The 288,358-nt window shown below is 35.2% G+C and overlaps 1 long non-coding RNA gene across 1 annotated transcript; it reads left to right on the top strand.

Moving 5' to 3' along the window:
- The first annotated feature begins 113,464 nt into the window (after nucleotides 1-113,464).
- Nucleotides 113,465-265,749, top strand: LOC123637105. The gene is made up of 3 exons (XR_006734747.1): nucleotides 113,465-113,514; nucleotides 246,790-246,840; nucleotides 265,615-265,749. It is a non-coding gene; the product is annotated as an uncharacterized LOC123637105 (long non-coding RNA).
- Nucleotides 265,750-288,358: the final 22,609 nt, after the last annotated feature.

Raw genomic sequence — 288,358 nt, 5'->3', positions numbered from 1 at the left:
TAAGGGTGCTCTCCCTGGTCTGCAGATGGCTGTCTTCTCGTGGCATATTTATGTGATGGAGAAAGGGGGTGGAGAAGCAAGCTGTTTTGTGTCATTTCTTATGAGGGCATTAATCCTATCATGAAGGTTTCACCCTCACATCCTAATTATTTACCAAAGGCCCCATGTCCCAATATCATCACCTTGGGAATTAGGGATTCAGCATACAAATTTTGAGGGGACACATTCAGTCCATAGCACCATAATAAGCCCTCAATATGCATTAGCTGCTATTAGAAAGAGTAGTGGTAAAACCTAAGACTAGATCATCTGCTGAGAATTTTTGAAAGAAGGAAGTCAGGGCGAGAAGGAAAAGGCAAATCTTTGGGAAGATGCTATTAAGAACAGAAAAGCAAGCCCTCCAGGGACTACTGAAGAATTGGCAGGTGGAGGTGGAGACCCACCAGAACCTGCTCCAAGAGGCCCCATGGTCCCTGGCCTCCCCTAGGAGCCAGCGTGTTAGGATCTGTTAGATTCCTAGTGGGTTTCAGAGCCCTTTGAACCAGCGCTCAGCCAGGCCGCTGCTTACTTTGCAGACTTAGGAGCCAGGATAAGGTTGAAAGCTTTTGACTAATCTTTATATTTAATTTAGAAATAGATTGGCACATTTCTTTGGATAGAATATTAGAATTTGTATGAAGGTTAGAATGCTAAAGAATTTAGAGATCTTGGACCATATGGTTAAAAACCAAAGTTTGGCACACTACTTGCGTTTCTAATGAATATTTCATTTTGTGTACTTTGTCAGATTTATTGACTATATATACATCCAGTTAGCTGAAATTAAAAAGAAGAGGGCAGCTACTTTGTGGATTGGAGAATTTCTAAAATATTTGTAAATTAAATTTATGGCAGCAGTGTTTTGCGACTGTAGATTATGAAAATGAAAATCACCCTCTGGATTCTGTGTCGATGGCGCTAATGATGTGTGAGTGTTGAGGAAAATCAAGCATAAAACTAACAATGTTAATGATTAAACAGCAAGGGACAGTGAGTTAATACTGTGAACTGGAAGTAACAAATAACTGAAAATTGTCAAAAACGTTTGTAGAAAATTAATAGAATGAACTAAATGGTGTTACATATATAGGTTATATCCAAATATTTCATCATAGGGAAAATGCGGTATTACATCACCATTCCTTTATTTGATAGGAGTCTTAGATATTATTTGAGGAATGCCCCATATGTCCTCTTCTTGATAATAGAAGGAATTAAAGAATAGAAATAACCAAGTTGAAGTTGGAAAGTAAAATCTTGGAAGAGATTTTCATAGTTATATAGTTCATTAAACTCTTCAGAGTTGTGTCGTCAAAACTTTAAGGACGAAGAAATCAGTTTTGTGGTTTGCAAAGAGAATGTAAAAACACTGAATAAGACAGCAAATATCAGAGTAGTAAACCAAATATTCCATGATATTTTGTTTCTTGTGTGAGTGTGTTTGTGTTCTAAAATGAATAGTCTACTATAGCTTTCAAAAATTTAAAAAATAATAATTTGTAATATATTAGGGAAAGAAAACTGAAGTGGAATAGGAAATTATAAAGTACACATAAATTGAATTATTAGAAAATCTGACCAATTAATTGATTGATCAACCTCTGCAAAATAGATTATTAAGTGATTACTGAGAAGTATCTTGACCAGACAAACATAGAGGAGTTGGGATAGATACCCAAGTTGGGCCCTTCTTTTTTGGAAGGTGGCATGGAGTTTAATATGATTACTAGATTAGATGAAAGTGTAAGAACCAATGTCCTCTGACCTCAAGAGGCTAGAAGCCATAACCAAGACTCAGAAACTGAAAATATAGTAGGGTTTGAGGCAGAGCATAAAAATCTGGTCCAAGACTGAGCACAGTGGCTCATGCTGTAATCCCAGCATTTTCGGAGGCCAGAGGCAGGAGGATTGCTGGAGGCCAGGAGTTTGAGACCAGCCTGGGCAACATAGTGAGACCCTGTCTCTAAATACAAAATAAAATGAAAAAATTAGGTGGACATGGTGATACGTACCTGTAGTCCTAGATACTCAGGAGGCTGAGGTATGATGATTGCTTATGCCAGTAGTTTGAGGTTGCAATAAATGTTTATTTTGTCTAATTAAATAATGTCTAACATGGGAAGTATAGGCTTCTCTTGTCCAAATTGAAAGTAACATGTAGTCTGCATCACCTTTTTTTACTAGTGCTTTTTGTTGGGATCTGCTGATGGCCCAATTGGTGGAAAAATAATTCCATAAACTGTGAGGCTTGAGTGATGTACCTTAGTCAGAGTCTCCACCTCTTCTCTTCTGTGTGTACCTCTATCGTGGAAGTTAGAACATAGTTTGAGGGTGTTTTGGTGGTATCTGTGTCCTTTCTAGGCCATGAGTTCCTTTAGTGAGGAGCTCAGTCATGTTTGGTTTTCAGCCAACAGCATTTTGTTGTTGTTTTCTTAATGTACTTTTTTTGATACATAATAGGTGTACATATTTTGGGGGTACATGTGATAGTTTTATATTAAAACATGCATATAATGTGTAATGATCAAATTAGGGTAATTGGGATGTCCATAACTTTAAACATTTATCATTTCTTTGTGTTGGGAACACATCAAATCTTTTCTCCTAGCTATTTTGAAATATACAATCAATTATCATTAACTGTAGTCATCCTACTATGATATTGAACACTAGAACTTACTTCTTATATCTAACTGTGTTTTTGTACCCATTAACCAACCTATTCTCATCTCCCTTCCTCACTACTCTTCCCAGGCTCTGGTAACCATTCTACTCTCTACATCCACAAGATCCACATTTTTGCTCCCATATATGAGTAAGAATGTATGATATTTGTCTTTTTAATGTCTGGCTTATTTCACTGAACATAATGACCTCCAGTTTGATTGATGATGCTGCAAATGACAAGATTCTGTTGTTTTTTTATGACTGCATAATATTTCATTATGTATATATACAACATTTGAAATACTATAGCCACTCTGCAAAACAGTATAGGGGTTCCTCAAAAAACTAAAAACAGAACTACCGTATGATCCAGCAATCCCACTGCTGGGCGTATATCTAAAAGAAAGGAAATCAATGTACTGAGATACATCTTTAACCCCATGTTAGCCAAGATACGGGATCTACCTAAGTATCTATCAGTGAATGAACTGACAGCACTTTGAACAGTGCTGACTTCCTCACAGTAGGAAAACAACACATATTAATTGACCTGAATAGTTGAATTAATCTGAAAACAGAGAGAAAAACCTACCGGAAAAATGGAAACAATAACTTAACAGAATCATAAGGAGTACCCAAACCCAAACAATTATAAAAATGCACGAATTCATTGAAACAAAATGAGCCTAATGTTTGATTTCTTAGCTATGTTTTTCATATCTTTGAATGCTTGTTCTTCTCTTCCTCCTTAAAGTGGATGAATGGCTTAATCAGTTAGGAAAACTGGTGTCTGGCAAGTGACATGCTTGATTCTTCATTCTTGACCTATTGCTTGGAGAGATGGTATTGCCTAACAATTTAAATTCTAATCTCTCTGCTTCCAGAGAGCATTCATGTTGAAATCCTGTGGTAGGATTTCTGTGAGTTATAGGACCTCTCAAGTCAAATTGGCTTTTAAATAAAAGAAATATATCAGTCAACAAAATTGTAAAGATTTATGTTATAGAGTTTTGGGGCAGTTTGTTCAAGAGTCTGGTTTCATTCATTTATATATGCTCTTAGCTCTGTCTATTTCTCTATGTTTATTAGCTTATTCCTCAAATTTACTTCCACTATGGTTCAAAATTTTGCAGCAGTTCCAGCGCTTACTGTACTGAAGTGTCCAGGTAAATACACTATACCATTAACTTACATTTCCCAGAAGTCCTGAAATTTATTTTTGTTCTGTTTTGTTTAGAAAAAAGAAAAAGAAAGCGGGGGTGGGGAATGTGTTCAAGTGTGCATGAAACAAAAATGGCACACGATTGCTAGTTGTTGAAGCTGAGTGACAGGTCTATTATACTATTTTGTTTATTTTTATATGTTTAAAAGTTTTATAATAAAACTTGCATAAAAAGACAAAATTCATATACAATGTTAATTCATATACAAAGTAATCTGGTTACTTTGAGGATGGGAGGGAAAGAGAATGTCATAGTTGGGGGATGAGTGAAGCTTGTTCTGTTTCTCAGTTATACAGATGTGTTATCTTTTTTATAAACTCGCCTTACATAAATGTTCATGTATATATTTCTGTATGCACATAATCATCAATTAAAAATTACATATTAGATATTTGCACAAAATTCCCCCCCCCAAAAAAAAATCCATGGGTCATATGATCAACAGTGAACCACTCACTGGAGCCAGGGGACAGGACCCGATGGAGTGGCCTAGCCAAGTTGAGGACTCTCTCCTGCCAGTTGAGAATGGAATCAAATTCTTTGCAGCAACACAGATCAGGCAGGGAAATCAGGCTGTTGCCTTCCTCCTTTTTTTTTTTTTTTTTTTTTGCCATGTATACATTGGAGAAATAATGCCATTTGTTCTGTAAATTTATAATATTCTGGATTTGGCTGAATGCATCCTCAAGTTCTCATTTACTGTAACTTCAACTCCCTGTGATTCCCTCATGCTGAGCTGTGGAGCAGGGGATGAGGGAGGGAGCAGATCATGACTCAAGTGCCGTAGCCTATTCCTGTTTTTACTGAGACTTAGTTGATTTTTAAAAATAAATGTTTCATATTTGCTATATGCTCTTAGTACAGTTTTCATAGATGTGCTTAAAAAAAAGTGTGAAGTTAAATTGGTCCTTCTTAACTGAAGGTGATTTTGCCCCAGGGGATATTTGGCAATGTCTGTAGACATGTTCCATGTTAAAATTGGGTGGGGGTATGCTACTTACATTCAGTGGATGGAGGACAGAGATGCTGCTAACCATCCTACAATGAGCAGGACAGTTTCTCACAACAAAGAATTATCTAACCCCTAGTCAGGCATCACACCAAGGCCAAAGTCTCCTTGTGTCTCTTCCACAATGCCATACTAAAGGATGGTTAATAAGAGATAGTCCATGGTACCTATCAGGCCAAAAGTTCATATCACAAGTTAAGGAAGGAGTGAATGCACTGTGTTGTAATTTTGCAAATTGTACTTTTGCAATGAAGCCTCTGCTGGCTAATGGTCAGGGCTGTGGAACTGGAGGATTGCAAGGTAACAGATGCTGGTGTTTTCTGATAAAAGTCAAGCTGGTGAAATCAGTCTGTTCTGCTGTGTTGCCTACATGATTTGCTTGCCTTTGCAGCCAATTTTTGAGTTCAAGTTCTTTGAGATAAAACTACCTCCAATTCTTCTAGACACTGATGGATCAACTTTATAAAACAGCAGTGTATAATAGCAAGAACAGGTGCTTGATTCTTCCCTATTAGGGGCCCCTCTTGCCGAGGGACGGGTAGTCAGCGCTGTCACTACGTGCTGTGCAGAGCTGTCAGGTGTAATAGCTCATCTTTGACTTCCTTTGTTTTGGGAACCCATTCCTGTCAGAGTTGGAGTAAGTAATTTGAACACTTTAGTTACAGCCAGCAGAAATGGAATCAATACATGCCAAGATTAACTTCAGTGATTAATCCCAGAATCAATGAACCAAATGATTATCATTTCTGTCAGCTGAAGATTCTGGGATGCAAAAATTGTGATTAAAGAGGTGGGTTAATTTTCATCACCTGGCTTCTGCAGTGGGCATAGCTGAAGCCACTGTTTTTCACTTCCCTGCCTTGCAATTGCTCCAGCTATACCTTCATGCTGCAGCCAATTCCTGTGTCACACGGTGGGGTGCTCACAAGCCAGACTTGACAATGACGAGAGGCAAAGTCGACTTAGCCTGGGCTGCTAAATCTCTAAGGATAATGCCAAGCTAGTGAAACTTCTAGCTTTTAAATCAGAGTGATTATTCTGACTCTGTGTTATGAGTAGGCGAGTGTCATTCGTTGTTTTTCAAAGGAGAGCAGGAGGAGGCTAGAAGAAGAGCTGGGAGTATGACAGTCTAACTGAAGACTCTGGGCATCAGTCTACATGGGGGTTAGAGCCATTTGAATACAGGTGCTTCCTGTGGGAGACAGCAGGCATAGCGCACCTCCTGCAGCTATTGGGACTGTGGGCTTACCATGTGCCAGGCACAGTGCTCAGTGTTCCATGTATCTTATTTTATTTAAAAATCACATCAACTCTCCATGGTAGGTGCTGTTAATATCCTCACTTAACAGATAAGGAAAGTGAGCCTTAGTCACTCAAGTATCTTCCCCAAGGACACACATCTAGCTTGTTAGAGGGTCTATCTTATTTGGTGTTCTCTGGTTTCAGTTGCTCATTTAAGATCATCCAGGTGTGGAGAGGAGCGATGGCTCTTATTATGGGTTGATTTCTGTCTTCCCAAAAAGATATGTCAAAGTCTCAACTCCTGGTACCTCAGAAAGTGATGTTATTTGGAAATAGGGCCATTGCTGATGTAAACAGTTAGGATGAGCTCATACTGGAGTAGGGTCGGCCCCTAATCCAATATGACTGTTGTTTTTTTTTTTAAGAAGACAGTCATGTGAAGACAGACACAGGGAGAATGGCTTTTGATGGTGGAGGACTGGAGTGAAACATGTACAAACCAAGGGATGCCAAAGGTTGCCCACAAATCACTGAGTTGCAGAGGGAGCACAGCCATGTCGAAACAGCTTGATTTCACACTTCCCCGCCTCCAAAACTCTGAGACAACTCGTTTCTGTTGTTTTAAACCACCCAGTTAGTGGTACTCTGACAGCAACCCCAGGAAACTCTTAAGTCAAATTTGTATGTTTGTATGTATGTATGTATTATTGAAATATATATTAAAATGAAATATGTATTAAAATCATCACATCATCCCTAAAGCTTTCCATGTACAGAGCACAATGTCAAGAGTGATGGCAAAGTCAGAAACTTGGCCTGTGTGCTTGGCTAACATAATGCCTATGATTGATTTCTTATGTACCCACTGCCAGACACTATCTGGGCTGAGGAGTCCATGTCACAAAATGAGCTCCGCCTCTGGAGTCAGGTTTGCTTGGTGTGAGGCCCTAACATACCTGAGCTGTGTGACCTTGAAGGAAATGACTAGGCCTGTCCTTTGTCTCAGTTCCTTATGTGTAAAATGGGAAGGGTGATAATAAAGAGTCTGTTGTGATCATTAGGTGAGCTAATTCATGGAAGGTGTTTAACACAGTACTGGGCACCTAACAAATGTCCCATACATAGGATGTTATCACTGTGACTTTAATAAGTGTGAGGTAGGTACTGTTATCCTCATTTTATAAGTGATGAAATGAATGCTCACAGGGTCTCAGTGATTTCTCCAGGACTGCAGAGACAGTAAGTGGGAGAAGGAGCACGTGAGCTCCATGTTCAGCTTTCCAAAGTCGGGGTTATGACACTCCTATCACACCGTTCCCTGAACTAGTCTGGAAAATAAAAAGGCTGATACACATTGGAGATTAAGATGACTACAAGGCAATGTGTATGAAATGCGTCCCACGAGCAGTTCGACCATCAGCTGAGAGTGTTCTCATCTGTAAGTGGGATCTCTTGTCATGCGAGCTGGCCCGCTCTCATCCATGTCAGAGGCATCTATCAATCTGATTTTGTTTTTTGTTTCCTTAACTTTGGAGAATACTATACTTGAAAGAGAGGGGAAAGAGGAGGGTGAGTTGAAGACAGATAAGTTCTATTTCTTCTCCCATTAGGCTTATGAAACAGGGTGATCTGAGACTGGAAATCAATACTTTAGAAATTCTCGTTGGCTTAGAAATGCCAAAATTTTTTTCCTTGTTGCTCTAGTGATAGAGCAAATACTAATAATAATGATAATAATATTGATAGAAACAGAACCCAAATATAATATTTCAGTGGATCCTTTGGTTATGCAATGCCAAAGCCAAAGTGAAAATGGAGAAATCAAGGCAATGTGGAACTAAATGATTTTCCTACGTAGTAATGTAAACATCATTTCTATCATGGACCAAATTTCAAGGAGAAAAGGGAAGGTGGGCACTTTAACATTAAATATTTTTTGCCCATGTGGACACACATAGCAGTCTCACACACTGAGCATTTGGGGAGCGGGAGTAAAACAATTAGAGGTTCCAGAATCAGAGAACATTGTCAGTGATCGAGAAGCATAAAAGCCATTTCAAATAAAATGCTCCTGAACTCTTAGCCTCAAACCACTTTGCTGATAAAATTACAGAGCTTGTTCCATTTATATCTGTATTAACTTTTAACCTCTGTACCATTCTAATAGTAAAAGATTACTCACAGAGCCTAATAGTGTGAATTAATGAGGGAAAACCTGAATTACTGATAATACCAAATGCCAAAAGTGTTTAGCAGTAATGCAATTTTATTATTGTCATGTGGCATGTATGTAAATAGTAAGTTACAAGTATAAAGCTCTTTCAACAACCTCACATGACACGATGTATTGAAAATACTTCTACATGTTAAAAAATTCCTAGTACACGTAAATGAGTTATTGAAATTGTTGAAGGAATCCTTAAGTACCTTGTCTACTAATAAAGATCTCTTTTAGTCGTGTGACCTTGAATATCCAGAGAGGAATTATTTTGAACTTTTAACTTTTTCATGAGACACTCAAGATTTGATTAGACATTCAGTATTAGAAACTTAGTAAGTATCGATATTTTCTGACATATCTAAATGTGCTGTCTGGGAGTCTCCATTGCTTTGGCCTTGGGAAAGCATTCCTTGGTGTAAAGCAGAAGAGAGCCAGCAGGTGGCAGTGTCTCCTCACCCATGGGAGGAGAGCGCCTTGGTGGTGAAAAGCCCCCACTCAAGCTGGAAGCAAGTAACACAAAAATGTTTTTTTGCTCTGTGCAAAGTGGAAATTCACCAACCACATTTTTTTCTCCACCCAGCTGCAGAGTGTTGGTGAAGTACTCACTCTCAGAGCCCTTGTCTTTTGGGGCTGAGATGGTCCTGCTAGCTCACACATCCTTTGGTGCCCTTGCCATTTCACAGGGCTGGTTTTGGAAAGCCCTGCCAGAGCCCATTGGTCTGATGCCTGAGTCAGAGCCGTGCCAGTATGAAATATGTGCTCTCCAGAAAAACAGTACCTTCCAGCACACTCTCGGGGTAATGAAAAGGGCGATAGGGGAGCGCAAGGGCTCATATTTCTTCACTGCCTTAGATGATAAAACGTCCCTGGGGTGATGTTCAGCAATGCAAAGCTGTGAAAAGTTGTTCTGGAAGGAATCCTGGAGTTTGTAGCCAACCGCTTGATTTCACAGAGAAAGCGATGGAGGCACACCAAGGTTATTCATCCCAGACCACACAGCTGGCTATGTGGGAAAGTCAACACTAGAACTCAGGTCTCCTTCCCATCCAACAACTTTCTCCCGCAAATATTTACAATGCCTTGGCATTAGGTAAAGCAAAGTTCTGAACAGGAAAAAGAAAAAGAAATACTTTTTTGACTGGCTTCTATGTTCTAGGCACTGTGCTTGTTTCCTTTATATACATGTCGTCCTTTAATCTCCCACTGCTAGCAGATGTTATTGTCATTTCACATATTCATCGTCTGATCCTCAGAGGCATTAAAAGACTTGCCTAAGATCACTCAGCTAGTAAGTGGTGGTTGAGATTTGTGTCTTATATCTGCAAAGGGAAGTAGGAGTCAGTTTTTATAAGTTATTAAACACTGAGCAGGGAGGAATGCATGAGAAGGATTAAAGGATCCATAGCCAAGAGTTGGCTCATCCTTTGTTTTTGCAAATACCACTCTGCCTTTCAGGTAATGGTTTCCCTAGTCCCGTTTTTATATTCAAATCTTCCAAAAAAACCTTCTCTGAACACTCCAACCTGAAGTTGCTTGATCCTCTCAACACATGTATAATTTATGGTTGGTGCTTCTTATCAGGCATGTATCATTTCCTGCTTTCAACAAATAATTATCTCTTAATGTGTAAAAAAAAATTTCTTCTAGTTTGATAATAGATGTTCACTAAATATTTTCATTGTGCAATGAACTAAATATTTAAGAAACTGGTTGGAGTTTACAAAAATATTTAATAGAACAAATCCCTCTAGGGAACATATGTAAGATTCTCTTAGTTCCAATATTTTCTAGTCCCGTGTGTTTAGAATCTTTTAGAACAAGGATCACTGCCCCCAGCTCTCTGGAAATGTTGAACTAAAGACCTGGTATATTGATCAGGTTAGACTTGACTGCTGGGGGCATGTGGCTCCTTTGGAGAAATGAAGCAACTATCAGTTTTCTCATGAGCTAGATTCTGTAATTCATGCAGTATGCTTTGTGGATAAAGTGAAACCTGGGATATCAAGACCAGAGTGACTTAGATTGTATAAGTGGCCATATGTGGACTGGCTGAGAGAATTCAGTCACATATGGGGTGGCTTGGAGCTAACTCCTCCCAAAAAGGAATTCCATGTAGAAGGACAGCCAATATCATGCCCAATAGAAGCCTCTTTTTGAGGAAGCATGATTTCTAGGTCAAGAAAGAGGAAGTGGGTCATCTGGCCTTAACTTGTTGTACTGGGTGACACTGAAAGGTTTACCAGTTCCCAGCCAGGGCTGATTAGTGAAACCTAGGTGACTTTTCTGAAAAGGTCACATTTGTGTGTTATACCACATTTGCAGGTATCTTGTCATAAACCTTCATTACCAAAAGTAATCTCTCCCTCTTTCAATCCTGGGACTGAGTCACATAGCTAGGTATTTTATTCTTGAAACGCAAAAATCAGAAAAGGTAAAATGGAAAAAAGCATAGCTTTGGAATTAGGCAACAGTGAATTTGATTCTTGCCACTGTCATATTTCAGCCGTGTGAGGTTTCATATTATCTCAGATACCGTTTCCCTGCCTGTGTGCAAAGGGAGGATATAACATCGGCTTCAAAGAGGATTGGATGAGGTAATGTAATGTTTGTAAAGCGTCTAGAATAGTGCATGCCATTTAATAGTTGCTTAATATAAAACAATGACAGTTACATCAACCAATAAAGCAGAGTCCACTTGAAAATGCTTTGCCATTGAGAGGCGAAGAAAAGCCTTGCATTTTAAATGCAAGCCACTTGCTCACTCACTTGCTCATTCATTTGCTTACTCATTCACTCATTAAAAGTGTTTTACCAGACCTGAGCTAGGTACAGTTATTAAGTGACAATATGGTGATTTGTTGCTTTAAAAATAAACTATATTGATATATTATTTTATACAATAACACATACTTTAGAAATAATAAAGATTAGAGAAGAGATAAATAAAATAGGGAACAGAAAAACAATAGAGAAAATAAACCAAGAGTTGGTTCTTTGAAAAGATCAATAAAATTGACAAACTTTTAGCTAGACTAAGAAAAGAAGAAACTAAATGCAAATAACTAAAATGAGAAACGAAAGGGGACAATTTTACAGAAATAAAAAGAATTATAAGAGCGTATTACAAACAATTGTACACCAATAATTTGGATAATCTAGATGAAATGGAAAAATTCTTAAAAACATACAACCTACTGCAACTGAATCATGAAGAAACAGAAAATCTAAATAGGCATAAACCTATAACTAGTAAAGAGCTGGAATCAGTAATCAAAAACCTCCCAACAAAGAAAAGCCCAGAACCAAGTGGCTTCACTGGTGAATTCTACCAAATATTTAAATAAGAATTACTACCAGTCCTTTTCAAACTCTTCAAAAAAATTGAAGAGGAGGGAGCACATCCTAACCCATTATATAAGGCCATTATTACCTTGATACCAAAGCCAGAAAAAGACACTGCAAGAAAAGAAAACTATAAACCAATATCTATTATGAATACTGAAGCAAAAATCCTTAACAAAATACTAGCACACTGAGTTTAATAGCACATTAAAAGGATTATACATCATGATCAAGTGGAATTTATTTCTAGAATGCAAAAATGGTTCAACATGCAAAAATCAGTCACTGTAATATACTACATTAACTAAAAGGAAGAGAAAAAAAACCCTACATGATCATCCCAATGTAGAAAAAGCATTTGGCAAAATTCAACAGCCTTTTATGATTTAAAAAAAAAAGCCACTTTAAGTGTAGGACAAAACTACTTCAACATAATAAAAGCCATGTATGAAAAAACAATGATTAACATCATACTGAATGGTGAAAGACTGAAATATTTTCTTCTAAGATAAGGAACAAGATAAGAATGCTTGCCTTTGATACTTCTATTCAACATAGTACTAAAAGTCCTAGTCAGACCAATAAAGCAAGAAAAACAAAAGAAAGGCATCCTAATTGGAAAGAAAGAAGTAAAATTATCTTTGTTTGCAGGTGACATAATCTTATGTACAAAATAAACCCTAAAGATTTCACAGTAAAACTTCTAGAAGTAATGATCAAGTAAACTAGTAAGCGAATTCAGCAAATTTGCAGGATGTAAAATCAACACACAAAAATCAGTTGTGTTTCTGTATTCTAACAAGGTACAATCTGAAACAAAGAAAACAATTAGAAAAAATTCAATAAACAATTCTATTTATAATAGCAACAAGAATAAAATACTTAGGAACAAATTTAACCAAAAAGGCAAAAGATCTTTACACTAAGAATACAAAATCTTGCCAAAAGCAATTAAAGGAGATACAAATAATTAGATATCCTGTGTTCATGGATTGAAAATCTTTTTTTTTTTGAGACAGAGTGTCACTTTGTTGCCCGGGCTAGAGTGAGTGCCGTGGCATCAGCCTAGCTCACAGCAACCTCAGACTCCTGGGCTTAAGCGATCCTACTGCCTCAGCCTCCCTAGTAGCTGGGACTACAGGCATGAGCCACCATGCCCGGCTAATTTTTTTGTATATATATATTTTTTTTAGTTGGCCAGATAATTTCTTTCTATTTTTAGTAGAGACGGGGTCTCACTCTTGCTCAGGCTGGTCTCGAACTCCTGACCTCGAGCGATCCACCCGCCTCGGCCTCCCAGAGCTAGGATTACAGGCGTGAGCCACCACGCCCAGCTTGAAAATCTTAATATTATTAAGATGTTAAAAACTACACAATGTGATCTACAGATTTAATTCAATCCCGATCAAACTCCTGAAGACTTTTTTTTTTTTTTTTGCAGAAATAAAAAAATCTATCCTAAAATTCATATGGACTCTGAATAGTGAAAACAATCTTGAAAAAGGTGAAAAAAATTGGAAGTCTCACACTTCTTAATTTCAAAACTTACTACAAGGCTATGGAAATCAAACCACTATGGTACTGACATAAAAAGAGACATATAGAGCAGTGAAATGGAATAGAGATCCCAAAAATATACCCTTGCTTATATGGTTAAATGCTTTTCAACAGGGTGCCAAGAATACATGATGAAGAAAGGGTGGATTTTTCAACAAGTGGTATTGGGAAAACTGGATATTCACATGCATAAATAAATGAAGTTATATTTTTACCTTACATCACATATGAAAAATAACTCAAAATGAGATGACCTAAATAGAAGCCCTAAAACTATAAAATTCTTTTTAAAAAACTATAAGATAAAAATTTCATTACATTGTATTTGGCAATGATATCTTCAGTATGACACCAAAATCACAGGCAACAAAAGAAAAAAATAGATAAATTGGACTTCATAAAATTAAAATATTCTATCAATCAAAGGACATTCAAACAGAGTGAAAAGATAGCCCACAGAATGGAAGAAAATATTTGTAAATCATGTATCTGACAAGGGATTGATATCTAGAATATATAAAGAACTACTACAACTCAACAACAACAAGCACCCCAATTTTAAAAATAGGCAAAGAATCAAATAGTTATTTTTCTATAAAAGATACACAAATAGCCAATAAGCACATGAAAAGATAACACCACAGAATGCAAATCAAAACTGCAATGAGAGACTATCTCATACTCATGAGAATGATAATTTTATATATATATATGTGTGTGTGTGTGTGTGTGTATTTGTATATATGTACACATACACCAGGGAATAGAGAGAGGGAGAGAGAGTTGGTAAAGATATCGAGAAATTGGAACCCTTGATCACTGCTGGTGTTATAGATATTGTGAAAAACAGTATGGCAATTCCACAGACTATTAAAAATAGAATTATCATATGATCCAGCAATTCCACTTCTGGGTATATAAGAAATGAAATTTGGGATTCAGACAGGTGTTTGTGCAGCATTATTTACAATAGCCAAAAACTAAAAGCAACCATGTGTCTGTGGACAGATGAATGGATAAACAAAATGTGTGTGTATATATACAAAATGAACATTACTCAGCCTTCAAAAGGAAGAAAATTCTGATACATGCTATACCATGGATGAACCTTGAAGACATTATGCTAAGTGAAATAAGCCAATCACAAAAGGACAAATATTGTATGATTTCGCTTATCTGAGGTACCAAAAGTAATCAAATTCTTAGAGAAAGAGAGTAGGATGATAGTTGCCAGGGACTGGGGGAAGTGGGGAATGGGGAGTTAGTATTTAACAGGTATAGAGTTTTAGTTGGAGAAGATGAAAATGTCTGAAGATAGATGGTGGTGATGATTGCACAACAATGTGAATGTACTTAATACCACAGAACTACACATTTAAAAATTGTTAAAATGGTAAATTTTATGTTATGTATATGTTACCACAATTAAAAAATGTCTGTTTGCAAACATAAACAACTGCCCAAGCATGATTATGACTAATGAACAACTTGCCTAAATGAAAAAAAATAGGCCTATGTGAAAATTTGATAAATTTGGCAAATACATACATACATCTGCATAACCACTAACCATCCATGAAACCCCTACTCTAGGAAAGATATAAAACATTACTATTATACTGAATATTTCCCACATGCCTCTTTTCAGTCAATCTGATTCTTATCTTGAGTATCAGGTACCCACTAATCTGCTTTTCACTTACCGTAGGTTAATTTAATTTTGCATATTCTAGAAATTCACGTAAGTGGAATCATAGCAAATGCATTCAGTTGTATGTATTCTTTCACTTGGCATGGTATTGGCTTTTATTTATAGTTTGTTCCTTTTATTGCTCAATAGTATTCCAATGTATGAATATACCACCATTTATACATTCACTTATTGATGAACTTTTGGGTTGTTTTGAGTTTTTGCTGATTATAAATAAAGCATTTAAGAATTGCTATGTTTTCATTTCTCTTGGGTAAATACCTTAAAATAGATGGCTGAGTCATATTTTATACATCTATTCAAATTTATAAGAAATTGCTAAACTATTTTTCAAAATATTTATACTACCTTACATGTCCACCATGTGTGAGATGGTGTAGTGTATGAGAGTTCCAATTACACTGCATCATTGTCAACACTTGACTTTTATAATTTTTAAAATTAATCCATTTTAATGAATTTGTAGAGGATTTTCATTATGGTTTTAATTTTCATTTTCATGGTAATTAAGGATATTGAGTGCTTGTCATGTGCTTAATGGCCATTTGCTCATCTTTTTTTTGTGAAATGTCTTTTGAGAAGTTTTGGCCATTTCTTAAATCTGGGTTATGTATCTTCTTATTATAGAGTTGAACTAGATCTTTGTATATTCCCTTGCATATTCTCAAAGAACCTGTAGATTCTTTGTCAGATAGATGTATAGCAAATATTTTTTCACAGTCTCTGGCTTACCTGTTTCTTAATGGTATTCTTTGAACAGCAAATATTTTTAATTTTGATAAACTTGATGTTTTCAAGATTTTTTAATGATTATTTTTAACAAGGTCTAAGAAGTATTTTCCTATACTAAGTTCATGAGTATTTTCCTATATATATTTTTCTAGGACTTTTGTTGTTTTAGCTTATACAGATAAGACTATGATCTATTTTTAGATAAATTTTGTGTGTGGTGTAAAGGTAAGAATCAGAGTTTATTTTTTCCCAATTTATACAGCAACAGTTGATGAGATTATCATTTATCAATTGATTTTTGGCACCTTTGTTGAAATACAGTTGACTATATGTGTCCTACTTCTGTGCTTATGCATATATCAGACTGTCTTGACTACTGTAGCTTTTTAGTAAGTTTTGAAATTAGCAGGTATAAGTCCTCTAATTTTATTCCTTTTCCAAAATTGCTTTTCTTATTTTTGATCATTTTCATTTAAATTTGAATTCATCAGTTTCTATGAACCTCTGCTGAGATTTTGATTGGAATTTTGTTGAATATATAGATCAATTTGGGGAGAATTGAAATCGTAACAATAATGAGTCTGTCAGTTCAAGAACATGGTATATCTCCATGTTTATTTAGATCTTTAATTTCTCTAAGCAGTGTTTTATAGTTTTCAGTGTATTTTTGGTTTGTTTGTATTTGTTTTATTTTGTTTTGTTTGAGACACGGTCTCATTATGCTTCCCAGGCTAGAGTGCTGTAATGCAATCATAGCTCACTGTATCGTCAAACTCCTGGGCTGAAACAATCCTCCTGCCTCAGCCTCCTGAGTACCTAGGACTATAGCCACCCACCACCATGCCTGGATAATTAAAACTTTTTTTTTTTTGTAGAGACAGAGCCTCACTATGTTGCCCAGGTGGGTCTCAAACTCCTAGCCTCAAGTAATCCTCCCACCTTAGCCTCCCAAAGTACTGAGATTACAGATGTGAGCTACCACACCTGGCATATATATCTGTTTATATATATATGTATGTGTGTAAATATATATACAATATATATACAATATATACAAATATACAATATATATAATATATATACAATATATACAAATATATTTACACACACACACACACACACACACACACACACACACATATATTCTGCTTTTTTTTGTAGGTATCCTTGCTTCCTTCTTGATATTTTTCTTGCCTTTCTTTATTAAGTATTCTGTTAGCTATAGTTTTTTTTGGTTAGATTCTGTTTACCACGTTGAATTTCTCTTCTTTTACTACTTTTCTGAGAGTTTTTGTTATGAATTCACATTGAATTTTGTTAGATACTTTTTCTACATCTATTAAGACAATTATGTGGTCTTTCTATTTGTTATTTTAATATGGTGAATTAAATTGATAACTTTTAAATATTAGACTTGTCTTGGATACCTGCTATAAGCCCTATTAATGATATATTATGCTTTTAACATATTGCTAAATTTTTGTTGTTAGTGTTTTCTTAACAATGTTGTATACATATATATATTTATGAGAGACAGTCAACTATATTTTTCTTTTTATTTATGTCCTTTTCTGGTTAGGATATCAAGATAATGTTGACTTAACTATATGAGTTGGAAAGTATTCCTTCTCCATCTATTTTCCAATACAGTTCATATGCCATTGGTATTATTATTTTCTTAAATGTATATAGAAGTCACCAAAGAAGCCACATGGGCCAAGAATTGTTTTGTACGAAGGTTTTTAAATTACAAATTAAAAATTTGTAGTAGATATATGCTTTAATATATATCTTTAATAGATATATGCTATTCTGATTTTCCATTGTCAGTTTTGATAATTTGTGTCTATAATAAATTTGTTTATTTTATCTAACTTAATTCTGGAAGATGGTTTTCCTGAAAGGCTTATATATACATTATAGTTGTAACTATAGATTATTACATTAATTTGTTCATCTCTGTAGGCACTTCACTGCTGGTACTAGGACTTTCTGTTTTGACTGCCAGTTATCCTCAGGGCTTTGGGATAATTTCTAAGAAAATAAAGATTGATTCAGTTCCAGTACCTATTATACATAATTTATGTAAATTGTGGTAAAATACACATAACATAATATTTACTATTTTAATCATTTTTAAGTGCACTGTTCAGTGTCACTAGATACATTCACATTGTTGTGCCATCTAATTTTTATCAATGTTCTGATGTCTGAATAGGCAACTTTGGACAGAGTATAGGTTAAGCTTATCTCAGACGTGAATATTTTGTACAATAAAAAAAAAAACCTGTTATCTTCCCATTGATCTTTGACAGTCCAGGGAGGGCCTCCATTTACCTTCTGTTGACATTCTGTGACATCCCAATTTGTATAGAAGAGCCTGGGCTTTGGTGAATGATTTATAATAAGAGTGATATTTGCATATCCAGAATGAATGGATTAGAACAGTGGCGGGCAAAGTTTTTCTGTTAAGGAACAGATAGTAAATATTTTAGGCTTTCTAGGCCGTATGGTCTCTATCACAACTACTCAACTCTGCCCTTGTAGTACAAAAGTAGCCACAAACAATACACAAATGAAAGAGGGTGGCTGTATTCCAATAATGGTTTATTTACAAAAACAGACTGTAGCCCAGATTTGACCTTCTGGCTATAGTTTGCCAACTCCTAGATAAGTACTTTGACCTTATATAGGTACTACATGTGCATAAATAAAACATACTTGCAGGTGACTGTTAAAGAATGGCAAGGGCCTGGGAGAAAAATGAGGAAAATTTATTAATCAATGAAGCACTGACTTTAGATACCTATTGCATAAGTAAGTTGTGCAAAATAGCTTTATCCCATCCTTAAAACATTTATCCCTAAGATAACTGTTTGTACATAGTTTATTCTGTTATATAGGCTCAGATTTTCTCAAATGAGATCATACATTAGAAGATGATCTTCAGCTATTATAAAGAAAAACCAAAATCAAATGCACTCAATTAATCATTACAGTCACTTACCACGATGTACTCAATTGTTCTAAGTGTATCCTTCTTTGGTTCATGATCAGAGAGTATATTCATGTTTGGAATTATTGCAATTTTATTATGTCTATGGTCATAGTCCTCTCAGCCAATGGGTGTATTTTTGCTGTTTTGCTTGACAAAGGCACACATGAGAATTCACGAGAATTGAAATAATTAGAGATATTTGGATCTGCTTGCAGAAATTACAAAAAATAGGAACCTCTTTATATATTTGTAATGGCCAAATATCCAAAGCTCAATTCCACTTGCCATTTAAGCTCTATTTTAGCAAAATTTGTGAAATAATGAGAACAACAGCAACAAAAAAATGATTCAGTTGCTAAGGGCTGTTTCCTGTGCCCTGTCGGTAGCTGGTTTCATCAGTCTTTTTATACACATACACTTAATTCTCCTTGAAGAGTATTTTCCACAGTCTGGGTAACTCAGTAGTTATCAACTCTAGTTGCACATTATACACACCTTGTGTTGGGATAAAACACTCTCTAGTAGAGAATTTTAGCCAAGGTGGTCTTATCCTAGGCAACCTTGGATTGGTTTGCTTTGGTCCCAGGCTCCTCTCTCATTTCCTTCAATCTGTGTGGCCTCCACTCTTTACAAACTTTGCTTTGGTGGTAGTCATTCTGTACCCCACATGAAAACACTTGTCCCTGATATCATTCCTGACTTTTTCACTTCATCTTCAGCTTGCTTCTCTACCATTTAGGTGAACTCCTGAGATTGCCTGCATGGGCCTCATTTAAATAACAAATATTTGAGGTGATTATTTTCTTTTCTGATACTGAATAAAAGTACTAGAAATCACATATGATCATGTAGGTGAGACACAGTGAGCCATGAGGAAAAAGAGGAAACAGTGGACTGATGTAGTAAAAGGTATAGTGGTTTTGACAGCAGGTGATTGTGGTGGATGTGGTGATGGTGGTGGGGACATTCAGCAGTGGAGTGGTGTCACAGCCCTGGAGGAGGAACTACAATGGCAAGTGCAAATGGATACCTGAGAACCCAGATAAACCAGAGTGGTGATTATGGCACGTTATGGTAGAACACTTGAGTTCTTGATCAAGAATTCTTGGTGCTTGGTGAAAGGAACTAACTCAGAACTGTGAGGGATGCGATGAACTTGGCTGTTTCTGGCACTGCTGAAGCCATAGGCCATGTATGTATAGAAAATGAAGAATGGTGAATTACAATTGATGTCTTGGAACAGAGTACTTTCCAATACCTGCTTCTACATCCAGTACTGAGGCTGTGGAGTTGTGGATTTCAACTAAACCTAAGACAAGGGAATATGTCAGGACAAAAAATTTGGTACTATTTATAAGCCCAATAAAGGAACAAATAACAATATTGGTGGAAAAGACTAATGAAAGGGATGTCATGGGACTCTCGTTTTAATCAGCACATACTTTTTGGAAGGCTAGTTTTCTATTGCCCCTCCTGTTTTGCTACGAAACTGTTTTATTCCGTACATAACCTCTACATGTTTAACCAAGAGGCAGTCCTTACTCTAGATAAGAACGTTAACCTTCTTACCCCTAAAATTATCCTTCATTCCAGAGTTGTTTTTGCCTCTGAGCAACATAAGCATCTCATCAGTGTCGTTGTGTCCCTGTATAGCATTAGGAAGCTTTGTAACAAATGAGTTCACTGCTGTAATCAGTAAATTTCAAATGACCATCTCTGGTTACCTTGACAACATTACTAGTTCTAGTGTGCTCTTTGGACTAAGTGCCAAGATTTCTCTTTGCAAAAGAGAATCCCTAATGGTAAGGCCAGAAAAAGTCCAAGGTCTGAAATAGAGTTCACATTTTGAAACTGAAAACTGAAGAAAGAAATTCCGTGCATTGGCCAAAGACCCAGTGTACATCAGTGTTTGATCTATATAAGAACCAAAGCCTTCAAGACTCCCCAAGTCTTTAATTATATGACTTTCTGCAAGAGGTAGCTAGGAAGCCAAATTCATGATTTAACATAAATTTCTTTGAGAAAGATTTAAATAAGTTTGGCCAGATACATGGATAAGAAGCTAAATAGTCAGTTTATTAAGTTAAGCCAGGGATATTTTTGAGAGCATCTTAAATTTCTCAAGGGCAAAGGTGGTTTTTGGTTTTGAATATAGAAACTGCTTCAACTGTCTTGCCATTGGATTCCTTTTTAATCACAAATTGTGTTTTGTTGCTGCTGTTCAAGAGGGATATTTGTGGAGTCCATTCTTGCTCTTGGGAGAGCACAGCTGCAGGACAGCCAGGACAATACAGTGCTCTGCTGGGAAGGACCTTGACCCAACTCTCTCCACAATGGCTGTGGCTCACCTTCTCTTTGCCACGGTGTCAGTTTTCATTACCTTGACATTTCTTACACTTTGATGTGTGATACGAAATGGTAGCCTTTGGCAATAGATGGGGAAATGAGGCTTCACGGGGACATAGAACGCTTGCCAAAGGAAAGGTGTGGAAAATGAATTGACAAGGTTATTGAGATTGCTTTCTTAAGGAGTTTAAACTCAGCTGTGTGTGGTGATGCTACCAGTTTCTGCATCAGCTTGTTTATTATAGGGTATCTGTGTATCCCCTTGCAAATTTGTCATGGGTGCTTTTGCCTTCACTGTCTACATGAAAAGTACTGCCTTGGAAGGAAACAAACTAACCAGTCTCCTCTGAAAGCTTTATGAACACTATTAATTTCCATTTCAGTTGCTGAGACCTCAAAATTATAATGGTATACTTTGGTTTCCATATTGCTATTGCTGACTCTCTTTTCACGGATTTTATTTTGTTATTGCTTAGTGAGAGTCTTTATACCGTAATTGAATTAAAGAACTCCTTTAATCTCTCTTTTGTTACAGTCAAGTAATAATAATAAAATATTCAGACAATACCACCTCTTTGCTTTTCCTTTCCTTAAGATGTTGTAATGGAAAGAACATGGGCCTGGAGCCTGGAGATTATAGGCAGAAATTCAATACTGGCTTCCAGAAGGGCGTATGAACCCATTTTTGATCTGGGATGAGATTGCTATTTAGTGAAATCCGGTGTGATGGGTGGGTGTTAGCAGTAGGCTGTTTTAGGCAGGTGGGCAATGACGGCATGATTCCTAATGATGGATTTGTTTGGTATCAGGATTCTGTTCAGCCAGTGGCTGGAGGAACTGTGTGTGTGTAAGTGTGTTTGTGTGTGTATGTATGTGTATTTGTTTGAAATCTGGTTTCTGTCTCTGCATTAGTTATTTATTGCTGTATAACAAAAATTACCACAAACTTAGGGACTTAACACAAATGTATTATCTCATAGTTTCTATAAATTTGTGTTGTTTTAAGTCCCTAAGTTCAGGAGTTTGGGCTTGAATTAACTGGATACTCTGTTCAGTTTCATCAGGCTGAAATCAATGTGTTGACCGGAGCTATCATCTCATCTCAGATTTTTTTCTTTTCTTTTTTTTTTTTTTTACCTATTTCAAATTCACATGGTTGGTGGCAGAATTCAGTTTCTTGCAGTTGTCAGCTCCTAAAGGCCACCCCTCTCCACAGACAGTTCACTTAAGATAATGGTTTGCTTTCTTTCACCTGGCCAGCAGGAGACTATCTCTGATGCTTCACTCCCTTCTAAAGGCCTCCCCTAATCAGGTCAGGCCCACGCAGGGTAATTTTCCTCTTGGTTAACTTAAGACCTACTGATTAAGGGGCCTTGATTACATCTGAAAAGTCACTGCTAACCACTCTCCTGATCCTTCTTAAGGTTTTCTAATATTACTGTCTCCTAATTTTCCTACCAGAGAGGTAATGTAGGATGAGAGAAAGTACATAATATTTGAGTTCAAACGGAACCCAGTCTCAATGCCAGCTCTGCCTCTTATCAGGAGTAATTTATAAGTAGCTTGCTGCTGCTGCAATTAGAAAATGCGAAGGAGCTTCCTTCTCCTCTACTTCCCCATTTCATTCTCCCTTTAGTATTTTCTTTGGCAGAACCTAAACAGAAGCTAGCAATTTCTGGCAAAAGATCAAGGGAAATATAGATTGCAGGTTCTAGCCCCAGCATCCCTGAGCAGCATGTCGAAGGTGGGCGTGGAGCTGAGACAATAGATAAATACTGGGTGCAGTTATTTACCCATTGCAAACAACAGGAACACAGTAGCAAAAATACATCTTAAGCCCTTGTTAGCTCCCATCTGGGATAAGAAACATTCCCTTTAGATACAACTCAGCTTCGACTCACAAATCTAGATTATTCTTTTGCCCCAGAGTATCTCTCTCTCTACTCCCCAGACCTGTGTGGCCAGTTAACTGTGACTTTCCACTTCCCATCTGCATTAGTGCAGCACACAGACTATGGTTTCTTGGGTCCTCCCTACAGTTTTCCCCCTTGAGCTTTCCCAGAATCGCTCATTGAACTGTTTCCAGAATTTCCACCTTTCAGGATTCTGCAGTGCCATTGGCTTCCCTCCACCCCTGCTTGCCTAGTACTGTGAATTGTAGAGGTGTGGCATGCAGCAGGCATCACAATAGGGATTGCAAGAGAAGCATAATCAGTTCTGATACAGCTGCCATCCGATGAGAGTGCTCATGAAGCTGCCACCTACCTGCAAGGCCACATGGTATTCTGGCCCACTATAAACCACCAGCCACCAAGGCTGGAAGAGTCCAGCTTCCCAAGGGTTAATCCACTCATACATTAATCTGCTTCTTTTCATTGTGCCTTTTATTGCTCTGGGTTATTGTAAAGGTGCAGAGATTAATTAGCAGATTTAAAACCTTGAAAGCTTCATTACATAATTTTAGTCATCAGCAAACCTTGGGAAAACTTAAAAAATGAAGGCATTAAATCATTTTAATTGGAAACTTAACTCAGTGTCTTTACAGAATATTTTATTGCGTGCCTTCTTAACAGACAGCTGCCTTAATGTGTCCTTAGATACTGAAGTTCATAGCTGGATGCTCCTTGGGAGATCTTGTTCTTGTCTTGGTGTGAGGAGGTGGGAATTGCCTGTAGCAACCAGCATCATTAAATATAGGTAGGCCCTGCTTTAAGAAATCCTAGCGTCTGAAAGCCAGAACATTCAAATAAAGCGTATTAGGGGCTTATTCATGTTGCAAAAAGAGTCTACTTTTTAATAAAAAATAGTTTGATATTCTAAAATAGTTCTCTTCTATTTCCATAGAATAATTTAATTGATAAGGATTTATTTTTCTGTCAGTATTCCAGAGACGTGACCACTGGGCTCCAGGAAATCTTGCCACACATGCAGAACACCGTCCTCACAGGGCTGTGGATTGTGAGCAGGCTGAGGAATGCAGCTGGGGATTGAACTGTCTCAGCTGTGGGGGCACACCACTCTCTCCTCAGTGCCAGGCTGGCCTTCTCCCAGCCTGCTCTGCACTTCCTCAGGGGTGATTAGGACAGGGGCAACCTCTGAGGTTCCATTACTTGCTCCTAGGGAGATAATGCAGATCCCTTCACAAAGAAAACAAGTGAAGATAGAAAGAGAAGATAATTTATAAGCAAAATTTAAAAATAAATGATACAGCTTTAACCCAGACTCAATAGTTGCTGTTTTTCATTTGATATTTATGCTTTCCCCAAAGAGCAAGGTCAAGGTCAAGGTACAAGGGGTTAAGGGCACTAAATCCTCCTGAATCCCTTGATTGATGAGAGTCAGGCCTCTTGGAGTTAAATTTGGCCTCTTAGAAGTAGTCTGAGCCATCCTCCTCCCTCCCCCACGACCATCACCCCAGATTCATGATGTTTCATTTGAGTTGCTAACAATTAGAGGGGAGGAGCAGTCCTGCCCTGTACGCATTGTTCTGAATTGTCTTGTGTGCATGTTGTTCTTTCTGCTGACTGTCACCAAGATTCCTGTCTAGACTGTGTGGAGAGGCCACAGGGGCAGGACATAGGAACTAGAACAAAAGTGGGCGGCGGGGGACAGAGAGTGGTATCTTTAGCTTGTGTCTGTCACCCCCCATTACCCAGCTCTTTCTGGGCTGGCTTTTCTTCCCATTTCAGTCTCAGCCTTTGTGTGGGTGCATGTGTGTTTCAGTTTCTGCTTGTCCTTGTTAATATGTGGTTTAATCATATGGACTGATTCACATTGCTTTTTCTTTTTTGTAAAAAAAATATTTTTGTAAAAAAACAAAAGGACTCAAAACACAGACCCTGGAGTTACACTTCATTGTTTGTTGTGCTTCATATAAGACAGTTTCGTTCCTGAGAAAATCGTTTGAAATATACCCTTTAAGGAAAAGTCATACTATCTTGAAGAAAAGAACTATGTTTATAATAACACAGGTAGTAATTTTCAAGTGAGGATATTTCCTTCTCTACATAATTTTTTTCTATTATGTTTTAAAATAAAATAAGATATTAATGCCAATTATGGAAAATAATTCTTATCTCTTTTGAAAGTTCAAAATACAGATAAAATCATTTAAGATGCCAATGTCCATAAAAAAGCACTAACCATTAATTATGATTTCCTATGTTTCTAGCTATTCTTTCTCACTCCCTTATCCAGTATCACCCCAGTCACTTTTCCTTGGGGTTATTATGCTGGGGTCCAAGAGTGAGTATGGACCTGTATCTAATTTAGCTGTTTGCTCTTAATCTGCACAGCATCCACTGAGATGCCACTTACTCCCATCTGGTCTTCAGATATCAGTTCACAGTAACATGGGTCATTGCTCTCTTCTGTCAATGGAAAAAAAAAGCCAAAATCTGTAAAATAATTTTAAAGAGATTTACTCTGAGCCAAATTTGAGGACCATGACCTGGAGCCATGCTCAAGAAGCCTTGAGCAAGTGGACTCAGTGTGGCTGAGTTATAGTTTGGTTTCATACATTTCAGGAAGGCAGGGGTTACAGGTAAAGTCATAAATCAATACGTGGGAGGCATACATTGGTTTGGCCCAAAAAGGTGGTCCATGGTGGGGGGGGGGGCGGGTCTTACAGGTTATAGGTGGGTTTAAAGATTCTTTGACTTGTAATTGGTTAAAGATGTGAAGCCTTCTCTAAAGGCTTGGAATGTTTTAACATAAGGAGCTGTTAATCAGAGATAAGTCACCAGATACAGATTTGTTGTGTAAATTGAGGACCTGCAGGTTTGTCTTGTATACCCTTAGTCCTATTAATGGGTTACAAAGGATGTTTCAAAGAAGGGGAGGGACATGATGAGGCATGTCTGACCTCCCACCTCCTGGCAGGCAGTTTAGTTTTGGGATATCCCTTTGGTCCTGAGGGGGTCCATTCAGTCAGCTGGTGGGCCGGTGAGCCTTAAAGTTTTATTTTAGTTCACACTTCTCTAGAATCTCAACCCAAAAGGAGCTTCCATTGTGCCACAATCTGAGTCACCAACACCCATAGGAAGTGTCTTGCTTTCCCCCATGATATCTGGGGGCAAATAAGGTGTCCACTCTGGAGATCCCTCAAGCTTTTCTGCTGGACACCCAGTACAGACATTTCTTCCAGTGCTGCCCCCTGCGAAAACATTTATGTCTCATTTCAGCCACTACCCTTTAGCATCTCTGCTTTCAAATTAGACTGAACTCTTCATATACGTTACCTTTTCTATTCTATTTAGAGGAGGCCATGTCTTCCCATATCTCCTTAGAATTAAGTGATTTTCACCAATATTTTATTTTGAAAATTTCAAACATATAGAAAAGTTTACTGAGTTGTATGGTGAACATATATACTTAACACTTAGATTCCACAGTTGTTAATATTTTGCTCTATATGTTTTATGTCCATAAATTTACTCATTCATCTATTCATCTATCAATCCATCCTTTTTGGGGTACATTTAAAGAAAGGTGCAGACATCACTACCCTTGTGGTAGAGAGCCCTGAAATTATCCTCACCTCCTGATATTATTACCTTTGTGTTGTTCTGTCCCACATTGTATCAGAGTTGGTCTATGTGACCAGTTGAAGATGGAAGAAGTGATGGTGTGTGACTTCTAAGGCTAGATCATAAAAGACACAAAGGCTTCCTTTTTGCAATCTTTCTTGGTTTGTTCACTCTGGGGAAGCTGTCTATCAGATCATAAGCAGCTCTATGGAAAAACCCTCATGAAAAAGAACTGAAGCCTCCTGCCAACAGCCACGTGCATAAGTTTGGAAGAGGCTCCTCTAATCCCAGTCAAGTCTTCAGGTGCCTATAGCTTCTGCTGTCACCTTGATTGCCACTTACTGAAAGAAGCTGAGACAGAAGCAGGCATCTAAGTTAATGTAGAGTCTTCATCTATAAAAACTGATATAAAATTTTTGTTGTTTTAAGGCACCACATTTTGGGGTAATTTGTTACAGAGCAATAAATAATACAGCACTTTATCCTTAAATATGTCAGCATGCATAGAATTAACTATTAATAGAATTCAATATGTATTTCCAATTTTCTTTTGAGGTTAAATTTACAATAAATAAAATGCACAAATCTTAAGTCATTCACTAGTTTTGATTAATATATATAGTAAGTAACCCAGATCCTTATCTATCATCAACTAAGAAAGTTTCCACATAGCCCTTCCTAGTCAATCTTTGTCCTATCCCAGAGACAACATTTATTCTTGTTTTTTAAATCACAATTTAGTTTTACCTGTTTCAGAAAATTTCATAAATTTGAACCATATGACAAATACTATTTTTGTGTGGCTTCCTTCATTCACTATATTATTTGTGAAATTCGTCCATGTAGTTGTGTTCATTTTTTTGTGAGTATTTTTCTTTCTTTTTTTTTTTCCTATTATTTCAAAGTATTATGGGGGTACAAATGCTTTTGGTTACATGGATCACTTTTATTATGCCTGAGTCAGGGTTATAAGTGTGCTCATCACCCAGATAATGTTCATTGAACCCATTAGGTAGGTTTTCGCCCAACCCATCCTTCCCCGGCTGCTTGATTTCCATCGAGTTTTACTTTCCTCTGTGTGTGTGGGTACTCACTGATTAGTTCCAATTTAATAGTGAGTACATGTAGTGTTTGTTTTTCCATTCTTGAGATACTTACTCGAGTTCCATCCAAATTGTTGCAAAAGGCCTCAATTCATTCTTCTTCATGCCTCAGTAGTATTCCATAGCATACATATACCAGATTTTAATCCATTCATGAATTTGTGGATACTTGGGTTGATTCTCCATCTTTGTGATTGTAAATTGTGCTGCAATAAATATTCGAATGCAGGTGTCTTTTTCATAAAATGACTTCTTTTCCTTTGGGTAAATACCCAGTAGTGGGATTGATGGATCGAATGGTAGGCCTCCTTTTAGCTCTTTGAGGAATCTCCACGCTGTTTTCCGTAGAAGTTGTACTAACTTGCAGTCCCACCAACAGTGTATAAGCATTCGTTACTCTGCATCCAGCCAGCATCTATTGTTTTTGGACTTTTTAATAAAAGCCATTCTATCTGGGGTAAGATGATATCTCATAGTGGTTTTAATTTGTATTTCCCCGATGATTAGTGATGTTGAGCATTTTTTCATATGTTTATTGGCCATTTGTCTGTCTTCTTTTGAAAAGATTTTATTCATGTCTTTTGCCCACTTTTTAATGGGGTTGTTTGTTTTCTCTTGCTGATTTGCTTGAGTTCTTTGTAGATTCTCATTATTAACCCTTATAGGATGTAGATCTTGCATATATTTTCTCCCATTCTGTAGGTTGTCTATTTGCTCTATTGATTATTTCTGTAGGTGTGCAGAGATTTTTAATTTTTAATTTTTTAAATTTTTAATTTTTTAAAAAATTTCAGAATATTATGGGAATACAAATAGCTTGGTTACATATAAAAAGCTTTTTAATTTAATCAAGTCCCATTTATTTATTTTTGTTTTTGCTGTGATTGCCATTGGTGTCTTCTTCCTAAATTATTATTTGCCTAGGCCAATATCTAGAAGAGTTTTTCCAACATTTTCTTCTAGCATTCTTACCGTTAGTTCACAAATCTCCCCTCAATGCCTCTGAGCAACATCATCAAGTTCTGGGGTATGGAATCTGCCCTGCGGGCCTGTCCCCAGGTCCCCAAAGATAAATCCCTGACTATGTCAGGGACAAGTGTGATGGTCCTGAGTTGCCTGCAGGGTACTCAAGCAGGTTTGATGTCCTTCCACTTCAGGGTGTGCCCTGCTCTGATGGAGCAGCCGGGCAAGTAGCACCAGGGAGGACTGGTGAGCAGGGAGCTCATGGTCTGAGTACCCCTTAGTCCTCTGCAGGTCTTTAAGAGGAAAAGTTTGAGCCCCTCTCTTTGTAGAAACCCCAGTGTGGTGTATGCATCAATGGAGGGGAAGCAAGCAGCAGGCTCCTGAGAGTCCTGGCTCAAATATCTCTCTTGGCAGCCTTGGGTGGAGGAGGGGGAGGGGAAAGGGAGGAATAGAGTCTGGATGGTGGAAATTAGCACTCTGGTTGTTTCTGTCCCTCTCTATAGAAGGCAGCCCACCCAAAATATCCAGACTCTGGGGTCATGCAGATACCCTGGGACCCACCAGCCCCCTGTGGCTCCTGCAGTCTGGACTGGAGTTGGGAATGAGCATGGGAATGCGTGGGAATGAGCAAGATGAAAACTGAGGGCACCTTGGGGAGGACAAAGTTGCACTGTGGGTGGAGAAGCAGTATAGCATCTGCCATCTTGGCTTGGGTCTGTGGTGATGGTTAGTGCCTCAAGGGGGCTGGCAGGCTGCTGCTTTGTCCTCAAGTAGCTCCCAGTTCACTGGTGGCAGCAGCTTTTGGGCTCATGAGGGTAGAAAGGCTATTCAGCAACTCAGGAGCCTACTGACTGCCAGAGATGTGAGGATAGGAGAAACAAACTACTCTACCTACCCTTTTTTCTGGACTCTAAGCCTCTTGGGGATTGTCCTCTGCCAACATTTTGCTCCTTCTTTTTCTGCTCCACAACTTCTTCCCATGGAATCTCTTGTAGGTTCTGGCACTTTTCCCTCAGTATTACACCGAGGGAAATGTTTGTTTGTTTCTTTTTCATCTAAAACTTCTCCTTTCTGAGACAATCTAGCAGCTGGTGTCTCTGGTCAGCCATCTTATCTCTCCTGTTGCAAGTGGTTTTCTATTGAATGTCTACATTACAATGTATCTATACACCTATTGAAGGACATTTGAGTTGATTCCAGTTTTGGCCATTATAAAGAAAACTATCATATGCAATCTTGTGTAAGTCTTTTTGCAGAAATACGTTTTTATTTTTCTAGTTTAAAGATGTAGAGGTGGAGCTGCTGAATCACATGACAATTTCATATTTAAATTTACAAGAAACTGCCACATCTTTTGCCAAAGTGGCTGTCTTATTTTACAGTCCCATCATTAACGTATGAGAATCATGGTTATGCCACATTCTTATTGACACTTGCTATTGTTAGTCTTTTCAATTTTAGCTATCATAATGAATGTGTAATGGTATCTATCTCATTGCACTCATTTTTTCTGTTTCATGTTTCAAATCTTATTCAGAGATATTTTTTCCTTTTGACTGTAGCATAGTATTTCATTTCTCTGATCAACATTGTTTTTAAAGTATTCACTTATAGGTTTTGCCATGTCTTGATTTATTTTTAAGCTTTTTATTTGCTCATATTTAATTCAGAAGTGATATATTCAGTTCCTACTTTTGGTTACTTTCAACTTGGGAGGGATTTATCACATTGTTTCAAATAAAATACTATTTCCCAGGAAGTGAGCATGTACACGGGTAAGTCCCTTTATATCACATCTTTTTCATTAGACAGAAAACCAAATTGCTGAGTTATCTAGGTAGACATAAGACATTGTCATGCATACACATTGATGCAGGTGTAATCCCCTTCAGAGATCTATCTCGTAAGGTAGATACACACAGACTGTAGCCCAAGTTCCACTGTTTTAAGAAAACACATTTAACATACTCATGCCAAATGGAAGGATATTTTCTTTACTTTTCTCTCTTTCCATCACTTTTATTAAAGTGAGTCTTGAAAATCCACAGTGCCTAATATGTGCAACCACCACAATGCTCCTGTTTGTGTCTCTCCTACAGCTCTTCACCTGTAAAGACATTACGCAGATGACAGTTTTCTACACCATTTCCCCTTCCTTCTGGATCGTTTTCTGTGAGGATTTTCTCTTCCCTATAGCATACATTTGGTGTACATTTCTCCCAGCTTTTGATGTTATCTTTTTTTTTAGTCTTCCCAGGTATGTTGCTGAGAAGCTGAGAGGAGCTCTTCAAGGGGAGTCTTCTCATGTTTTTAATTCCTCTTTTGTACCTCTAGATTATATGAATCTTGATGGTAAGAGCTACGTCATGCTTCTATTTTTATTACTTAGATTCCCTTAACATATAGAAGACCACCAGAAAACATATGTTGTATTGGGTTGGATTTAACTGCATAACATTTAACTTTTTTTTTTTTTTTGAGACAGGATCTCGCTGTGTTTCCCAGGCTAGCCTTGAACTCCTGGGCTCAAGGTATCTCCTGCCTCAGCCTCCTTAGTAGCTTGGATTACAGGTGCACACCACCATGCCAAGCTTAATTTTTACAGACATGAAATATCTTTTGAAAGCCATGTAACAGCAGTTTTCTTACCCATTACTATACCCAAGCTCACTAGCATTCCCGCTATGACAAGTATGTAGCTTCAGGGAAGCCACGGCCTCCTGATCTCAACTTACATATCTTCTGCAGTTGGTGTTCTAATTTCTCACAAGATGTAGTAACCAAGTTCACAGTTTTGAATTACATATAGCTCTTAGAAGTATATGTAAATTTTGAATTTGTAAGTTTTGAATTATTATAATTAATTCAAAATTCCGGATATAACTACTATTTAAAGACTGTAGAACTATAGTTCACAGAATGTGGGTAGAGCGTGGGCATAGGTAGGTATGTGAGAGTCGGAGGATGAGCACACATGGAGATAAGGATCACAGATTACAAAGGGGAAAAGTTGTAAGATGGGAAAAATAGGAAACAGATTCTGCAGGGAAGAATTGAAGCTCAGCACTGATAACAGTTGATGTTGCCCTATGGTTTTCAACCATAGCTGTTCATTGGCTTTGTTTAAGGAAGTTTTAAAAAATCCTAATGCCTGGATCCAAGGCTATAGCTAGTCTACATTGCATCTTTGTGTGAATAGAAAAAAGGTGTTGTATCTGAGAAGGTGCATGCCTGGGTCCAAGGCTTGGCCATTAGGCACACCTTTGCATGGATTAGGAAAAAAAGCATTCCTTTTTCTAGGGAAATTGAGCCTAGTTCAAAAGTCTAGGCTGGACTTTAATCTCTACATGCTTCCATGGCTAAGGATCCTTGTACAGTGAACAGCATATACAACTGTCTGTGGAAGCCCTGTTAAGTCCCTAAGCAGACTAGATGAAGTTTGATTTCTGGGGGGTGGAACCTGGGAAACTTTATTATAAAAAGTTCTTCCCAGGTGATGGTGATAGAAATGAGGCATGAAAAGCTATAAAACAGGCATCACACAATGGAGCTTGCAGTATGTCATTCATTCTCCATTTATTCATTTAGCAGTTATTTATTGCATATTTAACATATGTACTTCCAAGAACCTCATAAGTTCATATATTCTTCTTCAGATGGGGCTTATTTCGAAGGTTTATGTACAGACAAGTATTTTTCTACTCATTTTATAGACACAGAGACAGTGCCACACAACCTCTGAGAAATAAAAGTAACTTCTCCTTATACACTGAACACTCCAACACTGTTCTCTAGTAAACAGTAATGAACTTCTGGCTCTGCAGGGTGTTTCCTTTCAAGGTCACCCTGAAGCAGTAGCTATAAAGGGACTGACATAATGAGGAACATATGTCCAGAGAAGAGCATTTTATCCCTCTGCCCCCATCCAGATTTAAGACCTTAGTACTGAAATTGCCTGACTATCAGCCAAAGGATTAAACTTCACAGTGACAGACAGAGAAAGCATGAGAGAGAGAGAGAGAGATTCTTTTGGCCTCACAGTTTATTATAAGGTTTATGCCATACCAGAATGGGTGCCAGCATATGGGGGAGTGGTTTACTTTATTCCACAATCTCTGATGGAAACGAGCCCCCATTACCGCTTCAGTGGAGTACCTGATTATATGAATAAATAACAGATTAAAGAGTAATAGGTGTTGATTTAATTTGTGACAATGAAAGTAATATTGTTTCATAAAAATCAGATACACTTCCATAATCTAGAGACAACCACTGTCTATACTTTTGTATATTTTTGTGTTAAATTGATATATTCTCTTTTTATTTAAGACTATATTATGAGTGTTATATTTTCTTAAATATGCTTTAGAAACATGGTATTAAGTTGCTAAATGATACATCATTGTTAAGGTTCTGAATACACAGATTGTCAAATTACAATCCAAAGATGTTTAAATAGTTATCTCCATCAGTAGTGTAGAAATGCCTTTTTCCTCTACCTTCATTATTCTGGGAATTGTATTTTTTCTTTATCATTTTTGAGCTGATAATGTACTGTCTGTTTTTATAATTACTTTGGGAAAGCATTCCTCACATTGTACTTTCTTCTAAACTCTACAACAGTCAACAATCAACACAGAAGAAGAATTCTGCGACCAAATGTGGGGATTTTCCCCACACACCAAACAGTGGACATTATCTGGGTGTTCTCTAATTCGAGTCTGACACTATCTACTTGGAGACAGTGTTGGGCTCAGTCCCCAGGACTGCCCCCCTAAAAACACCATTCACAAGTCTGGGCCTCCAGAGCTTCTGGCCCACTGGCTTCAAGTTGAGGTTTCCAAAACCCCTTCCCTCTTTGGGTTCAATTAATTTGCTGGAGTGGCTCAAGAACTCAGGGAAACACTATGTTTACACAGTTTATTATAAAGAATATTACAAAGGACACAGATAAAGAAATGCATAGGGTGAGGTATGGGGGAAGGGGCACCGAGCTTCCTTGCCCTCCCTAGGTGCACCACCCTCCAGGAGCCCCTTCATGTTCAGCCACCTGGATGCTCTCTGAACCCAGTCCTCTTGGGTTTTTATGGAAGCTTCATTACATAGGCATGATTGACAGCTACATAGAAATGTGTTTGGGCAAAAAATGCATGATCTAAACCTAGCAAGGTCCATTGGTTCAGATTCTTCCTGGCCTCTCTGTGCAGCATTCCTTCTTCCAGGGTATGGGGCAGGACCCTCTCTGGAGGGAGGGTCTTTTAACCCACAATCAGATTAGAATCCTGCCTTGGGCAGGTGAAAGGAGGACAGGAGAAGGTCAGAGAGACAGAGATTTTGCCTTCTGAGGCTGGTTCTGAGGCCTAGAGCTCCCCAGCATTGTAACAAGGGCTATGAGAGTTATGAGACAGGAACCGTGGATAAAAACCAGTATATATATGTGTGTATATGGCTGTGTGCATATATATGTGTATATATATATACACACACACTTATATATATCACCACAATAAAGTTTACTTTTTATTATTAGTAAGAAATATTTTTCATATGCTTATTAAGTATCATTAAAACTATACGTTGCCCATTTAAAATTTTTTGATAATTTTACTATTAATTTATAAGAGCTCTCCTTTGTCATAAGAATTTACTCTTTTTAATCATGTTAGTTTTTTTGAGTTTTTCTCTTAATTTTATTTATATATTCTTCAGAGTAGAAGAAATTAATTAATTAATGTTTTCAAATCTATTAATATTTTCCTTCGTAATTTTCAAATTTTGAGTTTACAGTTAGAAATTTATTCTTTACTATTATAACAGACATTCATCTAAATATTTTTACCAGTTCATTTATGTATACTTTTAAATTTAACTACATAATTTATTCTAGAATGTACATTGATCAGTGGTTATGAGGTGCAGCTATAGTTTTATTATTTTTAACTTTTAATTTCATTGGAATTCATCCGTCTCTTCTTTACCAATTTATGACATATTATCGTTGTCCTATATTAAATTATTGTCTTACTAGAATAGGTCTATTTCTGGGCTTTTTGTTCTATTTCATAGATATGTTTTTCAATTCTTATGTCAGCATTTATTATTAGTTGGAGTACACTCTCTTAGATCTCTTTTCTGTTTTCATATTCCTTTGTCTATTTTTAATTTTTTCCATATTTATTTTATGATAATTTTGTTAAATCCCTACCCCATCCCCATTCCCATAGCTTAGTGGCATTTCAATTTATGAACTTATGTTCTTTTAATATTGATCATCACTCTTCTAGATTATTAAAAACTGTGAATCTTTCAAATTAATTTCATTATATTAATATGAGCAATATAAAGAATATAATAGCTCAATTATGCTTTTGAATGGAGAGCTAAGATTCTTTACAGAAAAAATTAACATTGAATATATATGACTTTTGTTCCTGTGAAAGGCAGTAACAAGGGCTCATTTTCCCTCTTACCTGACACAACAAGAAAGGTGGGCAAAATATGAAAAAATATTTTCAGAGAGGTAGAGGAAAATTGAGCATATTAAGTAGAGACATAGAAGATATAAAAAAGACCCAAACTTAGCTTTCATAGATGAAAATTTTAATTAATGACATTATATGCTTCAGAAAAAATTATTAGTGAACTTGAAGACATGAAATAGAAATTATCCAAAATAAAATATGCTGAGAAAAGTACTAAAAAAAAAAAAATGAACAGAATATCAGTTCTCTGTGGAAAAATGTCAGACGTCTTAATGTATGTTTAATTGAAGTCTCTGAAGGAGGACAGAAGGGACAGAAAAATTGTTTAAAAAAATTAGAAAAATTTTCAAATTTGAAAAATATTAGAAACCTACAGATCCAAGACAATAAATGAAACCCAAGCATAAGAAACATGAACAAAATGACATTAAGTTATATTGTAATCAAATTGCTTAAAGCCAGAGATAAAGAGAAAAATTTTAAAGCAGCCAGAAAAAATATATTAGATATGAAGTAGACATTATACCTTTGCCTTTTCCCAAAGAATCTGATGATAAATTATGTTTAGAGAATTTATTAACAAAATTCATCATGAGAAGTGAAAAGAATCATATAATATTTCAATTGTCAACTAAAATATACAGTTAAAAAACCCAGCGTCTATTGCTCATAAAATCCTTTGTAAAGTGTGAAGACAGAAATACTCCCTGAGTGTGATAAAAAATATTAAGTTCATGATAACTGATAAAGTACAGTGAGTGTCATATAGCATAGATATGAAGATATTAGCTCTCCCCTAATTAATATAAATGTTCATTGAGAATGATGTCATAACCCTAAGGTGTTTTTTATATATTTGTTTTGAGCCAATTTCCTTTTCCTAACTTCTCCTTGGACTTAAATATGCAAATTAAATTGAATTTTACAGCTGAATCCATTAGGTTTTTAGGATAGAAAATGTTGTTATACATGAATAATACATTTATTTTTTTTTCAAATAATGGATATTTTAGACTGTTCCTTGATAATTGTATTGATAGGAACGTCCAGAAAAAAATTAAATAATAGCAAAAATAAATGTGTAGTAAGGAATTTGGCCTTTCCTAAAGAGAGGTCTGGATTTTGTACCTAGTTCCTGGAAGATAAACTTTGAGCCCTTGGAATTTCCTGAGTGGTAAGAGTCTTTGTTATTCATAGTGGGCCCCATACCTGCTCCATACCTGACAGTTTATGCTAATGTGGTGATTTATGGTGGACCTCTTGAGTCACATGATATCAGCCTGACCTCTGGGGTGAGGGAAGAGGATAAACACTGAAACACTGAGTTCAACAACATGGACAGTCAATCAATCAATCACACCTATGTAATAAAACTCCAGTAAAAACTCTGGACACCAAAGCTTGAATGAGATTCCCAGGTTAGCAATAGTCCATGTTTATTGTCACACATTGATGGTGAAAATAACTCAAAGAGAACAGAAGCTTCCTAGACTCTGCTCTATGGGTCTTTTCCTTTGGCTAATATGTGATATGTTTACTTCCCTTATAATAAACTGTAACTCTGTATATAATGGCTTCCAGAGAGTTCTATGATCCTTCTGTCAGGTTTCAGTCTGAAATGTTGGTTCTTGATGCACTGGCCAAAGAATGACCAGACACATCAAAGTAAGGCAAGCATGAAAGTGAGGTTTATTGAGGAGAGTAAGATGGGATTATAGAGCAAGAGCAAGATAACAGTTTACAAAGCAGGATACATACACCATAGATGACGACAAGACCCCTTGTTGTAGCAGAAAAAGAGAGTTTGGTTATGCTCTGTGTCTCATTTTGTGGTGTCTGGATAGGGACCTCCCTGTGGTTCAAACATCACCATGGAATGACTTTGATTGGATAGTTGGGAATTGTATGACCTGAGTCTTACTATGCATGTGGGTTCTAGGTCACTTTGGACTCTATCCTACCTATACTGCTTGGCCCATGGATGAGAGAGTTCTCTGCATTCTTTTGCAGTTGGTGCACTAAGTTCTGATTGGCAGATTCATAGGGTATTTCCTCCAGGTATGGCAGTTGCTTGGGAGAGGATTAGGGTGGAGCAGGACCAAGATAGGTTCCTAGGGCCCACTCTTGTCCTTCTTCCCAGGTGGGGCAATTGCACCAAGGCAAGACACTCACCTAGATAGGACCTAGAATCCCTCTCTACCTACCTAACATTTCCCCACTTTCTATTCTAGAGGCCCAAATCATTGGATGGGAGCATAGACTCATGTGGCTGCTTCCTACTGAGTGGAGATGACAAACCCTATTAGGGTGGCCTCTTACGGGTTCCCCAGAGGTCTCTCCAGGGGACTTCAGTGTATGTTCTCAGTGGATTGTTGTAGTTGTAGGTGTGAGGAGAAAGTAGGCACCAGGGCTGGCGGAGAATGTAGGACCATTTGTAGCTTGATGGCCTCTAGATGGTATGAAATAAATTTAGTTAGAAAATTTATGAGGATTGGTCTCAATATAAGAATTCGCAGAATGAAGAGTAATGGGGTGACCAAGGGAATTATTAAGGACACTCACCAGGGCCTAGAGGTCTCACCTTGTGTCTGGAGATTGGAAGCAGATTCTAGGATGGCAATGATGTTGTCCTGAACCTGTCCTGACCTGTTAACATAGAAGTAGCACTGTTCTTTTAAGGAAAAGTAGGTTCCCCTTTCTGCTGCAGTTAGACGATCAAGTGCCCGCCATTTTGTAAGGTGACCCCTGCTAGTGAATCTAACTGTTCTTGTAAGAGGGCAAGTGTATGGCTAGTTTTCATCAGGCCTTGTGCCACCTCCATGGCCAAGGACTGCTGTAGGCCCAGTGGTGTGCCTCCTGTGACTACTCCAGCAGCAGATGCTATTGCCATAAAGGCAAAAAGGGGAATTAAGGGAAGTGCCTGCATGTGTAGGTGGCTCTGGCCACGCAACAAGAAAGGCAAGGTGGCTGAATCCTGGGAAATTTGAATATATAGATATGCTAGGCCCAGGGAGCAGCGGCCTTTACAGTAAGGGGGTAGTACCCAGTATGCCCTGGTGCCACACATCCAGTATATCTCCTGTTCTGCAGGAAGTTGGGCAGCAAACTTGATTTTGGCTAGCAGAACAGGAGCTGATTTGCTGGTGGCATGGTGTCCTCTTTCCTGGAATTTGGTGCCATGGCATTAAGCTCCCTGGGCTGGTAAAGTGGCTCTAAAGTGGCTAAAGTGGATCGATTAAGGGGTGAGCTAATAAATTCATCTTTTCCAGGATTAGAGGGCCCCATCCCTGGCTGAAGTTCTAGCAAATTACTAAACCTGTGGGTGCTTTTGTGAACCTACTGAACTTATAGCTGGTGTTGGAAGTGAGGGTAGTCTTGTGTGGACTTTTCCCCCAAACTCTTTAGTTAGACCCAAACTCCTTGTGTTTGGGGTTTGATATCTTGGAAAGACATGGTAGTTTAGAATGCTGTGCCCCTAATCTTGCAGTTTGTCTAACTCTGAGTGATAGAGGTCACCTTTATTTTATTCTTGAATATATTAGGAATTTCTTTAGTGTTTTATCACTAAGCATAATTCTTATGGTTTGAGAGAAACATAGTCTTTGTCATGTTCTGATACTATTTGTTTATTTCTAGTTTATTATTCGAAGATCAGGAATGGGTATTAAGTTTTATCAAATACTTTTATATTGTTTTCTGCCTGTTCAATAATAATAGTTATTTATTGAGGATTTTCCTAGCTTTTTTTTTCCTAGCAAAGTGCTAGCAACTTTACGTACACTATCTTATTTAATCCTCACAAAAAAACCTGTAGGGTGAACAATATTTTTCTCCATTTTGTCTGTGAGAATACAGAGGCACAGAATGGTTAGGTGATTTCCCCAAGGTCACACAGCCAGCAGTTTGTAGAGCTGGCACTGGAAGCCCCATTTGTCTAACTCAAGATCTAAAAATCTGAAATTACACTACACTGTGTGAATTATGTCAACGTATTTCCTTGCAATAAAATGTTACTTTTTTTCCCAGCCAGTCTTATGTAATGTCTATTTTTCTGTTAGTATGCTTCTATATTTGATTTGCTGGTATATTTTATAGAACTTCTACATTGGGATGTGAGATTGGTATATAGCTTTCTTTTATTGTGCTTTGTAACAAGTTTATTAGGCTAGCTTGAGTAAATGAGTTGAAAAGCTTCACTTCTTTTTGTGCTCTGGATAAATTTATATATGATGGGAATTCTTTGGTGCATGATTATTTAAAAGCAATTTCTCGTGAAATAACTCATGGCTTCAGCCTTTTCTAGAAGGGGATTTTCTTATCTACTTTTAAAACTGATAAATTTTTCAATATCTTTCTGGGTAACTTGTTCATTCAAAATATCTACTCCTTTTGAGTGTATTCTAATACTTTTTATATGTGTATGTGTATATTTTCCATGTGTGTATATGCATATATATGTGCATGTACATATGCATATATATATTGTTTTCATTTTTCTTGTGTCATTTTATGTTTACTTTTGATTTATTAATTTTATAAACTTATTTTTCTCTTTAGAATTGTCAGAGGTACACATACATAAATATTGTTATTTTGACTATAAATTTAGGGAGAGAACAATAGGAAATTTTTGCATGAGGTGAAAATTTTCCCTTTACCTTGCAGTGAGATGACAAATTGCTTCACTTAAAATTTCCTAATTACAACCAGCACTGACTCGGTTTTATTCAACCTTTCTCCTAATTGGATTTATGTTATCTTGTTGGTTGTTTGCTGACCCCTTGGTACTAGATGGGAAAAGGACCCATGGGCCATGATGTTCAGTAAAGTTCTGATCCTGTGTGCTCAGGGACCAGGTGTCTTAGGTAAAAAGAAGAACTCAGAAGAGATCTTTCTTTTAAATATCTCTGATTTAAAAGTGGTATGGTAGAATGTAACATTTCCCTTTCACACAGTTTGGTGTCAGTCAGGCTGGGTTTCTCTTTCGTTCAAAGCTATTCTAGCACCCCCCAAAGACCATGGATTGGCTACAGTAAACCACGTCTTATCACTGGTAATGAGAAATAACTTTTAGATGCATTGATAATTATTTTCTGCATTTAATACGTTAATTTTTGTCTCTATCCCTGTCGCTGTTTTATTTGTCTTTCGATTGATGTTCAGTATTATATCTTGAGTTGAAATACATTTTACTTTGTAATGAATATCTGATCTGCAGTGGCTCTCAACTAGGTAATGATTCTCTGAGATCCTCTGTTTAAGAGTTGTGGCTAGAGGTGTGTTCAACGGAAGAAAACAACAGGAAATGTTTAATACTTTTGGCAGAGGATTCACGATCTTATCCTTTAACTGTGGATGGTCTAGTAATGAGGAGACTGATATTTGGAGGTTGTGACTGAAGCTTATTCCAACCTATCCTGACTAAGATATGTTTAGTTATTTGTGAATTTAAACTTCAGTACACGTGAAGAATCTCCTGAGCTTACTGGATTTAAATAACAAAAGGCTTTTCTATTTTAATATATCCCTTGTTTTTTTTAAGTGTTATCTTCTTAGCCAGATCGTAAGACCTACCAAGTCTTATTTTATATAACAGGATATTGATTAAAAGTATGAGTTCCAGAGCCAATCTTCCTAGTTTCAAATCCCAGATCTGCTACTCAATAATTGGGTAAGTTACAGAGCCACCCTATTCCTCAGTTTTCTCATTTATAAAATGAAGAGAACAATGTTACTTACTTTATGGGTTGTTGCAAAGATTAAATGAGTTTGTATATATAAAATACTGTGACCAGTGGGTGTCGCAGAGGAAGAACTCACCAAATGTTTGCTATTATTATATCTTTTTATCAATCCACAGTTCTTAACTGAATTTCTCGCACATATTTTGTTCAAATTTTTGATTTAGCAAATGTGTCCTGGCTCTAACTAACTATAGGTAAATTACCTGATATGTGTGTTTGTCTTGAAACTCTCCCTGCCACACCCACTCTGCCCCATTTTCCTCATCTTACCCACTGGCACCAGCATTCTTTCAAATCACATGGCAGGAGTGATGAATCATCTTCATGTTTTGCCTTTCTCTTACCCTCTTCATTCCCAATTCATTACCCATTTGCATCAAATTCACCGCCAAATACCTCTTGAGTCTGTTTCCCTTCATCTCCACTGCTAACTTGCTGAGTGTAAGTGTCCATCACCTCTTCTGGGCAACACTATAGCCTTTGCTTTGCCTCCCTGCCTCTAGCCACAGCTCCTTCTATAGTGCTTTCCACCTGGAGTGGAATGATCATATTGACATATTGTCTGGATGGTCTTGTCACATCCCCTCTTACAATCTTCAGAGGCTTCTCCTTGTTCTCCGGGTGAAAAATAAAGTTCGTAATGTAGTCATCAATGCACTGTATGGTCTTGTCAATGACTGACTCTTGTCATCTTTTAGCATCCTGTCTCCCCTACCTCCCACCATTTTTTTTTACTTCCTGAACTTATCCTCTTTCAGGTCTCAGATAAAACATTCCTTCCTGTAAGAATCTTCCCTGACTTTTAAGGCTATTACACGTTAATTTCTATCATTGTTATTTAGTTTATGATCAGACATTTGATGCCTGTGTGTATGCCTGCAGTATTTGATCCAAAACCAGAAAAAGAAAACCAAAACACAAACAAACAAAAAACATTATATTTTATGAAGGCATGAAAATCGGAGGATCACACAAAAAGATTACTTTTTACAGTGTGTTGCCCATACCTTAGCTGGATATCTCTGAATCCCATCCTAAGGCCTTCCTTCTTTTGCTGTCCTTCCATCATAGTGCCATCTTTTATACATCTTGCCCTGCTCTGTGCTTCTGTCCCAGAGAGATAAGATAGTAGCAGCCCCTTGGTTTAGTTGTTGTATGAGGAGGGACTAGATCTGTTAGATTTTTCAGAGAGAATTATGTAGAAGAGAAGCAATGTTTTTTTTTTTTTTTTCAATATTGACCACTATGTGCCATAACTTTGTCTCTAGGCCCTTTTTCCATCTTATCAAATATACCCCTTCCCAAGCAAAAACTGAATAGGTATGGGGAGAAGTAGAGATGGGAATGTAAAAGGGAAGAAAAGGTCAGGGTAGACAGAAAAAAATCATCCTGTTACACACTTACTTATTAAAACAGATTTTAATCTGTTTATTTGAAAATCGTCTGCCTTCCTCACTAGACTAGAGGGAAGGGACTTTATTTTTCTCACCATTTTATGTCTCATATATAGCACAGTGGCTGACAATAACAAGGTTTTGTTGAGTGACTTAATATATATGGGATGACTTTCCCATACAGGCTACAGTGTTGACTGTGACCCAAGTGGAACTCCCACTACTGCTTATTTCTCTTTTAAAACATCTTTCCTAATAAAAGAAATAAATAATGAAAATTTTGAACAGAACACATATCCTATTTCAGTTTGTGATTTGTATCTGTCAGGAGTCACTGAGAACAGTCTTATTTGCTTTTATTAATTTGTATTGTAACACATATTTGTAAGCACTGGAGATGTATGTGCTTTTCTGGTATGTTTGCCCATATATGGACAAATTTGGTCATTTTTATTATTAGATATTCATATTTGGGAGAACATTGTGTGCTATAATTTTGGGAAGTAACAAATTAGAAAACACAATGTATGGCTTTGTCCTTTTTGACACCTAGTGTTTGTTGACTGACAGTTTAATAGAAAATTCTTGCGTAGACTGAGCTGGGTCATGGGACACATGTCACCTGCTTAGCTCAAACATCTAATATAATGCTCCAAAATGTACATATTTACTGGAATGCATATCCAAGGACAAAGCTCTAAAATTCCATTTTGTTTGTTTTATTTTTTCCTCACTATTTTAACTTGGCACCTTCTGTTTTTGCACAGTGGCAAAAAATGTATGTATACAAGCACAGCGGCAAAGTTTTCAGGTTCTCCCTGGATCCCACTGGACCTGAGAAAGATGTAATGGGGTGTGGGTTTGCAGTTGTGTTTTCTGTTATACCATCTTTTGTTTTGTATGTTTGACTTGATTAAGATTTTGCTAGAATAAAACAAAAAATAGGAAGAATAAAGAAAAAACATTAAAATCAATATTAATAATATAAATTGTCTTGGTTAGTCCAGGCTTATATACAGATTTGTTTAATTCCAATTTACTGTTCATCCTCTGTATATTTGATAATGACAATAGTAACTGGTTATCAATTTTAACACAATCAAAAACCATTTTCGTTCTATGAATAACTGTTATTAATAAGAAGAAATAAAAATGATGCTGCCATTCTAATTTCAGTGCTTTCACTGAGATTGTCTTTTTTTCTTAATCAAAGAACAAGAAATATCTTTCTATATTGAGCAACAGTAAAATTAGATATTATTTCAAGCTTTTGGGTAAGTATGATTGGCAGTTTAGAATTTTATGTTATCAATTTGTCTTTCAACTCTCTTCATCTTCTTTGTACATACATATTCAGGTATAAAGGGACTGTACTTAATAAACAAAGCATTGATTGCTATGTGTTTATTAAAGCAAATGTATAAATTGGATTGTAGGAATTGAAGCTCAACTTTTTAATATCTTTAAGAAATGTTAGTAGTAAATAGAAATTAAGACTCAAATAACTGATCATATCTTATTCTTTAATAGAAAATAAATATCACTAGTAATTTTACTACCCAGAACTAACCATTGTTAATATCTTTGTGTACACCCTATCAAACATGCATACACACACAAGTGCACACATGCACTCACACAGCCTCACACACAATATGTCATACTGTGTAACTTGCATTTATACTTAAATTTGTATGATTGGCATCCTTTAATTTAAATAAATTTTCCTACTAATATTAGTGTGGAAGAATTCTATTATGTGGACATATCATAATTAATTCCACTACTTCCCTATTCTTTGAAGTTTGGAACATCTTTTATGTACTATTATCAACAATAATGTACTATTATCAACAATTGTATTTTGCATGTACGGTATTTCAAGGCTCTGTTTTTGGAAAGACTTGTTCTCTTCCAACATTTAGAAAGCTATGGGGATTTTTGATGGAAGGACAGCATACTTGTCAGAAGAGATAGAAAACCCTGGGAATAAATGTGTCCCAAGGAAAGAAGAATGAAGCAGATCATCCTGATCCAGTTAAGGACAAATGTTTCAGATAAACGTCAAGAAAAATCATAATAAATTCAGTTATTTGCATTGAAATATTGTACCTCGTAGAATCTAGATTGAACTCCAGGGAAGGGGATGTTAGCACAAAATGGAGGGTTTATTTTCACTAAAACTCATTAAGACCTTGGGCAAAGCAGCACTGTTGGTTAACCAGAGGGGCAGAACGTAACTAAGTAGGGGAAAAAGACATTCTCTGACCTTTGTTCGGAACACATCATTGCTATGGGGTGAGGAAGACTGAACAGCTCACAGGGTACATTTGGTGCTGATCCACCTCAAGAGTATCAGCAGCACCTGGGAGAGGGCAGCAATGCCCAGGGACAGGCAGCTCATTGCAGTGTCTGAAATCATGACAAGACTTTTCTCCATTCACATTCTCAGGGAGCCAAGCACTTAAACATAACTCACAAGAGAGGATCAGGAGAAGAGCATAACCTGTCCCAAGTGGTAGTGAATACAACTGTAGAACAATTTTTCAAAATTGTAAAATATGTTGAAAATATGTCTTAATAGTTTGAAGGATAATTATAAAATGACCATATGGTTATGACTATCCAGATTAAGAAACAGGATATTATTTGCATTTTAAGGCTTCCTGTTTCAAGACTTCTCCCACTTCAACTCCCTGAGTTAACCACAACTGCAAATTTGAGTTATCATTTTCTTTCTCCTTCTCCCAGATTTTAATACCTATGTAGGTATTTCTAAAGAATATATTGTTTGAGTTTTCTTTAGTTTTGCTTTCTTTTTAAAACCTCTTACTATATGTATTATTCTGAGATATGCTTTCTTTGCTCAACATTGTTTAAAATATGTATATGAATTTTTTTTAAGATTACCAAGATTGATGCATGTACTAGCAGCCCATTCATTTTTACCATTGAATAAATACTCAAGTAATTTATTATTCTACTGTTGGTGAACATAATTATTTCAGGATTTTTGTTCTTATGGACACTGCTTTTACATCCATTCTTGTGTCACCTGATATACATATACAAGATTTTTTCCTAAGGTGTTTACCTATGATATACAATCCGTTTTCTAAGGCACACAGAAATTACTGGTTCTTATAGTATTCACATATTCAAATTCAGTAAGTAATGTCAAAATGTTTTCTACATAGTAATTTGTCATAGTAATTTGTACATTTTCAGTAGTGTGTGTTGTCCCATTTTTCCACATCTTTTCTAACACTTGGATTGTTGATTTCTTAATTTTTGCCAGTTTGATAGGTTTATAGTAAATCTCATTGCAGTATTTTATGCTACAAATTATTCTTTTTTAATAAAGTTGAAATTTTGTCATGTATTTATGAACCATATGTATTTCCCCTTCTGCATAATATTTTGCTCTCTTTTGCTCTATGGAGTTATGTTTTTCTTAAACATTCATAGGTATTCTATATACAGTCAGTTATATCTGTTGCAAATACTTTATTTCTGCGTTTTTTTTCCCTTTGCTTTTTTGACGAGCAAAGTTCTTAATTTTATTTTACTTGTATTTATCAATATTTTTCTTAATGGTTTGCACATTTTGTATTTTAAGAAATGTTTCCCTGTCTGTAGGCCATAATATGTTCCTTAAAAAATTTTATAGTTTCTGATTCACCTGAAGTTGATTTTGAGTATAGTGCAATATAGAGGTACAATTTCATTTTTTTCATATGTGTTGCAAATTTTAACACTTGATTAATTTAATAGTTCATTTCATTTTCATAAATCTGGAATACCTGCTCTGATATAAATCAAATTTCCAAATATGTGGAATTTGTTTTGAAACTTTCTAATCTGTTTCATTGGTTTTTGTCCTTTATCTGAACAAATGCCAATTAGGTTTGGCTTGTTGAAACTCTACTGGTGTTTTGATTGGAATTACATTGACACCATATATCATATTAGGGAGAATTATCATCTTTATATTATGAATGCAGCAACTTCACAAAATTTGTTTATAAATTTTTATTATTTGTGAGTTATTTTGGACTTTCTATTTAGACCATCAAACTATTTTCAAACAACAACTGCTTGATTTTAATTTTCCAATACATTTTCTTTCTTTTTTGGTATTCCTTTTCCATACTGCATTGGGAGGCTATCCAATATGATATTGATTAAAAGTACAGTGGGTATTATTTACATTGTTTTCTATAGCTTTGCTTGTATTTACAGATGCTCTTTATCTGATTAAGAAAATTCTCTTCCGTCTAGGTTTTAAGAATTTTATTATGAATAGATGTTAAATTTTATTTAAAGTTTATTTTCTTCACATCATCTGAGATTATTACATATTTATTCTCCTTTAATCCATTAGTGTGGTGAACCTGCTTCTTTAGTTTTCTCCTATTAAATCTTCCCTGGATTCTTGAAATTAACCCAACTTGGTAATGATGTATTACTTTCAATAATTCAATATTCCCCGTAGGATTTTTTTCAGTGTTGTTCATAAGTGTGATTTACCTGTGACTTTCTTTGTTTTGCTCTTGTTTGGTTTTGGTCTGAAAATTATTCGAGCCTCATAAAATGAACAAAGAAGCATTTTATCTTTTTCTATCTTCTGGAAGTTGGTAAAATTGGAGTTATATGTTCTTTAAATATTTGGTAGAACTTATCTTTAAAAACACATAGTCCTGAAGTGTTTTTGAGGGAATATTTTAAATAATGATATAAATTCTTTGATGTTAAAAGGACAGTTCAATATTCTATTTCTTCTGTAGTGAATTTTTTGTTTTATTTTTCTGGTAATTTATTTACTTCATTTAATTTTACAGATTGCTTGGAATATAAGGTTATTCATAATATCCTTTAATTAGTTGTTTAGCATTAGCAACATCTATAATTATGTGCCCTTTCTTATGCTTACTACTGTTTATTTGTGTATATTCTTTTTTTCCTGGTACATTCAACAAGGATTTTTATCAAGTTTATTCTCTCTTTCAAAGAATCTACTTTTGAATTTAAGGATCTTTTATATTATACATTTATTTTTCATTTCATTAACTTTTGCTTTTTATATTTATTTTCTCCCTTCTACTTTCTTTGGATTTAGTTTGAAGTAATGTTTTTTATAACTTCATATAATGGAGGCTTAGTTCATAACTTTTTGAATCTTTTTTCTTTTATAAGTTAAGGCTTTAAGACCACATATTTTCTAAAGTGCTGCTTGAATTTCATACTACTATTTTTCTATTAATATAATATGGTAATATGTTAGACCTACTCATTCTATTCTCTCTGACACTAACTTCTCACATTTTTTTCTCTTTGCTGATTGCACTCAGTGTATTTCTTCATACCTATTTATTTAGTACAATAATCTCTCTTTATCTAATGTATTTAATGTACTTCATTTCTAGAAAATCTATTTTTTCTCAAATCTGCTTATTTACTTATGGTTTCTTGTTCTCTGCTTGTATTTTAAAGTTTCAGGATTTTATGTTAAACATCATTATTTAATATTTTATAATTGACAATTCTTACATCTGAAATTTTTGTTTTTTTATTTTCACTATTGTTGCTTCTGCTCATTCTCTCTCCTTGTATTTTGTTTCATTGTGTATTTTTGAATTTTTTTTTTACTGTGAATGACTTATTTTCCTTGGAATTTTATCTGTTGGAATTCTTTAATGCTTAGATTCAAGTTCAATTTTATTCATAATAAGATTAACATTTACTTGTTCCAATCTCTTGGTGCCCTATTTATCTTGATTAATTTAAACTAAATTTTCCACTAGAAAATTTTCAGATTATGTAAGTCTGAATCTGGACCAAAAACTCACATAAAATTGGCTTGTAATTATGAATTCTCATAATTACAAGAGATTATTTTTTATTCTACTAAATGCTAGGTTAGAAAAAAAGTTATTTTGTTGTACTTTTCTGTTCTTTATTTTTTGTTCTTCTTTGCATTGCAGATGCAGCTAGACTTTTTTCCCCCCAAGGGTGTCTTGTTATATTTCTTTATGTGGCAAAGTCCTAGACTTTTTTTGTGTGTGTGTATGTGTGTTTCAGTGCCCCATGCCATATTTAGGTTATTAAATAAATCCACAGGATGAAATCCAGCTTTAATCCTACTGTTGTTTTCCTTTTGATTTTTATATCTTGGCTTTCCTTTTGTGACAGTTCAGAAATACATTTAAAAATATGATTTTTATAATAATTTATTCAATGCCACTGGTCAGTTATCTATTGCTACATAACTGTATTATCCCAAACTGAGTGACTTGAAGCAACAGACACTTATCTCACTGTTTCTGTGGGTCATGAGAAACTTAGCTTTACTGGGTTTTCTACAAGGCTGCAAAGTGTCACCAGGGCCAGTTTTCATCAGAGGCTCATCTTGGGAAGGATCCACTTCTGAGCTCACGTGGTCCTTAGCAGGATTTGGGTTCTTAAGTGATATAAACAGAGGCCTTCCTGTTGTTGGCTGTCAGCTGGAAGCTGACTTCACCTTTTTACTGGTTGTTGCCCAGGAACTTCCCTCAGTGCCTTGCTTCGTGGCCGTCCCCAACTTCATCAAAACCATCTAAGGGATAGGGTTTCCTAACAAATGTTTGTTACAATCTTATGTACCTTGATCACAGGAGTGATTTTTGCCGTGTTCTATTGTTTGGAAGCAGGTCACGTATCCTGCCCACACTAAAGGCAAGGGGGTTACACAAAGGTCTAAGCATCAGTCAGTGGGGCTCAGGGGGACCCCCATAGAGTCTGTTCACCACAACTGCTTTTTAATTGTTTCAGTCCACAAAGTTGTCCACAGGACCCAATAACAGCTTTCTTCTAGAAAGGAAGGTGGCATGATGCACACTTGAAGAATCTGCAAAATAACTGAGGGTAAGAGGTAGGATTTGAAAGAAGCTGATTTTGTGGGATAAAGTGGAGAAGCAACCACCAGTGATTTCTTATTAACCATATTTACAAACTCCAGTTTGATTTGGCTTTCAGCAATGCAAATGTCAAGTAAAATGCAACCTATATAGATGCATTGTTCAAATTGTATTGCTGTCTTTGAGGAATTCTTGTGCCAACTTCCCTATTTCCCTCCTTCAACCTGATCTGTTGTTACAATCATGTAAGTCATGGTTTTTACAAGATTTTCAAATGGCCAGTTTCCTCCACATTCAGAGAACACTGAAAAGCCTCAGCTGCTCATTTCTCCCCTGTCACTTTTGCTCATGGCCAGAGTTTTTTATAATGCATCAGACCTCTGCCAGCAATGGACACTGTATTTATGCTGATAATTCAGGCTAAAACGGAAGCATGACCAACTCAATTCCCTTTGCCTCAGCTGTAAATGGTTTTAGCCAAGTAATTTATAGTGGTCAAATAACCAAAATCACTATTTATCTTTGCGTATATTTACACAGCTTGAAAACAAAACCACCAAACCCAATAATTCCTTTGTCAAGAGTTATACCCCTAGAGACAATCTTTCGACCTAGATTTTCACAGTGAGGCAAAATGATGAAGACAGTGACATTTACTGTGTGTCCTTCTATTTCCCTTTCCAACATCCCTGTACCTCATTTTGCTTTACCTCTGAGTCACTTATGCGTTCCATTCCAGAAGTCTGAAGCCACTGGTCCTTCTAACTGCAGTTACTGTTAGAACCTTAATTCCTGCTAAAGTGTTAGCTGAAAATAAAGTATTATTGATTCCAGTGACATTTGCATTTAACCGATAATCCAAAAAAATAAAAAATAAAAAAAGCATCTTCAATGGGAGGGTTTTAACTAATGTGACTTCCTTGGAGGGAAAGGGATTACTTTTCTGAACCCCTCAATTTATACCAATTTATTTTCTTATAAAACCTGTGCTAATAACGATAGCTAATAATTTGGGGGTGCTTATGTGCTAGTCATTGAGACAAACTCTGAATAGCTTATTTGTATAAATCCGCTCAATAGAATGATGAGGTAGGTACTTTTATGTCCTCATGTCATAGGTCAGGAAATTTAAGCTTAGAGAAGTTAAATTGCCCAAGGTAACATAGTAAGTGAAAGATCCAGGTGGATATGACACGAAATGCTAATCTCTTAAAACTTACACTCTTCTGTTGAAAGTAGGCAATGTTTTACTGTTGACAATTATATAGTAGAAGGTGTCTTTGTAAATCAGGACCATGGACTCTTGATCCAGATTTGTCCCTAATTACCTGTTTGAATTTAACTAATTTTTTAATGCTTTTTCAGTCCTAGTTTCCTCCTGTATTAAGGGAGAGAACTAAACTAAAGGAACCAAGAGTTTCACCTTTCATAGATAATCCCAGCATATACTATTAGAAATTACCTTTGGTATGGCAGACGCCAACTCTAAAATATCATGCCACACTTCTAAATTTATGCACAGAAATGAGAAAGTGATCACAATCTGACTGAATTGAGGGCAAGATCAAATATCGCCCATTTAGGAGAGTATTTGTTTGGCTTCTGTGAAACATGCTGATTGCTATTATTGCCCATACATTTTGAATTGTTTGATTTCTTAACTGTTAATTGAAATATAATTTCATTTGCATAATATAAGACTAGTGTGGCAATTAACACTTTTCTTACTAATTGCCACCCAATTAACCTGCTTTTGGTGTCTTGGTGTCAGTGCAGCATCTAAATATTATCTTCACACCTTCGTTGATTTGTAGGGCTGTGATTACCTTTTATGGCTTATAAAATTTAAAATTAATTGCATTGCTGCTAGAGCTGTGGCTCAACCTTATATCTCAAAAAGGGTCCATTAGGTAATTATTTGATAACTAATTAAGTTTTAGCCGTCTCACTAAATCAACTTAAAATGCTCCTCTTATAAAGTAGATTTAAAGGGTCACAAGAGACTCCTGAAAAATCAGCCTCAGAGTCCACCTTACTATTGGAATTGTTTTTTTATGGTTTTTCAGGAACATCTATCCATCATAGTTGAATTCTTGTCTTAGGGTTAGAAACCTCTTATGCCCCATTTTAGAGACAGAACATTGACCAAAAAAAAGTGTCTTATTTTGAACTGAAATTAATGACAACTTTAAGACCTTTTCCCACCTTAGACTTCATTTATGATCTATTCTGAGCTGCTTGTTCCTACCCTCCTACCTTTGTCTCCTTGCTGTGTTCTCTCAGAGAGGTCTGAGACAGAACAACCAAGACACCAATCCATAGCTCCCAGGGCTGGGTTTGGTTTGCTGCATTACAGATATCTTAAAGTTTCACTGAATGAATATCAGCCCTAAGCTTTTGAGCCCAGGGAGTTGTCAGTTATCTCAGGGAATGCTGATAAATGTTATCAAAAGAAGAAATAATCCTAAATCCCTTGTATTAGAAAAAAATTGTTTTTAAAAATGAGATCATTGTGAAATCAGATTGTTATATGTTCATATTCTAAAAGGTGAGGAGAGTCACAGATGTAAGCATAGCACATCAAACTGAAGATGTCAGATATATAACTTAATGCTCAAGTAATCTTCCTACTCTGAAACCTTTATCAAAATGGCTATTCATTATTCTAACCATTAGTAGATAGCCATGTGCAATATTACATTTTCTTATGTAGAAATCTATAATTTTTCAATTATAAGAATAAGCTTTATGGGTCTTCAGTGATTCATTGATTAACTCATTGATTCAAAAATATTCATTTAGTACTATTATGTTTTAGACGTTTTACTAAAGCTTTGGGGATACAGTGATGAAGAAAGACATTCCCCGAACTCAGATTTTTGGGGAAATATTAGGAAACACAGGCATTAAACAAATGACTACCAGGATTTTGCAAATAGAAGCATAATATACTGGTGAGCCAGATAATGGGAAACCAGAGAGAAAGCTGCCCTGAGAAAATGATATCTAAGTCAAATCTGGAAGAATGAATTGGTACCCATGGAAACCCTCTTGTCTGACCAATATTTAGTCTGTGAGGAAAGACCTGGCTCTGTTTCCTCTGTAGAGAAAGAGCCTAAGTGACAGAGATAACTCACAATTACTCTCATTAGCAGTCAGATCAGACAAACCAAAGACTTACTGTGTATCCATGTCAGAACTCCTTTTCCTAGCATTTTTCTGAGTCAGTCTGGTTTGAGACACACTGGTCTTTTAGAACTTTAATAAAATGCCATTTCATTCATTGGCATATTCCATAGATGGTAGAAGGTGATTCCAGTCCCAAGTAGTGTCACCATTTTAATGAGTGCAATGTGAGGGGTAAGTGAGCGGTGATGGCAGAAATCCCTTCCACTTCTTTTCCATGAGGCACAGGCAGTTAATTCATTTGCATTGGACTACACTTTATAAACTCTAAATTCATCCAGCCAAGAAAATGAGATGCATACACTATGCCCCCTTTACTTTTGTGTCTGAGAATGATTTGCTGAAAACTGCAGTATTTGACAAAGCAGTTCATATTACCGGGAGGTCTTTGGAAGTGTTACATTTTGCTTTTAACTGCATGCAAAAGGAAAAAAAAGATGAATAAAATTGCCTTGAAGATTTCCAATAAACATAGAGGCAACAAGGCAGTATATGATGAAAGGTCTTTGTTAAATGTAGATCAGAGAGTACCAAGGCTCTGTGCCACATCTGAAGTATGTCTGTCCTTCCACATGTGAAGTATGTCACATTGTTTAGTGTGACCTGGGGTAGCTCACACTGAACATGACTCCTAATAATGATCTCAGCCCTCATTACCTCATTTAATCCTCTTAACAACCTGTGAGGTAGAAATTGGAGTTACCCTTATTTAAAGATGAGAAGTTGGTGTCTCGGAGAGGTTAAATAGCATGTCCAAAGTCACACAGGATTAAGAGCGCCTTCGTATCTTTAACTCCGCTAAGTCCTCTGCTGTGTGCTGGATTCCCATCTAAACAATGTGCCAGGTATCTTTTTAAGAGCTTTACATATATTACCTTGTTTAATCTTTACACTAACCCTGTGAAGTGTTGATATCATTATTTTCATTTTACTCATTACATAACTGAGTTGCAGAAAAGATAAGTAACTTATCTAAGGGCAGACAGCTAATAAAGTCGTGAACCCTGGCAGTCTGGCTGCAGAGCCTTCTCTGCTTTCAGTGACTGTACTCTCCTGCCCACCTCAAATACTTTTGCCTTGGTAATTCTGATGAGGTGGGTTGAGACCTCTTTGGGATCTGTTAAAACCACAGTGTTTCAAAACTTCCAGGGACCTTAGAAACCCTCTACTCCAGCCCTACCTCAATACCACTTGCACTTCATAGAGCCCTTGCATTCCCATGCTGAATTTATAGCTGTTTTAATTTCTACCTTCTACGGAAAAGAAAACAAAGGCACACTGCATAACCACTTCGATTTAAAATATTACTCAGACAGATTCCCAATAAAGGTGATTTCTGAGTATATTTTCAGAGTAATTTTACTGTAGAGATGATGAGATTTTTTTTAAAAAATCCAATAAAACTAGATACTTTTCTAGCTGTTAGTATTTTCTAGAGAATTACAATGATTATTCGATTATACTTATTTGAACACTGATTTAATTTTTAATTAGAATCCTCCCATGTCCAATTGCTTAGGAAATCCACCTTTAGCTGATAAATGGTATTTGGGAATATTACTGATGATGAACCAAATATCCTATCACATCATTATTTTCTATGATGTAAACTTAAATGCCACATCATTAAATTGAATTTTTAAAAAATCTTATTTAGAATAAAAAAATTTCCTCTTAAAACTGAACAAAAGAAAATATTTACTTTAGTAAACATCAGGGGCGTTTATGAGCAGTGTTTTATTCCTCTTGATGTGGCATACTGCTCTAGGCATTTCTTTCATATTCCTGAAGAGGTTTTTCTGAGGAACACTAATGGCATTTTTCCCTTGAAAAACATACAAGCACTAGCTTTTCTTCCTGAAAGTCTTGTTTCTTAGTTCTCTTAATTTCTGTTTGTTTCTCTTTGAATTCTGTATACCATGTTAAGATACTGCTTACTTTTGCAGTTATTTTTACCCAGGAAGATAAAACTTGCAAACATAAATCCCTCTGGAACTAGGTTGAAAGAAAGACCTAAGGTTGAGAAGCTTTTATATTGAAGTGGCTTTGAATTTTTTTGAATCTAGTCCTTCTTCTGATCTAGTAACCCAGAGGAAAGGTTTAGCCAACGTGTTCAGTATCAAATGCCTGTTTTGGTTTCCATTCCACTGCCAAGTGTAAGTTGAGAGATTTATGCCACAAAGGAAAATAATAAAACAGTGGTAGCCATAAGAATATAAGAGATTTATGGGAGTTTTTGATGCAGTACACAATTTGAAGCTACTACATTATCTGCAGGCAGGCTTCCACAGGTAGTATGGGTATAGGCCTTGCTGGGAGGATGAAGAAAAATACCCCTTTTCCTCACAAAACACATTCTACTCTTATCAGCTAATGTTTGAAATGCCTTAACAGGCAAAGCTCCCCTCCCCCTTTCTTTTTCTCAAGAAAAGTAGAGCATTAGACTTTGTCTACCTAAGACTGAGGAAAAGTTAAAGACTACAAATCAAAGTGATTTGTCAACGATAATATGGTATATTTTGAACTGGGCAGTGGCAGAACTCTGTAAGGAAGAAGGGCAGCATCATGGAAGAACACCCCTCCCCCCGATTCAATGCTCCAGTGAGGACCTCACACCTAAACCAGCACCTGTTCTAATTCTTTTTAAACAGAAAGTATCCCCTAAGACTGCTGTCCCCAACTCCCAGGCCACAGACTGGTACCTGTCTGTGGCCTGTTAGGAACTGGGTTGCACAGCAGATGAGTGGTAGGAGAGCCAGCAAAGCTTTATCTGTATTTACAGCCGCTTTCCATTGCTCACATCACCTCCTGAGTTCCGCCTCCTAATCATATAGCGGCAGCATTAGATTCTCATAGGAGAGTGAACCCTACTGAAAACTGCACATGTGAGGGATCTAGGTTGCATGCTCCTTATGAGAATCTAATGCCTGATGATCTGAAGTGGAGCTGAGATGGTGATGCTAGTGTTGGGGAGCAGCTGCAAATACAGATTTTCATTAGCAGAGAAAATCTGCTAATTTGACTGCACAATAAATGTAATGCACTTGAATCATCCTGAAACCATCACTCCCCAACCCCAGTCCAGGGAAAAGGTAAGGACTGCTTCCCTAAGCATCCAATCCTTTAATACATTTTCACAGGGAAATCTCTTACACTGAAGGATACCTTAACATGTGACACAGCTAGGTTCAAATTTGGCAGTAAGCAAAGGGTGGCAAAATCATGAGGGAAAGTCTGGAGAAACTAGGCTGAGAATTTACATAGTGAGGAGTTTCTATGGCTGGCATAGGGCTGTTCTGAGGCCTTTCTCTAGTTATAACATAATTGGCTTACACCTTGTGTGTCCGTGTGTCTATATTTTTCCTCAGATCTCCTCTTATAGTCACTAGGAATATCAGTAATGTTCAAGAATCTCTATTTACAAAGTCACTCTAATTTAATCCTTAATCCGCCATATCAATTTCATTTTAAACATACTCAACAAGTATTCAGCTAGAACCTTAACATCTCCATTTGATTTTTAAGGTAGGCTGGTAAGAATGTTTCTGCTCCTCTGCTCTTGCAGAATTAATAACTTTTATTCATTTATTCATCAAATATTTATTGAATGCCTTTTGTTATCATGATGAGGAGCTTTATTCTTATATGCTAGGATCCTTAGGGTTTCAGGATAATGTATAAAAAGTAGAGATATTTGTACAACTTAGAAGATTTTACTGAACCCTTGGAGCCTATGAGCCTCATGAGGGCAAAAAATGTGGTGTCCCAAGCACTATTCAGAGGAGGAATTTCAGAGATTTTATAGAGGTGCTCACTCATTATTACAATGCATTCTCCAAGTCCTCCCGATTTCTGCAACCACTCCAACTTTGTCAGACATCCCTTTATCCATAATGAGAAGGCAGAGTTATTATCAAAATAAGCGGGAGAGTCTCTCAATGTTTTCAGTTTCAAAGATCTTGCCTCTTTACTAAAATTTCTTGATATTATAATTTTGTATTTGGTCTTCAGTTCTTGATCAATCTTTCCTCTTATGATAGATTTGTCAATGGTGTTTTTAGAGGTGCAGCACGGAATGGGGCACACTGTTGCATGTGAGAGTGAGGTTCTTGCTTCTAGGCCATAGACACTGTTGTTCTGTTGAAGCAACTGAATTGTCATTGCCTAATTTGTCATCTCCACTCCATGGCCTGCAGAGGCCTATTGGCTTCCTTTCAACTGTGTTCTCTGAAGTGCAGCTCTTGGTACAGATTAAGTGACCATCAAGGATTAGTTTTTGTATCTCAGAGCAGAAACTTTTATTTGTCCTTATTAACATTCCATATTATCTAGTACTTGGAAGGCACTGATTCTGCAATCAAACCAGTGAGCTTTCATTCCTCATCTGCTGCCATTTCCTAATTTGGCAAACATTTTCTCTTTCAGGATATTAATATAAATCAGCTACTATAATACAAACTAGTATACAGGTGGTTATCAATACATTTAACATTTCTTACTGAGTGGATGGTTGAATTATTTATACTTTAAAGGTACTAGCTCATGTTTCTTCAACTTATCCACAAGATTGAAATAACAGGCCTTGTCCAATGTCTGGCTAAAATCCAAATGCTTTATGTTTATGGAAACTCCTTATCAATATTATTATCATTCAAAATGAAATACAACTTTGAGATGCATATGGATGCATTTTTAAGATTTCAAAAGAGGTTCAAGGCAGTAAGGCTTGGTTGAGCTTGGGTTGATTTGCATTCAATTTCATGAGTCTAACTAAGTATATGCCATTAGGCATAGCTCATGTCAGTTTTTCTAAATCAAGATCCATATACTCTTATATTGAATGGATATTCTTCCTATATTTTAGTACTATGCTATACATATATCTTAATTGCTAGTAGTACTTTTTAGTAGTAGAGTTTGCTTTTTTTTCCTTGTCTAAATTGATGGCATAGTGATAATTTGGGACTAACTGCATTGGAGACATCATTTTGTACTTCACTCAGAAGTACAAGTCTCTATATTTTTCATGATACAGGAGTCAGATAATAATGGGTTCCAATATCATCTCTAACACTTATTGGTGGTGTGATATGGGGCAAGCTATTTGTCTTATCTAAGCTTCAGTTTCCTCAAATGGAGCTAATACTCACTTCAACCTTATAGGATCCCTGTGGTGTTAAATTTTATTATGGATAGAGAGATAGAGACAGAGATAGTGATAGAAAGAGAGAGAGAGAGAAGCCTTCAGTCTGCTATTATGTTTACAATTATTAAATTCTAATGTATCCAACAAGGTTATGCTGATTTAGAAAAGTAACCTTTATAGGATTACACATAACCTTCCCAACATGCATGAATACATTGCCAAATGTGTGAATTCAGCAGTCAGAGTCCTGAAAATCCTTGGGTCTTTTTGGAATTGGAAAGAGCCCCAGTTGCCTTGCCATGCAGTGTGCTCTGATGCAGTGGAATTTGCTGACTGCCCTGGTTGTGTTGTCAGACTTCATTCTCACCCATACATCAACTACGCTGAGGAAAGCATAGATCCTCCTGGTTGAGTGGCCTTTGAATATCGCTGCACTTTGTCTTCAATTTTGATGTCACTCCCTAAGCACAATTCACAATCATTCATGCAATAATGGCACCTTATAGTTGTAGAACATGTCTATACATTTTTTCCACACTGCTTTCCCATCTATTATCCTACTTGCTTCACACAGCATTGTTTAATAAGTTATTATTCATTCATTACTGATGAAAAAAATTGAAGCTCTGACAAGTTAAATAATATGCCCTAGCTCACATCATCTAATTTTTATCAGCGATAGGATGTTAATTCAGGGTCCTTTCAAATATGATGGCTTTTTTCTTCTTATTGTCCTTAGGTTGATTTCAAACTCCTTAAAATGGAAGGGCAAAGCTTTGGTGATCTAGTTTGTACCTGTTCCCACCCCATTCTATGTTCTGAATATTGTGACTATTTTTTCAACTCCGGAACACTTTTGCTCTTTTTCACCTTTTTGGGGGTTTAAAGAGGTATCATTTACTCTGGGAAGTCTTTCTGAATTTCTACTCTATTAACTCTGGATTCCATACTCTTGCCGTGTACCCTCAGAGCATCTGGTATAGCTCATTTTATAAAACTTAATCCAATGTATTGCAATTGTTATTCATTATCTGCCTCTCAGACAGGATTATAAAGGCAGGGGCTATGTCTTGCTCACTGGTGCATGTCCGGTGCCCAGCACAGTGCATGGCACATGGTAGATGCTATGCTCAACACACATTTGTTGAATGAATGAATGTTTTACTTGTTACTACTCCACTCACTTTCCAATGCCTTTGGCAGTTTTCTCATGCAGAATAGTGAACCAAAATTAGTTAACTCTCAATGAAGAGTGCAATCGATATATATGTAAGGCCAAACAGTGGAAGATATAAAAACTGTATTACAGACCCTAAACTTCTATGATGACACAGGGAAAAAAAATCCTATGACACATAGATGATTCTTTAGAAATCTTTTTATCTTTATTTCCTCCAAACTAACAAAGACTATAGGGTCATCTGTTAAAGCTGTAGTTCGTGCATATTGCCTATTCATATTTCAAACATAAATTGTTTCTTCTCATTTGAGCTGTGCTGTCCAGTTGAAATTTATTTGCTGAAGGGCTAATACTGTGTATGACCCATAGTATGTGCCAAATTAAATATCCGTTAAATAAAAAAAATAATGATTTTAAAATACTACTTCTTCTTTTCCTAATTATCTCCACATATTTTTAATATTTAACCTGCATGTCAAACTTGCTTGCTATAATGACATTTCTCAGTGTCAAGTTAGCTATTTCATAATGCAAATGCATATTTTGTGGTATTTTATTTCAGGACATCTGAAATGTGATTGTTGTATGTGGGGGATGGAAATTATCATGAGTCAAAAAATACCCATTACTTTTCACTTAATACTAAATTTTGGCTGTATGGCTGTATGCCTTTATCAGGGTGGTATTCGGGTTTCATAGTTCAGGTTTGGGGGTCCTCTTTATGAATAAGAATATAAAATTTTGAAAGTAATTACAGAGCCTTTGGAGGGACCTGGGGTGGGGTGGCAAAGAGGTGCTGAAGCTTCAGCCTCCTATACTTCTTGGTCCATTTGCTCCTCGCTCTTCTCTGACCTAAGCCTGCTGCCTGTATTACTAGCTCAGTCATAAATCCTCTATTTACTTGAGCAGAGATATTGACTGATCCACTAATTTTGCTAAGATAAAACAATTTTTATTTTTCCAAGGTATGTTGCCTAGTGCTTAGACTCCATCTTTAATGTTGCTTTATTTTTTAAAAAATCATCTCTACTCCTTTAGAGCTACTTTTTATAAGCAGATCTGCTGTTATTCTTGAAACATGAGCTGGAAATACATTATATTACATCTGATCTACAAAGTGGATAGAGGGGGAAGGCTCATTTTTTGAAGGTCAATAGACTTTTAAAAGCCTCTATGGGATCTTTTAGAATATTACTATTTCAGTGCAACCAGTGGAGCCCATGGTGCCCATGAGTGACCCGAAGCCATTGTTTTAAGTGCCTTCACTCAGCACATTGTGTCCTTATGGACATTGAGTTGATAGTTTATATGGAAAAAGTGTTTTCTGGAGGAATTGTGCTCACATAGGGGGTGGTGGTAATAACTTCTGATGTTTCCATGATTATTAAGGCTAGATGAATTTTCACAGTAAGGTGACTGGGGACTTCGCTTGTTGTTCTCTGGCACAATATTAAGTCCTTTTGGCTGATCAATTACCAACCTTCCCCCAGAGCCATCCATCAGTTTTGGTATCCAATTCCTCTTCTGGTTTCTGGGTAAAAGTTCTTTTGGGCGGAACATTTTTTAAGATATTGTAGGGCTACATCCTTTTTGTGGGGTCCTTAAGTGATCCTCAACAATTGTACACACTTGCACCAACACAGTAGGAATATGTAATAATAGCTCACTCCACACAAGGCCTTAGTTACTTTCCTCTTGAAAATCGCCTCAAAGCAAAAAGGAGAATGGAAAACAGAAATGAAAATTTGAATTTAAGCAAACAAACAAACTAGGTGACATCAGCAACCATGAGTATCGAAATACAGAAGGAAGGTCAGATAAATACAGAAAAGATCAAATAGGGGTGACAAGAATGCCAGGTATAATAGATGCTGTGATGTGCTGCAGAGAGCCCCCACTCAGGACTGAAGGGCCTGTATGTCTAACTTCTGGGAACTTGTCCTCAGCTGTCAGTCATTCCAGGTCATCCCTTGGCCAGAGTTGGCTGCCTCACCCAAGATCACACCCCTTCCTGGGGCAGCCATCATCCAGTGGCCAATAGGTGAGGGAATATAAAGGTCTGGCTCCCAGCTGCAATGGGGAACATCTTCTACACTCCATCTGAATTTCAGAGTTCCCTGCAGGGTCAGCTGAGTCCCTTTTGTGCCTTTTCCATAATCTAACTTCTCTCTCTGCTTTCCTTGCATGTTCTGATCCTGAGTTCAAACTTCCTAAACATTAACTTCAGTCTTAGAATCTTTTGTCTGGGAACAACCCATGGTCCAAGTAAGAAACACATGCAGCAGGAACATAGCTGATCTCAGCAGAGGTGTGCATGAGTCCCAACACCAAAATTATCTTGGGAAGTTACTCCTTCCCAGTGTTTACATACTTCTTTTATTTCATCTTAACATTTTAGAAGCTTATTTCTCTACTGCCTTTTTAAAAAATGTTATTTTCTCTTGTTTACCCTTCGCTATTCTGCTTCTACTCTTTTCTTTCATTTCTTCAGAGTAAGGCATTTCAAAATAACTTTTTTATGTGCTTCTAGTCTTTCTCCTCATTTCTTACTACCATCTTACTTTCACTCCCCCACTATTTTGCTCCACTATTTTGGAGCAGCTCTTTGTAAGATTAGTAAGATCTTCTAAACCAGAAAATTAGAGAAAGCTTATTAGACCTTCTTTTCCTTTTTTTTCACTGCATTTGACACAGTAGAATATGCCCTATTTTTAGCAAAATAAACTTTTATTGAGAACAGCTTAGATTCACAGAATTCTTATGAAGATAGTAGAGAATCCTATAGACTTCATACTCATTTTCCCCTGTTATTAGCATCTTACATTAGTGAGGCATATTTACCATAATTAATATATTAATACTTACACTGATGCAATATTATTAACTAAAGTCCATATTTATTCATATTTATTAATTTGTTTCCTAATGTCCTTTTTTTCTGTTCCAGGGTCCCATTTAGGATACTATATTACATTTAGTCATCATATCTTCTTAGGGTCCTTTCAGTTGTGACAGTTTCTCAGATTCTGCTTGTTTTTGGTGATGTTGACAGTTTCGAGAATAGTAGGTCAGTTATTTTGTAGACCATTTATCAATTGGTATTTCTCATATGAGTCTTTGGGAGGAACATCACAGAAGTGCCATTTTTTCATATCATATCTGAGGTACATTCTATCAGTATTACTTATCACTATTAATGTTGACCTTGATCTCCTGCCTAAGGTACTATTTGTTAGGTTTCTCCACTGTAAATTCTCTCTTTATAGTCTCCTTTCCCATGTTTTACTCTTTGGAAGGCAGTTACCATGTGCCTCCCACACCTATAGAGTGAGGACTTATGCGTTGTGTTCTCACAGGTGAAGTATCTACATATATTCTTTAGAATTTCATGGGAGATTTTTCTATTTTATGCCATTTATTTATTCATTAAATCATTTATTTGTATCAACATGGATTCCTGATATTTGTTTTAGACTTTGAATTATAATTCAATACTACATTATTTATTTTCTTGCTCAAAGATATTTAGGTTTGACCATTGGGAGCTCTTTCAATTGGCACTTGTATCCTTCTAACATGCTTCCATCTATGTATTGCTGCTGTTGTTTTTTTCTTAAATCACTTTCTTATTTTCTGGCATTATAAAATACTCCAAGATCATCTTGTATATTTTCTGCCTTTATTGTACAATCAACCATTGTTTCAAGAAATCTGGTTCCTTTTATGGGAATAGGGTATTAGAAACCAAGATTTGTGCTCTAAGTTGCTCTGCCTTTCTTTATACAACACAGTTCTAATGGTTTCTGTGACAATACTTTCCTGCTTTTCTCCTATCTTTCTTACTGCTTCTTTCTAAATTGCTTTTGAATGCTCATTTTTTTTTCTCTTTCAGTCTTTAATGATTGACATTGGCATTATTCTTGATGATTTTGCTGAAGATACTTGTCTGTTGTCAATCTATATGGTATTTTTTTTTGAAACAGTCTCGCTCTGTCACCCTGGATAGAGTGCCATGGTATCAGCCTAGCTCACAGCAACCTCAAACTCCTGGGCTCAAACAATCCTCCTGCCTCAGCCTCCCAAGGAGCTGGGACTACAGGTGCATGCCACCATGCCCAACTAGTTTTTTCTATTTTTAGTAGAAATGGGGTCTCACTCTCACTCAGGCTGGTCTTGAAGTCCTGACCTTAAATGATCCTCCTGCCTCGGCCTCCCAGAGTGCTAGGATTACAGGCGTGAGCCACTGCACCCGGCCAATCTCTACATTCTTATTGAGTTATTTCTCTTAACCTTTACTGGTTATTTCTTGCTTCCCTTTAATATATTTTGTATGATGTGTCTATAATGGTGATTTTACATTTACTTTAAGATAAAGTTCAAAATCCTTAAGAGCACATCAGGCCTTTAATGACCTGGACACAGGGGATCTGCCCAAGCCTTGTTCCTTGCCGCTTCCCTCCCTGTGCTTCAAACACCAACAATAGTGAATTTCTTTCAATTTTCTGAACACAGTCACTGGTTCTCTCTTATGTCAGTACTTTGTACCTTTGACATCTCCTTTGAACACTCTTTCTTCTTCGTCTTCTTCCTGCTTGCTGGGAAAATCTGAATTCCCACCAGGAAGCTGCCTTTGTTTCCCAGAGTTGAATTAGGTACTCTGGAAATGTTCCCAATCATACTCGTCCTTTCATGGAGGAGAGCTTTCTGTGAGACCCTGAGGGTTACCCCTCACTGCCCTTGTTCCCTGACATTTTCCTGGTGTCTAGTATATGGCACATCATGGCCAATTGTTAATAATTAAAAGATTAAATGAGAATAGATGAATAGGGAGGGAGTTGTAGTTATACAGAGGCTGTCACGTGGTCAGAAACAGTCTACAGTAAGTCCTCGCTTAACATTGTCGATAGGTTCTTGGATACTGTGAGTTTAAACAAAACGATGTATAACCAAACCAATTTTTTTTTCCATAGGCTAATTGATATAAGCAAGAGTTAAGTTCCCACGGCGTATTTCTGTCACAAAAAACATCACCACACTTCTAAAGACAAAAATGCTTCTAATACTAAACATTGAAATGAATGTGAACTACACACATATTTAAGAACTATTAATAAAATCAAGATGATTATTTATCTGCTTATTCCAATACAGGGCCATGGGTAGGCCAGAGCCTATTCTGTCAGCTTAGAGTCCCAGGCGGCAACCAGCCCTGGACAGGACACCTTCCCATAGCAGGATGCACTCACACATACACACACTCACGCTCACTATGACTGGAGCAATGTTGACATGCCAGTGAACCTCATGTGCACATCTTTGGGGTGCTCAGACCCCACACAGACAGTGGCCCTGGCTGGGGATTGATTTTTTTCTCATCAACTTTGTAAGAAACCAAGTTGAACAAAACGACATTATTTAAGCACCTGCTGTATAAACAGAGTGGTTTCCTTCAAGCAGCTTACAACTGAATTGAGGTAGCACAGTCTACCCACAGGAACCAGTTAAAGATCTCTCTGTCTGTACAGAGAGGTAGATAGTAGGTACATAAGGGCTTGTAAAGGGCAGACATTACTGTGGGTTGCTGAGGTAGGGAATGGTTTTAGGAATGAGAAGTCTTAACCTGTGTGTTGAAATATGACTAAGGTGTAGATAGGAGGAGTAGGGTAAATGGGAGGAATACTGACCAAGTTTGGGGGCAGTAGTGAGTGCTAAGTGGACTAGGGTGGCAGCATGAGGTCCGAGTCTGGAAAGTATTTCTATTTGACTATAATTTCATGCAACTTGCTCTGAGCCCCATAAGAAATGCCAAAAAATCCCAGCTTGAACATTACCTCCACATTTATAAATAATGCCTTTAATAAATGTTATTTTTCTTTATTTTCTTTCTTCATTAGTGGTGGAAGTTAGAGATGTTGTCCTTTTGGAATAGTGATTTATCTATGACACCAAAAAAAGCTGATATGTGCAACCCAGATGTTGCTTTTAATGCTTTTTATTAAAATGCAACACTAGACTTCTCTTGCATTGCTTTTTACAGATTGCTTACCCTTTTCATTTTGATGATAAAATATTTTGTGACAATGATAATTCAGATTTGTCTTTCCACATAGTGAGAAGGAGTAAACATGTTTCATTTGGATGTTTGTCCGTAAGCTGTTTCGACCTACTTTTGGGGATTATATTTTTCTTAGAAGCATTGATTGGTTACCTTAATTGTCTGTGATGGATTTGATTTCCACTCTCCTGAGAGGGATGATTGCTCAGTTCACTTAAAATTATAAATCACAATATGGGAAGCCTTGCTTTAAACTTGAGGCTAGCCAATAACTCAGGATTTTGTTGTGGTACATCAGTTAATATCATTGCTACATCTCAAAAGGGCTTTTCTGTTAAGATTGTTCAGTTACGGTGCTACCTTTTTGTTGGTTTAAAAGCTTGAAACACAATACTAATTTCAATGTGTATATTTTTTCATGCTTTATAGTATTCATAAGAGGTAGGATTTTGTACACTTCATATTTTGGCAGAGAAGAAACACAAATATGAGTGTATTTATTCTTTTGTGTTGATGGGTAGGAAAAATGAAAGTTCAAAGAGAAATCAGAGAAATGACTTTTTTGTAAGTTATAAAGCTCTGTATGTCTGGTTCATATTAGCAAATGTAATCACTCTATTCTGGGATAATAAAATAAATTTTACATCATATTTTTATATTAATCTATTTCAGGGCTTATTTAGAAATATGTATCAATTTAAATGTGTGATTTTTAGTCTTTTTTCTCTGTTTATCTATGAATATCCTGCTCATTTTTATGTCAAAACTCATTACATTGTTTATTTAGTTTTGTATCCTGTTTGTATCTAGTTTTGTTCTAATATGATTCTAGTGTATATATCTAGACCACCTACAAAATACACAGACAGTACAAAAAGACAAAGACAGATATCCTTAACTTAGATCAAAAAATGTGGTGTAACTTGCTGGAATAGTGTTGGATTTGGGTTAGATAGGGCTTGAGAAAGTACTGGAAATGTTGGTAGGTTATTTATCTTGCCATATTAATTATTATGTCATGTATTACATCAATAGCATGGTGTATCTGAAAGAATGGGAAACAAATGTATGGAGAGAGAAAACATCAATACCATGAATATCAAAATTTGGTACAATGGATGACACAACAAAACAAAAGTGTGAACATTTTCAGTTTCTTAGGGAAAAAGTAAGAGAATGTAAAATTAGTGAATTAGCCTATCACAGGGCAAACTAGGTGAGTATAGCTCAGCTCAGATGAGCTTTGGGCTAATGAGATATGTTACCGCTGGGTTAAAGGAAAAAAAAAGTCCTGTAAGACTAATAAAACCTCTGGCCACCTTTGACTATAGGTTTCCAGAAATATTGAACTACAACAAATGGCAGAGTGCTTAGCACAGTTAAGTATTTCTAACCCAGGACAGAAAATAAGGAAAAGATGACTATAGGTGAGGTAAGGAAGTGGAAAGCTTGTAGCATTGGGATCTGAGACCTTCAGGACTGTCGCTGTCCTTAGTGTTCCCTTCTGTGAGAGGCCTTCCTGGTGAGGCCAGCTTCTGCGGAAATGGAGGTCTTCCGTTCCTGCAGGTCACCCAAACTGCAGCCGCTGCTATGGAGAGGTGGGTCAATAAGATCAGATTTGCTGTTTCTTTTCTTTTATTTAACCTGATACATAGAGTACAGTATATTTTATTTGCCTTCATAAGTTTTGGAAAGTTGTATATCTCATTTTAAATTAAAATTGTGGTTATATTTAAATAAAAAGTATCTAAACTATTTTTCTAAAATTATGAAATATAAGAATGCAATAGAATCTTCTGATACTTTAGCACTCTCTGATTTCTATACCTCCTATCTTGATTCCAGATATATGATAAGATGGGAATTTAGAATTTGATCAGTGTTCTTAAGTGGTTAGTTGTTTTATATCACATCACATAGTTTTTTTTGTGTGTGCGTGTGGATGTTATTTAACATTTACATTCACTTTGAAACCAAAACTTTATTTTTTTGCTTCTTAACATGGCCATCACCAGAAGAATTGTGGTGTGGTGCAGGGCTGGGCATATATATACACCAGGGGAGCCAATTAGTACCTCTTGCGATATTTTATAAAAAGACTGTTACAAGGGACTGGAAGATACATCTCTGCAGGCAGTCTCCTAGATTTCTCCTAATAATTTGTGTTTCTAACCGGAGAGAAGTGACTATAGTAGATGCTTTTATTTCAGTATTTCAGCTTCCCTAATTGTGGTGTCAGGAAGAATCTTGGAAGAACAGAGATAAATGGGAGATGAATGTGAAGGGAAGCTGATTAATTCTTGAACATTCAATGAGTTGAGTTTGCAACCAATTTTTTATTTGCTACAAAAGTGCAAAGTGACAGGCTGATTTCCATGAGCAAAATCCATACCTCTATCTAAACTCAAAGAGTTTTAGATGCCATAAGGATTGGTGCCACTCTCATTATCCAGAAATTCACTTACAGTGTTTTGCTATGTAAGGCAAATTACTCTGAGTTGGGGTGGGGTGCTCTTTGTCCTTCTGTTAGGATGGATTATTATACATGGATGAATTTGAGGAAACTTCATGGGGCCAGTTCACAGGGAAAAGAGGAACAAGGAGAACTTCAATCAAAAGTTAAGTTTCTCTCTGGGATATCTTAATTAATTACTAATATTTTCTATCAGTTGTATTCCTTTCAATTCAATCTCCTGTTCTCATGTGATAGGACTTCAGTTACAACACCACTTTGAGTTATTTTCTTTATTTATAACTCATAATTTCCCAAGGAAGGAAGATTGATTTATTTGGTTGCTGAGACGGATAAAGGACATGCTTACCTCAAATATGTCAGATTTTCCTTTTGGAACTGTTGCTTGAGGGAGAGTTTGCATTCTATTCTATGCTACTTCTGCCATTTCCTTGTCGTAAACTAATATTTTGAAATCTGTCCTCTTACTGCTGTCAATTTCTCAATTAGTTGAGAACCCGTACTGAGCAGGATGTGACTTATTTGGCCTCCCTTGCACCTTAACATTTGTCTCAGAAACTCAGGTCAAAGAAATGTTATCGCCATGTCTAAAAAGAGTCAACCTAGAGTATTGTTTTTCATCTTCTTTGTTTCGTAAAGAATAGGTACTCACACAGATTACTTGAATAAAGAGAAAATGAAATGGGATCTGGAAAGTCATTAAAGATGGAAGAAACCCTAAAAACTTGTGTCTCCCCCACTCCCCATCTCCTGCTCATGCTAATTCGCTTTTAGTTTATCTATTCTAAGCACCTCTCCTCTTTTCATTGAATAGCTTCCTATGTTTACTCATAGTTCCTACTCAAGTACAGTTTAAACATGTGCACAGCAAGGGTTAACCTCAGCTGATCTGATTGATCTCTTGCTCGTCTCTGTAGCTACTGACATTTAGCCAATAATATGGAACATTCTAACTAGAAGTGTATAATGTTCTGTGACCACGCATCCATGAACAGGATATGCCAGCCTGTCAGCATTGTTTAGTAATAATAATTGGATTTATGACTTGGATCAGGGATATTTTAGTGGTTAAGTTTGGCCAGATAGCTTATTCTTAGATACCTTCACCATGAGCTGTCTTTTATCTTTCTGGCACTAAGATGCTTTGCAGGCACACCAGTGATGGTTTGAGACTTGGAAATAGAGCGGGTCCTGTGCTACCCAAATCAGACAAAGGGCAAAGAAGCCTGTGTCTGAACTCCGTGGACCCCACTCAATGCATATTCTTTCCTTGCTGTTGCTGAACTATATACTTTGCCTGTAATAAACTCTTTTAGTCCTGTGAGTCCTTTCGGCAATCACAATTAAAGTGATTCATGTGTAATTAACACAGCTTGCCATGGCCCCAAACTCTCCTTCACAGCATCCTTCACTTTACCTCCTATCACTAATGGGCTCAAGTGTTATTGGTTCAGATTTACAATGGAGCCTGATTGGCCCAAATCATCTCTTTTTTATTACATGATATAGATCATAATTTTTTAAAAAGCAAATCGTAGATTAGCTGCCCTTGGGCCAGATCCAGTATCTGGGCAATCACCTGTGGCCAAAGATCCAAAGTCATGCTATGCAAAGCATAGTGTCCTAAGAACCAGGAGTTGTGAACGAGGCCGTTTTACTTTATATAGAGATGTAGCTCTGGAAGTGTTCTGAGACTGGGTTATACTATTCTAATACCCGTTATGTATATACGTCTCATGTCCGCTGCTGACTTTCTTAGACAGCACCTGTAGGCTCATAGTCTTCTGATTTCCCAGCATGTAGTAGCCTTCCTGAATCAGTAAATGCTCATCAAGTGAGTGAATATGTTGTGACTGTATTGGGCAGGGGCTGACAATAGTGTGACCAAATGAGCTCATAGAGAAGACAGTTCAAGGTGAGAGAGAGAGGTGGTTTAAGCTCATAGATATAAAATTAGCTTTGTTTAGTGGCTGATTCCAACACTGGAGATTTAAGGACTAATCTGGACATGGGCAGGACATAAGCCAAATAGAAATGTGGTCATAGATGAAGTCAAGAACTTCTTATCTGAAAATCATGGAAGGTTTTAGAGGAAAGTCTGTTATTCACTGTTACAGGTAACAAAAGGAAGTGGAGGCTATGTAACAAGGTAGTTGTGGTTGCTTGGTAACCATGGCAGCTATGTAGATGTTGAGGTTGAGAAAAGGGGCTAAGATAAAAAAGAAAAAACAAATGGTGAAAATAACTAAATTGAATGAGCATTTATTTACTATGTATTGGGTACTTTTCTAAGAGCTCTTCTTATATTAACTCATTCAATATTCTAAAAGGCCACTGGAGGTTGGTTTTTTTTTTTTAATATATTACTTATTTTATGATTGAGGAAACTGATTCAAGGAGGATAGGAAACCTGTCCAAAGTCACTTAGCTGGAAAGAGGCAGAGCAAAGACTGGAACTTAGTAAATTTGGTGCCAGAGCCTGTGCTCTTAACTGCTACCTTAGACTATTTCTTAAGGCTTCTTCTGAGATGAGTTTGACTAACACATATTTTGATAGAAGAGTACCTTGAGACTTCTTGGATCTTGAAGAGACACCTTTGTGCTGAAGATGCGGCAGTAGAAGCTTCTGACACCACAGCAGTCCTGGCTTTCATGGTTACCTTGTCTGTTACTCGCAAAGTCCAGCTGTGCTACTCTATTGAGCCATCCATTGTATCCTCAGTCTGTCCTCCAGCATCTCATTATATGCATGTTGCCATGGTAGAGAAACCATTTTATTAATTGAATACTATAGATTTAAAACATTTTCCCCATGTAAGTCATGTGTTTGCTGTGGCTGTCCTTTTGCCAAGGATCCTAAAAGATGAAGCTTCACATCATCTTGGAGCTGGTATATTTTTTTCAACATCAGTCATGTGTTTTCAGTATTATCAGATTAGACTGGCTGAATCTCTAATTTCTTCAAGGACAGGGCTGATATCAATAGGAATCTGAGCTGTTGAGCTCCTTCTATCATTTAACAGAAGCAAAGCTCAAAATAGCTTTTCTATGAAGACCAGTATTCGATCAGGTGATGGCTTGCCTTATTTTCCAATCCTGTGTTTTTCTTATGATGGGATGGAAACTTCAGATTAATTTTACTGGATCAACACAGTAATAAGAGCTGCCAATTATTAATATGTAATACCTACAATGTGCCAGACATTGTTTTAGACATTCCCATTCCCCCAGTTCTCCGAAAAATACCGTAAGGTAGGTTTTAATAGCCCCCTTCTATGAATGATAAAACAGCCTTAGAGAATAACCTGCCCAAAGTCACACAAGGATAAAATGATGAAGCTGGGATATGACCACAGATACAAATCCCATATTCTTAATTATTATACTATATTGCTTTCTAATCTATTTGTTTATTTATGCTACAGTAACTCATAACAATGAGACATAAAAAAGCTTTAAAGATTATTTCATTTAGTCTTTAAAAATGTTTCCACAATAGATGGGGTTCATTATAGAACTAGAAAGTTCCTACTCCATTGCCCTTGGTACTGTGGGTTTAGTATTTGTGTTAGAGTACAGTCATTATGTGGGGAAGCTTGCCAAAGCCATTTTCTGAAACCACAGAGATACTATCAGCGTGAAACACCCAAATATTTACAATATATTTTCTTCTTTTCCTTGGATAAAATGCTGTCATAAAAACATCAAAACACCCTCCTAAAGATAGAAAATAACTCCAAAGAGGGGTAATTGGATGTTTTATAGCCCTAAATACCTCAAGCCTCATCCATAAGATGAGTGATAAACAACATTGTCCTCTCCTTTGAGGTCTGAAAGAGTTAATTGCTTTTCAAACAGGGAATAGTTTACTCCTATAGAGCAGAGCGATTAGATGACAGTGGATTTCAGAAGGTTTTATGCTTGAAATACTTGAGCACAATGGAATTTTATGTTCCTCTTACAAAATGTAGTTTTATTTTTTCCTTTTCTTTATTTCTCTCCTTAAACATGAATGATAGGCTATTAAAGGTGTTCTTTGGGGGAAAATATTTTTGACTTGCAGTGCTGTGGAAAGTTGATTTAATCAACAAAATGCCAAGCTGATAACCACTCTCATTTCCTTGTCATAGAATATAAGAGGAATAAATTCAAGAGTGGGATACTATAGGAGAATGCTTCCAGACCCTTTTTCTCTAATGTAGACATCTTTAATAATGTGTGATGATATCTCCCCTTGATGAAAATACCTAGCACATGGCTGTGTACACCATGTTTTCTAGGCAGGTATTTTATGCAAACTGCCTGTCAAATATTCCTTGTCCCTTGACTGACTTTATTACCTGGTTAGGTTGTCTTTTCCTTAGGTTAATAATGTATTATTTTTTGTAAAAACACATATAGCTATAAGAGATTGTGGAATATCTTAATCCTGAAAAGTGTTTATCTTAGTGTGAATCTATTTAGGTTTCGGTAGAGAATGCTTGAGGTTCATCACAGTTCATGGAATAAAAGAAGTGATCAATAAATACTTGTGAAAGAAATGAGTGAAAGAGGGCTGATGACCATGCAGCAGAAAAAGTAAAACAAAGGAGCCTGAGGGCTCTGCCTGGTTGAAATGTTGCCTGGGTCTATTCTATTTCTTATAATCACTCTAAAGATGCAGCTCTCTTAGCTTTTAAGAGAAACAGATAAGACTAAACACAGACAACATTTCAATTGGATGAGAGCAGACTAAATACAAGGAGCTAAGGATAGAGTCAGAGTTATGGAATATGTAACATAGACTTCCAAATTATGAATTGGGATCCTTCCTTTATAAAGGAAAAAAACTGCATCAGACCAGTTAAACAGGCTTTAAAAGAAAGACTTTATTTAAGACTATTGCAATAGAGGTCATGACTATTAGATAAGGGAGAAAGGTTTAAGTCAACATTGCTGAAACAAAAGGCAGGAGAATTTTTAAATGGAAAAGTGCTGGAGGACAGTTAGTAGGGAGGTTGGTCAATGTGATTAAACCATCTGTGTTGGCTAATTGTCCCTTATCAAAGTTAGGCTCCTAACCTAACACAGAGACTGGGAGGTAGGGGCCCTATCTTTGTTAATGGTAACATCCCCAGTGCCAGTCCCAATACCCTGGTTTATATTAATACTTTCTCATGTTTATTTCCTCTGAAGACACTTTTTGTCATTTCAATCTTTTTAGAGTTGTAGCTTCTTGCTCTCTAGAACCAAATCCTACCCAATGGGGCTGGACCAGAGCACACATCTGAGGGACATATTCCATGCTATCATTAGAATTGCCTGTCTCCTCCAGGAACTCATAGGGAGCTTTTCCTTGAAGATGACTTTTTTATTAGCAGTCTTCTGCATCCTTCATGCAAATATATTCCTAACAGGGATTCCAGCAATAATCCTCCAGATATTCCCAGTAGGTAATATAGGTAACTCTCAAGGTAAGTTTCCCATGCATTCATACATATCCTGCATGTTTCTTCAGCAGCCAAGTTAGCAGAGATGGAATGCTGCAGCTCTCTGCTCTCATGCTGATGCCAAGACTACAATAAGGCAGTTACTGCTAATGATGGGGTTCACAATAGGAGGAAAGGAGCAGACTCACATGCTTGAAATTTACTCTTTCTGATGTGTGCGTAGTATCCCTCAGGGGTGTAGGGAGCAGAAGAAAGGTTGCATATACCTGTTCTAATGAGTATGGTTTGGAAACTTTAGAATCTCCCATAGCAACTTTATCACTAGACATCACAGCTTGTTCTAAGAGTAGTACAGGCAATAAATTCTTCAGAGCAGAAAAAGTTTGAGTATTGGGCAAAATTATAATCAAATACTAATAGTGAAAGGGCAATAGAGATAACCACCTTCCTGCAAGTTTATTGGATACAAGGGCAGAGGAAATGGAAAGCAAATTTATGTCTGTGTTGCTGACAGAAAGCTCTCTGCTCCTTTTCTTTCATATTTAAATCAATTATGATCTTCAACCTGGCATCCTGGTATAAATATGTGTTAGGTAGGACGTTTTCTGCAAGAGATACTATATTCGTTTCCTATTACTGCTGTAATAAAGTACCACAAACTTAGTAGTGCAAAAGAGCACAAGTTTATATCTCATAGCTCTGGAGGTCAGAAATCTGAAATGGATCAGGAGGGTTCCTTTTGGAGCATCTAGAGGGAAATCCATTTCCTTACCTTTTCCAGCTTCTGGAGGCTGCGCCCGTTCCCAAATCACTCTGACCTCTGTTTCTGTCATCATATCTCCTTCTCTGACCCTGGTCCTCTTACATCCTGCTTGTAAGGACCATTGTGATTACAATGGGCCACCCAGATAATTCAGAATAATCTCCAGATCTCAAGATCTTTAGTTTACTCATATCTGCAGAGTCCCTTTTTCCATGCAAGGTAACATAGCCTTATGTTCTGAGGATTAGGAACTGGACATCTTTGTGGGGTGGGGGAATGGGAAGAGCATTTTTCTGCCTACAAGAGACCTAAAACCCAACAGAAGCTGGAATCAACCATGGATGAAATTTGTGGGCTAATGTAATTGAGAAATCCAAAGGAAGTGTATGTTGACCAATAACTCAAAATAGATCACAGATCCAGTTTAGTTCTGTGTCCTACTTTACTGCTTTTAGGCTCAGCTTCACCTGGAAGAATAATGGTGGCAGCAGCTCCATATCCTCCCACATTCAATTCTAATGGGAGATGTGAATCTTCTTTCCAGGATGCCCAATGGTGTCTCATCATGTTTCATTAGCTCTGATTGTATCACATGTCCTCCCTGGCCCAGACATCTTGTCCAGATGAATGCTTCACATTCCTTGTCCCCGGTTGCCTCTTTCTTAAAATGAGGATAATACTCAGGGTTGGCTCCCCATATACAAAATATTAAATAGCAAAATATTAAATAGTGAATTAAAAAACACCGTGGTAGATTGAGAGAGAAACTGCTGAACAAAGGAAAAAAAAACCCCAAAACACATTCTTTCATCCTTTTTGAGCAAAGGGCTCTGCATTTCCATTTTGCATTGGGCCCCTCAAATTATGTAGCCAGTCCTAATAATACTTACAGTGTTGTTATGAAGATTGAATTAGTTAATAGAAGTAAAACATTAACAATAGTGTTTGGCACATAGTAAACACTTAGTAAATGCTAGCTATTATTAATATTATTACCAGAATCCATCCAGGGCCTTTTTAAAGCAAACATCCAATTGGATTTTTCTCAGACCCAAATTGTCAGCATTAATTAGGCTGGTTTGTTTTCCTCAGGTCACTTTAAATAAAGGAACTCATTATAAATCTGGGAGAAGGGGTTTTGATTGCAAAAGGAATTTTATTTTTTCTTCAATATCCAACCGTCAAGCCAGCTGTTTTAGTTCAGGCTACCAATGGGAAGCTATTCAGTGAAGCTGCTTATGGTTTAATGATTTGTGTGGCATAAATTATTTGTCTTAATGTCATTCCTGGAGCATTTTCCAATTGTTTCAGAAAATAAGCAGTAAAAAAAAAATTACGGTGTGTTTCCATATTCCCACAATACCTGGTGAGAAATAATCTGTTTCCTCAATTGTGGTTCCATCATTTATTCTATTTTGAATCCCTTCACAGCAAGACTCTTCAGTGCTTATTTACTTATTGCATATATGCTAAAGATCCCAATAATTGCATATCCAGCACACAACTGATTTTACTCAGAATCCTCATTTTCTCGAAGTTCTAGTAATGAAAAGCTTAGAAAGTGTTAATACAAGCACCAAGAATCAAGCAGTCTAAGGGAAATAATTTAACCATTTTTGGAAACGTTAAAGTGAGTGAGGCAAAAACAGTGTGATTATCAAAGAGTTGGAAGTTAGATAAGATGAATGCATTACAGGGACATGGCAAAGTGAGAAATTAGGCTTTATAAATATGACAAATAAAATTGGTTTGCTTTTTAGGACTTAAATCACCAATTTCCTTTATAACATTTTTTAAGTTATAGGATTTGTTGTGCTTGAACCAAACATACACTGGTCAGTTTTCTTCTCCATTAATTTTGTGGCAGGTCATTGATTTGGTGACAAGTAGAATATTGTATTTGTAGTATTTGATATTATACTGGTTGTTATGCTATGATTGTTTTTAAAGGAATTTCTCAACTAGTATATTAACTATCATGTGTTGTGATTATCTTATTTTGTATATATTGTTGATTTAAAATTTTGATTCAGGTTTTCCTCAAGTATGTTTTAATCCTAACAAAGTAATGAGCTTTTTTAAGGCAAAAGAAAATGTCCTTATTTCATCTCCCTACTGTGGTAAATATTAACATAGTGCTGAAGACTGTAAGTCAAAAGTGCTTTATTGAAAACATAAACAAACATTTATACAACATAGATCAGGCAGTCAGTCATTCCTGAGTGAAGAATAGAATGAACCCTGTTAATGTTGCCTGGCATAACCTATTGAATTAGAATTCATTCTCCTGAATGCATCTCCTTTTTCTTTCAACAATAATGGTTTTCATATTTCCTGATAGATAATGAGTTCCACTTCTCACAAAATAAAGCATTAAACTTCCCCTCATTTTAACCTTTAGAAATAAACTACTAAGTACCATTAACACTAATACTTTTTAAAGAAGCCTAAGGCTCCAGAGAGAGAAATGCTTTCTTCATTTTTTTCTTCTTCAAACTCAGGTGTTCAAGAATCCCTGTTTTTGAAGCAAACATCTTTCTTTGTTATTTCTTTTGATGGTATAGCAGCATAATAAGGACACATGCTTTTAGAGCCAGGCAGACTTGATTCAAATTTTGATTCTGATTCTACTAGCTATGAATGGGGGTCAAGTTATTTAATCTCAGTTATAGTTTCTTTCCCTGTAAAGTACAATTAATCATAATAAATATATTTTCTTATATGTATGGGTGTATATTTGTGTTTATTCATGCAATAATGAAGGTATTACATACCATAGCCCTGGTAAGGTAATAAATGTGTGTGCAGTTATTACTGGTTCTGCCTGATCATAGGTAGGAGTGCATTAAGTTCAGAACTTTATGGATGAAGAAAGATGAAAATAAAATCAACTTTGTTTCATGATTTTACAAGAGCTAGAAAGTGAAGTGAGCAGAAAGTCACAGAAAGCATCTTATGTTTTCTAAAAATATTTGAGGTGACTGGGAAATATCTCAGATAAAAAAACATTTAACTTCCTTGGGTGTGTATGGATCCTGGCCAACTCTGTCATCATTTATCTTTCTTTAGTTAAAAAAAAAAATGTGTGTGTGTGTGTGTGTGTGTGTGTGTGTGTGTGCGCGCACGCAAGTGTGCGCCTACCTCTCCAAGGCTGGAAGGTAGAAGCTGAAATGCTTAGAGAATCTCTTTTCTAAGACTGAGTATGGGTATTAGCAGCTTCTCTCTTCTCAGTTCCTCCAGTAGGATCTGACTACCAAGGATTTGCTTAGGACTAAGGGATTTAGTGGAATGCTCAGTCCTAAAGCTTCAGACAGACCTCACATTAGTCCTGCCTTCATTTTCCTTGGTTCACCTGTGTGAATTTGGTAATTTTTTTCCTTTAGTGAGTGATCAGTGGAAACCTGTTTGCTTCCTTGTTAACTTCTGAGAAACCACACAAGGTTTCTTTAGAATGGTAAAGCATTTGATGATGCTTTTTGGAACTTGTTCATCCTCCTCTCATTCCTTTCTCACATGTGGGGAATATAAAAGTTATTCTCAATTATATATTACCCATCTCATGTTCCCTTCTTCTATCCATATGGCAATTCTCGTTAGAATACAAACATGAAAAATGATATATTTTCCTTCAACCTCAAATTGGTTGTATCAATCATAGTTTTACTAAAATGATTTCTGACAATCTTTTATTTTACCTTCATTTAGCTTCTTGCTTCACCTGTTGATGAAGCCAAGTGTATTTTCATGGCTGTCTTCAGATTGTCTATGATTTGTATGAATCCTGTTTCCATTTCCTTCCTTTTTTTGCTGGGTTATTGCCCTTGAGATAGTGTATAACTTCTAATCCTTTCTTTTTCTCACATGGGGTCTTCTTAGCTTGCTTATTATGATTGTTATTATTTAGCTTCTTATTTTCTGTTTCCTTAGGCTACTATTTTATCTCTTGGTCTTTCTTAACTGGCAACTTCACTCTTTTTATCCTTTCTACTTTATTTTGTTTTTGACTGTCTTTAGCATTCTCTCCAGAATTTCTCAATGATGAGAGCTGAGGTAGGAATAAGTTAAATGAGTTCAGGTAGCTAGATTTTCCTTCCTTTACACTTGTAAAAAGTACTTTGGTTTATTTTTAATTATAAAGCACAGATTACTGTGAAAATTTCAGAAAATATAAAAATACATGAAGAAAATGTCAGATAATATTCCATCTCTCAGAGAGAATAATAATCTATTAAATTAGAGAATGCCTACATAACTCTGAGACTGGCATACAATAAGCATTTAATGAATATATATTGTTAATAATAATATATTCTTGCTATTAAACAGTAATGATAAAATGATGCCTGCACACTTTTATATATTTAATGTTTTTATCTAACCAAAAGATGGTAGATAATCTTTATTTTCATGAGGCATCTTTTGCCAATAGTGATCACATAGTTTAATCACAAAGCTTGTGGTTTTTATAGAAAGTCCTAGTTATTAATTATTTTACATGTTCAGGACATTTGGGTTTTTACAGTAATAGTAATGACTTTGCCTGATTTTTTAAACTGATGTCTGACTATTCTTCTGCTACTGACCAAAATTTGTAAGAACTTTAGATAGAATAATTATAATTTCTAACTTTAATAACTCTTTTTCAAAATTAGGGCAAAATAAATTGATTTTTAATGTGGCAATGTCCCTTCTTTAAGCAAAATTCTAACTCAAAGGCTAATATTTTTAGTCTAGCTATCAAGGTCCTTTCCTTATACCCTAAAAATAAACTTTTCTTGTAAGAATCCCACTAATAATTATTTTCAGCTTTGTGGACCTTATGGTCTCTGTAACAACTACTCAACACTGTTGTTGTGGCATGGAAGTAGCTATAGACAAGACATAAACAAATGGGCTTGATTATGTTCTAACAAAACTTTATTTACAAAAACAGGTGGTAGGCCAGATTTGTCTTGCAAGCTGTAATTTGCCTGCCTAGAGAACCCACAACACAATCATGATTTTGTTCCTCTTTTTGATCCTCCTTTTATAGTTAAGAAAACTGAAGCACCAAAGCATAAAGAAATTAACTAGATGAAAGTTATATAGGAAGTAGCAGAGTTGGCCTTCTAGCAAGTCTTTTAATCCAAGGCTATTTTGTTCCAAAGCCTACATCTTTCTCTATGGTCCTAAAAATAGCTTGAATCCCCAATTACTAAGGTAACTGTTCACTAAATATGTTACAACTTCCAAAGGGATTTGATTGTTTAAACAATTTAGTGTTTAGAGGATTGATGTTCTCACTAATATATAGTTCCAGCAGTAGTATTTTGTTTCCTGCTCTCTTATAAATGTGCTATGGGGTCTGGGACCTAGATTGATAGTCCCCGAGATAGACTGGTAGGTCTATCTCTGTCTCTGTATATTTACAAAATATCTCTGAGAGAAGAGAATAATTAATAGATTTCCTTTTCCTTTTTTTATTACTTTGTGGGTTTTTTAGACATCAAATTTAAGATGTTATTAAAAAATAGAATGAAACAATTTGTATCATACCTTGATCCAGTTACAGCACAAAGTATTCACAGGTGAAAGATAACTTAGTTTGCATTAATTTTAGGAATTAGTTTTAGGATACTATTGGTCTTCTTGACCTAACAGAAGGCAGTGGAAAAAATGTATAGTTATTTTGATCCCAAGGATGACTTTCTTAGCTGCCCTGAGTTTCAGCACTCTTAGGTGTGGCATAGGGTTAATGATAACTACCTTAAAGGATATTGGTGAAGATGAAATGTGAAAAGTGCTATGTTAACAGAGACACTGTAAAATGTTCATGTAACCCAAATGTTCCTAAATTTTTCAGCTTGCTAGAATCACCCTGTCTTGTAAAATTTAAATAAAATAGCTCAAACTCTATCTCACAGATGAAGGGCTGCCCACTTTCATTTTAGTGTTGCTAAGGTTTATTTGTTGTTGTTTTGAGAAGGCTTACATTACTCTAAGTTACTTCCTGTACTCTATCATTTCTTGTTTGTGCTTTTAAAATGTTTTCAGTGTTGACCATCTGTACCTCTGTTTCTTTTTTTGTGATTCATATAAGACTAAATGGAAATACAGCCTGAGTTGTGTAAACTTGATAGAAGAGACAGGGTCCCCATGTGCATCTCTCCAGCCATCTCCCTCTCCCAGCTGCCAGCTCTCAACCTCCCCCAATCCCATTCTTGGTATTTTTCTAGGCAGAACAATTCAGCTCACTCTTGCTGTCTCCTGCACCATGCCCAGTGCTGGCCTCACTTTCTACATTCAAAACAGATAATTTGCTCTCAATAACAAACAAGATATTTTTCCTAGAGAGGAATTTCCATTCCCCTGGCAGGCAAAAAGGACTGCAGTCAAGAGCTTTTCTCCTCTCTGTGATTTTATATTAATGTAGCTAAAGGAGAATATTATTAATTTTTTCTTCACTGCAGCTTCTGTTTACTAATAATTGAGGCTAAATAGAGCTCCTATACAATTTCTGTTAGCTATAACTTTACTAATTCATCCTTTCAAATAGATTTTTTTAATTGAACTTTTAAAACTTTTCCATAATGAAGTGTAACACACATAAGGAGTGGTAAATAAAACAAAAATGGAAGTTCCTTGAATTATGCTGAAGTGAAACCCTTTTTTAAACATCACTTATGTCAAGATATAGACACTGGCATCCACCATGAAGCTTTAACCTGTGATATTGTGAAATATATTTGGTCTTTGTCCATTTCCTGGAATAGAGCTCCTAAAATCCTTGATATCTCCAAAGTGACTTTTTTGTATGGTAATGAGTTGACCAGTTGACCAATGGCTGGTGACCCTTACATAGCTCCAGGATAGGGGCTGGTTACCAGAAAGACCAAGGCAGGTCTTGGGACTTTCAGCCCCACCCACAACCTCCAGGGAGGGGAGAGGATGAAGGTGAAGTTGATCACCAGTGGCCAGTGGTTTAATCAATCATGTCTAAGTAATGAAGCCTCCATAAAAACCCAAAAGGACAGAGTTCAGAGAGCTTCTGGATAGTTGGAGGTTCCTGGAGGGTGGAGCACATGGCCATGGAAGCTCTGCATCCCTTCCCCCATGCTTTGCCTTCTGCATCTCTTCATCTGTGTCCTTTGTAGCATCCTTTATAATAAATCAATAAATGTAAGTGTTTCCTGAGGGGGTCATGGGAACCCTGATTTAAAGCCAGTGGGTCAGAAGCACAGGTAAACCAACCTGTGGCTTGCAATTGGCTTCAGAAGTGGGAGGCAGTCTTGAGGGACTGAGCCCTTAACCTGTGTGATCTGACTCTTTCTCCAGGTAGTATAAGAATTGAATTGGAGGACACCCAGCTGGTATCTGCTGCAGAATTGATTGCTTGCTTATTGATGGGAAGAAACCCCCACATATATGGTCACAGAAGTCTTCTGTGTTGATAGTTGCTGAGTGAGAGAATAGAAGAAAGCCTTTTGAGTTTGTTTTTTCCTGTACAACCCATAATCTCTTTCAATCACACCACACTTCATTCACCCTAAAGAAAGGAACTGCCTGAATTTCCAACACTATAGGTTTGTCTGATTTGTAACTTTTTGTACATTTTCCATACAGTATGGCTACCTTTGTGTCTGATTTCTTTTCTTTACCATTATGTCTGTGAGTTTCATTAGTATTTTAGTAATATATAGCACTAATTCATGAATTTTAATGATTCTATATAATTTTATTGCATGTGTATACCACTATTTCTCTCTTCCTCTGTGGATGTATATTTAATTTTATTATCAGTATTTTGGCTACTATGAATAATACTGTTCTGGGTTTATATGTATTTGGGAGTCAATATTCTCAGTCTTAGGTCATGTGTTTATACAACTGTAGTAAATAGTGACATGCTTTATTCCTGGTCACTTACCCAAAGTTTTTTTTTCTCTGCAGACCTAAGCTTCATGCTCTGCCCTTGTGATTCTGCCTTTACAATTTTCATGTTCAGTTATGAGCATTTGATTCTGTCTTCCATTAAGAATTGACAGCTCTAAAAGGCACACTTCAGTTTGGGCAACATTCCCTTAAACTGTGATATCCAAAGCAACTTGTCTTTGCTAAAAGAGTACACTTAGCTTGTTTGGAAAACTCATTTTACTTTCTAAGGCTTTCTTCATAGGAAATGGAAAACCATTTTTCTCTTCGGGAATTTGGAACTTTAATGTTATTGTAAATCCTCAATTAAAGAAAATGTGCAAAATGGCATTCCCGTCTTGTACTGCATCTCACTTTCCTGCAGCTGGTGAGGCAAAATCTGTCCCCTGCATGGTGCATGTAATTGTGAGAAAAGTAGTTAGGGAGAAGGCAACACACTGCTATAGTCATAACCAAGTCCTGTGATTTAAGGAATCTATATTTGGGGGAACTGCAGGGAGTCAATTGCCATCTATCTGCCTCATACACATTTTAATTATACCACTAACTTTGGCAGGGAGATGTCATCTAACCCTCTGCTAAGATACATTCTTTGTAAAATTAAAATTGTTCTCCTAGGAGGAGGTATATGCATAGTGAGATGCAAACACAAACACAAGCCCTATTTATTTGAAAGTATCTACTGAAATAAGATGAGTCTGGAGGAAAAAAATGTGTATCTCCTCTGTGTGTGTATGTATATGTACATATATTATATAGATAGATAAATATAACCATTGCTTTTATCAAGACAATTAGGAAAAAACCACATCCAGGCTATTTCAAGAAATCAAATTGAAAAAAGCAAATTTTTATATAATTTATAAGTGAGAATTAACTTCCGTGACTTCTGCTTAACTTTGTTTCTTGGAATCTTATAAAATTTCAATTTCAAGATGGTAACTTTTTCAAATAATTGAACTATACTTTCAAATTCCTATTGAAATGACACACACACATATAAATGTATGTATGAATATGTATTATATATTATATATATAAAATGTATTAAGGAGTTTCTCCCATTATTTCTAAACACCTATTTCCTCCTACTTGATATTTCAACAATTTTATAAATGATATATTCAGTTAATATGACTTCTTAAAAAATCTTGAAGTTTGCAAATTTACCCCTTCCATGAACTTCCTGTTTCCCCACTTATTCTCAGTTTTGCCAATGGCATCTCCGTTCTTCTACTCACTTATTCAGTGGTCTCTACCTCAGACTGTACCACTCTAGTTGAGGCCACTATCACCTCTTGGCTAGACCTGATAAGAACATGAGAACCATCACTTGCCACTCTCACTACCCATCCCTTTGAATCCATTCTTCACACACAGCCAGAGTGATCCTTTTAAAATCTAAGATAATATATTCCCTTATTCAAAACTTCCCAGTGACTTCAGGATACAATGTATGTATATAATGTATAAGATAGCATCTTCTTTCCCCATTTCATCCAACCGTTCTTCCAATTTTATAGTCTATTCCTATGTGTTTATTTTCTGACTCTTCCCATTAGAATCTAAGTTCCCTAAGAGCAGGAACAGGTTTGATCACTGTTGCAGTCCTGGAACAGAAGTGCCTGGCACTTTGTAAGTGTTCAGTGAATAATTTTTGAATAAATCTTAAAAAAATCTGTACTAGACAGGAGAACTGCTGAGGGTGCCAGGAATGCTGAGGATAGCATTATAGTTTGGCAAGATTGGTTTGGCAGCCACTTCAACAGTTCTGTGAGCTACCCAGTATCTTACAAAATAAACAAATAACAACAACAAAAACACATCTTTTGAGATTTATCAGCCAGAATAAGTTTCTCTTCTTGTAAGAAAACTAATTACTGATCATAAAATTAATTATTGAAGTGGTTATGGGACAGATTATTTTCCTTGCTTCAGAATGATGGCTCTGAAAATGCAGCGTGTACCAAGAGATGAAAGTCTGCTAGGCTATGATGAACAACATAAAACAACCAAATAAATTATACCCTAATGATGACTGGAATAACATTACCAATGTTGACATGACTCTTGCATGGCTAGTGGCCAATTCATAGAAAAATGATAAGATTAAATATTTATGTAGAATTTCCTCAGTGCCAGGTCCTATTCTTAGTACTTTATAGAAATTTACTTAATTGATCTTCATTACTATCCCCCTCTTAAAGATAAAGGGACTGAGCCATAGATGTTTAATACCTTGACCATGGTCCCGCACCTACTTAGTGACAGAGATAGGATTCAAATGCTGGCACTTTGGGTCTAGAGTGCATTCTCTTAATCACTACACCTTCTGACACGAATGACATGGGAAATTAAAGGATTGTAGGGTGCGCTGGTTTCTTCTAACTGTACTAGACAGCTTACGTAAAAAATGATGACAAGCACAAAGTCTTACATTCAAGGCAAAGATAGAAAATCATGGAATTTTCATGTCCAGGTGATAAGAATCTCATAAAATTGTAGCCACTGGGCTGAGACAGCTGAAACGCAAACTCAAAATTCAAATCTGTGGGTAGCTGTGAGTTGTTGAATTCAAAGTCTTTCTATGTCTCTTATGTGAAAGATAAGGAATTGTTTGGGGAAAATTGATGCCCCAGGAATTTGAATGAGGGCATAGGGACATAATTTTGCTTTGCCACTACCTTTCCCTGAATACTCATGATCAGTTATCAAGGAGGAGAGAATGAGCCCAGGTTATAGACAATCCCCTCATATCCTACTAATGTGCAGAAATGAAATGCCACAGTACACTTCAGTCAGAATATGAGCGGGAGGGGCACACTAGCAGCAGAAGGACAATGGGAAACAGAAGTCATTGCAGTCAAGCAGCACATCTATTTTCCCACTCTGCCTGGAATAGTATCTTGAAGTACAGATATACACTGATTAATGAGCAATGCTTAATGAATTCCTTGGATGGTCAAGGGTTTGAATAAAGCAGAATGAGAGAATTGGCAACAAAGAAATTTAGGGAAGTGTCATGTGGTTCAGTCTCTCAGTATGGGCCCAGAGTATGAGGATAGCTACGAATACATGCAAATATTCCCACTGTGGAAGAAGTGCTCAATTTTATGTGGTTAAGATTAATTGTTCTCTAAATGTCACTTCGCATCTTTCCCCAGTAATCCCAGTGTTTGCTCAGTGGGTTCATAATAAAGTAACCAGGATGCTTATTTAATAAGCCCAACAATATGGGTTGTAGCCCAATTGTCAAACTCCAGTTTTCAAACACTGAGTCACAGATTTAGTACTACATCTTAAGTTGTCATGCCTATAGATAGGCAGCCCTTTTTCCTAAGTGAAAAAGAGTTTCACCTACAACAATGCCATGTTAGGCCTATTGCATGTTTTACTTATTGCAATGGTATCACAACTATCATTGCTTTTGGCTGAGACATTCTTCATACAGTGAAAAAAGTGAGGCAATGAACTAATAGTCATAAGACCGACTGGTCTTCGTATATCTGTACCCACTGAAGGATAGACGGAGGAACGAGGCTTGTCAGACTACAGCATAGTTCTGAGTGGTGTCAGCCAGGCCAATGGGAGTCTACAAGCCAAACTTGCCTGCCAGAGAAGTCCTGTGTCTCACAGAAATAATCCTCCCTGCATTGGTGTCTCTGAAGCATTTAAGCATTGGCTGGAAACAGTTCATGGGTGTGAATGCCATGGTAGAGTCAGAAAAGCAGCTGCAGGGGCTTTCTGTCAATCATGCTTCCACACAGGAAAGCTGATGGTACCTTTCCATGGCTGCCACCAATGCTTTGTCCAAGCTTCTTCTTTGCTCTGTGCCAGTGACAAGACATCACCCTTCTGCTGGCTTTCTGCCTGGCTTAGTTTCCAGGTGAATCTTGGTAGCACCTCTCCTTTCAAATGCTGCTTATTCTCCCCAGCAAAGTAGAGGTCCAAAGAGGGCTCTCCCACTGCGCTGGGGCTGCTTTTGTGTCCTCAGCACCATAACATTGCAACTTTCATGATTTTCACTGAGAAGGAAGGTTAGAGTAGTGGCTAAGAGCTTTTGATTTCAACTAAAGAAGACCTGAGTTCAAGCCCAAACTCTTCCATGTGCCAGATACTGTGACCTCGGTTAAGTGATGTCACTTCTCTAACCTTCATGATCCTTGTGTCTGAAATTGGTCACAAGAACTCAGAGTTGTGAGGATGAAGTGAAATAATGCATGTATCAGCACCTAGCGCAGAATAAATATTAAATAAGTGATACCTATTATTAATTCCTAATGCTGCTGCTTTTCTCAGGATGGTGGGTCCCAAACTGGTCTTTAGATCTTTCTTTACAAATTTTCACTTGTGCTTTATCTATAACAAGTGCCGACTTCTAGAAGAAGTTGACTAATGTCATTCAAATCAAGCAAAAAAAAAAAAAAAAAAAAAAGAGGAATTAGACCTGGGAATATCAGGAAATATCAGATACCAAAGTCCCTATAGTTCTGTTTACCTTACCTATAGTTTTTGTTATGTGGACAGTATTGTTACCTCGTTTTCTAGACTGCTGGAATGCCTACACCCCCTATCCCAAATGATGGATATCCCAATTACCTTGATTTGGTCATTGCACATTGTATAAAGGTGTCAAAATATCACATGTAACCCCCAAATATGTACAACTATTACATATCAATAGAAAACAAAAATGAAATAATAAAGTTATGACATACAGAAAATTTTTTTAAATTATAATACAAACAGAGATATTCCAAGGCAGATCTGTGAGCAAACATATGATTTTATATGATTTTAGTAGAGTATGTACTGTGACCTAAGCCCACTAAACCTCCTGTAATCATATTCAGCACCTCTTTAGTAAGTTTCAGGTGATTAGATTGGTTTTTGGGACTGAGACTTTTTTTCAGAGGACTACTGCTTTTTCAGCTTTTAGATTCCCTGAACTGTAGGTGTTATTTAAGAGAAAAGGGTCCATAATAAATGTTTGGAGTTTAATTAGGAGATTCATGCATTTTAAATTCTCCATTGTTCATTCTATTAGTCAGAGAACTTGTGTGAGGGAATTGTCCTTGGAGAACGGAAAAGAAAAAATCCTTTATTAAAAATGAAAAATGCTCATGTTTGTCATTTATATTTACGTGGAGACCAAGTATGAAAAGTTTTAATGCTGAAGAACTTTCCACCAAGTTTTTATGAGCAAGTAAAACAGAGATATGAAATTGAGTTGTAACCTTAACTATAAAGTTGACTGTTGCAAATGCTATTATACTGGGATACTGTTATATCAGTGGTTTTATTTGCACATTCTCTGCTGTATATTAAAACCTACTTTTCTCATTGTGCTTATCTCTTAATGGTAAATAGTTTCAGAATATCCTAACTGTTAATAGCAAAAGTTTATATTAATAGAAAATCTTCTCCCAGGGTGATGTGGTAAAATTAGTTTCATTATCATTAGTTTGCTCATTTAAAAAAAATGTTGGAATGCTTTATGGTGGTGATACTAGGTAGCTATCAGTTTCAAATCTTCCCTTTCTAGCTGTGCAGGCAGAATTTCAATTGTATAGACTTCTTATTTGAGAAATGTTTCACTTCCTGGAAAATTTAAATAGTCACTTAATTCTCTTCCATTGTTGAAGGCCACCTGGAAATCATGTTCGTTTCATACTTAGTTGAATGGCTGCATTGCTGCTGCTGCTGCTGCTGCTGCTGCTGTTTAGAGTAGACGGAATCAATGCTGTGAGGCTGCTCTTTAAAAACCTGGGTTAACAATATGAGTGTTTTTGTTTCATTTCTCTCTTCCCTTCCATTTTATTCAAATGTATATGCTTTTGGCTTTCTCAATATTATACTTTTAATTATAGTGTGAAATTCTTGGATTTAAACTAAATGATATAAAAACATGTAAAATAACTTATATCTGAAATATCAGCTGCTGAGAAAGTTTATAGATTATGACATTTTCCCTTTCTCTCTGTTGCTTGCTTGCTTTCTTTTGTTCTTTTCTTCTTTCTTTCGTTCTTTTCTTTCTTTCTTTTGTTCTTTTCTTTCTTTCTTTGACCGAGTCTCACTCTGTCTCCCAAGCTAGAGTGCAGTGGCATCATCATAGCTCACCACTCAAACTCCTGAGTTCAAGTGATCCTCCTGCCTCAACCTCCCACATGGCTGGGACTGCAGATGTACACCACCACAACCAAGTAATTTTTTCTATTTTTGTAGAGATGGGGTCTTGCTCTTCCTCATGCTCATCCTGAACTCCTGGCCTCAACCAATCCAAATGCCTTAGCCTCCCAAAGTGCTAGGATTACAAGTGTGAACCACTGTTCTTGGCCCTCTCTGTTGTTTTCTTACTCTTTAGGGCAAAATGTTTCCTAGTTAGCCATGAAATTCTTTGAAGCAGGACAATGTTTTCTACAGGTTTGTTGAATTAAAATACTAGCCAGATTATAAAAATTATCTTTTTTCTTTAAAACAATGTAAGTATAAATTTATGTTTTTTGAAAACTGACATCCTTTTAGAATGACAAAATTTTGAATGTATTGAAATGATAAAAATATTTGAATATATGTTTGTAAAAAATAATGAGAACATATGCTAGAGTTTATCCTTCTGTGGTCCAATTATATTTAAACATGTTCAATAAGGAAAATAAAGTTTGATGACTTAATTAATATTTCAGAAAAGAAACACTTATGCCAATGTAATATTGCAAAACTGTAGGGATTTCAATAACAATATCTCACTATATGGTACAAATTGAGTGATACAAAAAGGGAGCTAGGAAGTTGTAATCAAGTGGAACATTTGAACCAATTTAATATAAATAGGAAAAAAGCAAAGTTAGAGCTTTCTGTTCAGAGGTATCTCTGAATCTCAATCTTAAGCCTCACTATCAGAACTGGGAAACAAATCATCAGATTGTTGATCTGCTAATAATGAGAACCCATGTGTTATTTAGAAATGGTGTTTAATCTCCAAGGGATTTTCAATCTATGTTTCTTTTACTGATTTCTAGTTTCATTCCATTGTAGAATACATATGATTCTATTCTTTTAAATTTGTCAAGGTGTGTTTTATTGCCCAGAATGTGGCCTATCTTGGTGAATATACCATGTGAACTTGAGAAGAATTTGCATTCTCTTATTTTTGGATAAAGTAGTCTACAGATGTCTCTTAGTTTTGGATAAAGTAGTCTACAGATGTCCATCATATCTAGTTGATTGATGGTGTTATTGAATTCAACTCTGTCCTTACTAATTTTCTGCCTGCTGTATTTGTTCATTTCTGATAGAGGGGTGTGGATGTCTCCAACTATAATAGTGGGTTAATATATTTTTCTTCACAGTTATATCAGTTTTTGCCTCCCATATTTTGATGTTCTTTTGTTAGTCATATACATGTTAAGAATTGTTACGTCTTCTTGGAGAATTAACCCTTTTATCACTATGTAATGCCCCTCTGTATCCCTGATAAATTTCCATGCTCTGAAGTCTGCTCTATCTAAAATTAATATAGCTACTCCCATTTTCTTTTGATTAGTCTTCTTAGCATGGCCTAATTTTTTCTATTTACTTTTAATCTATGTGTGTTTTTGTATATAAAGTGGATTTTTGGTAGACGTACACATAACACCACCTTCCCAGGAACCTAAGAAATTACCCACAAACCTGACCCATCACTACTGCTTCCAGCATCTGTGCACATCACCTGGAAGCCAAAAAATTGGCCCTCCAGGACCCACTGACACTGGTGCCAGGATAAGCTGCTCTGGGTCCCAAGAATAAGCACACTTTTTCAAGGCACTGCTGCCACTATTGGGGCCTGAAGACTGGCCCACTTAGTATTCTAGTCCCCAGCAAAACTTCACCAGAGCCTCTACTAATAATAGCCATATCCTAAGCCACCAAGGAAATCGCAGATACCTCTGACACTGTGTACTGTCAAAGAAATAATACAGAAATCACACTACTGCAAGCACTCAAAATCAAAGCTAAAGTACTCTATGCAACTAACAAGATATATACATCTACAGGAAAAAATCTTCTCCAATAAAGCAATTTAAAAAAATTGGAAGGAGCATCTGTTACACCAGATATGCTGATATCAACATAAGGACACAGGAAACATGAAAAAGCAAGGAAATATGACACCATCAAAGGAACACAATAATTATTCAGCAACAGAACCGAATCAAAAAGAAATTCACAGAATCCTGGATCAGAATGCAATATACTGGTTTTTAAAAAATTCAGCAAAATACAAGAAAATTTTGAAAAACAATACAAAATATCAGAAAATCATTTCAGGATATGAATGAGAGGTTTACCAAAGAGATAGATATTTTCAAAAGGAACCAAATAGAAATTTTAGAATTGAAGAATTCATTGAAGGAAATACAAAATACATTTGAAAGCCCCAACAATGGACTAGATCAGGCAGAAGAAAGAATCTCAGCTACAGAGACTAGACTAGAGGCTGTACAGCCACATTGCTCTGGAGAGGAGGGAGGGCTGGCTTAGGAGCCCTGGGCACTGCAATTGGCATCACTGTAACATTCCAACCCTGGAATGCTACTTTTGTGCAGGGGTCAGATCTGTGACTGCTGCCTCATCATTTCTCCTGCCAAGAGGGGAGAGAGTGGGGAATCTTGGCTCTTACATATGCCTTGAGGACAGATGACATGCACCTCCACTGCCACCACTGCTGTGGGCCCTGAGCAGAGTAGGAGACTATGAGCCTGGCTTCTGCTACTGTGGTCTGGGTGATCCAGTTCAATTGTACTTCCCGCAAGACTCAAGCACAGCAAGTACCCATAGTCCTAGGCACCCACTGCTTGCTATTGGGGCAGCTGGATCATTGCTGCTGCTGTCTCCTGAGAGGCCCTAAGAAAGACAAAAGTCAGTGCAGTTGCTGCCTTGGGATCTGGCTGTACAGCATGCCATGGACCCACACAATCCTGCAGAGGTGCCCTGGGCACCATGCCCTGTACACACCTTGCCCCACCCACCTGGCCTGCCCCACATGCACCCTGGCTTATGCATGTGAGGGCCATGCCCCACAGACCTTCTCCACCCTGCATAAGTGCCCTGCCCATGGGTCAGCTCTGTCCTTGAGCCCTGGTCTGCTGATACATAAGCTGTGACTCACTGACCCACTGCACACCAGGGACTGTTTTGTCCTGTGCCCAGTGGGCCTGTTCTAGTCCACAGGCCTGCTATATCCTGCATACTCACTATACCACCCTTGTGTACCTTGCCCCACCCATGTGCCTGACACATCAGCATCCAAGCCTGCATGCATATGTATGACACCCAACAGATCTCCTACATCCTGTGAGCATACCCTATTCTACCATCCAGCCCAACCTCTTGTATGCATCTGGCAGTAGGGGTTGGCCCTGCCACAACAGCCTGGTGACAATCACAGGGGAATGAGGAGACACAGCAGAGTAGCAATGTTAAAGGCTTACAGTACACCTGCCTCTCTCTTGCATGGTCAAGCTTCCAGAGTAGGACCCAAGCATATCATCCAGGGATCCATCCTTATCTTCACAAAGCAACAGAGATCCCGGCAGAGGAGAATAGGTATACCACATCTGCTATCTGTTTCAAGCAGGGAGGAGAGGCCCCAGATGAGAAGAAACCAATATAAAAACTCAGGCAACAATAAAAAAACAGGCTATCTCAGCACCTCAAAAGGATTACAGTAGCTCTCCAGCAATGAACTCCAACAGAAAAGAAATTGTTTTAATGATAGATGTGGAATTCAGATTATGGGTGGCAAGTAAGGTGAATGGAATTGAGGTGATGATGGAAAGCCATCTCAAAGAAAACAAAAAAACATAATTAAGAAAATGAATGAAAAATTCACTAGAGAGATAGATAACATTAGAAAAGAGATACCAAAACTTAAAATGAAAGAGTCATTTAGGGAATTTTAAAATATGGCAGAAAGCTTTAACAACAATCTAGACCAAGCAGAAGAAAGTATTTCAGAGCTTGAAGGCAAGTACTTTAAAGTTATCTAGTCAGTAAAAAATGCAGATACAATAACAAAGAGGAATGAACAATCACTGAGAAAAATATGGAATTATGCAAAGTAAATGAATAATAGATAAAAAATGTAGAGTAGCTGCATGAATGGAAAACACAACCCAAATATATGCTGTCACCAAGAAACCAGTTTTATAAGGATTCTTATAGTCTCAAGAAAAAAAGGTGAAAAAAATATTCCAGGCAAATGGAAACCAAAAGCAAGCAGGAGTAGCTATTCTTATATCAGATAAATCAGACTTTAAATCAACAATGGTAAAAAAAAGACAAAGACAGTCATTATATAATGATAAAGGGAGCAATTCAGCAAGAAGATGTAAGATATAACAATCCTAAATATATGTGCATCTAACACAGGAGCTCCCTGATTCATGAATCAGACTTAAGGAAAGAAATACATGCCAACATCATAAATGCTAACAGAACTAGACAGATCATCTTGGGAGAATATCAACGAATAGACACTGTACTTAAACAAGACTCTGGAACAAATGGACCTTCTACATCTACAGAACATTCTACCCCAAAACTATAAAATATAGAACTCTAACTAGATTAACAAGAAATAGAAGAGAAAGGACCCAAATAAACTCAATTACAAATGAAAGGGATATATTACTGATACAAAAGACATATGAAAATATCATCTATCACTACTAAGGAAACCTCTACGCTCACAAACTAGAAATCTGGAGGAAATGGATAAATTTTTGAAAACACATTAACTCCCAAGCTTGAGTCAGGAAGAAATGGAGATCCTGAACAGACCAATAATGAGTAACAAAATTGAAACAGTAGTAAAAATTCTCCCAACAGAAAAAATCCCAGACCAGATGGATCCATAGCCACATTTTACCAGACTTACAAAGAAGCATTGGCACTTGTTTGACTAAAACTGCTCCATAACATAGTGAAGGAAGGAATCCTTCATAACTCATTCTATGAAGCCAGTATCATCCTGACACCAAACCAGGAAAGGAATCAACAAAAAAGAAAACTACAGACCAATATCTCTCATGATCATCGATTCAAAAATCCTCAACAAATTACTAGCAAACAGAATTCAATAGCATATCAAAAAAACAATCCATCAGTATCAAGTCAGATTCACCCCAGTGATGCAAGAATGGTTCAATGTACATAAATCAATAAATGTGATTCACCACATAAAGAGTATTCAAAACAAACATCATATGATCAACTCAATAGATGCAGAGGAGACATTTAATAAAATCTAGTACCCCATCATGATAAAAACCGTCAACAAACTGGGCCTAGAAGGAACACACCTTAAAATAATAAAAGCCATATATGACAAACCCACAGCCAACATCATGTGGAATGGGGAAAGGTTGAAAGTGTTCCCCCTAAGAACCAGCACAAGACAAGTATATCCATTGTCACCTCTTTAATTGAACATAATACTGGAAGTCCTAGTCAAAGCAATCAGGAAAGAGAAAGAAATAATGGGCATCCAAAATGAGAAAGAAGAGGTCAAACTATCCGTGTTTTCTGATGATATGACATTATACCTAGAAAATCCTGTAAACTCCACCAAAAGATTCCTAGAATTGATAAATTTGGTAAATCTTTAGGTTACAAAATTAATATACACAAATCAATAGCATTTCTATATGCTAACAGTCAAGCTGAGGTCAAATCAAGAACTCAATCCTGTCTATAATAGCTATAAAGAAAATAAAATACCTAGAAATATACTTAACCAAGGCAGTGAAAGATCTCTACAAGGAGAACTATGAAACAATGATGAAAGAAATCAGAGATAACACAAACAAATGGATAAACATTCCATGCTTATGGATTGGAAAAATCAACATTGTAAAAATGTCCATACTGCTCATAGTGATTTACAGATTCAACACAAGTCCCATCAAAAGTCCAACGTCATTTCTCACAGATGTAGAAAAATAATACCATATTTCACATAGAACCAAAAAAGATGCCAAATAGCCAAAGCAATGCTAAGCAAGAAGAACAAATCTGGAGGCATTTTATTACCTGGGTTCAAATTATACTACAAGCCTATCATAACCAAAACAACATGGTACTGGCATAAAGGTAGACACATAGACCAATGGAACAGAATAGAGAACCCAGAAATAAAACCATATAGCTATGACCAACTGATTTTTGACAAAGCAGACAAAACTACAACGTGGGGAATGGATGCCCTATTCAAAAATTCTTTTTGGGAAACTGGATAACCACAGGCAGAAGAATGAAAGTGGATCCCTATCTCTCACTGCATGCAAAATTTACTCAAGATGGATTAAGGACTTAAATGTAAGACCTGAAATCATACAAATTCTAAAAGAAAATGTATGAAAAACTCTTTTAGAAATTGGCTTATGCAAAAGATTTATGAGTAAGAAACCAAAGACAAATATAGCAACAACAAAAATAAATAAGTTTAACTTAATAAAGCTAAAAAGTTTCTGCATAGGAAAGGAAATAATCAATAGAGTAAATAGACCTAGTTAAACCTACAGAATGGGAGAAAATATTTGCAAATTATACACCCAACAAAGGGTTAATATCCAGAATCTATGAAGAACTCAAACAAATCAGCAAGGAAAAAAATCTATAAATGGGTGAAATATATGAACAGACTCTTCTCAAAAGAAGAGAGACAAATGGTCGAAAAACATGACAAATTTTTCAGCATCACTTATTATCAGGGAAATACAAATTAAAATTACTAGCATATACCACCTTACCCATGTCAGGATTGCCATTTTTAAAAAGTCAAAAAACAATAGATATTGGCACAGTTGTGGTAAAAAAGAAACACTATGCTCTGTTGGTTGGAATGTAAACTTGTACAGCTGTTATGGAAAGCAGTTTGGAGATTTCTCAAAACTAAAAGTAGACCTATGATTTGATCTATCACTCCCACTGTTGGTATCTACCCAAAAGAAAAGAAGTCATTTTATAAAAAAGGCATCTTTACCCAAGTGTTTATCACAGCACAATTCACAATAGCAAAAATACGGAATCAACCTAAGCATCTATCAGTTGATGAGTGGATAAAGAAAATGTAGTGTATATATAGCATAAAGTACTACCTGGCCATAACAAGGAATGAAATAATGTCTTTTTCAACAACTTGGATAGAACCAGAGACCATTATCGTAAGTGAAGTATCTCAGGAATGGAAAAACAGATACCATATGTCTTCACCTATAAGTGGGAGCTAAATGGAGGACATGTATGGTCATAAAGATCAGTAAAGGACATTGAAAAACTAAGAAGGGGCAAGGGAGGGATGGGGAGTGAGAGATAAAAATCTACCTATAACGTACACTTTTCTCGTAATGGTTCACTGAAAATCCTGACTTCAGCATGATACAATTTATCCATGTTCAAAAACACTTGTACTCAACTTTTTTTGAAATAATAAAAAAATACAGGTATTTTGAAATAACCCATTCAGACAAAAATAAAGAAAAAAGAATGAATAAAGCCTTCATGACATGTGGGAAAACATAGAGTAATCGAATATATGAATTATTAGTATCTTCAAAGGTGAAGAGAAAACAAAGTTTAGAAAATCTATTTAATGAAATAATAGAGGACTTCCAAATATAGCAAGAGGTGTAGACATTCAGATGCAGGAGGCTCCCCAAGTAGATATAATGCAAAAATGTCTTCTCCATAGCACATCATAATCAGACTGTTTAAAGTCAAAGACAAAGAATGTATGCTAAAGTAGCAAAAAGAAAGTGCCTAGTCACCTATAAAGGAAAATCCATGAGACTAACAGTGAATTTCTCAGGAGAAACTCTGCAGGCCAGAAATGAATGGGATGATATATTCAAAGTGTTCAGAGGGAAAAAGAAAAAATCTGTCATGCAATAATACTATGTCCAAAAAAATTAAGCTCTGAAAATTAAAGAGAAATAAAGTCTTTCCTTGAAAATAAAATGTTGAGTGAGTTTGTTACTACCAGACTGGCTCTATAAGAAAAGTGCAAAGGAGTCTTAAATCTGGAAGCAAAAGGAAATTAGATTAAAAAATATGAAAGTATACACTCACTGGTAAAGCAATCATAGAAAGCAAGAAGAAAAAGGAGTCAAATGGTATAGCTACAAAAATCCATCAAAACACAATGACAACAAGAGAAAAGGAAAAGAAGAAAGAATACATAAACAACCATAAAACTATCAACAATATTGCATAACTGGAGCAAATCCTCACCTATCAATAATAATCTTGAATATAAGCAGATGGAATTCTTCACAGAAAAAACATATAGAACTGTTGAATAGATTTAAAAAATATGATCCAACTATTTAATAAATGCAGCTTATAAGAAGCTCTTGTTATCTTTGAAAAGACATATAGGGATGTCAAAACCAAAGGACTGAAAAAAGATAGTCCATGCAAACAGGAACTAAAAGTGAGCAGGACTATCTATACTTAGATAAAACAGACATTAAGTCAAGAATAGTAAAAAAAATAAAATGAAGGTCATTATATAATGATAATATCCTAACCAATCCAGCAAGAAGATATAAGAATACTAAATATATATGCATCTAACACTAGAACACCAGATTCATAAAGCAAATATTACTAGATCTAAAAATAGAGATAGACTGCAATACAACAACAGTGGAGGATGTCAACACCCCACTTTCAACATTAGACAGATCATCTAGAATATCAGCAAATAAACGTTGGACTTAAACTTGACTTTAGACCAAATGGACCTAATAGAATTTTACAAAACATTTAATCCAACAACTGCAGAATGTACATTCTTTTCATCAGCACATAGAACATTTTCCTGGATAGACCATATGTTAGACCACAAAACATGTCTCAATGAAATTTAAAAAAAATCAAAATCATATCAAGTATATTCTCAGACTACAGTTACATAAAACAGAAATCAATATGATGAGAAACTTCAGAAATTATCCAAATACATTGAAATTATACAATATGCTCCTGAATGACCATTGAGTATATGAAGAGATTAAGATGAAAATTTAGAAAAATCTAGAAAAAACGAAAATGGAACCACAACATACCAAAACCTGTGGGATTCAGGAAAAGCAGTGCTAAGGGAGTAGTTTATATCAATAAATGTCTACATCAAAAAGAGTAGAAAGATTATAAATTAACAGTCTAAAATTAGAAAAACAGAAATAAATGAAACCCAAAATTAGCAGAAGAAAAGAAATAAAGATCAGAGCAAAACTAAATGAAATAGATGTAAAAAACAACACAAAGGATCAAGAAAACCAAAAGTTGGTTCTTTGAAAAGATTAACAAAATTGATAAACTACTAGCTAGACTACTCAAAAAAAGAAGAGAGAAGACCCGAGTATACAAAATCAGAAATGAAAAAGGAGACATTACAACTGATATAATAAAAATACAAAAGATCATCAGAGACCATTATGAACATTCCACAGGGTATCCCAAAAGTCACTATACATAGGGAAAATGGGAAATTGTAGCTAAATGTACCTTTATTTATGAAATATGCATTACAAAATTTTACAAAATTTACCTTCGTATGGAGACTTTTGAGACACCCTGTAAGATGCTGACAAACTGAAAAACCTAGAAGAATTGGATACATTCCTGGAAACCTAGAAGCTAGAAAGATTGAATCAGGAAGAAATAGAAAACCTGAACACACCAATAACTAGTGGCAAGATTAAATCCATAACAAAACATCTCCTAAAGAAGAAAAGATCAGGACCTTCTATATTCAAACCCAAATTCTACCAGACATATAAAACAAAACAAAACAAAAATCCTAATACCAATCCTCCTAAAATTATTCCAAAAGAGTCAAAGAGGAGGAATTCTACCTAACTCTTTCTTTGAGGCCATCATAACCCAGATATTAAAATCAGACAAGGACACAACGAAAAAGAGAAAATTTCAGGCCAATACCCCTAATGAACATAGACGCAAAAATCCTCAGCAAGATATTATTAAACCAAATTTAACCACGTATCAATAAGATAATACATTATGAAAAAGTAAGCTTTATCCCAGGAATTCAAGAATGCTTCAACATATGCAAATCAATAAACATGATACATCACACCAAGAGAATGAAGAAAAAAAAAGATAGGATCATCTCAGTAGACACAGAAAAGGCATTTGATAAAATTCAACAGTCTTTCATGATAAAAACACTCAACAAACTAGGCATAGAAGACACATACTTCAAAATAGTAAAGGTCATATATGAGAAATCGACAGCTAACATCACAATGAAAGGGAAAAATTAAGAGCATTTCTTCTAAGAACTAGAACAATAAAGGAAGCTCACTTTCACCACTCGTATTCAACGTACTACTGAAAGTCTTAGCCAGAGAAATAAGACAATAAAAAGAAATAAAATATATCCAAATTGGAAATGAGGAAGTCAAACTACTCCTTATTGCTGGTAATATGATCTTATATCTAGAAAAAAACTAAAGACTCTAACAAAAACTCTTAGATTTGATAAATGAATTCAGTAAAATTTTAGGACACAAAATCAGTGTGCAAAAATCAGTAGTGTTTCATACACCAGTAATGACCTAGCTGAGAAAGAAACCAATCCCATTTGCAATAGCTACAATAAAATAAAATAAAATAGAATGTTTAGGAATAAGTTTAATCCAGGGGATTAGAGATCTCTGTAAGGAAAATTACAAAACATTGATAAAAGAAGTTGCAGGTAACAGAAACACATTTATTCCTCATGGACCAGAAAAATCAATTTCATTAAAATGAACATATTGCCCAAAGAAATTCACAGATTCAAAGCAATCAATATCAAAATATTAACATCATTCTGCACAGAATTAGAAAAAAAATTCTAAAATTTATATGGAGCACAAAAAAAAAGCCTTAACAGTCAATGCAATCCTAAGCAAAAAGAGCAAAGCTAGAGGCATCACATTACTTGCCTTCAAAATGTAATACAAAGCTATCGTAACCAAAACAGTATGGTATTGGTATAAAAATACACACAAAAACCGATGGAATGGAAAAGAGAACCCAGCAATAAATCCACATTTTACAGCCAACTGATCTTTGACAAAGCCAACAAAAAATTACAAAGGGAACAAGTTACCCTCTTTAATAAATGGTGCTGGGAAAATTGGATAGCCATATGTAGAAGAATGAAACTCTACCCCTGTCTCTCATTACATATAAAAATCAACTGAATAATACCTGAAAAAAAAAATCAACTGAAAATTGATTAGGCCTGACAATAATAAAATCACGATAATGTCCTCAGTGCTAATCACTGCATAATCCATCAAAATGTAAAAAATTAAGAATAAACTTAATAGATGAGTTTAACCATAATACTTTGTCCAAACCACAACATTTTTCTGAACTATATAAGATAATAATTGAGTAAATAGAGAAGCAAATCATATATTTCTATGGGAATGCTCACTTTTGTAAAAATGTTGGTCTTCCTTAAGTAAGCTTTATTTTGTTATTGAAAGTAGGGTAATTTTAGTGAATTACTCCAAATCACTATGAGCATACTCATAATTACAAATGCATAATAATTGTCAGAAAATATTTTAAAAAAAGAACTGGTAATGGATAGAGACTAGCTTTAAAATATATCAAAGTATGTTATGAAACCACAATAAATGTAAAGGTATGCTATTGGAACCATAATAAGTAGGTAGATCAGTGGATTGGAATTGAAAATAAAAATGCAGATAAATAAGTTTATATTTGTGTAAACTTTACCATGTAAAATAAATAACATTTAGAATTCATGGTTTAAGAATAAATTATTCAATAAATGATGAGAGGATTATTGACCTGGTATTTTTTGGGGTAAATACAATTAAATCCCTACTTTAAATATTACTACAAAATATACTTGAAATTGAGAGCAGAATTGGAGGTGGGCCAAGATGCATGGCTAGAGACATTGATGATCTCAGAAAATAGGAAAAGTTTTAGATAAAAAAAAATATAGCTCAGTTATAGTTCAGAGGGAGAGTTGCCAGAACCTACCACAGATACTCCATGGGAAGAAGTTACAGAGTAGAACAAGAAGGAGCAAGATTTCGGAAAAGATCAACCCCTGAGAAACTTCGAGCCCCATGGAAAGCATAGGTGGGGGTTTTGTTTCTCATGTCTCTGGTACTCCACAGGCTCTCAAGCTGCTGGAGAGCTTTTCTACCTTCACAAACCCAAGAGCTGCTACTGCCAGTGAACTCGGAGCTTTTTGAAAACAAAGCACCAGGCTGCCAGCCCCCTTAGGGTCACTCCTTGTCACCACAGACCCGAGCCAAGATGGCAGGCGCCATACTGCTTCTCCACCTATTGTGTGCCTTTGTTCTTCCCAATATAGACTAAATGTATACTAATAACTTGAACGTATTAGAAAACATTTAGGTGAATAATTAAAGATTCTTTGCTTTTAATCTGTATAAGGAAAGATGAATAGGTTTTGCAATATTAAAATAAAAAAATTTCTACATGAGGAATAAATGTTATGTTCAAAGTAAAAACAAGACATATAATAATCCCAGAAAAAATTAGCTACATATTTGATAGAAGATTCATATTTTATTTTAAGGGTTGTAATAATTTCCTTCCTAATCCTCATCCCCTTCTCCCCCTTCAGTCTTGAAACAGAGCTTCCTAACCAGTGTATTGTCAAGTTCTGGTGTGCCATGTGGGGTTTACTGGTGGACTGAGATATTAATTTCCTAGGATACTGGGCAGGGTCTAGAGTAGACAGCTGCAAGGGGCCTCATGTTTTACCCCAGTGGACCATAAGAGTATTATGATTTCTTTGTGTGTTGTTATGTGAAAAAAAATTAGGGAATACTGTGGATTAGAAAATACTTCACATAGCCTGGGATGTGTAACTAAAAAACATATAATCTTGTCTCCTTGACCACAGATGACTGGATTTGCCTCAACTCCTGAATCACAATGAGCCAATCATATTCTCTGTTTTTGGAAATTTGGAATTGAGAATTAGAGAATAAGTCAAACAAAAATTTTCAGAGGCTCTCAAGCTATATGACTGTGCAGACTTGAGGCCAAAATCAATGTCTCGGTTACCCCAACCACACATGAGCAGAAGAGTGAGTTTGGTGGAAAAGTACAAGACTCTGGAGCCAGACTACGTATTTTGAATCTAACCTGTACCGCTTACAACCTATGTGACTTAACTTCTTCATGCCTCAGTTTCCTGATCTTTGGGGAACATGATAGTTCCTACCTCGGAGGATAGTTGTGAAAATTAAATAAATTGCTTCATGAAAAGACTTTAAACTGTGCCTAGCAACATTCATAACCATTATATAAGTATTCCTACTATTATCATGTCACTGTTACTATTGTAGGCTGAGGAACAAGACCTTGCTAAGAAAACTAATCTGTAGAGAGAAAAATGGGTAGACATACATAGAAAAGAGACCCATACATTATGAGAGAAAGAGAGAGGCTTCCTGAAGTCTTGTTATTTCTGCTGTGTGGCCTGCAAAGAAATGGGATTATATGTTGAATGTCTCCTTATAATAACAACTCTTCCTACTTTCTCTACCATCCACGAAACACCTCTTGGAGCCAAATGTGTAGGTTTCTATTTCTTGTGATGGAAATACTAAGTAATTTTACAAATGAATAAAAAAAGATGAGCCCTCTCTCCACTTCCAATGTACATGCTCAGAAAAAGAAAGACAATATATAATTATATTTAATGAAAGCAATGAGAAATAAAAATGTCATATTACCTTTTAAATATCAATTTGGAAAACAACCTAGAACCTAACACTTATGTTGATTGGGAGATTGGGAAATTTGCCCACTCATATACTATTTTCTCACCACATAATTCCACTTGTGGGGAATTACTCTACTGGAATAAGATGCTCAGAAGAGGATAAACAAGGATATTCATCACAGCATCATTTATAAAGTAAAACAGTAAATTAAATTTTAAAAGTCAATGAACTGGAAAAATAAATTCTGATATTGTCATTCAGTAAATATTTTTGGAGCTTTTAAATATGATACCTTCATTCATAAATAAATATACTTTCAAAGGCAAACCTGATCTTATAAAACCCCACAGATAATAGATTTTCCTAAATTTTTTTCATAAACACATATGCACACACATATACACACTTGTATACATACATGTATATATGAATATAAAATATATACTTGTAAACATATACATAAAATATATACATATACATTCATATATACATGTGAGTGCACAAGTGTATATTTACATAGAAAAAAATTCTGTGAACACCAGGGTTGGCAAACTGCTGCTTTTAGTCCAAATCCAGCCCATTACCTGTTTTTGCAAATAGATTCTTATTGGAACACAGTCATATCCATTTATTTATGTATTATCTTAAGCAGCTTTCATGGTGCAATGTCAGAGTTAAGTTATTAAGACAGAAATTGTATGGCCTGCAAAATCCAAAATGTTGTGACTATCTATGGTGATGGGATTTCAAATGATTAACATATTTTTCTTTTTGCTTATATATAAGATGACTCATATGTGGATGATTTTCTTGAGTAATAACTTTTAAAATGAAGAGTAATAACTAGCTATGCATCATACATTTTGCTAAGTATCCTACATTTAGAATGAGAAAGATTTTGCTATAATTTAATTTGTATAAAACTGGAAAAATTCCACTTGGTTTTATGCATATACTTATGCACAGCGAAAAATGTACTTTATAGTTGTACAATTATATGTGTCATGAAAACAGCTACAGAACAACAAAACTTTATAGTTTTAGCTTCATAGATTTAATATAAGTAGCATGTGCAAAGAATTCATGGAAGTGTTGAATCTTTAAGGAGCAGGACATATATCATCTTAGTTCCATTTAAAATATTTTTGTTTTCAGGTTGCCCTACTTGGTTTTTTCTAATGCTTGTGTCTATGAAGATGCCTCTCAGGTCAAGATATGTTTGAGGTTGCTATGTATAGAAGCTGTCTTTTTGAGGGAGATTAGGATTTTACCCAGACACCAAAAGATTTGAGATGGCAACTTGAAGAGTTTTATATTACAGCATTGCCTGGCAAGAGAAAAGAAATACCAGCCAGGAATAGCATCTGGTTGATTTGGGATAGATTATGCTCGTTAGTTACATCAATTGCTCTTGTTCCAAATCCTTTCTAAGTGGTCTTAGGTTTTTTTCTTACATTCCTAAGGGAAGCTCTCCAATGGAATGAAGATGAACTGACAGCCCAATGTTCTGTATGGTTATTATATTTCTCATTATGAACAATGGTATTCGGATTGTGACAATCTTGTGTGAATTTTGACAGTGATTTCAATTTTCTAAAGGCATTGAGTTTCCAGAGTTGAGGAGGGGAGGATAAATTCCTAGAGTCAGAAGTTGACCTCAACCTGAAGTCTTCCTGATTGCTCAGATACAGTCAACACAGAAAGGGAACAATGTGTTATCATTCCATAATGTAAAATTACGTTCACTTTGTTAAAGTCATTAAGTCAACATCTAATCGGTGAAAGTTTCTAGCACCTGCTCTGCTGAAAATCACTAGCATACCAACTTCATTTGACTATAGTCAGTAATATTATTTCATATAAATAAAGATTGTAGCTACAGAAAGGAGTATGAAAATAGAAAAAAAAGATCTTGGACAAGGAACAAATAAGTTTGTCTGTTGATTTGTATTGAGAGAGAGACACTGAATCTCATGAAAAGGAGCAATCCCATCATTGTAGATCTGTGTGAGAAAATAGATCTCATTTCTCATTATAATCTGTTAAGGAGAAGTGTTTGATTGGCCGAAGGTCTTGGAGATGATTATTAGGCTTTTGTCTGATTCGCTGAGAAAACATGCCCTGATTGATTAGTGATACTGCCAGAGCTTAGGGGGAAGAATGACACATGAAACCATGTATTTACCAACTTTCCATGGAGGTAAAATTGACCCATGGAATGGATCAAAGAGAATTCCCGTGGCCCAAGATATAAGTATTTCTTATGCTATCCCCACCCACCACCCATTTTGTTTACTTTGCTCTGCTAGTAATTATGTAATAACAAATATTAATTTCTCAGATACCAAGTTACTGGGAGAAAAGATACTCCATATAGAAAATATAAGCATTGCCTTCCCCAGAGCAAAGTACTCAACTACCTACCCAATCTACAAAAATTAAAGGAAAAAGGTAATCAGTGTGTTCTATTCACTACACTCCTCAGAGGGCAATTTTCAATAATTCTGTTGGGTCCTAACTTGATCCGATAGTGATGCTTATTTTTTCATCCAATTATCCAGCTGCCAAGTGGATTGTTGGCAGCTATATTTCTTCCTTCAAACTCCCCTCATTGCTCAAATGCGGCTAAAAAGGTTTTGACACTGACTTCTAGTTGACAATCATTTCCTCCTACATGGGACCAGACAAGAAACCTGGGACAGGTCCATCCCAGCACCAAGGGACATCGAAACCTAACTGTGAAACAATCGCTCAGTGATGCCTTCAGAGGAAGATTTTGAACAAAGGGGGGCATGTGAAAATTGTCAGAATTAAAACAGAGTCATCTGTGTTCAAAACAAAACAAAATAAAACAAAAAACAAAACAAAGCCCCAAACCCTGACAGATAGAGTTGAGAAAAATCTATGAAGGGAGGATTCTCATGCATAAATTCCTAATAACAACAAAAGGCTTCTATAACCACAAGCCTTGCACAAAGGCAATTGCAATCTTACACCAAAAAAAAAATTTTTTTTTTCAAGGATAAATGTACATCAACTGCCTGTCCAACTCAGATTGGCATTCCCCTTGTTATTTATCCTTGTAGCCAAGAATGATTATATCAAAATGATTATTTAATTTTCTTCATTTTTTTTTCTTTAAAAACTATTGTCTTCCTTTACTTTACCTCCGTGAGTATGCATATACTTTGCTATGGCACATATATTCCCTTTATAATGCCCTATTCCCAAATAAGTATCATTTTCTTTTGGAGAGCCTCTCTTTGTTAAATAGGTTGACATTCCTACTTCTTAATAAATAAAACTGTTAGATATTTCTTTTGTCCTAGGATTTCCATGAAACAATTACTGAGACACTAAGGGCACCAAGAAACAGGAAAGACTGGGATATCTGCATTATAATAACAGTCTCATTTATACTCTCTTGGGTATGAACTTGTCTAGCTTTAGTCTCTTTCCCAGAGTTCTAGCAGGCCAAACCTGGACAAAGGCAAGTCTCTGAGGCGTAGTCAGTTTGGTTGCATCATTTAGGGTTCCCACTGTCCAGCTGCTCCTGATAACACACTGCCTGGTAGCCTATCCTATTTCCAAAGAACCCTACAGCACTCAGCAAAGCACACTCTCAATAAGTAATTTTGGTAGACATTTATTGTTATATAATTTTTACATTCAATGTAGCTTATCTAGAATGTGTGTGGTCAGTACATTTTTCTTTATAATAATGAATCTTTTACCTTTCCAGCATTTTCTCCCTATCACTACTCCACTGATTTGAAAGAGGGAAGAGACAGTGTTCCCTCCCTGCCATTGCCCTTTCCTTTATTTTGTTTCCTGTGATCAAGATGTGTCCATCCCTGTGGTTAAGGTCAGCTTAATTGCCAGAAGAGTTTTATTTACTATTGTGGAGTGCAGAACTGAATAATATCTTAGAGATTGATTAGATTCCTCTCTTCATTTTTTGGAAAGACCTCAGAAACGTGAGTGGTTTCGTCATGGCCACTTGGAATCCTACTTTGAAAAATGGAACATATACATAGCTCTGATTTCCAGTCTGATACTCTTTCAATTACACTGCTATTGGTTTCTAAGTGAAATTTAAGCTTATTTCAGACTTTTAAAAATTCTTGGAGTTCATCAGCCATAATTTTGTTCCTTCAATTTGAAGCAGCTTATTGCTTCATGTTTGAGAAGAAGCCACTATTTCATCCTGAAGAATGTTCTTTTGTAGTGGCAGGCTAACTAACTTTTCTTTTGGGTTTAAGAAGTGCTTGTGAAAGAGGGGTGCTATGCGCCATAGATATAAATGGTTATATTCTACTAAAACAAGCTATAGCATATCACATCTGATATTTTTCGTGACTCTGCATATAGATAGTATGAATTAGGAAATGCACTTTTTTTGAACTCTACAGCTGTTCATAAAATTGTCACAGAAATTTGCATTTAAAATATACATATAGGGAATTTGCACACATTTATGGAGCTCTCTGGAATCCTTAAGGAGTAGAATTTAATACCTGCTGGCAAGTACTTACCAGTTATATGCTGGAAAGAGAATGAATAACTGATATATGTGAGCCTTGGTTAATTTGGGCCTCATGAGTTTTAATAATAGACTGGACAGGTCCTTGAATTTGATATAATAATTCTATAAAATAATGGGATAAAATTATACTGTCTCTGACACTATAGCAAAGTAAATAATGTATCATTGGATCAAGGCTATTTCCATGATGCCAAATTTTTTAAAAAGTGAAATTTAAGTGAAGGGTCAGTAAATTTAAAAAATTGAATTGTTTAACTAAAATTATTTAAATAAAATATTTAGATTTAAATTTGCTTTTGTAGGCAGTGGACTTTTGCATGTAATACTTCTTGAAATAACTGCATTATTCCAAAGTAGCTTTGATGCTGCATAATTAATTTTTGCTGGTAATTTTATTTTTTGCATTCTAAAAGTAGTGCAAATTTATTGTTGGCAATTTATAAAATACAAAAAAATGAAAATAATAAATTAGTGCTCTCACAGTTTCACCATCCAAAAATAATTTCCATTGACATTTTTATGTATCTTTTCCTGATAAAAGGTTTCAGTGAGACTATAAACTTCTACCACTTCATTGTTAAAGGTTATATTATATTGAATCAATAAGCCATGGTTGAATGTTCTCTTCTTTTGGGACATTTACAATGTTTCCCTTTATTTATTTATTTATTTTTGCTAGTATTGACAATTTTGGTAAAGTATTAACAATTATTATAAACACTTTTATACTTGTTCATTTGCACATTATTCTTATTATTTGCTTAGAATAAATTCCCAGAAGTGGATATTTTAGATTAAAATATTTGTACATTACTAAGTTTTTGATAAACACTTATATATTACCCTCTAAAAGGACTGTATTAAATGTGTCAAAGATGCTTTCTCCTTCTGTGTGACCTGAAACTCTGAAGACATACTCACATTTTTATCAATGTGAAAAAAAAGTGGTAACCATAAAGCTTTACTTTTTGTTTTAAATTACTTATGAGGGTTTGAATTTTTGTTATTAATATATTTTACAAATTCAAAATGCATAGGTTAATACCTGAAATATATAAGAAATGCCAACAACTCAATAGGAAAAATCCAAATATGGACTAAGGAACTGAATAGACATTTCTCTAAGGAAGACATACAGATGGACAGCAGATATATGAAAAAGTGCAGACATCTTAATTAGAAAAATGCAAATCAAAACCACACTGAGATAATGAGATATCATTTTATACCTGTTAGGATGACTATTATAAAAAACAAACAACGTGTCAGTGAGCTTGTAGAGAAATTGGAAAACTTATACACTGTTGGTAGGAAGGTAAATTGGTGCAGCACTGTGGAAAACAGTATGGTGGTTCCTCAGAAACTTAAAAATAGAAATATCATATGATCCATCAATCCTACTTTTTCATACATATCCAAAGGAAATAAAATTAATATCTTGTAGTGATAGCTGCATTATCATGTGCATTTAAGCATTATTCACAATAGCCAAGAAATGGAAGTAACCTAAATGTCCATTGCTAGATGAATGAATAAAAAACGTGATATATACATACAATGGAATATTATGTACCCTTAAAAAAGAAATATCTTGGCATTTATGACAACACGGATGAACCTGGAGGGCATTATGCTAAGTAAAATAAGCCAGAAACAGAAGGACAAATACTACATAATATCACTTATATGAGGAAACTAAAATAGCCAAACTCATAGAAATAGAATGGAATGGTTGTTGTCAGGGACTGGTGGAGGGGGAATTGAAGAGATATTAGTCAAAAGGTATAAAATTTTGGTTATAGAAGATGAATTAGTCATAGAGATCTACTGTACAGCATGGTGTTTATAATTAATAATACTATATTATTACATACTTAAAAATTTGGTAAGAGGGTAGATTTCATATCAAGTGTTTTTATCACAAATAATAATAAAAAGCAGTAGGAAAATTTTTGAGGTGATGGATAGGTTAATGCATATATTTTCTTTTTTTTCTTTTCATCAATAATTATGACTTTACAAATAATGCATAGATTTATGCATAGATAGATGATAGTTTCATGGTTATGTATTTATCTCTAAACTCATCAAATTGTGTATATCACATATCAGTCATACCTTAATAAAGCTGTTTTAAAACTACATAGATATCACCATGACAATATCCATGATATGAGAATATACAAAGGTTAATAATTTATTTTGGTTATAGCTATATAGTTGTATCTCTGTGTGTTTGTATGTATGTGTACATGAAATGAATTCTCACATATAAAGTTGAAGTTTCCCCTGTCCTCTTCCTAAATTGTATTTCTCTACATTCTTCTTCAGGGGCAATTGTATGTCATAAATTTGTTGTATGTAATTCCATCCATGTTTTAATTCCAGGTGGGGAGGGCAGTTCAACATTAGATTTTAAATAATAAAGATGTATTTAGACATAAGTCTAAATTTTACAATGTTTTTTGGTACCAAAGCTTCTTGTATCCAGTACCCTTATTTTTCATTAAATTGGAGTTCATCTTTAGGTGATTCTTTTAGAGAGGAAGAAATAAGTTAAAAATGGATTTTCAGCTTAAAGGCTGAATGAGAATGATGACTGGGATAGTTCAGGGTTGTTTTACCTTTGTTTTATTTACCCTTAGGCATCAAACAAGCAGGGCAAAGAATACAAATGAGTTATGAATCTAAGTGGATAGATGGAGCACCTCATTTTCTTTTTCATATCTCACACAGGCCTTCCCTAAATTCAGTGGTCTCGACAGCCCAGGTGGAGTGAAATGTATTCCAGGCCAGAAGATCATAGAAATCTGGGTTCCTTGGTTTTTTTTTTTTTTTTTTTTTTTACTGTGAAAATCATCAGCACCCAAAACAATTTTACTCTTGGGGTCCCCCATATCCATCCTTTTATGTTCTTCATGGACAGAATCCCAATTTTATTTGGGTTTCAGCTCAAACATGTATGTGCACTTTTCAGGCTCCTTTGATGTTGTAAATGACACAGCTTTGGTCAATGGTGGTGGGAGGGGAACAAAAGATACTTTGAGGGCTTTGGGAAAACTCTGTATAAGGGATTGATTTAGCTCCTGTGTACCTCTTTGTCTTGGACATTTGGCAGGCATTTGATAGCTGAAGGAGGATAGGAGTTACAACCTAAGCGTAATACATTGAGAAGCTAGAATGATTTCCAGATTTCTTTTGTGTAAGAGAAGTAAGAGAAGATGCTGTGGGAGGGGAAGGCTAAAGAGAAGTAAAAAGGGAGGAGAGGTGAGGAGGGAAGGAGAGAGAGAGAGACAGACTAATTTGGATAGCCACAATTTTTGGAGATATCTGTTACTAGCAAGTGAACACAAATTCTAACTCTGACAGCGATATAAAATATTATCATAATCCCACAATTCAGTAAATACCACCCATCGTGATCACACCAACCAGAAGGAATGTCTGCTTTTTCTGAGTCTTAAAACTCTTCCTTCGCTAGCCCTGTTGGAGACAAGGTCCTCTTGCCTGCATTTTGCTACAGAGCCCAGGGGTTTTACTGGAATTGGTAACTATGGGCTTTCTTGTGAACAGCTCCAGTGTTAGTCCAGCAAAGGATATCCGGTGGTAGAATGTTTGAGTGACTGCAGGCCTGGACATGTCTTTAGACTTATTACTTAAACAATTTGAACAATTGCTTAAGTGGGTAGAGAATAATTCTAGCTTCAAAATTTCTTTCATGTACATTATTAAAGATATTTCAGTACTTCATTCAATATTTTCTTACAACCCGTGTTGGGATTGAGAAGTCTGATTCTAGTCTGCTTTTGTAGTTTATGAATTTGTTTTGGCATTTTTCCATTACCCTTGTTATGATGTTTTTAGATAATATATATATATTTTTTCTGACACTAATTGGCTGATTCCATAGGACATATGTGTTCTTGAACTCAGAGAAATTTTCTTTCATAATTTCTTTCTGTTTCCTTGTCTTTCATTCTCTATTTGTCTCTGTTGGAACTTCTAAAGCAATCCTCAATGTATCTTAACTTTCCTTTCATGTATCCCATGCCTTTTTCCTGTTTCACAGAATTCTGAGAGTATTCCTTGGTCCTATCTTCTAGCCTAGCCTGTCAGCCTAGCTCACAGCAACCTCAAACTCCGGGGCTTAAGCAATCCTACTACCTCAGCCTCCCGAGCAGCTGGGACTACAGGCATGCGCCACCATGCCTGGCTAATTTTTTCTATATAGATTTTTAGTTGTCCAGATAATTTATTTCTATTTTTAGTAGAGACAGGGTCTCTCTCAGGCTGGTCTTGAACTCCTGACCTCGAGCGATCCACCTGCCTCAGCCTCCCAGAGGGCTAGGATTACAGGCGTGAGCCACCGCGCCCAGCCTATTAACCCATTTTTTTTTACTTTTTATTAATTTATTGGTTAGCATATGTCTTAACCACTAGGCTGCAAGTCCCATGGAGCAAGGGCCATGTCTGTCTTGCTAGTCACTACATCTGTAAACCCTAGCACAGCACCTGTATGCAGTGTGTTTTCAAGAGATATTTGTTGAATGACTAAGAAAATGATCTAAAAATGACAGAAATGAAGGCTGAAAGTACCTATTAAGATAATATTCTTGTCAGTTCCTATTGACATTTCTATCTTTTTTCTTTCATTTATTTAAAAAATATACAGTTCCATGCATGATTTTATTTTTTGTGCTATTTCTTTTGTTTATATATTAGTGATCCTCTCTTTCTCAAATGTGCATTCTGTTTGAACTCAATTTCATTTGAAATTAATATTAGCTTTCATTTAATGTTTCTCCTCCCATATTTATATCTTACTTGTTAATATATTCAGTAGATGCCATATGGTTTAATTCCATATTTTTGATAAATTTGTACATTTAGAAAAGGAGTTTAGCATGTTTGCACTTGCCATTAATGCTATACTTGGCTCTTGGCCACATCTTGATTTTCATCTTTGCTCTTTTTCTTGTTTCTCCATTGTCCTTTGGAAGTGTTGGTCTCTAGCGGGTGCTGAAGAAATGCATTGAATCTCTTCCTTATCTCTTATTTCAAACTTGGCACCTTGTCTAAGGGTGAGGAATAATGATAGTGTTGGTATAGTTAATGAGAAGCAATTAGAACTGTCCACAGAGTGGACAGTAGGTGCAGAGCAGCACACTAGGGCAGAGATAATGTCTGCTTTGGGTTCTCTGTGTGTCACCAGTGCCTAAGTCAGTCTCTGATACAGACTGGGCCCCAACAAGTCATCATGGACTGAATAAATGGAATGGATAGAATCAGTCCATATATCTTTTCCCATGCCTGGAAGAGAAAAGGCTCTGTGTGCCCAAGAGCACAACAGCCTTAAGCAGTGGTTGCCAACATCCTGTTCTTAGCTGAGACTATGGCTGTCATTTCCCTGGTAAGTTCCATAATGGAGACAAATACACAGGAAGAAAGGAACATATTGTATTATTAAGTAGAATTTTTGCTCTAAACTCTAGTGTCTACCGCTAATAAATTATGTAATTATTAATAAATTATGACTAAGTGACTCTTTCCCAGCCCCTTTTCCCTTTTCCCTCATGCTGGTAAACACTCCACATCACATCACAGGATTTCTCACTTTGATGTGAGACAGTATTGTGTAAATGTACATCCATCAAGGCAAGACAAAAATTCCAAGGTTCTTGGTATTTTTTGTTATAATTTTATGTCACCCTGCAGTGGATCTAATTTTTAACAGGAATGTTTACATTTTATTTTAAATTTTGTGATTGTTTTTTTCTTTTTAAAATTTTTTTCATCCCTACATAGTTTTTCTTCACTTTTCATTTCATTAAGTAACTTCAGTTGTTTCTGGAAGATGAGAAATGAAGAGAAGGAAAGGAGCAGAGGGGAAAATGTAAATATTCAAGGTGCAACCTTTTCCTGGAGGTGTTACTGAGTATCTGTGTTGTATGCTGACATAAACATGATGTCTCCCTTATTTATCTGCCTAAAATGATTTACAACCGAAGGAACCAGGCTGGGCCTGGGAGTAAGGCCGACTCTAGTAGCATCTTTGAATTAAAAATAAATACAACAACAGCAGAAACAACAGGAACAGCAACAACTGGGAGCAATATATACCACTATGGCTCTTCTTTCAAACCTTATTATTTTTTTAATTTATCAATAACTTTCTATTTGCTGAATGAAACAGACATGCAACCTAGTCTGCATGAATGCAAAATAAACCATCTACAGCAAGTGATAAGGAAACTGGGCAAAAGTTTTAAAAAAAGCATATATTAGGAAAAAAAAAAAGATTGCCTCAAAATTAAGAAAAAAAAACTCATTATTATGGACTTTTCCAAGAACTGACATATTTCCCCCATCCTATTTGCTGGAAGTCAACAAGAACATCTGTCATTTTGTGTTCATGTCACATGTCAGATAGAATATCTTAATGCAAAGCCAAATAATAATAATAATGATAAAGAAAAAAATAACTAACAAAAAAGAAATCCCTTAACTTCCCAAAACCACAGAAGGAAGAAGAAAAGGTTCAATCCCAGAAGAATTTTCTAGTGATGCCATAAAGTGTAAATATATCTCCTCGAGGAACATATTCAACCTCAATCTGAACATCTATCCCTTTGAATTTTCTATTTGCATAATTGTGAAATAGTAGTGCCTTTACTTTTAAATCTATTTAACAAGTCCCTATACAATTGACTTCAGAAATGAAATGATGTGGCTGAAAAGATAAAACATACCTGTAGTTTTATGAAGGCATATGAATTCTTTAAATCCAAAACCTATCAAATATATTGAGTAAATGTATCAAATCTATTTAACACCTTAGTTTTCTGATTCCAATTAAATTATCTGGTGGCCTAGAAATGAGACATATGTGTGAAGGGATTTTAGAATTATTTATTCTAAGGACAGAAAGGTCTATAATAATCCATTATACAAGGATGTTGACTGCTGTACTATGGAAACAGCCAAACTCCACACCTGGAAAGGTGCAGATAACTCACCAGAAGAGATTTATCAAAAAAGTAATGGGCAAAGATCAATGCATTACCATTTAATTTATAAATCAGTGCCTACAGACCCTAAGAGCACAAGAGGCCTAGCTTCATTCATAAGATTATAATGCTCAGTGTTGCTGGAAAGAGATTTAAAGCCATTTTTCATCTACTCATTTTTATTTATCATGTAGAGCAGAGATTTAGATGTTCAATCCAGATGAGAGGAAAAGCGCTTGGGGAAAATTCAGTGACGTTCCGACAGTTTGATGACGTGTTTTCTGCCATGGAAGCAGTAGGATTAATGCTACCTGGCATCAGTGGCAAAATTGAATCACTCTGCCTCAAAGGAGGGCCTCTGTGGTTTATCAGCCACATTTGTGCTTTGCAGGAAAAGGGCTTTTCTTCATTACAACTATGTAGTTCGTAGTCTGTCTGCATGTTCTTCATATTAACTTTCATTATATGCTTTTAGGTAATATATGTTCATTTTACATTTACCTCCTCTAATGTTATTAATATATGACTATGATAAGATGACCAGGAATAAAATGAAACAATTTGAGACGGTGCTGATATGTTTCTGATTCCCTTTTGGGGGCCATTGGGCAATGTCACGTCCTGTTGCCTTGCAGGGAAAGAGTGGCCCTGCTCTTCTTGTTATCAAAGAATTAATCTGAGAACATTGATGAGGTTTGTCTTTGCATTTCCTTTTCTCTCTGCTTCCTTGCAGGAGAAGTCTTGAGACAAAGGTTGCATGGACATGAGGAGTTCCAGTGCTCAGAGTGAGCTTTCCATAGCCCTGCTGAGGTAGGTTTAAAATGTCCAGTAGCACAAGCCTTTTGCTGTTTTCCCAGTGTTAAGACTTTGACTGCAGTAGTACAAAGTTGTGCATAGATTGTTGGGAACAGCCAGCATTACTGGCCATGGTTTTAGAGTTTTTAGTGGGCTTGAGAGCAACAAGGATTGATGCTTTTGGGCTCCAGCTGAGCACAGTTCCTTCCCAAAAGCCTGACAGGTGCATCAGCAGCCAGCAGCTACAGCTTTGGCTGGGTCCACCACAAAAGTGGTCCCTTGGGAATCATTTCCACGGGAGACAGCAATGTGGTATCAAAATAAAAATGTTAGGGCTTTTTTCAGAGAAAGTGTAGTTATGTTTATTTGTTTATTCAAACACATTTAAAATTTAAGAATCTTAGGACTCACATCAGGGAAGAGAAGGCATTGACAAATGGATATTTATTGAGCACAATTTGGAATTAAAAAATGAATAAGGTACAGTTCTTACCCTTGAACCCTGTGTCACAGGGGAGATGGACACATAAACAGGTAATTTCCATTTGAATGAATGTTGTCATAGATATAACGGAGATAAAAGCAAGGGATTAGACAATTAACTGCTCTGGGCATTAATTTTCTTATCTTTAGAGTAGGGCTCACAATGATAAAATGATGATAAAATGAGGCAATAAAGGGAAAGTGCTGAGCACAGTGCTTGAAACCTGAGTTTTCTCGTCTGTAAAATAATGTCACTTCTTGAGCTTTTGGTAAAGATTGAGTGAGGCAATGTGTGTAAAGCACTTAGTACATTGCTTGGCACATGTTAAGCACTCAGAATTGTTAGCTATTGATCTTGTTATTGCCATTGCTGTTCTCACGGTGCAAACTCAGGGCAGCTGATTCAGCGTGTCACACATTTGTTGGGGTGGGAGGGAGGCTGTCAAAGCAATCTTCCCAGAAAATACAATACCAGAGGTGAGTCTTGAAGAATGAAAAGCTGTCTGACAAGTGAAAAAGATGGGGATAGGGCGTTCTAGTGTATTCTATTCTCCCACACAACTTCTAACTGCAGGATTTATACAATTGCAGAACTCCTGGGTGAGTCAGTAGGACAGGCCTTTAGAACCATTCCTGCAGCTTTGCTGTTGTGAATGTCATGTGTAATAGGGTACAAATAACATATTTAAAGTTAAGAAACCAGAATTTTTTTTATGCCATTAAAGGAGAACTATTAAAGATAGAAAAAGAGAGAAAGATTATATTTTATTAGTATCTGGGTTATAAGGTACAGAGATTCACTCAAATTAGTTCAAATAAGAAAGTATTTACCATTAATAGACATGCATATAATAATGAAGAATCTAAGAAAGATCCCTAGTGAATTCAGGCCTGAATAAAAGGCCTACCTTTTTTTTCTTAAATTCAACAATCTTTTTATTAGTCTGCTGCAAACAAAAAGTGCTATAATCATTTTTTTAAGTTTTTTTTTTGCTTTTTTTAAATTATTTCAGCATATTATGGGGGTACAAAAGTTTAGATTATGTATATTGTCCTTGCCCCCACCCCTGAGTCACAGCTTCAAGCAAAGAGATTCATGTTTTATAGGATTCAGCCAGAGCTAGATTGAAGACTGCACAGATTTTTCACATTCCAGTTCTACCTGTCTTATTTATTTTCTCTAATCACTCCAAAATTCTGCCTTGACATCTCTTGGTGTAATTTCATCTGTTGGTGATATTTTGTATTTTCTTGTGTGTTTTTGATGGTGCTTTTGTGAGATGCTGGGAGAAGAAGATTGTGGGGGCTGCTAGCCATTTGTCAATTTTAAAGCTACTTTTCTAGGGCTTTCTAAACCTTTAGTGCCTATTTTACTGGCTCTGTTTTATCTGAATTTCTTTGTGATTAGCGATGCAACTCTGATATAACTGTTGCACAAGCAATCTTGATCAATTTTATCTAATTTGGTGCAGTAGTAGTAGTGGATTGCTTTCCTTTTCTAATAACTCAGCAATGGAAGGGATAATTACAAGAATTTTCTTCTATTACTTAAGGGTAGTTCAAAAGCAGGTCTAGATTTTATCATTATTAATTGCTATTAGAAAAAACTTAATGCTGGATTGTACACTATATTTCAGAGATTCACTATGTGCATACTGTGGTGTTCTTTCACCCCAGAACCTAGAAAGAGACCCTCAGCTGTACAATACTAGCATAGAATAAGGAAAGATGCACCAGTTTGTGCAAATAATAATGTGTTCCTTTGAGATATTGGGGACATGACCATATCTCTCCTCCCAGGGTGAGTCATCATAAAAAGGGATGCTTCAAGTACTCTTTTTGTTAATATACCTATTTTGCATCCAGAAAAATTCATGGTAAGCCAGTTTTTTTCAGAAAAGATTATCCCAAACCCCAGACGTAGGAGCCACAGCTGTTTGGTGGGTCACTGCTGTAGGCCATAAAGTCATTTCCCATTCTATGTGATTACTAGAAACATGTGTCTCCACCTGAGCAAATAGTAGGCCCTCAATAGATATTTATTGCATGAATGAATCACAACAAAGTGTGGGCTTAAGCCTCTGAATTAATCCTTTTCTCTTTTTTATTCTTGATAGTATTATGAAGTAAACAACAGCCTCCATAATATTCTAGATAAAAAGATCAAATGGACCTTCAACTAACTATGGGGCCATGATTATAGTTCTCTATGCAAGTAAATAAGTTAGGAAGACTTTTTCACAGAATGCTCCTTCATGATGGCTCCTATTTCTCTCTCTTCTGTCATTCACAAGTGCCTGATAGTCACCTTTACTCTATCCTTGACTGTATACTTTCACATTCAAAAATTACTGAGGGCTTTCCTGAACTAGAGGGTAAATAATGAAGTGCTGTCTGCTCAGCCCATGCACTAGTTCTGAGAAAAGGGAACCTAAGCAGTAATTTTTGTATTATATTGCAATAGTTCATTCCATGGATACTTGATGAAACCAGTATAGCTAATCTGGTCTCAGGTCATTGAATTAATGATGTGAGTTTGAGCTAAATGCAACCAACTATGACAGGGAGCATAAACATCTCTGAATAAGTACGGCATGAAACTGCCCAGCTTTAGGTGCCACATACAAGATTTTCTCTCTCAGGAAAAACAAACACCAAGTAAATCTAGTCTTTTAAGTAAGCCAACTATCAAATGATACTAAATTATTGTTCCATGCATTATACTTCAGATTTCAGAGCTAGAGTAGTTGAGAAGCTGTGAGTAAATGATGTTCAATGCTGTCCAAATTCTCTACCTTCATTTCAAGTTTAATCTGGGGTTTTCTAGTTTCCATAACCTAAAAAACTGAATAGCAAAACACTGAACGCATTTGTATCTGCACATGAAATCCTGTATACTGAGCCCTCTTCACAATAATCAACTGGAGGGCATACATTGTGTGGGACATATAAATCACCCTTAGTCAGCTAGGCTGATACATTATAAAATGCAACAGAGAACCAGAATAAAAGAATGATAGACTTAATAGCTCTGAAAAGAAAAAAAAAATTCATTCTTTTTATCTCTCGGTTACACACATATGCACATACAAACTCCATAATGTTTCCATGGAGGATTGTTTTACAACCAGAAATTTATAAATATAAAAGTTACATGTGATCATTTTTATATTTTTTAATTAAAAATTAAGGCAAGGATAATGTTATTATGAAAGACAACCCAAACATAACACAACAGGACTGTAGTACAGGTTTTAAGAAAAAAAGTATGTAATTTTGTAATTTTGATTTAAAGTCAATTGGAATAGGTCCGTGGGACAGAGATTGACCTGGAGCAATGGTGCTAGCTAATGTAGCATCATGAAATGAGTGACTGCTGGGTAGTTTGCTTGTTGAGAAAACCACAGTCTTGTTTCTATCAATGGTTAATTGAGGGTCCATATGGGCTAGCTTTATATCTAGAACAATTTCTGGGGCTGTTGTTTACTGTATATCTTTATGGGGAGAAAAAGGAGAAAGAATAATTAATTTAAAATGATTACACTTCTGCCTTTTTAAGATTAATTCATATGATAATTATTAAAGGCCTACCCTTTGCTAGGTGCTTAGTGCTGCAGACTTGGATTAAAAACCCCAGCTCTCATGCTGGGTGAGATAAACAGTCACAGAGACAGAACAAATAATGCTATGGAGAAAAATCAAGCAGTCAAAACCCCTAAAGTGACAACTCACCAGGTAAAAGTGGAGGAGATTTGTGAGAGGGAAGGTATGTGTTTGGGGATGGGGGTGCTGACTTATCAAGGAGGAATCAATAGGTACTTATAGGGACTTTGGCTGTATTTTAAATTTTGTAAATTTCAATTGTTCTTCACTCAGAACCCAAAGCCAAATATAACTGAAGAATTGGCTTTGCTGTAGTGAGATCAGGATTTCAATTCTTTCATTTCTGCTTAGACTCGTATGTTTCTCTGGCTATTCTTGTTTTGTGCTTTTTTGTACTGATTTGCTTCTGGGTGTTAGGGATATTATGACTAATGTCAGAGAATGAATCATACCTGGAATTGCTTCTAGTTTGTTTTTTTGATAGTGTTCTCATCATTTTTTATATTATTAACATTATTTTTAGTTTACAAATCATAATTGTATATGTTTATGGGGTACGATATGATGTTTTGATAAGTACACACACACACACACACATACACACACACACACACGAGATGGGATGATTAAATCAAGCTAGTTGGCATATCCATCATATAACTTATCATTTTTGTGGTTAGACTTTTGGAATTTGCACTCTGAGCTATTTTTGAATTATTATTGTCTATGGCCATCCTGCTATGCGATAGATCTCAAAAATGTATTTCTTGTGTCCAGCTGAAACTTTGTACCCTTTGACCAACAGCTCTTTATTCCCTCCTCCTCCCAAAAGCTCCTGGTAACTAATACTCTACTCTCAGCTTCCATAAATTGAATTCTTTTAAGTTCCACATATAAGTGAGAACATGCAATATTTGATCTTCTGTGCCTGGCTTATTTCACTTAGCACATTATCCTGTAGGTTCATCCATGTCTTCACAAATGACATAATTTCCCTCATTTTTGTAGCTGAATAGTATTCCATTGTGTACATATGTGACATTTCATATCTTGGCTATTGTGAATAATGCTGCAGTGAGTATTGGAGTGCAGATACATCTTTGGCATATTGATTTCAATTCCTTTAGATATAAACCTAAAAGTGGGATTGCTGGATCATATGGCAGTTCTGTTTTTAGCTTTTTGAGGAAGCTCCATACTGTTTTCCATAATGACTGTATTAATTTAAATTCCCACCAAAAGCATACAAGGCTTCCTTCTTTGCTACATGCTCACCAACATTTGTTATTCATCTTTTTGATAATAATCATTCTAACAAGTGTGTGAGCTGATATCTCATTGTGATTTTAGTTTGCCTTTCCCTGGTGCTTAGAGATGTTGAGCATTTTTCTCATGAATTTGTTGCCTTTATTTGTGTTTCTCAATTTGAGAAAAGTCTATTTAAGTCCTTTGCCCATTTTTTAACTGGGTTATTTGTTTTCTTGCTATTGAATTGTTTGAGTTTCTTATATATTTTGGGTATTAACCCTTTTTCGGACATATGGCTTGCAAATATTTTCTTTCACTCTGTGTGGTGTCTCTTCACTTTATTAATTTTTCCTTTTGCCTTATCATTTCTGACCTTCCTTACATTGCAGCTTTCAAAAATATCTGGGACTAAGTCTTTTTTTATAATAGATTTAACAGCATTTTCTTATGTGCAAAGATGTGTTACAGGCCATGAAACAAAAGCTATTTCACTAGTGACTTCTTTAGAATCCAGAGATAGTTAGGGTTATCCTAGTTAGGGAAATCTAGGAATACTTGCAATTTTACTTTGTAATATCACACTAATAGATCCATAAATCACAAAATTTTATTCTTCCTGTCTCCATTCTCTTGTCAGACAGTTCCAAGTTATATAGACTATAATGTGGGCTGTCCTCATTTGAGAGAAAAGTGAGAGAGTTTTACAATGAGCAAAAAATTTGATGAAAATGTATCTTTACACAGAGAAATAAAATTCACATATTTTAATGTTTTATATTAATATTAGCTTTCAATTCACATTGCATCTGTTTCATGATAAATATGATTAATATCTGTTAAAAGCAACATTCTGGAATGATGTTCCTTTTTGTGACATTCTGAGGAAGAGAAAGAAGTTGGAGTTTCTGAGATTTTAGTTTCTCTGGCCAGCTGTTAATAAGGTTCTCTGCTGAACTGCAGTGTTGGGAAAGTTACATTTTCTCCATGCTTTTGAGAAGAATCACTTCCAACTTGAATTCAAGGTAGAAACTATACACAATGACACTTCATGTAGAATACAATTCAGCCTGTCTCCTTGCTTATGGCCACATTTTAATCATTTCCTACTCCGTATCTGAGCATTAGTCTCAGAAAACCAATGTACAAACTGACTTTTCCCATTTTCTATCCTACTCTGCATGAATTGTCACACTAGCTGCCACTCAGTATTGAGACAACTGGTTTCATGATGAGTTTTCTCCACAGTATATCTTTTTTTAATATTGGAAGTATTTAAAGAACCAGGCAGTCGATTACAGACTCCTACCTGGAATGCTTTAATTGGAGAGCGCAGCACAGCAAATATAACACAACCTGTAAATGTCAAACCATACCTTCAAATACATTTTGACATTAGAATCATGCAGTTGTGTATAATAATTTACAAAGAGGGACAAGGAACAGTAGTTCCTTTCTATTTTGCTATAGTTAAAAAGGCCTTAGGTTCATAGAAGGGGGGGAGAAAAGGACTTAGCATTTGAAGTAAAAACAATAGGTCAGGCATGATGCAAGGCATATGCACATATATTAGCCCATGGGTTTTATGGGTTAGGTATTAGAGTCCTCTGAAGTAGGTATCATTCTGTTCTACAGATAAGAAAGTAGGCAACTGGACAACATATCCAAAAGAAGATTGTGTTGAAAGTTTGGCTTTTTATGTTATGTACAAAAAGCCATCTGCTTTGGTTACCCAGGAGATCTGCATCTCCTCTTCTATAACTAGCAAAGTTTTCCTCATTTTTACACATTGTGTAATATCAACCAGTAGTTTCATAAATAAATATTTTATTTTATTTTATCTTATTTTATTTTATTTTTGTAGCTGAGGAGAGGGTGATTCCTTGCTCTGCTATAATAGCTACAGAGCCAAATTCTCTTTTACTTTTCTTGGAGAAAAGCTCAGTAGTTGTGCCAATGGAGTGCAGTTCTGTTATGCTGATCAAGTTGGAATAAAATGAAATCACATGAAATATTTGACCCTTGTTTATAGCCCAAGGCAAGGTGCCTGTTCAGATCCAAATTTTGTGACATCGCATAACTCTCAGTTTAAAGAAATCCTCAGAGCTGGGAGAATAGATACTATCTTACAAATGGAAACCTTCACCCACTCTTGGGCTTTGTGTTTTGAACCTCTCATCAGCAAAGGTAATTGCAAATCAAACTAGGCTTTTAGGTGTGCCCATTTGTGTTTGGAATTCTGTAGTAGGCACAATTCTAAGAATCCCTCTAAAGATTTCAGGCCTTGATATCCACAGACTATGACACTGGTGAGATAGCACTCCCATGATTGGGTTATATTCTATGGGATGGTTGACATCTTTAAAAAAACAAAGAGATTATCTAGGGGTGCCTAATCTAATCACATGAGTTTGTAAAAACAACAACAACAACAGAGAACTTTCTCTGAATAGTGGTAGAAAAGAAAGACAGAAGGAGAAGTCAAAGATGTTTGATGAATGAGTAGGATTCAATGCACAATTGATAGATTAAAGATGGAGAGGAATTCTGGAAGCTGAGAATAGCTGGGGGGAGTTCTGACCAGGAACTGGGGACCTCAGATCTACAGCCATAAGGAACTGGATTCTGCAACAACCTGAATGAGCTTAGAAGCAGATTCTTCTGGAGCTTTTGCAGATAAAAACCCAGTCAGCCAGCACCTGAAGTAAGAACTTGTGAAACTTAAGCAGAGAATGAAGTTGAGCCTGTGGCTTGTCTGACCAACAGAACTGATGTTAATTAATAGGTTTTGGTTTTTAAGCCACTAAGTTTGTGATAATTTGTTAGGCAGAGATAGAAAATTATTACAAATTCATTTTTTTTTCAATTTTTTTGATGATTGGGCCAGTTGCAACTTTCAAGTTTCTGATCCTGCAACTAAAGAGACATCCACCAGTCACTGGTGCCTTATCACTCTGTTCATATTCTGCATAGTATAATCTTATTTATTAGCTTATTTTTTGGCTGCTCCCTGAGTAGCCTGTAAAATCTGTGCAGGCAGAATCTTATTTTTTTCTTATTATATCCCTAAGCCTACTAGGCCTAGCCTATATTTGATGAATTGAGTGAATAAATATTGCTTTCAGTAACTTGATGTCTACTTTAACTAAATAATCTTCTGAATAACTTGAAGTATATTGGAGCATATATTCTACTACCATAAATTGCATTGAAATGACCATGTACATATGTGTGTACATGTACACACACTTATGTTTGAGATAAGCTGAAAAAATTCTAAGCCAAACAGTGTACAGTCTTGTATATGGACTGTAAAAAGACAGCATAATAAATTAGAAATATATTTTATTTGATTTACTAAATGGTAGGACTAAGAAGCCAGGTACTGAAGGTGAATGCCAGAGTAACGTCTATGCCTAGAAATCAGTAATATCATAATGAGAGCAGGAAAAAGTGAGGGGAGAGTTTCCATGAAGAGTTCAAAGACTAGGGACTGTGAATGAATAGTTGGACTCACTCGTCATTTGATGTCTGCACCGTGGGACAATGAAATTCCCAGCTGGGGAAATGAGAGGTCTCTCACCAAGGAACGATCTGAGCAAGGCCACTAACATCAACCAGATCAGTTTGTTAATATGTCACAGAGAAAATCACTGTGGAATTTTTCCTGAGAACATGAAGTTATGTCAAGAAAATCACTGCCAGCCACACAGGAAATAGTGGGTAATCCAACTTTGAATATTGCACTGAAGAGTCATCTCAAGTAGTTGCATTGTTCTTTTCTTCTCTCCATTTACCTCCTCAACAATGGACCTTAATCTCTTCCTATAAAAGAAATTATTCTCCTTTTTCTTTTCTTGTTTCCACATTGTTTCACTATCTGTTTTTTCTTCCTGGAATAGTATTTTTCCTATTCTAAAATTGGAGAAAACATCTGGTTTAACATTAGAAAGATCTAGTTCCTGTTTTTTTTTTTTTTTTTTTGAGACAGAGTCTCACTCTGTTGCCTGGACTAGAGTGCCGTGGCATCAACCTAGCACACAGCAACCTCAAACTCCTGGGCTCAAGCAATCCTCCTGCCTCAGCCTCCTGAGCAGCTGGGACTACAGGCATGCACCACCATGCCCGGCTAATTTTTCTATATATATTTTTAGCTTTCCATATAATTTCTTTCTATTTTTAGTAGAGACGGAGTCTTGCTCTTGCTCAGGCTGATCTCGAACTCCTGAGCTCAAACAATCCGCCTGCCTTGGCCTCCCAGAGTGCTAGGATTACAGGCGTGAGCCACTGCACTCGGCCTAGAAAGGTCTAGTTCTAATACTCAATGACACATACTACTTGCATGACCATAAAAACAATTATTTTTTGAGCATATGTTTCTTCATCTACAAAATGTAAGTAATGATAATTTCTACTGTATTAGTTTGCTAGGGCTGCCCTGATAAAGTACTACTGAGTGGCTTGAACAGTAGAAATGTATTATCTCACAGTTCTAGGGGCTAGAAGTCTGAAATCAAGATGTCAGCCAGTTTGGTTCCTTTTATGGACTGTGAGAGAAAATCTGTTTCCTTCCTCCATCCTAGCTTCTGATGGTTTTCTAGCAATCTTTGCATTCCTTGGCTTGTGGCAGCATAACTCCAATCTTCACACGGTGTTCTCCCTGTTTTTCTATCTCAGTATCCAAATTCCTTCTTTTTATAAGGACACAGTCATATCAGATTAGGGGACCACCCTACTCCAATATGACCCCATCTTAACCTCTTGATTAATTACATCTCCAATGACCTTATTTCCAAATAAGGTCATATTCTGACACTTTGGGGGTTAGGACTTCAACATATGAATTTTTTGGGGACACAATATAACCCAAACACCTACTTCACTGGGCTGTTGTGAAGACTCAATAAAACAATGCATATAAAGTATTGAGCCCATCGTTTGGCACACTGTAAATGCTGAATAAATTACCTGCTATTAAAATATATGAAACATTTTGCTTATGTGAAATATTTTCTTTTGTTTTCTAATCTGTTTATTGTTGGCATTCTCTCTCTTTCTCTCTCTCTCTCTCATACACACATGCGCACACACACACACAACTTCACTCTTATTTTTTATATAGCCAATTATTTAAATTTTTTTCTTTTGTGTGCTTTCTACCTTTGGTGTCATCATACTGTTTCTCTACATAAAGAAGGTAATGTATACCTCTCTTTTGTCAGCCTCTATTTTATTTCTTATTGCAAAAAACATTGTGATAAGGATATCTTTGGCTTTACAAGTAACAGAATTATGTTTGCCTTTTCTACAACATTTTTGTTGTCTTAACCTCAAAAAGATATTTTGAAACCTAAACACCATGCTGAAAACCAAGTGGATTTATAAAATGGATCATTTGTTAAACAACAGCCTTGGTCAATGATACAATGCTATTCCATACAGAAAAGGCAAGCTCTCACATCAAAAGGTCCCTCAAACTTTCCACTTTGCAAGGACTTGTTCATAATATTCTCACAAGAAATTGCTTTTAGTAGAGAATTCACTGTTGGCTGTCAAAACAAATGTGAAACTTTCTGGCTTGAAAGTCATGGTTAATACACATCTTGTTGCTACAGTGACAGCTGGAGCAGGCAGAGTTGTCCATTATAAAAGGATCAACACTAGATGGGTTTTAATAAAAAGTCCTTGGAGAATGATGAGGTCTCAAAGTACTGCATAAATGCCCAAAATTAAAATAACAACAAAAAATGGAAAGGGATGATAAACATTTCAGGTATATCAAAGCATGGCATTTGTTTCTTTACTGCAGATCTTATTTCCATGTAAATGCATAGGAACTGTACAAAATTAAATAATTTCAATGGTGTATTCCTAAACCACATCAGAGGTTATAGGAGCAATCTTCCAAAATATGAAACAGCATATTGTCATAAAAATCAAGTGATATATTCCATGTGAAGATCTTAGCATGTTGCCTACCTATGAGACTTACTCGTCATTGACATCAGCTTCCTCATTGTTATCATCACCATTATATTAGTATTAATTTTTTGATAAAACGTTTAAATTCAACTTTTTGCTTTTTACTTATTACCTAGAGAAGTACAAATAAAGGGGAAATTTATAAAATATTTTTTTTTGTTTTTAGAAATTTAAATTTTTTAAATTTCTCTTAGCACTACTCTCTCAACTTTCCAGTATCTTCTAATAATTTGTTTTGTTTGTGTGCTACTTCAAAGAATACAAAATGCAGCAGTGCTAGGGTGTATTTTGGGATTATTTGCATTACACAGACAAAGAACTTGGAGCTCCATAATACTTCTCAAGGACACTGACAATTGAACAGGAATAATTTAGACATATAAATACTTCAGAGTCTAATGGAACAAGTGATGAAATTTCTGATAGCATGACCAAATACATAGAGGCAATGGTCAGATTAATGGTGTTGCTTTCTTCCACACCCTTTTATTTTAAATGGTCTCAGAGTAGCCATCATTAGTTTGGGAGCTAGGGAAATGGGCAGAGCATAAGGCCATCAAATTATAGATGAGTTCTGACTTAAAAATGATGTTTAGTCAAGACCTTTGGCTATATTTACTTGAACAACAGGCTTGACTAGAAGTAAATACACTGAGATCCTACCAAGTTTTGTGGAAATAATATTTCTAAGGACTTTCCAAGCCAGGCTTGAAATAGCTTTTCACTGTCAAATTACCCAAACAATCCCAGGCCTTCAGACCTCCACTAATAGGAATAAATCTACTAAAGCTGTGCAGCCTCCAGGAAAGGCAATATCACCGTGCTCACCTTGGAACCACAAGAGAAAATGGACAGATGTACCTCTCAGATGGAAGAGCCAGAGGCCATGGAGGGAACTGGAAGGCAGAACCAGGGGTCGCCAGATGGGTAAATCATTGAAGAGACTCTATTGCCAAGAAAAGGAATTCTCACTATTCCTTCCAGTTTCGTGGGGTTAATTGCTCTGGCCCACTCATGGTTGTATGGTTCCCATTTTTCTCTTTTCCAAATAGAGGTTTTTACTGCAGTTACTCATTTTCTTCTCATACTCCCCACCTCACCCACCCCCAATATTAAGTAATCCCGGGGTGGAGAAGCACAAAAATATCTTTGCTTTATAATTGGCCAGACCACAGAAGCTTTATGTAGACATGAGGGAGAGGACTGCACATAATCTGGACTTTGAGCTGAATGCAGGTACAAGATGCAGAAACTGAAAGAAAGACATGCAAAGATGTGGGTAGTTAAATAGGGGCTGTCACAGAGACTGTCTTGGCTGCCAAATATCCAAAATTTAATCTTCCTCCTTAAAACAAAATTCTTATTTTATTCTGGGCTGATTTCATTCATAGCTAAAAGCACACGTTTTCCAGCATTCCCGCCCCTCCTTTTTTCTTTTGTGGGATAAAATAGACAAGGATATATATCAATAGAAGTTGCTGGGTAGAGCTTCTGTTGGCTGACTCAACCATGAGGACGGCCATTTGGCCTTTCGCCCTTTCCTTTCCAACCTGTAACGCAAGCACTGTGGCTGGAGTCCTGCAGCCCTCTTGTGACTCTGAAATGGAAACACCATACTAAAGGTAGGTTGGCAAAAAGACAGAAAATTCTGGATCCTGACCAAAATGGCCTTAATAATCTCTCAAATTGACTAAACTTTAGACAGGTTTCTTCCTGATTACAAGTCTTGTCATGAAGATAGGAGAAAGTTTACTTTTCATCTGAGAAAAGCTAATTAACAAACACAGATGGCCTATGACACTCCCACCCCAGCTCTGAAGAAACTCTCCTGCCTTTTGTTTCCGTGGAGTGAGTATCCAGTCTTGGTCTCTGCCCTGTCTCCTATTGCTGGCAGTAGTATCAGAATAAAATCAATTTTTGTCTGTTTATCTTGTCTGGTGCGATTTTTCTTTAACAATTGCTAATGGGTTTGTGGAACCACAAGCACATCTCTACACTGCCTATCTCCACAGTTCTTTGACATGGTAAAATAAATGCATGTTACGTCACTATAGTCAGATCACTGTTACTAGCAGTCCAGGTCAATTTCTAACTGATAGGAAGCTTTGAGATGCAAGAGTGATTATAGTAACTGGTAAACATATGGAAATGTCTACTGGTATCTGTAGAATATATCCTGAGAGGAGGCTGATCAGAGATAAATATTATAAACTTTTGAAAGAAGGATATAAAATATTCATTTAATTGGAACTTTATGAATTTAATTATGCATGGTAAAATTTCAAAAGTAACTACTAAAAGACTAAATATTGACATATGTACCTTTGAAGCCTGTAGAAGTAAAACTTAGAATAAGAAAATGGGGACCCAATAAATCCAACAGAAGGTCAGTTATATAGAAATAAAAAATAAAATCTATAAAAAGTGGAAGAGGTAGAAAGTACAAAAGAAGATATTTCTGCATCCAAAAATGAAATAAACATATTAGCAGTGATGATACATGTAAATATAATGGCTATCAGTTTAGATTTTTAAAAATTCAACTCTGTACTACTGCAAGTAAAACAAACACAGAGAGGTTGGAAGTAAAAAAATGGAAAAACTACAAATCTCATACAAACCAAACAGGAGTCAGAGTAGCTGCTTTAACATCAGAAAATATGGATTTTACAATAAAATGATATGTAGAAGAAAGAAGGTTACTATAAAATAAAATATATTTAATTTAATTGAATAGAAATGTAATAATTCTATATTAGGGAATCTAAAAAGTAGCCTCAAAATAAATAATGTAAAAATGTGTAAAACTACCAATCAGCCACAGTCCTCTTTCAGTAATTGAGAGGTTAGGTAGGAGAACACACTTACACACACACACACACACAAAGATTTGTACAACAAAATTGGACTTAATTTGACAGATACACTTATAAATCCTTACCCAACAATTACAGAATGTGTATTTTTCTCAAACACCACATAGACCGCTTACAAATAGTGTTTATATTCTAGGTTGTAAAACAAACCTTAAATATCAAATATTCACATTACAGTGTATTGTGTACAACATCATTAAAGGACAACAGCAGCAAAAACTGTGGAGGTGACATTATTTTGAGGGGAATATTTTAAAAAATCTTCTCAGTTGATCAAAGAAGTTAACCTAAGAGGAAAAAGAAAATACTTAGAACTATGTGATACTAAAAATAATATTTATTCAAAGTTATGCTATGTAACTTGGATAGTACCTGTGAATATATGTAAAATTTTTATGTGTTTATAATACATGTATAATAAAAAATAAAGAATCAAATTTAATAAGCATACTTCTTCTGAGCTTTACAATAAGGGAATGAAAGAGGTTGTAAGTCCCTATTGCCCCTGATCCCAAGTTTTTTTTTTAATTATATAGATAAAGAAGATTTCCTAATGGAGGAATATTTAACTAAGAATTCTACCTCTGACTAACAGACCATTCTAAAATGTTTACATGCAGGAGTTTTGGGTAAAAATTAATCTAAACCTGCTGTATGCCAACGCTGAGGGATACCAGAAGGAGAAACCATGGTAAATTCACCGCTAGTTTGATGGTACTTTGAATTTTGGTCTTTTCTCCTCTGCCTGATCCTATTTACTTTTTAGAATCCTCAAATAGCTGCTTCCTCAATTCTCAGGTTTTATATAGTTGCATTTAGTGTAAGGGATAGTATGCAATGGGCTTCCTCTAACTTACCTGGAAAAAGCCTATGTTCCTCTTTTATACCATTTGTAAAATTTGGGGACAAGACTAAAAGCCAAATCTGGGATGTCCTATATTTAGGTCAGAATATCTACTTATTATATTGAATAGAGGAATTACTTTACATTATTCATCACAATAATCTCCTATAATATCTCCCATATGTCTAGATAAAAGTTTTAAAGTTTTGCTTTACATATTTAAAGCAAATATGGAACTGGAACTGATTTTTATGTGAATAATCATTTGTCCTGGGCACATGATCTGATCTGTAAATAACACTATTCTCACTTATCAGATGGAGGCTTTGGCTCTACATTCTTTGACATTAATCTATTTATATCTTCTACTTGATTACTATAGCTCATATAGCTTTGTAATATGTCATCATGCTTTACAGGGAAAGCATGATTCATTATCCTTTTTCAGGGGTATCATGGTTATTCTTGGCCCTTTGAATTTCTATATTCATTTACAAATCAGATTATTAAATTACATGAAAAACCATTTCATATTTTTTTAAACTAGAATTGTGTTGAATCCGTAGATCAATATAGAGACAATTGACATTTATTATAGTATGTCTTCCTATAGCTGAATATCTCATTTTCTTCATTTTATTAATAAAGCTTTATTCCTTCTTCCATAAAACACTTGTACAACTCTTCTTTCAGCAAGTAAATATCCTTTTACTGGCATGAAGGTTTTATACTATATATTTGTTAACATTGTAGTTATTGATCTAATCTTGGAGTGATGTTTTTCAGAAAGCCTCTGAAATGTTTACTTTACAAATTATAATTATCATGGTTACTACTATCACTACCTTGATTTTAAAAGGTATCTATGAAGTGATTTTTATGAAACAGATTTTCACACCATGTTAGCTAACGTTACAATCATCAAGTTTAACATCAAATTTAACTTATAACTTTCTTCTTTTAGCTGTATATTCCAATGAAATTAGAATTTTTCAAGTCAAAATTTAAAAGAATCCAGCTCTATGTTGATTTATGAGGGCTGCCCCAGATCTCGTATCTTCTGTGCATCATCTGTTGAGATCCAACTGCCCTACTCCTAGTGGCACCGTCAAGCTTTGCTACCTTGAGGATGTCTGTTTCCTAGGTGGCTGCTGTTTCCTACTATGACTGCTCTGGCCTTTAAGGCACAGATGGAAACAAATTAAGTCAGCTCATGAGGCTAAAATTTGGGTAGAATAAACCAAATAGGCATACTCAAGGAAGATTTAGTCCAACCTGATCTAACGTTAACTGAAAAATGATATAAAACGGGGAATTTAAATAGTAAATAGTACAGGACCTTTTTGCAGGGATCCCAAAGGTCTTAACTGCTAACATTGATTGATCTAAAATTGAGTCTTATAAACAAAGAAAATCAGAATCGGTTCTTGATTTTAGGGACTGTTTGGTCTGTCTCAAACTTTTAAGGACTATTCAGACCTAGTAGAGGGAAAAGATAGTTCTACTGTTTTAATTTCTGTATAGATGTTCAATAACTTTTTATAAGCATTTATAAACAAAACAAAACAAAACAAAACATTCCTGGCCATCTGTTTCTTTAGGTGAGATGTAGGAGTTGGCAGAACACTTGAGGATAGAACTGATCAAAGAAAGGGAAAACTTCAGGCAAAGTGGTACATTAAGCCTATAGTCCCAGATACTCGGGGAGGCTGAGGCAAGATGATTTGCTTGGGCCCAGGAGTTTGAGGTTGCTATGAGCTATGGTGATTCCACTGCAACAGAGAAACAGAGCAAGACCCTGTGTCAATAAATGAATGAATGAATAAATAAAATAGTAAACTCTATCTTTATTTTATCTGTTTTTCTTTTCCCTTAGGTCACTCACCAGTTAGAATGTCCTTTTGACCTACTTAATCTTGTGGGATGAGATTTGTTATGTAAGTTAAGTGTCCTGATTAATTGTAAACAGAATGGTTTCTCTCTGGAAATCCCAGGAGAAGATTCCCCAGCTATTTGATGGCACAGATTGATTACCCACTCTCTGATACTAACCCCTATTGTTATGGTGGGCCTTGAATCTTACCCGCATAATTTCTGGGCCAGAGAAATTAGTTCAGACGTAAGACACATATGCAAACCCTTAGAAGTCTCAATTGAACTGGCTATGTCTTTATGAAAATTAGTTCCATACTCACTGAAAAATAGGTGGCCTATCATATTTTTATACTTTCAGAAAGGACTTCTTATTCTGTGCTGTCTCTTGCAATGCTCTTTTCTGCCTGTCAGCAAATGGGTAAGGATATCACTCTCTACAAGACTTAAGAGGTATTGATAGAATTGGACTTCTCCACTTCCCTGTAGGTTGCCAACCCTAATATCAATCCTTGTTGCTTATTTTATAATAGAAGATCTATGCTTAGCATTAGGGCCAATTTCAGGCACATGCGATCTGTGCAGTTACACAACTCCTCACATGTGGATGGGCCCTGTGCTTGGTTTCCAGATGCTGTCACCATCTTGTATAATATGGAAATGATCTTCTGGTATGCTCCCCAGATTGAGAGTCTCATAGAATTGACTCTCTCTGCTTGCTGAGAGCATTTCCCCATATGGGACACAAGGTCTCCAAGGACAAACTTGAGCACTTTACCTAGCCCATGACGGTACATAAATGGAAAGGCTGATGGCCAGATGTCCCATACATCTAGGATCTTAGCTCTTATCCATAACTTATCTACTTTAGGTTGATATGGCAAAACACTGTAAAGGATTAAATCAGCATTCTCCTGTTTATAAACAACAGGTGCAGGCTGCTTTTCTCAAGGATAAACTGCAGGAACCACTACTTGCTTTTAGCCTGAAGACTTGGTTTACCGGAAATGACACTCAAAATAAGAACGCTCTTCAACCTCCTAGAACCTGGTAAACACTGCAGGGAGTCTTCAAGGAATAGAATCTTGTCATTTTCCTCAGTTAAAAAGACATTATTGACCTCATCAAAATTAAAAATGTTTGCTCTGTGAATGACCCTATGAAGAGCATTAAATGATAAGCTACAGACTGGATGAAAGTATCTGCAAACCACATATTCAAAGAAGGACTTGTCTCTAATATATGTAAAAAGACTTTCACAACTCAACAGTAAAATAAACGAAAACAATCTAATGGGCAAAAGATAAGAACAGACATATCACTAAAAAGGACAAACAGATGGCAAAGTAGCACATGAAAAGATGTTTAGCATCATTAGCCATTAGGGAAACGCAAATTCAAACCACAATGATATGTCATTATATACCTATCAAAATGGCTAAAACAAAAAAATATGGTAGTAGCCTCAAATATAGTGAGGATGCAGAGAAAGTGGATAACTAGTACATTGTTGGTGAGAATATAAAATTGTACAGACACTCTAGAAAAGTTTTATAGCAATAAAAAGTAATTAACTATCAGTATGTGCAACAGTTTGAATAAATCTGGAGGTAGTCCAATCTTAAGGGCTTTATATTGGAAGTAGTAAATCCCAAGGGCTATATATTATATGTATAAAATGTATAGTTACATACTATATAATTCCACATATGTAACATTCTTGAAATTAGAAGAATGTAGAAACGGAGAACATATTAGTGGCTGCCAGGGATTTTGACCCAACAGGATGAGTGAGAGGGGGAAATAGGTGGGTATGACTATAAAAAGATAATATCAGGATCCTAGTGGTTATAAAGTATTGACTGCATTAATGTCAATATCCTGGTTTGACTTCGTATTAACATTTTGTAAGGTGTTACCATTGGGGGAAACTGAGTAAGGAGTACATGGAATCTGTCTGTAGTGTTCCTTGCAACTGCATGAAAATCAATAATTATCTCAAAATAAAAAGTTAAGGAATCTTCTTTCGTGTATTTCCTTCAAATTACTTACCATAGTACATCTTAGAAACTAATTTATCTGACTTTTAATTTTGCCCATATTCCAATCAAGAAAGGCTCAAGCTAGAAATTTAGGAATTTTGAAATAAGATGAGCAGAGTTGTCTATTGAAATTCAAACTCAAGTTGTAATTTCAGCTATGCTTATGGTCTGATAATTAATGGGGGCTGTTAAGTTAAGCAATTAATTACATCTTAGTAGCTTATTATTAATAATCTCTGTTCAGTTCCAGTTCCTTACCATGGGCAACGACGTTATATTTAAATGCTTTGGCTGACCTTCCTTTTTATTTAGCAGATATAAGGTTATTAAAGTAGTTATGAAGAAATACGACATCTTTAGTTCACTTGATAATTGGTATCTTTGATTCTCTAAAGGAATAATTGTGTTGGCTGATGTTTAGACCAGTGTGGAAAGGAAGAGGAAACCAGTACCCTCTTGTAATAGTAAAGCAGCGGGACAGAAACAAATGATCTTGTTTAGGGACACTGCCAGTAAGATCAGATGGCTAAGGATGAAGTGACATTTGCAGTGTAGTAGAAAGTATGTACTTAGTTCTACCACTTAAAATATAGATTCAGCTAAGTCTCAAACTACTCCATGAATTTTTTTTTGCATATACAAATGCAAAGACCAAGAATAGCTAAGGTAGTCTTGAACTCTACAAACATGTTAAGAGTATTTGCTGTACCACTTAGCAAGATTTAGTTACCACAATTAAGTTACCACAATTTAGACCACGAGGAATTCGTATACAACTAGACAAAAAGTGAAGGCCTTTCTGTCGAGTATCTACCTCTCTTTATTTCCTTCCTTTCTTATTGGCTACTTACTTTCTTCCTTCTTTATCTTTCCCTGATGTGTAAATATTAGAAGACCCTGCAACTCAGACTTCAGACCTCTTCTCTTTTCTTGACACTCGTTTGTATGATTTCACCGTTCTTACTTTAAATAACGTCTATCTAATTACAGTTCTCAATTGCACAACTTCAGCCTAGCCCTCCCTCAACAGCCTGTACAAATCTCTACCAGACAGCTAATAGGCATCTCAAACTTAATATGTTCAAAATCAAATTCTATGGCCGGGCGCGGTGGCTCATGCCTGTAATCCTAGCACTCTGGGAGGCCGAGGCGGGTGGATTGCTCAAGGTCAGGAGTTCGAGACCAGCCTGAGCGATCCCCTGTCTCTACTAAAAATAGAAAGAAATTATCTGGCCAACTAAAAATATATATAGAAAAAATTAGCCGGGCATGGTGGCACATGCCTGTAGTCCCAGCTACTCGGGAGGCCGAGGCAGTAGGATTGCTTAAGCCCAGGAGTTTGAGGTTGCTGTGAGCTAGGCTGACGCCACGGCACTCACTCTAGCCCGGGCAACAAAGTGAGACTCTGACTCAAAAAAAAAAAAAAAAAAAACAAATTCTAATTTTCACTTTTGTGTCAGACACCACCATTTGTCTACTGGTACACATTCTTGTCTCTCTCTCTCTTTTTTTTTTTTCTGACAGAAACTCCTTAGTTTTCATTGAACACATGACCATACAGTTAGGGATGATATTTACATTCTTGTCTTTTCTTTCAACTAACTGTTCCTGTATGACAAAATTAGGGCCACTAGGGTGTCAATGGAAGTGGGTTATGGAACCTCCAGGTCACCTCCTTAAAGATGAAACCATTTGTCCTGGGATTTGTTTTTCCCCTCACTATGGGCTGGGATTGAGATATGGAAGGAGCCAGCTGTCCTCATGAGCAGTAAGACAAACCCCTGGAAAACTGCAGCAATAAGATCAGAAAGAATCTTGGACCAGAAATGACTCTTGGAGTAGAACCATCTTGTCAGGCTGGATGACTTTTCTGTGAAATGTTTTGTGAGATAAAAATAAGCCTCTGATTTAGGTGTCTTTACTTTAGTACTATAGACTTTAGTCTAATTCATACACCCTCAAAACCTGCTCCTCCCTCATTTTTCTCATCCTTGACTCTTATCACATCCCATCTGCAAGTCTTCAGAATATGCTGTTGAGTCTATCTTCAAAATAGATATAAAATCTGACTATTGGATGCCTACTCCCATTGTCTTAATTACCTTCATCTCCTACCTGGATTACTACAGCAGTCTCCTAACTGGTCTTTCTTTAATCCTTTTCTCATCACTACATCTATTTTCAAGTTAGCAGCCGGAGTGTTCTGAAACATGTCAAATCAAGTTACCCTAACGCTTAATTCCCTCCAATGGCTTCTACCTTACAATGAGTGAAACACAGCATCCTTAGAACAGCCTATATGATATGCCCTACTTATGTCTCTGTGTGCTCATTTTCCATCACTTTTACCCTTACTTGTACTTCTCCAGCGAATCTAGCCAAATTTCTGAGGATATTTTCAGCTCAGAACCTCAATTTGCCTGAAGTTGTTTTCTCTAAGATATCCACAGGGCTCATTCCATCTCTTCCTTTAGATACTGCCACAGGCATAATTTTCTCAATGAGATCACCCCTGTAAAATAACAATTCCACACCATTTTTGGTCTCTACCTATTTTTTGTTACCCTAGTTTATTGTTCTCCATAACACTCATTAATACTTGACTTATAATTAACTTACATTTTTATGTTTTTATGAGGACAAGTTTTATTTATTTATGAGGACAGGTTTTTGTTGTTTGTTTAATTCCCAGATCTCTGCTACATCTCCTGCCTGAATCATAGTAGTCACTCAATAAATATTGCTTGAATGAATTGAATAAGTGATAATGAACATCTATTTGATCTCATCTATTTGATGAGATATGAAACAACTATGACAAGTAATGTTACTAAACAGTACTTATAAAAATAATCACAAGAAAGTGCTAATTTAAAAACATTTAAGTAAGATTAGTTTGATTAAAAGTATGTATTTTATTTACATAGGAAATATTGGATTGATGTAATAGTCACTGCTATTCAAATCTTACTGTCTTCCAGAGAATGTTTAAATGCATCATCTCATTTAATACTTGTAACACTGTTTAAATTGGATAACATTTCTTTATTTTTTATTCAGGTAATAAAACTGATGCCTCCCAATTTAGTAACTTGCCAAAAGTCATACAATTAAAATCTGCCTCACCAGTACTGCCCTCTAAACCCCATCTCTATGCTATTCCTGAAGGACGGACTCAACAGTGTTTTTCTTTATTTAATAGGTTTAAAAATATTGATTTTTAATTTTGGTATTTTATATTAGTGTTCAATTAAAATAGGAACAATAAATGAATATTACTATAAATAAAAATTAAAATTTATAGGAAAAATTGAAAGTTATTTTGGTTTGATAATTCACAGTAAGAGGAATACAAATGGTCAACAAATATATGAAAAGTTTTTACCTATTGTGTTCCTTATTTTTTGTTTTTGTTTTAATTCTAACTTTTTTCTTCTTTACTTTTTTTTCCTTTATCATTGTGGCTGTGTGTTCTTGCATCTTATTGACAATATTAAACTGTTCTCTAAAATTCTTTCTAATCATATTTGGAGCTACTTTTCAGGATTATTTTCCCTTTCCTTTGTTTTATAGTCTTTCTGCATGCTGACTTTTTTGTTTATTCAGCCCCCAGCAGAAAGAGAGAGAGAAATCTATCCAGACCCTGTAGTAGCCAAAAGAAATTGTGTGGCTTGCCCTTGGCTTCTCTCTCTGTGTATTTGCGTGTTATTATAATCCTCTTTTCAGATTTACAGCCAAAAACAGCTAGATGTATGCACATCTCTCAGCCAGTTTCCAGTTTCCAGGAAATAGCAGGGTCTGTTTGACTTCCAACTAGTAGTCTCACTGACCCAAGAGGGAATCTTCTCTCTCTCTCCATGTCTTCCCTCTTAGCAGTTGAAGTACAATAATATAAGCAAATAACCCCTCAAAACTTAGATTAACTCCTGCAGTGCTGCCAAGGGTCTTTCTTTGTTCTCTGCCACACACAGACCTTTAATTGTGAGGTCTCTACACTGGTCAGTTTTCCTTGTTTTCTGTCCGCTTGTTTATAAAAGAGATATGGATGGGATAAAGGACATCATTTTTACCCCAATGATCAATAGCAAGATAGAGTAGAATGTTGGGGTAGTTTTATTGTTCTTTGATACCTGGTGTATTTCAACTAGGGTTCTTACATATGTAGATTAACCAAAATTCTTGCCATGAACATTCTAATTGCTGATTTTGCCTTCTCTTTGATGAGATAACCACAGACAGAGATATCCAACTGATTCCTTTGGCAGTCGGCTAATGATGTTCTTCTTGGACTCTGACAACAAGCTTACTTTTATTCATACTTTTCATCTTAACTGTGAATCTTCTTTGTCTCTGTATATTTCAGTTAGATTTTGAGAAATTCTGTACTGGTACCTACAAGCCAGTTTAAATTGGAATTTTCTTTAAATAATTGAAACATTAGATTTGGTGTGGCTTTTACTCTTTGCAAATTATATTTCAGTTAGAATTGACTTGTAAATTAACTTGTAAATGATTTCTAATTTGATGTCCATGTGGTAGGTGGTATAATTTTTCATTAAACAGCACTCAAATTTAAAGACATTCTTTATCTAATAAAGTTGTGTTCATGGAATGGTGATGTGCTTAGATTTACTTAAGGACGTACTTGACATTGTGGAAATACCAGCTTTCAGTAATCTTGTTCCTTTTATTATCAGTGAGTATTGATTATAAACTTTATTTCCCCCCATGAATCGTTAGTGTGTTACAGAGCTACAAGTAAGAGAATGGCACACCGGTTCTGGAGCATAAGTTTGGCACCTGTTTCTACTAATTGCATGAAAACACTCTTCCTCTCTTCTTTGTTTGACCCTTGATTTGGAGCCAATATAGTATAACAGAAAGAAACTGGCTGTTGGAAAAATTTTAGCTCTGGAGCTTGCTCGGCCTGCAATGGGCAGGCTATCTTACTTTTCTGAGATGGTTTACTCATCTGTAAAATGGGGATAATCCCTATGACAGGGTTCTGATAAAAGGACTGATTGAGATGGTAGCAAGTAATAAATATGATTTTTATTTTTGATTCCTTAAATATCTGAAATAGCATGTTGCGTTCAAAAGGAGCAAGTGATTAGAATCAGAAAAGGGCAATCATTTTTTTCCTGGTTTTTAAACTTTTTTGGCAATTTATTTTTTTCTTTATTTTTTAAAATTTGTATATATGCATTGGGTATAAGTGCGATTTTCTTACATTGAGGTATTGCATCGTAGTGAAGTCAGGGCCTTCAGTGCATACCTTATTGAAGTAACACACATTGTACCCACCAAATAACCTCCTGGCCATCCATCCCCTGCCTACCCCTCCAGCCTTCTGAGTCTCCATCATCTGTCTGTTGTTCCACTATCCACTTCCATGTGTACATGTTATTTAGCTTCCACTTATAGGTAAGAACATGTAGTATTTTTCTATGTCTGACTTGTTTCACTTAAGATAATGGCCTTCAGTTCCATTCATGTTGCTGTAAAAGACATGATTTCATTCTTTTTTATGGCTGAAAAATATTCCATTGTGTATATATACCACATTTTCTTTATCCAGTCCTCTGTTGATGGGCACTTAGGCTGATTCCATATCTTTGCTATTGTGAATACTGCTGCAATAAACACCAAGTGTATGTTTCTTTTTTTATATATTGATTTCATTTCCTTTGTGTAGATACCAAGGATTGCTGGATCATATGGTAGCTCTATTTTTAGTTCTTTGAGGAATATCCATACTGTTTTCCATAGAGGTGGCACTCATTTATTTTCCACCAACAGTGTGTAAGTGTTCCCTTTTCTCCTCATCCCTACCGACATCTGTTATTTTTTGTCTTTTTTAAATTAGCCATTCTGATTGGTGCAAGATGGAAAAGGACAATCATTAATGTTTCTCTATTCTCCAATCTTAATATGTTTGCTTTCCAAAGAGATTGATGGAGTCAATCTTATAAATAGGGGCAAGAACTCACACATGTAAAAATTAAGGTAATAGCTGCTCTTCTCTCCTGCAGTTTTATACGTGCTTGATCCTATTCTCTTTTCCTTTCCAAATTTCCCTCTTAGGAACTGGCAAATATATAATTTTGTCTGAAAAGTGCTTAACACCTTACATGCCAGAAATTTTAATGTAATTTTCTCTGAAATCCATTGTAATAACTGAAATCTCACTGTGTGTATGTGTAGGTGTATAAGAATGCACTCTACTCAATAACAATTTGTCATATAAAAAGTCTTATTTAGGGCTGTACAAACCAGAAATAGGCCAATTCTGGCTCAGAAGTCTTTCCAGAGTGAAAATCCTTTGTAATTCCAACTATCTGTTACAACTGAGTAAATATAGTTACATGTTTTACATCAGGAAATAGTATTAATTTTTTCTCTCCACAAATAATATTCCCACTCATGAACTATTTACCTAATACCTAATATGTGCCTGGATCTGTAAGTGTTGCAGGGGATATTATTTTAAACAGTGAATATCCAATGTTTCACAAAAAGACATAATCTTTCCATTCTTGAAGCTAAGTGTTGAATGGGGAAATAGACATTACTTTAGAAATCATACACACAAATACAAAACTATAATTTTGACAAATGCTAAATGGAGATTCCCAGCCTATTAAATACTATAATTTGGGGATTTGACTAGCGAGAAAGGTCAGGAAAGTTTTTTTGATAATGTGATTTTAACATGAGATCTGAGTGTTGTGAAGGTTTAACTAGGTGAATGGTAAGGAAACAACAGAAGTAGCAGCGTGTTCAGTGGTCCTATGATGCAAGGGACCAGAGAGGTTGCCTCTGTGTCTAGAGAAGAGAGAATGAAGAGGGTCATGGAATTAGATGGGGTAGGAGATCTTGATAAGATCTGTACCTTGTAGGAAATTTCAGGTTGTTTCAGTTACATATTATAGCATAACAAACCACCCCATAATTTAGTGGCATAAATCAATAACCATTTTATTATGCTTATGAGTATTGTATATCAGTAATTCAGAAAGGGCACAGTGAGGATAGCTCTCTTCAGCTACACTGTGTCTGGAGCTTCAGCTGGGATGATGCAAATGGATGCAGGAGGAAATGACTGAGCCTGGAAGATCAACTTCCAAGATGATGTCTTCAACTCCATATCTATCAACTGAATTTGCATGGATGAAAATTGGTTTAGCTGGGGTTGTCAAACAAAATGTCTATCTGTATGTCAGTCTTAGTGTCATCTGACTTCTTACATGGCAGCTTAGAATTCCAGAAGCAAATGTTCCACCAAGAAAGTTGCATGACCTTGTATAAGCTAGTCTTAGGCATCACATAGTATCTTTCCTGATGTGCTTTATAGGGTGAAGCAGGCTCAACCAGTTTCAAGGGGAGGGAATATAGACTCCAGCTCTTGATGGAAGACTAGGAATTTCTGGCCATGATAAAAACCACCATACCAGATATGTCTAAGAGTTGTTACTTTTATCTCAAGAACAATGGAAAGGGTTTTAAGCATGAGGTAATCATGGCCAGCTCTGTGTTTTGATAATAATACCAGTTATGGAATAAGGAGTTGATTAGAGAGGAGCTGAAGTAGAGGCAAGTGGGCAAGGTGGATGTTTAAAAAGGCAGTTCAGGCAAAGATTGCTGTCAGCCTGGACCAGAGTGGTGCTGGTGGAGATGAAGATGAATGGATGACATTTAGTAGTATTTTGCAGGTTAATCAGAGAACTTGGTGATGAATTAGGTAAGAGGGATGAGAGGAAGAAAGGTGACAAGGAGAACTCCTATTGTTTTGATTTGCAAAACTGGATGTAAAATAGATCCCTTTTCTGAGATTAGGAACAGAACTAGTGATAAGACAAGAGAGAATGATAATGAGTTTTATTTTGAGAATAATGGATTTGGGATAACTACAAGACATCCAAAGGAGATGTTAATTATATGACTATAGAAAGGAGAAAATAAGATGAAATCATTTTAATTAAATTATGTCACCTGGATTGGTTATTACTTTGGTGGAAGTATGTAATTCCGGTGATGCTCCATGAGCTATCAAATATTTTTGAGCATCTACTATGTGTAGCCAGTATAGTACAAGAAAGGGTTACAGATAAATTTCTTACCTTTAAATAAATTTATGTGTAGTTAGGGTAGCATCAAAGAGGACATAGAATATTAAGAAACAAATAATAACAATTCAGTCAACATTGTGATGTATTATTTTGTAATGGTTTGGACCTATAACGAGGCCTCATATATACGGCCTGCCAGGAGGAGGGGAAGTCAAATTCCGATCGATCATCTGAGGACATAGCTATGCTATAGTGTACATGCATTGGTGTTCAGCGGGAAACATATTATATATAATAAGAATTCAGAGCACCTGTTCAGAGCCAAATGATATCAAGATAAATCCTCATGATGACTTGACATTATTTGCAATAGTGTGTTTTTGTTTTAATAGTTGATAAAACCTAGCTAGAGCTTTTAGGTTGTCATTCCCCTTCCACTCTCTTCAATATAACCTCAGCTTATGACACTTAGGGAATTTTGGTTTACTTCTGGGGCTATTGTAGAAGACGACTTTAATGAGAGATCCAAGCATCTCTTAAATTCTAATCCTTTCCAATCTTTGTGTACCTTTTCTGTGAAATAAATCAAATTTTGCAGAGATTCTTGGAATTGTGTAAATGAACCTATCACAGGGGAATGATGTGTTATAAGATACAAGATGCAGATAATAAGTTCTAGTGCAATGGAGGTTATTGGGTCATTACACTGACAGTGTGTCATGAGCAGAATTTAACAAAATGAAATAGAAGACAATGGAATAGAAAATAATGAAATGGAACCAGTGGAGTATAATAGAATGTATTGAAATGTGTTGCTATTATTACTATTCACACAAAATATTAACATGGGCAAAAGGGAATATGTAAACCTTCACTTCATTAAAAAAAGAAAGAAAGAAAGAAACAAGCTCAACAATGCACCAGATTTGCATGTAACATTGACTTAATGTGTCACATGTGGGATTCATTTGTAGTCCAGCTAGCACCGCCAAATGCATTAAACATCTTTTCTATCTCTGATTTTTTTTATTATTCACTTGAAGATTTCCCCCTAAATTTTATATTTAATATCAATAAACTCTAACTTTCTATTACTTTTACATTTTAGTTTTTATACATTATAAGGGTAAGTATTATTTTATATAACACATCAATATTCTCAGCAAAATGGTGCTATTTCAGAGCAGGACAGTATACCTGGTACTCAGCTCAGTGCTTGACGAATTATGTTTGTATAATACATATTTTTAATGACAATTGAATAGGTGAGTTGATTCATTAATAACATACTCTGACAATGATTATTCTGTTTGACCTTTCAGCTTCAGAGTAAGAGAAAGAAGCTGGTACTTAAGGGGGCTGGCATGCTCTTGTAGAAGCTCTTCCCCTCTGTGATGATAAATGGGCAAAGCCTGGCTTCCTGGCAACGCATTACTCTCCTACTTCAGATTACCTGCCCCAGGCTTTGGACTGCCCCTTTGAGAACATTATTCTGGTCTTCTGATTCAGTGTGTAGAATCATGTCACCATTTTCCATGTGAACAATAATGATACCATATTAATGAATGAATTTTAAGTTATCTCGCCTGTAGTTTGCTCTCCAGTAATCAAACTTTGTTTAAAAACCCATCCTTCTATCTGGTGGGGTCCACCTCTGTTCATCTTCAGCGATGGATCAATGAGAATCAGGCCCTATGGTAGATTGCTACACTGAGCTGCCATGGCCAGTGGCGTTAGTCATCAGATCTACCTCTGTGGTTAAGAGAAGTAGACAGAATCTACCATAGTGTGATCTGTAGACTCCCAAGAGATTCCATCTACTCTAACAGAACTCCTAGATCTGGTATTCCATGGCACTTTCTCACCTACACAGGCTCAATAATCCTACTGAAAATCTTATCATCACTGTTACTCCCCATATCTAAGCAATAGATTCAGGGAATTTCTCTAAAAGATCACCTTTATAATGCATCTGCCACTAAGGAAGGTCTAAACTTCATTGTCTGGTTTACTAGCTCAAAAGTCTTTTATGAAATTAACCGTTTTTTTGTTTGTTTGTTAGTTTTCTTCCTTTTATTTATTTTATTTTATTTTTTGGAAATAGGGATTGGCAATGGGAGCCCCAGTGGAGAAAAACTCTTAACCATCCTCAGAGATCATATCCTCCAAAACCAAATAGCTCACTAATGTCCCTGCCCCTCTATCCTTATTTGGAAATAAAACAATGGAGTTTTATTTCTTTTTACAAAATTATTAAAGCTGTTTCATAATTTTCTTTCACTGAAGGATCAGTTGCTCAGTGACATTTTTAAACACTTAATTATAAAGAATCCCTCTGAGACCTTAGGTCTATTTTAGCAGCCTGGATTCCCATAATATCAAAGAAAATAAATTTATTTTGTAGGTGGGAATACAGGGAATCTGATGTATCTAAAATATGCATCAGATAACATGTGAAAACTATACCTTTTGAGACTAGAAATAAGAATTTGTCATTTTAATTCATATTCCTTGTGTTCATTGGGTTAAGATTTCTCAAGATATCAATCTGTTTTAGTGACAGAAATTTCAACTAGATCAAAATGACAGGGTTTGCAGCAGAACTATAAATCTGGCAGTACTTATGTTCAGATTCCTTCCTATAGTGGTAGTAATTTGCTTTTATGTCAGGCAATCTCAAGGATATGGTCATAATGGGATTCTAGTGAGCTGTTGGGATTCTGTAGGGCAAAATGGGATATGAATTAGCTGACATTTTCTATGCTGAAGTATCATTCTTATTTGATCAAATGTTGATAGATTGGCAAGAAATAGAAAACATCTGGGCTCTTGGAACTGGTTATGTGTTACTCTGCCAGACTTATTCCTTTATTATCTCTTTGGCAATGTCTTTCTTTAAAGAGGGTTGGATCCTAATGATTAAATTGTCTAGAGTAACGCTTAATTGGATCTAAGTCCTTGGGATGACTGAATGTTAGAAGTGTGAATCAGTGAACCTTGAGATCCAGGACATTTTTTTTCTGTTTTTTGAATGCTAAAATTGTGTTTTGAAGTGATTTTTCTTTGAGTTTTAAAACTTCCTATAAGGAAAAATCAGAGGTTTTATCAAACACACTAGTACTGTGAAAGTTTGGACTCAATGAGAAAAAAGTGGAATGGGCTGGATCTTCTTTAAAGAATTGCATGTAAAAAATATTCTGTGTATATTTTTTAAACTAATGCATTCAACAAGCAAAAAACATTTTCTAAACCTACCATGTACCTAACATGATAAAGGGTATTACAATTATAAAACTAAATATATTTTTTTTGTACATATCCCCCCCCAGGTAACTTTAGGTGAAGGTTACAGAGAAAAGTGAATAACTTGCCAAATCTCTCACGGTGTGTGCGGTGTTCTGTTTTGTGTTGTAGTTATTTGTGTATATTTTATTTATCATTATAGAATTATGTAAAATAATTTTCTTAAACATGTTATTTGTATCCACCATCATTCTTAGAAAAGTCTGTGCTACATACTGAAATGTCAGAACTTGATGGGGCAAAGATTAGAACATGTTGCCTTATATTTTTAAAGGAAAGATTTTGTTATGGAGCTAGTTTCTGCAGCATATCATGGCAAGAGTAAATTTATCAACAGATAATAAGCTAGAAGAAAGTTCAGGCAGCAGACTCAAATTTTTAAAAACTGCTATAATAAAATGGGAGTTCTAGTTAAATATGGCAGATTACATAAATATAATTAACTCTTCTTTCCTCTGACATTCACTGAATGACAAGGGATTTTTAAAAAGACATACATTCTCAGGAGCAGAAACAAGAAGAGAGAAAATAATCCAGCCACAAAATGTTCAAAACCTAGAAAACAAATGCATATTGGAATGAGTTAGTAGACATGAGAAAACTGACTTCTACGCTTTAAGTTGATAAAACTATTAAGCAATATGATATTTGTAGTGGGATTGACCCCCCCCAAAGTGTCATAATTTGGAAGCATCAGATATCATTGGAAATGATGATAAAAGTTGAGTTAAAAATAGAAGCATTGGCTCAAAGTCTAATAAACAGATTTCATGTGCCTTCCTCCGTTCTACGTTGCTGGTACAGTCCTTCCCTAGTCCCTAATTCTCTGAAAAGGATTAGGCTGGATGATAAACTGTTGTAGATATTTGCATAATATACAATAAACAAAAAACTTGAGGAAATTAGCAATAAAAATACAAAGGATCTGATAGAATTGAAAATATAAACAATGAGTAAATAATTCACCATAAAGGAAATGCCAGAAGGGTTAAAATCAGAGATGTTCTACCTCATTGTTAATCAGAGAAATCAGAATTAAACCAATCCTTAAATACTACTTCAAATTTAGATTAGGGAAAAAAATGTATGATCAACTGTTAGGAATTAGTGGAGAAATGGACATTCTTTTGTAATGCTGGTAGGATTACTAATGAATGTGTTCAATTTATAAAGAAATATGCCATTTTCTAGACAATGAAGTACGGTGTTTAAAATTCTGTCCTATGTGTGTAAACCAAAGGAACTCTTACACTGACACGCAGAGAAATTCACAGGGGTGTTCATCAACAATTTGTTCATTATGGCAAAGTAGAAGTCAGTCTTGGTGTCCATCATGTAGAAAATGGAATGTGTCTGTCCTTTAATATCACACAGCTGCCAGAAACAACTTTAAATAAATCTACATTAAACATTATGAGACTGAAAACGTAGGCAACAAATAGGACAATATGAATTACTACAGTAAAGTACAAGTGTACCTAAAATAATAGTAAATATAACGTTCCATGGATTAAAAATGCATGAATATAAACAAAGACAGTGGGTCAGTATAAGGAAATTGGTGAGGTTAGAAATGGAGTTGTAGGTGCAGGATGAATGAGAAAAATTGATAAAATAATGACAGTGGGTTAATAAACGAGTATGATGATTACCACAATTCTCAGTTCCTGGAATTCTTTAGATACAGAACTACAAAAAGCAAACCACAAAAGGTAATCAAGAGTGAAGGATAAATTCAGGGCAGTACCCAACACACAGTTGCTCAATAATTGCTTCCTGAACAACTGAATGAATAAATTAATTTGTGAATGAGCAAATCAAAAAAGAAAGAAAAATATATGTTTTATGTACTATAAAGGTTTTTGTAGTGGGAAGAAAGGATGTACAAAAATAGAATGCAACCAAAGAACATTTTTTCCTATACAATCCAAATAGATGTGTGCTACCATGATTGATAATTGGTTTGGACTGGGGCTTTAGTTATGATTATTTATGAAACTGAGGGGAAAATGCAAAATTGATTCAAATGATGCTGATTGTGCTGAAAAAGCATGATGTTGGTTGGAATTCAATTAATTACATGCATTTCTGACCATCCTAGGGCCCCTTAGGTCTAATCATAAAAAAGGGAGACTATGATCAATTTAGAAATCTCTCTCAGGCAAACATATTTCAGTGGGAAATACATTTTCCTATCTACAGTGTTTGGTTCAGCATAATTAACATGAATAATTCAGGACAATTTCCTGATAGTTATTGTATTTGAGAGCTTAGCTGGATCCTAACTCCCCTCGAAATGTAGTCAGAATGTAAATTTCTGGGGAAGAGTGGGAAGTAGGTAGTTTTATTAAAATGTAATATGTATTTAGAATTAACAATGTTCAGGGTCTTAACAAAATGGCCTTAACATATTATTTTATAGAAATGCATTTGCATAATTGTTGCAATGATATCTCCCTCTCTTTCTAACTCTCCTCCCACATCTCTTTACATATTTAATTTCTCCCTTAATCAATAAGCTTTCATGGAAAGGAACATAGCTTATTTCATAGTTCATTTTAAGTTTAATGCCAGCTAAATGAGGCAGGGTGATTTTAACCTAAGGAAAGTAGACAAAAAGATCTGCTTTTATAGAAATGAGATTTTGAATCAATTACTTGTACTGGGTCATGTTTGTCATGTTTACATTATACAGCAAGATATTTACTTTTGTGAACTTCTAATTTTGTTTCCTCTCACTATGTGTAACACCCAGAAAAGGCATCACATTTTAGAATGTGTTACAAGAGAATGTACTGTATATGTTATAGTGGGATTTTTTAAAATTTCAAGCTGAGACAATTTGAAATCTTTTCAGTATAAAACAAAACATCTGAATGGAACTTCTTGACTGCTAGTAAATGAGAGCAAAAGTGCAATTAAATGCTTTCCCTGATTCAATGGACGAAAAGATTTTTTTTCTTTGGTATTGTATATTTTGTATGACAACAGCTAATTGTTGCCCTGTGCTCAGAGAAACAATTGTTCTGATCTGGCCTTGGAGAATCAGAAGAGTCTGGGACTGTTTGAGGGTGGAAATTCCAGATAGCAACAGTAGGGTGGATAGAAAGAAAGAAGGGTCAGAGACATGGGTACTGGCTGATAGTGCACTGCAATCAGCCTGGCAAATGACGATGATACTATCAGTTTAGTCCAGCAGCTCTTAACCTTTTCGGGCTCATGTATCTCTGGAATCTGATCAAAATTATGCCCCTCAACATACATTTACAATTAGCTCTTCTTTCCTGTTACCTAGAACTTTTCTGTTACATAGAACTCAGGAAAAAAGAAATAAATGAAAGAACATGTAAGTCTTTAGTATCTGCTTTTCCATTTAGTCATTTTAGAACCATACAGTTCTTTTTTTTTTCTTTCAAAATATTAAGGGGTAGAAATGCTTTAGATTACATGGATCATATTTGTAATACTTATATACTTGCTATAGGTGTGCCTGTCACCCAAATAGTGTTCATAGCACCCACTAGGTAGGTTTTTCCTCTCCCTCTTCCCCCCTTCCTTCTGGTTGATTTCCACTGACTTTTACTTCCCTCTGTGCACATATGTGCTCATCAGTTAGTTCCAATTTAATTGTGAGTACATGTGGTATTTGTTTTTCTATTCTTCAGATACTTCACTTAGGAGGAGAGTGGTCTCCAGTTCCATCCAGATTGTTGCAAAAGGTATTACTTCATCTTTTTATGGCTGAGTAGTACTCCATGGCATACATATACCATATTTTGTTAATCCACTCATTAATTGATGGACACTTGGGTCAATTCCACATCCTTGCGATTATGAATTGTGGTGCAATAGACATTTGATTTCAGGTGTCTTTTTGGTAAAATGACTTGTTTTCCTTTGGGTAAAAATTCAGTAGTGGTATTGTTGGATCTAACAGTAGGTCTACTTTTAGTTCTTTGAGGAATCTTCATACTATTTTCCATAGAGGTGGTACTAATTTGCAGTCCCACCAACAGTGTATAAGTGTTCTTTTCTCTCTGCATCCATGCTAGTATCTATTGTTTTTGGACTTTCTAATAAAAGCCATTCTAACTGGAGTAAGATGATATCTCATTGTGTTTTAATTTGCATTTCCCTGATTATTAGAGACATTGAGCATTTTTTCATGTTTATTGGCCACATGTCTTTCTTCTTTTGAGAAGCTTCTGTTCCTGTCTTTTGCCCACTTTTTAAAAGGATTGTTTTTTTTCTTGCTGATTTGCTTGCAAATTAGTAAGAGTTCTCTGGAAATCCCAGTTATTAACCCTTTATTAGACGTGTAGCTTGCAAATATCTTCTCCCATTCTGTAGGTTGTCTATTTGCTCTGTTGATTGTTTTCTTAGCTGTGCAGACCTTTTTAGTTTAACTAAATCCCATTTATTAATTTTTGTTTTTGCTATGATTGACATTGGGTTTTAGTCTCAAATTCTTTGACTCTAGGCTGATATCTAGAAGAGTTTTTTCTACATTTTACTCTAGAATTCTTATAGTTTCATGTCTTTTTTTTTTTTTTTACCATCACTGAAACTCAATCTTTATTCAATTTTTTACATTGCAAACAGAGTTGTAGAATTTTCTGAGGGAGTCACATTTTCAGATGGTCTGTGTTGTTGTAACACTGTGTTCCAATTTGGAGTCTGTAAACTATAATCTCCATAATCCTCACTGCCAGTCCATCTTATGAATGACTGGCATTTTCAAGACTCAAGCCCCAGAAAGTGATTAGAGAAGGAGGAATTTGAGAAAAGGAGCCACTCCTGTTTCAGAGAAAATTCTGAGGGTTTGGAAGGTCATGCTGTTCTCATATCTTCTCTTCAGTCCACAGGCCTGAAGTTTTTGCACAGTGATGCTACTTGGTATGAATTAAGGAAAACCTCCCTGCATCAAACTTCTTTCCTAAGAGATTAGACAGACAAACATTCAGAAAGACATAAATTGGCTCATAGGAATGAATACCCTGCTGTGGCTTGATTTAATTAGCTTGCTTTTAGATCTAAGTCTTTTATCCATCTTGAATTAATTTTTGTGACTGGTGAGAGGTACAGTTCCTGTTTCATTTTTCTTCTAGTGGCTATCCAAATTTTCCAGTACCATTTAATGAATTGGGCTTCTTTTCTCCAGTGTATGTTGTTGTCTGCTTAGTCAAAGATCAGTTGGTTGTAGGTAGATGGTTTTATATTTGGATTATCTGTTCCATTCCACTGGTCTGTGTCTCTATTTTTGCACCAATATCATGTTCTTTTGATTACTATAGCCTTGTAGTTTAATTTGATGTCTGGTAACATGATGCCTCCAGATTTGTTCGTTTTGCTTAAGATTGCTTTGACTATTGAGGCTCTTTTCTGGTTTCAAAAGAAGCATAGGATTATTTTTTCTAGATCTGTGAAGCATGACTTTGGTGGTTTGATGGGGATTGCATTGAATTTCAATGATTTTGAATAGTATGGACATTTTAACAATGTTGATTCTACCTATCATTAAGCATGACATGTTTTTCTATTTGTTTGTTTTCTTGCAATTTCTTTCCTCAGAGTTTCACAATTCTCCTTGTAGAGATCTTTCACCTATTTGGCTAAGTATATTCCTATGTTTTTTATTTTCTTTGTAGCTATTGTGAGTGGTATTGAGTCTTTGATTTGACTCTCAGCTTTACTGTTATTAGTATATAGAAATTCTATTGATTTATGTATATTCATTTTGTGTCCTGAGACTTTTCTGAATTTATTTATCAATTCCAATAGTCTCTTGGCAGAATTTTTGGGGTTTTGTAGATATAAGGTCATGTCATTAGCAAAGAGCAATTGTTTGACCTCCTCTTTCCCGATTTGAATACCCTTAATATTCATCTCTTACCTGATTGCTCTGACTAGGACTTCCAGCACTATGTTGAATAGAAGTGGTGAAAGTGGGCATCCTTATCTTCTTTTGGTTCTTAAGGTGAATGCTTTCAACTTTTCCCCATTCAGTATGATGTTGGCTGTGAGTTTGTCATATATGGTTTTTATAATTCTGAGATATTTTCCTTGTATGCCTAGTTTGTCAAGGGTTTTTATCATGAAAGGTTGCTGGATTTTGTCAAGTGCTTTTTCTGCATCTATTGAGATGATCCGTACGGTCTTTGTTTTTGCTTTTGTTTATGTGGTTAAAGCAAACTCTAAATCAAATGGACCTAACAGACATTTACAGAACATTCTACCCTAAAACTACACAGTACACATTTTTCTCAGGAGCACATGGGACATTCTCCAAGATTGATCATATATTAGGCCACAAAACAGGTCTCAACAAATTCAGAAAAATCAAAATCATACCATGTACCTTCTCAGACCACAGTGAAATAAAACTGGAAATCAATCACAAGAGAAGCACTCAAACCTATACGATATCATGAAAATTAAACAACCTGCTGCTGAATGATTATTGGATCAAGAATGAAATTAAGATGGAAGTCAAAAAATTCTTTGAACTGAATGATAAAGAAGATACAAATTATCAAAATCTATGAGACACAGCAAAATCATTCCTCAGGGGAAAATTTATAGCCCTAAATGCCTACCTCAAAAAGACAGAAAGATCACAAATTGACAACCTAACAACGTGACATCTCAAGGAACTAGAAAAGGAAGAACAAGCCACGGAAAAGAAATAATGAATGTCAGAGCTGAACTAAATGACTTGGAAAATAAAAAAAGAAAACATACAAAGGATTAATGGAACAAAAAGTTGGGTTTCTGAAAAGATAAGCAAAATCAATAGACCTCTTGCTAGATTAGCCAGAAACAGAAGAGAAAGGACTCAGATAAGCTCAATCAGAAATAAAAAAGGTGACATTACAATTGATAACATCATACTAAACATCATCTATGAATACTATGTAAATCTCTACACCCATAAACTATAGAACGTGCAGGAAATGGTTAAGTTCTTGGAAATACAACTTCCCAAGACTCAACCAGTAAGAGAAAGAACTCCAAAACAGACCAATAATGAACAAAGAGATTGAAACAGTAATTAAAAACCTTCCAACCAAAAAAAACAAAACAAACAAACAAACAAACAAAACACCCTGGACCAGATGGATTCTCAGCTGAATTCTATCAGAACTACAAAGAAAACCTGATACCCATAATAGAGAAATTATCCCATAATGTTGAGGAGGCAGGATTCCTCCCCAACTCATTCTGTGAAGCCAGTACCACCTTGATACCAAAGCCAGGAAAGGACACAATTAAAAAAGTAAACTACAAACTAATATTCCTTGTGAATATAGATGCAAAAATCCTCAGCAAAATAGCAAACTGAATTCAAAAGCACATCAAAAAAATAATCCACCATGACCATGTTGGCTTCACCCCAGAGATGCAAGAATGGTTCAACATATGTAAGTTAATAAATGTGATTCACCACATAAACAAAAGCTAGAACCATATAGTTCTCTAGCTGATTATGTAAAAGACCATCTGGGTTCCACTTTAGTTCCTTCATTTACAAGCTGTGGGTCACTGGGCAACTTACTTAATGTCTTTAGGCTTCTGCTTTCTCAATTATGTGATGAAAATAACAATAGAACCTACCATATAAGTGCTACTTACTATTATTTCACTATTATTAATAGTTAATAGTGGTCCATAGATACAGCATGATTTTTTAAAACAACTTTTTATTTCTAGTCATTTATGTTCCTTATAATTATTTGTCAGAATAAACAGTGTGATAAAACAATTAACCCATCTTAACCGTTCACTCTTACCAAACCATATAGATATATGTGTATATATAATATACATATATGTGTGTATAAAATAATAAATACATGCATGTATGTATATGTATATGTGTGTGTGTGTATATGTGTATATGTATGTCTTCAATTACTTTTTCAATTATTTCTGTTAGATAAAAGAATTTTTAGAAGTGGATTTGCTGCATGGAATCAATTGAATGTACTATTTAAGACATTTTTTAGTGTTTTCTAAAAAGTTTATATATATTTTCAGATTTATACAAAGTCCATTTATGTTTCTCTTTATGGAATTAATATATACTACTGGAATTATTTTGGTTTCATTTTTATTGATAAATATGTAATCTGCCTGTAGTAAATTATGAGTTAGGAAACTAAATGACTTGAAATGTAATTTTTATTATATAATAAAATCTTAACAGAACTTTTTATTTTAAAATAATTTTAGATTTACAGAAAAGTCACAAAAGTAGTACAGAGAGCTCTCTTTATATCCTCATCCACTTTCTTCTAGTGTTGACATCAAAATATGGATCATTTGACAAAATTAAGAAATTATTTTGGACTTTTTAATAAAAGCCATTCTAACAGGAATAAGATGATATCTCGTTGTGGTTTTTAAGTTGAATTTCCTTGATGATTAGTGATGCTGAGCATTTTTTCATATGTTCATTGGCCTTCCCTCGAAAAATCTCTATGCATGTCTTTTGCCCACTTTCTAATCAGATTTTTTTTTTGTTGCTGATTTGCTGGAGTTCTTTGTAGATTCTGGTTATTAACCCCTTATCAGATATATAGCTTGTGAATATTTTCTGCCATTCTGTAGTTTGTCTATTTGCTCTATTGATTATTTCCTTAGCTGTGTAGAACCTTTTTAATTTAATCAAGTTCCATTTATTTATTTTTGGTTTTTTATAGGTAAACATGAATTTAATATTTGATTTCCACTGCCACCTGTGTGACCTTGGAAATCCAAAGTTGAAATTTTTTTAAAATTTTTTATTAATACGCAATAATTGTACATATTCATGGAGTCCATGTTATATTTTGATACAAACATATAACATATAATGATCAACTCAGACTAATTGGGACATGATTCACCTGAAACATTTATCATTGCTTTATGTTGGGGACATTTGAAAACTTCTAGCTATTTTGAAATATAATAAATTATTGTTAACTATAGTTGCCCTATTGCACTATTGAACTCTAGAACTTTTTCCTTCTATTTAATGGAATTACCCCTTCACCAATACCTCTCCATTACCCCTTCCCACCACACTTACCAATCTCTAGTAGCCACCTTTCTATTCACTACCTCCTTGAGATCAGTTTTTTTTAGGTCCCATATATGAGTGTGAAAATGCAATATTTGTCTTTCTGTGCCTGGTTTATTTCACTTAAAATAATATCCTCCAGTTCCATCCATGTTTCTGCAAATGACAAAATTTTCTTCTTTTTCATGGCTAAATAATATTCCATTGTGTACATATACCATGTCTTCTATTTTTGTTGTTGCTGTAGGTGCCATTGGGGTCTTAGTCATAAATTTTTTGCCTAGGACAGTATAAGAAGAGTTTTTCTTACATTTTCCTCTAGAATTCTTATGGTATCATGACTTACATTTAAGTCTTTTATCCATCTTGAATTTACTTTTGTGAGCAGTGAGAGATACGAATCCTGTTTCATTCTTCTGCATGTGGCTATCCAATTTTCTCAGCACCAGTTATTGAATAGGGTGTCTTTTCCTCAGTGTATATTGCTGTTGCTTTGTCAAAGACCAGCTGGCTGTATGTAGATAGTTTTATATATGGGTTCTCTGTTCTGTTCCATTGGTCTATGTCTCTATATTTTTGCCCCCAAAACAATAGATGCTGGCATGGACACAGAGAGGAAAGAATGCTTATACTCTCTTGGTGGGACTGCAAATTAGTACAATCTCTATGTAAAACAGTATGTAGATTCTTCAAAGAACTAAAAGTAGACCTACCATTTTATCCAATGATCCCACTACTGGGAATTCACCCAAAGGAGAAGAAGTATTTTTATCAAAAAGACACCTGCACCCGAATGTTTATGGCAGCACAAGTCACAATTGCAAAGATGTGAAATCAACCCAAGTGTCCATCAATTCATGAGTGGATTAACAAAATATGGTATATGTATATCATGGAGTACTATTCAGCCATCAAAAAGAATGGATTAATACTTTTTGCAACAATTTGGATGGAACTGGAGACCATTGTCCTAAGTGAAATATCTAAAGAATGGAAAAACAAATACCACATGTACTCACTATTAAATTGGAACTAACCAATGAGTACATGTGCTCAGAGGGATGTAAAACTCATTGGAAATCAAGAAGGGGGTAGGGGCAGGAGGCAATGGGCTAAAACCTACCTAATGTGGACAATGAACACTATTTTGCAGATGAGCACACTTACAGCTGTGCCTCAAGCATTACAAAAGTGATCCATGTTACCAAAAGCATTTGTACTCCCTTAATATTTTGAAATAAAAATTAAAAAAAGAAATTAACATTGGTATAATATTATTATCTAAATTACAAACTTTTTTCAGATTTCTTTGGTTCCATTTTAATACCCTCAATCTGTTTTATATGTCTGTCTATTCCTGTGCCAGTAATACAGTGTTTTCATTGTTGTTAATTTATGAATCATGTCTGCGCAGCCAAAGCCAAATTACCATTTTTAAAAAATTTTTGCTTGGTTGTTCTAGATAACTTATTTATTCTTCCAAATGGATTTTAAAATTATGGAACAAATTTTAAGAAAATGTAATATTGAAATTTTGTTTTTCCTAATTAAATATTAATTTGGGGAAGACCAGTATGTTTTAGTTGTTCCTGGGGTAGCGCTGGCCTCACAATAGAATTTGGTGCTGTTTATAGTAATAATTAACAACTAAAAATACTGTCTTTAAAACACAAATGTAAATTACTTTTCCAGCATTCTTAGCGCTACCATTTTCAGGTTTTGTAATATTTTTTGTTTCATCCGGATGATCATATATTCATCTATACTCTTTCTGATTGTCCTATGACAGAGATCTGGTGTGTAGAAGATGAAAGCTGGTACTGTTTTCCAGGGTTATAGAATGTAAATGCAGAAAAGTTTTATCATAGTTATGCTTAATATATCACTATAAGAAATAAGGAAATAAGGTCATTTTTAGATGTGTCTGCTGACTACCAAAGCTGCATTGACTAAACTAACCCCATATTTTTAAGAAATATCTGGCATTGAAATAGTGATTGTGTCCAATATTGTTGTAATTTGCTGAGCTAAACTTGACTGAAGCATTTGGGCAATGAGGTGTAAGCCCACCGTTCTAATGTGGTAATCTTGGAAATGGTTGAGACAACAGGAAATAGTTCTTTCTTTTGGAGGTAAGCTGGGAGGAAAAGTACTAGAGGGAACAGGCCCCAGCTTCTGAAGACAAAAATGAGAGAAGAACACATGGTGAGGGGCCTGAAGACTGGTCCAAGGTCAGCACTGCTGTGGTGCTTCTGCTGCTGGTTCTGAAGATTCTTTGAAGATTTACAACAGAAACATAACTGAAGTTGGAGCACAGAAATAGGCAGTCTCTTTTTCAAAAGAATCACAAAACTTACTCCATCCTGAGCTTGTATTAGAGCCACTTCTTGCCCTTTTGTCAAATAAAATAGAGCTTCTCTAAAGACCCTCATTGACAGAATGACTAACTGGTGCCCATTCTTCTCTATTTCTCTCCTCTATCTTCTCCCTTCCCTTACCACATTGCCTTATCCCCCAGATAATCCAAGGAACATTTGAATCTATCTTTCTTGCTTCTGGACTTACTGGCTTCTTTGGCCTTCTCGGCATTAACACTCATAACCCAAGAGCCAACTTAAATCTTATTGAGCCATAACATGGAGCAGAGGTGTTTCAGTAGAATGTTTGTGGATGCAAGAAACAGAAACTTGAACATAAAATAGAGTGTTCGTAGTTCACATAAATTGATGTTGAGAGATGAGGCAAGTTTTGGTGATTGGACTGAAGCACATCTTTAAGGACTTAGGTCTTTGGTGTCACTCCCCTGTGCTGTCTGATTCTTGTGGTTCTTGCTTAAAAGTGAGGAAGAATTGTCCTTGAAGATAACACTCAATGTCTCCTCTTAACTCAATGGCCAGAATTTTGTCATGTGCTCATTTCTGAACAAAGATTAATACTTGGCAAGAGAAATGAGACTATCTTTGCATCAGGGTTGCTCAACTTTGGGATTATTGACATTCGGGGCCAATTAATTCTTTTTTATGGAGAGTTGCTTTGCACATTGTAGGAGGTTTAGCACCATCCTCAGATGCTGCCCATTGAACCCCTCCGATTCCCACTATGTGACAAGCCATAATGTCTGTGGGCATTGCCAAATGTCCCCTTGGGCAAAATTGTCCTCAGTTACCTGCGACTGTAGATATGAAGGTAAAGGTGAGCTGAGCTTCCATTGTGGTACCCAGCTACTTAAGAGAAAGGTGACTATCCAAGGAAAGCTTCTTTTAAGAATGAAATAGAAGAGGATAGTGATATTTTGGTAATCTGCTGTATAAACTGCATTTTTAAATCAAGTCTTTCCTTAATATTGCTGATGATCAATCTAAGATAATCCTTGCACTGCCCATTTAGGTTTATATCCATTCTGACTGGCTATAAAAGGGAAATTTCTATATTGTAAATGACCTAGATGGAAAGAAGGAAGCTTCACTCCTGTGAAAATCTAATTTTTGCCATTTGCCGTGGCTGTTCAATGTGACTACAACTGCATAGCTCCTGCTGCCTGGACAAAAGAAGCAGTTCTCAATTAACTGTATTAGCACATCACTGTTAGCATGTGAGATTTGTCAGTAATTGCAGGACTTTCAGGACATTTGGTGTGAGTTGTGGAACATTAGGATAAACTTGCACCCTTTGAACAAATAGAATAACTTGGTGGCACTTGAACTGACTTGTCCTTGTTTATATCTATCTGTTGAAATACCCAAAAGCAGGTGCAATCTTACAGCCATTCTGAATCTTTTGCTGCATCTCTCATGTAGGTATAAATGCGTCCTCTGCTCCTCAGAGAACCATAAATGATACAGAAGACGTCCTCTAAATTGTTTTAACATGAAAATGACAAGTAAATGGTGAAAGTTAATTATTTTGGACTTTATATGAACATAGCTAAGGATAAACTCAAGTCACAGCATGCGGAGTACCATTACATGCTGGCATTAATCTCTTTCTTTTTTGAGCCTTTCACAGGCACTGGCCTGGATGCCTGGGGCACAGATTTCTGTTTTAATGTTAGTAGATGCTGGCATCAAGCAGCTTTCCTCTGGAGTTATTATCACTTGTATAACACAATGATGCTCCTGTTACTTTAAACCAAGCAACAGTCTCAGATAAAGGAGGTTTTTGAAATGGCTTAGATTTTTAGCAGTCCATAATACAGTTTCAAATTTGTGCATTCATTCATTCATTCACTCATTACCCATTTATTTATCAGATATTTTATAAGTTCTTAAGGGCACATTGATGCATTGATCATTAAAGCATAATCTCAGCCATCAAGGAAATAGGGACCTAATAGGGAGGAAAAATGTGTAGGTAGATGAATAAAATATGCTCTAAAAAGTGTCATAAGGGAAACGAACCAAATGTTGTCAAAGGACAGAGGCAGTGCACTTCTAAAAGCAATCCACGGTCCAATTCCTAGCAGGCAGCAGGCCACGTTTAAAGAATTACTGAAGAGATCTTAGAAAGTGAGTATTTACAGAAACACAGGCTGGATTTGGAGAAACGAAATAGAATGGTGAGGTATTGTACGCACTAGCAGCAGTGGAAGTCCTAAGGGCCTGGATGGGGCAAGAGGAGAACAATGTTACTGAAACTCACAAACACTGCAAACATGGGAAAGGGACTTCCCATAGCACTTTGAAGCCTTGGGCAGAAGAAAAAGAGGAAAATAGCACTGTAAAAACTGCGGTCTTAGGTGAGGTGGTGGTGTGCAGAATAAACACCTTGACCTTACTCATTTCATGCCTTTTGATTTTGTGCTTCTCCTTCTCATTGCTATATCCAACTAGAAAACGGGGCAGTGTGATGTGTGCTATAGAAGTAGCCTCTTGGCAAATGGGGAAGGACACAAAGGGCAAGAATGGGAAATCTATTGAGTAGCAGCAGGGTGGAATGTAAAGAGAAGGTACTGTTTCTTGGGCCCTGGCAACTGAAGCCAGGTTAGAAAGTCTTTGGGCTCTCATCTCACGTCATTTAGTACAGATGAGTAGACACCGGTAGGCTGTAGAAAATGTGGTTTCTTCCTTTAACTTTTCCCCTTGTTACATAAGGAATTTCTATGAAAGACTGTGTGCATGTGTGTGCACATGTATGTGCATGTATGTGTTTGTGTGCATTTTGCTTTCTCATTTGCACAAAAATTTTTCAGAACAGTTTTAAGATGACCAGAAAAAATATTTTTTAAAAAGTTTTCTAATATTATTTCATATAAACAACTACTATAAGTACTCTGAAAAAATATATATATATTTTTAAAGTAACTGACAAGGAAGGAAATTTGGGGCATTACGATAATAAATAGCTCATTGCAGGAGTTTTTGTAGCAGGAATTTTAAGCAAGTTCATAACCATACAAAAATTCAAAATATTGCAGCTCTATAGACCTTGAGGTGCCTAGAGAACTCATAACAGATTAGTAAGTCTAATATCAAAGCAGATATCAGTTTTCTTTTCCCTGCATCACATTTCGAGTTGATCAGAGATGCCCATATATTTCAGGCCCTCATTAAAACTAAGGTGTTTCGCATGCTTTGTGATATGCAGTTATATCCCTGCTCCCATTTCATCTGGGCTCCAGACAATTGAGTATTTTTAAAGATGCTTAGAATAATTGGCCAAATACTTATGTATTTCCAAAAGTGTTTATAATTAGGTTGGCTTTTTTACCTCCAAGCTTAGTTGAAAAAAATGACAAAAGATGGGCTGTTTGTTTATCATTAATCTGTACCCTCGTTAAGTAAAGTAAGAGCTTTAGTCAAAAGGAAGAGATTGCGCTAATGATAGTTTCTGGATGTTTGATTATTTATCACTCCTTTTGTCATTTTTCACCTCAACATCCCCTTGATTGAGCCAATTGTGAATACAGGCAATCAATAAAACTCCAGGTGCCATGATTTGGCACTGCTCTTGCATATATTATGTGAAATGGGGGAAATGAGACTGTAGCTTCGTTCATCAATATAAAGTTTAGAAAAAAAAAAAACCAACAAAGCCTTTGAAGATTTTCAAGCCAACATAACGCAGTTGTATTTTGTGGGTGTATATTTGTGTAGAATTATGAATTGAACATTATTTTGGCAGAACAAATATGAAATATGAATCCAGAGGAGAGATATATTAGTAATATACTGGTTGTATATCCTAACATATATCCCATCAGCATCCATTTCATGTGCACGTGGGTGCTTTTAGCAATTGACAAGTTTTGAACAGTTCTGATAGGTTTTATTCTTTTTTACGTGTAACAAGAAAGAAACAAATATTGGCAAAATGATTTGTTTGGTTTCCAAAGATATCACTCAGTCACTAAGCACTTGCTATGCATGTTGTCCACTAGTTTATGTATAGTAAAAAAATAATTTTTGGACATAGTTCCTCTCTACATAAAAAAATAACAGATTGTAGAGAAAATTAAAACCACTAGACTTATGCAAAGCTCAATTAGAAAATATTCTAAATTATTAAATATTTTGAAAATTAATTTCTTAACTTCAAGTATAATACATGTTGTAAAGTCAGTTATAAATGGGTGCTAATAGATAAAATTTAAGCTAATGTAAAGAAAATCAGCAAGCTTACATAGTAGATGGTAAACAAACACTATTTAGCCAATAATGATTAAATTCTGAAGCTCAGCAATTGAAACAAATTATTAGGGGTGTCATGGGTGCATTCTTGGTTTTATGACCCATAAGTTTTAAATAATTACCAACTTTTCAATCAGAGCCCCTTCATCTATAAATAAACCTTTTAGATTTAGAAAGGAAGAAAATGTTTTGACCTCTTAAGTCTATTAAAGGCATACAGGCTGTAATTGAGCTATGACAGTCTGGAGTACAGAATTTGTAGTCAGGAAGGTTGCGTATTGGTAGTGTTTGCTAAATCTGGACACTCCACATTCCCACTGGAACTTCTGTGCTCCTTGTCATTTCTTACTCTGCATAGGAGAGTTCGGATTGAGAAATGGTGTCATTGGTATGGATTATTATTTTTCAAAAATTTAAAATTTTTATTTACTTATTTTAAAAATTTTTATTAGAGAAGGGGTCTCATGTGTTGCTCAGGGTATATTCAAATTCCTGAGCTTAAGCAATACTCCCACCTCAGCCTCCCAAGTAGCTGTGACTACAGGCACTCACCACTGCACCTGGCTTAATTTTTTTATTGATATATTTTAGTTGTACATATTTTGGGGGTACATGTGATATTCTATTACATATATACAATACGTAATGATCAAATCAGGGTAATTGGTATGGATTATTTGCACCTGGCCCTGTTAAACTGAAGAGCCCACTGGAGACCTGCTCCTGAGTAGCGATGCTGTCACTGTGGCTGTGGAAACAACAAAGATAATAAAGAGACACTGAGTAAGCAGATGTTGCTACACTCTCCTTGCTGTGTGACTTGGAATCAGGGAGGAAAACATCAGAATAGCGGTGTCCACTGAGCAGCTGGGTGTAGTCTTGCTGACTGTGCCCAAGAATCATCAGCCAAAGCCTCCTTTGCTGCAGCAATTGTGACAGAGCAAGACTGAGCAGCCCACATCCCAGTCAGCTCTGCTTTAAGAGGTTCAGTGGGCTACTGTCTGGACTCATTCTTCCAGTTTCTTACTGGTCTCCAAATGTAGATTTGTAAACATCTGTAAAGATTGTGTAAGACTCTTTGATGTGCCTTCCTTTCTCTCCCCTCTTCCCACTCCACTGCCTCCCTCCTTCCGTCCCTTGCGTGCTTCCTTTCCTCCTTCCTTTGTGCTCTCCTTTTCCTTCCTTCTGTTTTGCTTCCTTCTTCCCTTTTTTCTTCTTCCCTTCCTTCATTCTTCCTCCATTCAAATGATTGAATTACTACTATGTATTAGTCACTGTTAAAGCACTAGGAATACAGAAATGAATAAAATAAACACTCCTGCCTGCCCTCTTGCAGCTAGTGAGGGGAGAAAAGGAATTTAACAAACAGAATAATATAATATTAGGTAGTGATAGGTACTAAGGAGATAAATAAAGCAAGTGAGAAAACAATGTGTTGTTTCAGATAGGACAGTTGTGTTAGTTTCCTAGGGCTGTTGTAACAAATTATAGCAAACTTGGTGGCTTAAATCAACGTAACTTTATTCTCTCGTAGTTTTGGAGGCTAGAAATCCTAAATCAAGGTGACAGCATGGCTCTGCGCCCTCTAAAGTTTCTTCAGGAGAATCTTTCCTTGTCTCTTCCGACTTCTGGTGGCTTCATGTGTCCTTTGGCTTGTGGTTACCTAGCTCTAATCTATGTCTCTTTCATCACATGGCTTTGGGCACTTCCTTCTGTTTTCTCCTCTTCTGTCTCTCATAAGGACACTTGTCAATGAATTTTGAGCTCCCTGGTAATCCAGGACTATCTCATCTCAAAATACCTAATTACATTTGCAAAGATTCTTTTTTGCAAATAAGATCATGTTCACAGTTTTCAGCGATTAGGATATAGATATATTCGTTGGGGAGGCCAACATTCAATTGATTACAGTGGTCAAGAAAGGCCTGTCTGCTAAGTTCGTCAGGAAAGGCTTTTCAATGAGATAATATTTAAACTAAAACCAGGATAAAGTGAGGAAATGGGCCCATATGGAAACATTATATAACAGGAAACATGTGGATCCCATTGTTTATTCAAAAGGTATTGATATCTTCATAAATGTTTGAAAACATCTCTGAGTCATACTCTGAAGGAAATTATGTACCCCACCTTTTCACTCTCACTTTGTAAACATAAAATGCTAGTTTTCAACATTCATTGACAATTATTTTTTATACTAGTTCTTAGAATTTCTCTTGGATTGCCACCAGTGTATTAAGCACAATAATATATCAGGGACCTGTCTGAGGAGGTAACAGTTCCAGCTGTAGAGGCCAGAGGCAAATGAAAGTGCTAGAAGCTTCTTGAATTTTAATCACAGAATCTCATTGTGGTTTTTGTGGTTGCATGCACAATTATACCACACCAAGACCTCCCCTCCCCCATCCCCAATCATATTGTTAAAATGTACTTTGTGCATATATTTAACATTTTTATTCTTCATACAATGCATATACTTCTGGAAAATCCATAAGTGATATAAATGTAACGTGGAAGTACCAACATGAAAAAAACATGAGGAAGGGATGGAAATGCTCTTGGGGTTTTAAGTGAGGGAAATAATGACAATATAGTAAAGGGAAGTATTCATTTTCTAAAAAAAAAAAAAAAAAGAAAAAAATTATTTTGGTCAGCTAAGAACCGACCACAATAACCACAGTAGATTTTAAATGCTCATGGGAACTATCCTGCTGAGTGCAGAAAAAAAAACAGTTTATTTTTTCTATAGAAAGAGTTTCTCATTTCCACTTTTTAACAATAATTCTTCATGCTGGAACCAGAACAATTTCATTATATGACAGAAATTGGCATGAGGCAGATCTGTTTTTAATTCTTTAAAAATGTGTTTTACTCACTGAAATATCATTTCACCTTTGACCCAGTTGTAAGGTATTTATGTGAGGAGGTCAGGTTAACTTTGTCCTTCCCTCTTCACAGATTCTGCAAGTCAGTATCTCATTCAATTAGTGCTAGAGGTGGCCCATGGAAATGACCAGCATTACCAAAGTGAATAGGAGTACAGGTTTTTTTTCCTTAATTGTAGTATCCTAGTTACCAGAAAACACAGAGAGTTACAGCTAGAAGGCAACTCTACAATGTGTGCTGAAGAAAAACAAGCTTTGTATTTAGAAGTCAGAAAACTGGATTCCTAAATATGTTTCTGAAACTCAGTTTATTCATCTGAAACTTGGCTAAATATTATTAACTGCCTTGACAAGATGTGTATATTTTTTCTTTTAATATCATCAGGATTAAGAATAGCTAAAGACCATCTCTATGCATTTTAGCTCTGAGAACCCACAAATGTTGAAAGAAGGACTCCTACCCCTTTCCTTTCTCTTTCGTCTTTCTTTTCCAAAGACTCCTGGATGCTACATTCACTTTTGGTAATCATTTTGATTTTTTCCAATTAGGTTACTGTTCTTAATGTTGATTAGAGTCTGTGGTTGCCAAGGCTGACTAGGTGGGTCGTGGATATAATGGATACCAACAAGGACTGAGTTCTAAAGGCTTTAAATGAACCTTGATCAGCTGCATAGTTTCCTATGAGCAGAAAGAGACAGACGGGCCAGACCCTGGGAAGTCTGTTATAAAGAGTCAAACATAAAGAACAAATATTTTCTCCCATTCTGTAAGCTGTCTGTTCGCTCTAATAATAGTTTCCTTGGCTATGCAAAAGCTTTTTAATTTGATCAGATCCCATTTATTTTTGTTGCTGCAGTGATTGCTTTGGGGTTCTTCTTCAAAAATTCTTTGCCTAGGTCGATGTCTGAAAGGGTCTTCCCAACATCTTCTAGAATTCTTATGGTTTCATGCCTTAGGTTTAAGTCTGTTACCCATCTTGAATTGATTGTTGTGAGAAGTAAGAGGTGGGGATCCAGTTTCGTTCTTCTGCATGTAGCTATCCAGTTTTCCCAGCACCATTTATTGAAAAGAGATTCTCTTCTCCAGTATATATTTTTTTCTGCTTTGTCAAAGATTAGATTACCATATGCAGATGGTTTCATCTCCAGATTCTCAGTCCTGTTCCAAAGGTCTATGTCTCTGTTCTTGTGCCAGTACTATACTGTTTTAGTTACTATAGCCTTGTAGTACAGCTTGAAGTCTGGTAGACTGATACCTCCCAGTTTGTTCTTTTTGGTTAAGATTCCTGGCTATATGAGGTCTTCTCTGGTTCCATACAAAGCATAGAATTATTTTTTCTAGATCTATAAAGAACAACGATGGTACCTTGATAAAGATTGCATTAATTCTCTAGATCACTTTAGGTAGTATGGACATTTTAATGATATTGATTCTACCAATCCATGAGCAAGGTAGATTTTTTTCATCTGTTTACATCTTCTACAATTTCTTTTCTTAGTGTCTTGTAGTTCTCTCTGTATATGTCTCTCACATCTTTCGTTAAATGTATTCCTAGGTATTTAATTTTCTTTGAGGCTATTGTAAAAGGTATTGTGTTTTTGATTTGAATTTTGGCTTGACTATTATTGGGGTGTATGAATGCCTCTGATTTGTGTGTATTGATTTTGTATCGTGAGACTTTACTAAATTCATTTATCAATTCTAGGAGTCCCTTGGTTGAATCCTTGGGGTTTTCTAGATATAATATCATATCATCGCCAAACAGCAAGAGTTTGATCTCATCTGCCCCCATTTGGACTCCCTTAATATCCTTCTCTTATCTAATTGCTCTAGCAAGGACTTCCAGCACTATGTTGAATAAAAGTGGAGATAGTGGGCATCTGATAAAGGGCTGATAACAAGAATCTATCTAGAACTTAAAAAAAATCAACAAAAAATCAAATAACCCCATCAATAAATGGGCAAAGGAAATGAACAGAAACTTTTCAAAAGAAGATAGAATAATGGCCAGCAAACATATCAAAATTACTCAACATCTCTAATCATTAGAGAAATGCAAATCAAACCCACAATGAAATATCACCTAACCCCAGTGAGATTGGCCTCTATCAAAAAATCCCAAAACAACAAATGCTGTCCAGGATGTAGAGAGATAGGAACACTCTTACATGGCTGATGGGACTGAAAATTGGTCAACCTCTGTGGAAAAGAATTTGGAGATACCTTAAAGAGCTAAAAATAGAAATACCATTTGATACAGCAATAGCACTATTAGGCATCTACCGAAAAGAGCAAAAGACATTCTATAATAAAGACATCTGCACCCAAATGTTTATGGCAGCACAATTCACTATTGCAAGGATGTGGAAACAGCCCAAGTGCCAGTCAATTCTTGAGTGGATTATTAAAATTTGGTGTATGTATACAATAGAATGTTACTCAATTATAAGAAATGGCAGTAATCTAGCACCTCTTATATTGAGCTTGAGCCCATTATCTGCAGTGAGGTATCATAAGATCAGAGGAATAGCCTCCATATGTTCTCGCCGTCAAATTGGCACTACCTAATCAACACTGTGGTGCTCATACGGTAGTAATATTCTCCAGGGATTAGGGGGTTGAGGTAGTAAACTCACAACTAATGGACACGGCGAGCATTGTACAGGGGAAGGGCATGCCTCTAATCCTTGCTTGGGTGACGCAAAGACATAAAATGTAACCAAAACGTTTGTACCCTCATAATATCCTGAATAAAAAAGAAAGAGTCAAACATGCACTCACTGGGAAATCACTGTAGCCATTAAGTTGAAAGGAGCAGATGAAAGATAGAATCTATGAGACTATTGCAAGGCAAAGTTGGGCAAGCAAGGCAGAAATAAACAAAGAACATTGCCTGAAACAAAATCATCCTCAATGACCCATCCCACTCTTACATTTTCTGCTTATCACCTGGTACTTACCTAAAGGAATCATGGTTTTCAATTTCTTTTCCCTATCAAATTGTAGGTAGGGGCCACCTGCATTGTTCATAATTTAATCTCTAGAAACTAGAAGAATTCTGGTCCTTAACAGTTATTCTGTGAATACTTGTTGGATGAATGAAGGAAAATAAAAATGAAGCTACAGAGGATAGGAATAATGTAATTACTAATGTCAAGTAAATAGGTTCAATTAAAATATTACCGAAAGAAAATATGCTCCCCTTCCAGTAATTATGTAATACTTTTTTAAGCTGATCAAAGTGAAGCCACAAAGAAAGTCTCAATAGAAGCTGAAAAGCAGGAGTTACACAATCCATATTTTTCTAGCATATTATCACGTAAAGTTTTGACACTGCTTTCTTGGAATTTCTTCAATAAAACAGGAGGGTTTAAGTAACATGATTATACTTGGATATCTTTCAATTTCCATAAAGAAAATATCAGTAAATTCCTCTCTGTGGGAAACTATTATTCATTTTCTGACCACAGAGTAATACAACTAAGAAAAATGTTGGTTAAAAAATGAGAATGAGAACATGAAAATGTTAAAACGAAAAACAATAGACATGATAAAACAATAAAGTTTCTGGAAAATAAATTTGCAGACTATCTTTATGATCTGAGGTGGTGGCAGTTTTTTAAACAGGACACAAAAAGCATTGACTATAAATGGAAAGATAGATTATATTAAAATTAAGAACTTTTATTCATCACAAAAGCATCATTAGGAGAGTGAAATAACAAGCCATGGAGAAGGAGAAGGTATTTTTTAACATACTAATTGGCAAATGCTTATACCCAGAATATACTGAAGATTTCTACAAATGAATTTGAAAAAGACTAAGCACCTTACAAAAGAAAATATTCAATGGTTACTAAATACATGAAAAAGTACTTGGTCTCAGGGAAATGCAAATTAATACCACAAAGAGATACCCTGTATACCCTCCAAAATGTTTTAAATTAAGAAGACTGATAATGCCAAGTTTTAATAAGGATGTAGGACAATTGGAGCTCTCATCCAATTGTTAAAATGAATCAGCACTATCTACTAGAATTCAACATCACATAACCTCTGTCCCAGCAATTTCACTGATATATAAATACCCAGCAGAACTTCAGCAAATGTGCAAAAGTCATATATAAGAATATCCATAGCAGCACTAATTGTAATAAATCTAAATTGGAAACAAATGAAATATTCAACAACAGAATATAAATATATATATATACACACACATATATATATAGCCATGTTTATGACTCTAAAATGTGTATTAAATGTTTTCATCTCATATTAAATTGAGGGTCCAATGTCTGCTATCTACTGATTTTCCCAGTTTTGTGTCATCATATATCTCAAGTGCTACGTAATAAAACTAACTCAATAGTCTTCCTCTTAAAACTATTTTTCTTCAGCTATTTTTAGTCATTAAATGGATGCTACGTAATAAAGCTAACTCAATAGTCTTCCTCTTAAAACTATTTTTCTTCAGCTATTTTAGTCATTAAATGGATGTTTTCATCATGCATTCAGTTTCTTATATCCAGTGTAGTACTGGCCATCCTCTTCCTTTGTTATTGTTATCCAATCAATATAATATAATTCCTCCTGATTGTACCTCTTTAATAACTCCAGGCTTTTTTTCTCTACATATAAACAATCAAAACTCTAGCATAAGCCGTGTAATCTTTCAGTTGGAATATTGCAATACCCTCGTAATTTGCATTCTTTCACACACAATTCCTCTGTAAAATTCATTCTCCTTACAGCAGCTAGAGTGATATTCCAAAAATGTAAACCATATCATGCCATGCTTGGGTTTTCCTTTTCCCTTTAGGTAAAGACAAAATCCCTAAACATGCTCACAAGACCTTGGCTAACCCAGCTACCAACCAACTTGCCTCCTGAATCTCTTGTTAGTTTCTCCCTTGTTTTTTCCATTTGCCTTTTATTTCACCTATTACAATATGCATTTACCTTTCTTGAGATCTTTTTTTTATTATTTCAGCATATTATAGGGGTACATAAGTTTAGGTTATGTATATTGCCCTTGGCCCCCCCACCCCCGCAAGTCAGAGCTTCAAGCATGTCCATCCCCTCGACAGTGTGCATCACACTCATTATGTATGTATACACCCATCCCCTCCCCCCCCACATCTGCCCGACACCCAATTAATGTTATTCCTAAATGTGCTCTTAGGTGATGATCAGTGAAACCAATTTGATGGTAAGTACATGTGGTGCTTATTTTTCCATTCTTGGGATGCTTCACTTAGTAGAGTGGGTTCCAGCTCTATCCAGGAGAACATAAGAGATTCTATATCCCCATTATTTCTTATAGCTGAGTAATACTCCATGGTATACATATACCACATTTTATTAATCCACTCATGTGTTGATGGGCAATTAGGTTGTTTCCACATATTTGCGATTGTGAATTGTGCTGCCATAAACATTCGGGTGCAGATGTCTTTTTTATAGAATGTCTTTTGTTCTTTTGGGTAGATGCCCAATAATGGGATTGCTGGATCAAATGGTAATTGTACTTGAATCTGTTTAAGGTATCTCCATAATGCTTTCCACAGAGGTTGCACTAGGCTGCAGTCCCACCAACAGTGTATGAGTGTTCCTGTGTCTTCGCATCCATGCCAACATTTATTGTTTTGGGAGTTTTTGATAAAGGCCATTCTCACAGGAGTTAAGTGATATCTCATTGTGGTTTTGATTTGCATTTCCCTGATGATTAGAGATGTTGAGCAGTTTTTCATATGCTTGTTGGCCATTCTTCTGTCTTCTTTACATAGACTCTTCTTTTTGCCTATAATGCTCTTATCCCATCCATACCTAACACATATCAAAGTCAAACCCCATTGTCACTCTCATTCATCAAATTAAGTCAATGTATTTGTCAAATCTTAACTTAAGCCTCAGTTATTTAGAGAACATTTTTCTGACCATCCTGAGTAAATGAGGCTTTCTCATTATGCTTATCCATCGTATACCCTGTGATTTTTGTGAGTTATCATAATTCTACCTAAATGTAATTACTTAGGATCTGTTTCTCAGTTTAGACTATGAGATACATAACAGCATGAAAAATGACTTCTTTTGGATATATTCTCAGTACAAAGGACAGCATCTGGAAAATAGGAGATATGCAAGATGAATTTGTAGACTGAAGAAATAAAAATCCAGTGGTTTGGAAGACAGCCCTCACTTTCTCACTTTTAGAGACCTAAGGTATTGGCAGTATCTAACTACCATCTGGAAACTACATTCTGCTCTTCCCCCAGGCAAAGGTCTAGTTTTTCCATTATTGGAAAGTCCAGTTTTATGGTATCCTTGTAGTCCTATTTGTCATAGCATTTTCTTGTTACTTCAACACATCAGTAAATTCTAGTATAATAATAGGAAGCTATGGATTATTTTGGGGGTAGGCTTTAGGCAGTAGAAAAAGTCAATTTCCTGTAGCAAAAAAAGTCTATTATGGACATATAAAACTACAAATATATGCCACTTTAATAGCTGAACAGTTATTTAGTTTTAAACAAATAAAAATGCATGACCCAGTAGCTTAATTACTTAAAACACTTAAGACAATCATTACTTCACCTAATTTATTTATAATCAAGTGATTTGAAATCCAATTTTATTTAAAGCATACATACATACACACAGACCCCTAGATTTTTCTTCTACCCAACACTGAACTTTCTAAGATTTCATCTACAGAAGATTTAGTGTTAACAGATATATACCATTTACATATTAAGCCAAAGTGAATTCTCTCCCTCATTTCATTTGTTTTCAGTTAAAAGCCATTTTTTTATTTTAATTTGATCAAATTGTTAACATTGGTTTCACCTTCTCCAAATAGATTAGTTTGGCATAAATAATATGTCTTTTAAATTGATGTTGCTTCAGTTAATGATAGAGACTATTAACAACCCAAGTCTCAAGACATGCCATTAGATAATGAATTGGTCCTTTTCTTGGTTTAAAAAATGGCCTTGGAAAGTCTTATCGTAGTGAAGTCAGTGATGTCCTCTTAAAATGTGAATTGAAGAGTGATGATAATTTCTTGACAAGAATAAATTGAAGACCAGAAAATAGTTTACCTGTAGAAATATTAAGAATATAAAGAACAATAAAAGCCCGAAATAGTGTAATAAGAAACTGCAACAGGTAAATTAGCAGAAAAAATCAATGGGTTTTCCAGCATCATATCATAAATCACTGGTTGAGCTAAATTTAAGACAGCCTCAACTCTGCTACTTGTTTTATTAGAAGGCAAATAGTTTTACTTCTTAAATTTGGGAAAAATTTACTTTCTCCTCTGACTTTTGTTTCACTAATAAAGGTAAAATAATTAAAATGCCAACTTGTCCAGTTTGTATGGTACACATATAGAAAATCTTATGGGTATATTATAACACAGATTGCATTTCTGTCTAAAAATGGTGTCATTTCTTTACATAGGCCCTAATTAATCTATAAAATATATACTTTTGTTAAACATTGTTTTAAGTACATTACATATATTAAATCATTTAATCCTCACAATACTCCTCTGGTAAAAGTACCATGATCTTCATTCTTTTTGGATAAATATCAAATTTAAGTGATTTTCCAAAGTACAAGCAGCCAGTGAGTATATGTGAAAATATATTTATGTCCAATGGACATTTAGAGTGCTTGTGTTATGTCAGGTAATATGCTATATAAGGTCACAAATCATCTCTTTATTCTCACAATACAACAGGTTGGGAGATAACATTTAATCCTGACTTTTCTAAAAAATCCTGGCTTTCTAAGAAGAAATTGAGTTACAGAAATATAATATTTAAGCAGTTAACCTAGCAAAGACCTGAGGAACTTGAAACCAGTGTCCAGGTTCCAAAGATGAATTTGTGTTTCTATGCAGTGTTGCTTCCCTCTATAGCTTAGTAGTACTGGGTTTTCTGAAATGAGAAAACATGAATTTTCATGTTTTTGTTATCTTAAGGTTATATTCAGCAGTATTTAATGGCCTACACAATGTCCTCTGCCTAACAAACTCTAAAAGAAAGGAAAGGTTTCAGGTCTCTTTGTTGGAGAGAATCATTGGTATATAAACTAAAAGTTAGGAAGGAAAATGAAATCTCAAACTGTGGTTTGCACATTTTATTTTTCAATATGCCAAATGTGTTGCCCTCAGGAAATCTCAGTTTTATAGCAGAGAGTCAAAATGTTCTCTTGTAGTGTTTTGTTGGTTTGTTCTTTAGGTTCCAGATAGCTTTTGCAACTGTAGCTTGGAATAAAGAATGATAATATATGGAAGTAAAGTTGCTGATGTGTCCAAACTAATACCCTGTGTTATTCAATGAATTGGCATTGAGTTCAATAGCTTAAGAAATGGTTCTTTCTGGTAAGGATTAGCAGAGCCCAATTTTATCATTCGCTATATTGTCTGTCCCACATGTACCTTAGCAGAGCCCATATCTTTGAATTAAATGTAATTTGATCCTTGCAACACTCCAGGATCTTACGCTACCTATAGAAATAGTGAGCTTACTTGAAAGAGTATTATATCACATGATTTAAGTCCATTGGGGTTTTGTTTCATATACTTTAAGGGTTGGTGGATTTCATTTATTTATAAATAAAAATTAAAGAGGATAGTTGAAAAGTTATGTTATCTCATGGTAGACTCATGGTTTAGAAATAGTATTTGGCTGAGAATTCCAATTCTGGCTCTATCTCTAACATGATCTAGTAAACTCTCCAATCTAACTTTCTTCAAATGTAAAATACAGAAATTGGACTAGACTATATTTAATGTCACTCCCTGCTTAGATTATTTTTCAATAGTAATAACTAAACTCTTGGTGATGAGATAGCTAAGTTCCATCCTTCCAGCTTTAAATGACAGTGTACAAGTGATTTAACACATCTATGCCTCAGTTTCCTGGTATGGAATATGGGAAGAAGTAAATCTAACTCTCTACATATTTCTAGATCATTGCTGTCCAGTGGAAATAGAATGCTAGCCACATGGATGGTTTTAGATTTTTATTAGCTACTTTAAAAAAATAAAAAAAAAAGGAGGTGAAATTAAGTTTAATTATATTTAATTCAATATTATAATTTTAGCCTATAATAAATATGAAAATACTTATATTTTATATTCTGTTTATGACACTAGTTCTTTGAAATATGGTGTATATTTTACATTCAAACTGGCCACATTTGAAATGCTCATTAGCTCCCTGTGGCTAGTGGCTACCATTTTGGACAATGCAGATCAAGAGTTAATTACATAGTCTATCAAAGGGTGCTACACAGATAATGCTGCAGCGAGTATTACTATTGTTTTTATAATCTGCCTTGTTTTATTTATACTATACACTGCTATGGCATTAAAAATGATGTTCTTTCAAAAACACAAAAGACAGGAGAAATATTACAATACAAATCAAATTTTCTCATTTTAAATTATACACATGTATGATGCCACTCCCTGAAAGTAAGGGGGCAGTGAAATAGAGAAGATAGCATTTCGGATTTAAAATTTGAAAGACTTGATTCAAAGCCAAACTACTTCACATAGGAGGCGTGTGTGTGTGTGTACACCCACGCATGTATATCTTTCATACAATATTCCCTTTGTCAACTTTATTTCTCTAGTTAGAAAATGAGAATAACAATGTTTCACATAAAGGAATATTATAATAATCAGCTGGCACATAAATAATTCTCCTCAAATAGGATTCTGTTCTCTCACCATACTCTCCTATCTCTTGATTTTGATTCAATCATTGCAGCTCTCCCATGATCTTACAGTTACCTAAAAGAACAGTAAGCTTAGTTTCTAAAAGAACAGTAAGCTTAGTTTAAAAAGTATTATATTGCACAATTTAAGTGCATTAGGGGTTTGTTTCATATAATTTATGGGCTAGTGTATTTCATTTATGTATAAATAAAAAGTCATATAACTACATCAGTCAGCTAATTTCAGGAACTGACAGAGAAATTAGTAGCAATAGTACTGGTATTAATATTAATTTGTACCTATCATTGAATGTGTATCTATATGTATCTATCCATCTATCTTCCTACCTATTACTCCATAGGCTTCATATGACTTCAGACATTTAATTTGATTGATAAAAATTATTTCTTGTTAGGAGTATTGCTTTTTCATTTTAATAACTTTGAAACTAAGTTTTATAAACATTTTGTCAATTTGATTCATAGTTTGCCTCTCAGCTTGTGAAGTTTAAATTTTGTCACCTTGCCTCTCACTATCCAGAGAAGAATTGCATAAAGGTTTCTTATTTCTTCCTAGACTCATAGAATGCCAGGAGGGAAAACAGCCTAAAACTTTATTTAACTTTAATTACTTATTCAATAGTAGAATCTCCCATCAACCTTTTGGGCATTTGGTGATCTAAGAATGAGATAAAATTATTTTGAAAAAAAATGAGAAAGGTCTAATAATAACAGGTATAAAATATAAGTGTTAGAGTACTTTAAACAGTCTGCTTGACAATGGTACATAGACAAGTTAAGAAAATGTAATGAAGGACCAAGAAACAAACCCAGGAAATGTACAAATTTGATATATGATAACATCAGCATGTTGAGTCTGTGAAGCTAAGATGGATTTTTATTACCTAGTGTCTCTGGCTGGAATAGTGAGCATTATTTGAGACATTATACCCAGAGAGTTTTTTCTTTTGATGCATTGTCTCTTTTGATATCTATAAATACTATATGATTTAAGTATGATTATTATTTACAATTTACAAGTCAGGAGAATGGCTTAGACAGATTTTGTGACTTTCTCATTCTCAGCCACATAGAAAATTACAGAGCCTAGATCCATACTCAGATATCTTTTATGATAATTTTTGTTTTTAAGAAGTCAGTAAGATTTATCTTCAATGTCTTGAATGTTTGCCCTGATTAGTGATCCTTTGTAGTCCACTTAATTTTCTGATTCTTTTTTAAAAATATAGTTTTATTTCCCTTTCCCATGCCTTTTTATCTTTCTTCTCTTCTTTCTCTTCCTCCATCTTTTCCTCTTCCCACTCAGTTTTCTCAATGAACGTGATTGGATTCACAGATTATCGTCATTTTGTACATCTGCTGCACAAATAATGAGTGGGAGGAGAGGTTGCTGTCAAGCTAAGGATACTTCCCTTGCACCCTAGCTCTCTGGATATGATTGTTTTTCTTCCTATGTGGCAAATCACATCTGATAGGTTCTCTCCTCCTTCCACTCTTGCCTGCGATATGGATTTGAGTTTACTGCCATGAGGATGATATGCTAGATTGTATTTACCAAAAACAGCCACACAATTTATTCCAGTTCACATGCATTTTCAGGCTTGGTGATCCCCAACAAGAAGGGGATTTTTATTTCCCTCACAATGAACTTAGATGAGTTTTTTTATTATTATTCCTATAAATAAAATGAGGCAGAAGCTATTCTGTGTGACACCCAAGGTTTGGCCATAAAATGTGGTACAGCTTCTGCCAGGCTTTCTCTCTATTGGGATATGAGCCTTTGAAGTTTTGAGCCACCATATAAACGTCTAGCTATGCCAAAGCTGTTGGAGAGATCATGTGGCAAGAACACCAAAGGAGAAAAGAAATTTTTAAGGGCTCTAGGCTGCTTCAGTTTAACCAGCTGTTTGAGTCTTCCCATCCCACGTGCCAGACACACGAGTGACAGAGCCTTCAGATGACCCCAGGCCCTGTATTCTATGACTGAAAATTCATGAAACTCCAAATGAGAGCTGCCTAGATGAGCTCAGTTAGTTAACTCCAGAAACATGAGAGATAAAAATAAAATGATTGATATTGTTTTGAACCATTAAGTTAGGAGGTGTTTTTTTAATGAACTAATAGTTAACTGAAGCAGATAGTAACTTTCCAGTGGTCATTCAGGAATACCAATTTTTTTAAATTAAATTTTCTATTATCACTTCAGTGGAAACTGAGGGGGCTGAAGTTATTTTATTTAGGGTCTGCACTTTGTACTGTAAATCTCTCTGGTTTATTTTGTTAATTAGGTTAAAAAGCTACTGATGCATTTTGCATTTGGACGTCATTGAATGGTACTTTGCGGACATTGCACAGCACTCATATGGCTTCATAATTAAGCTTTTCAAATTAATTAGGCCAATAAAAACAATTAAATCACAGAATGACTTCCTGGGTCACTTAATTCAAATTCTTTCTCATATTAAATAAAGCTTTCAGAGAGAAAGCAATGATCACCAAGTGTTAGTATGTTCGGATTTCAAGGACTAAAAAAGAGAATGAAGATGCTACGTTATGCCAATTAAACTTATGAATTCTTCCCAATTTTGAAAACTTACCATAGACACTATTTCACTAGAAAATAACTGCATAGGAATATGGAGATGAAAGGTGATTTTTATTAGTGCATGTTGTATTCATGAAATCTGATGCCGAGTTATAAATTTATGTATAAAGTTAAGGAGCCTGGGAGAGGCAACAAACCTATTATTTCCATTCTGCTTGTTGAAAAAGATTCATTTTGAATATTTTCTGACCCTGGCTAATGAGTTGCAGGACTTCAAAGTATCACATAATGAATCTAGGTTATGCTTCCTGGCCCTGACCTGAAGCAACAACTCTCTGTGCTTCCCCATTTGACACTCATATAGAAACCCTTGCGTTTTCATTTACATTCTGTCTGCCCAGGCTGCTTTGTTCACACAAATCTATCACAAGTCCTGTGAAACAATGCTCAGGGAATGCTAGATCATGATGACAGTTATGATGATGGTTATGATGATGCTTATTATGACAGTAGGTATATATTTTTTTCTTTTTTCTGCTTGTTAGAATATCTTTTTTTAATTTTCTTGAAAATGGAATTAGGTCATTAACATATATGTTCATCATGATGTGTAATGTTTAATAAGTACACCAAGCTATCATGTTTAAATCCTAGCTTCACACAATTCTATTTTTTTCCTTCATTGTTTTAACTGACTTTTTAAAATAATTGCTCATACTTATGGAGTTCATAGTGATGTTTTAATACATATGATGTACAGTGAACAGATCAGGGTAACTAGCACATCCATCATCTCAAACATTTATCATTTCATTGTACTGGGAACATTCAATATCCTCCTTCTAGCTATTTGAAACAATATAATATATTATTGTTAACTATAGTCATCCTACAGTGTTATAGAACACTGGAACTTATTTCTCCTCTCTAGCTGTAACTTTGTATCATTTAACAAATCTCTCTCTATCCTTCCCTTCCCTCAACCCTTCCCATCATCTAGTATCCTCTGTTCTATTTTACAGTTCCATTAGATCAACTTGTTTAGCTTCCACATATGGGTAAGAACACGTAATGTTTAACTTTTTGTACTGGCTAATTTCACATAACTTAATGTCCTCTGGTTCCATCCATGTTATCATGAATGACAGGATTTCATCCTTTTTTATGGCTAAATAGTATTTTGTTGTGTATATATACCACATTTTCTTTATCCATTCATCTGTTGCTGGACACCTAGACTGATTCCATATCTTGGCTATTGTGAATAGGGTTGCAATAAACATGGAGGTGCAGATGTTTCTTAAAACTTTAGAGTGTTATGTGTAAATATCAATTGCTTGGTGGTTTTCATTTTTAAGTTGCAGAAATTCAGGAATTTCTCAAGCTTCAAGAGCCTCTGATGTTCGTCTTACTCTATGCACAGTAGTATATTTAATATAAATACCAATTTATAGATTGAAACATAATAAATTATGAAATACATAAAATATATCTAGTAATGCATGTATAGTGGAATATCTTCTCTTTTTTTCTCATACTATTTTAGCCATCATTCCAAATACTATGGACAATCTTTTCTTCAACTATCTCAAGATTTTAAGATTTCAAATAAGAAGATACATGCATTAAGCTTTCCAAGAATTGTACCTTAATGGATTGAAAGAGACCACAGTTCTACAGGGGAAATTTCCACCGAAAATAAATAGCTATGAAGTGAAGAAAGAATGTGGCCTTCTTTAAGTATTAATATAAATAAATTATGCCAGAGTACCAAGTCTATAATTGAATAATGTAGTCCAAATTACAAAGACAAAAATACATTTTCCAAGGTGAAAAATATCTATGAATAATGAATTAAAGTACAGGTATAGTTCCTAGTATAGGGCATCTATAATATTCTTGTTTATATTTGCAACCTTAATGATGGAAAATTGTCATCTCTTTATATGTCATTTTTATAGCCTTCAACTGAAATAATGAAAAGATCCAGCTCATTTTCTTGACCACATTTCATTTATAGCAATATTCCAACTAACACCATGGGAACAGTTATAAAATTATATAAATTTATTTTAAAAGCCAAATACAGTTTTTTATCCAAAATTTAAGTGCTACATAGATTATCGTTTTGTTACTTGCACACTTGAGATTTTTTCTTTGCTCTTTCTTATAGAGGAATAATAACAAATACAGAAATACTATTTTTTTTCATGGTAACACAGTGTCCCTTGTCTCAGATTCAGATTCACCTAATAATAATTGAGCCATCAGTTTGGAGAAGCATTGTGCACTTGTACATGTTTATTTTTTTATTGAAACTTCTTACTCTGAGGCTAGTGTTTTTACTCCCATTTTGCTTAAGAGAAAACTGAGGAATTAAAATTATGTAATTCACCCACTGTTACCTACTCAGCAAAGACATGAAGCACAGTTCATACCCATACTCTGATTCCAAGTCCAGAGCTATATTGTACTATCTAAATTATAATGATTCTTTTGATAACTAATTATATTAATCATATTTTCAGTGTTATACCTTTTTTCAAATATTTTTGTTTCAATGTACATATATTCTATGAAAAGTTGAAAGTCATTATGAATGAAGAAAATTACAAATATAATTAGTGCTAGTAAGTGATGAATGTGATTAGCTGTCTTTTGGTTTGACTCAAATCTTATCACCCACAATATATTTTATATAGAATGAATACCCAATTCTTTTCACCTCCTCCTCATCCCAATGTTTTTCATTTAGGCAGTGACTCTTTTAAAAATCATCTTTTTCTTCCTTTCCAATTTGCTTTTATTTATTTATTATTATTTTTAATTTCAGAATATTATGGGGGTACAAACATTTTGGTTACATATAATGCCTTTGCCTCACTCAAGCCAGAGCTACAAGCGTGCCTATACCCCATATAGTGCACTTGACTCCCGTTAGTTGTGAGTTTACCCATCCCCACCCACATTCCCACCCTCCCAGCACCTGATAAGTATTACTTCCTTGTGAGCATCTTAGTGTTGATCAGTTAGTACCAATTTGATGGCAAGTACATGTGGTGCTTGTTTTTCCATTCTTGTGATACTTCACTTCAAAGGATGGGCTCAAGCTCTATCCAGGATAATATAAATCAAACATCCTAAATTGATGTTTTTTTTTCTTGGAAATATCTGCTAGAGATCATTCTTTTATTCCCTGCCCTTCATGCCCTAACCTTAAGATACAGCCTACTTTTTGTTTGGTCTGTTAATTCAGATCATTCACCTATGTATGACCATGGTTCGAAATTCTTTCTTCTTTACAAACCCAGTCCAACTTTATTTATTCTAACTAGTGACCTCAAAAATTAAGTCAATGATTATAATCTATATCTTCCTGGTTTCTTCTACATTCTATTCATAACTTTTTCAGTAATATATTGGTGGACTAAATATTGTTCTAGATGTTTGCCAAATTGGGCTAAACTTAGGGCAAGGAATACTGAGGCAACTGATAAAATAGATAAAAATAAATACTTCAGCTGTCACAATGTCTTCTCCCCATACAATTTCCAATTCAAATTAAGCTCTCTAATTGCATATGAGCTCCTATTACTATTATCAGGAGAAAATTCAAGTAGGATTAGATAAGTTCCATCTGGAGCTATGAGATGCTGTGTTTTAGGAATAAGGATTTTAAGGCGGAGAAAATTTGGACGATCTGTTCAGGCTCTAAGTAAAAGATGGTGATCAGTCAGGCAAAATGAAGACAGCTGTCTACCAGATAAAACAGTAAAGACAAAACCAATTAGAAAATTCACAGAAATACAAACAAGTGTTAATCACTCTTATGAATACAGATGAGAAATTATTAACTGAAATATTAACTACACATAAATATTCATGTATGTATAAATACACTCATACATACATCTATATACAAGAATATCCAGGTTACTGATGAAGAAAAATTCAAAGCTTTAGATAGGATTAATCATTAAGCAAAAATATTTTCTCCTCCAAAAGTGAAGACACTTGGTTTCAGAAATTAGTTTACCAAACCTTCAAGAAGTTGATAATCTCTTTTTACGCAAATTGTTTTACTGAATAGAAAAAGAAGGAAAGTTTCAACTACTCTAGAATTCACTTTTGTCCATATGGTAACATTTTTAAAATTATGATGCATCTTATAGTTAATGTGATAAGAAAACATTCTGTCAGAGATTAATAGACATAATTCTATTTAATAACAATAAAATAATGGCATGTTATAATTGAATGACATCTTAAGTTCAATGAAATATCATAGTATTGTAAAAGTTAACATAATATTGACGTATTCATTTCCTATTGCTGTTTTAACAAATTACTACATACTTGTGTGGCTTAAAGCAACACAAATTTAATATATTATAATTCTGAAAGTCAGAATTCCAAAATGGGTCTCACTAGGCTAAAATCAACATATTAGAAGAGCTCCATTCTTTTCTTGCAGACTCTAGAGGACAATCTATATTCTTGCCTTTTCCAGCTTCTAGAGGCTTCCCGTATTTCTTAGTTCATAGCCCCCTTCCATTTTCAAAACCTACAATATCTGGTTGATTCTTTCTCACATTACATCATTTCAACACTGACCCTTCTGTCTCCCTCTTCCATCTTTTTAAGATTTTGGAGATTGCACTGGGTCCTCCTGGATAATTCAGGATAATCTCCCTATCTTAAAGTCAGTTGATTAGCAATCTTTATTTCATCTGCAGCCTTAATTCTCCCTTGCCATGTAACATTATATGTGTATAGGCTGTGGGGATTAGAACGTGGGCAATTCTGGATGGAGCCATTATTTTGCCTACCAGAACAACCAAACTGGATAAGGCTAGTATAATAAAGTATTGACTTACATTGTATGAATGTAGGTACAAAAATAGTGAATACAGTATGAACAAATTATTGAACAACATAATATATATAACATATATATAGTTTATATGTATTTGAAAATGTGAGTGTCATATATTACATATGTGGATATCATACTTAGAAAAGTTTATTACATAAATGCAACAATGGCTCAAATAATAAAATTATCATTTATGAATTATTATTTATAAATTATATTTTAAATTTATCATTTATAAATTATATAATAAAATTGAACCCCCCACCATTAAGAGATTAACAAAAAACATGGACATTTGAACTGACACAAAGAATATGTTCAGTAAAATTTAACACTAATTTATGATTTTAAAATATACCTGCTAATTAAATGAGGATGCAGTTCTTTCTTACCGTAACTACTATATCATGCATGATAATCTTAAAAATGGTACAATACGAAGAAAAAGTGTGGCCCAGTCCAAGGCTAAAGGCCCAAGATGGTGCTGGTGTGAGTTCTAGAGTCCAAAAGCCAGAGAATCTGGTGTTCTAATGTCCAAGGGTAAAAGAAGAAGGGTGTCTCAACTTTGGAATAGAACAAGAATTTGCCCTTCCTCTGCCATTTGTTCCATCTGAATGGAGCAAAACGGTGCCAACCAATTGTTCCAGCCAATTGGATGGTGGCCGTCCATATTGAGGGTGGATCTTTCCCACTCAGTCCACCAACTCACATGCCAATCTCCTGCAGAAACACCTGGGGCAGCCCAATCATTCTAATAAATGCCAAACCACCTGGGTTTCCCTTTCATCAGAAGAGGGATGGGCTTAGTGCTTACTGAAGCATTGAGAGTAATCAATGCAATAATTGAGAATAAATAATGCTTTACCAGCTATCTGGGTATCCTTTGATTCTCTCAAATTCACACCCAGAATCAACCATCATGCACAGGAATAAATAAATAGATCAGTGGAACAAAAATGTGAAGTAAGAAACCAGATGCACATGTATGTAAATGATATATGACAGGGCTGACATCACAAATCATTGGAGAAGCGAAGTGTAAATATTAAAATCTCCAGAAAGCACCATACTTATCAATGAAGTGTTCAAATATTTCCTCTAAAATCAGGAATGAGACAAGAATGTCTGCTAAAACTGATTTTATTCAACAGTGTACTATAGGATTTAGACCCTTAAAAAAATAAAATAAAAGGCAAAGAAAATACAGAAGTACTGAAGAGGAAGAATAAAACTCTCATTAATTGCAAAGGATATGATATATAAATAGCAAAGGAGTATGCAGATGAATTTCTAGGATTAATAATAGAATTAAGCAAATTTGCTGGTATCAATGTACAACAAAATTTTCATAGTTATTAAAGAAAGTTATAAGGCACTTTAGAATAAATTTGATAAAATTTTTGCAAGACTTATGTGGAGAAATTATTAAACTTTATTGAAAGACATTTTAAAAGATAAAACTGATGGAGCAATTCACCATGTTAATATTTAGGAAGATTCAATATCATAAAAATATTTATTCTCTTAAAATGTAATGTAATGCCAGTCAAAACCCATGAGAAGTCTTCATGCAAGTTGATAAGCTTATTATACAATGTGTGAAAAGTGCCAAGAATGCCCATGACATCTCTGGAGAGAAAAAAAATGAGTTAAGGGCACCTGCCCTCTCATATCTCACAACTTTTATAAAAGTATAGTAATAAAGACTGTAGTATTGATTTAATAATTACTTTAGGACTGTATTGAAAAATAATCAGAGATTTGGACAAATATATACATGGACATACACACATGTATGGATATTAGTTTCATTTAAAGTAACAAGAAATAAAAATGTCTAACAATAGATGTTTGTTTTAATAAACTGTATTATATTATATACTGAGATATAATTTAAATCTAAGGGTTAGAAGGAAAATTTTAAATCATAGGATATTGGTCATAATGTATTGTTTGAAAAAATCATGTTACCTAAAAATTACTGCATGATTTCATTTTTAAAATATATACTGTGTGTATATCTATATATCTATATGTATCTGTGTATCCATATATTTACACAGCTATACGTATAAAATGACTGATGATATATGAACCAGACATGTATCCATTTTCATGTGTGTATGGTGGGATTAAGGTGCTGTGTAGGTCTTTAAAATTTATGTTATTTGTTCTGCAATTGTTCTCCTTTTCACTTTCCTAAATAAATTGATGAAGATTCTATTATTTTGAGAAAACATTCAGTGTCATAAAAAAATGCTCAGACTTTAAAGCTTTAAAAATATTTATAAAAAATACAAGGCTTATAAATTACATTTTATATAAGGAAAAGTAAATTTTATGTATGTATATACTTGAACTTATACAGTAGTCCCTTAGTATTTATGGGGGATTGGTTCCAGGACCCCAGTGGATACCAAAATCTATTAATGCTCAAGTCCCTACCCCATATAAAATGATGTGGTATTTACATATAATCTATGCACAAACCCCTGTATACTTTAGATTGTCTCTAGATTACTTATAATACATAATGCAATGTAAATGCTACATAAATAGTTGTACGGTATTTAATTTGTATTATTTTGTATTGTTGCATTGTTAGTTTGTATTTTTACTTTTTTCCAACTATTTTTGATCCATGGCTGGTTGAATCCATGGATGCAAAACCTGCATATACAGAGCACCAGCTGTATTCTTTTTTGTAACTTATTTTTCCTAGGGTAATTTTAACTTACATTTTTGTTTGTACTTTCATCATTCACATAAATGCATATTGCAGCAATTTCTCTCAAGAATACCTGTTAACTGCCTGACTACATGGACAGGGTGCATTTATTCTCAGTGGGTCCTTTGCTCAGATGGTAGCTATCATGATTAGATTCTGCATGAAGAAGCAAAAAGCTGGCAAAGGGAGTAAAAGGCAAAGAAAATGACCATATTAGAAATGCTTAGTAAACATTACCACATAATTATGAAGTTTTCATTTTATGACTATGAAGAAGAAAAAGCAATGACAAATAAATAGGTTTGATCTCATGAGTTTTTCTTTGTACTTGTACCCATGAATAGCTTAAATCTGACTCATGTTCACAATGTAGCTTTCAAGACTGCACATTTGAGCATTTTATTCCTGCTGAATTTCTCTATGTATTAAATATCAAATTAAAAGCAATACAAGATGGATGCAGTTCTTTTGGGCATAAAAAAAATGAACTCATGAAGCTTAGCCTTAATTCTGTTTGTGAACTTTGGCCCATTTTATCTAATGATATATTGAGTCTGGCCAGAGTAGTTTTTCAGGACTTCCAGAGAATATCTTTTTTCCCACTTCATGGTAGAATGTGAAATTGGTTGGACTTAGATGAGGATTTAACCTCCAATAGGAAACTTCTGTAACTTTTCAAACTGTTTTGCCTCATATGTCATGAACCTTTTCTAACCATAAGAAGGAAAATATTTTCCAGCCCAAATGTTCCTGCTTGGAATCACTCTACCTAAGTTTAGAGAAAGAGATTTAACTAACTGGAAAACAAAAGCAAACAAAAAAATTCTAAGGAATAGTAAGTCTCCAATTTGCAATGAAAACCATAAAGAGTCCAAATCCTTGAAAATATGCAGCCACATTGCTTATCTCCATTGCACAGGCATGAGTCTTTAAACTTAGTCTCTAAGACTTGCTCTATTTTCTGCTACTGGCTTTAGGAGATCTGTACATCATACACTTCAGCATCTGCTGGGTTTTCTGTTCAGCATTATTGTCCCTCTAAGACCACAGCTTGATTATCTCACTTGTGCTGCAGCTTTAGTAGTTCAAAGTCCTCTAATGTTCTACACATATCAATTTGCTTTGCACATCTTGGAGGTTAGAAAAATATTCACAGTTCCATGTCATCGCATCCTTTTAAAATTCTTTCCTTGGTTTCTCTTTTGAAACAAAACAAAACACACAAAAAATATCCTCTTCCTTCTCCTCCCCAAATTTCTGTATTATGATTAAATTCTCTTTGCCACATTTCACCACGAAGCTTACCTGGCAGTCCTCGTGTTTAAAAAACAAATGCATAGGTATACTATATCCCAGGGTTGGGTAGAGAGTAGTGGCAGGACTTGAGTCACAGAGAATACCTCACTTTTTTCATTGTTAATACTTATTTCAATACCAGTTGATCAAATATAATCAAATTAATGCTGTCCTATATTTGGTATTATTACTATTTCATAGATAAGAAAAAACCTGCAACTTTAATAAATTGTTCAAGGTGACAAATATTGGAGCCGGAATTTGAACCTTTTTTCTTAATTATAAATTGGTTATGACAGTCATTAAATGGTATAATGGATGTTTGACATCAGAAGGTCTCTCAAGAATGCCTGTCACAGAGCTAGCTGGGACTTGTATCCTCTCCTGAGCAGATGGGGCAGCTCACAGTCTTCTTTTTACACAACCCACTAGATGCCATATCAGCACAGATATGCCACACCCCACTCCACCTCAGTTAGACAAAGCTTCTTGCATGTTCATGATCTAAAAAGGTTGAGAAACAGGGCTGTAGGGCCCCTCTCCTGTAGCATAAACCAGAGTGCATCCAGGCTATCCTGCCTCAGCATGTCCCTCTGCTGGAGGATGCCAGCTCAGGGAACTAAATGTTTCATCTTGGCAACCCCCGCTTTTGAATTTGTTCAACAGATTCCATTTCTGTTTGATTCTTTCTTTCTGTGAGGTATGGTTTTTGTCTTCAATCTCCACTACATAGCATGTAGAAAACTTGGTATTTCTTTGATGAATGTGGGCAGTGATGGCTTTTATTTTGTGATTATTATATCATCAGGATGAACTATCATCTGAATTTTTAATCTCTGTGTTACCTTTGCCATGATTCTAATTATATTCATTCAATTTTTACTTTGCTAAAAAAGTTCCCCTTACCTTTCTCTCTCTTGAGAAAACTCCTATACACCTTTAAAACCCAGCTGAAATTTCACTTCCGTAAGTGAATTTAGACACACATTTTTTGGTATGGTTAAAATGTGTCTCATGTGGAATATATCACAATGTTCTATATAAATACACAACTCCCCTACTAGGCTGTGAGAGTCTCCTGGTAGAGGTGAGTGGACTTTCCTTTAAAGTTAGAAGCACAAAGTCTGTCTCTAACCAATATAATGTATACTCTTTTTTATCATTTTATTTAGCTTTTTATTGATCTGGATATTTTTTCCTTGTATAGTATATGGTAGAAGCATCGAATACATATTTTATTGACATTAGTGTGAATCTTCTCCCAATGTTTCCAATTGTCCTAAAAAGATTGAATGTTATAAAACAGAACTTTGCAGTTACTTTAAGGATGCCTCATGAAATTTTTTTAGACATCTTTCAGAGTAAATATCTTTTCTCCCAAAATACAAAAGCCAAGTTGCTTGCTGCAGACTGACAGCATCCTAGTGAAAAAAATAATAACCCTTGAAAAAACAAATACAAAATGTTTAGCTCTGGGCATATGTTATGTTCTTGCCAAGGCTTTGGCATAGCATTTGTTATCATATTAATTTTCCTCAAATCCACTTACAACCCCAGTACTATCTGAAATATATTCCACCTCTTTGGCAGAACAAAGAATTATTTCTAACTGATGGCAATCAGGTGAAAAAGCATTTGTTTCTTTATCATTTTGAATAAGTATTCAGGGTTGTAAAGGAAGAAATAAGAAAATAAAATTTATTGGATACCACTGAGTATCAGAAATTATGTTCACCCAAGTGTGTATACATATGCACACAAAATGAATAGATGTTAGAGAGATGATAGGTAGATAGATAGAAAAGTAGACAGAGAGGGAGCTTGATATCTCAAATATCATGATCAGCATTGCCATTAGAATATGTGATTTTTTAAAATAGTGAAAAAAATCTTAATTTTTCCAAAAACCAATGTATAATATTCCTGAGATTTACATGGCAATCATTTTTCTGAACAAAGTATATTAAAACAATGAAAACGATATTAATTTCATATACAATGGAGTTATATTCCATAAGCACCTTTCAGCGAATGTGAAAAAGTACCCTTTCCTACTGGATACAGTCCGGAGCCAGGACGTAGGGCTGGGTTGGACCTTGGCTTTACTTGGCCCCATGGCCAGGCATCCTTCTGCCCTTGACAAGTATTTCTAGAGCCTCTTGCTTTAGCTTCTAATAGCTGTAACAGATTCTTTACTTACTTCGAGACATTATAGAGTCTTACCATATAAGTTAGAATGTTTTTATTATTTCTTGCCATAGGCTAGAGAATTCTTGATCACACATTAATGTTCTGCCCATCGTAGGACAACTAGCATCACTGGCCTCTGCACATTTAATTTAAGTAGTTCCTCCTGTCATCACCAACTAAAAATGATATGCAGGCTCCAAAACACACTCCACAGGCTGGTAACACTGAGTCAGTAGTGAGAACCACTGCTTTAATCTCACTTCACTGGAGATTGGTTGGCAGGAGGTCTTTAATCAGGAGAAACTATGTGGTCATATACATTAGCAGACCTCGGACTTTATGAAGAACTCTGTCTTGCCCCCATTTAAGCCTCAAAACAATCCATGTAATTAGCAGAAGAGATTTTGTTATTCTCAATTTGATGATGAGCAAGATAAAGTGACTTATCTAAGGTCATGTGACTAGACATTTTGAGGACCGTGATAAGATCTCTGTTATTCTGAAGGAAGATTAGGTCTTATTACTGTTTTCTTATCCACTACTTCCCATTCAGCATAAACTACTTAGATCTAATCACCAGGGATTTCAGTCTCTGGCTGGCCTATTCTACTAAAATATTTTGAGTTCCCTAGTTCTCTTGTTTCCAGTCTTGTTTGTGTTTTAATCTGATACACCTATCTTGCTCCTTTAGAAGCTGATATCCCCAATTATTAACAATCTGCAGTTGTTAGTGCAATGAACTAGCATAGTAAAAATTGTTCTTAATATTTAGATTTCAAGAAAAAGGTGGCTGTGTCTGCTGCTTTGCATTTGCCTGTTAGAAAGTGAGAAGGCTGCTGATTTGATCCAATTAGAGTAAGATTTATGATCCCATCCTTGTTTTAATTTCACAGTCCTCTCATGTCAGATTTTGCTTTAGAAATGGTTCCTCTCCCGTATTTGGGTTGGTTTATTGCTTATTCACATCCCAGCGGGAATTATTTAATGTAATTATTTTTGCATTCATTCTAGTTGTTGTTATTGTTGTGGCTGCTGTGTTTAATTGTACTCCTCCTAGGTATCAGGCATTGTACAGGGAAATAAGAATACACAGTTAGGAAGATACAGTCCCAACCCATTGAGGAAAGTGTGGTCTTGAGAAGACAGAAGAGTAAACAGTAATATGGTAAGTAGTAACCAGGAATGAGAACAGAAAGGACACCTAACTTCATTTGGAGAAGTTAAAAAAGACATCTCAGAGGAAATAGCATCTGTGCTTGAGACCATAACAATGAATTGGCTTTATCCTGATGGACAAGCAATAATGAAGGCTTTTTGTAAAATAAAACAAATTATGTGCGAAAGTGCAGAAGGTGCGTCTAATGGATTCCATTTAGTTTAGTAGGACTGAAAGAGAAAAGGGTGAGAGGTGAAGCTTAGAAAGCAGAAAGGACACACATAATTACTGGGTTTCTATGGTATGCCAAGGAATTTGGGGCTTCATCCTAAGCCATGATGGCATGGATATGAAATGGTCAGATTTTTGTTTCATAAAAGGCAGTCTGGCTGGCTCGTGGAGATTATAATGCAGAAGTTCAGGTTGGAGGAACAAGCCTAAAGGCCATTAAAGTAATGCAAACGAGAGATGATAATGCCAGGATAGGGAGAGCCTTGGCAGATATTAGGAAGAGAGGAGCAACAGGACTTGATGTTTCATTAGATGTGAGGGCTCAGCTGTGAAAAAGGGAGAAATGCAAATTTCTGTTGTGGCAAACTTAGATTGAGAGGATGGCATTCCCTGAGGGAGGAAACCCAGGGAAAATTAGGAAGATTGGTGTTGAGTTCAGTTTTGATTATTTGAGTTTGAGGTCCCTGTGGGGGCTCTGAGATATCCTGTAAGCATTTGGATTTAGCAGTGTGGAGCCAAAGACAGAGGTTTTGGCTAGGGATGTACTTTCGAATCATCAAGATTTAGAGAATATACATATCAGTTCATGAACTCATAGTTATAAGCAAGGGATTTGGGCCTGACTGGCCAAGATTCATACCATGATTCTACTTTTTTATTTTTGTGACATTGGACAAAATAATTAATTTTTCTGTGCTTCCGTTTCCTCATTTGTAAAACATGTATTATAATATCTACTTGAAGGATTCTCTTGAGTTATTATCCATATAACATTTAATAATACCTTACCTACAGTAAGGTTTAAAAACATTAGTTATGTGCAAGAAACATAACTTTCTGTTTCTATAACTCTCTGTTGATTTATTGATAATATCCCCAGTGTCTAGAACAGTGTCTGGCACATAATAGGGCCTCAATAAATAATTATTTAAAAATAAATGAGTTTAATTTCTAGTATGAGCTCCTATTCTGCTAGGGTGGCTGAAACTTAATCTCCATCATGTGCCTTGGGCCTATACCTGAATTCCGTCATGACTGTGCAGTGTTAGGGCACTACACTAAGCAAAGGTGGATGGAAAATGGTGGAAGCAACTAGTTCTAAAGACTATGTGCATGAAAGAATGTACTGCCAGATCTATCTTTCTGGCCGGCTATTGTTCCATTTGGGATCCGATGAAACAAAATTTACTGAGCATCTACTATGTCCCTGACTTGTTATAGGAGCTGGGAAAATAGAGTAGAAAAAGACAAAGTTCTTGTCTGTGTGGAGCCCACATTCACATGACCCCTTCTATTCACATGGTCACTTTAGAAGAGAAACAATAAAATACATTTGTTTTTTTACTTTAAAAAGAAACTATCTTAGCATTTGTGTGTAGTGGTAGGATATTATTAAATCAAACAAATTATATAAATAATCATGCATCTGAAAAAGTCAATCTAAGGGGAGTCACTTCAAGCAGATAAAATAAAAGTCCATGAAATTATTATGAAAAATTGTTTCCTTGGTGAATTTACCTAAGATTAATTATGTTTTATATGTATATTTTCATTAAGATCAGTCAATAATTTGAAAATAATACAAATCAGTCCAGTGTACTGACACATATTATTTTTTTCCTGGAATAAGAGCAAACATTCTTCTTAATAACCCCCACATTTTTCCAAGATGGTTAAATAGAAGCATTTCCAGCATGTCTCATCAATTATACTTAAACAAAGAAACACTGGACTCAAACAGGACTCTAGAGCATATGGGCCTAACAGACATTTACAGAACATTCTACTCCAAAACTACTGAGTGTACATTCTGCTTTTCAGCACATAGAACGTTCTCTAAGAATAATCACATCTTAGGCCATAAAACATATCTCAACAAATTCAAAAAATAGAAATTGTACCAGGTATCTTCTCAGACTATACTGGAATAAAATTAGAAATTAACACCAACAGAAACACTTAATGTTACACAAAATCATGGCAGTTAGACAACCTACTGCTCAAAAATTATTTAGTAAAGGAGGAAATTAATATGGAATTCAAAGATTCCTTTAAAATACATAGCATAGGGGACAAGTTATCAAAATCTATGGGATTCAGCAAAGACAGTCCTAAGGAGAAAATTCATAGTCTTAAATGCCGACATCAAAAAGATGGAAAAATCACAAATCAACAATCTAATGAATTGTCTAAAAGAACTAGAGGTGGAAGAGCAAATAAAACCCCAAAACAGCAGGAGAAAAGAAATAACTAAGGTAAGGGCAGAACTAAATGAAATTCAAAACAACAACAACAACAACAAAATACAGAAAATCAATGAAACAAAAAGGTAGTTCTTTGAAAACACAAACAAAATAGATAGGCCTCTCACTAGATTAATCAGAAATAGAAAAGAAAGGACCCAAATAAGCTCAATTGGAAATAAAAAGGAGATATTACAACTGATACCACAGAAATACAAAATGTCTATGAATACTGTAAAAATCTCTATGCACATAAACTCGAAAAGTTTAGGGAAATGGACAAATTCCTGGAAACACACAGCCTCCCAAGGCTCAATAAGGAAGAAATAGATCTTCTGAACAGACCAATAACAAACAGTGAAAGTGAAGCAGCAATAAAAATTTTCCAATAAAATAAAGTCCTGTACCAGATGGTCAGACCTACAAAGAATTGGCACCCATACTATAGAAATTATTTCATAACATCAGGAATGAAGGAATACTCCCCAACTCATTCTACAAAACCAATGTTACCTTGATACCAAAGCCAAGAAAGGACACGATAAACGAAGAAAATTATAGACCAATATCCCTTATGAATATAGATGTAAAAATTCTCAACAAAATTCTAGCAAACAGAATTTAGCAGCACATCAAAAAAATAAACACCCCCAAGTGGGCTTCATACTAATGATGTGAGGATGGTTTAACATATGCAAATCCACATATGTGATTCACCACATAAATAGAAGAAAAAAAAAGATGATTATATATAACATCATTTCAATATATTCAGAAGAGGCATTCAAGAAAATTCTGCACACTTTCATGGTAAAAACTCTTAAAAAAACAGTCATACATGAACCTGTCTCAAAATTATAAAGCCATATACCACAAATCCACAGCCAATATCATATTCAATAGGGAAAAGTTGAAAGCATTTCCACATAGAACTGTAACAAGAGAAGGATGTCCACTATGACCACTTTTATTCAATGTAATGTTGGAAGTCCTAGCCAGAGGAATCAGGCAAGAGAAGGAAATCAAGTGTATCCAAATGGGGAAAGAGGAAGATAAATTATACTTCTTTGCTGATAACATGATTTTATATCTAGAAAACCTCAAAGATTCTGCCTAGAGACTTCTGGAATTGATAAACAAAATCATCAAAGTCTCAGGTTACAAAATCAATGTACACAAATCAGTAGCATTACTACACACCAACAACAGTCAAGCTAAGAATCAAATCAAAGACTCACTACCTTTCATTAATAGCTGCAAAGAAAATAAAATGCCTGGGAATATATTTATATAAGGAGGTGAAAGATATCTACAAAGAGAACTAAGAAACACTGAGGAAGGAAATTGCAGATGGTGTAAATGTGTGGAAAAACATACCATGCTCATGGATCAACAGAATCAACATTATTAAAATGTCTGTACTAAACATAGTGATTTACAGATTCAATGCAATCCCCATCAAAATAACTAATGTCATTTTTCACAGAACTAGAAAAGATAATTCTTTTCTAGGAATAGGAAAAGAATCTGAATACCCAAAGCAAACTTAAGCAAAAAGAATAAATTGAGAGGAATCACTTTGCCAGACTTTAAGCTATACTACAAAGCTATAGTGACCAAAAGAGTATACTACTGGCACAAAAATAGAGACATGGACCAATGGAACAGAACAGAGATCTCAGATATACAACCATCCATATAATGCCATCTGCTCTTTGGCAAACATACAGCAACATATATTGGAAAAAGAAGCCCTATTCAATAAATGGTGCTGGGGAAAATGGATAGCCACATATAGAAGAATGAAACAGACCTCATATAGCCAAAGCAATCTTAAGCAAAAAGAAAAAATTGGGAGGCATCCGTCTACCGGGCTTCAAGCTTTACTACAAGGTTATAGTAACCAAATCAGCATGGTACTGGCACAAGAACAGAAATATGGACATTTGGGACATGACTGAGAACTCAGATATAAAGCCATACCCCTACTGTCATCTAATCTTTAACAAAGCAGACAAAAACTTAGACTGGGGAAAAGAATCCTTATTCAATAAATGGTGCTGGGAAAATTGGATAGCCACATGTATAAGACTGAAACAGTATCCACATCTTTCACCTCTCAAAAAAATCAACTCATGATGGATAACAGACTTAAATGTAAGGCATGAAACTATAAGAATTCTAGAAGAAAATGTTGGAAAAGCTCTTATAGACATTGGCGTAGGCAAAGAATTTATGAAGAAGACCCCAAAGGCCATCACAGCAACAAGAAAAATAAATAAATGGGACTTGATCAAATGTACAAGCTTCTGCACAGCTAAGGAAACTATCAAAAGAGCAAACAGACAACCTACAGAATGGGAGAAAATATCCACATTCTACACATCCAATAAAGGGCTGATAACTAGAATCTATGTAGAACTCAGGAAAATCAGCAAGAAAAAAATCAAAAACCCTATCAAAAAGTAGGCAAAGAACATGAACAGAAACTTTTCAAAAGAAGGTAGACTGATGGCCAAGAAACATGAAAAAATGCTCAATACCTCTAATCATCAGGGAGATGCAAATCAAAACCACAATGAGATATCACTTATCTCCAGAGAGAATGACCTTTATCAAAAAGTCCCAAGATGATAAATGTTGCTATGGATGAAGAGATATAGAAACACTCATACACTGCAGGTGGGACTGCAAACTAGTACAAGCTCTGTGGAAAGCAATATAGAGATACTTCAAAGAGCTATATGTAGAACTACCATTTGATCCAGCAGTCCCATTACTGGGCATCTACCCAAAAGAACAAAAGACATTCTATAAAAAAGACATCTGCACTAGAATATTTATAGCAGCACAATTCGCAATTGCAAAGGTGTGAAACAACCCAAGTGTCCATCAGTACATAAGTGGATTAATGAAATGTGGTACATGTATACCGTGGAGTTCTATTCAGCCACAAAAAACAATGACGATCTAGCACCTGTTATCCTAAATAGAGCTGGAACCCATTCTACTAAGTGAAGTTTCACAAGAGTGGAAAAACAAGCACCACATCTAGTCACCATCAAATTAGTATTAACTGATCAACACAAAAGTGCACACATAGTAATAATATTCATTGGGTGCTGGGCAGGTGGTGGGGATGAGGAGGGGATGGGTATATACACACCTAATGGGTGCGGTGTGCACTGTCTGGGGGATGAACATGCTTGAAGCTCTAACTTGGGTTGGGGAAAGGCAATATATGTAACCTAAACATTTGTACTCCCATAATATGCTGAAATAAAAAATATAATTAAAAAAAGAAAATTAAAAAATCAAAATCATATCAAGTATCTTCTTAAACTACAGTGGAATAAAAGTAGAAATCAATATGAAGAGGAATTCAGAAACTATATAAATACACAGAAATTAAATAACAAACTCCAGAATGATCACTAGGTCAATGAAGACTTTAAGATGGAAATTTTAAAATTTCAAAACAAATGAAAATGGAAACACAACTTACCAAAACCTGTGAGATACAATAAAAGCAGTTCTAAGAGGGAAGTGTATAGCATTAAATTCCTACATCAAAAATGTAGAAATATTACAAATTAAGAATTTAACATCACACTTCAAGAAACTCAAAAAGCAAGAACTAAGCAAATCCAAAGTTACTGGAAGAAAAAAACAACAAATATCAGAGCAAAACCAAATGAAAGAGAGAGCAAAGACACCCACAAAGGATTAGCCAAATGAAATGCTGGTTCTTAGAAAAGAGAAACAGAATTGATAAACTGCTTGCTAGATTAAGCAAGAAGAGAGAAGATCCAAATAAGCAAAATCAGAAATGAAAAAGAAGACATAAAAGATACTACAGAAATACAAAAGATCATCAGAGACTATTATGAACAACTAAGCTCCCATAAACCAGAAAACCTAGAGGAAGTGGATAAATTCCTTGAAATATACAACCTCCCAAGATTAAACCAGGAAGAAATAGAGACCCAAATCAAAAACCAAATCAAGAAGGTCATCTCATTTACAATTGTACAAAATAAAATACCTAGGAGTATATTTAATCAAGGAAGTGAAAGATCTTTACAGGGAAAACTACAAAACACTGATGAAAGAAATTGTAGATGACACAAACAAATGGAAAAACATCACACAGTCATGAATTGAAAGAATTACTATTGGTAAATTGACCATATTGTCCAAGACATCTACAGATTCAATGTAATCTTTTTCAAAATACTAAGAACATTTTACATGGAATTAGGAAGAAAAGCAAACCTTAAAATTCATATATAACCAATATATAGCCCACATAGTCAAAGCAATCTTAAGGGCAAAAAAAGAAATAAACAAACAAAAAACACAGCTAGAACCATCATATTACATGACTTCAAATTATGCTACAAGGCTATAGTAACCAAAACACCATCGTACTGATATAAAAATAGACACATAGATTAATGGAATGGAGAACTTAGAAACACAGCCACATACTTAAAGTCAACTGATCTTTGAGAAAGTCGAAAAAACATCCACTAGGGAAAGGACATTCTTTTCAATAAATGATTCTGGAAAAATTGGATTGCCATATGCAGAGCTCTCACCATACATAAAAATCAACTCAAGATGGAGTAAAGACTTGTATGAAAGATGTGAAATTATAAAAATACCAGAAGAAGACCTAGGGAAAACTCCTCCAGACATTGGTCTAGGCAAAGAATTCATTACTAAACCTCAAAAACGTGAGCAACAAAAACAAAAATAGATAAATGGGATTCTATTAAACTAAAAAGTTTATGTATAGCAAAAGAAATAATCAACAGAGTGAACAGACAGCATGCAGAATTGGAGAAAATATTTGTAAACCATGTATCTGACAGGGGACTAATATCTAGAATTTACCAGGAACTCAAACAACTCAACCAGAAGAATGCATAAATAATACCATTCAAATTGCACAAAGGACATGAATAGACATTTTTGAAAAGAAGATATACAAATGTCTAACAGGTATATCAAAAATTGCTCAAGATCACTAATCATCAAAGAAATGCAAATTAAAACCACAATGACATAGTATCTTACACCAGTGAGAATGGCTATTATTAAAAAGACAAAAAATAAATAAATAAAACATATTGGAGGGGATGCAGAGAAAAGGGAACACATCCACATTATTGGTGGGAATGTAAATTTGTACAACCTCTATGGAAAACAATATAGAGATATCTCAAGGGATTCTTGTTTTAAAGTTTATAACAATTCATATATAGATGTACATATTTTATAATTCTCTATTTGTGAATAATTAATATTCATAAAATCTATAATATTTAAAAATTTAAATCTATAAAAATTTAAAAAATAGAGCTCTGGAAATGATTTTTGGCTGGACTGGCAGGTCTGTGCACCCAGCCAAGTAACGCAACGTTAAAACTGAGTGACTAGATTGCCTCTGCTCTTTTAAAGGTTACATTTGTAATCAGTGTCCCATAGTATTTTATAAACTGGAATCATTAAATTGTTTTCTTACAAAACACAGAGACCTTTTATAAACAATAAATGGTTTGTTTTCAAAATACAAAATTTATTTTTGAGGTAAAAGTTTATGTTCCATGAAGTCTCTGAGCCTCAGAATGTTTTCAGCTTTGGGAAATTCTTGTTCAAGCCCCAAAGTAGCAGCTATAAGCATTGAAATACCCTCCTGGGTGTGACATTGCCAGCTTGATGACTTGATGGCCTAATTTACTTATATGGTGCTCTTCAAAGTGATTTTGTAGCTTTCGGTAGGAAACTGAAACCAGAGTTACTGAGCCACAAATAAGTGAAATTTACACTTATGAACACTGAAAATTGCTATCATCATTTTCAGGGTGAAAAAAATTTTAACCACTGACATCAAGTCAAAACTTGAAATGTAAAAGTTTTACTCTGTGATTTTTTTTTTAAAAGCCAATGACTAAAATGAGTAGCTCACGGAAAGAACTACTGGAAAATGGTTTAATTAAGGTCATGTTGACTCTCTATTAACAATTGAAATAATCTGCTTAATGTGAATGGAGAATTCCTAGAATAACATCCTCATTGCTTTCAGTTCTTAAAAGACAATTGTTGATTACTACATTCAAATAGTATCCACCCAGTGACATCCAGTGGCATTCATTCAAAATCACCCTGGAACATCCAGAATGACACTGAAAGCAGAAAATGCAAAGAAGCTTTGAAGAAAAATACTCATAGATAAAGTAATTGCTGCTAATTAAAGAGCAGAATTGAGAATAGAGCCCATTCAGTCTTCTGCTTTAGGTATTAACAGGCTGTATTACTTGAAATAGAAATTGCTTGGAAAAGTATCATGATGTTGCTTTTGTCAATCACCAGGGCCTGCAACAGTAAAAAATACTGGAACTGGCCAAGCGCAGTGTCTCACGCCTGTAATTCTAGCACTCTGGGAGGCCAAGGTGGGAGGATCACTTGAGGTCAGGAGTTTGAGACCAGTCTCAGCCAGAGCAAGACCCCATCTCTACTAAAAAAATAGAAGGAAATTAGATGGAAAATTAAAAATATATATAGAAAAAATTAGCTGGGCATGATGGTGCACGCCTATAGTCCCAGCTACTTGGTGAGCAAGACCCCGTCTCTACTAAAAAAATAGAAAGAAATTAGATGGACAATTAAAAATATATATAGAAAAAATTAGCTGGGCATGATGGTGCACGCCTATAGTCCCAGCTACTTGGTAGGCTAAGGCAGAAGGATTGCTTAAGCCCAGGAGTTTGAGGTTGCTGTGAGCTAGGCTGATGCCATGGCACTCTAGCTCAGGGTTGGGATTGGCCATTTACATAACCTAAACTTTTGTTCTCCCATAATATGGTGAAATAAAAAAAAAGAAGGAGGTATATAGCTGTGTATATTGCTGGAATGAGCTTTAAGATATATTTAAATGAAAAACCAAGATGGGTAGTTTATGTAATTATAAAACAAAATTATATTGAGAAAAATGTCTAAATATCAAAAGGCAAAGTAAAAAGAAGTAAATTATGTATCTAGTTGGTAGAATAATGAACTACTCCAAGTAACTTTAAAAACAAGCATTAAGTCCAAAAACAATAGATGTTGGTGTGAATGCAGAGAAAAAGGAACACTTATATACTATTGGTGCGACTGCCAATTAGTAAAACATCTCTGGAAAACAGTACGGAGATTCCTCAAAGAACCAAAAGTAGACCTACCATTGGATCTAGCAATCCCATTACTGGGTATTTACCCAAAGGAAAAAAAATCATTTTATCAAAAAGACACCTACACTCAAATGTTTATTGCAACACAATTCACAGTTGCAAAGATGTCTAATCAGTCCAAGTGCCCATCAATTCAAGAGTGGATTAATAAAATGCAGTAAATGTATACCATGGAGTACTACTAAGCCATAAAAAGATGAATTAATACCGTTTGCAACAATCTGAATGGTACTGGAAACCATTCTCCTTAGTGAAGTATCTCAGGAATGAAAAACAAAAAGCATATGTACTCACTGTTAAATTGGAACAACCCGATGAGCATACATGTGTCCAGAGGGAAGTAAAACTAAGTGGAAAACAACTGGGGCTTGGAGGCGGGGAGGAGAGAAGGGGAATAAATCAAGCTAATGGGTACTATGAACACTATTTGCGTGAAAGACACACCTATAGCCAGGACTCCAGACTCAAGCATTACAAAAATGATCCATGTAACCTAAAATATTTGTACCCCCTTAATATTTTGAGATAAAAAAAGAAAAACAAAAAATAAAGCATTTTGATTATATGGTCTTGCAGGATATTCCAAGGACAAAAAATGCTGGGAAAACAAAACAAAACAAAAAACACTATGCCACATTTTGTTGGCTTTGTTATTTTCAGACTAGTATGTGGAATATATTTGAGTTAGAACTATCAGTATGAGCTCATGATATATTTTATCTTTAAAAAATTATTTACCAACCTTGCCTAGTGAAAAGGTCTGGAATCAGTGGCCATCTCAGTAGGAATGAGCACCCCTAATGCCCGGATTGAAGCCTCTACATACCATTTCCCACCAAAAATAAACAGGCCACCTAGAAAAATGTGCAAGATAAGACTGGAAAGTGTAGAGTTTCCATCATCATTAAAATTGGAATAATAACAATGCTTTTCTCTTAGAATTATGAGAGTTAATTGAGTAAAATATTCCTAACATGTAAAATACTTACAAAAGGGTCTAGCCCTAGGTACAATAGACTTCCTTCAATAAATTTATAGAAAAAGAACTGGAAAGATATAAATGAAGTTGCCCTAGTTAAGATTATATTTAATATTTTTTATTTTAGTTTTCTATTATTTTCTCAATATTCTACAATTAATATGCAAAGAATAAAAATTATGAGAATGTTAATGAAAAAATTGAGAGAACAAAATTGAATGTCACAAGAATATGTGAATTGTATGTATTTTCTGTATGTTTGCAAGATAAAAGTGATGTGAAAAGAGTGGTTTGAAATCAAAATGGGTTTAAATTTCAGCTCAAATTCCTGGCTTGCAGAATGTTATTAGGCAGGTCACATACCTTGTTGAGAGTCATCAGTGTTTTTCAAATGAATGAAAAATTTGTATCTTTAAATGGAAACATATATCAACATCATGAAAATGTTATCAAGAGTCGGATGAATATTCCAGGAAGAGTTCCCAGCACATGATAGGTTTAAATAGAAAATAACCATTTTTAAATTATTCTTTAAATTTTAAATAACACTTTTGAATAATGATATTATTTGGGAAATAAAAAATCTAATAATTCATTAAAACTATTTTTAGCATCTGTGAACTTATGTTTTTAGGTTTCCCCAATTCTATCAATGTAACTTTTTGAAGAGTGTTTTTTTCTCTCTTGAGAAAATGAACTTGTAAAGCTAGTATAAAGGCCGCATTTTCTGTTATTACCTTTATCTTAACAATCACAGAGCTTATAAGAGAAGATAATAGAGGTAAAAGCAAATGTAGCAGTGAAATTGCTCCTTTTACCCTTCACAAAATGTTCCCCGACTTAAATGCTGTAGAGTTTTAAAAATAATTTTTTGAGTGAACTGTCCTTGGAATATTTGGCTTTCTCAAAGACATTTGTCCTCTTCACATTTGCAAGTTTTTCCTTTATAGTAGCTGCCATTTCAATATGTTATTATTCATCATGGACCAATTTTGGCCCCGTTACATGAAATATCTAGTGTTCAGAATTTTCTGTTTGATGGCAGCAAATGGAAAATTAAACTGGAAAGGATCCATGGGCCGAATCTTTCCTATTAGCATTTTTCCCTCTTCTCTTGTTCCTAACACCTTGGCATGTCCCATCCTTTCAGCTAAATTCAACTGCTAATATGGAGGGAAAGAAATGACTGAGCGATTTTATCTCAAAGGAAAAAAAAAGTGCAATTGTTGGGTTAAACACACACACACACACGCACAAAGGTGAAGTATTTAACATGGAAGTTCATTTAATAATATGAACTTTTTAGCTCTAGAAGATAGTAAAATATATAAAAAAATAATTATACAAATTTGAATAAAATGTATTATAATAAATCTCTAAGCAATGCAGGAACAACTAGAAAACTTGCTGATCTGATTAAAAAATCACATAATACGATGAATAAAATAGTCAAACAATTACCTCTAACATGTTACTAACTCCGGATGATTTTAAGGGGAATTTCAAAATTTATTTTATCTATATTTTATGGATTGTTCCAGAATACCAATGAAGAGGCCTTCCCAGCCAATTTTTATAATGTGATAACATCTAGTAGCAATGCCTAATGATGGCCACCCTTCTCCAAACACTCACATCCCATCATAAAGTGAATGACAATCTGGAGATTATACAGCTACTGAGGGGCTAAATTGTTTTGTTTTTAGATTTTTATGAACTTAACTCCATGATTTTCACTAAGCACTCACACTCCTCCCATGAACATTTATATTTTTGCAATTAGAATAAAGAAATTAATGTAAAAAAATGCCCTAAATGGAATTAATATGGTTGGGGATAAGCAAACAGGGTCTTTTCAATATTTCACAGAATCCATATAAATCTTAATACAATAGTAACAGTTTACCACATGGATAGGCATTTCTGTCATTTGGAGGATGAAATCAATTAATTTACAGAACTATGAGAGTCAAATAGCTAAGGACCATAGAACCCAAGTTTAAAATATTTAATAAGTGGTGGAATTTGGACATTGGTAACAAAAGAAATAACAACATACATCTGTAAGCAACAATGTAAAAGTGGCATCATTGGGAATAATTGCTTTAATTTCCAGGATTATTTTCATTTTACAATTATTTGCATAAGACAAAGGAATAAATCCTGAATGTGCCATTTTAGGCACTGCGTCAAAGAATAAACAAAATCCTTGCATAGCAGAGATCTTTTGTGAGTACCTCTCAAATAAACCTGCCTATGTGCCTACCTAGTTCAGGTACATATAAGACTGCTTTGCTTTGGCATTCATATGACAGAGTAAATTTTCTGAGTTGTCATGTGGCTCTATTTATGCCACAACAGGAGGACACTTTTTATGTATATTATGACAATTTGAGTAGTCTATGAGGTAAACGTGATTAACTATTATGCCCATCTTTAATCACTCAAGTGATAAAAGACAAATTGATGACTGCTAGAGCAATTGGAAAATACTGGAGACATAAAAAGTAGCAGATCTGAAAATTTGTTAAATCCAGTGTTATTTCATCCATTACCATATGAAAACACTTAACCGCAAATTGAGGCTTGGTAGTTGTTGCTTCATCCTGTCAAGAGGTTTGTATAAATATCACATTGGGAGGAAGTCATTAATTATTTCCCTTCCTTCCATTTTATGATTATCTGTAAGAAGTCACTTTGGTAAGACACTTTCCTTCCCTTCATTATGTATACATAGACACACACACAAATTATGCTCTAGTAACCATAATTTGTATTTTACATCTTATTATGAGTTTCCCATAGTCTAAATGCTTTGAAATATGAATGTATAAATATTTTTATGGTTCAGTGCGAAGTCATTAAGGTGTTAAAATATTTGAAAGTATAGTCCTCAGAAGGGCAGTTGGAAGTTTATATTGCTTTAAGTGTCACAATACAAAACAGAATGCCACTGAATATGATAAAACACAACAAATAACATGGATTGAAAAATCTAAGTGATGTGTATTTAGCAACAGATATTTGTTTTATCTAAACAAGTAAAATTGAGTTTCGTGCTAACAAAATAAAACAAAAAACTAATTCATGTGTTCCTTTTTTGTTATTTAACTTAACTTCTGAATCTTTTATACACAAATTCATTCAGAGTACTAATGCTAACACCCTCAGGGTATATTAAGGTATATCACATGGTATACCTTAACACCATCAGTGTGTTTCATATGGCATATGATAACATATTTAACGTCACTATAAATAGTTACTGGGAAGATGTCTTTCCGCATCAGTATGTGTATTTGAAATTTACATTATTTAATTAGAAGTCTCCATTAATTTATTAGATTCTACTGTTTCATTCATTTTACCTTCTGTTTATTTTTTTTACCATTGAACTAAATTAATTTAACTGTGATTTAAACAGGTAAAATCAATTATTAGCAAATTTATAAAAATATTTTAAATAAAAACTTTATTTTTATTCTAAATCTATTTCATAAACTCCTGATTAAATTATGCACATTGCCTAAGCCATATCTTTCCACTGACTTGTTGTCCACCTATATCTATGTAAATGTTGTTTCATAGACTACCAGAAAGAAACCAATTTTAAGATCAGGTGGATTTAAATTTGATACTTTCCTTAACTTCTTTGAAACACCATTTCCCTTCTTCTCATAAGGAGGCATCTACCCAAAGGAACAAAAGACATTCTATAAAAAAGACACCTACACTAGAATGTTTATAGCAGCACAATTCACAATTGTAAAGATGTGGAAACAACCCAAGTGCCCATCAATACATGAGTGGATTAATAAAATGTGGTATATGTATACCATGGAGTTCTACTCAGCCACAAAAAACAATGGTGATCTAGCACCTCTTGTATCATTGTGGATAGAGCTGGAGTCCATTCTACTAAGTGAAGTATTACAGAAATGGAGAAACGAGCACCCTTTGTGCTTACCGTCAGATTGGTATTAACTGACTTAACTGAGCAACGCTTGAGTGCACATATAGTGGTAACATTCATCAGATGTTGGGGAGGTGGGGATGGGTATGTACACACCTTGTGGGTGCAGTGAGCACCATCTCGGGGATGAACACACTTGAAGCTCTGACTCAGGTGGGGCAAAGGCAATATATGTAACCTAAACAGTTCTACCCCTGTAATATGGTGAAATAATTAAAAAAATCAACAGAAAAAGAGAATGTACTAGACTTTTGAATCCTAGCCTGTAAAGTGAGTATAATAGCTTTTGATTTCAGCAAAATAGAAGACAAAAGTAATGTGTTAAATAGCATATCCATGATACCCTGGGAAAATATAACAATTTAAAACATATATAATAGAGCTTAACAACATCTACAAGAAAAGAATGCATGTGTGATGTGAGGTGGTGGGGTGTTGATTTTCAGAGCTGAGAAATAAAAGGAGATCTCACAGCTGCAGTGGGAACCTTTTTCTGATGATTCCATGGCTAACTAGATACTGATCATAGATTTAGTGACCGTAAGCTGAGATATTATTAATCAGCAGAAAACTGAGACTCTGAAATAAAATAAGTCCTTCAAGGGAGACTAGAAAATCTCTCAGAATATTAGGAATAGGAATAATATATCTCAATCTGATAAAGAGCACGTACAAAAATCCTACAATTAATATCATACTTAATAAAGACTGAAAGTTTTTCTCTAAGGGACAAGTCTATCACTGCTCCTTATTCAGCAACATAACTGAATTCATAGTTTAAGGCAAGTAAAAATATGAAATTCAAATAGTTTATAAAAGAAAGAAGAAATTGTTTCATAACATGATTTACTATATAGAAAAAGATCCTAAAGAAGCTACAGGAAAGCCTTCACTAATATTTGTGTTTAGCAGAGTTGTAGACTACAAGGTCTATATATAGCACTAAGTGCTTTCCTATAAGACTAGCAAAAAATATTGACAATTAAAAATTAGCACCACTTAAAATAGCATGTAAAATATATTTAGGTATTAAATCTAAAAATGCTGGATCTGTATGTTGAAAACTACAAAGTATTTATAAAAGAAATCAAAGATTTCCTCAATAAATAGAGAGATATATTATGTCCATGGATTAGAAAATAAATATTGCTAAGATGTCAATTCTTTCCAAGTTGATCTATAGATATAGATTTATCCCCATCCTAGTCAAAATCATGAAATGATTTTTCATAGAAATCAGCAAGGTGATTCTAAAATTTATGTATAAACGTCAATGAATGAGAACAGTCAAAATGATTTTGAAAAAATAATTACAAAAGTTGAAGACTCACACTATCTGAATTTAAGACTGACTCCAAACTATGCTAATCAAGAAACTGTGATATTGACTCAAGGAGAGACGCTTGGAACAATGAAACAGAACAGTTTAGCAATATACCCACACATAATTGGTCAATTGATATTCAACATAGTTACAAAAAAATCCAATGAAGAAAACATCAGTCTTTTTAACAAATGGTGATAAAACAGTAGGGTATCCACATGCAAAACAAAAACAAAACTTTAAATACTTTGCCTTATACAAAGATCAATTCAAAATGGATCACAGACTTGAAACAATCCTAAAATATGAAATTGCTAGGAGAAAATAGGGGAAAATATTCTAGGAGGAAAATAGGGGAAAATATACAGCAAAAACAAACACATATCAGGAAAAAAAGATGGAGCGGGACTTCATCCAAATGCTAAATTGCGGCTCTTCAAAAGATAATGGTAAGGGAATGAGGAGACAAGACCTGAATCATGAGCAAATATTTGCAAAGTTTAAATGTGGTAAAGGATTTATATTGAGAAAATATAAACAACTCTCAAAACTCAGTAAGAAAATATTCAAACCAATATAAGGTGAGCAAAAGATTTGAGCAAAGACTTTAGCAAAGAAGATATTCAGATGGCAAACAAGTACATAAAAAGATGCTTAGTATCCTTAGTCATTAAGGAAATGCAAATAAATGCCACGATATATCATTACACACATTTTAAAATAGGTAAAGTGAAAACAAAAACAAATTAATAAACACTGAAAAAAAAAAACAGGCAAAACAAAACAAAAACCTGACAATAAAGTACTGGCACATATTCGGAGGAAGTGAAATTACTATTGTTTTTTTGCTATATATGTTATAACCACTTTGGAAAACACTGTGTTACTTTCTTCTAAAATTAAATATAAACTTACTACTCTGTGTGTTATGCTTGAGATTTTAACCCCTTTCCCTGGATACACAGGACTGCTCAAGATGAACCCATGGAAATATGGATTTTGCAGGGAAAAAAGTTATGGAATTGTGAGAAGGATAATTCATACTAGGTGCAATAGAATTAATGAACAAGAATTAATATATGAGAATATTTTAAAGGATTTACATTTATCTGCCATAATAAAAAATACTGTCCTGTTTATTACTATTTAATCATGTTAATTTTGTATGTGCCAAGTTTCAGTGACTGATACTGCATCAATACGTGAGAATTTTAAAAAGGCATAAAGATGAAATATTTATAAATAAAAAAGTAACTGCATGATATGAAAAATATTATGGTTAAAAATAAGAGCTCAGTTAGGCATACTTAGCAGAATGAACATAACCAAAGTTTGAATTTATTAGCTATACTATCAAAATGAGGGACCATACTACAAAAACATTATAAAGTCATAAAAATTAAGATACATGGAAGAAAAAACTATAATTATGAATACAATGATAAGAAAAAATTAATGAAAGGGAATATAGATTTGATAAAATATTGACTATAAGATTTCCAAAAAGAAACATGAAAGAAATTAGGTTGAAAATGTTTATAAATTTATGAATATCTTAAAGAAGAAAATGTTCATACATTTAGACATTGCAGTGACATGTGAAAACATCAAAGACAAAAAATAAATTTCTAAAATACTCTAAGAGCAGGCTTCAATAAAAGAAACAAACATTAAAATAACATCAGACTTTTTAATAAAAGTTCTGATCTCAAGAAGTAAGTAGAGCTATAATTTAAAAGTTTTCAAGACAATAAATTACACCCTAAATTTTATACCTAGTTAGTTAGCTTTAAAACGAAAGATTGAAATAGAGTATATGAGACATAGAAGGTCGAAGAACAAGTAGAAGGCAGCAAGAGGAGAAATCTAATAAAAAAACTATGAAACAATCCCTCACACTCCTCTCATGTTCATATTCTGAACTAAAATTCCATATGCTACCAATAAGGGCAGGAAAACAGGGAATTGAGAGTGTGTGTGCTAAGGGACTTTTATTATTTAAGGAAATATTATAGATATTTAAAAAGACATAAAGGAAAATTAAATGTATGATTGTTAGGGGAAACATTAGACAAATAGGATGACATTAATAATTTTCAGTCCAGCAATTCATTCTATCTAATTGAAGGCAGAGAAGAAAAAAGCAGGAATAAATGAAAATTTGCAAAATATAAAGGATGAATGACAAACGCACTTATGTTCTAATATAACAATAATAACCTATAATTAAATGAATTAAAGTTAATCAAAGTGGAGATGCCTCAGACTGGACAATCACCTAAGATTAAATATTTGTGGTTTAAATAAACAGACTTTAAATGGAAATGATTCATAAAGTTTAAAAATACATGGTTAGAAATATATTACAGGCAGGGGGAAGAAAGCTTGGATAACAAATTTAATTTCAGAGCAAAATAGAATTTTAAGTTAAAAGCATTATGGGAGATAAAGAGTAATATTATATTGTGATAAAATAAAAATGATGAAGACAATATTATAATGGTACACATATATTAATCTAACAGGGTTCCTTCAAAACATAGTTAAAAATAACTGTCAAAGTTATAGAAAAAAATAGATAAATATTTATGTTGGATTTTAATCATTGTCAAAAATATAGATTAATGAAAAAAACAAAGGAAAGATTATATAGGTGTGTGTATGTGAGTGTGCCTTATGAGTGTGTATAAATCAATAATATTCTACCAGTAGAGATAAATAAATGGTAGATAGATAAGTAGAGATAGATATGTACAACTTACGTGAGATGCAGAAAAAGTACTATATTTTTGAAGTACATGGGCCATTCATAGAAATAAGCTGTGCAGGAGGTCATATAGAAAGTTTTAGAAATGTAATGGATATCAGAGTATAGTTAGAGCCACATATTTATTTTTAGTTAGAATGTATTGAAATTGCCTTCCTTGTTGAGAATATTCTAAGAGTTGTAACATATATACACCTATTATACCAACAGTTGGCATTAACGATAAGTCATATATTTTAGGAGTCAAAGACTTAATCCATTTATAAAAAACAAGGAAATATGATATGTTTATCCCTTGAAGCAAGGACAGATGGCCTTCATTCTAGGCCACGCCAACTCAAATTCTTTCTTTATGTACTTTCATATGATGTAATAGAACATAACACCACAGGATACATTTTATGACAGTACCCTATATTGTTTTATTTACAATGATAAAAAATCTTTAATTCATATATATATATATATATATGTATATATAACTGGACACAATCACATAGCTTTGGAGGATTATACCATTAAGAATGAGTTCACTTTGCATACATGAACAAGACTATTTTATGTGTATATAAATAGAAAGAAAATACACAAAGTGAAGGAATATGGATAACTATAGATCAATTGAAAGTGAGTTTAGTCACTAGATGTAGAGCTAACAGAAGAAATTAGCTATCTCCTAAGTGATGAGTTTTGCTACCCTAAATAAAGCTGTAGGAAATAGAATGTAGAAGATTGTTATTTTGGATTAAAATGTGCTCTTCCATTGCAATAAATTCACCTAACACCTACTAACCATGCGGTTTCTTCTCACAAAGCTGCCATTGGAATAAATAATTTTATGAAAGAAGAATAAGGAGTCTGATCAGCAAGACAGCATATTATTTGGCAACCAATTCTAGAATTTTTATATAAAAGTATTAAGCATTTTGGACAGGCTTGGTGGCCTTGCACTTTATTTAGTAAATGGAGTTGGTTGTACTCAGTGCAATGCCACTTGGCTAGAGCTTCAGAGATTGTTTCTAAGATATATGGAAGAGAGTAAGGGCCCAGAAGGACTATAATAGACACTAACATAGAGCAATATAGGTAAAATACAATCAAGAATATTTAAAATTCCACCGAGGCATCAAATCTGTGATTTACGTAGTGTGTACAACACATAGAATATGTTTGTCTTGATTTGCATTTCCCAGTGATTAGAGATATTGAGCATTTTTTCATATGTTTCTTGCCCATTAGTCTACCTTCTTTTGAGAAGTTTCTTTTCATGTCCTTTGCCCACTTTTTGATAGGGTTGTTTGATTTTTTCTTGCTGATTTTCCTGAGATCTATATAGACTCTAGTTATCAGCCCTTTATCGGAAGTGTAGTATGCGAATGTTTTCTTCCATTCTGTAAGTTGTCTGTTTGTTCTTGTGATAGTATCCTTGGCTGTGCCGAAGCTTGTAAATTTGATGAGGTTCCATTTATTTATTTTTGTTGTTGCTGTGATTGCATTTGGGGTCTTCTTCATAAAATCTTTGCCTAGGCCAATGTCTATTAGAGTTTTTCCAACATTTTCTTCTACAATTCTTATAGTTTCATGCCTCAGGCTTAAGTCTGTTATCCATTGTGTGTTGATTTTAGTGAGAGGTGGAAGGTGCAGATCCTGTTTCAGCTATCCAATATTCCCAGCATCGTTTATTGACTAAGGATTCTTTTCCCTAGTGTATACTTTTGTCTGCTTTGTCAAAGATTAAATGGCTATGTGAGGATGGCTTTACATCTGAGGTCTCAGTCCTGTTCCATGGGTCTATGACTCTGTTCTTGTGCCAGTACCATGCTGTTTTGGTCACTATAGCCTTGTAATATAGCTTGAAGTCTGGTATATAGATGCCTCCCATTTTATTTCTTTTTGCTTTTGCTATTGGGCATCTTCTCTGGTTCCATGCGAAGTGCAGAATTATTTTTTCTCGATCTGTAAAAAATGATGTTGGTATTTTAATGAGGATTGCATTGAATCTGTAGATCAATTTGGGTAGTATATTTTAACAATATTGACTCTGCCGACCCATGAGCATGATATGGTTTTCAGTTTATGTCCTTGGCTATTTTCTTCCTCAGTATTTTGTAGTTCTCTCTATAGAGATTTTTTAACTTTGTTGCTAATGTGAAGGGTATTGAGTCTTTGATTTGGTTCTCAGCTTGACTGTTGTTGGCGTATAGGAATGCTACTGATTTCTGTACATTGATTTTGTAATCTGAGGTTTTGCTGAGTTTGTTTATCTATTCCAATATTTCATGGCAGAATCTTTGGAGTTTTCTACATATAAGATTCTAAATATTTACACACCTAACTCAGGTGCACCCAAATTCATAAAGCAAATCCTACTGTATCTAAAGAAAATGATAAACAGCAACACCATAATAGCTGGGACTTCAATACCCCTCTGACAGAACAGTAATGATCCTCCAAACAGAAAATAAACACAGAAACAATGGACTTAAACAGAACTCTACAGCAAATGGGCCTGACTGACATTTACAGAATGTTCTACCCCAAAACCACTGAACATAGATTTTTCTCATCAGCTCATGGGGCATTCTCTAAGATTGACCATATCCTAGGCCACAAAGAATGTCTAAATTTTTTTCCTTCCTTCCTTCCTTCCTTCCTTTCTTCTTCTTCTCCTCCCCCTCCTCCTCCACCTCCCCTTCCTCCCCCTCCTCCTTCTTGTTCTTCTCCTTTCTTCTTCTCCCTTCTTCTTCCTCTTCTTCCTCTTCCTCTTCCTCTTCCTCTTCCTCTTCCTCTTCCTCTTCTTCTTCTTCTTCTTCTTCTTCTTCTTCTTCTTCTTCTTCTTCTCTTTCTTCTTCTTCTTCTTCTTCTTCTTCTTCTTCCTCTTCTTCCTCCTCCTCCTCCTTCTTTTTCTCCTTCTTCCTCTCCTCCTCCTTCTCCTCCTCTCCTTCTCCTTCTCCTCCTTCTCTTCTCCTCCTCTTCCTCCTCCTTCTTGTTCTTGTTCTTCTTCCTCCTATTCTTATTCAAAAAAAACTTGACTTTCAAAACTATTGTTTCAGGAGGAGTAAAGAAGAAATAACAGTGAAAGTTGAAAATGTTTTTTTTTTTTTTTCTAGTTGGTAATTCATTCTTCCCCTGCAGCATTGGAACCCATTGATTCAATGGGAGGGAAAACAGAGGGCAAGAAGTCTTCTAGGACATGAAATATTTCAAAAAACATTATCCCTTCTAAAAATGAACACAAAATAAATGGAAACTAGCAAACAACACAAACATTACTGAAACTAAGGAAGGGTCACATCTTATGCCATAATTTTAAAATAGTGGTGACTGGGGAAAGAGCAAGAAAATATAGCAATAATTAAAATCTCAATTTCAACCTTTGCCTTTCCAAAAGTGCAGAAAGGCAAATGGGACTCAATCTCATAAATGCTTCCTATTTGGAGAAAATTATACTGGAATGATGATTAGGCAGCCAGAAGGAAAACCTGAAAACCCCTGAAGAAAAGAAATCTTCCTCAACCACCACAGAGTTTATAAGGCAGCGACATTCTCAAGGTCTAGAATATGATTTTCCCCATTCTATGAGGATAATGGGAGAAACAGAAATCAGTATAGTGGGATCTCCCAAAGATAATTATTTCTACTAAAAGCAGGACTAAATATAAAAAAATAAACTTAGCAACATGTATTCTACGTAGGAGTTTGGGCAACATGAGGAAGGAGGGAAAGACAAAGAGCCCATTTGTAACTATGTGGCCCAAAGTATCATGTTCTCTTTGTCTTTTCTCATCTTAGGCATCTGCTAGGGAAAAGAAAAGGAGTGAAACAGGTGAAAAATCAAGGACAATAAGTATATTAGTTTTGTACTTTTGTGTAATAAAATTGCCAGAAACCTCACAGCCTAAAATAACGTATACATACTATCTCACACATTTGATAAATCAGGAGTCTGAGTACAATTTTACTTGTCCCTCTACTCAAAATCAGGCCCACAGTTTGCAAAACAGTTGTTGGCTGGGTCACAGTCTCATCTGGAGGCTCAACTGAGGCAGGATCTTCTTCCAAGGTCACTCAGGTTGTTGGTAGAATTGATTCCCTTGCTGCTGTATGACTGAAGGCTCCAGCTATTTTCTGGTTATTGACTGGAGTTTGTCTTTAGGCTACCTGCAATTCCTTGCTATGTGGTGCTCCCGAACATGGCCACTTAATTCATCAAGCCTGCAAAGAGGGTTTCTAGTTCCAGTTTGCTAAGATGAAATTCTATATGACAAAACTAGGCATGGGAGTGATAGCCTATCATCTTTGCCATATTCCATTCATTAAAGGGTCCTGCCCAAACTCAAGGGAAGGGAACAACACAAAGGTGCAAACATCATGAGATGGAAATCATTAGAAGTCCCCTTAGCATCTGTCCACCACAATTAGTTTTGCTAAAAAAAAAATTCCAGGACCCCACACTGAATTGGGTAAGTGATATTCAGCCCAAGAGAGGCATACTCATTTTATAAGGAAAAGTAGACTCTATATTTTCATCCCTAGTATAAGATATTTAAAGAAATCTTAAAAGTTGTATCAAGTAATTGTTACTGTCCACAGACTTAGTTGGGTTTTCCCTTAGCTGCACACTCCCCTTGCAGACACAGAAAAGATAGATATAACAAACAATACTTCTCCCATACAATGGGGCTCTTTAGAGAAAGAAGAATGGTACTGGGTAATTCTTCGGAATTAATTCTTCTGAATAATTCTGAGTGGGATGGAGGGAATGAGATTCACTCACAGTATATGGAGGCCAAAAGAATGTCTAGAAAAACCAAGGACCCATTCTAGAAGAAAATATAACCCAGGAAACCAAATAAAAACTACCTCCAGTGAGGATTTTGAACTATGGAATATTTTGCCAAGAGCATGTGTAGGGTGAAAGAAAAAAGTGAAGTAGGGAGGCAAAGAGAGGAACAGTGCTTCTTACACTTGAGGAGGTAGCAAGAATTACCTAGAGAACTTGCTAAACACAGATTTGTGGATTTAATAGGTCTAGAATGGGACCCAATAACATACATTTCTTGTAAGTTCCTTTGTGATGCTGACTCTGCTGATCTAAGGTCACACTTTGAGAACCATTACACTAGGGTATGGTTATATTTTTCAAAATTGAATTTTATATTATAACAGGACAGATTTAATGTCAGTTTTCTGTCTTCTATGTTGGTTTAATCCTGTAAGATGTAGATGATTTGGAATATCATACTTACTATGTAGTCTGTCCTTGGTCATTTCAAAATGTCTTTTCATCACAGCTTTCCTAATAGTATGTTGAATATAATAAAAATGTCTACTTTATAGGGACAAAACTAAATGGAAATATATATAAATCTACTTGGTAGTATACATAGCATTCATAGGTATTCAGTAAATGCTGCTTTATTTCCTTCTTACCTGAGTGAAAGAAGCATAAAAAATGATATTGTCAATGTGATCCCAGTTATTACAATCCTGGCCCATCTGTAATTGTATCAATATCTAAAATTGAGATACCAGAGTTTATTAAAAATTATGTTAATTTTTTAATCTAAGAATATATGCCTTTCCTTCGAAATACACTTTGATACTCTTTTCTGGCTAAATATGTTGAACAGAAGTGCAATTTGCATTATCTGTCAGAAAATGTGTCAGAATAAGTAAGTAAAATGACTAATGACAAAATTATCCATTAGCAACTTCTAGGATCAGTCCTAATTCTGCTTATCCTGGGCACTCTATTATAATTTAATTTGAGATACCTTTGCACTGTGATTTTGTAATTTCCTCTACCAGGACTCAAACTCAAGTCACATCAGAATCAGTACTACCATTAAGAACTGACTTATTTTAAAGCAACAAATTACAATATAGATATAAGTGTATAAGTGATGCTACAATAAATTAATGAAGATTTTTCCATAGATAGTATTGTACTATCATCTTTCTCTCTTCTTATTTGAAATAATCTGTTGAGAGTGAAGGCCATGATTGTAGGAAAGGGGATTTAATGAGCCTTATGAGTTCTAGTATTTTATTAAATGAGGAAAATGAAAACTTCCCTATCTGAAATATAATATTTTTGTGAGTCAAATAATATGATGTATGTAAAGGGTCTCTGAAAAATGTAAATGTTTGATTTTTAAATAAGTATTCCATGGACAAAAGAGATTTTCAATATACATTAAGAGCAAGTGAAGGTTTACAAAGGTTTTCTCAATATAAAAGATTAGAGACTAATGTGACTTCTATAGCAAAAGAAGGAAAAAGCAAAAGGAAACATATGTGCATGGGATAAAGGAGATAAAAATGATAAAATATAAATACAAAGATGATAAAGTAGAATAATTTAACTTAGAACAAATACATATAATCAAGGTATAATTGTAAGTGTACTAAAGTGTCCATTTTTAACATTTTAGAAATCAAAACAAATGTATTCTAACAAAGACAGCTCTCTCATAAAGTGAGGAAAATCAGAAGTGAATGAATGAGCAAAGACAGACCAAGTACGCTGTATGGGAAAATAAAAGGATACTGGAGTCACCATATCATCAGGAAAGAGTAGAATTCTAGATAGCATGCAACAGAAAAGAGAAAGCCATTTTATAAAGGAGAACTCTTATGGATCTGTTTGTTTCTTATTGCTACTGTAAGGAATTAACACAAATTTAGTGGCATAAGACAATAAAATTTATTATTTTATTGTTCTGGAGATCAGAAGTCTGAAAATGGGTCTTACAGGGTTAAAGTCAACATATCAACTTGGCTGACTGTTTTCTGGAGGCTCTAGGAGAGAATCTGTTCCTTTGTCTTTTCCAGTGTTTAGAAGCCTCCTGCATTTCTTAATTTATGACCGCTATCTCTGTCTTTAAACCAAGTAGGGTAGTGCATATGCGCTCTCTCTCTCTCACCCTGTACCTCACATCTTCTCTCTCTGCCACTTCTCACACTCCTGCTTCATTTTTATAAGAATTCATGTGGATGTGGAGAGATTGGAATACTCATACACTGTTGCTGGGACTGCAAACTAATACAACCACTGTGGAAAGTAATACAAGTAATACAGACATACCTCAAAGAGCTGCAAGTAGAAATACCATTTGATCCAGCAATCCCATTACTCGGCATCTACCCAAAAGAACAAAAGACATTCCATAAAAAAGACATCTGCACTAGAATGTTTCTACCAGCACAATTCACAGTTGCAAAGATGTGGCAACAACCCAAGTGTCCATCAATACATGAGTGGATTAATAAAATGTGATGTATGTATACCCTGGGGTTCTACTCAGCCACAAAAACAATGGTGATCTAGCACCTCTTGTATTATCCTGGATAGAGCTGGAGCCCATTCTACTAAGTGATGTATCACAAGAATGGAACAACAAGCACCACATGTACTCACCATCAAATTGGTATTAACTGATCAACACTTAAGTACACATACAGTAATAACATTCGTTGGGTTTTGGGCAGATGGGAGCGGGAGGAGGAGATGGGTATATATGCACCTAATGGGTGCAGTGAGGAAGAGATGGGTATATACACACCTAATGGGTGCAGTGTGCACCGTCTGGGGAATGGACATGCTTGAAGGTCTGACTCAGGTGGGGCAAAGGCAATATATGTAACCTAAACATTTGTACCCCCGTAATATGCTGAAATAAAAAAAAAATTCATGTGATTAGATTTGGCCCAACCAGATGATCAGAATTAATCTTCCTCATCTCAACATTAAATTTCATAACTTCTGTGTAAGCCTTTCTGCCATGTAGATAACATAGTAAGAGATCGCTAAGGACTTGGGTGTGATGTCGTTAGTAGGCTGTTATTCAGCATAGCATGATGTGTACATAGATGCTATCTGAATTCTTCTCTGCACAGACTCTGAGTTTCCATGTTCTGGATATCTTTTTCCACATGAGCAGTTGGAAATTAGTTGTTCTTATATCTTCACAATCCCATGCATGGGTTTGTAGCCACTCTGATTAGAAAGTTAAGTTGAAATATATAAGTAATTGTCATAAATCTTTTAATGTTAAATAAAATTAACTTTGCATCTATTTATTTATTAAAAGCAGATGATGAAAATGCAAAAGGTGACAAGGAGTCTCTAATATATTCCTTAATTTATGGTTCTGTGTAAATAGAAGAAAGGAAATAAATAATTGAATATTAAAAATTAGAGCATAGAATATTATGTACTGTGATAGTGATATACTATCTATTCTGTGAAATGAGCAGGTTTAAATACATTTAAAGATTAGAACTGACCAAATTGTATGATGGAATTAATGTGAAGTGTGAGAGAAAGGAAAAAATGATGATGGTTTCTGGTATTGGCTTCTGAAGAGCTGAAGGGATAGAGAAGCTATTAACTGATATGGGAAAGACTAGTGGCAGGCAGTTGTTAGGGGTCTCTGGAAATCAAGCATTCATTATCATAGGTACTTAATTGGGATGTATCTTGTTTTCCCACATAAAGGTGTCAGACAGAAAATCTGATCAGTAAGGGTAGAAGATTGGGTTGAAAATTTAACTTGGTTATCTTCTAACACAGAGATGACACATGAAGCCCTGGGACTGGATAAGATACCCTATGCAGTAAATGAGGAAAATAGATAAGGAGGGGGGGGGGCCTGGAGGGAAGGAAAGAAATGCCACTAGATCTGAGCCTTGAAACACTTCCATATTTAGAGGTTTGAAAGAGGAAGAGCATCCAACAAAGGAGACTGAGGGTGGTGCCAATGAGAAAGAGAAACTCTGGAGAAGGTAGAGGCCTAGAATCTTAAGGTAAAAAGAGTTTGAAGCAGAAAGGAGTGATCAACTGTGCCAAAGGTTCCTGAGAAGTTGAGTAATGTTTAATAATGGAACATTAGATTTGGCTAGATAGAGGTCATTGGTAACCTTGAGATTTTGGGGATCTAAAGTTTATGCAATGTATGGGGACTTCTATAAATGAAAATATGAAATATGAAAGTAAAAACTATGTATAAAAGTTACTTTTATATAAAATGAGAAAAGAAATAGAAGAATATTACACATTTTAAAAAGCTGAAAAATGCAAAAGACATCCTAAAATGCAAAATGAGATACTAATTGTGTGTATCATCATTATACATAACTTTTCAATGCAGCCATAATACTTTTTTTCTTTTTTTTAAATTTCAGCATATAATGGAGGTACAAATGTTTAGGTTATGTATATTGCCCTTGCCCTACCCTCCCTGCCCCGAGTCAGAGCTTCAAGCACATTCATTCCCCCAGACAGTGCTCATCGCACTCATTATGTGTGTATATACCCATCCACCTCTCCCCACTCCCATCTGCCCAACGTCCAGTGAATGTTATTCCTATATTGCACTTAGGTTTCGATCAGTTAAAACCAATTTGATAGTGACTACATGTGATGCTTATTTTTCCATTCTTGGGATACTTCTCTTAGTAGAATGGGTTCCAGCTCTATCCAGGAAAATGCAAGAGGTGCTATATCACCATTGTTTCTTATAGCTGAATAGTACTCCATAGTATACATATACCACATTTTATTAATCCACTTATGTATTGATGGGCACTTGGGTTGTTTCCACATTTTTGCAATTGTGAATTGTGCTGCTATAAACATTCTAGTGCAGATGTATTTTTTATAGAATGTCTTTTGTCCTTTTGGGTAGATGCCCAATAATGGCATTGCTGGATCAAATGGTAGATCTACTTGTATCTCTTTGAATTATCTCATATTGCTTCCCATAGAAGTTGCACTAGGTTGCAGTCCCACCAGCAGTGTATGAGTCATCCTATCTCTCCATATCCACACCAACATTTGTTGTTTTGGGACCTTTTGATAAAGACCTTTTTCACTGGAGGTAAACAATATCTCATTGTGGTTTTGATTTGCATTTTCTTGATGATTAGAGATGTGGAGCATTTTTTCATATGTTTGCTGGCCATTCTTCTGTCTTTTGAAAAGTTTCCATTCATGTCCTTTGCCCACTTTTTGATAGGGTTTTTGATTTTTTCTTGCTGATTTCCTGAGTTCTAAATAGATTCTAGTTATCAGCCCTTTATTGGATGTGTAGCATTCTATAGATTGTCTCTTTGCTCTCATGACAATTTCTTTGGCTGTGCAGAAGCTTTTTAATTTGATCAGATCCCATTTATTTATTTTTGTTGTTGCTATGATGGCCTTTGGGGTCTTCTTCATAAATTCCTTGCCTAGGCCAATGTCTCTTAAGAGTTTTCTTTAAATCTGTGAAAAATGATGTTGGTATTTTAATAGGAATTGCATTGAATCTATAGATTACTTTGGGTAGTATAGACATTTTAACGATGTTAATTCTTCCAATCCATGAGCATGGTATGGATTTCCACTTATTTACGTGTTCTGCAATTTCCTTCCTTAGCGTTTCATAGTTCTCTTTATAGAGGTCCTTTACCTCTTTAGTTAAATATATTCCTAGATATTTTATTTTCTTTGTTGCTATTTTGAAAGGTATTGAGTCCTTAATTTGGTTCTCCGATTGAATGGTATTGGCATATATGAATGCCTCTGATTTGTGTGTATTGACTTTGTAACCTGAGACATTACTGAATTCGTTAATTAATTCCAGGAGTCTCTTGGTTGAGTCCTTGGGGTTTTCCAGAAAAAATAATTATACACTTTGTATGGAATCAGAGAAGACCCCGTATAGCAAAAGCAATCTTAAGCAATAAAAACAAAATGGGAGGTATTGATTTGCCAGACTTCAAACTATACTACAAAGCTGTGGTTCTTAAAACTGCTTGGTATTGGCACAAGGGCAGGGACACAGACCAGTGGAACAGAACAGAAACCCCAAATATAAAATCATCCTCATATAACTATCTAATCTTTGACAAAATAGACAAAAACATACTCTGGGGACAAGAGTCCCTATTCAATAAATGGTGCTGGGAAAACTGGATAGCCACATGTAGAAGACTGAAACAGGACCCACAGATTTCACCTCTCACAAAAATTAAATCACGGTGGATAACAGATTTAAACCTTAAATGGGAAACAATTAGAATTCTAGAAGAAAATGTAGGAAAGACTCTTACAGACATTGGTCTAGGCAAAGAATTTATGAAGAAAACCCCTAAGGCAATCGCAGCAACAACAAAAATAAACGACTGGGACCTGATTAAATTAAAAAGCTTCTGCACAGCCAAAGAAATAGTCATGAAAATAAACAGACAGCCTACAGAATGGGAAAAAATTTTCGCATACTACACATCAGATAAAAGACTGACAACAAGAATCTATTTAGAACTCAGGAAAATCAGCAGGAAAAAATCAAACAATCCTATCAAAAAATGGGCAAAGGACATGAATAGAAATTTTTCAAAAGAAGACATAAGAATGGCCAAAAAACATATCAAAAAATGCTCAACATCCCTAATCATCAGGGAAATGCAAATCAAAACCACAATGAGATACCACTTAACTCCGGTGAGAATGGCCTTTATCAAAAAATCCCAAAACAACACATGTTGGCGTGGATGCGGAGAGACAGGAACACTCATACACTGCTGGTGGGAATGCAAACTAGTGCAACCCCTATGGAAAGCAATATGGAGATACCTTAAACAGATTCAAGTAGACCTACCATTTGATCCAGCAATCCCATTATTGGGCATATACCCAGAAGAACAAAAGTCATTCTTTAACAAAAACACCTGTACCCGAATGTTTATAGCAGCACAATTTACAATCGCAAGGATGTGGAAACAACCCAAGTGCCCATCAATCCACGAATGGATTAGTAAACTGTGGTATATGTATACCATGGAGTACTACTCAGCTATAAGAAATAACAATGATACGACATCTCTTTGGTTCTCCTGGAGAGAGCTGGAACCCATTATACTAAGTGAAGTATCCAAAGAATGGAAAAACAAGCATCACATGTACTCACCAGAAAACTGGTTTCCCTGATCATCACCTAAATGTACATCAGGGAAGGATACCAATTGGATATCAGACTGGGATGGGGGGTGGGGGGAGGGGATGGGTGTATGCCTACATGATGAGTGCGTTGCACACCCTCTGGGGAATGGTCATGCTTGAAGGTGCAGACCCGGGGAGGTGGGGGGGGGGAGGGGATGGAGGTATGACTACATGATGAGTGCCAGGTGCACTGTCGGGAGAATGAGAACGGACGCGCTTGGGACTCTGACTCGGGGGGATGGGTGGGACATGGAAAATGTATATAACCTAAACTTATGTACCCCCATGATGAGCTGAAATAAAAAAAATATATATAAAAAAAAAAAAAGAGTTTTCTCAACATTTTCTTCTAGAATTCTAATAGTTTCACGCCTTAGGTTTAAGTCTGTTATCCACCATGATTTGATTTTTGTGAGAGATGAAAGGTGTGGATCCTGTTTCAGTCTTCTACATGTGGCTATCCAGTTTTCCCAGCACCATTTATTGAATAAAGATTCTTTTCCCCAGAGTATGTTTTTGTCTGCTTTGTCAAAGATTATATGTCTATATGAGGATGATTTATATCTGGGTTCTCAGTTCTGTTCCACTGGTCAATGTCCCTGTTCTTGTGCCAGTTCTAAGCTGTTCTAATTACTATAGCCTTGTAATATAGTTTGGAGTCTGGCAAATTGATGTCTCCCATTTTGTTTTTATTACCTAGGATTGCTTTTGGTATATGGTGTCTTCTCTGGTTCCATACAAAGCGTTTTTAAAATTATTTTTTCTATATCTATGAAACATGATGTTGGTATTTTAATAGAAATTGCATTGAATCTGTAGATCACTTTGGGTAGTATAGCTATTTTAACAATGTTGATTCTGCCGACCCATGGGCATGGTATGGTTTTCCACCTGTTTACATCCTCTGCTATTACCATCCTCCGTGTTTCATAGTTCTCCCCGTAGGGGTCTTTTACCTCTTTAGTTAAATATATTCCTAGGTACTTTATTTTCTTTGTTGCTATTGTGCAGGCTATTGAGTCTTTGATTTTGTTCTCAGTTTGACTGTTATTGGCGTATATGAATGCCTCTGATTTGTGTGTATTGATTTTGTATCCTGAGACTTTACTGAATGCATTTATCAATTTCAGAAGTCTCTTGGTTGGATCCTTGGGTTTTTCTAGATATAATATCATATCATCAGCAAAGAGTGAGAGTTTTATCTCTTCTGCCCCTATTTGGATGCCCTTAATTCTGCTCTTACGTCTAATTGCTCTAGCAAGGAATTCCAGCACTAAGTTGAATAGAAGTGTAGATAGTGGGCAATCTTGTCTGCTTCCAGTTAGAAGAGGGAGTGCTTTTAATTTTCCCCATTCAGTGTGATCTTGGCTGCGGGCTTGTCATATAAGGCTTGTATCATTTTTAGGTAAGCCCGGTCTATGCCTATTTTGTTAAGCGTTCTTATCTTAAAAGGGTGTTGAATTTTGTCAAATGCTTTTTCTGCATCTATTGATAGGATCATATGGTCTTTGTTTTTGCTTCTATTTATGTGGTGAATTACATTTATAGATTTTCATATGTTGAGCCATCCCTGCAACTCTGGGATGAAGCCCACTTGATCGTGATGGATTATTTTCTTGATAAGCACCTGGGTTTGGTTTGTTAGTATTTTGTTGCTGGCCAGGCAGGCACGGTCTTCCCATGCTCTATTCTTTATTGTTTGTCTCGCGCTCTCCAGATTTCATGATCCTATCTCCCGTTCACCTTTTTTTTTTCCTTTTTTGTGTGTTCCACACTGCTTCTCTGTCAATTCACAATGCTATTCTTTTGGGAGAGCGATCCATTCATGTGTAGCAGACCGAGATCTATGCCTCTTTCTCTGGGAGCAGGAATCCAGGAGGTCACGTTTAATCTGCCATTTTTCTCTCCAGAATGCTTTTTTTCTTTTACATTTTTATGAGTTATATATTCCCATCTTTTCATATGACAACAATCATTTTCTAAAGACAAAGTGAATGTATCATTTTTTCCTTTCAACTAGTTTATTTGATCAAAATGTAATTATTATTGATTTTTTTAAGTTTCTTTATTTGCATAACTCATTAATAATGTCATGAGCTTTTTTAGAATTCTTATCAAATTTTGGAAAACCTCCATCAAGGTTCAGCATTAGTCAAGTTTTTGTGGTTGAACTACTCTTTGAATTGAAGACACTCATTAACCAGTTTCTATTATAATAGAAGTCTTCATTGTACTGGCTCATTATTTCTTTTATGCTATCTGAATCCATATCAGATTTCAGCAAGAAATTTAAATGTTTTCCCAATGTATTCCTATGATCTCTTCTTCACTGAATGGATTGTTAAACACATTACTTCTATTGGAAATGTATTTCTTCCTCTTAATGCTTAATGGATTACATTAAGTTTTTGATAAGACCCAAAAGACTATTTTGAATACATTTTTTGGTGGCTCAATAATTTCTGTTGATTTTATTACTCATCTTTGTTGTTTTTTATATTCTATTAATTTTTATCTGAAGTTTCCTCAGTTCTTTAATAAATAAATTTAAAGGTGACATATAAGACCAAATGAGAAATCTGTTACTTCTCACGCTTTGTTGAAATAGTCTAAGAGGCCTTCCTGCACTGCAATGAAATAACATATTTCTATATCAGCCACTCTTGCCCAAGATCACTTGACTTAAGGAAAGTGTAAGGGTAGTAAGTCAGAGTGATATGAGACAGCTGCCCCACCCAATTGCTGTCCACTTATCTTGTCTTCTGAAATATTTTAAAAACATATGCCCATGTGAAAACATTGCTAGGGTCCTCCGAGAATATTCACAGGCACTGATGAAAGCCCAGGGCCCTGACACGTAGAATTTATTAGATTCATTGCATATCCATCTCTGTTGAGAATGGTTCAGTAATGTGATGGGGATGACAGCTTAATCAGGCTGAGAAGAGAAGGAAATGAAGAGGAGACAACAAATCTAGATAACCCTTTCTAAGGACTTTGCTTCAAAGGGGAGCAAAGAAATGTACTGGGCTTAGTAGAGGGGTATATGGGAGAGAGTTAGTTTATTGTTGTTGTTGTTTTTTGTTTGTTTGTTTTTGGTGAAGAAAACAGGCTGTCCTTAAAAGAGAGTAGAGATTAACTGCAGTATGAGGGAAGGCCAAGTACATGGATATGAAGGTGGGAAGTTACTAGATTTGATAGTGGTAAGGTGAGAAAGTTTTTTTCTGAATGGCTTTATTTTCTATTGCAAATACCTATATTTGAGATCATCCTCTAGAGGTTTGAGGTCCAAGAGTTATAAAATAGCAATCTGAGGGACTAGGAGAACAAATTGATGAGTTATTGATGATAGAATTGCTGAAAGTGCTGAGGGTCCACTTCATGTTTATAGACATAGATTTAAAGTGAGATCTGTAATCTTGATTTTAGTTTTTCTCTAGATAGATTCAGCAGCTTGCGTACAATCCTGAAATTAATAGAGAAATAAGTTTAACCATGGTTTGGATTTTACTGTGTGAATAAACTGGATGGAAAAATGTACAACAGAATTGAGGAAGTGTGCAAGAATAAGACCATTTTTATTTTATTTTATTTTTATTTTATTGTTTTAGAGACAGAGTCTTGCTCTATCACCCAGGCTGGACTGCAGTGGCACAATAATAGCTCATGGCAGTCTCACACTCCTGGGCTCTAGTAAATACTCCTCAGCCTCCCGAAATGTGGGATTACAAGTATGAGCCACTGTGCCCAGTATAATATTTTTTTTAATTTTTTGTAGAGACAGGGTCTTGCTATGTTGCCCAGGCTGGTCTGAGATGACTGGCCTCAAGCTACTCAGGAGACTGAGGCAGGATTGGTTGAGCCCAGGAGTTTGAGGTTGCAATGAGCTATGATCATAGCACTGCACTCCAGCATGAGTGACAAGGTGAGGCCCCATTCTTTAATAAAGAAAAAAAATTACAGAGATGAGCAAAAGAATCTAAATAAAGAGGAAAGTGAATTTTCAGGCAGGTGATGAACAATGAAAAACATATTAGCATCAGTGATTGGAAGGCATTGGTAATGTCAAGTAACTTTTGAATATGGCTTCATGAAAAATAATGATACATCAAAAGATTGATAAGTGTGTATGTAAATCCTTGTCCCTGACAAAAATCATATGTCTTTTTTTTTTTGCAGAATTTATGGTCATTCATGCATGACTCATAAAGCAAACCGTAATAAAGTATTAAATGAAAGAAATGAATGGGACAGATTCTCTGAAAAGATGCATTAAAAATAGACAAAATAAGGACAACAGTTAAATGCAAAGATCTGACTCTACTGAACATTTGTCATTCACAGTTGCCTACAATTTTTTAAATTTTCCAACTGTATTTTAAGTGTCATCTATTGTGTATCCTGAATTCTCACTGCAGAATAAAATAAATTGAATGATAGGATGAGTGAATGAATGAATGAATGAAACACAAAGTCCTGCATTTCCAGTTTCATTTGTCATCAGGATGCATATCTGTGATTTATACCCTATCAGTTAGAGATAGTCATGGGACTCACTTCCCTTGACATTAAAATGTCATAGGAGAAAAAAACAGTAAGGGATCAATGTGTTCACTTTATGGTTATTTTCTGCAATCAATGGCAGCAATGGCAATTTCCACTTTGGGACAGAGGAAGTATCACCTGGAGCCCGAGCAGTGGTAGTAATTACCCAAACCAATGCCTTCCTAGGAGAAGCAGCAATCCCTCAGCAGGTCAGTTCTATGGTAAAATTTTAAGAATCATTCATCAAAAGTTCACTTTAGAGCTTATTTCTTCATCTGTTCCATTAATTCTATGAGCTCTCTTTACTCACATCTCTTTCTTTTTTTGAACAAATTGTAATTTATTTAACATTTCAACAAATAAAATATGAAGCACCTATAGTAAAATATTATCAGATATTATATTTGATAATAGAGTTGATATATTAAATAACATTCTCACTATCATGTTGTATTTGATATTTTCCTCATAAAGTCATAAGTAACAATCAAATAATTAAACAGCTCTTCAAGCATGCTGCAAAAATAAACACACCATTTGAATACACAAATGAATCTTGTGCATCTGGAATATGTGTTCTAAATTTGTGGGGTTTCTTACAAAACCCTATTCCAGTGTGATGGCCTTTTTGTCAAATTTTGTAATACAGTTCGATATAGTTTGGATATTTGTCCCCTCAAAATCTCATTTTGAAATTTGATCCCCCATATTGGTGATGGAACCTAGTGGAATGTATTTGGGTCATAGGGAAGAGGAACTCTCATAAATGGCTTCATGCCATTCTTGCAGGATTGAGTTCTCATTCTTCCCATGAAATCTGATTAAAAGAGGTGGCACCTCCCTCCTCTCTCTTTCTTTCTCTCTTGCCCTGCGATGTCTGCTTCCCTTTTTCTTCTTCTAAAGCTGTAAGTTTCCTGAAACCTTCACCAGTAGTAGATGTTGCTATGCTTTTTGTACAGGCTGCAACCATGAGCATATCTTTTTCTTCTAAGACTAGCTGAAATACATTCTATTGCCTGCAAATAAAATTCTAGCCAATACACCACCACTTTAAATTTGATACAAATTAAAATAATTGTGCCTATAGTTTCTATTTGGCACTAAAATATGAAAAAATAATAATGAGAACACAGTATGTACTAAATTATTAGAAAGTGAGTGTATTTATACTCATAGGAAAATTCATAATTTTAAATATTTTCATTCTTAAAAAAGAAAAAGAATTAAAATCAATATGCCTGCTGCTTGTTTTTGGAAATTTTTTCCTAAAGGATGACTTCAGGATAAAATGAAATAATGTATGAACACTATGTTACAAGTTGCCAGGAAAATAAGAGATTCCATGGCTATGATTATTAGCAGTGGAAAGACTAATAAAATATTACCATGAAAACAAACTTAAAACTATGAAAAATATTTTATTTTATTTTTCAATTTTTCTTCATTCATTTTTTAATGGAAAATAAAAACACAAAACAAAAATATATCTATAGTTATACTAGAAAATAAGTTTATAGACAGGCAGACAACGCAAACATGTAGATGACATATAGAAGAAACTACAGAGAAGTATAAATAATTTATATCAGTTGGGGGATTATAGGGTCATTTTCGCCTTTCATTTTTAATTCCTCTTTTGTTTTTAATTAACTTTATTGAAGCATAATTAACTACAATAAAATAAATAGGTTTTAGGTGTAGAATTTTTATTGATAATAGTTGTATAAATTTATGTGGTACCTGTGATATTAATATTTTGATACATGCATACAATGTATAATGATCAAATCAGGGTTTTAGGATATTTCTCACTTCAAACATTTATCATTTTTTTGTGTTGCAAACATTTCAAATCTTCTCTTCTACCTATTTTGAAATGTAAGATAAATTATCAAGTATAGTCAACCTAGTGTGCTATTACATACTAGAACTTATTCCTTATATCTAACTGTATGTTTGTACTTATTAACCACTCTCTCTTCATCCCTTTTACCTCACCCTTTCCAGCCTCTGGTAACTATCATTCTACTCTCTACTTCCGTGAGCTCAACTTTCTTAGCTCCTGCATATGAGTGAGAGCATGTGATATTTGTCTTTCTGTGTTTGGCTTATATCACTTAACATAATGACCTCCAGTTCCATCCATGTTGCTGCAAATAACAGGATTTCATTCTTTTTTTATGGCTTAATATATTCCATTGTATATATATATACAACACTTTCATTATCCATTCATCCACTGATGAATATTAAGTGTAATTTAATGAGTTTTAGCAAATGTATACAACCATGAAACCATCAGACAAATCAAGATATAAAACATTTTCATGAAATATTTCTTTAAGCCAATTTAAAATTACCTTCTTCTTTTGTCACTGGGTTGTAGATGTTCCTTATATGTTCGGAGGATAAGTTCTTTGTTAGTTGTGAATATTTTCTTTAGTCTGTGACTTATGTTGTTTTTTAATTTATTTAACACTTTCTTTTGAACAGTAGAAGTTTTTACTTTTGATGAGGTCCAATATATTAGTTTTTTAATGCTTTGTATTCTTTGTGTCCTAAGAAATATTTGCCTTCTCCATGGTGGCAAAGATATTTTCCTGTATTTTATATTAGAATCTTTATTATTTTATGTTTATGTTTACCTATATGATCTAGTCTCATTGGTTTTTTTGTAGGGTCTAATATTAGGCTCAAGGATTACTCCTGCAACTTAAAAAGGTATCTAGTTCTTGAAAATGGCTCTCCTTTTTCCACTGGATAGCTTTGACATTTTTGTTAAAAATAAATTAACACTAAATGTTGGTTCCTTTTCTGGTTTCTTTATTCCATATAATTAATATATTTATTACTCCTTATACCAGTACTACATTGTCTTCAGCTTTACAGTAAGTCTTAAAATCAAGTACTGCAATTCTTACCTGGTTTTAAACATTATTATTGATTTTAACTTTTTTTGACCATTTTAATTTCTTTCTCTATAAATTTTATAATTAACCTATTAATTTTTAAAAGAGAAAATGAAAGCTTGGAATTTTGACTGGATTAGAATTGTATTTAACCTATAAATTAATTAGAGGAAAATTATAACAACATTGAGCATTCCAGGTTATAAACATGTCTTCATTTACTTGAAATTTCTTTAATTTCCTTATGTAACATTTTGTATTTTTCTGTGTATAGATTTCACACTTCTTTTGCTAAATGTATTACTAAATATTTTATGTTTGGTCCTAATGTAAGTAGTAATTTAAAATTTTTCTTTTCAAATTGTTTATTACTAGTATATAAAAATGCAATTGATTTATTAACCTTTTATCTTCTGCCAGATTGATAAGTTCACTTAATAATTCTAGTAATTTTTAAATTATACTTCTTAGTCTTTTCTACTTAATCTTTCCACCTGCAATTAGAAACAGTTTTTTTTTTCCTCACTAATATTTGTTATATCAGCTGCAGTTTCCAGTATAAGGTTGAAATGAAAGTGGGGAGAGTAGGCATCCTATCCTGTGATGTCTTTGTCTAATTTTGGTATCATTGTTACATTGACCTCACGAAATAAGTTGGAATGAGTCTCCTTCATTTTCTAAAAGAGTCTATGTAAGGCTGATGTAATTTATACCTAAAAGTTTAATAGAATTCACTAATGAAACCATCTGGGCCTGAATTCTTTGTGGGGAACTTCTGAAAATTATCATTTCTATAAATTGAATTTCTTTAACAGATATAGGGGCTATTCAGATTTTCTATTTTTTGTTGTTTCAGGTTAATAAATTGTGTATTCAAGAAATTTACACTATTTAGTAAAAAAGCAGCCTCTCATCTAGAAGGGCCTTGGCATTTCACCTCCATAATTCTAAGGAGATCTCTTGTTTGTTTATTAGTTCAGATCCCAAACTTGCACTCAACGAAGAGGCTCATGTTAGAAGTTGAATTAGCTGGTAATTTGGTTACAGCTCCTATGACTCAATTCATTTTTGGCTTCAGATGTTTTGAAAGTGAGTTCAGGGCTTCAGGCCTCTCTCCAGATGGGCCCTGAGACCAGACATCTGTTTGCTCTGCCAAATTCCTCTGTAACACTATTACTTAGCAGAGAAAATTATCTTTGCCATTTAGGATCGTCCAATTTCAAATCTGATAGGCCAGCCCACAGCTTTCTGAAGTATTTGGCACTTTTCCCCTCATCCAAGCACACTGTCCTTATCTGATGGGTTTATATTTTTTCTGCACCTACCCCTAACCTCACCAATTATCTCCAGGTACAAAAATGTCCCCAGTCCTTAGATCCAGAGAAGGACTTATCCCTCTTGTGTTATTTCAGTTTTCTTTGAGTCTGCAGCTTGTCGCTAGCTTTATAACACAGAATGAGTTCTTTGGTTTGACTGGTGGCTTATTATTGTGGCAACAGGAGTGACAATCTTTCAAGTCCTTCTACATCCTAACCAGGAAGGAAACCTCCTCCAGTCAACATGTTCATTTTCCTTTTCATTGTGATGATGTTTCTGTAGCAATCAGCTGTTTAAGAAAAGTTTGGATGGATCATACTGTAGAAGCAATTCTGGCAGATCTGTAAGAAGAATATTAAAAACAATGGAAGATTTTTTTTTGTTTAACTGATGATAAAAAGAAATTTCAATCATGTACATGACTGAGACATATCTAAGATAAATAAGAGTTACTTCATATTATTTGCATATCACTACTTGTTAAGTGATTTCAGAAATCTTCCTTATTGGAAAATCACTAAATATAAGTGAAAAAACCACACTTAAATTTACAGAAAACTATTTAAAAATTATTGGCCAGGTGCAGTGGCTCACGCCTATAATCCTAGCCCTCTGGGAAGCCGAGGCGGGTGGATTGCTCCAGGTCAGGAGTTCGAGACCAGCCTGAGCGAGACCCCATCTCTACTAAAAATAGAAATAAAAATTATCTGGCCAACTAAAAATATATATAGAAAAAATTAGCCAGGCATGGTGGCGCAAGCCTGTAGTCCCAGCTACTCGGGAGGCTGAGGTAGTAGGATCGCTTAAGCTCCGGAGTTTGAGGTTGCTGTGAGCTAGGCTGACGCCACGGCACTCACTCTAGCCCGGGCAACAAAGTGAGAAGTGAGACTTTGTCTCAAAAAAAAAAAAAAAAATTAAAATCTTCTACTGAGTAATATTATATTTGTCATGCAATTGTGTTTATTACGTTAATACTTTGACACCAATATACTTGTACATCAGAAATCCTTTTAGCATCATTTTCAGAATGATTCTATATTCCATCTGTTGTAATAAAATATATATCATCAAATTTTAATATGTAATTATGGTAACTAGTGATTCTAACTCTTTACAATATTGTACAAGTTTAAATTCTCACTTTCCAATTTTTATTCTGTATTTATCTTCTATTATTATAATAGTAGTAAGATATTTAATTATATACATTACCATTTTTTTAATAAGGTGGTTTATGTGATACTGAAAGTAGAGTTTTCTATTTCCAATTATTCACTGGATTGCGTAATTCTTCACAACATAATGTTTTTATTTTATATCTGGAATGAAGAGAAAGAAGAATGTTTATCTTTAACTGTCTTTCCACTTGCTTTTTTTTTTCTATTTTACATATACACATACACACAAACATGTATATGTTTTATAAATCCACAGAGGCTGGAATAATTAGAATTCTGGACTGCTGCAAAACTAAACATTTCATAAAATGTTAGTGGCAAGATTGCCTCAAAACATTTTATTTTACTTATAATTTCACCTTACAACTTTCTATAAATTTCTCTATAAATCATGTGGGTTCTGCAATTTTTTTAGCACTTTCTATTTTTTGCCATTGTTTAGTAAAGCTGCCAACTACACTGCTTCTCAAAATGTGGTGAGTAGAGGAAATAATCCCAAGTATGAAGAAAAAACTGTCTGGGTTGTCAACCCTCCCAATGACCAGGTAGACCTAAGGAAATTTTTTTGTTTTGTTTTGTTTTGTTTTGAAGACAGAGTCTCATACGGTTGCCTAGGCTAGAGTGGAGTGTTCTGATCATGGCTTACTGCAACCTCAGTCTCCTAGGCTCAAGTGATCCTCCCATCATAGCCTCCCCAGTAGCTAGAACTATAGGCACACATTACCATGCCCAGCTTATTTTTAAATTTCTTTTGTAGAGATAGGTTCTCCCTATTTTTCCCAGGCTAGTTTCAAACTCTTGGCCTCAAGGGATCCTCCTGCCTCGGCCTCCCAAAGTGCTGGGATCATAGGCATGAGCCATTGTTCCTGGCCCTAACGAAGCTTTGATAAGTTTTCAGGCAGAGTGCCTCTATTGTGTAAGGGAAAAGCAAACAGATGGTCCATTTAGTTAAAGGTGCCATGTGGTAAAGTTTTCAACCAGGCCTCAGAAACATCAAAACAAGGATAATGTAAATTACCATTGCTGCAAATAACCTTGAGCATTTTATTATGTGGGAATGCTTATGGGCAGTTATAATACTTACTCTATCATAACATATTTAAGTTGACACCTTTAAAAATATATTTAAATTACCACAGACTCCTGACTTCAAAGATATCTAAATCTTATAATAAACTTGAGCTATAGAAGTAGGTTTTGTTTTCAAGTCCAGTAGCTGTTTTCTACTGAGATAGTTGGGTCCCATAGCTGTAGACTAGAGTAGGCTGCAGTGAGATAAGAATAAGGGATTTAATTACACAAATAGGGTAGGGAAAATATTTGATAGTTGAGCTCTACTCTGCATATTTCAATTTTATTTACAAACTGGTATTTTTACTTTCTTCCATGAGTGCTGGTCTTGGGGGAAACAAAGATGAATAATGTATGGTGCCTGCTTTGGGATGATATGCTAAATATGGTGCACTCCCTCCCCTTCACCTCCTTTCATCTTTAAAGCAGGCATTTAAGATAGGTATTGATAATACAGTTTTGAATGATTTGTTGATATAGAGCACCTTAACAGTCATTCAGTTTATAACTGGTATTATAAGCCTTAAAAATAATAATTAGACTCCTGAGATGGTTACTTTTATGTGTCATCTTGACTGGACCACGGGGTGCCCCTGTGTCTGGTTAAACATTATTCTGGGTGTAACTGTGAGGGTGATTGTCAATTAGATTAGCAAATGGATAAATTATACCGGGCAAAACAAATTGCCCTCACCAATGTAAATGTGCCTCATCCAAGTAGTTAAAGGTCTGAATAGTATACAAAGGCTAGGTAAAAGGAAATTTGCTCTTTCTGCCTATCTTCCACCTGGGCATTATTCTGTCTTCAAACTTGGACTTGGACTAGGACTTACACTATCAGCTCTCCTGCTTCTCAGGCATTAGGACATGCATTGGAAGTACATCATTGGTTTTTCTAGATCTTCAGATTGTCAATTGCAAATCTTGGTACACCTTAGCTCCATAACTGTGTGAACCACGTCCTTATTATCTATTTATCTATCTATCTATATATGTATATATTTATATATATCCTATTGTTCTGTTTCTCTGGAGAAGCCTTATTAATAGACCTCAGAAACAACTTGCCCAATAAATGATTTCTTTCTTGTGAAAGGCTGAAAACTTGCTCTTCAGACAATACCCATGTTCTAATCCCTGGAACCTGTGAATGTTACTTTATATCACATAAGATATAAAGTGGGGAAATTATCCTAGATTGTCTGAGTGGGCCCTGAATGCAATCACATGCATCCTCCTAAAAGGGAGTAGGAGGGAGATTTGACAAAAAGAAGAGAAAAGGCAATGTGACCACACAGACAGGAATATAAGTAATGTGGTTACTAGCTCAGAAATGCTGACAGCCACCAGTAGCTGGAAGATGCAAGGAACAGCTTCTTCCCTAGAGCCTTCCAAGGGACAATACCTCTGCGGACACCTTGATTTCTTCTCAGTGAAATGCATTTCAGACTTCTGGCCTCCAAAACTGTGAGAGAATAGGTTTCTGTTGGTTTAACTCATGAGGCTTGTGGTAATTTGTTACAGCAGGCATGAGAAGCTAATACACTACTTTTGCCGTCCATCTTGATTATCCTTTACTCTGATTTCTCTTTTCTGTAGAGTTATTGATAAGCAGAAAGGATAAGAGAGAAAAACATTGCTATCGTTGAGTATTCTTCTGTGACTGTTACAGTGGTAGACATTCTGTATATATTGTCTCATTCCCTCACCTTCCTGGAGTATCTTGCTAAAGTGACAAGGCAGTAATCATAGAAACCCATGCTTCTCTGGATTATCATGCTAATGTGATGAAATTTTTAAAGTTCTTCAATGTCCATCTAGAGCCTCATGTAGGATTGCAATATGTTGGCCTTTGGGCAAATTTTGCCAAGGAGATTTTTGTTGGCTAGTGCAATGTTTTAAACTCATTTGAACTTGGAGAATTTTAAGGAAGAAATGAGCTAGTTCTCCAGGTGTTCACAGTTCCCACTACTCAATGCTGATTACTACTGTCAACTTCACAGGGTCTGATTTCCACTCTGGTCTCTGATGGCATTTCAGTGTGCAACCCTGGTCTGAGCTCAGACGCTGAAGATGCCATAGCACTTCTTTCATGTTTTGGCTGCAATTTACCTGTCACATAATGGCGTTTCCCTTGTCCACTTTCAACTGCATGTTTTTCTCAGTTATATCAGAAGATGACATTTTTCACTCTTCTTTGCTATGCTTCACATTCTGCTCCAAGGATGTGAAATGGTTTCCTTGCTCCCAATTTCAATTCATCTCAGAATTTAGTTTAAGTTCTTAATTCAAGTTCTTCTACCTGAATTATGCATCTCTTCTATATGCTCTGATACCATATATCATTCTACCATTATTTTTAGTGTTACATATAGTATATAGTAATTTGTTTATTATGCAAGAACAGAAAGGAAAGGAAACTACCTGAAACAGGAATTCTAACTCATTTGCACTCCCAACACCTTGCATAGTGCCTGGAACTTGGAATGTATTAAAATTTGTTGAATAATTTTCATCCACATAATAACCTATGTGGGGTAGATGCCATGATGTCTATTTTACATGTGGAAAAGTTTCCTGTTTGAGATATATCAGTGCATGGAGTTCAGTACTCTCTCTCAGTCTTTATTCACTGTGGTTGAATTTTTATTTTAAAGGGTTGATTATATAGTTTGTGTGGAAACACATCAAAGCAATGATCATGAAAATTCATGCCTCTCCAGATCTTCAAAGAAATTAATGCATTCCAACTTTTAAATATCTTCTCTGGACTTTGAAGTCTCCTCAGGGTAAAATAGTGAACTAAGTCACGTCTCCTCAGGAACTTTAACCCAGGACCTTTACAAGTGGGGGAGTAGAAAGAGGAAAAAGGAATCATATTTTTTATAATCAATATTTAGGAAGAAACCCAAGTATATGCAAGATAATTGGGGTCCTGAGGAAAGTTAGGCTGCAAGAGCAAGCAGTGGTAGGGAGTAGAAAAGTTTCAAGTCTCTTAGGGGATTCCCAGAAATATAAAACAAAGAAGGGCTTAAGTCACTCAATATTTTTAGATTTGTTAGTGTGTCTGTTTTGAAAGTTGTTTTGATTAAATAAAAATGAAGAACTTGGAGAGTCAATGCTTTGATGTAATGTAGCCACATAGTCAATGGTTTATCCAGTTTTTATCCCAGGTCTTTCTATTTGAAACCTAAATCTTGTTGCTCTTTTAATGACCAAGTTGATTGCTTCCTAAATATTAATTCTATTTCCAGAGACAGAGTGAAATTTTTAAAAGAAAAAGGCCATGTATTTTAGTTTTTCACATAGTTTAACAATTATTATTAATTATTCCCCCAAAAGTATGGCTCCTAAACATTTTACTGTGATAGTACCATTTTGTAAAAATATTATTATAGTTGTCCTTGTAATAAAACATTTGCAAGCTTTGCAACATCATTTATTTAAAAAAATAGTCTCCCTGACTAAATTAATGCACATAAAATAAAGAATACCTGTATCTAGGCTAGAAAACAGACAAATGTGCACTTATTAAAGCAAAAATTGGCGGATGATCCTTAAGCTATAAAGAAGGTACAATTAGCTGGGGGAGACTTGAGCAGTCCATGAGACCATGTATATAAAGAAAATAAAGAGATTCTCTATCAGAAATTAAAAAGTAGCCTCAAAGTCAGGGTGGCAGAGCTATAGATGGGTTGTCAGGCTCTACTTGGTTGCAGGGTATTTTCAAAGTCCCAACTTGCTGTAGATGCCATGTTGAGTAAAGCTGAAGACACTGTGATACCTGCCTTCCAGTGTAGGCTGAAATAGCTCTCAAAGAAGAATGTTTGTGTTGCAGTGAAATTTGGACTTTCACTGCTAAGATAGAAAGAAAATGTTTTGTAAAATAGTGGAGTTCCTACTGTACTTCTTGCTCTTTCAATAGTCTCTTCCTCACACCATAGGACAGGTAGGCCAATAGTTCAGATCAGGAGTTGGCAATTTTTTTCTATAAAGGGCTGAATAGCAATTGTTTTTGATTTTGTGGGCCACACAGCCCAATTTCTATTGCAACAATTTAATTCTGTTGTTGGAGTGCTAAAGTAGCCATAGAGAATATACAAATGAATGGGTGCGACTGGATTCCAATAAAACTTCATTTTCAAAAACAGATGATATGCAGTGTGGACCTGCCAGTTTGAGCTGTACTCTGCCAATTCATGATTTAGAGGAATAAAACCACAGGAAATATAAATTTTTCTTTTTTCTTTTATCTGAGACTAAATGTTTTGAACATGGACCTATAATATTGCTAAACTAAAATTATCTTGAATCCAAATCTTGGAAAAGCATATCTCTTTAAAATGAGTAAATAGCAAAATAAAGAAAAACCTACTATCTGCAAATATAGATATTAAATAGAAAAAGATAACTCCAAGAAATCAAAGCATATATCTATCATCCAGAAGTGATGTGTCCACTCCCTCATGGCCACCAGCATGCCAGGTCACCCTTGAAGCCAGCCCAGTTTCACCCAAAGCCAGTGGTGACTATTGTCTGGCTATCTCTGATGTTTACTCAAAGCCTGAGGGCTCTTTAGTTAGTAAGTGGTGAGTCCTGCCCAGGACTAGGTCCTTCCGTTTAGGACAGCATGTTTCTTTCTGGCCCAGGTTGGCTCCAGAAATGCCTACCAGGAACTAAGGCCTGAAGTCAGGGACTCCAGGAGTCTGCTTGGTTTTATTTTACTGTGGCTGAGATGGTACCCAAGTTGCAAAACAAAGTCCTCTGAATTTTTCCCTTTCCTTTCCCCAAGTAGAAGAAGATCCTTGAGCTGCACGAACTATAGTTGAGGACATGGTGATATAGGCAGTGACTTGGATGCCACTGTTGTTGCCTCACTGAGTCACATGCACCCCAAGTCTACTGGCTCTGACCCAACACAGCCACAGGAATTGCCCATGGACTTCAGCCTTTGTGGCCCAACTGCCTTATGAATTTTTTCTAGGACCTAGGCTGCTTTTTGTCAGATGATGGTGGGGCTACCTAGAACTTAGGCTTCTAGGTAGAGTATTTCCCTCTGTTCAGACTGATCTAAATGCTCCCTCCATGGGCACTGGCAGAATTCTGCTCTGTGTTGTGTTTCTCTGTGCCAGGGAAGCCCTGGGTTTCAATGCAAAGTCCCACAGTCACCCTGCTCTCCCTCCTCTGGGCACTCAGATTCTTTCTCCACTTGTCTGCTGGTGCAGAACTGCTGAAGGATGGGGGAGGGGTGGTACAGGCAATGAAAGATTGTCTTTTCCGCCCTCTTCAGTGCCTCTTTCCTTGATATAATGTTAAGACCAGGCGGTATGATTGCTCACCTGATTTTATTTTCTTCTAAAGGTGCTTGCTTACATAAATAGTTGTTGAGTTTGGTGTTCATGATCGCTGAAGGTTTCTATCTGGCCATTTTGCTTCACCCCCTTCTGGCCCAAGTTTTAAATAAAAGGACAGGACATTTTCTAATAACAAAATGTATTATTTACAATGAAACATGACAATTATGATTTTACGTTCTCTGTGGTATAAAATAATAACATTCATTAAAAATGAAAACAAAAGGGAAAGACGGAAGTGCACTTATAGTAAAAGAATTAATATAAATCTTTTCATAAAGAAAAAATCAATTGGAAAACTTGAAGAAGTCTATAGACAACCTACAATTAATGAAGTACACTTCACTGCTATATCTCAAAACTGGTATGTGGTAGTTGTTAAAGGCTCCCAAAGATTTGTCCAAAGCCTATTTCCCAGAATTTGTGAATGTTACCTTATTTGGGGAAAGGGTCTTTGTGTATGTGCTTGTTAAGGAATTTGAGATGAGGAGATTATCATGGATTATCTGGGTGAGCCCCAAATGCCATTGCAAGCATACTTTTAAGAGAGAAATAGAGGAAAGTTAGACACAGACAAAAGAGATGCCTATGTGAAGCTGGAGGAAGATTAGAGTGATGCAGCCACAAGCCAAAGAACACAAGGAATGCTAGCAGCCATCAGAACTTAGAAGAGGTAAGGGAAGGATCCTTCCTCAGCCCCCTGAAGGCTGTGCAGATTTGCAACATCTTGATTTTGAATTCCTGGAATCGAGAACTGTGAGAGAATGTACTTTGGTTGTCTTATGTCATCAAGTTTGTAGTAATTTGTTACAGTGGCCATAGAAAACTTATACACTGTATAGTAAAGATAGAGAATACAAAGTCTTACTAGGGTCTGAGGAACATTCACGTAACATGACTATTATATCTCCCTGAATCTAAAATTTCATCATTTGCAAGAAGTATCAATTATTTTATGAACCATTAAAATAGAAAATATGCTGCCACTTACAATCATAGTACATCCTTGATTGATAGACGCATCGTTATTTTAGATACTTTAAAGTGCAAAACACTTAAGTCTCAAAATATGTAGATTAGATGTTCTAGGGCAGCAGTCCCCAACCATTTTGGCACCAGGGACTGGTTTCATGGAAGACAATTTTTTCATGGACCGGGGCGGGGTGGGGCGGGGGATGGTTTTGGGATGATTCAAGCGCATTACACTTATTGTGCAGTCAAACCTCTCTGCTAATGATAATCTGTATTCATAGCTGCTCCCCAGCGCTAGCATCACCACCTCAGCTCCAGCTCAGATCATCAGGCATTAGATTCTCATAAGGAGTGTGCAATCTAGATCCCTCACATGTGCAGTTTACAGTACGTTTCACACGTGTATGAGAATATAAAGCTTCTGCTGATCTGAGAGGAGGTGGAGCTTATGCTATAATTCCAGCAATGTGTAGAGGCTGTAAATACAGATGAAGCTTCGCTCACTAGCGCCCCACTCACCTCCTGCTCTGTGGCTGGTTCCTAACAGGCCATGCACCAGTATGTATCTGCAGCCCAGGGATTGGAGACTGCAGTTCTAGGGTAACAATTATAATATTATATATGAAAATAGCATATGATATACAAATATATAATATAATTGTATATTCACCTTCAAAGCCAATTTGATAAGTTTAAAAATAGAAATGCTATAAATACATTCTCAGAGAACTCTGTAATTAATTTAGAAATTAATAAAAAATCAAAAAAAGTGACCATTTTACCTGGTCATTTAAAATATTTTAAAAACTTTTCTCTAAAACAATTTTCAGGTCAGAAAAGTGAAATGAAGCAAAATGAATACATTTTATATTTGTAACTAAGGAATATTGGCTAAACCTATGATTGACAGAATATTTATAACCTAAGAAACTCAATAAAATGAGAAAATAAAGACAACTTGAAAAGCTACTTGACTAAATATTTAGAAAGCACAGTAGCATAAAGTGAACGTAAGGATTAAAGCTACAGGGCAGAAATAAATAAATTATAAAAAAGTAAAAATATAAAAAAGCTGGACCATGAAATAATGGATAGATTAATATATCACTAACTAATGTAAGTATGAAAAATAGGTGAGTAGAAACATGTAAATTAGCAAAATAAGAAATTGTACACAAAAATAACCACAGAAGAAAATAAAAGTCATAAAGGATAGTTTACCCAACTGTATGCAAAATGGTCTGAAAATCTAGATAGAATGGAGTACTTTTTTAAAGAAATCCCTCAAGATAGAAAATTTAAACAGACGGATTTTCACACAAGAAATAAGGCTGTGAAAGAGCTACTCTTGTCATTTCTGTAAAAATAAATAAATAAATCTTAGATGTTTTAATACAACATAGTTAATTTCCAGGCTATTTTACACTGGCCTAAAGTATAGAAAATGAACAAAAAAATTATCAAGTATTTATTGTCATGATATCTCAACCCTATGTCGATTGCAAAAAAAAAAACTACAGACCAATACCTAATGAATGCTGATGTAAGAATACTAACTAAAATGCTAGCAATTTTAGTACATTAGAACAATTTAGTTCAATTTAGGATACATTAGAAGAAGAATCTACTCTGACCATATGTTCATATTTTTTGTGTCAATAATCCAAAAATGTTTTAAAATTAGTAAATCTAATTTGCCATACTAATACATTAGAAAAATGATTGTTTTACTGGAATCCGGAAATGTTTCTGATAAACTGTAACATTTATTCTCAAAAGAGTCCATAAAAGAGGAATAAATGAATATATCTTAATTTCTTCATAATATATACATATATCTGTCCACATAATTTCATAAACCAGTTTTATTGTTAATAAAATGTTTGTTAGTAGCAAAATACTGGAAACATTCTCACTAAAGTAAAACATAAAAAGAATGATGCAGAAAAAAATAATTACTCTTCAACATTGTATTAGAGGTAGTAGTCTGCAAATTTTGGAAATAAAAAAATATGTATTAAAAATAAATGTTGATATGAAACAATTACTCATTGTCCTTACTATATATATACATATATATATATTTGTGTGTGTGTGTGTGTATATATATATATACCCCAAATATCCAAGAAAAACAATTGTACAATTACTTCAACTCAGAAGAAAATTATATTAGTAATGAAGAGTAACATTATTCCAAATACATCACAGCTTTTGTATATGTGTATATGGTTATGTTCCATTGATCCATGTGTCTACTTTATGCCAATTCCACACTGTCTTATTTACTGTAGTTTTATAGTATGTCAGGTAGTATAAATTCTCCACTTTTTTCTGCTGAAAATAGGGGTGGCTATTCAATGTTCTTTTTGTTTCCATATAAATTTCATTCAGTCTATAGATCAATTTGAAAGGAATTAGCAACTTAATTATAGGCTGTCCAATCTATAAATCATTTATTCACATTTTCCTTTTTTTGTCAGTGTTTTATGGTTTTTAACATACAAATTTCCCTTGCATGTCTTTTGTTAGATGTATAGGTAAGTTTTCACATTTTTGATGCTATAATAAGTGGCAACTTTTAAATTTCTGTTTTCTAATTTTTAAATTATTATTTTGTAGAAAATGCAATAAATTTCTTGCATACTAACTGTATGTCTTGGAACCTCAGTGAATTCATTTATTAATCCCAGTAGCTGTCTTTGGAATTTACTTTGTAGGCAATGGGTAATCAGCAGATAGAGATAATTTTTAATTCTTCTTCTATTATCTATATATCTTTTATTTATTTTTAATCTTGCTTTAATGCATGGTATATTTACCAGTATGATATTGAATAGAAATTGTGAGAGCATATATCTAATCATAGAAGGAAGTAATTCAGTCTTTCAACATTAAAATTGCTATACAAGTTATCTAATTCTCAGGGAGTGAACTTTGGTAGTTTATGTTTTTTAAGGAATTTGTCTGTTTCATCTATGGTATCAAAATTTATTGGCAAAAGTACCTTACTATTTTCCATGATTTGCCCTTGATGCCTTTAAGATCTATAGAAATTTCCTTTCTTATCACTGGTAATTGGTAATTAGGATTTTACATACTTTTTATATCAATCTTGATAAAGATTTATTATCCCTGTTGCTCTCTTATTATGATTAAAGGAGCAGCTTTCAGATTCATTAATGTTTTTTAATTACTTTTTTTCTTCTTATAATCTTAATGATTTCTGCTTTTACATTTATGGCTTCCTTTATTCTGACTGGATTGAATTTAATTTGTCCTTTTTTCCTTGTTTTTCTAAGGTGGAATTTTAGATTTTTTAATTTCTAACTTTTCTTTTTGCCTTATATAAGCATGTAATATAATAAATTTTTCTCTGAATTCTATTTTCTGTTTCAAAATTATGATGTTTTTATTAAATTCAAAATATTGTTAACTTTCCTTATGACTCTGTGTGTGAAGAGGCAGACAGACACACACAGAGAGACATAGAGAAAAGAGAAAGACTTTGAGTACTTGAAACATGCATCACCAGACTTAGGAACTACTTCAGGTGCTATGGCATCTGCTTCACATTCATCATGCATTTAATTTTCACAGCAAATCTATGATGTAGATACAATTAATACCCATGTTACATAAGTGAGAAAAGTTAGGCTATATAGTAATTTGCCCAATGTCTCATAACTGGTGACTGGTAAACAGGATCATTGAATGTAAATCTGAATCCAAAACCCATTCTTTCAACCACTACAGAATGGAGCCCATTTTCCTCTTTAAAATTCAAATTCAATATTTTCACTACCTTATGTCTATTTGTGTATCTTTACTCAGTACTCCTATCCTATCATTGGTAGATCCTTTCAAAAAGAAAATTTAAATATTGTCTCAACTCAAGAAAAAGAAATCCTTCTATTACATTTTAATTCTCTGTATAACTTCAAGAAATCATCATAATAATATTTTTATTTTCTAAATTAACTTGTATGTCATTATTTAAACCACTATTTCTATTTCTTGTTATTATTGAACTAACTTCTGGTAGAAATCCTCAAGTTGTTTTCTAACTAACTGATTGTGTTTCAGATGTATTCATTTTTATTTTGAATTTTTTTAAGAAAGAAAGAGGTGAGCTCTTATATATGCTTTAGAATATTAATTAAGTCCTCACTTAAAGTCATTGATAGGATTTTGGAGACTGCAAATTTAAGTGAAACAATACATCCTCGAATAACGTTGATTTGTTATAACTTTGATGAAAAAAATGGTTGACTTCTTTGTAGTCATTTTGCTTAAAGAACCTATTGATAACACTACATGACAATTTCCTGGTAAATTGGGAGCAGATATTATTTTAGCAATAGGCTAATGTAAAGAAGATCATGAGAAAAGAAGTTTAGATAGAAAATAATAATTTCCATTGAAAAATCAAAAGATGGCCACAGTGAGCACATGGCAATATGAAAGGGTGTTAAGTGAACCAGATTGGCTGCAATGGGAGGGCATTTACTTGAATCTAGTGCCCTGGATTTGATCTTAAATTTTAAAATCTGGTGTTTGAAAAATTGTTGTCAGGTTATCTTTCCTCAATATTTTCTATTCCTCTTAATTGTTCTGTAATATTTTCTTCCTTGCTGAAACATACTCTTATTTCATCAATATATCCTCCTCCTCTAAATCATGGAGAAAATTCTCTCCTATATTCTGCAATGAGTTTGTCTCACTCTGATAATCTTGTTCTAACTTCAGCAGTTTTCTTAAAGCTCGATTTATAATCAACTGTCCTCATAAAATGAGCAAAAGACAATAAATATTTGCACATCATTTTTTTATCCTTAAAATATTTTTCTACTGCTTTTCAAAGGAGAAAAGTAATTCTGAATCTTTTGGTAAAGAATGTGGAGTGAATAAAAGATAACCTTTTACTAGTCATAAAGACATGACCACATACAGTGTTTTGAATTCTAATACCAGTTGAATTCTCTTTTTCTTATCAAAAAAACCTATGTGTGTACCAATCTCTTTAAGGTGAAAGTAGACTCTGCCCCTGTTCTTCTGAGGCAATTTAAGACAGGAGATTAGATATGTGCTCTATGGAAAGCAGAAATATCTTGATATAGTAAAAATATCAACTATGTTTTTTAAAATTTTTTCTTTATTTTTTTTATTTCAGTATATTATGGGGGTACAAATGTTTTGGTCATTTATATTGCCTTTGCCCCACCCGAGTCAGAGCTTCAAGTGTGTCCATCCCCTATACGGTGCGCACTGCACCCACTAGTTGTGAAAATATCCATCCCATCCTTCCCTCTCCCGCCTCCCTTACACCCAATGAATGTTATTACTGTATGTGCACATAAGTGTTCATCAATTAATACCAATTTGATGGTGAGTACATGTGGTGCTTGTTTTTCCATTTTTGTATTACTTCACTTTGTAGAATGGGCTCTAGCTCTACCCAGGATAATATAAGAGGTGCTAGGTCACCATTGACTTTTGCAGCTGAATAGAACTCCATGGTATATGTATACCACATTCTATTAATCCACTCATGTATTGATGGGCCCTTGGGTTATTTCCACATCTTTGCAATTGTGAATTGTGTTGCTATAAACATTTGAGTGCAGATGTCTTCTTTATAGAATGTCTTTTGTTCCCTGGGGTAGATGCCCAGTATTGGGATTGCTGGATCAAATAGTAGTTCTACGTGTAGCTCTTTGAGGTATCTCCATATTACTTTCCACAGAGGTTGGACTAGTTTGCAGTCTTACCAGCAATGTATGAGTGTTCCTATCTCTCCACATCCAGGCCAACATTTATTATTTGGGGACTTTTTGATAAAGACCATTGTCACTGGAGTTAAGTAATATCTCATTGTGGTTTTGATTTGCATTTCCCTGATGATTAGAGATGTTGAGCCTTTTTTCGTATGTTTATTGGCCATTATTCTGTCTTCTTTTGAAAAGTTTCTGTTCGTGTCCTTTGCCCACTTTTTAATGGAGTTGTTTGATTTTTTCTTGCTAATTTTCCTGAGTTCTGTATAGATTCTATTTATCAGCTCTTTATCGTATGTGTAGCTTGCAAATATTTTCTCCCATTCTGTACGTTGTCTGTTTGCTCTCGTGATAGTTTCCTTGGCTGTGCAGAAGCTTTTTAATTTGATCAGGTCCCCTTTATTTATTTTTGTTGTTGCTGTGATTTTCTTTGAGGTCTTCTTCATAAATTCTTTGCCTAGGCCAGTGTCTGTAAGAGTTTTTCCAACATTTCCTTCTAGAATTCTTATAGCTTCATGCCTTTGTTTTAAGTCTGTTAGTCACTGTCAGTTGATTTTTGTGAGAGGTGACAGATGCAGATCCTGTTTCAATCTTCTACATGTGGCTATCCAATTTTCCCAGCACCATTTATTAATTAAGGATTCTTTTCCCCAGAGTATGTTTTTGTATTTTTTTTTATCAAACATTAGATGGCTACATGAGTATAGTTTTATATCTGTGTTCTTAGTTCTGTTCCATTGGTCTATGTCTCCGTTCTTATGGCAGTATCATGCTGTTTTAGTTACTATAGCCTCACCTATCTTATTTGTATTTCTTCAGCTTTCCCAAAACTCACCAGGATCTCTTCTTTAAGAAATGAGAGAATACCTTATTGAAGAGAGTTTTTACTTTTCTGAAATTAGGATATTTTGCCCTGTGTTCTTACCCAACTAAATTCTATGTTCTTTATAGAATATATTTATGGACATTTTTGTTGTGTTAGTATTCTCATTCCTCACTCCTATCTCATCTTGGAAACAGAAGTTATTTTAAAATAAATTTGATCATTACTGAAACATTTTTATTAATATTCTTGCAATGTGACTTTTTTGTTTTAGAAATTATTAATATAACTTTGTTTCAGATATATCTGTTAAGATTACTGATTTTTTTCTTTATTCTTATATCAAACGAGATGCTATAGCCCTATACATTAGAAATGGAAATCCATAAATTAAAACATTATTAATATGAAATAGTATTTAGTAATAGTCATCATCATAACCATTTTGCATTTGAAACTTCTATCTTTGCCATTCCTTATAATAGCCTTTCACAGCATTTTATATCTACTTCATATAGATTATATAGGTATAAATTACTTATCATGCATATTTTCCTATAGTCAGTGTTTATAGAGTATAGTATTAAGCCCTCCTTAAACCGGAGATAATTTTGATGCATTGACCATAAAAGGAATAAGCCTTTTTATAGTTTAACTGTGTTTTATATTTGTTCCATATCATGGTATTTCATCTTGAAATCTCCATTCATATTGAGTGAAGTATGGGATATGAGCTAAATCTGCAAGAATTCCCAGCAGGATCCTTTGTCTGTGCACAGTTTTCCTTTGTTCCTTGAAGCCGCTGACTCATATTTTCATATCTTTCTCCTCCTCTTCCTCCTTTGCTTCTTTGTCCTGGACTTTATATGCTATTTACAATGGGAAACTTTTAAAAAGTTATTATTTTAGACTTAGAAACAAATCAGCCTCATTTTATTTGATATGACTAGATTTGTCCTTGGGTTTTCCAACGCTATTAATTTTCCAGTAGAGAAAAGAGATTCAGAATAGATCTTCATTTGTCTGATGACTCACCCTGACCTCTCAAGTTAATGGTTGTAATAGAGCTTTATCATGATCATGATCATCTGTACTTTGACTTCCTACCATGAGGAAACACCATGTCACAATTGGAGGCTGGGGTCATTTTAACATCTTCTTCCATTTGGCCTCATTGATTCTGAAACTTCGTAAAGTGGATCTGTACATGGACTCAGGCTTTAAGTTTTTAAACACGGTCAGAGAGTTTATCCATTTTAATATTTTCCTTTGTCTCTGTCATTCAGAGTTTGGGAAGAGAGGATTTAAATGCTTGCCTTCAAGTTGTCATTTTTCCTAGAAGTATAATTTCTCTTGTTTAGATGTTTTATCATCAAATAAAAACATCTACTATTGGTCTGTGCCACGTTAATACAGTGACAGTCCCAGGAGCTATTGAGGTTTATGGGACTATTTTATCTTACTGTAAATTGTCTCAGAGCACTGTGCTTTTCTTTGCTTCCAGCATGTTACTTCTCAGTAATCACTGTGTCTCCAGATAACTGTCAATCTCCTGCTTCTATTTTCTTGATTCTAATATGCTGAGGGATTAGAGAACAGACATTAAATTTGTCTTTTTTAAAATAAGTTTCACAAAGACTTTCAGATTAAAGAATATTTTATTTAACACAAACTTTCTATGTTTATTTCTTGTGATTTAAAATGTTATATATTCTTTTCAGGCTGTTATCACATGAGGTTTTGACCAAGAACTAAGTCCTTATTTGGGGACGTTCTTAAGAACTCCTATAGGTGTACCCTGTAGTCCTTAATTAAAGTGCAGAGTGAGCAACCAACAAGGCTTCTGTAAGAAGTACTAAAAAAAAAGCAGCAGAAATACTAAGAAAGTTAACACTAATGTGTCTAACATGAATGTTCAAACCATATGTAATCAGTGAAGGATCTTTTATACATAAACAATCTCATTGGATTTAACTAAACAATCTTATATTTCTTTATTATGTACTGTGAGCATGCCACATTATGCTAGATAATGGGGACACGAAGATAAATAAAATATATTTGTGTTTTATGAACAGCTCAACCTCTAGTGGACAACTAGCAATTAGATGCAGTGCAATAGGGAAGGATCTGTAAATGGCTTATGGGAACACAGATGAGGAAGCAATTAAATCATGAGGATGACAGGGTAACATTTGTTTTTGAACCTGGATGTCTAGAATTTCAATGGGTTGATGAGAAAAGAAGAGATTCAGAGGGGCAATTCAGAGCTGATGGAAGGCAGAGAATTATGAGCTATGTGGAGAAAAGAGCTGTATAAAAGACTGGACACATGGATTGGGACTGGTAGTGTCTTTTCAAGTGTTTTTTAAAGAAATATAAATCTGTGTTTTAGAATGAGAACTGAAAAGATAGTGACGGTGAATTATGTTAGTTAAGTAATATGGAAAAGAAGTTTATACCTTTATAGATGGGAAAAAGTAGTTCATTTTTTCATACACGTATCAAAAATTTCCAGATTGTTTTATAGTTATTGTATTGTTATGCAAAAGAGTGCTATTTGAGCAAGGCAGGCTCAACATCATTCTTGGGTATATCCAAGAATTATCCTCAGAGTTAAATTCTTTAAATCTGACTTATTAGCACATTTCATACAGGTTCATCCCTAAGCACCAGACTCACAGCACCAGGACAGATACTAGAAGGTCTACATGTTAATGTACAGTGTGAATGGTCGGTCTCTGCCTTGAAACTAAACATGTTTGAAGTTCTGCTTTAGCCTTCTCCAAGTCCTATCCCTTTAAAAACTTCAACTGTTTTTAATATGTGAAGGGATTCCAATATGTATTTTACCATGTATCTCTCTATCATATTTTACATCTGTAATTTCAACTGAAAACCTAACCTGAATTTTCCATAGGTATTTTTAATTTTTTTTTGATTTCAGCTTATTATGGGGGTACAGATGTTTAGGTTACGTGTATTACCTTTGCCTCACCTGAGTCAGAGTTTCAGGTATTTAAACTGAATGAATCTAACACTTAATTCATCACCTTCTCCAAATCTGCTCCTCCTCATTTGTTCCTTATTGCTAATGTACACTGTTCTCTAAAATAGAAATAGTAATGTATAACTCCAGGATTGCTGGTAAAATATTTGCCTCTGTGTTTGCTTTGTTTTCTTGAAATAAATATTTGTTTTCCCTCCCATTTTCCACTGGTGTAGATCTTTTTATCCTTTAAGGACCTTATGTAAAACTGGTTTTAATGCACTGATAAGTTAACTAATAAAACACATATGACATGAATATTTTCCATTTTCACAGAATATGACAGATTAATGATCCATTAGTGCAAACTACATTCAGAAAACTAAATGGCTACCATTAAAAGTTCAAGTATTTAATATACTGCTTTCCATATTTTCCTTACTTAAAGTAGCATTTACTCAGGAATCTCTTTTGATTATTGGCTGTGACCAGACTCATTTATAAGGTATTTTTCGAAAGATGGGGTAACACAATGTAAAAACTAAGAGAATTATTAATAATATGCCTAATTAGGAATACCTATAGAAAATACCATGGTGAATGATGTTATTTGAAGATGAATTATGATATCATTTTGACATTTAATATATTAGAAGATGGTGGCTTCTAGTTATAAGACAAATATGTATGCATTTTAGAAAATCTTAAAAATACAGAAAAATTTTAAAATATTAAATTAAAATATAACATCTAATTCAAATTGCCCAGAAATACTTACTATTTTGTTGTATGTCCTTTCATAACCATTACCAAAAACAATTATACTTAAATGATATGCATGCTTTATTGATTTCTATAGCTACTACAACAAATCACTATAAAATTTAGTGGCTTAGCATAGCATAAATTTATTATCTTATTCTTTAGGAGATCAGAAGTGAAATGGGCCTCACTGGGCTAAAATGTAAGTGTTAGGAGGGCTGCATTACATTCTAGAGGCTCTACAGGAGAATCTGTTTAATTGCTTTTTCCAGCTTCTAGAGAATGCTCACATTTCTTGGCTTTTGGGTCCCTTTAATCTCTAAAGTCAGCAACAGTTGCTCTCAATGCCATCTCTTGGGTTCTGACATTTCTGCTTTCCTCTTCTCATTTAAGCATCCCTGTGATTACATTGGACCCACCCAAATAATCCAGAATACTGTTCATATTTTAAGCTCAGCTGATTAGTGACCTTAATGTCAACTGCAATCTGAACTCCCTCTTGTTGTATAATGTAGCACATAAACAGATTTCAAGGATTAGGACATGGGCATTTTAGGGGCACCCATTATACTACCTATCACACATTTTAAATAATTTTTGATGGACATATTCAAATTGGCCTCAAGAAATTTTATAGTACTCATGGGAATGCAATAATAAGAATTTTGACATTTTGGTCTATATTAGTTCTTAACTCTTTCTTTTTAATAACAGAGTTACTGAGATATAATTCATGTATCATGAAGTTCACCTTTTAAAGTATGCAGTTCAGTTTTCTTTTTTGTTTCAGTATTTCATTTTTGTTTTCTTTATTTCTTTTTTGTTTTAGTATTGCATAATGTTGTGCAACCACCACCTCTTTTTGGTTCCATAACATTTCCATTACCCCCAAAATAAACTTCATATCCCTTAGCAATCATTCTCTACTTTTTCCCTAACCCCAGACTCTGGCAATTATTAATCTACTGTCTGTTTCTATAAATTTTTCTTTTATGGACATTTCATATTAATGGAATTATAAAATATGTGTGACCTTTTGTGCCTACCTTCTTTTATTAAGCATAATGTTTTCAAGGCCCATTCATGTTGTAACAAGTATAAGTACTTCATTCTTTCTATCACCTAATAATATTCCATTATATGACCATACCTGTGGAAGAAGGTCAAAACTTGAGGAAATAGTATATGAATGATATTTCTTGTTTTTGTTTTTGTTTTCTCATGGCTTTGCCCAAGGACAAGCCCAGAACTGGCATAGCTAACATTGGTTAAAATGTTGTAGGATAAAAAGGCTTTTCTATTCAATATAACAAAGATGTCAGTGGAGCTCAAACTTATGTAGGCATTTAATGAAATCCTAATTAATCCGCTGCCGATTTGTCAAAGTGAGAAAACTTCTTGTAACATTTACAGGAATATGCAAATGGCCAAGAAGAACCAAAACACCCTTGAAACAAAATCAAGGTAAGAAATCTTGACTTTCTAGTTCTGATTACGTGATATTTACCGGATTTATTCCCCTGCTTAAAACAACTAAGTTACAAACAAGATATATGAAATGATGTTTTTCAAGACATAAGACAACAAAGATTAGCAATCTCTAAGATATTCGAAATAAATGAGATAACCCATGCAGTTGCCTCAGCTTACTAACTGGAGAGAATTTCCAGACTCTGGTGTGGGAGGGAAGATCTAGGCTTAGCCCCGCAACAATATTGATTCTGCCGACCCGTGAGCATGGCGTGATTTTCACCTGTTTATGTCTTCTGCTATTTCCTTCCTCAGTGTTTCATAGTTCTTCCCTGTAGAGGTCATTTACAGAACACACTCGCTCTCTTCTGCATTGTATATATTTTGATAAGTTTTTTTATTTTTCCTAAGTGTTGTTTTCTAAGCAGTCTGTGATTAGAAGTAGTCTGGCTTATATCAACTTAAGTGTTTAGATGGATGGTTGTATTTAACTTCCAATTTTTTTACTGTAATTTTTGTGAATTTTATTTAGAATCCATTATCATTGCTAGTTAGTTTTACTGTTGTCACAGAATATGACATACATCAAATTTTAAAAATTTAATGCAGTTTAATTTGTTCTTTGATTATGAAACAATTTTGAAAAATTTTAAACCAATTAAAAACAAAATGTATTTTTGGCAAGGTAAAATTGAATGTAGTAACACCTAGCACGTAAAAAATACTTAAATATTTCCTACTGTACTAAGATGCCATTTAAATGTTCAGGCTTTTATTTATTGTAATCAATTTTAAAGATTACAAGTATACATCACTCATAAGTTGTATGTTATGTCTATTTTACTACAACAAAAATACAGATGAAAAGATGTTTTATGGACACACCTATAATATGAAAGAACTGTATTAGCTTTAAAATTTTGTGTGTATATGTTAAAGTCACCCACCATAATTTTTTTCTGTTAAATGTTTATTACATATAATTTTAATTTTTTCTGTTATCTGGTATATTGTATCATGTTCATGGTTATTATATCTTTATTCATTCACTATTCAATTAATATGTATTGACTATATACTACGAATCAGGACACTGGTAGGTCCTGGAGATAAAGAGTTAGCCAAGACAGGGAATGTTTCTGCCCTTAATCAAATTGCCAACTAGTCAGGAATATAGAAACATACACACAAACGAACATACGTACACTCAAATGAGTGTGTGTTCATATGCCTGTTTATATATATGTATATCTGTGTGTATTTGTATATGTATGGGTTGTTTATGTATGTCAGCATGTATTTGTTTAAATACATACATAGATGTTTATATTATAGATATATTTATTTATGAAATATCAGGTAGTACTTACTATAGAATTACCTGGAAAAACATAAGGCAATTAAGGAACTAGAGTGTAACAGACTTGAAGGCTCTTTAGATGAGGGGAAGACTTCTCTGAATAGATGACATTTAAGTGGGGTCCTGCATAGAGAGAAGTCATTAATCCTGAGAAAATCCAGAGCTTGAGCATTCCAGACAAAGGAAGCCATATGTACAAAAGCCTTGAGGTAAGAATGAGCTTATGGTGTAGGAAGAATCGCAAGAAGGTCAGTGTAAGTATAACAATCATTAAACTATCAGGAAACAGCCAGAGAGTAGTATTATCAGATTTATGGTTTTAAAAATCCTTATGGTAATAACCAAGGCAAGGAGAATCATTTGAAAGATACTGGATTTGTCTGGGCGGGTGATGATATGTGCTTGGATTACATGATAGCAGTGGGCATGAGGAAGAGTGGGTAGATCTTGGATATATGTTCAAGATAAACCTGACAGCTCTTATAAATTAATTGCACATTTGATCTAAAAGCAATAATGGGACTAAGGATTGTAGTCTGAGCTACTGAAGCAAAAGTGATGCCATTTTTTGAGGTGGCAAACAACAGAAGAGAAATACACATATGGGCTGAGTCAAGATTTCTGGTTTACTTATTTCTGCATGTTAAGATTGAGATACACAGTATATGTGCCAAAGTGGTGACAGCAAATAGGCAGTTACATACATGACTCTGCAGGTGAAGGGGGACGTTAGGGTTGTGATATAAATTTGGGAATCCATAGGGTTTAGATGAGATTGAAGGGCATAGGAACTGATGAGATTACCAAAGCAGAGAGTATAGATGAAGAAAAGAGGAATAAAGAAAAGGGCTGAGCAGTGACTGAATAGAAGGCAGCAAAGAAAATGTAGAAAGAGAAGTCAGTGAGACAAAAAGAAAAAAATCCAGGAAAATACTATTCACATTCAGAATTACTCAACGAGGGAGGAAATTTGCCAATTATTGTGGAGGATTTCAGAAAATTGAAAACTGAGAATTGGGCATTATATTTGGCAAGATAAAGGTTTTATAAGCTTAACATGAACTGTTTTAGTGGAGTAGTGGGAAGGAAAGTCTGTATGGAGAGTTAAAGACATAGTTAAGACATACTGGGAAGTGAAGAAATAGAGAGAGAGACAAACCTTCCAAGAATATAAATGGGGGGAGGAGAAATTGGAAGGTGGAAGTTCCAGTTCTGGTATCATGATGTAGCAAGACTTTTATGAGACGCTAGCACACATCTCTTGAGGCATAGTTACTACCTCAAAAAGCTGAACAGTTCCCCAGGGATCCTGCCCCCACAGCCATATGAATGGACAAATGCATAATGTGCCCTGGCCTGGAGTTGCCAGGAGTCAGAGTCATTGAGCTAGAAGGGTACAGAAGTGCCTAGGTGCCATGTGGGTGCAGCAGGGAGCCAGCATGGAATCTGGGGTTGCAAGATGGGGATAGGGATGGGAGCCAGATCAGAAGGAGCCAGCATGGACCCACAGGCCCCAGGAAGGGTGGCGTTGCCCTGAGTGGCACTGCTGTGGATATACAAGCCTTGGGATGACAATGTTATGGGGAATCTGAGCCTGGAACTTGTACACCAAGCCAATATCACTGAGGAAGAGAAATAACATGAGACTGAGGGATTTTGACAGAAATAAAAGCTAACCCTTTCTGGAGGAATGATTTCCAAAGCTGGCATCACTGATCTCTCACAGATAAATTCACAGAATGCTAGATATAGGAGAAGGCAAGTTACTAGGATGGAAAGAAAAGAAGAAACATTACTTTTCAATATGCCGAGAATGAGGTGATAATAGGGTATGGCTATGAAGGAGTTAGAACATTACACTCACACAGACACACAACACACACACACACACACACACACACACACACACACACACTTCCAAGGAAAACAGTCAGATTGAGGAAAGGAGAGAAGAAAGGAGAGGATTGGGAGATGAGGAAGAGGAAGGGAAAGGAGAGAGGGTGAGGGAAGAAAAGATGTGGAAGAGAGGTGAGGAGGAGAGAAGGGGAGGGAGGAGAGAGAAGATCACTAGCACTTAAGACATAGAAAGTCTTTAAGAGTGGATCACTGATGTTCACCATGGGAACGACCAACTTTGAGAGGTTTGCTTTATGTGTACTGCTGCTTTTAACCTCCAGTTTAGTAGAGATCAATGTCTACGTATTACTATAGACAAGTCTACAGACTTTGACTGATTCCTTTGTTTTCCGATTTGCTGATAAATGTGAATAAATATTTGTCTGTGTTTTACTTTTGAAATAAATTAAGATCCATTATTAAGTAGATTGATTCTAGGCTCTGGTCCCATGTTGGTTTATTTCAAATTTTTAATTACCCATTAAGTCATTTAGGTGATTGTTTTTGCCAAAGGGTGATGATGTAATTAATGATTTAAGTGGGCTTCATAAATCATATTCAGGAAGTCAATTCCAAATTCTCTAAAACTGCAAATCAAATTCTCACTTCCTTTTATTCTGTCCTATGTGATGTTGAAATATAGTTAGTGTTCCCTTAGAAGTGGATGAGGATGTTTTACTTTTTATTTAAAGCTGCTAAGTGATTCAAGGAGTCACAGAGTTATTATATGGAGAATGTTTGTAGAATTGATTGAAGTCTTATCAATGTTAGGATGATTTCTGGAATATTTCATGATGTATTTCTTTAGGAAAATTATACCATTATTTGTCCAACTTTGCAGGCAATTGACTGTAATAATTACTTTATTCTGTTACTTTCTGCATGTTATTCCTATGATAGATTAATATTTTGAGCAGTTTTATGGAAATCAAAGAGATGAAACATATCCAAAGAGTTTAGTACTCTATACTTATTTTTATAGGTGTTTATAATCATAGGAATATCTCTGATGTATACAAAAGGCTCATAGCCAACATTCAAACATTATTGATTGACACATGGAGAGAGAGTTAAATAAGCTTTGCAATATCTCACAATATTTCTCTTCTATTCCTCATAAAAGCATTAAGTCCCAGTTTTTAAAGTGGTGGCATATCAGGCCTCAATTCTGTACTTAAATAGTGGATATGACAGTTTTTTCTTTAAAAGAGGTTTGGAGATATCTTTTGTTGACCTGTTAGTATTTTCTTTAGTTTGATCCTTTTCACAATAAGAATGTTTCAGAAAGATATGGTTTTTTTTTTTTTCATTTTTAGTAAGAAGACATTTAATTCCAAAGAAGAATAAAATAAAAACTAAGTGTTTACAGATAAGAGGGATATCCAATGATAGAAAATAGAATTAGATGCATAAGTTGTTACAAGATGATAAAAAAGAGGAAAATCCAGGTAATAGTTTTACCTGATCATAGAAAAGAGAAGTGCAGTTTAGTCAACGTTTTAGTGATTTGGAGCAATAGAATAATCATACTATTATATTATATAGAATATATATCTATATATATTATATAGAATATCCATAATCATACCTGTTAATTCTTTACTGAGCACTTACTATGTGTATTGAGCACTTACAGTCACTGTTCTTTTATTTTTTTTTTAATTTCAGCTCATCCTGGGGGTACATAAGTTCAGGTCATATACATTGTCCATGTCCCGCCCATCCCCCCGAGTCAGAGTCCCAAGTGCATCTGTTCTCATTCTCCAGACAGTGGACCTGGCACTCATCATGTAGTCATACCTCCATCCCCCCCCCCACCTCCCCGGGTCTGCACCTTCAAGCATGACCATTCCCCAAAGGGTGTGCAACACACTCGTCATGTAGGCATACACCCATTCCCTCCCTCCACCCCCCATCCCAGTCTGATATCCAATTGGTATCCTTCCCTGATGTACATTTAGGTGATCAGGGAAACCAGTTTTCTGGTGAGTACATGTGATGCTTGTTTTTCCATTCTTTGGATACTTCACTTAATATAATGGGTTCCAGCTCTCTCCAGGAGAACCAAAGAGATGTCGTATCATCATTATTTCTTATAGCTGAGTAGTACTCCACGGTATACATATACCACAGTTTACTAATCCATTCGTGGATTGATGGGCACTTGGGTTGTTTCCACATCTTTGCAATTGTGAATTGTGCTGCTATAAACATTTGGGTACAGATGTCTTTGTTAAAGAATGACTTTTGTTCTTCTGGGTATATGCCCAATAATGGGATTGCTGGATCAAATGGTAGGTCTACTTGAATCTGTTTAAGGTATCTCCATATTGCTTTCCATAGGGGTTGCACTAGTTTGCATTCCCACCAGCAGTGTATGAGTGTTCCTGTCTCTCCACATCCACGCCAACATGTGTTGTTTTGGGACTTTTTGATAAAGGCCACTCTCACCGGAGTTAAGTGGTATCTCATTGTGGTTTTGATTTGTGTTTCCCTGATGATTAGGGATGTTGAGCAATTTTTGATATGTTTTTTGGCCATTCTTATGTCTTCTTTTGAAAAATTTCTATTCGTCATTTGCCCATTTTTTGATAGGATTGTTTGATTTTTTCTTGCTGATTTTCCTGAGTTCTAAATAGATTCTTGTTATCAGTCTTTTATCTGATGTGTAGTATGCGAAAATTTTTTCCCATTCTGTAGGCTGTCTGTTTATTTTCATGACTGTTTCTTTGGCTGTGCAGAAGCTTTTTAATTTAATCAGGTCCCATTCGTTTATTTTTGTTGTTGCTGCAATTGCCTTAGGGGTTTTCTTCATAAATCCTTTGCCTAGACCAATGTCTGTAAGAGTCTTTCCTACATTTTCTTCTAGAATTCTAATCATTTCCCATTTAAGGTTTAAATCTGTTATCCACCGTGATTTGATTTTTGTGAGAGGTGAAATCTGTGGGTCCTGTTTCAGTCTTCTACATGTGGCTATCCAGTTTTCCCAGCACCATTTATTGAATAGGGACTCTTGTCCCCAGAGTATGTTTTTGTCTATTTTGTCAAAGATTAAATGGTTATATGAGGATGGTTTTATATTTGGTTTTTTTGTTCTGTTCCACTGGTCTGTGTCCCTGCCCTTGTGCCAATACCAAGCAGTTTTAAGAACCACAGCTTTGTAGTATAGTTTGAAGTCTGGTAAATCAATACCTCCCATTTTGTTTTTATTGCTTAAGATTGCTTTTGCTATACAGGGTCTTCTCTGATTCCATACAAAGTGTATAATTATTTTTTCTAAATCTGTGAAAAATGATGTTGGTAATTTAATAGGAATTGCATTGAATCTATAGATTACTTTGGGTAGTATAGACATTTTAACAATGTTAATTCTTCCAATCCATGAGCATGGTATGGATTTCCACTTACTTACGTGTTCTGCAATTTCCTTCCTTAGTGTTTCATAGTTCTCTTTATAGAGGTCCTTTACCTCTTTAGTTAAGTATATTCCTAGATATTTTATTTTCTTTGTTGCTATTTTGAAAGGTATTGAGTCCTTAATTTGTTTCTCCGATTGAATGGTATTGGCATATATGAATGCCTCTGATTTGTGTGTATTGATTTTGTAACCTGAGACATTACTGAATTCGTTAATTAATTCCAGGAGTCTCTTGGTTGAGTCCTTGGGGTTTTCCAGATACAACATCATGTGATCAGCGAAGAGTGAGAGTTTGATCTCTTCTGTCCCTATTTGGACACCTTTGATTCTGCTCTCTTGTCTGATAGCTCTCGCAAGGACTTCCAATACTATGTTGAAAAGTAATGGGGACAGTGGGCAGCCTTGTCTGGTTCCAGTTCTGAGTGGGAATGCTTTCAATTTTTCCCCGTTCAGTATGATGTTGGCTGTGGGTTTGTCATATATGGCTTGTATCATTTTTAGGTAGGTCCCATTTATGCCTATGTTGTTAAGTGTTTTTATCATAAAAGGGTGTTGAATTTTGTCAAATGCTTTTTCTACATCTATTGAGAGGATCATATGGTCTTTATTTTTGCTTCTATTTATGTTGTTAATTACATTTATAGATTTCCGTATGTTGAACCACCCCTGCATCTCTGGGATGAAGCCTACTTGGTCGTGATGAATTATTTTTTTAATCAGCACTTGGATACGATTTGCTAGGATTTTTATTGAGAATTTTTGCATCTACGTTCATGAGAGAAATTGGTCTGTAGTTTTCTTTTTCTGTTGCATCCTTTCCTGGTTTTGGTATCAATGTTATATTGGCTTGGTAGAATGTGTTGGGGAGAATTCCATCCTTCTCAATATTGAAGAATATAGTTTATGTAGGATGGGCACCAGTTCCTCTTTGTGTGTATGGTAAAATTCAGGTGTGAACCCATCTGGACCAGGGCTTTTCTTTTTGGGAAGGTATTTTATTGCTGTTTCAATTTCAGTTCTTGATATTGGTCTATTCAGGAATTCTATTTCTTCCTGACTGAGCTTGGGAAGGCTGTGTGTTTCTAAAAATTTGTCCATTTCCTCCTCATTTTCCAATTTGTGTGCATAAAGATTTTTGTAATATTCATAGATAATGTCATGGATCTCTGTGGCTTCGGTTGTGATTTCTCCTTTCATGTTCCTGATGGAAGTTATTAAAGATTTTTCTTTTCTGCTCTTGGTTAGTCTAGCCAGTGGTGTGTCTATTTTATTTATCTTTTCAAAGAACCAACTTTTTGTTTTATTAATTTCCCTTATGTAGTTAGTTAATTTAAGCCAGGGATTTCCAGTCAACACTATCAACAATTTGGGCCAGATAATTCTTTGTTGTAAGAGATTATTCTGTGCCTTGTAGGAAGTTTAGCAGTAACCTTAGTCTCCACCCAGGAGGTGCCAGTAGAGATCCCTCCCGGCTGCATGTAACAACCCAAAAATATCTGCAGACATTAACAAGGGATTCCTGGAGAACAAAATGTGGCCTCTGCTTGAGATCTGCTGAGTTAAGCCTTAAAACAACTTTATGAAATTTGTATTATTATTATTTTTTCCACATAACTTTTAACAAGATGGAGATAAAGATAGTTTAAGTAACTTTTTCAAAATCACTCACTCGGTAATCAGACACCTAAAATTTAAAACAAGGACTTGAATGTCACAGTCCATGTTCTTAAGTACTAAGTGTACCTGTACTTCCTCTTATACTCTTTTCCAAGAGAAACAAGGGTTTATACAACTGATAAACGAAATTAGGAAAATAAGCCTTTTATCAAGTACCAACTTTTGATATTTCCTATGCATGTCACACTTATTCTTAGAAGGGATAAATTAGAGTGGTTAGTGGCTGAGAAAGATTTGAGGAGCTATCGCTTGCGTTGACATGGACGGGGATGCTGGGCTGAGATCTGATAGGTGATATGTACATAGAAAATCAACCCTTTCACACTGTAATTTTAAACATACATGGATAATTACCTAGATATTTATGGGTTGTACACGTTTTCTGTTTTCCTGGGTTTTGTATAAATGAAAAACAAAACAAAAATAGCAATAACAAAACATTCAAAAAGTCTCCATGTCAAAAGAGGTGGCACTGTTATATTTGCTTACTTCACAAATTACATTGTCCAGCTTTCCCATGATTTATTTTAAGCCTGGGGCTCTGAAGATAATATATATGGTGGTATAAGTTGAATTTGTTGATTTTATAACAGTTCTTTTTTGATATGCTGGTTTTGAAAGCTGTTCATACACTAATGCTGACCATAATTCTTTCAACCAGAGTAGTTATGAGCCCCTGGAGTGTTCTAAATGACCTGAAGAACTAGCTTTTAGTTCCTAACTGATATGCATGGAAAACATTAGAGGCATTTGGAGGGGATAGTTTCACATCTCATACAAAATATTCTGGGAAATCAATTAATGAGGAGCTACAATATCAATCCACTTTAAGATGGGATGTAGCCAATTCTTGAGTAATTTGTGTTCTAAACATAAAAGATTTCCTGAATTCACTTTCAATTTTAGGAAGCTCTTTCACTTATATTAGTGCTTTCAGATTTCTGTCTGTGCTGAGTATAGAATGAGATCAGCATCTAACTTTACTTCTCTGAACCTGGTACCTTTGGCAATTGTATTTGCAGTTATGAGAGGTGTAGAGATTACACACAACAGGCTGGGTGCGGTGGCTCATGCCTGTGATCCTAAGCATTCTGGGAGGCTGAGGCGGGAGGATCACTGGAGGTCAGGAATTCAAGACCAGCCTGAGCAAGATCAAGACCCCATCTCTACTAAAAATAAAAAATAAAAAAATAGAAATCTGCGAGACAACTAAAAATAGAAAACATTAGGCAAGAGTGGCGGTGCATGCCTGTAGTCCCAGCTACTCGGGAGGCTGAGGCAGGAGGATCACTTGAGCCCAGGAGTTTGACATTGCTGTGAGCTAGGCTGATGCCACAGCACTGTAGTCCAGGCAACAGTGCAAGACTCTGTCTCAAAAAAAAAAAAAAAGAAAAAAAAAAAAAGAATAACAAAATGAGATTACACACAATTGAAGCTAAATGTCAATCTACATGTTCAAATAGCAAACAAACTACCTCAATTCATTTTCTTTTTTGTAATCTGGCAGCCAAGAGATCTAGGTCCTAATCTCAGTTCTATAACTAATTTACCTGGACCATCCTGAGAATACAATTTAACTTCTCTGAAATGCAATGTCCTCATCTGTACTATAGGAGTTTGATTGTTGGATTAAAATCTCTAAAATATAATATTTTATAGTTAATAAATTTCTTCAATGTGAAGTCTTGCTTTAGCATGGTTTAATATTATTTCTGATTTTTTTTTTAAGGCAGGACTGTATTTGAAGGAAGAGACAATCCCAAAAAAGGTATATTTGAAAGTCCTGGTGAACAAAATACTAAGTCATCAGTCTTTAACAATGTTTCAAAGACCAGGTGTGGTGACACATGCCTGTAATCCCAAAACTTTTGGGGGGGAGGATTGCTTGAGGCCAGAAGTTCAAGACCATCCCACGCAACATAGTGAGACACTATCTCTACAAAAAATAATAAGAAAAAAAATTAGCCAGTTGTGGTGGAGTGTGCCTGTAGTCCCAGCTACTCAAGGGACTGAGGCAGGAGAATCACTTGAGCCCAGGAATTTGTGGTTACAGTGGGCTATGTTTAGGCCACTGCACTCCAGCCTGGGTGACAGAGCAAGGCCCTGTTTCTGAAAAACAAAACAAAACCAACCAAAAAGTCTGAAATTTTAATTTTATTTCTTCAGTTTTTTGTAATTGTTGCTTCAAGGACATTGTGTTTTTATAGGCTTTTTCTTAGACTCTGTAGTTGAGATATGGATCTTACTGTTAAATTACTATTAATATATTAATTAGAAAGCTGGACTTTGAAAAAATAAGGAAATTTCTAAGAATATATCAAACTTCACTATAAATAGACTTGCTTAAAACCCTAGCCCAATGTTAACCTGGAAATGAGGTTTCTCCACTGGATAAAAATAAGCATATAATTGAACCAGCACCTGATTTTGATATGACATCTCTCATTATTTTCTAAGTTAATTTCACATTGAAACTTAGAATTTCTGACTTCAAGAAGCAATGTTTACCCTAAGGTTAAAGCAGAAAAATTGATTGATAAAGAAACTGAAGAATCTGTTGCAACATATCTAGTCTTAGAATGAGAATGATGAATCCAGAAACTAAAGTCATTCTCAATTCAAGAAGAGATATTAGGACATGTTTCCTGCCCACCAAACCTTCAGCAAAGACCAGAAGATACATTACACCAGAGGAATCCTTCTGGCTACCCACATTAAACAAGTCCTTTCATTTTAATGCAACACAGTAGTCCCCCCTTATCCATGGAGGATACATTTCAAGACTCCCAGTGGATGCCTGAAGATATGGTACCAAAGCCTATATATATATACTATGTTTTTTTCCTATGCATACATGCATACTTATGATAAAGTTTAATTTGTAAACCAGATACAGTAAGAGATTAACAATAATAACTAACAATGAAATAGATCAATTATAACAATATGCCACCATCACTACTCTTGCTCTTTGGAGATATTATTAAGTAAAATAAGGGTTCCTTGAACAAAAGCGCTGCAACAATGTGGCAGTCAATCTGAGAACCAAGACAACTACTAAGTGACTAACATCTGGGTATTGTAGGCAGCTTGGGGACAAAGATGCTGAACAAAGGGATGATTCATATTCCGGGTGGTAGGAGAGAGCAAAAGGGTTTGCAATTTCATCCTGCTACTCAGAATGATGCACAATTCAAAACCTAGGAATGATTTCTTTCTGGAATTTTCCATCTAATATTTTTGGAATGGGGTTTAGCACAGGTAATTAAAATTGTGGAAAGTGAAACTGTGCATTAGGAGGACTACTGTATTTTAAGACAGAGCTCTCATGACCCAATCACCTTTTAAAAAGACCACACTTCTCAATACTGCCACATTGAGGATTAAGTTTCAACATGAGTTTTTGAGGGGACAAATATGAAAACCACAGCATACACCTTCCAGTAATTTCTAGAATGAGGAAGAGAGCATTTTCCTCAGGTTAGAGTTCAATTTATTAGAGCAGAATAGAATAAAATCAGCATGTTATGATGAATGCTTCAAAGAGAGAGATTATAAAGGGCAGGGAGAGTAGAAAGAGGGCCTCCCACTAGAAACAGAGCTCTTAGATTTCATAAGCATGTCAAAGAGTAGGGGTTTGAATAGGAAGCCCTGGGAAATAACTGTGAGAAATTTGGAGAAGAGATATACAAATAATAAGCTGTCTCACTGTAGTTTTTGTAAGTGAATAATGACAAGGTTGGATGGAGACTTTTTAGTTCACAATTTTTTTCTTGTTTATACCTCTCAGAATCTTATAGCTGTGGTACAGAGTGATTCTTTGGCCTTTGTCATTAACCATTTTGCTCAGTTGTTTGCTTGTTTCTTAGTTTTCTTTTTGTATTGTTGTTGTTTATTTTTTGTACTTACATGATTTACTTCCCTAATCTCAAAATTAAAATATTTCCATAATAAATGTTTCAGATGAGCCTCTATTAAGTTTGGCTTATAGAAATGACCCATTTTCTTTAGATAAAGAATAGTTCCACAATTTATTAATTTAAATATTGTGTCTTCTTGCCTGCTCTTTTCTCTCTCAAATACAATGTCTGTATATTGAATTCCTTGGCTGTTTATTCCACTTCTATTTTGTGCTACATATTCATCTTTATTTTCTGAATTTAATTTTTTTTCCAGTAAACAATTGAGATATTCATTATCTCAACTTTTATTTGAAATGCTGTGTTTGTGTGTTCATATCAAAGAAACCTTTCCTGATTTCAGATTTGTCACATTTTGTGGCAAACTTCATTGAGAAACAGCCTTTAGAATATAGAGATGACTTAAATGTTCTGCTTCTCCTTATAAACTCCTTTCATAGCAAGGGATCTTCCTCTGATATCTTAGCTTGATTCCCTTCTTTTGAACTAATGAATACTTCCATTATTATAGTAGTTTTTCTTTTTCTATCAGAATTGACTGTAACCAGAGGATATTCTATTTAAGATTAGAAAGTAACCAAAAGACTTTTTCATATACAAATGGTCTCAGCAAATATCTTGTCCATGTAGTCTACTTGAAAAACTTTATTAGTGTATACTGGATATGAGAATAACAGTTAATAAAAAATTAAGAAAAAGAAAGTTGAAACACAAAGATATTTCTTTATGTTAAATTGTTTGTTAACCTAAAGATATGTGTAAGAAAAGGAGATAAGGTTAAGCAATGATAAAGTATGAGTTTCCTGAACACAGTTTGAAGAGGACACAGTAAATTATAGTCCTGTGCTTGCTAATTTCCTATTTGTTCTTACCTAAGTGCTCATTTTATTGTTTCAATATACATACTGAAAAATTGAGACAAGAGTGATTTTGCCATACCTTATTTATTATCTACAAGTTAGAAGTCACTGAAACAATTAGAAATTCTTAAAAAATAAAGTTATTTTAGTATTAAAATGCTCAAAGCCGTCTTCTGACTTTATAGGTGTTTCTGACAATTTTTTAGAGGATGCAGTTTATTATATGTATAAAAAGATTGTGAATTGAGAGGGCTTTGTGAATTGAGATATGTCATTCCCATAGCAGAGGTCCCCATTTTAAGAAGACTATTGATTGCTCACAGGAGAGAGCAACGAAAATGATGAAGGTGTACTGCAATATATCCAGCTACCCTGGAGAAAGTAAGGCAGGAGAATAATAGAGTAGCTGTCATCAAACATTTGAAAGGAATAATAAATTTATTCCACTGTGCTCCAAATGGCAGAAATAAAATTAAAGGTTGAAATTACAGTGAGAATATTTTGTTCAATAAAAGGAAGACATTTGCAACAGTTAGAATCCTTTGTTGCTGAAGTCCTTGAAGCAGAGACTGGATTGAATACGATAAGGTTTTATGCAGCTGGGTGGGAGGTTTCTTTCAGGATCTTTAAAGGGCCTTTCCTCTCTGAGCTTCTGTGATATTCCACTAAATATCACGTTTAATTTCACCAGAGTTTTAAGGTTAGAGAGCATTTGTTCTATTCCATTCAAATAAACCTTTATAATTAAAGGACTGTTTGAATTGCGAAATCTGCAAAGTTGAATTTCATTGCATTTAATTTAGTAAAATTAAAATGCCTAGTGACATCCTGGTTAGAACATTAGCCATATTTAGACTGGTAATTAATGTCTAATTGGACACTAGTACTCAATTTAGTAGTAATGAAATAATGGCTAAAAATACCAACTGGTATTTAAAAAGATATGTGATATATATCCTGAGGCAATTTTCTTAAATGCCAATTATAATTTGACATTTAGAGGCTGAGAGATCTGATTGCTGATGAAAGTCATACTGTGATGCTATTTCACATGGCTATACATTCTGATTTGGGGATAGAAAAATATCTTACATAATTAATAGGAATTTTTTAAATAAATATTTTACTTCTGGGAAAATATCTTGTTAAATATACACATATAACATGAAAACTGAGAGAAAGAAATGACTTTTTGACAATTCTGAGCACATTTGGAACACCTTTCTGTCATATACGCAGGAAAAGCATCAGGAAGCAAAATATTTTATGGAATTTCATGTTTTATTCATGCAAAGAATTTGAGTTGGAATTAGCTTCCCAGCACTAATTATAAATTAATTATATATTGTCAGTTAAACATTGACTTATATACTTTAATTGACAATTGAGAAAAAAATTATTGTGTTATAATATATGATGAAATTCAGCCAGAATGTGTTTTTTAAAAAAACTCACTGTAACGTCTTTCAGAATTGAGCTGAGGGATAGTGCATTAATCAGGGTTCTCCAGAGAAACATATGTACGTACATATGTATATATGTATATTTATACACTAATTCCTAATAATAGAGAAAGAGCACTATTTTTTTTTCTTTTCTATTTTTTGTTTCTGTAGAAAGCCCATGACTAGAGAGAGTGATTTATTATTAGGAATTGGCTCATGCAATTATGGAAGCTGACAAGCCCTAAGATCTGCAGGAAGAGTTACTAAGCTAGAAACGTAAGAGAGATGGTGGTATAGTTCCAGTCTGCATTCAAAGGCCTGAGAATGAGGAAAGCCAATGGTGCAGTTCCAGTCCAAAGACTGGCCAACTTGCTGCCCGGGGAGAGCTAATATATATTATATTATATAAATATTATTATTGACCTATCAATGAGGATATAAGATCATAGAGTATTATATTAGGCAAAGATTTTGTAGAACTATTTATACAAATTGTTTAGTACATAGTTTCAAAAATAATAATTTGAGAAAAGAAAGCTCATTTCCCAAAAAGCAGACACTGTACTTCAAGGTTAGCATGACTCTGTAGATCGGTTTGGTCTCAGTGGGTTTATCAGGTAATGACAGAGAAAAATGATTTTTAATATTCAATATCGAGATAAAAAATAATGCTGTTACAATGTCATTTATTGTTTCAATATATGCTACTTATTTTTGCTGTTGTTTCACATGTGTTTGTTCTCAGTATTCAAAGTTTATGTTCTTTACAGGGCTTTGTGTGGCTTATACCAATATCTATGCCAACACATAATAGAAGCTCAATTAATATTGGCCATTTGTTAAGGCTGTGGAAACATATCTATGACATATTTTTATGCAAGTGAGTGGATTTTTTTAAAAAAGAATTCCAAACAGATATGCACAGTCAATAAATCAACAAATCAACAGACAATAAGCATAAATGTCTCTGGAAGACATTTCTTGTTCCCTAAAGTGGAATGGATCTAAAATAAAATCATGGTGTTATACCAGAAGGATACTATTTAACACATCGCAATAAGGTTAGGTGCTAAAACACAATAACAGAGTCAAGTCAGAATCAAGCATGGAGAATATGGGCAGGAAAAACTCCACAGTAAATATGAGAGTGAATTTAGGATAAACATTAATCAAAATTGTTAGTGAAATCAAAATGAAGGCTAGAGAATGTAGAATGGATTGTAGGATATTCTGTCAGGAAAAGCATATTAGTCCCCTTCAGTTAATTAATTCTGGAGTCGATGACATGAGGCTCCTTTTAAAGAGTGTATTGCAAGCTCTATTTCTGTGCATCCCACAGAAGGAGAAGCTATTGGATCCCTGCCAGGAATTATTATCCTCAAGATAAAAAAAAAAAATAGCAAAAGCCCCGCTTTTCTCCTGGAGTAACTATATCCTCCTGATTTCTATCTTCCTTTTCATTATGTCAGATAAGAATACTGTCTTATGCCACCAGTAAATAAGAAGGATGTGCATAGGCTTCTCATGGGCCTCTGAGCTGATGAGACAGGAAAAGACAGTGCCTACTTGTGAAGTAGAATGGGGCTTTGATAGCTCTCCAGTAAATTTGATTATGGTTACATGATTAATGGAATTGTTAAGGCTCAGAAGTTGATTTGGGGTTTTTTGCTTGAACTGATTCTTTCCTCAACTACATTTAGAGGCTGCAAAATGTGCAATGCAGCAAAGTTGAAGTCCAGAGACTTACACTCTACACCTTGATATTCTACTGTCTCCAATTTCAATCCCCTCAATTTCTGTTTCCTTATTTATGAAGTACAATAATACCTGTAGTACCTATGCGGCAAAACTTACATGCTAATGCTTTCTTGGGAGGTACAATCCCAGAAAAGTAAAAGTGAGGGGGAAAGGGATGTGAAGCAGCCAGCAGGGAAACTAAATATAATATGATTCATTATTGAGTTAGCCACAACTTGTCAAGAAAACATGGCCATTTGCTAGATCAGGTGAGTCATCTTTTAACAGGTGATAGACTACCCCTCAATCATTGGATCAGTTTGTCTAGGAAAACAAGGGAAATGCATTTGGACTAAGGAGGCAGTCTCAAGGAAGAATGGGCAGAGTAAAAAGTGCCATACTCTGATCTTTGTTTGCTGGGAAGACTGGGATTCATGTTTACCTTCCCTTCTTTCCCTCCTCCCTTCTTCCTTCCCTTACTTTCTTCATTTTTCCATCTCTTTATGAATTATCTTTCATACTTTCTGAACATAAATCAGTAGGCTGATAAACTCCATCTTAAATTCAAAGTTGTATCCAAGTGATGCCATCTAGCCAGAATGGAGAGACTATTATATTTCTGATGGTAAAATGATGAAAAGTAAATTGTTCATTTTTCTTTTAATGATTTTCATTTCTTTTTTACTCTATTAGATAAAAAGCTAGTTATAAATATTTCCAAAGGAGCATCATACCATAGGGTAAAGTAACAAGAGGACATTTGAAGCATTTTGAGCATGGGGGCTGAAAAACACTCCAAGAATAGGATTCAAAGCTGGAAATAAATTAGACTGAATTTTTCAAATGTTTTAAACTGCAGTCATGGGAGTGAAAGTTTTTACTTTCCTAAGTAGGGATCAAAAGATTAGGTAAAAAAATATTATTTCCTGGGAAGTAGAAATATTGGTGTGGATCCACTCATATTTGGTGAATCAGTATATACATAGTCTATTTGTTTAAGATATTTGTGCTTTTTTATATAAATAAAGTTTTGGGAAAATGAAAAGTTGAAAAATTTTGATAGTGTTAACATAAGTGAGTCAAATATGCTTGAATATATGATATATCTGTTAAAAATGGTCTTATAGTGTTGTAATCAATGTATTTAATATGCTAATGAGAACTTTTTTTCTTAGTGCTTTGCTATAACTTAAAGTATCTAAAAAAATCAAACAACCCCATTAAAAAGTGGGCAAGGTGCATGAATAGGAACTTTCCAAAAGAAGATAGACTTATGCCCAACAAACATATGAAAAAGAAGCTCAACATCTCTAATCATCAGGAAAATGCAAATCAAAACTTCAATGAGATATCACTTAACTCCAATGAGAAAAGATTTTATGAAAAAGTCCCAAAACAACAAATGTTGGCGTGGATGCAGAGAGATGGGAACACTCATACACTGCTGGTGGGACTGCAAACTAATACACCCTCTATGGAAAGTAGTATGGAGATACCTGAAAGAGCTAAAAGTAGAACTATCAGTTGATCTAACAGTGCCACTACTGGATATCTACTCATAGGAAAAAAAAGACATTCTGTAAAAAGGATATCTACACTCAAATGTTTATAGCAGGACAATTCACAATTGAAAAAATGTGGAAAAAACCCAAGTGCCCATAAATACATGAGTGGATCAATACAATGTGGTATATGTATACCATGGAGTACTACTCAGCCATTAAAAAAATGGTGAACTACCTATTGTATTACCCTGGATGGAGTAGGAGCCCATTGTTCCAAGTGAAGTACCACAAGAGTAGAAAAACAAGCACCACATGTACTCAACATTAAATTGTTACTAATTGATCAACATTAAAATGCACATATGGGAAGTAAAATTAATAGGGTGTCAGACAGGTGAGAGGGGGAGGAGGGGGGAGGAGGGGATGTGTTGTACTGTCTGGGGGATGGGCACACTTATAACTTAGACTGAGGCAGTGCAAAATAATTTATGTAACCAAATCATTTGTACCCCTGTAGTACTCTGAAATAAAAAATAAATAGAAATTAAAAAAAATAAAGTTTCTGACTAATCTGAAGATTTCTTGGTTATTGTTTTGTTCTTCCATTCCAACTATGGAGGATGATGATTCTGTGTGCTACAGCACCAAAGAAAAGAGCTATGGACATTATTTTAATACATATTTTATAAATTGAATGTTATGTTACAGTACCAATTTCAAAATTCAAGTTTACCTATATGTTTCCCCATTTTATTTATTTTTTAAAAAATAGAAAATTCTCTCACAATACCAGGAAGAGATATGTCATGGGTTGAATTGTGTCCCATCTAACAAACATATGTCGTAACCTCTAGTACCGTAGAATGTGACCATATTTGGAAATAAGGCATTCAGAGTGGGTCCCAATCCAATATGACTGGTGTTTTTTTTTTTTTTTTTTTATTTTAAAGGTAAATTTGGACACACAAACACATAGAGAAGGATGATGTGACTGCATGGGAGAATATCAAGGAGTCCCTGAGGCTACCAGAGGTAAGAGAGAGGTATGGAACAGATTCTCCCTCACATACCTCAGAGGAAACCAATGCTGCTGACATCTTTTTTTTTTTTTTTTTTTTTTAATTTCAGCTCTTCATGGGGGTACAAAAGCTCAGGTTATATACATTGTCCGTGTCCTGCCCATCCCTCTGAGTCAGAGCCTCAAGCGTGTCCATTCTCCAGACAGTGCGCCTGGCACTCACCATGTAGTCATACCTCCATCCCCTCCCCCCACCCCCCACCTCCCTGAGTCAGCACCTTCAAGCATCTTGATTTTAGACTCCTAGCCTCCAAAACTATGTGACAATAAATTTCTGTTATTTAACGCACCTACTTTGTGGTACTTACTTATGTAGACCCAGGAAAGTAATACTAGGTTTGTGTCCCAAATCATCCTCAAGATGATGTATTTGGGGTTGTGGGTTCTCCATAGATTATCTTGGGGACTGACTTACTCAATGTCGTTGATACTGAGAAGTCTAAGGGAGGATAATTAGTTTGACAGTTTATCATAATGTAGGAATACTCTGACTTGGAATAAATGTAAACAAAAATGTTTATTTACTCTCCGTGCGAAGGCTTTCAGTTGAGAAAAAAGGTTAACACATGGTAAAATAACAAAAGTTATGGGAGGGAAGAAACATGATTGTATCAATTGTAAGGTCCTCTGTAGGAAGATGACTCCCAACTTCCTGCTCATTCCTGATGCACAAATCCTGTGTAATGCTCACTCTTGAGTTTAAAGGGAATTTGTAAATAAAATGGGATTTCACTCTTATGACTATGTTACATCATATGGCAAAAGGGATTTTTGCAAATGTATTTAAGTTTCCTAATCAGTGGATTTTGAGTTAATCAAATAGGAGATTACCTTGAGTGTGGCTGACATAATAAGGTGAATCTTTAAAGTGGCTGGAGAGATTAGAACCAAGATTAATTTTCTTAGTGGCCTTGAAAGAGCAAATTTTCATGATACAGTTAGAACTACATCATGGGAAATGGTGGATAGCATATAGGCTCAGAGGATGGCTGCCAGTGGATAGCTAACAGGAAGTTCAGAAACTGTATCCCACCAAAATGCAAGAAACTAAATTATGCCGACACCACCAGTGACTTTGGAAGATAACCTTGAGACTGAGATGAGATCACAATGCTAGTTGACACCTTGATTTTAGCCTGTGAGACCCTGAATGGGGAACCCAGTAATGCTGAGGTTGGACTTTTGACCCAGAGGACTATAAGATAATAAATGGATATTGTTTTAAATTGCTAAGTTTGTGGTAATTTGTTAAGTTGCCACAGAAAGCCAAAATATCGTTACAATGCATGTGAAGTGGTATACTATTATTTTAAAATACATCATGAATAAATAAAGAAGTATAATGTAAAGCCTAGAATGACCACTAAACCTAATTTTAAAAAGTAAAAACATTAAGCCAATAATGGAGGAAAAAAGGAATAAAAGAATATTCCCTTAGTCCATATGAAGGCAGAAAGCAAACAAACATGAGCTGATGAAGGTTATAGAAAAACATCTAGTAAGTTGATAGATATTTTTAAAGCCAAATCAGTAACTACATCAAGGTATACAGTCTTAACTCATTAATAAAAACACAGATATTTTCAAGTTGGGTAAAAAAAAGAAAGATCTGACTATATGCTATCTACAAGAATCCATTTAAATATAAAGATATAGATAAGTTAAAGGATGAGAAAAATATACCATTGAAACACTAATAAACAGAAAGCTTGAATATTTATATTCACATGAGAAAATACAGACATCACAACAAAAATATTACAAGAGCTAAAGAGGATCATTACACAATAATGAAGAAATCAATTTTCCATGAAGATATAACCCTAAAAACAAAACAACTAACAACAGAATTTCAAGAGGTATGATGCAAAGCTGTTAGAATTTCAAGAGGAAATAGACAATTCCATAATTATATTTGCACAGTCAGCTCTTATCTTTCAGTAATTAATAAAACAACTATATAAAAAATCAACATAACAATAGAGAACCCCTGGACCACCCTACCAATCAATTACAATTGTCCTGTAGTATCCAGGAAGGATTGGTTCCAGGATCCCTGTGCATATCAAAAGCTGCAGATGCTCCAGTTGCTTATATAAAACGGCATAGTACCAGCTGGCAAGAGTAGGAGGTAGAAGGGATAGGGAGAAGTTGTTTAACAAATATAAAAGTACAGCTAGACGGGAAGAATAAGTTCCAGTATCCAACAGCACTGTAAGGTAACCAGAGTTAACCATAATTTATTATGCATTTTCAAATAGCTAGAATATAAGATTTTGAATCTTCCCAACACAAAGAAATGATAAAATTTTGATGTGATGAATCTGGTAATTACCCTGATTTGATAAATACACATTGTGTGTGTATGTATATAAACATATATAGGAATATTACAGAGTACCCCCAAATATGTACAATTATTATGTCAATTAAAAATAATAATAAAATTAGAATATTGTTTTATTATTTTATTAATTATGTGCTATACAACTATTTATCAGTAAAATTTATAGTAAATATCATATGCAAATTTTTTTTCAGAGAACTTGTTCAATATTTAATAGCACATAACTGGTTGAGATATGCTTGGTATGGTATGTTAATAAAATATTGTATGTTTTTCTTTAAAAAATAAAAAAGTTATTTATTTGAAGAGAACCTATGCACATTCCCCCATATACATTACATAATCTCTAGATTACTTACAATATCTAACATAATTTTGATACCTTGTAAAAAGAGTAGCTATACTGTATTTTTAAAATTTGTATTATTTGTTATTATTGTATAATTATTTTTTAATATTTTTGACCTATGATTGGTTGAATATGTGATGCAGAACCCTCAAATATGGAGATCCAACTGTATTTAACATGTATTTAACACTTTACCCAACAAAAGCTAAGCACATATATATTTTTTTAAGTTGATGGGGAACTTTCACCAACAGACCTTTTTCTGTGGCATTAAAAAACTTAAATTATGTACAGTAACTATACATTATAGATGTGCGCATACACACATACATATACATAAATTTTATATACTATCAAACTTTTGATATCTCCCTAGGGATCCCTGACCTCTGTTCATATGTTTCAAACTTTTTTCTATCTCTGTTCTTCAAATTGGAAAAATAGTATGAATGTATGTTCGTGTTTACCAAGTTTTTCCTCATCATTGTGCTATGAAGTCTGTTAAGTAAATATTTTTGTCTCAGATATTGTATGTGTCAATTCTAAATGTTAAATTTGCATTTATTTTTATATATTTGATTTATCTCCTAAGATATACTATCTTTCATTCATTGTGAGTGTATTTTCTTTGACCTTATTGATCATTGTCGTATTAAATTCTATGTCTTTTTGTAATAATTATAACATCTAGGTCATCTCCAGGTTGGCATTTGTCAATTTTTATTTCCCTTGCAAATAAGTCACATTTTCCTGGCTTTTTGTCCTTAAGTAATTTTTGAGTTTATCCTGGACATTATGAAAATTCTGTTGGGGAGACTCTGGATTCTGTTGTCTCCAAAGGATGTTGTGTTTGTTTAGTAGAAGTTTAACTTGGTTGAAGTCTCTGAGATCAGTCCAGATGGTTAGCAGTCTGCCTCATACATGTGAACTTAGGGGTTGGTCAGATACTATTTACTTAATTTGAATTTTTTATTTTCTGAATTTTGTTTTTGGAGTTTTTCCCCTCACTTTCCTTTGATCTTGGTTGCCCCTTCACTGTTTTTAAAAGCCAGAAAAAAAATGGCTAATTTATTTTTTTGAAATCAAAGCTTTAGCCATTCAGCATTCCTGCCACAGCACTGGCAGTGCCCTTAGTCACATTAAAAAAGGGGGAACTCCATGTGTGCCAGTTGCATCTTCTGTGTCTTTACGATGCCCCAAAGTCTGCCAATTTTTCAATTTCCACACTAATCAGATACTATTTTTCTCAGTTGTTTAAGACTTTATAATTGCTATCTGTGGGGGTGGGGAGTGGTACTAGAATCTTAAACCTTCAGTACATGGAGCAGTAGATTTGTGTGTGTGTGTGTGTGTGTGTGTGTGTGTGTGTGTGTGTGTGTGTGTGTGTAATCAAAATATGGTGGACTACCTTTTTAAAAAATGTATATTTTGGGCTCTCTTTATATTTCTGCAAAGGTGAAGAGTTTTGCTTTGTTTAATTTTTGTATTACACAGGTAATATAGTTTTATTCACACAATGCTAACAGTTCTTATTTGCTATTGCCAAGAGACAAGGAAAATAAATACATAATCATTTTGTTGTCCACATAATTTCACTATATCACATGGTATATTTATATAATCTTTTCCACTAGGGAATCACTTTATTTTTTTTCCAGGTACCAACTTCCCTAGTTTGGATAGAAATGTTAGCTGATCTTATAGGCTATGAGATTAAGGATGAATAGAAAGAGCTTGTAAAATACAAAGAAAGAACATGAGAATATTGAGGTTAGAATGAAAAAAAAAAATGAAGTATTCAAGAGAAAGTTTTCTGAGTAATCTTGGTTTCTCAGCTTAAAAATTGCAGCCTGCACTTGACTGAAACATTAGCATTACCGCATATTCTTTGGGTTTTTCTTTGGATAAAGATTTTATGGTAGTTCCTCTGTCTCCTTTTACCATCCTGCATTCTCCTTTACCTTAGAGTAATTTTATAATTTTATAATTATTTTTTCAGAGCTCAAATTTGTCATGAACTTGTTTTCTGTTTCTTATAAGGCCTCATCTATTTATGCTATGTTAAAATATGTAATTCATAAATATGAGCACTCTACATGCAGGGTCTTTCAAGTACTGATTGTGCATATCTGGGCACAGGCCTTTGAGGATAGTGGGTGAAAACCTTAGAAACAATTCCACCTTTGAAGACAAGCATCTTTGACTGGAATTTGTGGCAGTAACAAACTCTTTAGTGCACACTCTCCTAAAATCATGTTCTTTCATTGTTACAGTTTATGTTCAATTATGATGCATAATGTGAAAACGAAAATGATACATTGTAAACAAGTAGATATTACATAGTGTATTACTTTGCAATTTTACACATTTACTGGAGCTTGAGACATTGTTTTACTTGCCCTTATACTGGTAGACATCATGAGCTCAAAAATGTTTCCAAGATTCTGTAAGCAAACTTTTCCATCCTCTGTAAATTAATCCAGCATCCCTGGGTAGCCACAGCTAATAAGGGGGGCCCTAGCAGTGATAGCACAATCTATATTAGCATTTTCAGATAATCTTGACTATTCTGTGTAATAAATGATGTCTGTCTAGTTTAGTAAAATTAGCTCCAGCAGTAATGCCCTTCTTCCAATTTCTTATTCATAATGTCAGCTACTTTTATAATGGCTGCATTTGGAATATATTCTTCTTGTTATAAAAAGCAAATCTACCGTCTATTGCTGAATATAAGAGAGCAAGGAGGTTTGATGGGATTCATAGACCATATCATGCTTCTTTTGAGATGTCTTTGCTATCAGAAAATAATGTGAATAGTTTGAAAAGGTTCACTGAAAAACCTCTAGCCTGTTAGTGAAATGTAGTTTATCTCTGTACTCATATTGATTTTCATAAAGAAGCCGAAGTTTAAAATATACTTAATATTTGGATTTATATCTCTGTAAGAACTATAAATATATGATTCAAAAACTTTTCAAATATTAATTTACACATTATGAAATGTGTCAATTTTGAATAAATTTTAAGTATGGTTATGAAAATAATTCAGGAAAATTATATTGTATACATGATTTTTCTATATGTTGTATTTTTATAGTGGGAAGAATGGATACAAAATGATTTGAAAAATGTTTCAATTTTACCTTATCTAAAAGGCAGTTTTTAGTCTATCAAAAGTATAGACAAAGGAAAAGTTCTTTTTTTCTTTTTTTGGACCACTTGCTATGTTTCTTTTTTCTTTTTCTTTCTTTCTTTCTTTTTTTTTAATTTCAGCCTATTACAGGGGTACAAATATTTAGGTTACGTATATTGCCCTTGACCCACCCGAGTCAGAGCTTCAAGCATGTCTATCCCCCAAATGGTGTGCACCACACCCATTAGGTGTGTATATACCCATCCCCTCCTCCCTGCTCCCATCTACCCAACACCCACTGAATGAATTGTTATTACTATACATGCACTTAAGTGTTGATCACTTAATACCAATTTGATGGTGAGTACATGTGGAGCTTATTTTTCCATTCTTGGTCTAATTCACTTAGAAGAATGGGCTCCAGCTCTATCCAGGATAATACAAGAGGTGCTGGATCACTATTGTTTTTTGTGGCTGAGTAGAGCTCCATGGTATACATATACCACATTTTATCAATCTACTCATGTATTGGTGGGCACTTGGGTTGTTTCCACATCTTTGCAATGTGAATTGTGCTGCTATAAACATTCTAGTGCAGATGTCTTTCTTATAGAATGTCTTTTGTTCCTTTGGGTAGATGCCCAGTAATGGGATCACTGGATTAAATGGTAGTTCTACTTCTAGCTCTTTAAGGTATCTCCATTTAAATTTCTACAGAGGTTGCACTTGTTTGCAGCTCACTAGCAGTGTATGAGTGCTCCTATCTCTCTGCATCCACGCCAACATGTATTGTTTTGGGACTTTTTGATAAAGGTCATTCTCACTGGAATTAAGTGATATCTCATTGTGGTTTTGATTTGCATTTCCTTGATGATTAGAGGTGTGGAGCATTTTTTCATATGTTTGTTGGTCATTTGTCTTCTTTTGAAAAGTTTCTGTTCATGTCCTTTGCCCACTTTTTGATAGGGTTGTTTGGTTTTTTTCTTGCTGATTTTCCTAAATTCTATATAGATTCCAGTTATCATCCCTTTATTGGATGTGTAGCATGCGAATATTTTCTCCCATTCTGTAGATTGTCTGTTTGCTCTCATGATAATTTCCTTGGCCGTGTAGAAGCTTTTTGATTTGATCAGGTCCCATTTATTTATTTTTGTTGTTGCTGCAATTGCCTTTGGGGTCTTCTTCATAGATTCTTTGCCTCAACCAATGTCTATAAGAATTTTTCCAACATTTTATAAAGTTAAAGTTTTAAATGTACTTCTAGAAATATGATCATTATATAAAAAGTGATATCTTATTTAACTTGCTTATTTTATTCATCAAATTAATGAATGAAAGAAGCTAATATATAAAACTTTGAATAAAAGTAAGCTATTGGCCAACCTGGCTATGGAATATAAATTTTTTTACAAATATTATAGGTTTTTTTTTTGCCCTGTGAATTTTCTTTCCTCAAAGCATACTCTAGAGAGTAAATAAATTGTATTTATAGGATTCCTTTTGTCCACAATACAGCACAATCCTATAAAAAATAGACTCATTATAATAAGTATGGCTTGAGTTGTTTATAAAGCTCCAGATATCCATAGATACAACACCTTCCATTCTAGGTTCTAATAATCTATTGTGCATTTATTAAAACAATACATTCTAAATCAACATAAATGATTTAAGATAGATTGGAAAAAAGAGAGAAGTCAAAATTCTTTACTGTGTGTCACAAATCAGAACAAATTTCTTTACCTTTTGGAGTTTTTAGAATAAAATTATGTTGATGTTAAAAGGGAGACAATTTTATAGGAATTCTGAGAAAAGGAACAATATGAATAGTCTGCATTTCCTACTCAAATTGACAAATTAGAACATTTGTAACCACAAATGGCTAGTAGATATCCAAGCTAATCATTAACAAAAATAAAATTTAAAACTGGAGTGTGGAGGAAAATAAACAAGGCTATTTATTACCATCCAACTCTTGTCATTACTTATAACTCCACCAGATTGGTATTTGGCATCATTGTTTTTTCTGCCACAGCCTCAAGAACCAGGTGACTTTCTTAAATCTTTTAAGATGTTACCATTAACATTATAAGCTTTTCAAGTTTTATTCTCAACTTCTTCCATCTTTTCTGATTTCCAGAGCACTATAAGCATAATCTAAAAGGTATGAAATCAGTAAACCTAAACACTTCTAAACTTTGCCTGTCAAGGTGATGCTTACTATTACTAGAAAGTGTTTTGGTGCCATTGAAGTCCATTTTAATTTAGACCATAATCAGGAAGTGCCTCTTCTCTTAAAATATCTCTTTTGTTCACTCATTTGACTCCATCTAAACCATCATCAACATAATATGAAGAAGCTATAAACTCTCTATGCATTCATTTAATTAAAAAACGGCTTAAATGGTTTCCACTCCATCTGCACAAATATCTACACACTTTTTTGACTATTAACCCTTATAGAAAATTATTTATGAGCAATACTTTAATATCTGTCTTGTAATTCATTATTTTAAAATATACAAAATAGAAACTTAAAAGAATGAAACTACCTAAATAGAAGCTCTATTTTTTCTTCCCTCCCATTATATGAGCTTGCATATCTTGCTTTTTAGACCAATGCTCTTTGCTGTTAGCAGAATGCTTTATTTTAAAAATAATCATGTTGTTTGCTTAGTTGAAGTCTTCTAATAATTTCCTACTGCCCTTAGAATAAAGACCTAAATCCTTAACATAGCCATAAAGCCCTGCACTATTTGATGGACTCCAAACTCCAGCATTCTGTCTTATCACTCTACATCAGTTTTTTTGGCCCTTTCTTGTTCTCATCTTTCACTAGACCTTCATCCATTCTGCTCCTTTTCCTTGAAACCTCTCATCCCCTATCCCTCATCAAATCCAGCTCTCATCTAATAGCATGTACACATGCTTCAGATCACAACTCAAATGTCAATTGCTCAGTCACCTTTTTTATCTCTAGTTATTACACAACACTCTGTTCTTTTAAATTTGATTCAGAATATAAGCTCTAGTTGAATAAAAACTCTAAGAGAGCAGGGATTTTAATCTAGTTTTTTCACTACTGTATCCTAAATAATTAGAACATAGCCTGGTATATGTTAGGTGCTCAATACATCTCTCTTTTAGATGACTAAGTTTTGCTATTATTTACATATATTTTTGTGTTTGCTTACATAATGTAAACTCCATGAGGGCAAGACCCCATCTGTGATGACCTCCGTCACACCTCAGCAGAGCATGGGCCACATAGTAAAGTTTAAGCAAATTATTGCTACAGTTGCTGCCACCTCCTGGCCATAACACTAGAATAAACAAGTTATGGGATAAGGTTTTAAAGAAATCCAAAAGGCAAAGTAAAAGGAAGAAAATGATTCATCTCTGTTAATTTCCAAATTAAGAAGATGATTTATGGAGCAGAGAAACAAATCCTGTCAGACATAAATTGAAAGTAACACTGAGAGTACTTTGAGAAATAGCATAAGTTGAAACTGAAAATAATCTACAAACTTCAATAAAATCATCTGAATGGAAAAAAATATATATCCCAGTACAAACAGGAAGCAAAAGCAAGGAAAGATACTCATAAAGAAAACCGCAAATATCTTGTCTGTAAAACACCAAATGGAAAGCCTCATTTTTTTCCTTCTCCCATCTTCAGGTCCATCCAAAAAGTCACTTGAAATGAAGTCATGATAACAGAAGCACAGAGAAAAACATGCACTGTATTGGAAAACACAGAGGTTGCCTTGCAAATGAGAAGAACTTCACTCTTCACTAGACACAGTAAATATAGGAAAGAAAATTTAAAGAAAAAGACTGGACACTGATTTACAAAAGATGTGGCAGTAACTTTGGCAGAAATTCACTAATATTCTTCTTTGAAGGTGTGGGTCTGTTAGATAACAGGATGGGATAGAGAAGAAACAGCTCACTATAAACACTTTTTGTAGTTATCACTCGGTAAAGGAACAGTAAACCAATAGTATTTGATCAAAGGTCAAGTGTTGTCACACAATCAAAGAGAAAGCCAAATGGCACTATTATTTCACCAATGCAATGGGGCTTAGAATGTCTCCTACTTGCAGCATTAACATTAGGAAAAAGGCTAGAAATATATCATGTTCCCAGAGTAGTGACCAGGCAAAGGCAAATCCTTAGGACAAATTACCTCACCAAATGCAGGTGGATAGATAGATGGCTCCTTGCTAAAAAATAAGCAAATAGATGGAAAAAAACTCCCCAAATCTCATAATTACATTAGGTGGCATTAAAAAGGATAGAACTAGCAAAACTCAGAACTTATATTGTACAGCATTAAAAAAAGAAAAACTGATATGCAAAAAGTTTAGATGCAAAATATACATTAGAAAAAATACACGTAATAGAGGAAGAAGAATAAATTTCAGTTGACATCTAAATAGATTTTATGCAAACCTGTGCAATATGATGCAAACAATGAAAATAGGAAGAAAAAACTTACGGAAATTCTTTTCATCATTTAAAAATATTTATTGAGCACTTATTAAATTCTAGACATTTTAAGTGTTAGGATTAAATAACATACAAGATAAATATGCCTTTTGCCTTTGTGAAACTTATAGTCCAATGGAATATATCAACAAAAATATACAAAAATGATTCCATGCTTATAATCATTTGGTAAGAAATTTTCTTTACATCAAAATATAGAAACTACAGATAAAAGCAGTACATGTATGGCAGAAACTTCCAGAAAAAGGAATGCACATGAAAAGTCCTGGAAACAACAAAGGGTTTATATGTTCAAGGAACTGAAACAAATTTCAGAATGGGTGGACTACGGCATTGAGAAAAGCAATAAAATATCAGGCTTAAGAGGCACAAAGAGACTATTAGTGCATGTCTTTGAATGTCAAAATGAGGAATATTAATACTATCACAAGAATAGTAAAAAGTTCTTTGAAGATTTCACCTAGGAAACCATATCACTTTGCAGACTGGAGAATGGATTGAGAAGAGGTTTTAGTGAAGACAAGAAAACTGGTTAGGGGATGTTGTCATAATCTTGGAGACAGATGACATTTGCCTGGGCTATAGTAGTTAAGGGGAATGAAGAGATCGCAGACTTAGGAAATATTTAGCATATGGAGATATCAGAACTTTGTACTTGGTTGAATATGAATAGTGAAGTGAATGATGATTTAAGAATCATTTTTTAGTTTTGGACTAGGGGCCTATATAGGGAACCTAAAGGGATAAGCAGATTTGAAGAAGACAGATCATGATTAATTTTAGACAAAGTGATTTTAAGATTTTAATGACCATAATCAGTTGGGTTTAAAAGACAGAGAAGAGACTGGTCGAGACATTTAGATTTTTGAAATAATCAGCAGATGGTAATTGGAAGTATAGAAATAGATGTGATGGTTCTATCTGAATATTTCAAATGGCAACGGAAGAAGAAAGAAAGAGATATTAGCATTTGGTAGATAGGAAAATGAAGAGCCACAAATGAGACTGTGGGAGGGTCAAAGATATATAGAAAAAAGTGTAAAAAACCCTGAAAAGTGTGGTGCATGAAAGCCAAATGAAATGTCTTTCTTCTTTCAGCAAGGCTGGGTGATAAATAAATGTAATAAGAGGTCAGGTAACTCTAACATCAAGAATATATGTATTAGATAATCTAAAGGATTGTGTTGTGAGCACAGCTGGACCTTAGGCAGCATAGTTATGTCAAAGAATCCTGTAACCTGGTATGCACATACATGTGTGTTTATGAGATATAGAGAGAGATGTAATATATTTTATCTAATACATAATTAAATAGATTAAACATTAAATAGAGTAAAAATTAAGGAAAATCAGTATAAATGATGAAAAATAAGATAAATCCAGGGCAAGGTTAGTGCACAAAATTTTATATAATTTGTTCTTTTGTTTTAATGGGTTATAAATCTGGTTCTGAGTTGCCAAAGATCAAATCAAACAAAACAAAACAATATGATAATATTTAAGATAAAATTAGTCTATCAGTTAAAAACATAACAGTGGTTTAGGGGAAATATATAAAAATAAATTATATAAAATGTTTAATAATTTATTTTTAATATTTATAAAATATGCTATATAATATATACCATATATGTTTATATAAATATCATATATTTATTTGTATATATATTATATCATATAGTAATAGCTCAGATGTATTTTTGGACTTGAGTCCTGATGTGTTATAGCAGAGTGAATAACAAAAATTATTGAATATTTATTTTCCTTATAATATTCCTCACTATTAAACACAAGTTGAAAAAGCAATTTTATAAGAACAGATCAGATATTTTAGTGCATTTTTGCATTATTCTTAATCTGGCTTTCCCTAAAGGTAAAATTTGAAATATATAGATAAAGGAGTAGACCTCCTATATTTTGAGTAGTCCTCTTTGATATTATCTTTCTTTCCTGAGACTTTCACAAGAGGTGGATAGATGAGATTGCAGATTATGTTTTTTGGTAAGAACCTAGAGTGTGCTTATACAAAGTTTCTGTCTAGGGGTATATTCATAGCAATTGGTAGTTAACAGAAAGGAAGAAGAGTCTTATGCCTATACAAATTCAGGATCCTTACGTTTATGTGTAAATGACTGACTACTCTGATTCAGCATAAATTTGAATCCAAAGAACATCTGTGAGCAGAGTAGTCTTCAGAAATAATTACAGATAATTGAGATCCCAATAGTCTATGCCATAGAATTTACCCATATAATTGTAGTTTAGAGTTTTTGCATAGCAAATAATTTCAATTGCTCTCTAAGGATGCCCAAATCATGTAATTTCCTACTAAAAGTGAGCAGATAAATTTGTTAGAAACTATTCATCTAAGCAAGTCTATGATTTTAAAATTATGCAGTTTTACAGAATTGCATAATTTGTCAGTTACTTTTAAGTAATGTTAGTCAAAAAGGTTAATATTATTGAGTCATCTATTTGGAGAACCTTAGAGAGTTGGTCAGTTGCTCAGTGAAGTCACTCTGACATGTAATAATACAATTATGTCATAAGCTTAGAGAAAACGTGTTTATTTTCAGTAACAGGCTGGCATGCCTCAGGTTCCTCCAACATGAATTTTGAGTAATCAAAGCAAAAATTAAACACGAGGGATTTTCAAAATATATAATCTTTCACATCCGTTTAACATAATTATTTGATTTGTCAGGACACTTTACCTGCAGGCATTGATGCTCAGTTGATGTTAAAGTGCAGGTCTTATAAAAGTGCTATTAACTAGCATCATAAAAATGATTCATGGACTTTAGATGTAACCAGTTACATTTCATACAGTTGGGATAGGTAATATTAAATGACAGTTGAAAAAAGTCTTATATTTTTCTTGATAAACGTCTTTAGCAGGTGAAAGAGAAAGTTACAGAGTTTAATAACAGAACAACCATGTTGACAGCTTGCTGACCCCTCATGGAAAACATAGGCTTCAGCATTTTAAATTATATTAATTGAACAGCCATATGTTTCAAACATCTTAAACAGATTCATGTGAAGGAGTCATTTAAATTGTATTTAAATTTTATTGCTGTTTCTAACAAACAACTCATCTGGACAAGGTGTTCCATTCATTGATTCATTCGTTTATTCATTCATTTCATAAATAGCTATTGAGTTTCTGTTTTGTATCAGGGACTGAACTCGGTGAAGTTCTGGGGCTACAGAGTTTTTCTTAGTTCTAATGGAGTTTACAGATAAATAAATCATATAAGCTCATAATTTGGGGGTGGTTGCTATGTGCCAGGTGTTATGCTAAATGTTTTACATAAATTACTTTACACTTCTTTTCTTAAATCATTGAGTGGATATTATGTTTTATGGGCATTTCCTTGTTCAGGAAATTGAGGTGTAGAGAAATTGAATAAAATTTGCCCAAGTTCACATAGCTAGCAAAAGTAAAGGCTTGATTTAAACCTGAGTGGGCAGACTCCAGAGTGTTCACAGTTCATCAACTGCTATGCATATCAATTGAGGGCAAGCCAAATAGAGCCTGCAAGTCTGCAATATTCCCCCAAAACCTTACTCAGGAAAAATGACGTAACAACATATTCTGTAATTTGAGAAAGATAATTTGAGTTTGCACCTTTGGATCTGGCAATTTTTAGCACTGTGACTTTCCTCTTACAGTGTTATTTAATCTTTGGAGATTTAATTACATTTCCTATTAAAATCTGATGTTAAAATTTCCAAAGCAGTGTTTGTGTAGGTAGGCAATAATATATGTAACTGTGGGTTCCAGATAAATTCCAGTTCAGTTCTGATTCAATACCTTAAGGGGTTCTAATTAATGTCCTCTTGGGAAAGAGCCATATTGGAATGAGTTCTTCAGATGACTGGACATTGATTGGATGCAGACCAAACAAACAAAGTGAAGGTAGAAATAAGAAAGCACCAAACACAAACTCCTAAAATTTAGTTTGCATCAGGATGGATCTGTAAATAATAGTAAAAAGTCCATGAATTTCCCAGGTCATCCTTTTGCAGATGTCTATGAAACTGAAATTTCAGTTGAATTATTTTCAGTACAACCTGGGTCTAATGTTTGGAGTTTTCTCCTGGTGTATATTTCTATGCTTTTTGACAGTTGGAGTGGATTTCTTTTTAAGCTGATGTAATATAAGTCTTCTATGACTTTCAGCGATCTATACCATAGCTCAAAACATTTTTCACCCTGTAGGACCAAATTAAAGATGAAAGGGGATGAAGGGACAAATGCTCATTGAAATATAAATATTTCATCTTTATAACTTCTTAAAGCAGGTGAGATGAATTATAATAGGAAAAGGTGAATTGTGTTATGGACAATCTTGGTATTTCTGATGTGAATATTTTTTCTGCAGTTGGTAAATTCTGAAGTAAAACAAAAAAGCCTATGCTGGAAAATATGTCATTTTTGTTCTGAATCTTAACTGAGATGAGTCAGCTTGGGGTATATTTTTTAATTAGTTTACTGTAGTTAGGATTATCCTAGATGGGAAAGCTTATGTAAGAAAGTATCTTTCATATTGACTTTCTTACAATTAACTTTGAAGAAACATAATGAAGAATTTTACAGAAAAAAAACACTTACATACGATTCCAGTGCTCTATTCCTTTACATTCTTACACCTGCTTACTGTCCCTTTTTATTACTAAAACTCTCTTGAAGACCTGACTGAAACAGGATCCGCACTTTTCACCGTTCTTTTCAGAATGATTTGCTTCATCAGCTGGGAATCGCAATTCCTTCTCTAGACCAAACAAAGGCTAGCACAAAAAAACTCGATCTTTCCAAGACGTGTGTGGCACAACTTTTGAAATAATCACTAGGTTGAGAGCTATTGGGTATTGTTTTTAGCACTTTTCACCTTAATTGTGATAAGGCTGGTCTCTGCATCCTTAAGCATAAGGTAGTTTTCACAGACAAAAGTATGCTGAGGCCCAGTAAACTTGGCATTTCCAATACTTGGTACTATCGCCAATAAAGAAAGTGTTCTTTTAAGTATTATTCCACTATGGTTTCACCATGATTTTAGAACCAGAGCAATTTTCATGCATTAGCATAAGAATCCTTCCTTGTAGTTTAGTTTTCTGGGTGGGGTGTAAGTGCAGGGCTTCTGTCAGTCCTGTGTTTGATTTGATTATCTCCAGAGATGGTAAGTGCATATTTGTGTGAGACGTGAGAAGTGTGGGTCGTGTTTCCGATTTTATCCTGACACTTTTGAAATAACCAGTATGTTGGTAATTATTTCTCATTTCCATAGCGTTTTCCAGCGTACTAGTGATAAGGTTGGTCTCTGCATCCTTTAACCTATGATGTTTTTCCCAGAGAAAACTCTACCGAGGCCAAGGTAACTTGGTATTTCCAAAACTTGGCACTGGAGCCTTTGAAGAAACCATTGTTTTCAGTATTATTTCACCATCCTTTCACCATTGTTTCAAGAACCAGAGCAGTTGTCACCTGTTAGCATAGGAATCCTTCTTTGGAGATGAAATAATTCTCTGGGGTGGCAAGTGCAGGGCGTCTGTCCATCCTGGGACTGGTTTGACTACTGCCTTACATAAGAAGTGCGCATTTGTGTGAGAGGTGAAAAGTGCAGATCCTGTTTCAGTCTAAAGACTGAAACAGGATCCGCACATTTCACCATTCCTTTCAGAATCACTTGCTTCATCAGCTAGGAATGGCGATTCTTTCTCTAGACCAATCGAAGGCTAGGCCAGAGTAACTCAATCTTTCCAAGAGATGGGCGGCACAACTTTTGAAAGAACCACTAGGTTGAGAACTATTTGGTACTTTTTTGCAGCACTTTTCACCCTAATTGTCATAAGGTTGGTCTCTGCATCCTTAAGCATAGGATAGTTTTCACAGACAAAAGTATGCTGAGGCCCAGGAAACGTGGCATTTTCAATACTTGGTACTAGAGCCTATAAAGAAAGTGTTCTTTTAAGTATTATTCCACTATGGTTTCACCCTTCTTTTCAGAACCAGAGCAAGTTTCACGCATTAGCATCAGAATCCTTCCTTGTAGTTGAGCTTTCTGTACTGAGTGTAAGTGCCAGGCTTCTGTCAGCCCTGTGTTTGATTTGATTATCTGCAGAGTTGGTAAGTGCATATTTGTGGGAGACATAAAAGTGTGGATCGTGTTTCCGATTTTATCCTGACACTTTTGAAATAACCAGTATGTTCGTAATTATTTGCCATTTCCATAGCGTTTTTCACCGTCATAGTGATAAGGTTGGTCTCTGCATCCTTAAGCCTATGATTCTTTTGGCAGAGAAAACTCTACCGAGGCCTAGGTAATTTGGTATTTCCCATACCTGGCACTAGAGCCTTCGAAGATAAGATTGTTTTCTGTATTATTTCGCCATCCTTTCACCATTGTTTCAAGAACGGCAGCGCTTTTCAACCCTTAGCATAAGAATCCTTCTTTGGAGATGAGGCATTTTTCTGGGGTGGCAAGTGCGGGGTCTCTGTCAGTCCTGGCTTTGATTGGACTACCACCAGACATGGGAAGTGCTCATTTGTGTGAGAGGTGAATAGAGCGGATCCTGTTTCAGTCTAAAGACTGAAACAGGATCCGCACTGTTCACCGTTCGTTTCAGAATCACTTGCTTCATCAGCTAGGAATGGCGATTCCTTCTCTAGACCAATCGAATGCTAGGCCAAGGTAACTCGATGTTTCCAAGAGGTGGGCAGCACAACTTTTCAAAGAACCACTAGGTTGAGAACTATTTGGTACTTTTTTGTAGCACTTTTCACCCTAATTGTCATAAGGTTGGTCTACGCATCCTTAAGCATAGGATAGTTTTCACCGACAAAAGTATGCTGAGGACCAGTAAACGTGGCATTTCCAATACTTGGTACTAGAGCCTATAAAGAAAGTGTTCTTTTAAGTATTATTCCACTATGGTTTCACCCTTCTTTTCAGAACCAGAGCAAGTTTCACGCATAAGCATCAGAATCCTTCCTTGTAGTTCAGCTTTCTGGACGGGGTGTAAGTGCGGGGCTTCTGTCAGCCCTGTGTTTGATTTGATTATCTCCAGAGTTGGTAGGTACATATTTGTGGGAGACGTGAAAAGTGTGGATCGTGTTTCCAATTTTATCCTGACACTTTTGAAATAACCAGTATGTTGGTAATTATTTGCTATTTCCATAGCGTTTTTCGCCGTCATAGTGATAAGGTTGGTCTCTGCATCCTGAAGCCTATGATGCTTTTCTCAGAGAAACCCCTGCTGAGGCCCAGGTAACTTGCTATTTCCCATAGCTGGCACCGGAGCCTTGGAAGATAGGATTGTTTTCAGTATTACTTCACGATCCTTTCACCATTGTTTGAAGAACGGGAGCACTTTTCAAGCCTTCACATAAGAATTCTCCTTTGGAGATGAGGTATTTTTCTGGGGTGGGAAGTGCAGGGCCTCTGTCAGTCCTGGCTTTGATTGGACTACCGCCAGACATGAGAAGTGTGCATTTGTGTGAGAGGTGAACAGTGCGGATCCCGTTTCAGTCTAAAAGACTGAAACGGGATCCGCTCTGTTCACCGTTCCTTTCAGAATCATTTGATTCATCAGCTGGGAATCGTGACTGGTTCTCCAGACCAATCTAAGGCTAGGCCCCAGGAACTGGATTTTTCCAAGCGGTCTGTGGCAGAACTTTTGGAATAACCACTAGGTTGAGAATTATTTGCCATTTTTTATACCACTCTTCACCATAATTGCCTTAAGGTTGGTCTCTGCATCCCTAAACCTAAGGAGGTTGCGCAGACAAAAGTATGCTGAGGCCCAGCTAACTTGGCATTTCCAATACTTGCTACTAGAGCCTTTGAAGAAATCAGTCTCTTAAGTATTATTCCACCATCCTTTCACCCCTATTTTAAGAACCTGAGCAGTTTACACCCATTAGCATAAGAATCCTCCCTTGTAGTTGAGATTTCTGTGTGGGATATAAGGGCAGGGACTCTGTTAGTCCTGGCTTTGATTTGATTATCTCCAGTGATGAGAAGTGCACATTTGTGTGAGACGTGAAAGTGCCGATCCTGTTTCAGATTTTGGCCCGACACTTTTGAAATAACCAGTATGTTGATGATCATTTTCCTTTTTTGATAGCATTTTTCACAATAATAGTGATAGGGTTGGTCTCTGCATCCTTCAGCCTATGGTGGTTTTCACGGAGAAAACTCTCCTAAGGCCCAGGTTACCTGGTATTTCTCATACTTGGTAGTAGAGCCTTTGCAGAAACCATTGTTTTCAGTATTGTTTCGCCATCCTTTCACCATTATTTCAAGGACTGGAGCGCTTTTCAACCTTTAGCGTAAGAATCCTTGCTTGCAGATGAGATATTTTTCTGGGGTGGCAAGTGCATAGCCTCTGTCAGTCCTGGCTTTGATTGGACTACCGCCAGACATGAGAAGTGCGCATTTGCGTGAGAGGTGAACAGTCTAAAGACTGAAACAGGATCCGCACTGTTCACCGTTCCTTTCAGAATCACTTGCTTCATCAGCTAGGAATGGCGATTCCTTCTCCAGACCAATCAAAGGCTAGGCCAAAGTAACTCGATCATTCCAAGAGGTGTGTGGCACAACTTTTGAAAGAACCGCTAGGTGGAGAACTATTTGTTACATTCCTGTAGCACTTTTCACCGTAACTTTCATAAGGTTGGTCTCTGCATCCTTAAGCATAAAGAGTTTTCACAAACGAAAGCAGGCTGAGGCCCAGTAAACTTGGCATTCCCAGTAGTTGGTTCTAGAGACTACAAAGAAAGTGTTCTTTTAAGTATTATTCCACTGTGGTTTCACCATTATTTTCAGAACCCCAGCAGGGTTCTCGCATTAGCATAAGAATCCTGCCTGGTAGTTGAGAATTCTCCCTGTGATGTAAGTGCCAGGCTACTGTCAGCCCTGCCTTTGATTTGTTTACCTCCAGAATTGGTAAGTGCATACTTGCCTGAGATGGAAAAAGTGTGGATCGTGGATCAGATTTCATCCTGACACTTTTGAAATCACCAGTATGTTGGTAATTATTTGCGATTGCCATAGAGTTTTGCACCGTAATAGTGATGATGTCGGACTTTGCATCCTGAAGCCTATGATGCTTTTCACAGAGAAACGTCTGCTGTTGCCCAGGTAACTTACTATTTCCCATAGCTGGCACCGGAGCCTTGGAAGATAGGATTGTTTTCAGTAGTATTTCACCATCCTTTCACCACTGTTTCAAGAACGGGAGTCCTTTTCATCCGTTAGCGTAAGAATCCTTCTTTGGAGATGAGATATTTTTCTGGGGTGGCAAGTGCAGGGCCTCTGTCAGTCCTGGGTTCGTTGGACTAGCAGCAGACATGAGAAGTGCGCCTTTGTGGGACAGGTGAATAGTGCGGATCCTGTTTCAGTCTAAAGACTGAAACAGGATCCAAATTTTCACCGTTCCTTTCAGAATCATTTCATTCATCAGCTAGGAATGGCGATTCCTTCTGCAGACGAACAGAAGGCTAGGCAAAAATAACTCAATCTTTCCAAGAGGTGTGTGGCACAACTTTTGAAAGAACCGCTAGGTGGAGAACTATTTGGTATTTTTCCATAGCACTTTTCACCTTAACTTTCATAACGTTGGTCTCTGCATCCTTAAGCATACGAGAGTTTTCACAGTGGAAACAGGCTGAGGCCGAGTATACTTGGCATTTCCAATAGTTGGTCCTAGAGACTATAAAGAAAGTGCTCTTCTAAGTATTATTCCACTGTGGTTTCACCATTATTTTCAGAACCCGAGCAGGGTGCTCGCATTAGCATAAGAATCCTGCCTGGTAGTTGAGATTTTTGGGTGGGGTGTAAGTGCGGGGCTTCTGTCAGCCCTGCCTTTGATTTGTTTACCTCCAGAGTTGGTAAGTGCATATTTGCGTGAGATGGGAAAAGTGTGGATTGTGCTTCAGATTTCATCCTGACACTTTTGAAATCACCAGTATGTTGGTAATCATTTGTCATTTCCATAGCGTTTTGCACCGTAATAGTCATGAGGTCGGTCTCCGCATCCTGAAGCCTATGATGCTTTTCCCACAGAAACCTCTGCTGAGGCCCGGGTAACTTGCTATTTCCCATAGCTGGCACCGGAGCCTTGGAAGATAGGATTGTTTTCAGTATTATTTCACCATCCTTTCACTACTGTTTCAAGAACGGGAGCCCTTTTCAACCGTTAGAATAAGAATCCTTCTTTGGAGATGAGATATTTTTCTGGGGTGGCAAGTGCAGGGCCTCTGTCAGTCCTGGGTTTGCTGGACTAGCGTCAGATATGAGAAGTGCACCTTTGTGGTACAGGTGAATAATGCGAATCCTGTTTCAGTCTAAAGACTGAAACAGGATCCGCACTTTTCACGGTTCCTTTCAGATTCATTTGATTCATCAGCTAGGAATGGCGATTCCTTCTGCAGACCAATCGAAAGCTAGGCCAAAGTGACTCGAACTTTCCAAGAGGTGTGTGCCACAATTTTTGAAAGAACCGCTAGGTGGAGAAATATTTGGTATTTTGCCGTAGCACTTTTGACCGTAATTGTCATAAGGTTGGTCTCTGCATCCTTAAGTGTATAAGAGTTTTCACAGACCAAAGCAGGCTGAGTTCCAGTTAACTTGGCATTCCCAGTAGTTGGTCCTAGAGACTACAAAGAGAGTGTTCTTTTAAGTATTATTCCACTGTGGTTTCACCATTATTTTCAGAACCCAAGCAGGGTTCTGGCATTAGCATAATAATCCTGCCTGGTAGTTGAGAATTCTCGGTGGGGTGTAAGTGCGGGGCTTCTGTCAGCCCTGAGTTTGTTTTGTTTACCTCCAGAATTGGTAAGTGCATACTTGAGTGAGATGGGAAAAGTGTGGATCGTGGATCAGATTTCATCCTGACACTTTTGAAATCACCAGTATGTTGGTAATTATTTGCCATTGCCATAGCGTTTTGCACCGTAATAGTCAGGAGGTCGGTCTCTGCATCCTGAAGCCTATGATGCTTTTAGCAGAGAAACTTCTGCTGAGGCCCAGGTAACTTGCGGTTTCCCATAGCTGGCACCGGAGCCTTGGAAGATAGGATTGGTTTCAGTATTATCTCACCATCCTTTCACCACTGTTTCAAAAAAGGGAGGCCTTTTCAACCGTTAGCATAAGAATCCTTCTTTGGAGATGAGATATTTTTCACGGGTGGCAAGTGCAGGGCCTCTGTCAGTCCTGGGTTTGTTGGAATAGCAGCGGACATGAGAAATGCGCCTTTCTGAGACAAGTGAATAGTGCGGATCCTGTTTCAGTCTAAAGACTGAAACAGGATACGCACTTTTCACTGTTCCTTTCAGAATGATTTCATTGATCAGCTAGGAATGGCGATTCCTTCTGCTGACCAATCGAATTCTAGGCCAAAGTGACTCTATCTTTCCAAGAGGTGTGTGGCACAACTTATGAGAGAACCGCTTGGTGGAGAACTATTTGGTATTTTTCCGTTGCACTTTTCACCGTAATTGTCATAAGGTTGGTCTCTGCATCCTTAAGTATACAAGAGTTTTCACAGACGAAAGCAGGCTGACGCCCAGTAAACTTGACATTCCCAATAGTTGGTCCTAGAGACTACAATGAAAGTGTTCTTTTAAGTATTATTCCACTGTGGTTTCAACATTATTTTGAAAACCCGAGCAAGATTCTGGCATTAGCATAAGAATGCTGCCTGGTAGTGAGATTTCTGTTTGGGGTGTAAGTGCAGGGCTTCTGTCAGCTCTGCGTTTGATTTGATTACCTCAAGAGTTGGTAAGTGCATACTTGCGTGATATGGGAAATGTGTGGTTCGTGCTTAAGATTTCATCCTGACACTTTTGAAATCCCCAGTATTTTGGTAATTATTTGCCATTGACCGAGCATTTTGCACCGTAATAGTCATGATGTCGGTCTCTGCATCCTGAAGCCTACGATGCTTTTCCCAGAGAAATCACTGCTGAGGCCCAGCTAACTTGCCATTTCCCATAGCTGGCACGGGAGCCTTGGAAGGTAGGATTGTTTTCAGTATTATTTCATCATCCTTTCACCACTGTTTCAAGCACAGGAGCCCTTTTCAACCATTTGCGTAAGATATCCTTCATTGGAGATGAGATATTTTTCTGGGGTGTCAAGTGCAGGGCCTCTGTCAGTCCTGGGTTTGCTGGACTAGCGCCAGATATGAGAAGTGCACCTTTGTGGGACAGGTGAATAGTGCGGATCCTGTTTCAGTCTAAAGACTGAAACAGGATCCGCACTTTTCAC

The sequence above is a fragment of the Lemur catta genome, chromosome 4, assembly GCF_020740605.2.
Source record: "Lemur catta isolate mLemCat1 chromosome 4, mLemCat1.pri, whole genome shotgun sequence".
Taxonomy (NCBI): domain Eukaryota; kingdom Metazoa; phylum Chordata; class Mammalia; order Primates; family Lemuridae; genus Lemur; species Lemur catta.
This window is presented reverse-complemented; position numbering and strand designations above follow the sequence as displayed.